The sequence below is a fragment of the Dryobates pubescens genome, chromosome 17, assembly GCF_014839835.1.
Source record: "Dryobates pubescens isolate bDryPub1 chromosome 17, bDryPub1.pri, whole genome shotgun sequence".
In the NCBI taxonomy this organism is placed as follows: Eukaryota; Metazoa; Chordata; class Aves; order Piciformes; family Picidae; genus Dryobates; species Dryobates pubescens.
The window spans coordinates 18789410-19077767 of NC_071628.1; the positions used below are offsets into that span (position 1 = coordinate 18789410).

At 40.6% G+C, this 288358-nt stretch overlaps 3 protein-coding genes across 29 annotated transcripts; 2 read left to right on the forward strand and 1 right to left on the reverse strand.

The window, feature by feature from the left end:
- Positions 1-16116: 16116 nt before the first annotated feature.
- LOC104307553 (C2 calcium-dependent domain-containing protein 4C) lies at positions 16117-17484 on the reverse strand. The gene has a single exon (XM_009909002.2). It carries the CDS (start codon positions 17413-17415, stop codon positions 16117-16119), a length of 1299 nt encoding a protein of 432 aa, XP_009907304.1. The 5' UTR covers positions 17416-17484.
- A 27529-nt stretch (positions 17485-45013) lies between these two features.
- On the forward strand, positions 45014-197041 carry TLN2 (talin 2). 3 transcript variants are annotated; one of them, XM_054169272.1, is made up of 58 exons: positions 45014-45140; positions 90842-90924; positions 106310-106480; positions 109049-109146; positions 109579-109708; positions 111118-111270; positions 112112-112254; positions 113706-113833; positions 117730-117793; positions 119975-120079; positions 121143-121298; positions 123087-123188; positions 125513-125589; positions 127116-127296; positions 128025-128138; positions 128747-128855; positions 129544-129752; positions 130557-130655; positions 131183-131350; positions 132802-133096; positions 134085-134251; positions 135323-135451; positions 137013-137126; positions 138698-138811; positions 140141-140275; positions 140845-140973; positions 141602-141704; positions 143688-143896; positions 144704-144823; positions 145262-145459; positions 147310-147449; positions 149213-149306; positions 152175-152264; positions 153712-153834; positions 154540-154683; positions 154871-155032; positions 156128-156268; positions 157547-157728; positions 158731-158863; positions 160340-160441; positions 160679-160849; positions 161047-161193; positions 162048-162149; positions 163471-163590; positions 166094-166240; positions 167656-167822; positions 168968-169151; positions 170320-170445; positions 171877-171993; positions 174407-174592; positions 179369-179476; positions 181171-181276; positions 184670-184794; positions 190538-190663; positions 192430-192492; positions 192575-192757; positions 193636-193761; positions 193870-197041. In XM_054169272.1, the coding sequence occupies exons 3-58, from the start codon at positions 106345-106347 to the stop codon at positions 193996-193998; spliced, it is 7629 nt and encodes a 2542-aa protein (XP_054025247.1). In that variant the 5' UTR covers positions 45014-45140; positions 90842-90924; positions 106310-106344; the 3' UTR covers positions 193999-197041. The 3 variants fall into 3 exon arrangements, with proteins under 3 accessions (XP_054025247.1, XP_054025249.1, XP_054025248.1); XM_054169273.1 differs by having other exon boundaries at positions 45067-45107; XM_054169274.1 differs by lacking the exon at positions 90842-90924 and having other exon boundaries at positions 45018-45140.
- Positions 197042-263521: 66480 nt separating this feature from the next.
- Positions 263522-283700, forward strand: TPM1 (tropomyosin 1). Of its 25 annotated transcripts, XM_054169095.1 has the most exons (11): positions 263526-263854; positions 264492-264617; positions 264799-264924; positions 271227-271360; positions 272578-272695; positions 273140-273210; positions 273461-273536; positions 274659-274721; positions 274972-275041; positions 276284-276527; positions 277720-277834. In XM_054169095.1, exons 1-10 carry the CDS (start codon positions 263741-263743, stop codon positions 276364-276366), a joined length of 981 nt encoding a protein of 326 aa, XP_054025070.1. In that variant the 5' UTR covers positions 263526-263740; the 3' UTR covers positions 276367-276527; positions 277720-277834. The 25 variants fall into 25 exon arrangements, with proteins under 25 accessions (XP_054025059.1, XP_009908667.1, XP_054025070.1 ...); XM_054169081.1 differs by lacking the exon at positions 264799-264924; XM_054169094.1 differs by lacking the exons at positions 273461-273536; positions 276284-276527; positions 277720-277834 and adding exons at positions 274028-274103; positions 282699-283661 and having other exon boundaries at positions 263531-263854.
- Positions 283701-288358: the final 4658 nt, after the last annotated feature.

Sequence of the window (288358 nt, forward strand, 5' to 3'; positions counted from 1 at the left end):
CTCTTCTCCAACTGACGGTGGTATTTCAGCATGGAGGCAGTGTTTCACTGCTGTTCAGCACCAGCCCTGGAATGCTGACAATGTGCCAAACTTGGAAATAAAAGGGACCTTGTTCTGCTTCAACCTCAGCCTTGTCCAGCATCACACAGTGACACTTGGAGGTCTTTCAAGAATGTGTGTCAGAAACCCTCCTAAGGCAGATACCAAAATAGCATAAATACTACACAGCTTTGTGCTGGAATAAAGCTACTCCCATGCATCCGTGTTTGGAAAGAACATTCAAAAACATCTCTATCCAACAAGATATGTGAAACACATGTTGTGGGGGGCTTTCTTACTACTAAATCTAGATGAGGAATATAATAGAAATAGCAGAAGATGAGATTTGCACCAAGGAAGGAGGAAAAGGTAGGCAGTATCTAACAGATATGACATGCTTGTTAAGCTGTTTTAAACAGCTACTCTTATTTCACTAATCCAGAAGCCACAATCAACACCTAAACAGGTCACAGAGGGCAGGACATCCTCTTTGCTGAAATGTAGCCATGAGACTCCAGCTTCAGGGCCAACACATTACCTGCTGCAGAGGTTTCTCTGTAATTGAGATAGGTAAGTAAAGTATCAATAAGGTAATAGAGGAAAAAAGTGATAAAGATAGGTATATCAGAAATATATCCATATCACAAATAGCATAAAACTCCTCAGCTACAAAACACATCAGGTGATAGAAGAGACCTATTAAATCATGAATGGCAAAAGACAATGAATAGGGAGCAAGTGTTTAGTGTTTATTCCAATGCAGGACTAGCAGATAACCAAATGAAACTACTAAAGCTCAAAAGAAAGGGAAACACTTTTTCACATAATATACACATAAGGTATGAAACTCTTTGTTACAGGAATGAATATTTACATCAGTTTCAAGAGCTCTGCAACAGGCACTATTAATCACAATGAAATGGGCTGTAGGTCTGGAAACCCCAAAGCAGCCTCAGTTCTGTAGTCTGGACTGTATTATCTGAGCTGCCCTCACACTCCCTCTTTGCCAGCCACTACTGCAGTACCCTTCATAAACACAACACTGCACTAGAGAAGATTTGGCTTTCACCAGGTAATTGCCCATTCCTATTTTCTGGAACAGCTGCAGGACCATAACCTGACAATAGTATTTATGAACTATGCAGCTGCTTCAGTAAGCAATGTTGAAAAGAGCACAGCATTACCATGTACTTGGGTTTGCTGTATGGTGGAAGTTATCTTGCCTGCACTTTGAGCCCACCACATCTATAAAGCCAAGTTTCACTCTCTTGCTATGTTTATTTATGGTGATTGGTTCAAACATGGACTTTCACCATTAAAACATAACAACATGAATATTCAGATAGTAACTCCCAGCCAAAAAGTAAATTAGCAAGATGCCAGGCGCCTTATCTGTCTTCTTCAGTTACATTTTGACTTATCACAGTTGACATTTCAGTAAGGCTGCAGTAGCAGATCTGAATCTGAACATTCATGAGGAGAAGATGCAATATACCAGCTTTGATGTCAATAGAATGTCAGTCTCTGTCTCCTTCATCCAGACTGAACTTAATTGCAGGAACTGCATTAATAGTCAACATAAGCCATCTGTTTAAACATGTGTGTTTTGAAAAGAACTGCCACGTATAATAAATATACTCAACTGTAATGACTCACATATCTGTTTATGTGAGATGAGGATTTGGCAATTTCCCCCACAAAAACATTAAATTACAGGATAAAAGCAGTTTTATGTTCAAGTTCATTTGTTTATGTGGCAGGTCCAACAGTCAACAGTTTTGTTGAGGTCTAGGATGTTAACTGCAGAACAAAAAAGGGTTTTGCCAACCTTCCCTCAAGAACCTGTTTGCAAAGTCAGAGCTTCGCTAAGCAACATCAGCAGTTCATGGAATTACGGGGCTGACGGGCACATAGTTACCGTTGCAAAGTGACCTTCAATACATTTGACCAGGGTGGGTAAGGAGGCAGAGGTGGAGTACTGCAGGTGGGATACAACAGTTAACTCCAAAACATCCCAAGTAAGCCTAGTGGTGCTGGCAGCCTAGCAAGGTGATTTCTGTAACCATTGTGGGCTCACAAATGAGATGGATAAGCATTCATCTTGATGACACATTGATTTGATAAGGGCTGAATTAATGAGTTGGCAATTATACAAATATAGTTACCTTTATTTTTCCCGAAAACCTTGCCCCAAAATTAGGTATAAAACTGACCTTCAGTCCCTCGTCTTGCTTGAGGGGAAGCTGTTACCCTCTCCTTTGCTGGCAAAAGCTGCTTCAGGCAGCTTCAAGCTGACACAACACCTGGGCAATTATGTATCAATGTGGGAGAAATCAGAAGTATGCAACCTCCCATTTTATCTGTCAAACTGACTTGGAAAAACAGGCTTTCATCCCTTTGTTCTTTCTTAAAATTAACATCTAATATGTGCTTACAAGAGTGAAATAACATGCCATTAACTATCACTTGCAGTGTCATTTCTAAGTAAGCGTTGTTAAATTAATCATGACAATGCACTGATGCCTGGACTGATTCAGCAGCAGCATAAATTATGAATTTGCTTCATACTCACTGAGCAGGGATGCAGAGCCTGGCTGCGTGCTTCCCACTCACATGTACAGAGTAGAATTCTATTACAGTAATCAATCATCAATATGTACAACATTTATTGATGACACTACAGAGAGGCTCAGAAACTGGGGTGGAGAGGAAGTCCACCTGCTTTTCTGACCTGGAAAGTTAGCTTGACATCACCATGGCAGCACAGGCCTGTGTTTAACCACATTTATGTAGCTAACAAGTCTGCTAGCACCTACGGCTACTCAAGGTATAAGAGCACCACAGACAAGCCAAGCTGTGTTGTGTTGCCAGCTCTTTCTAAAGCAGGTAGTTGCTACCCACATTTTCCAAATCAGTCACCAGAGGAACTGAGGTACTTGTGAAAATTCAGTAGCTTTGCAGACTCCAAAATGCTCATGTTATTAAATGTGAACTAAGCTGATGTTGATCCCTAGCTTTCCTTACGATGTATCAGGTAGAAAACGATCTTGTTAACTTTGTTATAAAATTGTTCCCAGATATTTCACTTGGACTTGGTTAATGTTCTGTTTCTGGGCATAATCCTCCCCTCAATAGACTCGTATTTCTGTTGTTGCTACTGTTACAGTTTCTTGGGATAACTATGGCATGTACACAATACTTTCCCTATTTTTATGTCTCATAATCTCTACAACATGATAGATGAAAATAGCATAATTTTCAGCTTACTTAGCCACTGAAGTCTAGATACACAGATGCCAGTTTTAAATTACTCTGGTTTCCTATAAATAGCCCACATCTGAAGTGTCTGGCCCCCTCAAATAACCCTCACCTAACAAAACTGAAGGCACACTGAGGCAGATGGAGAAGACTGTACAGTACCAGAAGAAACATGACTGATGGAAAGTAAAGGAGGTATCCTACCTCTTCTGTCACACAGTGCCACTGGCACTAATTCAGTTCTGCCTTTTTCTTACAACAACAACAAAGGTTGCTATAGGCTTCTCTCTTCTGATGTCTCCTAGGCAAAAGCTGCTCTTCACACTTCACTCTATCACATGTACCATAGAATAATACGTTTATTTCATAAATTCCTTTGCAATGAGGGTTCAGAGTTGTGCTTTAGGAAAGCATAAAACTATTAGTGCCTTCACTTTTAAACTGCTATCACTCTGGATTATGCTATCAGCATTACCTCAATTACTCAATTTAGGAAAGTAATGAAGAAAATAAATCTAAAAGCCAAAAAAGAGCAATGACTGTTCTGCTCTTGCATATGACAGACAAGAATCTAATTACAGAACCCTCAAACAAAACACAAAACATACTGACCTATTTAACAGGCTCTAGTTACAGCGCTGTGCACCAGTAATTTATCAACAAGGCAAACCTTCAGCCTGGCCAAATTATTTTTGTCAGCATACTTTAAACAGGGAAGATGCCAGACTTGGTGATGCTGGGGGTCAAAGGGTCCATCAGCAAAGAGCCCATCTCTTATCTTTACAATTAAAGCACAAACTAAGGTGCAACATGAAAGGTGAATGCTCAGTCATTGAATCCGGAAAAAGTTAGAGTCAAAGCTAGCTGAAGATATAGGCAAAACAGACATGCCTGTGACAGCAGCAGGCTGCCTGCTCTGGCAGCAAGTGGCTCAGGAGGGAACAGACCAAAAACCCAGCCATTGTGTGATGTAGCCTTCCCAGGGAGGGTAACATCAGCACTGAAGACGATTGCCTCTTCTTTATCAGACAGCCCTTTTATTTCATTCACGGTCTGTGTGTTACAACTTACAAGTCCAGGGATATTACATAAAGTAATAGCTGGAAGCAGTCTGCATGATAAAGTATTACTTTTTCAGTTTATGTGCACACCAGTCCAACCACTTGTAAAGGGTTTTGACTTGTGAGGCTGTCTGTGATGTAATAAGCACGATGTTTCCAAGAGAAGAGCTGGACTAACTGGGCCATATTACTATGTGCCAATATTACCTTTGACCTGTAGCTTTAGATTTAAATAAAGCAGCAATGATCTGCACTGAAGCTCACACTTTGAGTTTTTCTGCAGGTGCTCAGATATTACTAGTCCATACTTTGGATGAAATTGCCTACTGGAAATGAGAGATAAGTGATTCAGTGCTAAGCCACTTAGGAGTCATGACATCTGTTTCATATCACAATTGGAAATGACCCAGTTTTAGAGCCCAAATGGAAAAATACATTATGTAGAACCTGATAGTTCTTCTTTGCTCCCAGAACTACCAAGGACAAAAGGGGGTGGGAAGCCCAAGAGGGGGTGGAGCAAAGACGACTGCCAATGGTAAACAAAGCCCTTGCAAAGAGGCAAAAAAACTTAGGAGAAGGTGAAGAGGTAGAGATGTGGGGAAAGGTAAAGGAAAATAGGCAGTCAGCTCTGTCCTTAGCAGAAGATTTTTGACAGAGGACAGGCAGGGGAGAAAGGAGGGAGATGAAAAAAGACAATAATTTCCACGAGAGAAGAGTCAGGAAAAATATGGAAGTGATGTTCTAAACATCTGGGAGAAAGGCTTAGGGGGACTTACCTTGGAAACAGTGACAGCTGATAAAAGAGCAAGGTATCAGCTAACAATGCATTAGGTAAGACACTGCACTGCAAAACAGCTATGTCATTACTGAATTTACCCTTGAAATAACTACCAGTTTGTCAACAGTGTTTTCTGTTCATTATAAATTATTTGATTTAGTAGCCATTGCTTGTAAGCCTGCTCCTGTTACATCTTGAAGGGCAGCAACAGGCGCAAGTTGGAACCACTGTGTCCCCAGAGAGCACTGGGGTGGCTACCTAGAAAGGCTTCTCCCAGAGTCAGCAAGTCCAGCATACGGGGTATTCACTGAAAGGGCACCCTTCTGCCCAGAAACTTGAGGGGTTTTGAGGCACAGACCACAGATAATGTAATCTGCAACTTGTTTTTCAAGCAGATGGTACAACATAAAGCCTTCTGCAGCAATCCCGATGCAGCTGTACTTACCAAGAGAATATTCCTGTCCTCTCCTAAAAACAGAATTTTGAAAAAAGGTTTAGAGCCAGAATCATAATTCATTAGAGTTGTGTTACAAGTCATTGTGTTCTCTCTGAAGCATTGTTTGTAGCACAGCTGTTATCCCAAGGTATTCTCAAAAGACACTTTTTACCTAGAACACACAAAGATGACCTGGAAAGGACAGGCAAGACTGTGCAGGTAGCTGTACTCTCGCTCTCAAGCTTTCTGCTGGGACCACATCCAACACTAATTGAACAAGCAATGACAGCATTTATCTACCTAATGCAAAGAGGGCCTGAATCAGATCAGACTTCTTTCTCTCTTGAGGCAGTAACTGAGTGGCAAATATTTGCAGGCTGTAGAACCAGAGCCCCCCCAAAAAACCCAAACAACCCAGACAACAAAACCAACACAACAACCAAACAACCAAAACTTAAATGTCTTCAAGAGACACTTTATTTTGTGTTTTTCCCAAATTACTCCCTTTAATTTGCCTGTATTTCAACTAGACCTCCTGGCTACATACCCCTCACAGGCACAGGAAGCAGTCCATGCAGTTTGAGCTTCCTTTTCCCAGCATCAGGATGCTGCTTATTGACAGCTGCACAGTCCCTCAGACATCCACAGAAACACCTCTCTAGAGCAGTTCCCTCCTGAAAATGCAGGTGGTTTTGGTTCCCCTAGCTGGAGTCTAAGATTAGACACAGACAAGGCAATATACCCTCTGTTGCGGTGGAAAAATCTTACAAGTGAGAGCAAAGTGTGGCTTCTCAGACTACTTCTGTCTTCATCTTCCTGCACTATTTCCTCTTTAAGCCTCATTTGCAATTCAAGAAAAGGGGAGGCCATAACTAACAGCATCTTATTTAGCAGATCAAGCAATACACAGGCAAGATTTCTTTTAAGCAAGGTACCAGTCCTCTTATTTTCACTGTTATGAAAGCAGCCAAGTAATTGACTGTTACAGGTGAGAAATCACCATCACATGGGAAGCTAGTTTTGTATATCTATTACTCTAAATTGAATGTTGCTCATGTATCTTGGGTCTTAAGACCTCTCTCAATAACCTGCTTTGTCCCTGCTGCAAGCGAATTAGTTCCTAACGAAGTTTGCTTTGAACTCTGCATACACCCACTTCTCATTCTCTACATGCAAAAGTATGTTCTTACCATAGGAAACTGATACTTGCATCTTCCAGTGTTTGGCATCACACATACTAAATATTTATGCCTATCAGATGTTCACAACTCGAAGAAACTTACTTCCCACACTGCCCCATATCAGCTCCACCACGGATGCACTAAATCTTAGTGCTTCTCAGCAGCATGCACTTTCATTATCCATTGCAGTCCCTGCCCTCACAGATTTTAGTATTTCAACTCTCTGCAATCCACAGTCCAAATAGCTTGAGATATTTGCTTATCTACCCATACAGAATGCAAACATCAGCAATGATGTTTATTAGAATTTAGTATGCTCTGATTCATGTCTCTGCTATATTCCATTTGAGTACTACTTTTTCTATAGACTTTCTACTTTCCCATTGTTGGAAAACACCTGTTTTCAATAAGAAACACCATCATTAGTTGCCTTGCATTCCTCTGATGGCCCACACTATTAATTTGGGATTTCAGTTGTGAACATCAAGTTCTGCATTACAGGCAAATAATGGAAGGGGAGGCTTTAATACTGCAGCATTTGTTATAGGGAAAATATGTGAGGCTTTAAGCTTTTCAGGTTTTAATTCTCAGTAGTTTTCCACTACTTACGCTTTATACTGATGACAATGCATCTCACATACGTGCAGCTGGCACTTAAAACATTCTTCTGAGATTCCCTTCGCATGTAATGTGAGCAGCAGCAGACCACAGATATTTGTAGTGCTTTAAGAAAGGCAAAAGGAGCCAGACTTCTTATATTTCTAGTATTAGCAAACATGTCCAGGAAAGTAATCTGTATTTGGAAAGTGAAACTGACTAAGAGGAACAAGGGAAGTATGATTTGAGGAACCAAAGATGGAGACAGACTTTTCTCAGTGCTACCAGAATGGACAAGAGGAAATGGGCACAAACTGAAACACAGGAAATTCCATTTGCAAACAAGGACACAAGAGGAACAAGAGGAGAAAAACCCCACAACATTTTCACTCTGACAGTGGTTATGCACTAGGACAGGTTGCCCTGAGCAGCTGTAGAGTCTCCATCCTTAGGAGATAGAATCTGACTGGACATGGTCCTGAGCAGCCTGCTGTAGAGGATCCTTCTTTGAACAAGGGGTTGGACTAGATGATCATTGTGTCACTGGCAGCCTCAACTATTCTGCAGTTCTGAAGCTGAGAAAAAGCCTGGGGCCAATGGCATAACAAAGAATGCTTTTCTTTAGAAATAGGGAATTCTTATCAAGAAAATGTGAATTGAGTGGTGCTCAGTCTTCAAACAGAATTTGGTTAAACACAGAGTGGAAATATAAATAAGCAGAGCAGATTAGCACCTCACTGATACTCCTAGTCCTGCATTTTGGTTTTCTACCTGAGAGCATGCTGTATTTTGACCTTTAAAAAGGTCCCACAGATTAAATATCCCTTTGTACTCATGCCATTCTCAAGTGTTCTGCTTCTACAGGCCCTTCAGCATCAAAGCCTCATCTTCTTCTGTGCCTATGCAGTAACTTCCAAGGGTCACAAATTATTCCTGCAAGCTGGATGTGTCTGTTGTCCTGTACTTTCCATCCAGTCCTATCCCTGAGGCAATATTAACCCATTGATTTCTAGTAAGTTATCTTTAAAGCAAATGGCTAAAGGGAGATACTTCATATACCTCTTTGTCTGCATTACTAGATGTGCCCACTTTCTTTCCAATTGAAATATTCAGGACAAGTCTTAGGAAACTATTGGATTAGATTTGTGCTTAAGTTTTACACAGACTTGGATGATGTCCAGTGCTCCCAATGGGTTGGGAATAGCTCCCAGTTTTACCAACTTTTTCATACTAATGGTTTTGTTTCATATTATTCTAAATTAAGTACATACCCCAGCAAAGCATCCTGCTACAAAGGCATCTGGGTTAATGATCAAAGCAGCTGTAGAACAGTTTATGAACTTATCTGAACAGAAATCAGAAATTTTATCTTAAAAATAAAAATGCAATATGATTTCTCAGGTGCACTGCATGCTCTGTCACCCTGTCTGAGCAGATGTTTCTGGAGCCAGTTGCACCTACTCAGATACTCTCCTTTACAGCGTGCCACTTGACAATGCCCCCACTTCCAACCCATCTGTCTTCTGTCCTCAAATGGTGCCACTTGTCTCTGGATGTGCCAAGTACTTTATTGTCTTTGTTGACAACAAGATCAGGCATTACTCCACAGCTCTTTAATGGGTACAGGAAGACTGGTTAGCTCTGGACAAGGGCAAAGGGGCAAGGAGGTGTTTACCTGGAAGCTTGGTAATTAGAGAGCATAATTTAAGTTCTGGTGCACATATCGCTCTTACTTAGTAACCCTGCTGCATGCAGCTTCTCATAATCTAATGCTATTTCCTAACAAGTAAGACTTAGACCTGTACTGTTACAGAAAAATAATGTCAAAAAGTCAGTGACACAGTTCACACTAGTTCAAGAAATGACACCGTTTAACAGGTACAAACAGGACAAACACAGCCACAGGGCAAATACACAGTATATCAGAGCCCTGTAAACACACCTTGGGCTAGGTTATATTTTGCTGTAACCTTGTTTTGAGAACAAGGTTAGTCAGGTCTTATGTTTGAGGAAATTCAGGATACCAGTCTGGCAGGTGTCACCTTCTGAGCCCTTCAGAAAGTGTCATTCCCTGATGGAGGTGACAGTCACTTCTACCAGCCCAATGCCCTGAAAGCAGACAAGGAGTGTGAGTCCCAAGGACTGCTCACTTTAGGCATCAAATGAGGCAATCTTGCACCACTGAGGCAACAAAGGCAACTAGGGGTGTGAAAGTAAGCTTTTGCCACAGCTGCTTTTTATCATTGGCGACATTGCTTTTTGCCAATACTCACCATCAGCTATTTGCCATTAACAAGCTTTACTACCTGATTCCCTTCCCCACCTCCCACCCCCTGACTTCAGAGTTTAGCCTCAGCTTCAGCACAGCAATCCCTACAGGCTGGGCAGCAGGTCCTGCTGAGCCTGCCTCTAACACTAAAGCTTTGTCACACCGAGTACATGCAGCCGTAGTGCTGGGGCCTCCAGCTCAGCTGTAGTTCTGGTATCCAGCACTCCAAAAGCCAGCCGTGCCCAGTTCCTGTAAAATTTATGATTGGGGTCTCAGCAGAAAGCCATTCTGACTGGGATGTCAAGTAATACATGCTTACCACCAGGGTGTCTTCTAGAATCACAATGATAAAAATTATCTCATCTGATGAAATCAGAAAAAACCTCAGACAAATTTAAGTTGGCTGTGGCATTTCAAGGCAGCATCTGTTACTGCTATTCTATTCACTGGCACGTCAATGGCAAGTTTATCGCTTGCTAGAAAGAGCTAATTGTTAGCACAGGAAGGTGCTAACACCAAAAAACAACCACCAAAATGAGAGCAAACACTGAAGTTAAATGGCTCCAGCTTCTGGAACTGTGCACTTTCATAAAGGGATGGTAGAAATAATCATAAGAATTCATGCAGTGCCACTCAAAGCTACCTCATCTCATCCTTTGCCTCTGCACGTAAGAAAATAAGCACCTTGAATACTCTTACCTGAATGGTTTTCTCAATGTCTTTCTCACTAGTAAGTCAATACAGGCAAAAGCTCTTCCTTACAGGCAACTGAGGAACATACTGAAATGTAGCCATATGAAATCCATGGCATGCAGGGATGAAAAACTAAAGTTGTATGACATCTACTATGCTTCACAGCAACAGTTTTAACCAGACAGGCTGTGACTTGCTTTCCTGTACTTGCCTCTTCAACATAGCAGGGTAGAGATGACACAGGAATTTGGCTGACCCTCTCACTGAAAAGAAGCAACTCTGAGGTTTATCAGCAACTTTCTCTCACATCTTGTTCTCCTTCAGATGCTTCCTGGATTTGCACTGATGAGGTTGACAAATGCAAGTAGAAAAATCAGTAAGATATAACAGAGAGGAAACAAGGTGGAAAATCTTGTTCAGTGCTTTCCTGCCTAGAACATACAATGCTTGACAAGGTCAGGTTCTCACTGTACCACTCAGGATAGCTAATTTTGCAGCATTAGAACATTTATAGCCAGAAATAGAAAAGTAAAAGCAGAAGTAATAACAAAATCAGAAGACAGAGCTGTCTGGTCACCTGTGGCAGTTTCTGGTCAAATGAGGTTCTTAATTCTTTTCACTCTTGTTTACTGGACCCTTTCTCTCATCTCTGGGACAGCACTCAATTCCTCAGCCCAGTTGCCATATACCACCAGCAACCTAGCAAACCATTTCTGTTTCTGACAGGAGTTAAAAAAAACAAAACCCCAAACCAAATCTGGAGGCTCTTCTCTCATAAGGATCCCCTTAATGCAAAGAACCCTCAGCATAAACCACATTACTTAACAGTCATGGGGGGAGGCACAAAGGGCCAATGCACAGAGGCGATTGTAGCTCTTTTTGCCTACTCCACAGGTGACACAATGCTGTGCACAGACCAGCCTGAGGCCTGGGCTCTGTCCCCACCTGCCACCTGTGTATTGGATCAGTCAGCTTGATGCAGGGATGGTTAGTTCCCAGGCACTGCAACATGAGTCTTCATTCTGCCTCCACTATGAGGACAGAATGTGCAGAATAATTTTGGTCTTTTCTTCTAAACCATTACTACTAATGATATTAGGGTGCATTTCAGGGGCAGTCATCAGCACAAAGTCTGTACTGAAATGCCATCTCCTTTAAATATGCAGATTGAGCTTACACACAATTTTTTCGTTCATAGCAGACAGTGATGGAAACCAACATCTAATTAGGTCATTCATTTTGTGAGTGTAAGGATACTGTTTGTTTTAATTAAACATCCTGCTGCAAAAAGCTATCAGCAGATGTGACTCATTACCTTACACTGGCCAAATATCATGCCCAACAATTCAGCCACCCATGCAATCTAGAAGTTCTCTAACCTAGAGGCAGGATAACTGTCCATCTCTGAAGCAGGGAGCAGTTGCTAGAAAGCATGGAGGTGGCCCAGCAAGCACACTGCCTGTAGCATGCCCTCCCACTGTGGTCCTGCAGCGAGGTCCTGATGCTGAGCAATCCAATTTACACAGATTTCTCCTGCACAAATTCCCCAGCCTGGGGGAAGTATCTTAGCAACTAAAAATAGGCTTTTCACAGATTTATGCATTCATCTAGCTGTACTTTCCTCAGTTCTCTGAAGATACTAAAAGCTATTCACAGCAATTAATGGTTAGACTAAAAACTAGAAGAACTTTTGTCCACTAGGCCCTATCACACGCTCAGTCTTTCAGCATAGTCACTATGGCTGACAGCAAAGCCAAGTTGCAGGAACAGAAGTACCAGCCTCCCCAAGGAGCCCCCACAGAGAAGGCACCTAGGTCAGTGTAGGTGCTGCTTTCAGCAGTGCCCCTCCAGAGCCAGTCTCAGAAATGGAATCAGCTTAGAACAAGTGGTGCAATAAATGGAATTTGATACTGCAGACACTGTGCTGCCTAATCCTCAGTCTACGCATCTGTCCTGTTAGGCTTTTTAGGTCATAAATATTTGCTTCCCTTGGTGTTATTCCTGAACTTTACCTGAAAAACAGCACAGTTAGAGGAATTGTTTTGTCCATACTTCACTACATTGACAACAAACCTGTGTGGATCTCTGGAAAGAAAAATATATGACTCGCTTTACAGTAACAACTGTCCAGAACTGAAGAGGCATGCTTAAAGTAACTGGGCTTGAAAAAAAGCACAGGTAGTACTTACGGTGCAGCTGAAACAAATATTTGCTTAGCAAAACAGGAGTCCAGGATCTTGGCAGAAAGACCTTACTTTCCTTTAACAATTGTCAGGGTGTTTTTTTTCAAAGTGAAATTAAGAGGTGATCTTCCAACCAGTGCACACCACTGAATACAGGTGATCAGACTAATCCAAACCAGTTTGCTAGAGGGACTTATTTACATTACCATAATTTCAGGGTATCTGAGAAATTCAGAGAACTTTCAGAGAGAGTATTTCTTAACTGAGTGGCTGTTTGCTTGTGCCAGGAGGTGGATTTTCTCTTTGCTGCTGACTCTCCCAACGGCAGTGATGCATCAGGAGTTTTTCCAGGCGGAAGTATCCAGTTGCCTTCTTGTTTGCTTAGGCAGGTGCTTTACGTAATGGCCCAATAGGGCTGACGCTTTTGGAAAGTGGCTGTGGCACAGGCAGCAGTGTAGGAGTTCACCACTTACAGCTTAGCTGGCCTCCAACCCCACATGAAAACAAGTCCCACGTCCTCTAATAGTCAAGCAAATTGAAGTGTTTCCATTGTGTTATGGCTTTGAATTCCTAGTAAAAACAACCCCCTAATAAACAACACCCCAAAGCTCAGAAGGGGCCTAATACTCCAAAATGTAAGGCACCAAACCTATTTACCTATTTTCCATTGTTTTACAGTTATTGTTAGTCCCTAGTCTGACTAATATAGCTGAATAGGTACCTAATTCAAAGTTCTTCTATTTGAGAAAAAAACAATCAAGAAAAGCTGAAGTTAGGTTATCTACCAGAGAAATACAGGCAAACTTCAACTGTCACTGCTAAGGTTAAACTCTGCCTTTGAAGTAGGCCTGCAAGTCTCTTGCTGCCTTTAGCTGAAGGAGAAAGTCACCCTCTAGTACACAGGCTTATCATCAAACTTCTGTAAGGAGGCTTTCTCAGAAATAAGTCATTGTTTGAAGAGCCTTAAAAACAGCTCAGTTTTCTTTCAACCAACCAAAGATGCAGCCTTCACCTTTTAGAACACCTGACTAAATGAGCCCAGCTGGAAAGCTTTCTCCAGGGACTTAACTCCTTCTGTGCCTGACAAAGGATGAGACTTCACAAACACTTCTCCTTTATGCCAGTAACTACACTATGGCTATTAGCCTGCAAGAAGCAGAGGCTCAGGGAAGACCTGATTGATGTGTGAATATCTGCTGGAAGGGAGTGGAGAGGATGGAGGCAGGCTCTTCTCAGGGGTATCAAGTAACAGGACAAGAGGCAAGGAGTGCCACTTGAAATTCCACTTAAGCAGAAAGAAACTGTTTTATTGGTAGGATGGTAAAACACTAGAGTAGAACTCCCAAGCAGGCTGTGGATTCTTTGCCCCTAGAGACACTCTAAACACAACTGGATATGGTCTGGGGCAACCTGCTGGAGCTGATACTCCTTTCAGCAGAAGTCAGGCAATACTGTCTCCAGAGGTCCCTTTCCACCTCAACCATTCCATCATTCTGTGTTTCTGCAGCAGAGCACTGGCATGGCACTTATCACAGAGCAAATAGATGTCCAGTGTAGTGTGTGATCCTCTGACAAGCACATCTCTTCTCTTCCATGTTACCTCAGCCTCTTTCTCCATGTGGATATACCTGTGAAGAGACCTTAAGTCCCCAGAACTAAAATGTGATGGTGGAGGAGTGATGAGCCTGAAGAGGGAATCTCTGCCTTCCTTCAGGACACAGCTTGAAATAACCAGTTAAATAAGCTTAACTTTTTGCAGCATTTTCGATTCCTCCTTGATATCACTCTTTTTTCATTTTACTTCTACCCACTTTATTTAGGTTTTCCCTTATAGTCAGCTTGCCCAGAGTCAAGGGTACAAGTGCCAGTGCATCACTTACAGCTGCACAGCCTTTCATTGCATTTAATTATTTCCTTTAGCATAAAGGGATTATTATTCCATTTGATTTTATTCAGCTTCTGGGAATAGACCAAGCTATTCTCCTATGCAGGTTGTCCTTTGAATAAGGATTCTGTTTTTAGGGGCATCACACTTGAGCTGGATCAAGGATTAGCTGTGGGCATTTCTGAGCACTTGTAGTCACAGTTCACATTGTCTGGGCTTTCTCTGATACGAGAAGGAAGAAAGTCCTTCCTGGGGTACTGAAGTCTGAAAACAGAGCCTGCCACAAATAGTCCATTGATTTCCAGGCAGTTACACCTGTTGACAGAATAGCATAAGGGGAAGATCTGGTCAAAATCTTTTGAAAGAGCTTTTAAGATGTAGATTTGGCACAAGGCAGGCCCTGTTTCTAGAGTCCCACTGGGAATACAGAAGAAAACCTTCCTTTTCTGTGCCCCATGCCTCCATAGATTGTTTCTCCAGGAAAGCTTATCTACTTTCACATAATGAAGCACGCAGTTTAATCAGGAGAGGCTGCAGCAGGCCTGGACTTTCCATACCAAGTTTCTACCTCCTCCCACTTGCACTGCTGCAGTTTCTACATTTTACCTAGCCTCCAGTCCACCTCAGGAAGGAAAAAGATGGACTCAAGTATGCAGGAGCACTGCACTGTTGTGTTTCTGGTGGTGTTAAAGTAATGCAAGTGATCTCAGCCACTCACCACTTGCTGATACAGGACACAGAATGATGATCCTAATTTTAGAACAATTACTTGAACATGGTATGCAGCAAGTCATTAGCTGAAGCAGGAATTCAATCTACAGGTCTCCCCCTTGTACTGATATCTAAACCCATCTGCTTCAGTTTCAGAAAGGATTCAATATTTGAATTGCTGAGTGTTATAGCTCCAGAGTACATTCCTTACCAAACCACGATTACCTGGCAACTTCATCCTGACAGCTGTGAAACCAACCAGGGAAAGGAAAGGTAAATGAAGCTACTAATTGTGCTACAGTAATCACCCACTCAGTAGCAACTCTAAGCAGCAGCCACTCACTCTTCAGTGTTGGTAGAATAGGTCTGTGGAGAGATAAACAGCCCAGCCTGCAGTGTTGTTTTTTTAGCTGTTGCTCAGGACCTAATCTTGTTATTCCCAACACGAACCTACATCTGCTTCCAGAGTCCACATCCTACTCCCACATTGTAGAACGGCTAGGTCCGTAGGTTCCACACTGCTCCTCTGCCCTCTCCAGACATAGGTCCCTCTAAAGAATTAATTTCTGTAAATGTGAGGGCTGTCAAAATGGTCTGGTAGCTGATGTGGTACCTGGGAGCTGCAACAGAATTCCGTGCCTGTGCAGAACGCCAGTGCACTGCACGCACATGCTGTGAACCTGCTTAGGGACCAGAGTGAGTGAAAAACAACCCTTCCACACCCTGAAAGCCAGACATAAGATCAGCTTTGACTTCATAACTGCCTAATCCTTTATCCTAACGGTAAACTAGCACTTCTGTTCTCCTCTCCTCTTCTACAGCCACCTTTTAATGCAACAGCAAATACCTCACAGAGTTGGAAGTGTTAAGCAGCAAAATGAAGCATAGCAGCATGAAAGCAATACCAAGCAACTCAGCGCTTTCAAGTATTCTTTGAAAAACAAAATAAAAGAAAAAGAGTCCACCCAAAACTTTATTTAGTAGAAAACTTTCAGAAGACAAAATCAGTATGAATATTTGAAGTATTACACTGACAACATACTCATCAAAGACAATTCCCGTTCTCCTAAGGTGTAATCCCGTTTGATACTCCAACCTTTATTCATTGCTTTCATCCTTACAGAGAGGCTGTAAAGCTCTTCTTCTGCAATGCCATCAAAAAAGAAGTCCTCATTGAAAATGGGATTTCTGCTTCTCTTTATAACAGTGCTTCTCTGCTTCTGTGTTTTCCCTGGCACCAGGGAGAAGGTGATACAGCAGTTGATGTTTTTGGGCTCTACAGAGTCATCATACAAACCCTCTGCACTGATCAGGCGGATCCTCAGCCTTTCATTCTCTGAGCAGTATTCAGCTGACAGCCTCAACATGCCTCCCTTGTCCATAACCACAGTGCTTTCTCCCACCAGTCTCTCCCGGCTGCAGGAGAGATCCAGGGGAAAGATGGGAGAGGATGTGCTAAAGCTCTGCATGGCAAGCAGCCCCTCTGAGGCCCGCCTGATGACACTGGGGCTGTTATCAGTAGAGCTGCTTTCCTCCGTAGACAGAGAATTGTTCCTGGCCATGCTGGATTTGTTCTTGGCTTTCAGTGCTCGGCAGAGGAATCCCTCCTGACTTTGTGTTTTGATCAGAGAGCAGGATCTGGGAGGAGACCTGCTGAGAAGTGGAGAGCTGAAAGGAGAGGAGTCGCTGGAGGAGGCAGTATCACTATCACAGGCACCTTGCCTATGCAGAGAGGGATGCTTGGGAGGCAGCCTCACAGAAGTAAAACTGATAGCAATAGGATTAGATGTACTCCCTTTGCCACTGAACGTGTTAGCCCTGGATCGAGACAGTATCAGGCTGGGCAGAGCACCATATGGATCAGCATGGAAGATGGACTCTTTTCTCCTGGTGTGGGGACTCTCCAGCAAAGTGCAGAAGCCATATGAAGTAGGAGCTCTGGGAAAGTGAGGCAGGGAGAGTGCTGCTTGGGACTGTGGGTCTGAGTTGGTGCTTTCTTCCTCCAGGGCTGGAATCTCTTCAGCGCTTTCCACCTGAATGTGATGCGGCAAGGAAGAGTAGGGGCTGTAGTCAGAAGAATTATGATCTGCATCCTCTGGACTGTGGTCCTGGTGAGAACCTGGGCCCTTAACAGGGTTGCAACTGGTCAGCCTTGGGGGAATGCAGAATTCAGGGATTCTGTCGGGGGTGAGCACATTAGGAAAAGTAGCAGTCCCCAGTCGGGCTTTGTCAGGCAGATTTTGGGAAGGTGGCAGTCCCAGAAAGGAGGAGCTAGGGAGGTTTCCATTTTCATGTGATGCTCTGATCTTTTCCAAGAACCACATCACTGTGGCCAGGCAGGAGGTCCTCAAAGGGGAGAAGCTTGAAGTACGAACCCACCTGCAGACACACAGAGATGCAGAAGTACATGAGAATTCTTCTTGGACTCATTACAACCAAGGAAGGCACAGAAGATGCTAATGGAGGCAGGACTAACACAAACTCCATCAGACTGCAGGTTGAGGACAGCCTCATCCCAGCACATTATCTTTAGGAAAGTCCAATGGATTTTGCCACAAGACTAGAACTAAACTGCTTAAGAGGTAACTCAGCAGTGCCACGGGAAAACGTCCCTCTCAGATGAACCCCACCACATTTCTCCCATAGCAAAGTACGTACCTTGTCAAGTGCAAACCACTCGCTTCTTCCAGCAGCCCTCGCTCGTTTGCTGTTAACCGGCCACGCACTGCAGGAGAACAACTGCAACAGGAGAACAACTGCAACAGGAGAACAACTGCAACAGGAGAACAACTGCAACAGGAGAACAACTGCAACAGGACAACTGCAACAGGACAACAGCAGCAGGACAACAGCGGCCAGCCCGCGGCAGGCCCTTTTCTAGTCGCGCCGGGCACCTCCCACCCGCGCCGCCGGCGGAGGTGGGGAGTGGCTGTGCCGAGCCCCGCTCCTGGCGGAGAGAAGCGAGTCAGAGGGATCCCGGCAGTGCCGCAGCTGCCTTCGTGCCGGCTCAGCGCTGCGCGCTGGGGCCGTGTATAGAGCAGAGGGGAGGGACCTGCAAAATGCGCCTGTGGCCTTGGAGCTCTGTGGGTTATGTGGCCCCGTGGAGCAAAGCTGCGCCCGGCACCCGCCTGCGAGCATGGCGGGACAGGGCTACCGCATTCGTAGCGATGGGCAAAGCCACCCGCACAGTAGGCAGCCCCTCACCCATCCCCTGCTTCCAGTTTCTTTCTGATGAATACATATTTGCAGAGGCGGCCCGAGGTGTTCAGAGATTAATTTACAAACCCTGGACAAAAGCGGAATTGTCTCGGTACTTTTTTTTTCTCGAGACCCTGGCGGGATTCCAGCACCAGAGCAGTAGGAAGTGGGGACTGGGGGTTTTCAAACTGATTTGAAAAGAGCTTTGTTGCTTTTCTGTATCTGAATGTGTCGTGCACACCCCACCCCCCCCCACGCCCCCCACCGCTCTCCTCACCCACTCCCCTCGCCCCTCTCTCTTCTCCCCTCTCCCCTCTCCCCACCCACCTCCACCCCACAAAGAACAAGAGATAATCGAGCCCTAACTCGGTGTCCTGTCACTGATACTGAGAAATAACAGAAAGAGGAATGCATATCCAGTGAGGAGAAAGACAAGACACAAAATGCTTTGGCCAATCCCATTGAAACTGAGTGTCAAAGGCACAGGCATGTGTGATGCTCAACAGACACTGTGCAGAGTCAGGTGGGATCCATGAACTTTCTCAGCATAATTCTGCAGTGCAGAAGAACTTGAACAGACCAATGCAAACTCTGTAATTATCCTGCACGCTGCAAGTAGGAATCTTAACTGCAAAGCCAGGAAGGCCTGCCAAACAGGTTGGCTGAATACTTCAGTTAAAAGCAGTATGCCTGTAACACAGCAATAGTGGATGAATCATTTTCTGTCCTTCCTTTTCCTGCAGAAGAGCTAAAGTTCACATTTACTGAGTGTTTGACATGGAAAATGTACTCAGAGAAAACAAACCAAGTGGGCTGCAGGGGCAGGGAACATTTTGAACCTGGTAAAAGATTTATCTGGGAACATAGGTGTTCTGGGTCTAAGCCTTTTCTCTCTCCTGCTCCTTTTACACCAGTTAAGCTTCACTTCATAATAATTATCCAGTGATTCAAATCAGATTTTTTTTTTTTTTTGCAGTGCTTTTTACAAATATTCAGAAGATCCCAAATCTCCTGGTAGCACATTCATTGCTGGTGCTTTTGCAGTGTACTTATATGGATTTATTTGCTGTGAATCAAATAATCTCCAGTTTGATGTAGAGGTTTACAGAGAGGGTTTGCACTGTCCCCAGCTAATGTAACTTTCAGCATCATAGCAAGAGGAGCTGCTGGGAAGCAGAGTGTGTGCTGTGTAGCTGTTACCCATTCAGACCAGGCAATACAGCACTAGACATGATGCATTACATACTGTGTGTAACTTCATGAGCTTTGTTCCAATATATACATCTTTGCTTTTAATACCAAAGAAAGATTTGACTCTAAAAATGGAGGGGGGGGAAAGGAGGGATATTAAAGTTTTAGTGGGAACCTTATTGCTTCCAGCAATGGCTCATAGAAGTAATTCAGATAGAGCAATCATGGCAATTAGCCTCAGGTATACTAAGTCCACAGAGGTGCCATCAGGCAGTGGTGAAATAAAGTAGCTACCCTGGCTTAGGTATGTAATCTCCATTTAGCCTCGTTAGGCTTCCTCTGCAGTTAGTGAGAAGAACTAGGGGTTTTCCAGAGGGTGCTTCAGCCTCTTGATGGCAATTGCCTCTCTTCCTCTAGTGACTACGAAGAGAGTAGGTGTTGAACAGCGGGTGGTGTGTATCCTCCTCTTCCCTTTCCTAATAAAGTCTGCATTTCATAGCCATTCACCAGATTGCTGATGTGCTGGAAGTTCAGGAACAGTTAAGTACTTGTACAACCCCCGTGGAAATAGGCACTCAAATGCATGATTAGCTGTTTAGCTTCCTGTGTTCAAAACGGTTTCTCTTTCCTTGATTAGCTTTAGAGCATAATTAAAACACGCTGCCAACAAGGCTTCCAGCGTCTGCAATAAACCACTTTTAAACCGGAAGCGATACAAATTATGGCAGAAATTTATTACAGCTCCAGTACCGGTAACACGGGAAACCCTGGGAGCTGGCCAGGGGCTGGCAAGACTGTGACAGAAGGAAATCTCTTGTCCGAGCAACACGGGACGAAGGTGCTGCGCCGATATTATTTCTCTGTGGTTGTTTGGACTTCTCTTGGCACAAAGACCCGGCGCAGGAAGTGTCCTACGGTGTTCCCCTGTGGCTCTGCTGGCTGTATCTGGGAGCCGGCATGGGGCCTCAGCAGAACAGGGGCCGCAGCGGGGCCCGGGCCCCCCCTGCCGGCCACGCCGCCGCGGGAGTCCGGCGCACTCATCGGGAAGGCTTTGGAATAATACCTCCTAGCACTCAGAGGAATAGTAACTCTTAGGCATGTCTATCTTCATTCATGACGCAAGGCTAAAACTGTAAAGTTAGACACCATGTGCCGTGGCCCATGATTTGCACAAATAGCCATATTGAGAGTCCTCTACAACTGTGCTTTACCACACTCAAGACTCATGCAGAAACCTGCTAAAAAGTGATTTTGATTTGCCAAAGCATGACAGGGATGACATATGCACTACAAAGCATTTACTGGCAGGTTTTATTAAACATGTATTTCTTAAAAACCTCTCCCTGCTGCCCAGACAAACACACAAAAGGTTCTTCCCCAAAAAGCACAGCTCACAAGCAGCGTTAAACTGATGAGAGGAAGGATTAGTGCTCTAATGCACCTGAAATACATGTTCTTAGGGCTTCCTGAGTGGTTGCAGTTTGTCCCACAGGTACAGTACGTATGAATCTTAAATGCATCAGATGACGTTACTGTGTTGAAGCAGCAACCTGCTAGTACAAATAAGGCTCATGAAAACGAATGAAGCAGCAAGGACACTTCAAAAAGGATAATTCACCCTGTCAAAACATGCTATCTCTCGATTCAGAGTGCTTAACACTTTAAAAACACTTCCCTGTGTTTCCCATGCCATGAGCTACAAAGACTGAAGTGTCACTGAAAGGGGGGAGTTTCTAGGTTCAGCCCTAATAACAACAAATGCAGCTGCCTTCAGGCTTCACTCTGTGGTACTGCCATGGGCTGTGGGAGCTTAATGTAGCTCCAGGGAGTCATGTGTGGAGACTTTCTGGGTGTTCCTTCCTTGGTCCGAGTGTCATCATCCCCATTCTCCCCACCCCCAATTCCCAGGCAGGCACTGCAATGGAAGGTAGGAGTGAGACACTTTCCAGTTCTAGTTGGGAATTCTACTGTGGGAGCTACCATGTGGAGGAATCCTATGCTGCATGTGCAGTGTAGAGGCGGGAAGGTGGGAGGCGGGGGGGGAGCATGTGTTTGAAGCACTTGAAAATGGCAGCTTCCAGCTGACTTCTTCCTCTCCAGATCACATACAGTGACTCCAGTTGTTTATATCAGCTTTCACATAGACTTTATGTACAATTCGACTTGACTTAAGGAGATATTCCTTCTTTGCAGTAAGTTTAGGGCCAGCCAGTCCAGGCAGCTCCACCTAGTCCTTGAAGATTAAATATTAAAAAGAAAACTCATAAACAACAAGAGAGTAGTAAGATATAGTTGAAAATTTCTTCTGTGTGAAGGTGGTACACTAATGGGATTGGCCTCAATATCTTGAAGGGTAGGACATGCAATCATGAAAGTTACATCTTTAAATGGAATAAATTTCAGACAGGTATCACTATTGAGCAGCACCTAATTAAGAAACAGATGTTGCTTTTGACACACTGAAGTACCTCTGAAGCAAAGCTCAAAGTTAGACTTGTCATCCTTAGACTCTGTCCCGAGCATTTCTGTGAGCAGAAGGACAGTTCATTCTAAAATTTCATCTTAGAAGAGCCCAGCATTTCAGTAGCTACCAGGTTGTTGCAAATGAGGAAGTGTTCCACACTTTTACTTCCCATTTAAAAAGCAGGACCTGCAATAGCCCTGACCCTGCAAAGATGAATCCTGATCGTCTGTGATTACCCCTTTATCTCAGACTTCTTTCTGCCCAAAGAGTATTTGGAGAACAAAAGTAATTTGGAATATCCGGGGCGGGGGGGGAATTCTATTACTGAAACTCATACTCTTTCTAGGATCCAATGTAAAGAGCCCTGTAGACTTCAGGCAACTTTGGGAAAAGGCTCAGGATTTTGTAGAGGTGCTGGTTTGGGGAAGCAGAGAGACTGGATGAAAACATAGTGACAATTTTGTTATAAGGAGGAATTTGATTGGTTTAAATTGAATTTAAAAGAAAACTGGAAGAAAATTAACAGGATAGTGTAATTATACCTTGGGGTAAAGAAGCAGCTTTTGGGGTTTTTTTTGGATGACTCCCACTGCCCCTCAAGCATTAAATATCTGTTATCAATTTACAGCTTACAACCAGAGAAGTATATCAAACTCGAAAGTGCTTGGAAAACAACACTGCCTCACAGCAGCAAGCCGGAAGAGTGTGAGAAAGGCAAGGATTTTCTTTGACAAACTTCATTCCAAGTCAGGGAATCCATCAGCATGTGAAAACAAACACTTCAACGACTGCTCCCAAACACAAAGAGTTTGAACACATGGCCAGATATTACTATATTAAAAAACCCCAACAAATTGAAGCTATTGCCATCACACACATTCACACCACGAAAAGCAGAAATAAGCTCACATGACCATAACATTCTCTGGACTCTATAAAATCGTTACATGGTGCGGAGCTTTGCTTAAGTGGGGAGGACAAAATTAAACCTTCGTTGTTTAGCTGTGTCATCCTCTTTCATTCCCTTTGGCAAGCTTTAAGCTGAATCCAGCCTCAGCCCCCCTCCCTCATCCCCCAGGGCCAGCAGCCTCCTGCTGGAGCAGGCAATGTGGAACACACGGCACTTGTGTGCTGGGAACCTCCTTCACCCCAAACGCTTAACAGAAAACAGGCTGCAATTTAGTTGCAGTACATGTTTTACTCAAGGCTTCACACTACCCAAACCCATGGCAGAACCTGATGCTTCAGTTTTTGGAACATTTGTGGTTTTTTCCTACCCCTGCATGTAAAGTAAAAGATGCTTTCCTGTTTTCTAGCACTTACAAGTATCTTTTATTGCTTCATTTGTCTCAGAACAACAATGAAAACTCTGGAAGATGCCTCTTCTAGCATTGGAGCTGCACGGACAGGTCACTGAGAAGAAATAAGGGATATGAGGGAATACCTTTTCTAGGCCATAGTTGTGGGAAGAACAGCTCTTCTTTCATGCCTAGCAGCACCATCTCCAGAGCTGAGTGTGAAACCAGTCAGGTGATCCAGCAGGTTCTGTATTTTGCTCTCACCTAAATAAATGATAAAAGAAACTTTCTGGCCAGCAGTCTTGTTCTGTGCATCATCCATTTATATCCAGCTGCTCAGTTGTGCAAACACAGGGAAGGCAGGGACCAGCCCTCCCAAGTGTCTCTGGAGCTAAAATCACCTGAAAACTGGAGTTTCACACAGAAAATCTCATCTCTGGCCTCCAGGACACAGACTGCTTTTCATTTCTGTGCCATAGCAGAGTCTACCTCATCAGCACTATTCAGACAGTACAGCCAGGATCAAGAAGGCCATCAACTCATTTCTGCTGCTTTTAATTATGCAGAATTCATCAGCAAACTGAAGGGAAACAAATATTCTCTGGCTTCAGAGCTACATGGCAGCAGCAGCCTCATTCCATGTGCTGCCTGCTCTTTTTCTCTATTTACTGTGGTCAACTGAAGCTGGTAAATAATGAAAATATACTCAGTGACTTTCCTAAAGCATTGAAGTGACAGCATTCAACAGCAGCTAAAGTGGCAGTCAGGCCAGAGGAGCTTCAGCCCCTAGATAATTTACCCACGTGGTCCATTCATAATGGACCCACTTAGCCTGTCAACAATTTGCCCTCCTCTAAGAACATAGTTCATATTTCTTCTGGATTCTGTTTGTTAGATCTGAGTCAGAACACCTTGGGAGTTGAAGAGAACTCCAGGAACCCTGGGCTTCAGTCACTTTTCTAAAAGACAGTTGCAAAATTAATTACAGGTCTGGAGATTTCTTTTTTAAAGTATTAAAGTATTAGGTTGCTATTATGACAGTTACAGTGCTACAAGCCCTTCAAGGATGGTTTCAGTGATATATGATCTTATTGGGACATGAGCACATTTTACCTACTGAAAAGTGGCAAACAAGGGAAGAGAGCGCTGTTGGGCTTGTATTATTACACTGAGTGTTTTGATTTTAAATATTTTTGAGAAGTCTCTTCAGGGTGCTGCCCAGTGAAACTCTAGAGAAGCATGTCATGGTGTTGCTTCTGTGTTGTAGCACTTCATGGCCTCCAGGCAAAGAAATCGTTTATAGTTTATCTATATAGTAAGATAACATTTAAAGAAAGCATGAACTGAGGATTGCTATCAGTGAATGGCTGGCAATAAGATAGAAGATGGATTTGATTACAGGAGAGGCAAACACATTATAACTTTAGGAGGGTAAGTGAAAAGCTCAGCATTAAAATAAATTATCATCAGACCCTGGAGACAGCAACTGGAGATGGACTAATGCTCCCTCCTCTGTCATGCTGGCTTCACCTCTGTGTAGTCCTGCTGACTTCAGACTTGCACTGCTCAAGTGAGAAGAGAATCACATGCCAAATATGTGACATGCCCGCTTTGACCCAGCTTAGCAATTGTGACCCCAGAGTTTCCAACATCAATGTTGCTATCCATCCTGGCTTACTGTGGCACTTTTTGCTCCATACACAAAAATACAGTGCTTTAAAAGAGTTCTTTTGCAAGGGAGTTGCTGGTATATACTTGTTCATTTCTTTTATGTTTCTTTTGAATCAACATCTCATTTAAAATATGCAATATCAAGGAAAGTAGCAATTTCCTTCTTCAGAACCCCCACAGCAGAGTTCATGTCTTTTTCATTATCACTAGATTTTTTTCAATACTGATCCTTTCATAGCCCACAGTTCCCATGCCACCCTTTTATTTCTTCATCTATACCGGTAATTCATCTCACTTTCACTTTCACTTCTATGCAACTGAAACACCATAAAATATCAGCCAAAGAAAGGCTAATCCAGCAGACTTGGAACACTGTATCTCATAAAGTCTTGTAAAACATTTAGCAGATAGCATTGCCTCATTCCAATTTGCTTCATCTTTTGTCTTCTACTCTGATGCATTAAACTAGCACAGAATGATGCCTCAGTTTCCAGTAGAAAGTCACCCAAAAAGAGCAGACAATCTGATACTGCTTCTGATCCTCCTGAAGGGACTCCAAAGCATCTTCACAAGATGCAAGTGATTCCAGTCAGAATTAGAGGGGCCCTGCCTCCAAACAGATGGAGGGGAGGCACAGCTGGGTTTATTGGACTGTATGGGACTGATGGTTTGGCAAGTTGAAGGGGTGAAGCCATCTGTATTTCTGGTGTGACAGAGATATCTCTGCTCTGGATGTGTTGGAAGACAAGTGCTGGAATGCAAGGCACTGTTTGCTTTCACTCAGAGGAGCAGAAGGAATCACTGGAATTGACTGCCCCATGGGTGGAAACACAGCCCCACCATTTGGACTGGTCATGAACTGATCCAGACTCTACTGGAATACGGTGGAGCTCCAGAGCATCTGCAGTGAGCAGTCTTCTGTGTACTCCAAAGAGACCTCATTTTGAATGAGAACGGACAATGAATGATGTATGATGTGTGTTGTTTGATGGTAATTGCTGCTGGGTATGACACAGATGGTATAGAATAAGGGGTGGAGAATGACATAGATTGAGTTTTAATCTGCTGTTATTCAAAACCATCCTGCCTATGCCAGCTTCAAAATTAATGTGCTGGCTGAAGCAAAGTGTCATGGGGTTTGAAGTTCAGAGTGTAACATGGGAGGCTTCCTATTCCAGTTGCTATCCTGTTTTGGGTTCCATGGTTTTGGGTGTTGGCTCTCTTCTGCTGGGATCGCAGCTGGATGGGGAGGGATGGGGGAATAGGTCCCTGGGTTTCTGCTTGTTGCAGCTTTCTGCTGTGCTTTTTCTGCAAATAGGCTAAGCTAATTGTGTATTATGTTATCTCTTTTATATTAAATTCTTAACTCTTTATCTCAATCCAGATTTGTGTGTGTGTGTGTGTGTTACTTTTGTGTTGTAGGGAAAAGACTGTGTTAAATTAGCACAACAATGTATTCCAGAACTGCATTTTCCTCCTCTCCTGGAAGTGCCCATCAGGTTTTTGCCATCTCCAAATCCATCTTTCTTTAATATATCAAATCCATTTTCTAAACCTATTCTTGCAGATGTTTGACTCAAAAGTGGCACTCACGTCAAGATAAGGCTTTGGCTGACTACGAGGGATCTAGAGATTTCTCTCCTGTTAGCAGCAACTAATGTTGGTATAAGAATTTTTCTCTGAAGCCCAGACTGTATAAGCCAAGTTTGCAGATCATGCCATTTTCAGACAAGGAATGCAGGGCTGGAAGAGGCTTCCTCAGGCTCTGAGCATGATGTCCTAGTGCAAACATTGCATTACCCAGTTCCCCATTATCATCTTATTCTGCTTCATCATGAAAGGCAGTAAGGTTTCATCTCTACTTCTCCCAGAGGAAAGGTGTTCTACATCCCAATCACTGATATGATCTGTCCAGGCTCAATTTACCCACAGCCAGTCCAGGCTCATTTGCACTTATGCTGACACCTGAACCTCACACCGTTCTTTCCCTTCTTCCTACCAGTGTTCACTCCCTGATGGTCTACAGAGGACAGCTATTTCAGCCTTTTGACAGATAAACCTCATGGTCTTTTAGTCTCTTGTAGAAGACAGTAGTCCTATCCTTCTCTGCCATAGGAGATCTCACTAATGCTTTGTATAAAAGCAGGAATATTCCTTGTTTCTGATGGAAATAGATCTCCCAATATTTGCCTTTTCAGGCCTGCTCATGGTGATCTCATGATTGACTGCCACACATAAGCCACTCTCCACAAACAGCTCACATTTGGGTGAAGAGTTTTGTACTTGCTCCTAATTGAAAGACCATGCATTTTGCAGCTCTGAATTTATTCTAATTTCTTTTACTTCAGACCTCAAGGTGGAACAGTTTTTTTTCCTTGTTTTGACAGAGCAAAGTTTCTCTGCACTCATCCAGATACTCCCATTCTGTTTCAATCCAAAGGTTTTCTTGTTAGAGATGAGAGGCAGAATATCTTGATATTGGTCATCCACAGAAACCCAAATAAATTCTCTTTTCTGGACAGGGCCTGGAGAAAGCTGTGTGGAATCAGTCCATTCACAGTTGAAATGAATTGCCACCAGGACAATGCAGAGAAAGAGGCAGGCTCACATCACTGATCCTTCAAAGGATAGGTGTGAGCAGAGATGTAGAGATGCACTGTACATAAAAAGAGCCCCAGCTGTACACATACCACTGCTTTACATGAGTCTTTTAATCATGGCCTGCACATTACCTGCCAAAGTCCTTCTGGTTTGCTTATGCTGAGCCCCAGACTTCACATGGCATCCCTTCACCAGTATTCTTGGCATATATAGCCAGTTTGTCTAGATGGTGTCTAGTCAAAACATTTCAAAAAAGAAAGACACATGACTCAATTCTCCTAGTAACACTCTTTGCTGTCCTTTATAAAGATGCTAATTTCAGGGGCCAAAACTTTCTCCTACTGTCCCATTTTCTTTCCTCCCCTTCTTTGCCTGAATCATGATGAAATTCCTCACTATTTGGTAACTGGCTAGCAGACTGTTAGAATGCAATTAGACATACATGCTACCACCTGCTACATGCTTTTGATTTCTTTTTTGGCTCTGGAACAGCTGTTGGGTTCCATTTTTCAAATTCAGAGTAAAGGAAAAGAAGGAATTAACTTGTTCTTCCTTTAATTCTTCTGCAGGACATCAGGGCATGTAACACACACAGAAGAAAATTCCAGATCTAAGGTAGTCTTACAAGGTTTTACCTAAGGTTTGTGGGTGGAACACCAGACATTTCATGAGTTTATTTAAAGGGTCCCCAAAATTAGATAGGTCCACAACCACATCTGTTTGTCCCTGTGGTTATTCTGTTGGGTTTGTTTTAAACATTCTTCTGATTTTAACAATCTTTAGGAAGCCAGCAAATGGAATTTCTATAAACTGATACAATACAAAATGTTAAGGCAACCAATACATTGAAAGCCCACCAAAAGGTGAAAATGAAAATCCTCAGTGCTCTATTTTGTATCCTTTATTTAAAAGTGAGAGAGACAAAGATACACAATGCATCATCTCTATAGTTTTTTCAGTTCACTGACCCACAAGTCAGTCCTTGCGTTTATCAATAATAGGGCATAATTTTCTCAAAAGCATTGGTATGTATCAATTTAATTTTAACATATTTTTTTTCAAGTCAGCTGCAAACCTGCAGATATCAAGTACTAGAAGTTGTGATTGCTGTAGTGACAAACAGTTCTGAGTTATCGGGGGGGGAAATTAACTGCGCTGTTGCAGAAGCCCAGAGCTGGCTACGTGCACTGAAGCAATGGGTCTTTCCTCTTCCTTGAGGTGCACCAACTGGGCTCTGGCTGGAGAAGCTACTCTGCACCTCTGTATAAAAATCTTCCCAAAAACTTGAGAAAACTGCTCAATGTTGACATGGTTCTATCTAGTGTGTATCAATGAAAAGCATCTTACTTCATGGGATTTTTTTGGTTTTATTTTGGGATTGTTTCCCCCTCAAATATTCAACACATGGAAAAGGGAGTTTGTGATAAGCACAGTTCCCCTGTTAGAAGGGCTGTACTTTGGCATTGGGTAGGAGAATACTTGCTGTTCCCTCATTAAATTGTTGAGCTGTGTGAAAGCACACAAGACACATCTGCAAAACCTGTCCAAGAGCCAGAAAGGGATTTTGAGTTGTGCAACTTGTAGGTACTGCTGCCCTGTGGTCAAGTTTTCTGAAGCAGTATACATTTCCTTGCAAAACCCTGAAGTTGTAACCACCTCCCTCCACAGCCACTAATGCATAAAAAAGTCAAATGCCATGCTCTCCCTTTCATTTTTTACACTCCTGTTTAATATCTTTGCCATTTAAAACTGTAACTAGTTAATAGCTGTTTTGTTTTCCCAGCACTCACTGCTGTTGCACAACTCCAGTCACGTGAGATGTAGTGCTGGATCTTTTTCCTGCAGTGGGATAACCTGGCTTACACTGGGGGTTAGGGGGTTGACACCTGAGTGGACTCTAAATTGACTGGGATTTCAGCTCTGTACCAGTAAGATTTAAGCCATATAGCTCAGCGTGGAGTGCTTATGGTTGCTTTCAAGGAGGTTGCTTTTCAAAGAACTAATTATGTAGTAACAGAGTTGCAAGTGTTTTTAGGCACTCAGTGATGTGAACAGACGATAGAGATTCTTTAAATGAGATTTCAAAACTGCAACTGAATTGTGTGGCTTGCACTTATACTCGGGTGCTTTTTACAGTCTGCACTACTTAAGTTTATCTACAGAGGCAGTTCCTGAGTTTAGCCTCACAACAGTTCAGCTTTAACTAAAATCTCTATCAAAACATATGCTGATTTCAGTCACACATCATATGCCCAGCTATACCTAGCCAAATAGCTAAGTGTTTCAAACCCCTTCCTCTCAATTCTAGACAGAGATGAACCTCACCGAGCTTCGTCCACCTCTGAGTGCTGTAATGTGAGCATCAGTATCTACTGAAAAGACACCTACATAAACTAGTGCCAATTCCAGACATTGACTAGTATGGAGAGCATGGAAAGCAAAAAAGTCCTGGGCACCTAGGTTTTGGCACCCTTGGTATATGAGCAGCATAACCTTTGAGACCTCATGATTCAGCTGTATTTTTGCATGTCTGGTCTCTGGTGACTCATAAGGGACAATTGCTGTCAAAGCCTTTTATGTTACCACTGAAAGGCCAAGTGTTACAGGGTTAGTTTTTTTTCTTAAATTCCAGTGAGAAAAACAGTTACTAACATGGAACATCACAGAGCTGAGATAAAATTAAACTTTGGGGTGAAATTACAAGTTACTCTATTGACCAAGACCAAACAATTTATGTTCATCATTTGAATTTCCATTAATTCTAACACAGTACAATAGGATATCTTCTTGGAATCCAGGTTCTCTACTAACACTAGTCCTTCTACTCCTTCATGTATTCAGAGGTCTCTTGATTTTATTTAAGCACTTCAAGTCATTGCTGCATTTTCATTTGCCCTTCATTTCCTCTTTTTTTTGTTGGTCTGGGTTGAGTTTGAAATCTGACTTAGAGCTCACTGACATTGTAATTTTGCTTTCTCACATAACTGACAAGTCAGTCCCACTGGAGGCCAGATGTGCATCCTAGGTCTAATAGAGTGGGGAATAGAGCAGTGTACCATTTAAGATGGCTGCACGCAGGGCACACTACCTATTTTACAAACATGAAAGTGATAGTAATCCCTGCCAGTTCCCTGAGACAGACTACATGCATTCTGGGTTGACCCCTTGCTGTATGCCATTCTTAATTTTCTGACACTCATTAGAAGATTTAGTTAAGACCTATGTGTGTGCCCCTCCTGTATGAGGATGTCATTATCTCAGTACTTTGGAATAATTTTCCCTATGCCCAGCAGTGCCTCAACACAAGAGCACCATGATCATGCAAAACCCTTGTTGTGGGTTAATAAGAACAACAAGATTGCACTCTCAGCTTTGGAAAGCAAATGGGAATCTGCCTTACCAAAGTGCATTAAAAGAGGGGAAAAGAGAGGAGAATATCAAGTGTAAAATGATTTCATATTGTATATCCTAAAAAAAAAAAAAAAAAGGCTACTCCTACCTGCAATTAATGTGTTCAGTTTATGGGAGAGACTGGGTTCTAGAAGGAGACATGGCCATAGCAGCTCACCCCTGCACTTACTCTGATAAACTGGTGGAGCAAATACCAAACTCTATTTTCTTTTTTTTTGGCAAATCCTCTGAGGCCAGTGTTTGCCTCACAAAAAGGAGATACAGCCTTTGCAAACACATGCAACAAATTCTGCTCAACCATGTCCACTCAGAGGGTGTCAGTGATGTCCCTTTCATTGTCTCCTAGGCAAAGTGCCACACAGCCCTTTTGCTGTGTGGTTAGGGCACAAAGATCTGTGGTTACTGCCATGGCACTGCTGACTTCATACTGTAGCTGTAAAGTTCCACTGCACAGCCTTCCCCACCTCTTCCCTACTTGGTTCAGCTCTGTGCAAATCAGTCTGTGCAACAGAAGTGCGCAAGACTACATTGTGTTAACAAGTCACTGGAAGGCAACTACAGTATCATAGTATTTACAAAATGGATTCCAGGTTCCTAACCTTGTAAATAAAGTGCAGTCACAAATGCTTTCCCCACATCTGTTATTTCTGGGCTGCAGTTGACAATGATGAAAAGGTTCAGTTTGGGCAGGTAACAAGTAGAGAAATCTCTCACTCACATCTGAATGAATCATTACCTTCAATAAGGAACTTAAGGAAAATACCTCCTTTTTCCTTTTGACTTGCTTCCTATCCTCAAACATGCACAATGCACAAGAAACTAAAATCATGTTTCCTAGGGAGAGACTGGGATATCTGCAAAGCTCATGTGCCAGCCTCTGAAGGCAAAGGCTGGCACTGACAATGGAAAGCACACCACAGAGCCTGTTCTGTTGCTGCAGGAAAGAAACTTCTTCCTCCCTAAGTGGCTAAGAAATATTTAACCATTTCAGTTTTATGAGTATAAAGTAACACTAAGCAAAATTCAAGTAGAACTGCTCGGGTAAATTCATAGCAGGGTAAAATTGAATACTTAAGGTATACAACACATTCCTGGGAAAGCTGTGTTTCTAATTTGTGTCGAACTTCTAGTGTGGCAGTGTTACATCCTACTGAAGGAATGCTGAAATCATGACTAAGGCAGAACTGTCACATTTAATAGTACCATCTAGTACCTCTTGCTGTAATACTGCAACTGCCCAACTCTATAAAATGACCCTGACAACCTCAGCCGCCATGCACAGAACAGCCCAAGATGTTGTGTCACACAGCTTGCAGTTCCTAGCTCTCTAAAAAATACTTTACAAAACAGAGCAATTAAACCATGCCAGCCATTTTTAAGATTCCCTAAACACTTGTGCAGACAGATCGTTGATGTCTGGTAGGCCAGGGGTCAGAGACTATCATTCAGCAACACCTGTAAGTGCTTGCTTTGCCACAAAAGAGGCCTCTGCCTCATCACTTCTCTGTGTACTTTCTCCTTGCCAGGAAAGCAACGATGTTAGTGCTCGTAAGCAAGCAAAATTCTGCCCCATGGACTTCAGCAGGACTTGTGCCATCTTCAAGAGCTGCAATGCAGACAGGCAGAGGACAGATTTTTCACAGATGAGGGTGCAGATTAGCAGGACTTGTGCAGATTTTCAAAATTCCAACAAGGGTCTATTGGACTTTTTAGGCAACAAGTACCTTTAGAAAGTTGATCCTTGCCCACCAAGCTGTTTTTATCTCCAAGAGAGAACATGCCACTACAAACCTAACCAATTTGACCTTTTAATTACAAAGTCACACTCACAAGTCTCAACTATGATGCTATTGATGCTACATTCAATCCTGATGCTAGCATTGAAAAAGAATCAATAGCACAGTGCTTTGTCAGAGTGGTAGAAAGAGCCAATGAAAAAAAATCATGACAAGCAGGAATGGGATCTAAAGGTGCCAATAACTACTGAAACTGTGAGAAATAAAATTTTTAAAGTGACTCTTTTTTTTAGCATTGTAAGTTGTAGATTAATTGACTACACGTTTAACCGCATGGATACTGAGTGCTGTCTGCTGTGGCTCTTCACCATCAATCCCCTAAGTACATTAGTGAAAGAGGACTCATTTTTGCCACAGCATGGCAACATTCCCACCAAATCCAACAATTGCTGCACCTAAAATTGTGTAAGAATCTGCAGTCCAGATTCCTACACAGAAGTTCAGATCTGTGGCCAGTTTAGTGGCCACAGAGGGGATCACACTTCTGAGCAAGGGAAGAATATTCCACCTCATAAAGCTGGGAAGACAGAAGTGGTTGGATGTGTGGCACTGGAGAAACTTATTCATTTAACTCAGCAACAATTGAAGACATTATTACAGGGTTTTTTTTATGGACAGAACTGTGGGAAAGTAGAAGCAACACTTAATGATTATACATAGGCTATCTTTATCCATCTCTTCCTCCATCAATTCAGAAGTGACTGTTTCTAGGTCCCTCCATAATACCTCACAATAACGTGAGAGCCTTCTCTGCAACTGACATCTAAAACAGCTGCCCTGTATTTCTCCATTTTGACACTTCTGTCCTCTTACCTTTGAGGAGTCCAGAGGTAACTACTCTGCTGTAAACGATGACTTTTCCCTCAATTATTCTGCTAATCTTGAAATATTTCACGTATTTAATATTTCAAGTATTTAATCTGTCTGTAAACATCCATGAATGTCTGCCACCATTAATAAAGTAGTTTTAGCTGAAGTTTGTTTTGGTTTTTAAGACAATATCTGATTTGTGTAAGGTGTCTAACAAACAGTTGTACACATTTTATTTGGAAGGCACAGCAAATGCATGCCAGCTACCAGAACTGGCTCAAGGTTTCCTATCAAGGAAACTCAGATGTGCTGCCCTAGGGATGAAGCGCCTAGGTTAGGTTATATCCAGAGCTGACTTTCTCTCACCAAAAACAAACAAAAAAAGTAAATGGGGTCCAGAAAAGGCTCACATGCACCATTTTCCCCAAATAGCTGCTGTTTCATACATCATCTCCTCCTGGCAGCAGCAGCTGTCAGTCTGGTTTTCAGGGCTCTTTCAGCGCCCATTCTGCCATCCCTAATGCTGCTTCCTTTGCCTGTGCCTAAATCTAGCCCTGCCAAGCATCAGGAAATTAGCCTCATTCAAAACTAAAGAAAAATCCCAACCTCAACTCTGTGTATGCATATATCCTCATCTCACTAAAAATAATGTATAAATAATCTTGCCTGCAAGGTTCAGATCGAAAATTATGGCCAGCTCCACCTTTTCTAGATTTTTAACTCTTACTGAAATCTACAGCATTATGTTAACAAATTCCACTTCTGCCCTAACAGCCAAGGTCACTGCTACCAATTGCTTTCCTATGGTAAATAAGTTAGACAGGGAGGTGCATGCACACTTGTTTGTACAGACACCTCCTGTATTCAGAAGGGAATGTACTTGTTTTGTGCTTTATTGGAATGATCAAATTGTTGCAAGGGCACTTTTAAAACCAAACCAAACCAAACTATAAGGCCAGATATGCATAGGGCAAGGTATAGAATGATATAGAAGGACCTAAGTAAGCGCCGAGTTTCCATTAGGGTACATGCTCCAGTGAAGTCTAAGCTTCTGTTCGGTTAAGAAAGGTTTGCTGTGTACTTGGAAAATCCCAAAACACACTCCCTGAGCACAAGGCTGGAGAGATACAAGACCTCATATTGCTCCTCTGCTGTGGGACAGTTTTTGTTACCAAATCACCATGAAATGCAATGCATAATAGTTTACATTCATATACATAGATTCCATCAAAGAAACCACCAAGGATTTACCCATATAAAAGTTGTAGAGCTGATGCTTTTGATGCACTCTCAGGGAGCAAGATGAGGAGGGAGAGCCTATAATGCAATGAAGACTAACCCTTTCTGGAAGGAATGTTAAGTCTGCACTGAAAGAGTGAATTTTGCCCCTGAGGTGATGAACAAACCATTCTGCAGAACTCATTACATCTGTGGAAAGAAATCCATGAGTCTGTTTTCCAAAGTTGGGACAAGGTGTCTCAGGTTGAGCCTTGCAAAGTGCTGAGTCAGCTCTGGAAAGGAAGGGGTGGCTTGGAAGAAATAGCAAAGCTGGTTAGGGAGTAAGGGAAAGCTGCCAAATCCACAAGTCCTGATTACAATTAGTAGCTTTAATAGACTCTTCTGTTACGAGATCTTTAAAATGGAAAAGATTAGAGAATGCCTAGCTCTGTTCTAATGCATGTAGTTACATCTGCATACATTAGCTGCCCCAGGGCACCCCAGTTCATTTGCATTACAGAGACAGCGGAAAAGGGATGGAAATGCTCCCTTTCAAGGGCTAAAGTCCAGAGAAGGGTTTTGATGTGCAGCACAGGGTTGGCAGTGTGGCTTCCTACAGCAATAGGAGGGACTTGTCCATGAAACAGAGGATGGGAGAAGGAGCAATGCCAGCTACCCTTAGTTTCCCACAACCCAGCAGGAGGTAGGGCAACTGAACATATGTGAGACCAACCCCAAACACTAAAATGTCCCAAAATCCCAGAGTGTATAAAGGTGTCTCAAAGCTGAGCATAAAATTAAGAGTCAGGGCTGTTATGTTTATGTTCCCTGCAGACTTCAGGCATGACAAAAGTAGTGCAGTTCCCATTAATAACTGCTGTTATCATTAAAAATGGTTGTTCAATCATTATTGACTTAATATATCAACAAGAGACCACAACAGTCGAGAGATTTATCAATGAAGTCACAGAAAAGGAAGCTTACTTTTGAAGCAGACTAAGATAAGGATACATGGGGAAAAAATACAGGATGCACTGATCTTTTTTTTTTCCCCTAAAATTATTCCATGTAATTTATCTTCTTATAGTAATTATGTGCTGTCAGTGGTTTCATATGAAGAGTGTTAATTTTTCATTTTACTGAGGGAAGATCTAATTTGCTATTCCCATGGGTGAAAAGCTGATTATGTATGGATTTGATAATCATAAATGATTAATTACTTGGTTGAGAATGTTAGTCTCATAAACCTAGTTGGATATGCACAGACAACAAGATGTGCTCTGATTAGATGCAGAAGCAGAAATAACTGCACTAGCACAAATATCTATAGAATGCCACTGCAAAAAGGAGTATTACAAGATCTGGACTTCATTTTAAAAGTTAAACATAGGCTATCCTAACATGCATGTACATAGAAGTTGCTTGCTCAGCATTGATAGAGGACTCCACTTGCACATTTACCCTCAAGATATGTTATGCAAAAGTTATGAGTTATATATAATTATACTCTCCCACTTAATGCCAGAAGTTGCTCTTTCCTTCTCACACAGTCTTTGTACAAGCTGATCTAATTCATCATGTTTTTATAATATTGCATTCTCCACATATTTGGATAGAGTTGGATAAATTGACTTAAGACATTACTGTAGAAGACAGACTACAAAGAACCAGATGCTCTCTTTATAGGAACTCCTTTTCTCTTGCTAAGTTATAGTTTGTCTAGTTCCGTGCAGCCACTTTGTTTATGGAGCAAAATTCCATCCACATATTGGGATCTCTTTCAGAGAGATCCCAGACTACTCAAAGCATTGACACCAGCCATAAGGATTAACTTACTATCCACCTCTCTTTTTCCTCAGACATTAGGTGAGTACCTGTCAGCAATACAATATGATACTGTGAGTAAACAGACCAGCATATTTCTATTACACCATAACCTGTATTTGCATGCAGGTACACTGCTTAACAGAGATAAAAAGAATTTTACTGCTTCTCCTGTATGAGGAGGCCTCAGGATTTTGTTCACATACTAAAGAAAACCAAGAAGAGATGCAACAAGAATCCAAATATCTAAGAAGAAATCCAACCAGATTCTCACAGGGCATGAGAAGAAATATTTCAAAAGGCCAGCAGAACTAAGCACCCGGCAGAACTTCCCTCTTGCTGTGGGAAAAGCCAGAATTGCCAGGCTTTGCAGAACATTCAAGCCCACCTGCCTGTGCTCACAGCTCCATGCTCAACGGCTTACAGTACCAATTCAAAATGCTATGTATCAAGTAAATTACAAGGATGGGGAAAAGAAATACAGAGAAGGGAGAAATGGACTGAGGAATAGGTGTAGGTAGCTTCCCATCAGGCAAGCTGACTGATGTCCTCCCGTGCTCTGCCCTACCACATGCCTTACCTTAGAGGTAACCATCCCAAGACGCAGCTCTATTTTCCTGTGATTTCATTCCTTGGCTCTCCAGTGGAGAGCAGTAATTGCAGTAGTGCTGGCTGCCTGCAGAAGCCTGGGGCCATGCCATGTAAATCCCTGTGTGGCCATAAAGAGAACACAGCAATTGAATAGGAGGCACAGGAAGGAGCAAAGCTTATCTAATATTTCAGCTCCACAAACCCAAAGTAGTGCTAAAGCACAACGCGGCCCTGAAGCTGGTACTCTGGGATGTTTTTTCTTGAGCTAAAAGTTTGCAAACAAATACATATTTTGAAGAGTGACATTCTTTGTACACATGAAGTTCACACTGTGGGCCCAGATCTTAGTGCTTTATTAAACACACACATTAAAAGAGGCTCCTAGTAAAGAATAGTGTGACCACCACTAGTTTTTCTTTGGCAAACCTCCAGCAGGAAACAATCCTGTCTCAGCCATAGCTCTCTCCTTTGGTACTGCACAGACTCAGACAATGCGTCTGTTGGACTCATTTAAATATGTCTAAGTCTGTGTTTCATTGTTTTAAAGCATCAAAGACTTTTGCTGTTATAAATCGTAACAACTAATGAGTAATTCTGAACAATAAAGCCACATGATAAAAATGAGACTCAGCTGTTGCCAGTCATTGAAGGAGATTGTATAAGAGAAAGAAAAGTTATATATGCATTACAGTGAATGTTATCTAAGCGATTTGTTTGAAGACAAGGTGCTAACATCTGTCATTTTAAAGGCGAGGATTTTTCAGTAACACTGAACCACAATAGTTAAAAAAATACAGTAAAAGTTTTTCTTCATTCCAGCAACAAACTCAACATAATGCAACATCTGGGGAGCCAGAGAAGCAGCAACGTGTTTCCTAAAATACCTGGCATTGCTCCAGTGCTTTATCAGCATCCTTAAAATACAGGCAATTGAAAAAACACCACCGTTGCTGCATGATATGAATTTCAAACAAAGCAAAAAGTTCAACATAACTCCATACAAGTCACATCTGATTTGGATCACTCTCTAATACCCAAGCAGTTTAGAAGACTAAATCTTATTTTCAAAACTGTAATACCGTATTTCCATGTGTAACTTAATGGTCCATCTTTAGATATGGACAATAAAAACAAACAAAAATTAAAAAGCCACACAAAAAAATTAATGCTAATTTAGTAGGTGCCTTTAAAAACAACCAGGAAAAGTGTGTTTGTATGTATATCCTGGAGTATCTGAATTCTAAACACTGTGCATTGCTTACTGTTCTACAGAGAGTTGTTACTTAGCTAAACACATGTGGGTATGCAGACAACAGTCCTCATATTTACTTTGATTCTTCCCATAGCAGCTTTGAAAACCTGGAAGCGTTCATCAGATCAGAGTTAAGCTGCAAACATTCATGTTCAAACATGTTTGTCAGAAGCCACAAGAGGTTTGTAGTTGAAACTTGGGTTACCTTCTAAAGGACAGCATTACAGAAAACCACTGCTGTTTGGGAGTCAGAATTTCTTTGATGATACAATATCACGCTTGAATGTAGCCAGAATGAATGACTAGGGGGACCAGTTTATGACCTTTCCACTCCTGAGTACTATCTGGGATACAACTGAGTGGGGTACTGCCCTTGTTCTTAGTCTTCTGACCTCCCACATTGCCAAATCTGTGTCCCATTAACTTTGCTGGGGCTGACATTTTCTGAATTACAATACTATCCTTTATTCTCTTTAAGTTCTTGAAACTAGTTCTCCCTTTGATATTAGGTACCAAGATATCTCTTTCATTTTCTGCAGTCTTGGTCTTGAGTATTCCTTACCAAAAATGTTAACTCTCTAAAGTGTCTCATTTAGAAACAGTGGACTGATTTTGTGTAGATATAAATGCCACACAAGAGAAATACAAACTCAAAGAGAAACTGCATTTTAGACCGTAACATAACTGCAGAACTAAAAAAGAACTTGATAAGATCAGCTGATCCTAGACTGACAGACATCAATCAGTGCCTTGTCTTTATCATGACTAAAATTAGTGGAGCTGCAAAAAGAAAAAAAGGTAAGGTCATGACAAGATTGCTACAGCTTTGCCTGACCTTGAATACCACAAGCCTACTAGTTTAAGATGAGAGGGAAATGATCCCTTCAGTTACCCAATGTCTTTGTTGAGGGTAGCAATCTTGAGAGGTTTTTTCCTAACAAATTACTGGAAGTTACTATGCAAATCTGAAGAATTAGCCCAGTGTCAAGAAACACATTAGTCAAAGAAGAAACAAAAAGTCCATGTACAAATAACTATCAGAAAATAATCAGCTCAATATCTGAATAGCAGAATTATCTAGAGGGCTAAGTTGATTCACAAATGAAAGCTGAAAAGTCAATAGACAGCTGCACTAGATTTTTGTAAGGTGTAAAGTCTTAATGATCTTATAAGAGAAGAGTGCAGGAATCCCAAACAAATTAGTAGTCTTTTCAGGAACACCTAAATAGTTGTTAGTCAAGTAGATGAAAGGGGGAAAAAAGTGTTGATGGATAGTCTGTGTAGGTGTTTCATGCCTCTGCTTTGAGGGGATTGCTTAACATGTGCCTCTGGAGCACAACTGGAAAAAATATCCCCAGTCTTACTGCCTCAATTGCAATCCACTAAACATCCCTAGGTCCCATTTCACTTCATACACATACATAAAGTTGCTGTAGTACTTAGTGTGACAAAGCACACTTGCACTTAAAGCTCTGGGGTGTAGTAATTAGGAGATGGAAAGAGAAAGTGTTACAACAGCTGGAAAAGAAGGACAATGTAACCACAGAAATGAAGTCAGATGCCCAATACAGTGTCTTAATTTTAAAGCAGTCCTTGAATACAAATAAGACCTAGAGATGTTAAATATTTTATTTTAAAATGCTATTTTTTTTCCAATCATAACAAATCATAAACATTATGTGTCACAGCTGGTAACTGCAGCTGGAGTCTGATTTTATCTCAGGAGATTATTACACCATTCAGATATTAATATCTCAATCTCCAGAACTATGACTGGTAAAATCAGTTCGACCCTAATCCAGGAAAAAAGTGTCAGTCTGAACAGAAAAGAAATGAAAGCCCAAAACTTCTGCAGAAACACTGAAGACATTTTGGATTATGTGAGTATAATATTTCTGTAAGTGCTTTCAGGTTCATCTATACTGTGCCTGTTTTTTTCTCTAAGGGAAATGTACCTATCTGCAAATTTTGACACTTTTGATGTAAAGGAATCAGGAAGTTACACTTCTGTTCTCTATATCCACTGTACTGTAGAAAAAAATAGGATATTTTTCATTACTGAAATAACAAAAGATGGATACTCAGATGACAGATTGACAGGATACCTCATTTATTATTGCAACAGTATTATCATGGATAGTTACCGTAGAACACAGGTGTGTGCTCTGACCCTCTTGTATTTGGGACAATGCAGAGGAAAAAAAAAAACAACAGCTGATCTGTGCCCCAAAAGTCACTTTCTTGGTACCAAGGACATTAGTAAATGTGTTCAGATACACAGACGTATTGCAAGTAGCAAGATACAGAAGTGATACAGGGAAGCCTGATCTCACCATTGCACTCAATGTAGTAAAATGTTGTTCATTGGGATTAGGAGTATCTTTACTGATATCATGTTAAAAAGATTTCAAAGGAGCTGTTTGGAAGGCAGTGCACTACTGAGGCTTAAACAGCCTTCCTGTCAACTGAGAGGAATTAGAATACAGAAATGACAAAAGCAACAGAGACTGAAATTGTAGCCTTGTGGGTGAGAGAACACAGAGGCTAAGGAAAGGTTTTAAAGTGAAGCTTGTAAGGCAGAAAAAGCTAATGCAATGAAGAGGAAGTTTATTCTGAAGCAGTATTGCAGCCAGGAAATAGGATAATACTGCAGAAACATATGAAATGATCATTATGTATTTTGTAAGAGGTGAGTTTAAGCTGCATGCCAAATACGGAAAGCTGTGTTGTTGGAAGCTTATCATTATCCTGAGAAAAAGGCTGTGGGGGGTGGGGAAGCTGCTCCTTATACAAAATGTTATGGCTGTTCACAGGTAATTTACATCTGTAAAACTGCCTCTAAACCACAAGAACTTCTTTAGTTATTACTTTTTGTTGTTTATTTTTCCACTAACAGACACAACAGTATCTCTTTAGTAACATATGATAATTCATTTGTAAAACAGGTGTATTGTCAAGTACTTGCAAGTTACAAAGCAAACCCTGTGTAGACTCTACTAACAGGGCAGGCAGTTGTTCCCTTGCTGAAGTGACTTATTACAAATGTTAATATTGTAATGCTTTTATACACCTTGTAGTCCCAGTGTATAAGATAACCTGGTTAGGTTTTGTAACTAGGTAATATGGTGGATTTTGTAGGAATGTCTTAAACAAGCCCTCCATGAAGTATGTTGATAACTATATTGGACTGTGTCATAGCACAACTGTATGTGAGTTCAGTGTCTTAAGGTTACTTTGTTGTAGTAAAATTACTCTTGAAAACAAAACCGTCTGTAGAGTTTCTGTCAGAAGTTTAATCTTTTTACAAGTAAAAATATTTACTAATGGCTGTACTTCAGCTAAATCAAATATTCTAATTACATGATTTTTAACTGTCTCAGTCTTACTGACAGAGGCCTCAGTATATATTAAACTAATTCACATAGGGACTTAAGTTTCCTTAACTATTTCTTTTCTTATATTGCTATCAACAGAGAATCATAGAATTGTTCTTAGTTGAAAGAGACCTTTAAGATCATGAAGTCCTTCTAATAGTAATGAATAGAGACAAACACTAACCAACCTCCTACATCCTTAAGAAACCAACTATCCTATGCTATCCTATCCTATGTTCATGTCTTTTATATACCACTTATCTAATCAATAAACCAATATATTAATTATCAGAGACTCGGTAGTTTTCAATATTAAGAAACCAACCATCCTATCTTATCCTATCCTATGTTCATGTCTTTTATATACCACTTATCTAATCAATAAACCAATATATTGATTATCAGAAGACAGAGAGGATGGTAACTAACTAACCATCCTAACCATCCCCTCTTTCTCTCTCTCTTGTCTTAGTTAGTTACTAACCATCCTCTCTCTCCATCTTCTCTAAGACATAGACTAGGATAGGATAGGATAGGATAGGATAGGATAGGATAGGATAGTTGGTTTCTTAATAGGATAGCATGTAGGAGGTTGGTTAGTGTTTGTCTCTAACTAATTGTCTCCTACAATTAGCCCAGCACTTGCCAAGTTCACCACTGAGCCCTGTCCCTCAGCACCACGTCTACATGGCTTCTAAATACCTGTGGAGATGGGGACTCCACCACTTCCCTGAGCAGATTGTTCCAGTGCATTACAACCGTTTCCCTGAAGAAATTTTCCCTAATGTCTAATCTAAACCTCCTCTGGAAAAACTTGAGGCCATTTCCTTTCATTGTATAACTTGTTAATTGAGAGAAGAGACCAACACTCACCTGGCTACAATCTTCTTGTCAAGAGCAATCACAAAATCAAATAATACATCTGGTTGGAAGAGACCTCAAAGATCATCCAGTCCAGCCTTTGACCCAGCACTGAAGGATCAACACTAAACCATGTGCCCAAGTGCCATGTCCACACAGTGCTGAAACACCTCCACGGATGGTGACTCCACCACTGCCCTGGTCAGACCATTCCAATGTTCAAGAACACTCTCTGTGAAGAAATATTTCCTAACATCCAGCCTGAACCTCTCCTGGTGCAGCTTAAAATAATTTCCTCTAGTCCTGTTCCTTGACTCCAAGAAGAGGCTGCCCCCCTCCTTGCTCCAGCCTCCCTTCAGGTAGCTGTAGAGAGTGATGTCTCCCCTCAGCCTCCTCTTCTCCAGACTGAGCAACCCCAGCTCTCTCAGACATTCCTCAGAGGCCATGTGCCCATGTCCTTCATGAGCCTTGTTGCCCTTCTCTGAACATACTCCAGCATCTCAATGTTCTTCCTGTAGTGAGGGGCCCAGAACCAAACACAGTACATAAGGCATGGCCTCACCAGTGCTGAGCACAGAGGGATGATCACCTCCCTTTTCCTGCTGGCCACAATGCTTCTAATACAAGCATTGTATTAGAATACCATTGGCTTTAGGATACCATTGGCTTTCTTGACCACCTGGGCACACTGTTAACTCAGTCAACTGTCAACCAATTCTCCCAGGTTACTCCCCAAGTTGCACCTTCCCAACCATGCATCCCCAGGTCTGTAGCTTACCATGGGGTTGTTGTGACCCATGTGGAGGACCTGGAGCTTGAACCTTGAACGTCATACAATTAGCCTTGGTGCATAGATCTAACCTGTCCAGATCCTGTTGTAAAGCTTTCCTACCCTCTAGCAGACTGATGTAGCCACCCAGCTTAGTGTCACCTGCAAACTCAATGAGAGTGCACTCAATCCTCTCACCCAGATCATTGATATTGAAGAGTCACTAGTAGCAGAACAACTAGTGGGCGCCAGCCAGATTTAGCACCATTTGCCACCACTCTTTGGGCCTGGCCATCCAGCCAGTGTTTAATCCAATGCAGAATGCACTTATCCAAGCCTTGTGCCATGAGTTTGTGAAGGAGAATGGTGTGGGAGATAGTGTCAAAGGCTTTACTAAAGTCCAGATAGACAATGTCCATGGCCCTTTAGCTCATCTGCTAGGTGGCTCACCTTATTGGAGAAGATCAGATTAGTCAGGTAAGACCTGCCTTTCATAAACCTCACTAGAGCTGAATACAGGGAACAATTACCTCCCTATATATTGATATGGAATCTGTTTACAGTACTGCAATCCATTACAGTACTAGAACAGTTGAAATTATATGGGCTGTGTTACAAATTCCTGACCGCTGCCGCAGCAGCCTAGGTCTTACTGGTGTTACTTCTAAGTGCCTAATGCAACAGAATCCAAAGGCAGCCGGGATTGCTTTCAAAGCCTACTGGCTGTATCTAGGCATTTTTGCAACTTTGAAACCATCTCTGCCCACAGAGTTTTGCTTGAAGTCTCTGGAACAGGAGCAGGAGGAGGGAGTGCGCATGCTGGCGGGGTCTGGGTGACATCCGCGCCTCCCAGTTGTCTGGTGGGGAAGCCTGCCCTGGCGCAGAGCACGGCAGTGCGGTCTGAGCCCAGGTGTGCCGCAGGCGCGCATTTAGTCTTCAGTCCAGGGCCCGCGCGCTCACCAAGCTGTCGCGACAGGGAGCTCGCCGGCCGTGACAGGGACCTCAAAAGCCGCCACAGCACCGCGCGCCTCCGCGAGGCGTGAGGCCGCGCGCGCGCTTTGCCTCAGGAGCTGGGCTGGCGGGCGCCTCGCGCCTCCACAGCAAGCCGGCTGCACCCCGCGCCCCGGGGACGCTGTGCCTTGCAGCTTGATCTTCCCCTCCAAGTGAAAAATGCTGCGTTCCCCCGGTCGCCCTCCTCCTTCCTGAGGAGTCGTCGGTCCCTCCGATGACTGCCGTCGTGGACGGGCAGAGCGGACGTCGACACCACCTCGTCGCTTCAGCGAGGGCCGCGGCCACCGGAGGTGCCTCTCCCTCATGCCCAGGTAAGGTGAGCCCTAAGCCCTCAGCCCGGCGAGCCAGCTGAGGCGGGGCTCCTTTCCCGCCGCTCTCCAGGTGCAGCGGACAGCGAGGAGGGCGGGAGCCGCGGGTCGCTCAGGCTGGGCTGGTGGGCCGGCGTCCTGGGCTTCCCGCGCCATGGGCTTTGCGGCGGCAGAGCGGGCCGAGCCGTGCCGGGCGAAGGGCGGTGGAGCGGTCCCGGAATGATGACGCGCTTCCTGCCCTCCCCGGCGGGGGTCTGCGCCTGGAGTCCGCAGCGGCGGCAGCTGTGGGCGGCGGCGGCGAAGCAGGCGGGAGCGGGCGGCAAGCGAGCGGGGGGGAAGGAAGGAAGCGAGCGAGCGGCGGGGCTTAGGTGCTTTGCAGTGCTACAGTAACGCCTTTCCCGGTAGGAGCCCGCGAGGACCCCCTTGTCCTGCCCTGCCGTTGCACGTTGCATGGAGTGTCTGGTCCGTGCTGAGCCGCCGAGAGGGGGAAGACTCAGCGCAGGGCTGAGCGGCGGGAGCGCGAAGCCGCTCCGTGCCTGCGGCGACTCAGCTGGCACTGGGTTTTGCTTGCAGGCACTGTGTTACCCCCAATCAGGCAGGCAGCAGATGCCGGTGGCCGTTCCCACGGCGGGAGCTGCGCTCCGTCCGGCACAGCTCGCCTGCGTCGAGTGCTGCCCGCCCAACAAGTTGCCGGTTCCAGGGAGAACTGTAATAGCCCGGCCCGATGCCGTGCGGGGAGACGGGTTGCCGTGGCTCGGTAGGGACTCCGCTGCGGGCTGAGCCCCGGCAAGGAAAGAGCGTCCCCGGTTCACCTTTCCTTCGTAAGGAGCCGGGTTGGGCTGGGGGGGAAATCGCGGTCCTTTAGGATCCCCTCCTGTGCTGTATAGCGTCTAGCTTCTCCTGGCTCCTCGCAGCCTGTCTGGGGGAGCTTTGCGTAGCCGGGTTGGGGGGTAGGTTTGCCCGAGGGACGGAGCTGTTGGTCGCTACAGGCGACCGCGATGGAGAAAAATCTTTTTCGCAACACGTTGCGAAGCGACGACCTCCCAAGGACGATCGTTCCGCGTGTGTTTATGTCCATCTGTCTGTGTATATATCTACCGCTTCACACCGAACCCGTGGGACGGCTCGGGTTGGAAGCGGGTCTCAGGCCGGTCTTGTAGGGCCACCCCTGAGAGGAGGGAAGGACGCGTCCGCCCCTGAGCAGCGCGGACAGGCATGGGTGGGCGGGTGAACCGCGCTGCTTCGCGGCCTCTCCCTTCCCCGGGCCGGCCTGGCAGCCTGCAATGGGCCAGCTACTCAGACCTACCTGTCCCGGTGCAGCAGGGCTTTGTGCCCGCCGCTGGCTGAAGCGTTAAATCTCCCTTGGTATGAGACGGCGGTGTGTGCTTGAAGAAGGCCTGTCCACGCTGTAGGTTGGGGTACCCCTACGTGTCCTGCAGCTCTCTTTCTTCCATATTACCCTAGCAGATGCATGTGAGGTGCAGGCAGGATACAGTCTTACCTTCGGACGACTAGAGGGCACCAACACAGTGCCACTACCTGGGCATTTCGTGGGAACACCTGCCTGGAAAGTGGGGCCTCTGATGTCTTTGTGCTCACCTTATGTAGTGCTTTTGTTTTACTGACCGAGTACTTCAATTTATTTAGGCTTTACTTTTTGTGTGTTAAAATGCTGCTGCAGTGTCAAATTAGAAAGATTATGGGAATATTCATTGGCTGAAGCAACTGTCAAATTAACCAATTGCCCATGTCCTTATTAATCTTTTAGAAGTTCATTTTGCAAACCTGTATTTTAAAGCTGGGGTTTGAGCTGTATTAAGCTAGATCTGAGTTTGAAAGCATATTTAAAGACATCAGGAGTTGTGCATCAAGAGAGCCCATCAGCCATGGAAAAATGTCCGTATGATTAAAAAGCAAACAAGTGTCATGTTTCTGAGATGGCTCTTGCTTGGCATCTTACTTGTGTACAGCAGTGTGTTACAAGTATGATTACAAGCTGTCAGTATTAAATACCTTACATACTGTAATATGTATGGAAACTTTCATATCTGTTTGGGATAATGGTCGGCCATTCTTCCAACAGTACAGCTGTTGGTGAAGTTAACTCTGAACTAAGTTGGCTGAAATACCTTTTCTGCTTTAATTTTCAAAACATGAAGTTTTCGAGTCAGTACTTTAAGACTGAAGGTTACAATGCAGCTCAGCAGGGAGTGGGGAGAGATTTCTTGCCTCTGGCAAGTGCATTTCACAAGTTTGGTAAGCCTCATTTAACTCACTGGTCACTGCAGAAATCAAGGGTTAAGTGGAGTTTTTGTCCATCTTATCTGTTGGTGGCAAAGTTATTAAGCTTAAGTAAAATAAGAGTAGTTCTTTCTGATGTCTGGTCTAAGTCTCTGGGTTAACTGTGACAAACTTGGACAATATGAAGTTCTGAATCTCAGTATGAATTTTGATAAAGATGACAGTAATTTTATATAGGATATCCATTCATTTAACCTTTCAAATTATAGTGTTTTACCCTGAATAGTTGTCCTGTGTGTTCTTAGAGTAACATCTGTTGCATGATATCATGTAATGGAATGTAGTGCAGCCTAATTTAAGTTGTTTTGAAATGTTGCCATTGCACTGCAGTAGTGCCTGAGTGAGCAAGAGGGTTTTGGTGGTATGTGTGATGGATAGATTGGTTAGGAGTAGATGATGTTGAGAGACTAAATTATGTTTGAACTGCAAAGGTTTAAGTAGTTTTGCTCTGGACTTGGTTTGTTGTACGGTTTTACTGAGACTTCTTTCATCATTTGCCAGCTAATCTAATCACTGAATTCTACTTAGATTAGGAAATGCATTTAAAGTTGTATTTATAACTTTTAGTACAAAATACTACTGCAATAGATACAAGTATTTTATTTTGGAGAAGGAGGAGTGTGCTTGAAACAACTATTAGGCTGTGGCACAGCTGGAACTGCATAATCTTCATGATGACTTAAATTATTTTGCTGTGAAAGCCTTCTCTTACTTGGTATTGTTTCTACAAAGATTTGACTCACAGTAAGGATGTTTTGAAGCATTAATATTTGGGTGGTGTAGTTTTTATATGATATATATGTGTAATAGGTATTTGTTAAATCTGTGCAGATGCAAGGTCTAGGCAGCTTTCAAAGCTGCCAATAGTAAGTCATCACCACAGTAAGAGAGTAATCCAGACATCCACTTTCATTCTTTCTTGTGGTATTGTCATGTCAGAGAGTTCTTGGAATATCAGTTTGTATGCTTGTGAAATGTGAGCAATACCATTTGCTGAAGCATCATTCCAAGCCAAAATTTTAATACTGAAGTACTGAAAACACTATTTGAAGTAATACTCAGCTCCTAGTCCTGTCTGAACCTCAGAGATTTCAATAAATTGCCCAATGTGTAGGCATTCTGAGGTGTGGGTGGGCTGGGTTGGTTGGTTTGTTTTTTTAAATATGCATTTTTGTGCTGAAAAGTTCTTACCCAGATGCTGCCTTTGCACCAATCCATAATTAGGAAAGAAGTATGAATGTGTTTACAGACCACCATATCCAGTTTTCAAAAATTGTTTTTCTCTTCTCTTGGATCTTTAAAATGTTTGGCAAGTCTGCTTATGCATGTTTCTGCAGACAATAGAATGCTGATGCGAACTGAGACAGCAAGCAAAATGGTTGAGTGTTGTTGCAAATCAGGAGAGGCTGTCTTAATAGGCAGCATTTTGCATATTTGGTTTAATTTGTCTACTTTTGGATTTGAGTGTGTCAGTTGGGACAGATGCTACTGGTATGCAGTTGGAAACTGTAGTTTCAGGTAGTTCTGTTTGTTGGTACCTGAAGGAGAATGCACAAGTTTTGCTTCTGGAATTCTGCTTTTGACCACACATGGTTATAAGAGTATAAATTGAATTGAGCTGAGGAACTTTGCAGGGCAGGAGAGAGGCAAATGATAAAGCAGAGGTTTTTTTTCAGAATATCCTGGCTCCCAAATTCCAAAGGCTATGTTAAGCAGAATAATGTAGGCTTTTGCAACTCTGTGGATGAGATTGTTGTGATTATGGATGTCATGCTGTGTCTTACCCTCTTTTATGCTTAATTCTTTATGTTATGATTAAACAATCTGTTTGTTTTCAAAAAGAATGTCAGATTGTTTTTGAAGGTAGCCCAAGCTACTCTTGATGCACAAGTACTACAGTGTTCCACAAAATCTTGGGTCTGATCAATAATTAGAGAATCGTGGCCTTCTGGGTGTAGTAAAGCTGCGCCTTTGGTATGCTCGGGAATAAGAAGGGTGATGCAGAACCTGTGATTGCTTTTGATGCCAGACTGGTAATTGTGAACACCAGATTTTCTAGGTTTCTGTCCCTGCTAATGCTGCTTAAAATCTATTTCACAGCAGTGTCAGAGAACCATTTCCCTGGGTGTGTTGTGTGCACACATGCTTATCTTGGAATTGAGTTTGAATTAGCCTGTGTACTTGAAGCAATTGTGATAACATTTTGATATTTTCAACTTCCAGTTGCAAGCTGGGATTCCATCCCCAGAAATCCTACCCCCCAGTTCTCAAAGCTCCAGTGCCTTTTTACCCAGGCATCTTCATAAAGTTAGAAAAGGCACTGACTGACTTCACAAGGTGAGGGTGACCATACAACAGTAAGTCTTGTCTTCAAATACCTTTACAGTACTACAGTGCTGACTTCTTACTCGTAGTCCTTTCGCTTGGCAGCAACCAGCTGAATTTCTGCCAAGATGGGTCAGGCTGGCACTTGAATCTGCCTTCCTTGCATTCCCAGTAGGTAGCTCATCTTTCTGTGTTTGGGCAGCAGGGTGAAAGTGTGAACTGAAGTGAATTTTAAAACAAACTTTGTGCCTTTCTCTCTGGCAACTTTTGTTTTGTTGAGATTTCTTATTTCCATGAAAATGTGATATGCAACTTGGGAATAAGCAGGAGGCTCTCCATCTTCTAAATCACAGCAAATAACAATTGAGGTGATAAAGAATCAGTAGTACTATATGGGCTGTTTAGTTTTTTGACTTGAGAGCAGCCCCATGGACAAGGACTTGGGAGTCCTCGTGGACAGCAAGTTAACCATAGGTCAGCAATATGCCCTTGTGGCCAAGAGGGCCAATGGGATCCTGGGGTGCATTAAGAGGAGTGCGTCCAGCAGATCAAGGGAGATTCTTCTTCCCGTCTACTCTGCCCTGGTGAGACCTCACCTGGAATATTGTGTCCTGTTTTGGGCTCCTCAGTTCAGAAGGGACAGGGATTTACTTGAGAGAGTCACAATGGAGGACTGTGAGAATAATTAACGTAAAGGAGCATGTGCCCTATGAAGAGAGGCTGAGAGACCTGGCGCTTTTTAGTTGGGAGAAGACTGAGAGGGGATTTAATAAATGTTTGTAAATATCTGAGGGCTGGGTGTCAAGAGGGAGGGGACAGGCTCTGCTCAGTTGTACCCTGTGACAGGACAAGGGGCAATGGATATAAACTACAGCACAGGAGGTTCCCACCTTAACCTGAGGAGGAACTTCTTCACTGTGAGGGTCACAGAGCACTGGAACAGGCTCCCCAGAGGGGTTGTGGAGTCTCCTTCTCTGGGGACTTTCAAGACACATCTGGATGCATTCCTGTGCATCCTGCACTAGATTCTATGGTTCTGTTCGGTCTGAGAGGTTGGACTCCATCTTCGGAGGTCCCTCCCAATGCCTACCACTCTGATCCTGTGAATGGTTGGTTGTCAGCTGTGGTAGAGAGATTCATTATATCAGGATATCAAAGTGTTTATTTTTTCTGAAGCTGTTGGCATGTGGTGTGAGACCCTCTTAAACAATAGACTGACTTTCTAAGCTTAGAAGGGCCTTCAGAGTTGTGTGATGCTTTTCATATTACATATACTTGTTTATTTTCATATGATGATCTCTCTTACCTTTCTTGGTAGTTGATATCTGCCCTGTGGTAAATAACCCTTTGTTTCAACTACCTCAAGCCCAGTTTAAACTGTGGCTTGTTCACAGTGGTGCTATGTACTAGTGGGAAAGTTGTGATTTTTCTGGAATGTGAGATCTAATGATTAGGTAGACCTTACATAAATAGGTAAGCATAAAGCAGTCTCAAAAACTTGCTGATAGCAAACATGAGGCTTTAATCTGTACAAGTGGGAACATTAATTAGCCTTAAAGGCATTTATGTCAAAGCACCTTTTACCTTTGTGCAGTGTAAATGTGCCAAATGCTTTGTATCCAGAAACAGCAAGGTGGCACTTGGCAGAGCATGGAAGCAGCAAAGGCAGGTTATGAATGCCAGACACAAATGATAATCCTTGTGGAAGAGAAGACCTATGGTAATTGATTGGGGCAGACTGTGGGAGGAATGTAGTGATGGTATAGAACCAAGTTACATAATGCTTAGACACAATAAAAATGTTGAAGTACCAGGACAGAGGCAGAATTCAGCAATGGGTCTACAAATAAATATGCAAATAAATGACATCAGGAAGTAGAATTTGAATGCTATAGTTCTCTATACCCTGCAAGTTTTGTAATTTTCTCATTTTTGACTAAAATATTTTTAGATTTCTTTTTGTTTCTGTATAAGGAAACACCTCTTCACCAACAAGAGATATCTGAACCATCTGGGGAAAGGATCCAAGTGGGAGCTGCTACTGTATGGCAGGCATGCAGGATCAAACAGAAAGAACCAGTGGCACAGGGTATCACAGAAGGCACTCTTACAGGGAGAAGGAGATAAATGTCCAGCTTCATTTTAAAAAAGCAAAGGCTATGGGAAATGAGATGACTTGTGTTGTTTAAAGTACTCTTTAGAAATGTGATGTGCAACAGGTGAGGATATATAGATTGCAAGTGAGAACCCAAGGTCTTGTATGTACCAACCCTGAAAAATACTTGATTTTTAATTTATAATGGCTGTGTTTGTAGGAATAAGGCCCAGATCAGCCTTATTGTTGCTGGAATGCCTGTGATACTAACCAGACATAAAAGCAGCCAAGGAGAATAGAATAGAATTAACCAGGTTGGAAAAGACCTTTGAGATCGAGTCCAACTTATCATCCAACGCTATCTAATCAACTAAACCTGTACAGAAGATGGAAACCTGTGAAGAAAGGGTAGTTAAGTAGACTTTTCCTGATGAGACTGGACAGACCAGACTACAGATTAAATACAGCACAAACCCAGACACAGAGAGACAGGGGATTGCAGTGGGTCTAACAAACTTTCTTGGAGGCCTTTGTATGTAGAGGATGTGGATTTGTAAGGGGTCAGTTCAAATTGTTTCACAGGTGCTTTATGGGTGGGTGACATTTCATCCTCTGGCTGTCCTTAGAGAACCAAGAAAGCAAAGGCCAGACTGAGCAAAATGAACTCTTCGCAGGAGCAGGAAGATAGTCTGTTAGTGGTGCTACCTGCATCCATAGCTGCAGGGATAATTGGAGGAACTAAGACACTTCAGTCTTTCTCCTCTCCTGTTTGTACACTGCCTGTTGTTTTGTCCAAAATTGACCCCTCATTCCTTTTACAGGGAGATGCTTACCCACTTCTGTGTGGCTGTCCCTGAAAGAAAGTGGTCCAAATTTTGAAAAATCCCATTGTAGCAATCTCAGCAAACCATCCAACATCAACAAAAAGCCTCCTAGTATTGTGGAAAAGAATTGTTTGGAGCTTGAAAATAAGGAAAAGAACAGTTGCATTCAGTAGGTGACCATCTAGTGGCACAGTACACTTAGAAAACCCAAGTATGCACATTTCTTCTTAGTATTCTTGAGGAGGAAATGTCACTTTTGGTATTCTAAAAACTTCTTTGCTGCTGCCTGGTTTGTGGCATAGGCCTGAGCTTTAATTTAAATATTTCATGAGTGAAATTGCTCCATGAGAAGGTTTAGTGAAGTACTGTTTGTTCTTCAGTGAATTCTCCTTCAGCAGTACTCCTAAAATTATGTCTTTTCATGTATACTTCTTGAAAGCAAAGGCTTCCAGCAACATTTTTTGTATTAATTGCTGTGATGATCAAGGTGCTATCCAAATGTTAATCTGTTCTGCCTAACAAAAAGCAAGATATGTGAAATAAGAGATCATGGAATCTGAGTTTGACAATTCTCTTATTTTTCTGTAAGGAAACCCACAAGACAAAGCATTAAAATATTGGGAGAGCCTGAGTAGAAAAGAGATATTCCTGAAGATTTCATGTCAGAACTGTGGCTGACTTGATAAGAACATTCCCAACAGAATGTCAGCCCTCTGGGTGCAAAGAGATGAGGCAGAAAAATACCTCGATTGTGGTACAAGTGTGTGGTTAAGGTGAACCACTTATGCTTCAGGTGTTGGAGACTAACACAGATAAAGCCTGCTACCAGCAACAAGGGTAGATGTGCCCTGAGGAACCAAGCAGGCCACTACTGAAAAATGACTCTAAGGCCAGGTCATGAGAGTGACTCAGTAATGACTGTGAATATCTTTGCAGGAATAATATGTTCCTACTTAATGGTATTATATTTTCTTTTCAAAGACTATGTTTGTGTCATTAAAGATGCCATACACCCTTTTACTTTAGGTTGAAAACTTAGAACTGAAACACTATGTTCCATGTGGCTTTTCCTACAATAAGCAATGGCCTCGTAGCAAATATAAATCCATATTTCAAAAAGGATTTTCATAATTGCACATTTATTTTGCCAATTTTTGTCAGAACTGAGGAGATTGTTGATTTTAACTTGTGTCCGACAACGGGCTTGTACTGGGAATGGGAGTAGGAGATCAGTTGATACACATGGATTTTGAAGCAAAGGCAAACTCTGTCATGGCACCTGTCTATCTGACATAACAGTTCAGAGGGTAGTGAGCAAGATTGCAGCTGCAGAGGATTCTAAACCATTTGGGCATTTCCCTGGTTAGAATTTATTGACTTCACTTGTGTCATATTCTTGTACTTGAAAACATGGCATTTAGTAATGTGACCCACATTGACAGCGTGGAAATGTTTGTGAGCGTGCTTTTGTGAGTTGTGGCCATAGGTCACACCAGTTAAACGTTTAGGAATGAGCATTCCATAGTGTGTGTTTGGTTGTGTTTTTTCTGTCTGGGACTTGAAAGAAGGCACATCAATTCTTACTTAGTTTGTCTAGCAGCCAACACAATGTAGTTCTCTTCCTGCCTTAGGCTACAGTGTCTACCCTTAAAGATAATTTTCAAGTACCTGCTAAACATCAGCTATCAGGCACCAGTGCTGCCTTGGTATTCACCCAATAAGTGTATCTCTTCCTGTACAGCTCAGCTTTCTGTGACTGATACGTGAATTGTAAGGAATGAAATACAGCTTTAGCCCCTGAAGAAGATGTGAAAGCCAGGTGGGTTTGAAGATAACATTCTGCTGGGTAAAAGGGAGAATAAAGCAGGGAGTTCCTTTTTGAAAGTTGTTTACAAGACACTTGTTAAAACTGAAGGAAAAAATGTAGAATGAAGACAGAAAAGAACAAAAAACAATGAGAAAGCATCTTTTCAAAAACTAGTTACAACTTTGTGAAGACTGAAGATTTGCAATAGTGAGGGATTGACTATTTGCCTTTTTTTCTGAACTATATACTAATTTCAAATTTCTTACTTAAGGTGTACCTTTCGTTATTTAAATCAAAACTGCGTTACTACCTGTGAAATAGTCTTAGTACTACCAAGATCAGATAGCAGGTATGTCGTCGTAGACACCGACTTTCTAGAAGAGTGGGTATTTGGTACCAACACTTTCCTGACATATTTAATAGATTTTTTTTTTTTTCCTTCCTCCCCCTTTTTAAAATTCTGGAATAAATCTCCAATTGAGCTTTATTTTTACTGGGGGCATTTTTCTTTACATTTATTCTGTGGGACCTAGCTTACATAGGACAAGTGCAAATTTATCTTCATTTTGGACTTCTGGCATTTATTTGAAATCAGTTGTTTTCTTTCTTCCTGGTCTGTCTATAGATGTTTGAAATACTTGTGCTTGTGAATTTGCCATTTGAATTTTAAGCAATTCATACTTAAAATATCTACAAGTAGCTTAGGATTAGAAAAGCTTTTTTTCTGACAATATTCAAGTGATATTCAACTAAGCAATATGAAAATCCTTCTTTATAAGTAATAAGCTAATGAAAGCCTAGCATTTGTATAATCAAGCTTGCCTAAGAAGTATGACTGTCTTGTAAGTAGCTACTGGAATGCAGTCTTTTGACGGTGTTGGTTGTTAGTCTTGTCTTTTGATCAGTGTGAACGCATCAGTGACCAACACTGTTGAAACCACTGCACATATGATAGAGGACACAGTCAGCCTTTGCTACTTTTTTTTGAAGTTTCTTGTTGTTTAGGGTTATGGAGTGTTTGCAGGACACCAGCTCATTCTCCAGAATGTAGGTGATGGGGCCAAACTGAAGTATTTGCAGAAAAAATATATTAAATTATAAGTCTTAGTGAAGACTATAAACAGGTGAATCTGGGTAGTTATTAGGCATACTCTGTTTGGGTAATGAGTGTCTTGGGAGCAATGAACTGAAACCGAAGTGGTATGCATTATCTTGGTGCAAGTCCCATAGTCCCAAAATTCAAGGGTTTGTAGCAAGGAATCTGTGTTCAACAAAAAAAGCTTTAGTGTTATGTAGAAAACAGAAGTCTGGACTAATAATTAACTACAGTGGATTTAGAGCAGAACTTTGAAGACTCAAAATGCGCATTTCCAGCATCCTTTTGTTTCCACTGAAGGCTTATTTGCTTATTCAAGAAACAAAGTAGAGATCAAAGACACCATCAACAAGCACTGACCTGAGAGTCAAGTCTGGCACCAGAGGACATGGATTGCTCCAGATTGCATCTTAGGTGGCTACATATGCAGAGGTTACGGAACTCGTTGCATACTCAAATATGCCTGATTTAAAAGGCTTTATTTTTTGGTGCAGGGAAAGCAAAAGCTCCCCATCTTTGTGAGGGTGGAATACATGAATCGCAAAGGTAGCTTTGGAGCACCAGTCAAGATCCTTTGTGTACGGTGGATGTCCTTAGGAGGGTTTTGATAATAATAGCTGTTCTGTCAAAGAAGTCTTCTCTGCTATGCAAAGCTTTAAATTATCTGTCCAGTACAGTGGCTTTACTCTGCTCAAGAGAGATAAAGACCCAATGTGCTTATAGTTCTCTAAGCTTTGTTAGTATAACTTTTGTTATACTGCAAATGAACTATGCATTGCTGTATCTTCTTAGAGGAATGAATAAAACAACTAAAACACTAGAAACAAGTATTTACTTTAGAAGAGTCTGATTTGCACAACCCCCGCCCCCCCCAAAGAAATAAGCTCAAGTATTATATTATTCTGAGACACTCTGGAGAAGTCTACAGGGTGCTGTAACTTACAAGTATAATAAACCTTAATTTAAGATTGTTTATACTCGTAGATAGTGATTTCTAAGTGTCTGCTTTTGGCTTCCTTAGGGCAAGTGTTGCAATAGTTGTCTCCTGCAGCTGAACAAAGGAGCACTGTTTCTCGAGTATCTGAGAGAAAAATAATAAATAGGCAAAAGGCAGGTCTTAGGTAGTGGAGAAAAGGAACTTCCCAGTAACTCAGCTTTGAAATCCTTAACTCAGGAAAAAGACACTAAAAAAATCAGTGTTTTCCCCGCCCCACCCATGTATGCTCTTCTTGTGCAGGCTCAGTTGTCCTGCTTTGGTGTCTGCTGTTTAATGACTTAAAGTACATAAAAATTTATGTTTAGTCCTACATAAAGCAAAGTGTAGACAGGGAGGTTTGCACTCTTCTAAATTGGTATGAAGTGTGTGCTAATGTTGATACTTTCTCACACTGAATTGGTTGCATCTTCTGAGTTGCTGTTTCAAGTTTTTGGCCCAATGAGATACCTATCCAATTGTTTGATTGCACTTAGTATTTCTTTAAGATGTTAATAATTGTGCAAGCTGGGAATGCAAAATGGAGGTAGTTATTATTTGAGTTCCCATGGTAACCATGGGTTTCTGAAAAGTAAGGAAAATATATTTGGCATTCTAGGTTACAGCTAGGCCCTTTGGCTTTATGGTTTCAACTTCAATATGTGCTTCGTTAGGCAATGCAGAGAACTGTGTATACCATGTAAAACATAAACCAGTTTTATAGTTGTAGGTGTACAAGTACAGAAAGGTTTTCTGTGGAGGTTTATAGAGGTGAATTACTCTTTATAAATTACTCCAAAAGTGTTTTATAAATAGTAGTTTGGGCCACCTCTAAACTGTCAAAATAATAACCTTGCTGTATAATGGTTCCCACTCTGGAAGGCAATGTAAATTACTGAGATGGTGAGGTTGGGTTTTCTGTTCATATATACTTGGTGTCTTCTGACCTATTGAATACAAGTTTTCAGTTGCACACAGAAGATGAGTCAAAGCTTTGAAACGCTGTAGAAAACTGTGTGCATGAGAAAAATGTCTCTGAGGGAATGTTTGTATAAAATAAGCATGTATATGATGCATTTAATCTGTCTAAATGGCACTAATACAACCTGTGGCCTTGGCAGTTGACTACTTCAAGTACTTCAACCCATACATAAAAATAAATCCACTTCTTTTGTATCAAGGATCAGAAAGAATTATATATTCATTTATTGTGAAGAATGTCAATAATCTAAGACAATTTGTGTGACTTATTAAGGATAAATATAAAATTGATACCATGTACTTCCAAATATTTAAGTGGTTTAATGTGATTGTTTTAAGTCACAGACCAGTACCAGTCTTGATGCTTAAGCTGCCAAGGTGTCTAGGTATGTAATGAAATCTGCAACTGTTTTTGCAGCATTCTGTTACCTAGAATGATGATGTACCATACTTTGTATGGATGAATTGCTGGCATGCATTTTTGGTTTCTGTGCAGTCTGTTGTAGAAAACTGGGTTTAATAGTTCAAGACCAAGTTCTACTGCCATCTGATACTTCATTCTCTCCACACACCATGTAGCCAATCTGGACTCTGGCACTTTGGTGCATCAGAGCTGGGTAGCCATATGAACAAAATTGATGTGATTATGTATGCTACAATAGAAGTCCTTAATTTCAGCCACAAACAGTGCAATTTAACCTGAGAGCCTAGGGGGACCAATTTTTTCCTTGCATTGCATAGGCAGGGTTGGCTGAGTGATGAGGGTTTTACCCTTCTCAGAAGCATTACAGGCATGTAATTGCTCTGTCAAAGGTTAAGGCAGACCTTGATGGGCAAGAGTGAACTAACTACGTGTGCCGTAGCAAATTAAGTTCCTGAGCCCAAATGTCAGGTTTGGATTTGGAATTTAATTTGAAATACTGACTTTGCAGGCATATTTTGACCTACGGCTCAAGTTTGAAGCTTTATTAAACTTGCATCCCTCTATCCCTTCTTTTACAGCCCGTTCTCTGGTAATCTTTAATATACTCACTGAGCATTATGGAAATAACAAATTAAATCACTGTATTCTGATGATACTTTAGAAACTCAGAGTAGATTTTGTACATTGTTGATGTGTTATAATTTGCAGAAGTATACACTTTTTCAGGAAACTTAATATGTAAAAAAATGTAGCATTATTAATTTAAAAAAAAAAAAAAAAAAAAAAAGGTAGCTTCCAGAGATGATCATTGGAGTTCTCACTGATGCTACTTTAAGTGTAGCCAACAAATGGCATGCCTAACCTTACTGTTGTTAGGGGGTTTGTTTCCTGTAGAGCTGAAACTCTGAATCGGTGGTGGTGTTGGTAGTATCACTGAAGAACAAATACCCCAAATTGTGATTAAAGTGGATCACCCTTTTTTTTTTCTTCTAAAAATATTTGTTAGTGAACTAAAAAAAAACAAACACCATATATGGAGATTGTATTTAATGCTGTTTGTGTTTTAGGATAAGAACTTGTAAAGCATGTCTTTCTATTATAGGCTTGGATATCCAAGGTACTGGCATAAATACTCTGAAAACTGCTTCTTAGAACACTTGTTTCAGTATTTTTTCCACATATCCTCGATGAATGAATTGCCATCTCTTGCAGTGAATATTAAAAATCAAACCTTTTTTTTAATATATGCTTAATAATATTTTGTCTTGAGATAGTCAGCAATTCAGGAAAGATTGGAAGTGTTTGATCCATTTTGCCTGGGGATGTATTTCTCTTTTTGTATGTCGTGATGTAAGTGAACCCATCTTCTAGTGATATGTAACTGGGAGTCTATTCCAGCTGCCTGAATATTAATGACACTTTGGCTGAAGAACTTTTAGGGATTTTTTTTGTTTGGTTTCTGCCTTGCTCTTTATTGTGCCTTGTTTTGGATTTTATATGTTGCAAGTTTGTTTAAAATTAAGATGAACTGACTTGCACCTGGAATATGAGCAGCCCATTTTTGGTGTGCTGAAAACAGTGTATACTTAAGGCAAAAGTGGATCCGTTCTCAGTTACTCTGTTATTTATCCCAAAACTTGAAAATAAGCTTCTTGGATTTGGGTTGTTGGATTTTGGTTTGTAGATTTTCACAAATGTTTGCTTTGAGAACTGATTTTTAAATTGGAAATGACCTTACTTGCCTTCAGTTATAAATAGTAGTAAGAAGTAGCAAGAAGGGAGGGGATTCCCCTACTGTCAATCCCCATTCATGGCTTTCTATTTTGGTTCAAACTGTCTCTTGCAATGTACTCTCAGCTCTCCACATGGTGCAACGAATTTGGTTGTATTCCAAAAAACTATGTGCTTGAGGTCATGAGCAGGTAAAGTTGCTGTGATAAAATGGTTTGTTAATTCCTTTTTGTGCCTGGAAGTTCGTAGGCTTGAAGAGGCCACAAAATGTATTGAAAATGCTCTTTTGATAGTTCCCACCGTGTATTATTTTGTGTGCTTCATGCATTGATGTGGGCTATGTAGAATTGTGAGTTAAGAAGTGGCTGATAGTGAAACAATAGTGTACTTGAAATTTGAAGAATATAAATCTTGTGTATAATACAGCCTGAAAGGACAGCACTTCTCTTCGTCCATGTGGCTTTCTCTTATGAAACTGTCTGTAGATGTTATGGAAGCAAAGTACTTGAAATAAATGGTGACATAGTCATGGCTTGTTTTGTGTTCTTTCTTAAGACAACATATTTAAACCTCTTTAAAAAAAATGTCATGAAGCATTAGTAAAAATATACTTTTTTAAAAATAAGGTGATTAAACATTAATAGTACTAACTGTCCTCAACCATTTAATTACATATGTTGTGTGGCTGACTAGCTGATCAATTGTCTTTCTAAAATATGTTTGGCCAAGTGTAGGTTGGTACTCTTAATTCACTTTACTTGTCACTTTAAAGTTACTGTTTATAGCTCAAACTTTGAAATGCACTATGTGTTGATATGTTGGGAGAGACCAGTTGATTACTTAAAATTTCTTAAGGAAGTCTTAGTGGGAATTTTGAAATGGTCAGAGGAAGTAAGACATAAACCTTTTAATCTTACAGTTTAATTGGAGTGATGTGCATAAAAAGCAACTAACCAGGACAGAATGTAACCTTTTAGATAGGCTTTTCTGATTCTTTGCACTGCAGTCAAGTTAGTGTCAACATGCCAGTTAATACCTAATGAGTCATAGAATGGTTTGGATTGGAAGGGACCTTTAAAGATCATATAGTTCAACCCCACTGCCATGGGCAGAGACCTCATTCACTAGATGACTTTGCCCAGAGCTTCATACAGCTTTGAAAGATGCAGCATTCACAGCTTGTCCAGGCAAGCTGTTCTAGTGTCTCACCCCCCTCATCATTTAAAAAAAAATTTAAAAGCTTCCTTATGCCCAGTCTAAACTTACCCTTTCTTGGTTTAAAGTGCTTGCCTTTGTCCTGTCACTTCAAGCCATGGTAAAAAGTCATTCTCCATCTTTCTCTTCAAGTATTGAAAGGCTGCCCTAATGTTTTTCCAGAGCTTTCTCTTTTCTGGACTGAATGACCTTCTTAGCTTTTCTTTATAGCAGAGCTGCTCTGGTCATCTTTTTGGCCTTTTTCTGGATCTATTCCAACAGCTTGATGTTCCTCTCATGCTGGGGCCCCAGGGCTGATCACAGAAGGGGTGATCCAGGTGGGGTCTTACAAAAGTGGAGCAGAGGGGAAGAATCACCTTCCTTGACCTGCTCATTGTGCTTCTTTTGATGCAGCCCAGCACACAGTTGGCATTCTGGGCTCAAGACAGTGTGATGTGATATTTAGGTAGACTGAAACAATTGGTTATGTGCTGCCAGCATGTGTGTTTGAGCTGTATCCAGTACTTTCTTAAGGTGGAAAACTGCTGTTGTATTAACCAAGCTACTTGACAGCTCCTGGACAAACCCACATCTTGTAAACATGAAATCACTAATAGCTGAGGACTTCTGTGCTGTTGCATTCCAGACTGCTTGCTTGTCAAGTGTGTGGGGTAGGCCTTCTTTCTATATTTCAAACTTGTGAACAAAGCCTCTATTTAGTGTGAATGAATGGCAGCTAAATAAAGTTGGCTTTAAGAGTAATGGCGTAAACAAGAAATGGAGGAGGACAAAGCCAGCTGTCATTCCAGAGCAATGTAGCTTGCAAAAATTACTGGGTTTGCTCTAAGCCAGACTATTTGTTTCCTTGAGTTTTGAAGGCCTCTGCTGTCTAACTGTACCATGCACTACAAACCTGTGTTCACAAGGATCTTTGAAATCTGTAGCACCTGTGAAACTAGGAACTCACTTAATTCAGAGCTCCTTTGGTTATGGGAAAGCTACCCTACATTCTAGGTAGAAATGTGTGATCTTAATAAAACACTATTTCTTTCCACATGTCTTGTAGACTCCTATAAGTATTGCAATTAAGTGTCTGAAATCCTTATATAAATTGTTCTCTCTCATGCCATTACCTCTATAGTGTAAATTGCTTGTACTGAAATGGATGAAATGAGTGAATTTTGGGAGTCAATAAGCATGATAATTCTTTTAAAAGGTGACAATCTTGTGCCTTCTGCCTTTGACAGATGTTGCCATAAATGCTACTCTTAACTTGGACTATGAACTGAAAACTGGTTGTGGTTTTGTAAAAGCTTTCATAATGAAACCTCTTTATCAGGCAGATTTGGATAGATCTTTGGGCTCCTTCTTGTGCATAATAACATGCCTACGAGGGTTTATCTTTTGCAGTACCATGACAATGACTAAAGAGATAACCTAACTTTGAATCTCTGTTGATATACTCTAAGCAATAATTGAACCTGATGGAGAACCTCTTTGAACTATTTTTCTGCTTCTTCTGGAGTATGTCTGCTTGAGTATTTTCCCCATCAGGATTTCAAAGGCTAGCTCAGCAGTGTAGGCCTTCCTGGTACCCTAGGGGTGCCAGACCTGTTCTGATACACTCTTCATCAAGCACAAGAAGTGTTTGGCTTTTGCAGTCTTCTGCTTAGGCCATGTTATTGCAGTGTTGGAATAGGTCATGTGGACTGCTGTGAAGAGAAGACCTTTGTCTTTTCTGTTACCGTGAGTCTCAGGTCTGACTTGAATCCTGTTAAGTGCTGTATGTGGAAGGAAGCCCACAGCAATTTTAGGGTGGATTAGTTTAGGCTGAACCAAGATTACTGATAACTTGCTCTACCTCCTTTCTTCCCTTGTATCAACCTTAGCATTGGCCTGACTGCAGAGCTGACTGGAAATTTCAGCCTATCTGGAAACTAATATTGCAATGGAAAAGAATGGGGATAAAGACAAAGTTGAATAGTTTAGCTGCCTCTAATACTTGCTATGGGCAAGGCTGAGTGCAAGTGTGAGGTGGGAATAGGAAAAAGTGGATAGTGGGGTAAAAGAAAGGATTGGATTATGGCAATACGGACTGAGACAGGGTCTGCACTCACAGAGAATACAGTTCTCTTAGTAGAAGTAGCCTGTTTGAAGGACATAAACAATCTCACCTCTAGCAGAATTTTGAATTTCTAATTTGAATTTAGTTAAAAAGGTCTCTTCTGGAGTGCAATTACAGGTGCTGTTTTCTTTAATACCTTCAAGTGAGTTCAGGTTATTCAGCAATGTTTGACTACAGCTGGCATCATTCATATCTTATTTTCCATGCAGACCATTAGGCTGGTTGTCTTGTTGAAGCAGACCTCTGGGAAGGAAACAGTTATTTGAACAGAGTTCAGTTTACGTGATTCAGTTTCTTCTTCGATTGTTTTAAACTAAGTTGTAGCATGCAATTACACAGTATAATGTACAGTTTTCTCTTAATTTGTTTCCTGGTATTCATTTTGCATCATACTAAAACTTGATCAACTAAGAATTGATGGAGAAAGGGGATCACAGGATGTCAGGGGTTGGAAGGGACCCAAGGAGATCATCAAGTCCAACTTCCCTACCAGAGCAGGACCATACAATCTAGCTCAGGTCACAGAGGAATGCATCCAGATGGGCATTGAAAATCTCCAGAGAAGGAGATTCCACACCCTCTCTGGGGAGCCCTTTCCAGTGGTCTATGACCTTTATAGTAAAGAAGTTCCCCCTTGGGTTGAGGTGGAACCTTCTGTGCTGCAGCTTATATCCATTGCTCCTTGTCCTATCACAGGGAGCAAATGAGAAGAGCCTGTACCCTCTCTTCTGACACCCAGCCTTCAGATATTTGTTAAATCCTCTTTAAGTCTTCTCTTCTCCAGGCTAAAAAGCCCCAGGTCCATCAGCCTCTCCTCATAAGGCAGTGCTTCAGTCCCCTAATCATCCTTGTTGCCCTCCACTGGACCCTCTCCAGCAGATCCCTGTCTCTCTTAAACTGGGGAGCCCAAAACTGAATGCAGTACTCGAGGTCTCACCAGGGCAGAGTAGAGGGGGAGGAGAACCTCCCTTGATCTGCTGGCCACACTCCTCTTAATGCACCCCAGGATCCCATGGGCCTTCTTGGCCACCAGGGCACATTGCAGCCCCATGGATAACTTGTTATCCACCAGGACTCCCAGATTTCTCTCCACAGGACTGTTCTCCAGCAGATCACCTCCCAGCCTGTACTGGTGCATTTTATTATTCCTCCCCAGATGCAGGACTCTGCACTTGTCCTTGTTGAACCTCATTTGGTTCTTCTCTGCCCAGATCTCGAGTCTGTCCAAGTCTCGTTGGATGGCCACACAGCCTTCAGGTGTACCAGCCAAGCCTCACAATTTGGTGTCATCAGCAAACTTGCTGAGCAGACACTCTGTTCCCTCATCAATGTCATTGATGAAGATGTTGAACAGCACCGGTCCCAGCACTGATCCCTGGGGAACTACACTAGTTACAGCTTCCAGCTGGACATAGCACCATTGATCACCACTCTTTGAACTCTATCTTATAACCAGTTCCAAATCCACCTCACTGTCTGCTCTTCCATCCCACACTTCCTGAGCTTGCTCGCTAGGATGTCATGGGAGATGGTGTCAAAGGCCTTGTTAAGGCCTAGTTCAAAGAGGGGGGGAAATCCCACATGGGAGCAAATTTATTAGGGGAGAGATTTATTTCTAAAGCCATCTTTGTATAAAATTGTGGCTTCCTGAATCAGTGTTGTTTCATTTGATTTCTGTAGTATTACTTTCTCCCCCCGCCTTCTCCTGACTCTGTCCAGTAAACATGGGTCCTTTACCTACATAAAGTTCAACCTATTTTCAGCTGAAGAAAAGCTAGCTCCTGTAAAGATTTGAAGGTTATATCATATCCAATTTGTTATTTTGGCCAATTGGAATAAACCAGTAATAAACAACTCTCAAATGCCATCTTTCACTATGAGTAAGCATTTTTTACTAGCTGGCTGACCCATGCTGAAATGTATGGGCATTGTAACAGCAATAAATGTTCTTGTCACAAGGTACTAAACACACTGAGAAGTAGAGAAAAACAATTTTGTTTGACCCTACATAAAATCATAAGGATGGCTGATTGCTGCTGCTCTGAGTGCAGGTCTGAGAATCTGTGTTCTGCTTTCATCGCATCCAGAGATAGAGGCAGCAGATGGAAGGAGAGGGTGGGAGAGGCAGACTTTAGGTGCCTGTTGTGAGTACTAACACAAGGGGAAAGAACTCAGCAGTCATTGTTACAGCACATTTTCCACATTAGTGATTTTGATAGAAGTAATTTTTAAATACCATCAGGTGACTTGTTAATTGAGGCATTGACTGAGCTGTTTCCTTAGCCGAGTTCATTTGATACACATAAGGGAAAGTGGATATGAGGCAAGCAAACAACCCTGTGTTTGTTTTGCAGGGCTTTCTTCAGGTGGTAGCCAAATGAACATGAAAAGTGTTTTGTGGTGCCATTTTGAAAAAGTTTTATTTTTATGTGCTGCAGAGAGAATTTGTCTGTTGAGAGAAATGAGTCCAGAACTGCAAAAGGGTGTAGTGAAGCTGCAAGAAGAACTGAGTTAGAACTAAAAGATCTTTGGTGTTAATAGAATGTCTAGAAGCAATAGCAAGCCTTGTATTTTACTCTGCAGATCTTGCCCATGAGACTGTAAAGAATTTGTGTTACACTAAGAGTAGCTTTATTGCTGTGTTTGGAGTTTCCAGTTCCTCAAAGCTGGGGTGTCCAGGAAGACAGTTATTAAATTATTTCCTAAGAGCACTCTGCATTTTAAGAGGTTGTTGTCTGAGTTTTCTTGTGAGGTTCACCCAGTGTCTGCTCTGGAAGAGATGATGCTTCTGAAGAGTATTTCATTGCCTGGACTCGTACTGGCCACTTTTGGGAAGCTGACTGAGTGTTTCAGATCTATCTGGACAGACTACTGTGTATGCTGATGGTATTGTTAGGGTACAAATTACAACTTAGCATTCTGATCTGGGGAAGTTTAGACATTATAATTTAAGTAACGGTTAAATGACCTGATAGTCTTGCAGTTAGTTAATTGTGTGACATACTTAGAAGGATCAAATAATACCGCCACAGGCTTCTGCAGCTAGCATTGTGCATCAGAATTTGAGTGGTTGCAAATTTGTTGATGCAATTAAAATTCCAAGCAGTTACCTTTTTTGTGTGTGTTTTTCAGTTGTGTTTTGTTACCTCAGTATGCTTGTGTTCATGGGTGGAATTTTCTGCCTAATTAAACTTTCACGTAGTGTGTTTTTGAAGTGTCTGATAACTTGGATAACAATAATTACTGTGCAATGTACTTCAACACATCAAACCATGCAAATATAGATTGACTTTTGTTCTGTTGAAATTATTTGGAAGCATCCAGTCTGCTCATTAAATTTTGTCAATTAGAAGTTAATTAAGTATTATTTTCTGCACTTGAGGACCAGCTTTGTGTAAAAGGTAACAGAATAACTGTTTCACACACATGCACTTTTAGTACAAGCCTTAGATCAATAGAAGAAACAACCCATCCAGCGCTGATCAGTGCCATAATGTGTTATTGTAACACACTGCACTAGAGGCTAAGAGGATAATATGCAAGTACTTTACAAGCAGCATCATAAATGCCAGAACCCATTGTGCTTTGAAGCATATAACAACAAACCTGAATTCACTGGATAACAGCTTGCCAAGTGCATCTTAAATATGCAAGTGCATATACCTGAGGATGGAAAGTCTTCCCTAGTTTTCCTGGTATGCATTTACCAGTAGCCCTGGCGAGTGGAAGAGTGGGTGACATAATAGCAGGGAATCTAACCAAAGCGTTGCTTGGAGTTTGCACTTTTCTTTAGAGTTCCCATACAGACCAGAACTTTTCCAATTCATTTTAATATATTGTGTTTTGACAATACTGACTGTGTTTATTGTCTGTCACTTTGCATTTGATTGTCCTAGAAATCTTGGACCCACATGGAAGTCAAGTCCATTACACTGACTGAAGGTTGTTGTCAGGTTTAGAAGCAGTAGCCAGCAGCTGTAATTTTTGTTATTGAGGAAAACAGCAACAGATCAGAATATTTGTACATATATCAGTCTGGGAAGTAGCTGAACTGCATGTAAATGAGACCAGTTTTGTGTTACTCATCTGAACTTCCCTGAGATGAATCTTAATTACTTTTGAGTGATTAGCTTATCGCTGTTGGTACCTTGGCAATGTTTTCTTCCACTGTAACAATTTGAAAGCTGCGTTTGAGCAGTTGTTTTTACTCAACACTGCAAAGACTTTGACATGCACAAACTGGAGCATCTTTAGATTCAACCTGTCTGTCATAGAGGAAGAATCTGAATATACTTTCAGTACTATTTACAGCCTGCTGCTAATATTTAAGTGCAGTAACACTACATGTCTTTACTGTTCCCTGATATGTGGTAGGCACCACATATGCAAAAGAAAGCAAATGTGAATGTTCATTTTGGAATTTTGTAGCACAATACCACATTCTGTATCTTAAAAATATAGACATCATAGGTTCCCATTTTGAGAACTGCTCTTGTAAGAATTCCTCGAGTTCAGTGAATTCACCCAACACCACAACAGTGCTGGCAGTGTCCCATTTTCTAAAGTTCTTGTCCCATGACTTGGCTGTAGTCTTGCATCTGCAGTACTAAGACTTCAAAATCCAACATGGCATTTGATGTTCAGAGGTGGAATTTGACCGGTGTCTCTGACAGGTCAGCAGTATTTGTCTGGGCTATGGATAAAATAGTGACAAACTAAAATAGCACAATTTTGGAATGCTTTTCTTGACATTTTGAATTTAGATGTGCCAAATTTGCAAGCTGGATGTTTTAGGAAATTTTCTCAGAGATTTTACTTAGTCTTCACTGTTGTTGATGATGGAAATGACAGCTGCAGTTTTTAATAACCTGCAAAGCAGATGTTCAAGATTGGCTGTTGCCAGTCTGGAAGGTGCTGCTGCATTAAAAAAACCCAGTAATTTTTGTGGTTAGCTGTCAAATACATTAAGAGAGAACAACCTAATTAGTTCATTACATACCATTTTCCTTTTAAGTAAGTGTGAAGCCATGAATTCCATTTGTGGAAGATGACAGAAATGTATTTCTTGTGCTTGGAATAATTTTGTTCTTTGACATAGAGATGCAAAGTTTATTTTACATTGCTAAAAAAAGGATATCTGTGTGGCATAGCCTGTTGAAGTTGCAAAGAAAATGTCACCTGGTTTGTTATTAGTAGACAGTCTGAAAGGCAACTTCAAGGTCAAGCAGGTGCAAAAATATGTTTTAGTGTGAACCAGTTGTGTGTGTGAATGAGTATGTGGGCTGCTGGAGGTAAGCAAGGGAAAGTGGTTTTGTAACTTCCTTAAAATGATAGTCAACCCTAACTGTTGCTGTGACCTTTCTTGGCGACCTTTGCACCCTAAAAATTGTGCTGAATGAAAGCATGGAGAGAATGGAATATATTGCTTGCAATGCTTTTGGCTGTTCAGGGAGAGTTTACTAGTACTTGAGCTACTTAAAGAATACTATTTCATTTTAGTAAAATAGACAATCGCAGATATAGGGCAAACTATATTGGAGCTGGCTCAACATTTAACATTGTTTAGGTAATAGGCTTCATGTTGAGCCACTTTGTGTGGAGGTCTGAGTATTCCAGTCTGTCTTATACTGAGCCCCATGCCACAGTTCCTCTCATTCTCTGTTATATTAACAGAATGGATGCACTGACAGCTTCCCTTTGGGGCACTAGGATCATACAGTATTGTAATGGTATGTTCTGAAGATATTTTGGCATTAGTTATTCCTCCAGGACAGAAACTAAATAGAGTGACAATGCTTCTAGAGAGATGCTTCTGCTGTTCTATGTAATCAACCCAGTTACACAGCATTTAGAGCATTTGTTTGGTATTTGCATGAGTTGAGTACAGAGGAGAGAGATGATCCAGTCTGCCTTAAATCATCAAGAGATGCAAACTGTTTAGGTTGATGCGTGAGGAAACAATGCTAAATATCAAATCAATGAGCTGTAAGTTGGTCTCTAGTTGGCATTACTCTAGTAGATGAGTCACATCCAGTTTTCATTTACATTTGCAGGCATTTATTTCATAGACTCATGGAATGGTATGGGTTGGAAGGCAATTCTGAAGATCATTGAGTCTACCCCAAATCAATATGAGAGCCAGGTTTTTTAGGGTAGTTTAGGCTTTCTCTGTGCCGCTGTGTTTTTGTGTTTCTAAACTGCAACAGAGAAATTTGCAGGAGAAGAAATAAAATTGCTGTGTGGTATCAGCAAGCATATAATGGTTCCTGTAAGGTCTAAAGAAAAGACAGCTTCCTAAGAATAGATTACAGTGTAGGTTTGTTTTGAATCTCAGTTATTTCTGTCATGCCTTCAGTTGTCTTAGATTATCATTGCCCTTATCTTTAAACTCCTGAGATGAAAAGGCTTTAGATTCATCTGCCCATCTGTGTATCTATGAAGTATCTCTTTATACTGAGCCTTAAAACTGAAGAAAACCTATTAATACATTCATATGATTTTAGTCAATGGGAAAAGTTACTATTTTTCAGGACTTTAAGATTTGTGGATTACCCTGAATAGTTATAGAACTTTGATACCCTTCTACATTGTAGGGCGGGAAGGCACTCATGCTGTGAATATCTGATGTCCTTTGAAATGTCCAGCTTTACTACACAGAGGAGCAACAGTACTAAAATAGTAATGATGGCTGATATAGACTAAAAACCAACAAATTACTTAATTTCCTCATTTTTTTGTGTGAGAAAGGCTAACAGCTTCTGAAATAATCCATAAAACCTCAAACAGGATACCGTAGTGGCATGTTCATTACTGAGGTTGGGAGTAATGAAACCAGTTAGGAATAAAAGGTACACTGTGTATCCTGTATATCTGCATGCATGTATGTGTTTGCATCACTGGATAATACTATCAGCAGCTTCTAAATACTCTTTAAATGCAGCGTGTAATTCTTAAAAACGTTGTGAGCATTTTGGAAGTTCCAGAGACAAGTATGATTTTGTTAGCTCTATGTAATCTGTGTTTCAGCTATTTGAAAGGGAGATGAGATCCAGGAAGAAACACTTCAGTTGTAGATGGTGTACTTCTCCTCAAATTAACATCTTAGCACCAATGTTCTAACACTCATGTCGACTAAAAAGCTTTCTTCTGATTGTGATATTTACTTTTCTACTGCCTCTAGTGTATTTTCCCCCCCTCCCCCCCCCTAAGGTTGCTCTGTGAAATTTTAGCCTACAGATGTCAAGGTTGAAATGGGTGAGTTGCATGAGAACAAAATCGGGATTTTTAAAAAGTATGTAAAATATGGCATTTCTTAAAGGTACGCTGTTAGGATTTGGCCCAAATATTGAAATTTTAGCCTCAGACTGTGACCTTCAGCTTCATAGATGTCAGTGAGGACAAATTATTTTGACATTTAAAGAGAAAGTGGATTCTGGTGCCAGAACCTCCTAGGTGCCTGAAAAGTCACTGATTTACTATAGTATATTACCACAGTTATCTTGAACATAATGGCAGTTTGTCTACAAGGACGTGTTGGGTGATAGAAATAGTGACACTGCAAAAGGTAAGATCTTTCCCCCCACCTCTAATTCCCTTGTTCAAACATCAGCATCCTGCAGGTCAAATTGCTCTTGGCTACTTCTGTTAGAGGCTCTACCGTTTTACCTGGACATGAGGAGCAAGTTCTTCACCATGAGAAGCCCTGGAATGGGTTGTCCAGGGAGGTGGTTGAGGCCCCATCCCTGGAGGTATTTAAGACCAGGCTGGATGAGGCTCTGGCCAGCGTGATCTAGTGTGGGGTGTCCCTGCCCATGGCAGGGGGGTTGGAACTAGATGATCCTTGTGGTCCCTTCCAACCCTGACTGATACTGTGATACTAAATCTGAAAATTATTTATGAAGAGTTTCCTTTTTCTCTACACATCTCCAATATGCACATTCTCAGGAGCATTAATCAAATACTGTAGATCTGCCATAGCTCATACATGTTTGGCTAGCAGTTGTTGCTGTCAGGTCACTCCAGCTAAATTCTGCAATATGAGCTGCCCTGGTTTCTTATTAACTTAACTCTGAAGGACTGGATTATGGTGACTTCGCTGCTACATTTCAAGTTGCTGGGGATTTTTTGTAGTGATCTGGTGTGATGTGTCTACCATTCTGAAGAGCAGTGTCATAACTGGCTGGGGTTTTTTCTCTAACCTCTTTACTTGGGTGGAACATTCAAAGTTGTTTTCCCCCCACAACTTTTTTTTTTTTTTTTGGTTTGTTTTTCCTATCAGTACTCTGTGGTGAGTTAATGTCTAGGTCTTGCTTGCTACTAGACTGTGCTGTTGACCTGTTCTAGTATTTGAAGGTCTGAGATTGGCAGTAAGTATAAGAGTATGGGGGAATATTTTGCTGTCATTTCAAGTTCTACATACCTCAAAGGCAGATAGTACTGGTTAATATAATGTTGTATGTGCTTTAAGAAGTCTTGCAAAACAAGTTGATAGTAGCAGCTTTTTTTATACCACTTAGTATATGCAGTTGATCAATAATCAAAGTTTTGGCATTGTTGTCTTAAAACTGCACTTTACATCTGTATCAAAATATAAAATGTAAAAAAGAAAGGAGAAAAACCTATTAATAAAATGTATGTCTCTTCAATGGCTGTTGTTATTTCACAGTTTTAAAGTCTTAGGGAAAACTATTGGACTGTATAAACTACAAAATTGTATCAACAAGAGAAGAAAGAATATAGGGAAGTATTCAAAATAACTGAATATGAGAAGACTCTATTTGACAGCCTGTAGTTTGCTACCATGAACTTTAATCTTCGAGGACATCATGTAGTATTTGTGGTGTTTAACCTCAATGATCTCAGCATGTGAATTACTTGTACTAGTATGCTAGGATGTGATATATGTATAGGAAGGTATGCATTGTACTTTGTTTTGTTGCAGTTTTATTTGGAAACAAGTCTTGCTGTCCAGGCAGTGTTCTAAGTGTCATGGGAGTGCCCCATAAGTTTTCTGTGTCCTCCTGAAGTGTCTGGGCTGGCCTCAGGAACTGAAGCACTGTAGCTGTAGGAGTTGACTTGGTAGCAAGTTCTGTTGCCTTTGTTCTTGTAGGGTTTCTTTCCTGGTCACCTTCATAGTTGGAGCATTAACAGTCATGCTAAAAGACCTTTCTAGTTTAGCCGTATAGAAACAGTTATCTCCAATGTGTGTTTTCTTCAACAGTCGACTGTAATGCTTCATGTCTCATTTCAGACAACTGAGCCTGGGTGCCTCAGAAGAGCAGCTTCTGGAGACTGGTTGGATGCCTTTGCTGCCTTGTGTTGTTTTGTTGTTGCAAAGTAATGGGCAAGACTAGGAATATCATATTTGAACAAATACTCTGGAGGAAATTATATCCTCTGTAGAGGAATGGAAAATTAAGATAATGGCTGCTGTAAAAAAGTGTTCTAGTAAGAGCACTAGAAAAGAAAAAACTGTTTGTCTGAAGAGCAATTGATCCAGGTGCTCCTTACTGGGAGTGCCGTGAAGAACACTACATGATATTTCGAACACCTCTGATACTGCAATAATTGGGTGCTAGAGAAATATGAACATGTTTTGTTGCAAGGATTTCATGCTGTGACAATTAAAAAATGGGAAATGCTAGATAATTTTTTACATTAAACTCAGCTTTCTATGACTAGAGGCAGAAAGAGGAAAATCTGTCAAAATGCAGTTCAAATGTGGAAACTGTACATCTCCTTTTGAGAGAATGTATTGATGTCTTCATCAGTTATCCTGCTCTGAAAAGGAGATTTCGTCTTGTGACAAGCCTTTTTTTTTTTTTTTTGCTTTTTATCCCAATGACATTCTTGTCTCCATTTATGTGGCTCACTTGTGTCAATGCACTTGGTTCCTAGTATCAATTACATTTAATTGCTTCAATACTAACTTGAGTTTGACACTGACTTGATTTTGAAATGTGAACACTGGAGCTTGTGTGGAATTTTCACCTCTGAAGGTTGCTTTAGCTGCTTACTGTCCTGCTGATACCCCTTTTGGCTTGCAAAGTCAGATCATAAGCAAAGTTGAAGTTGCTTCTGAAACATTTTTTTGTTATAGGTAGGATTTGTCTCATATCACTGATACTGCAATGGTGCCAAAGTGTCCTTCACGTCTCTTCAGACAGAAATCTGGGAAGATTGCCAATATTTTGTGGCTTAACTTCTTTTAAAACTTACTACAGCCTCAGGTTATGTTTTTGTCAGCTGCTGACAAGCATAATTTGCAAGTACAATAGTTGGATGGATGTTATGACTACAAAATGTGCAACTTTTGTTTTAATATTTTTCTGCTCACTGTCCTGATGAATTGTGTTAAAAGGGGTCCACAGTTCAAAGGTTCCTTTTGTGAGACATACCAGAACTTTGTGGAAACTGCACAGTGTTACTGTAATAAATTGCATTGTGAAATGCGAAGCCAGTTTATATAGTATAACACTGAAAACTTCAGTACTGTGACTGAGAAAGTAGTGTCAATTCATATTTGAGCAAATGTAAAGCTTGTAAGAGAGTGTACAGGCTGCTGCAAAGCTAAATGGATGTTCCTTTGCCTTTTCTGGCAGTAGGGGAAGACCCTTTGGATTAGGCCTTGAAGTATCTCCCCTGATATTAAAGTAAGAACAATGCCTTAGCTTTATTTTAACTAAACAAAGTAAATCATAGTAGAATCAGGCCTTAAATGGTATGCATTTTAACTAAACCGTATGCATCTGGCTCACTGGTGCACTCTGCACCTCTTTGTTCTTTATATAAAGTAGGAAGGCCTGATGCTTCTTTTGCATCTGTTCAATTTTTTTATTCTCTAATTCCAGAGATGTCTGCCTCACTGTCTGGCAGTTTGTTTTTTTCTTTTAGATTTCTGTGCAGTGTTCACAAATAAAACACAATCCCATTTATATGGCTCTCTAATTTATATTAGACTTCTGTGATACTTGGCCATCAAGGCATTTGGCTTATCAGTCATCTTTGTAATAATGTGGCAGAATCTAGAGATTTTCCTGATGTTTTCTTAGTTGTGTTAGGTATTTTCAGCACCTTTAGCATTAATTTTATTTTAATTTCACTTTTTCCTATTGTCTTGACACATGCTATCTATTGAGTACTGTAGATATTATGACATGTTTTCACTCTTGTGTATCTGAAATTATTTGTAGCTGGCTACTCGTTATGGGGAGCTTCAGTTGATGTGAAGCATTTACAAAGTCTTGTTGGAGAAGGAAGATGTCACAGAGATGTAGGGTCTGAAGGAATTAGAATTACTCGGGGAAGAGTTTTTGGATCAAGGCATTACGTCTGCAGGAAACCATGTTCACTAAACCACTTACTGCTCAAAATCAAGTCTCTCCCATGGAATGCTGAGGGCAGCTTGCAAATTGGTGATGTAACTTTTTTTCCCCTGCCCTACAATACTTGAAAAACATACACATATCTTTATATACTCCAATACGGCCTTAGTGTACTACATGTATCTCAGTTTTCCCCTGCTTTCTCTTCACCATAACCCCTCTAGTGCCTGCTCCAGAGCAGCTTTTGAGTTCAGTTCCGGAAGGTACTTACTTCCCAAGGCAACTACAGCAAAGAACATTTTTTGCTTGCTTTGGTGTGGTGGTTACTTTTTTGGGTGGTGGTGTGGGTTCCCTTGAGCTGATGGCTTTCTCTGTTCCTTTCCCCTTGCTGCTTTTTTTCCCGTGTAGTGTGGGCTTCAAGCACTTTCTGTGACAGGTCCAGGTGGCATATTCTGCTTATCTGATATCTTTCTGGGCATATAACTTGTGTGTAAACCCTTGATGAGCTTGCTAATGGTTCATTAAATGGCTCACTGATTTCTGCCTTGAGTGGAGAGTAGTTCAAGTGATTTGGATTTGTAATTTCCCTGGAAATGTTTATGATGTTCAGATCTGGGCCTGCAAAGTCAGAAAGAGTGCGTTTATTTCTCTGAACTTGTGAGAGAACTTTGGTTTGAATATTCTTTTCTACTAAATATTTTTTCTTATATGTGGTTTCTATACTTAAAATAAATACATAAGCAGCTCTGGCAGGTTAATTTCAGGATGTGCAAGAAGCTATTATCTTAATAAGTAGATGTGGACTTAGTTGTCTTATGAAAATGCGTAAAGAAGTATTGAGCTCAAAATAGCTGCTTTGGTGACGTTAAATAAATTATCAAGATGCCTTTTTTTTTATGGCTAAAGGGAGACAGAAGAAGAGCTTAAACATTTTAGTGGTAATGAAATAATACAATCCAAAGGTAGGATATGCTAATGCTTCCAAGATGGATAACTTCTAAATTAGACTATACTTCTGTGATGCAGAAAAATTGTCTCATTTGTAAGTGCAACTTTAATCGCATTTTAAATTAATCTGCCCCTTCAGGAATATTAAAATTGTATCATCTGCTGTTTAATTAAGTGCATGAGCCAATGAACTACCAAATACACTGTATCTACAGAACTAAATTATTGTACATAGTGCATAATAGAAAATACAGTTTTATGTCATGACTGCATATGTTCTCATAGCACCATTTTTCCTGGAATCTGAGGCATACAGGAATTAGAAACACAGCTAACAGGCTTCCAGTATTCAGGTCTTTGATTGTGATATTTGAAATGGTGGAAGACAATTACTCGCATGCCACTAGGATTCATAGGGACCTTTCATCAAGAGTCCTTTAAAGAAAGATCTTATTTAGATAAGAGAAGGGAACAGAGTTGAAGTTGCTCTTTCTTGACCTGGAGTGTTCAACATTACATAAATAAGCTTTTGTCTGAAATTATGGAAGATAAAGAATATATGGGTGGAGTTAACCGATTTTTGGATAATGGGAGTTCCTTATGCACATTCCCTTTAGCCTTATTAAAACAACCAACTTTGTCATGTGTAAAGGAGCTCTGTAGCAGGAGCCATTTTGCCCTTTTTAAAGTGAGGATTTGATTGCTGTCCAAAAGCAATCAATGACTTGCAGCTTTTACATGTGTGGTAGTTTCGGGCTGTGCCTTGAAAATTTTCTGCAGATCTTGAACAGAAAGTGGTAGAATGTAAATAAGTCACAATTGGGTGTGAAAAGAAAAATAAAGTCTAAACAATCCCATTGGACAGATATCTTCCATAAAACTTAGTTTACCTAACTTTTCATTTTCCTTGCTCTGGGAGACGCTAACTTGTGCTTTGTGCTGGCTTTGCTGACCTTGGTTGTGTTCTTTGTTGTGGCTGAGTATCTTATAAACAACTCTCCACTCTTTCTCTCCTCTATCATGTTCAAGAGGGTAGGGAGTAGGGAGGGGGAAGCTGTTTCTGGCACCCCTGGTTTTGTCCAGGGGGGTTCATGTACTGTTTATAAATTGTAAATACCTGTAAATATTGTTTATTTTTGTACATATTCGTTGAATTTCATTTTAGATTGTAGTTTTGCTTGTAAATACAGCTTCATTTGCTTCCAACTGAGCTGGTCTGACAAGTTAATTTTGGGGGACTATTTTGAACCCACCACAGCATGTGAGGCAGCCAGCAAAAAGGGCAAAAGCTGTGGAAACTGGCTCTGCAGCTTAGGATTTTTGCCATATTTCTGCAATTGTTCCTTTGGGTGGGAACTTGATAAACAGCTCCTGTGATCAAATCTTCACAAGATCTTGAGAGACTCTTAGAAAACTTTAAACCTAAAACAGAGTCTGCATTGTAGCCACAAACATTGTTTGCCATGGAAAAAAAGCACTCCCTGCCTGGGTAAGCAAACTAGTACGTTCTTCTGCAAGGTTCTTGTAAGGAAGTTTAGTGTAACTTGAGGAATGGGTTACTTTCGTATGTTTGTGAATCTTAATTTTTGGTTTGCAGCGAGGTACCACTTCTCTCATATTGAACAGGATTATAAAACAGCATATCAAATTCAAGTAAAATATGTAAACTTGAGAGGGGCTAGTTCTAGAAATTGTTTTAATGGCTGGGATGTACATTGGTGGTCTTTTTCCTCCTTCTGTGATACCATTACCGTTTTCTTTCACCAAAATATCTGAAAAACAGCTCCTCCCTGCTGCTTTTGTTTGGGAACTGAGAAGAGATACCCTAGGTTACAAGAAAAAAAGAAAAAGAAGAAAAAAGTCATACTAGGGAAAGATTAAAAAGATGCTACTATGACTTTTTTGGAGTGTGGGACCAAAATCACCTGGTACTTTTTTGCAGCCTGAATCGCCTGACTTGGCTTTTCGCCTGCTTGCTACAGAAAGGCTTCTGCAGGAACAGCTTCATAAATGTCAAGTTTCCTTGCTGTGACAACTCTGTAATTTTTTGTTATTTTAAGCACCTTTTTTCCTCTTTTCCATTTTCAAATCTTATAAGCTGTTTTCTACACTTGGAGTACTTTTCCTGTCAATATTTAGAGTTGATAGAAATTAAATATGTCACACAGAGTTTTGGTTGTTCTTTCTATTGGGAATTAAACATAGCTAGGATTCCCTTAAATAGTGCTAACATTCATTTAGCTACAAGTGAGGGGCTGTATTTCTTCTCATTGCATCAAGATGAAGTTGGTTCAACTGAGAATCTGAGCGTGGGTGAGTAAATCAGTGACTTTTCTGTAGTGTTAAAGAATTGCATGGGAACTCTTGATAAAGCAGCACAAGCTGTGACTCTGTGATGACTTTTTTTTTGACAGCCACAAACTGTGGTTTGCCAGCTGTTCAGCTTCCTGTGGTTGAGCTGCTCTTCTCAAGGTTCTTATCACCAAAAGTGGATGCCATAGACAGTCTTGATACTTAGTATCCTTACCCATTAGCTTTCTGGTTTCTACCCTTGGCTCTTAAGGTTAAACGTTCCTTACCAGTCCTTTTAAAGTATTTTACTTTGGAAATGTTAGGGTGTGAAAGATTTCTTAGACATGCAAAAAGAATACTCAGGATGCTCTTCCTCTTGTGGTTTGTGAGGAGCCACAAGGCTAAGCTGTGATCTGGGGTATCTCTGAGAATGGGGTATCTCTGTTTCTATCTCAACCTGGTTTGCAAAGACTCTTTTCCACTAAAAGGGAAAGCAATTAATCTCTTAAGTGTCTTAAGCTGAGGAATTAGTGCAGGCACCTTTGAGAGCTAAAAAGTGTGACAAACAAGACATCCAAGTTCTTCCATGTACTGTCTAAATTTTTTCTCTGTATGGCTTAACCCTGTCCACACAATCTGTTCATTACTTGCATGTTTACACTTAAGAGTTCTCATGAACACATGCCTTGCTTTTTAGAGTGAAACAGTTGTGTAATCCGAGATGAGCTGTAGTGTAGCAGCTAAATATATCTTTACAGCACAGCCCAGAAGTTCACCATTCAGAAAGTATTTTTTGTAAATAAGGAGGACTTCGATATTTTTATAGCTATTCCATGTGTACAGTTATTTTTCTTATGGTAGTGTAATTTACGTTAAATTTACTAGTATGCTCTGCTGAAGCACTGTTAGTTGCATAGGTGTTGGTATAGCAAAGTTTATGTAAAGCAAATGAGTTTAAGATGAATGATAATGCTGAATTTGTGGGGGCTGTGCAAATGCTGAAGTAATAAGGTGTCAGAGTTGAAGCAGTTGTAGGTGGCTGACACCATAACACCATCATGTAATGCCACTAGACAGACAAGATGAAAAATAATCTATTTAATTTGATGGCAGAAATGGTTGAAATAGTATTGAAACTTGCATAGTGGAATGTGTTAATTGAATATTAATTGAGTGGACACTGTGGATTTCTGTAACATTTTATGCAATAATTTTACACGTCGATTAGTGGTTCGATTTCCTGTAGTTGTAGACAGTCTGAGTGGTTGCAGTTGAATTTCATGGAGTTTATAATACAGGAACACTGAATTTGCAGCTTGTGTGGAGGAGGAATTCCTTGTGGGACTGGATCATGTAGTCCACTGAACTGCCCTGCAAACTTGAAGGTTTGTTGTTGCTGCAGTATTTAAGTTGGAGGAAGGTATCTTTGAAAACTTAGATTTTTAGATTTAATAGCCTCTGGGCTAAATTCAACATTTTAAATTTAATTTTTAAAATTTATTTTATTTTAAAGCTTTTATCACCCTACTGCTGTGTACTGGGCTAGGTTCACAGCTGGATTTTGACCATGTGGCTGAAATGTATTTTGGTTGATGTCTGTGTTTTCTCCGTGTACTCAAGCTTGCTGTGCACCTTGCCTTCTGTGAAATAACTATATAGTCAATAATTGTAATCTGCAATTTTAGTGGAAGGTTGTTCTGGAGAACTGGATTCAAGTAAGCTTTATATAACCAAGAAGGAAGACAGGGAGGTAGAATATAACTTCAGTAATGCAGCTCAGTGTATTGCAGGTGTTATTTCCTTCAAACTCTGAAATTCTTAAGATCTGTTTTATTGTCCCAGAATTGTAATGGCTGAGCGGGTGAGCATGCCTGGATATCTCTTTGTTCCCTGAAGCCTGATTTGTGCAAAGGATTCTAGCAGCAAGTGACCTGTCAGTTCAACTGAACCAGTGCTGTCAAGGCAGAAAGTTCTTCAGATGCTTTTCCTTTCAGACACATCTATTGATGTTACATACTTTATGCTATCTTGATTTTGTTATAAGTAGCATTGTATGTTAGTGGTGGTACAGCAGCCTTATACACACTTCCTTTCTACAGAGGCATTTCCTTTAAACTCTTATTTTTAGTCTGTTAATATTACTTGTCAGATGGTTTGGTTTTTGTTTTTTTTTCCACTTGTTGCATGTTCTTTCTGCTGCCTGTGTCACAAACAGGTTAGGATTGTAGAGGTTGTACATATTATACTTACATGGCTAGGGGAAATCATTGAAGAAAACAGTGAAACCTTTTGTTGCTTTTCTTCCATATTTTTTTTTTAACTGCTTTTCCTGTAACTAGAATTTCAGTATCATAATTAAAATAGGGGTAGGAATTAGGGATCAGGACAACAAAGGGAGCCTTGTGGTTAGAGACTACTACAGGCTGCCCTATCAACAAAGCCTTCTTACTCCAGCTTGAGGAAACATTGCAATCATAGGCTCTCATTCTGCTGGGGGATTTTAACCACCCCAACATCTGCTGGAAAAGTGGTATGGCAAGCTATCCAGGAGACTCCTGGAGTACCTAGGTGACAATTTCTTTAGACAAAAAAATAACAGCCCTACCTGAGAGGGGATGTGTTATTGACCCTGGTGGTCACAAATGCAAGTGAAGTCATCAGCTGAAGGCAGCTTGGGCTGCCGCAGTCATGTGCTAGTGCAGGTAACTGTCCTAAAGGGTATGAGGCCTATGAGAAGCACAGTCAGGACTCTAAATTTTAGGAAAGCAAAATTCCAGCTCTTCAATGAGTTAGTAAGTAGGATCCCATGGGAAATGTCCCTCAGAGACAAGGGAGCAGAACAGAGCTGGCAGATTTTTAAGGATGCTTTCCATAGAGCACAAGAGATCTCAATCCTCATATAAGAAATCAGGCAAGGAAGGAAAGTGATCACCATGGCTGAGTTGAGACCAGCTGGTCAAAGTAAAAGGCAAGATGGGACTACCCAGGCAGTGGAAGAAGGGACAGGCATCCTGGGAAGAGCATAGGGACATTGCCTGTAGGGACGAGGTCAGAAAGGACAAGATGCAGCTGGAACTGAACTTGGCAAGAAATGTAAAGAAAACCAAGAAAGGCTTCTACAGGTACGTAAACCAGAAAAGGAGGGTTAAAGAAAGCGTACCACCCTAATGTGGTAACAGTAGTGAACCAGTAACAATGGATGAGAAGCCTGAGATTCTCAACATTTTTTGCCTCAGTCTTTGCTGGCAAACCCTCTCCTCATGGCTCTCATTCTTCCTAACATCCAGTCTAAACCTCCTCTGGCACAGCTTGAGACTGTGTCCTCTAGGAGTATATCCTGCCTGACCAATCTATGGTAAAGTGACTATGTCAGTGGACAAGGGATGACCTGTGGATGTGATCTATGTAGACTTCTGTGATGCGTTTGCCGCAGTCCCCCACAGCATCGTACTCACCAAGTTGGAGAGACGCAGATTTAATGGGTGGATAAGAAATTGGCTGGATGATTGCATGCAGTGCTGCCCCTCAGGGGTCCATACTGGGACCTCTACTGCTTAATATTTGTATCAATGATATAGACAGCAGGATTGAATGCACCATCAGCAAGTTTGCAGATGACACCAAGCCGAGTGGTGCTGCCGATATGCCAGCAAGATGCAATGTCATAAGGTTCAACAAGACCAAATGCCGGGTCCTGCACCCAATAACCTCACTGTCAATACAGGCTGGGGTGTGAGGTGATAGAATGTAGACCTTCAGAAAAGGACTTGGGAGTGCTGATGGATGAGAAGCTGGACCTAAGCAGACAGCATGTGCTTGCAGCCCACAAGACCAATGGCATCCTGGGCTGCATCAAAAGAAGTGTGGCCAGCAGATCAAGAGAGGTGATTCTGCCACTTCACTCTGCTCTGCAGGGGACCTCTGTTGGAGCACTGCATCCAACTCTGGAGCCCTCAGTACAAGGACAGGGACCTGATGGAGCGGGTCCAGAGGAGAGCCACAAAAATGATCAGAGGGTTGGAATACCTCTGCTAGGAAGACAGGCTGAGGGAGCTGAGGTTGTTCAGCTGGGAGAAGGTTCCGGAGAGACAAAATAGCAACCTTCCAGTACTTGAAGGGGGCCTACAAGAAGGTTGGAGGGAAACTGTTTATAAAGGTGTGTAATGATAGGACAAGGGGCAGTGATTTCAAATTAGAGAAGAGTAGATTTAGGTTGGATGCCCAGCACAAGTTCTTGAACATGAGTGTGGTGGAACGCTGGAATGGATTGCTCAGGAAGGTGTTCGTGGCCCCATCCCTGGAGATATTCAAGGTGAGGCTCAACAGGGTCTTGCCAACCTGATCGAGTTGAGGATGTCCCTGCATACTGCAGAGGGGGTTGGAGTGGATGACCTTTGGAGGTCACTTCAACCCAAACCACTCTATGATTCTATAGTTCTGTTACTTCAGGCATATGTATTCTTTGGATAGAACAGATCTAAATGCTGAAGATCTAAAAGCTCAGAGACCCAGCCTGGCCATCACATGGCTTTTTACTTTCTTCCCCAGCTCACTAACTGCTATGAAAAATCTTTGCTGCTGCTCAGATTTCTTAAGCTTTAATTTCTGGATCCATGTTCCTAAGAACTTGTGCAGTCAGAGGTGCCTGCAAAGATACACAAAGGTAGAACGCCTTGCCAGAACAAGTGATCCTTTTCTCTCACACTGTGGAAGGTTTAGGAAATTTGTGAGCTTTTGTCAGACTTGAGACAAAAAGACATATCCCCCTCTTCCCCTGGCAATTCAGAAATGTTTCAAAATAATTGCATGTCCTGGCAGTGATTATTTTCTGTTGATAAAACTTCATTCCTCTGCTTGTTTCACATTTCTTTAAGCTAGACTAAGGCCATAATGCATGTAGTTTTTTGTTTAATTCTATAGTGGTGCTTCCAAGTGTAAGATTAGATCTGTCCTCTTCCATGCCCTCAGACCGATGTCCCCTGTACATTTCTCACCAAGAAAAAAGTAGCCCCTGCTGAATGCTTGCCAGCTGCAAGTTCAGAGCAAGTAGAGAATATGTCAATTAGAAGTGCAGTTGTTCCCCTGTAGTCTTGAGAATGCCAGTTCAGAAAGAAGGTTTGACTTGGATGTTCTTGGCTGCTCTGAACTTTCAGAGCTTCTAAAGTGCACTATGACAGAATTCAATTATGTCACTTAAAAGCCTAATGAGGATCACTTAAAGATTTTAATGATAAAATCCCTGTAATAATTGAAATGCAGGTTTAGAAATGTAGCAATGAAGGCCTATTAACCTGCTAATGCTATGCACTAAAATAGAGTTGCATTATTATCCCCTATCTTCATGGATGTGCTCACTTCCTCTGTGCATCCAAACAGCTTGTGCTTAGTTAGTGTTGGCTCTTATGTTCATGTGTTCTATGACCACAATTCTCATTACTAAGCAGGTGTTTTAGTTACTGCACTGACAATTGGTTGTAGTCTTAGTAGACTTTTATGTCTGTGACATCTGAGAGCAAAAGCTGCCTGGGCAGAAGTTTCAGGCTTTTTGCACCTATCACTGGTATCAAGTCTCTGATCTAGCATCAGGCTGGTAGCTGGGCTGTTACAGTGCTGATCCTTCAGATCTGAATGCTAAGCATAAACTTGAGTGGACCTGTGTTAGCTGCTGCCCTTGTTATATGACACAATGCATATGTCTGGGAGAGTGAGGTCAGTTGTCACTTGTGTGCTAGCTTGAGCCAATGAAACCATTAAGTGAAGAATTGGATGTGTGTTGTGATTATCACATTTCGCTTCTAGTGCAAATTCTAAATGCAGCGCTTCAGATGTTTGGCATAGAATGGCAACAAGGCTAAGGGGCATTATATGCAGTAACTCAAGTTTACAAATACTTTATATGTGTTTCAAGTAGCCTGCAGTCCAAGGGTTGGGTTGTACTCATCCTCCTTACAGAATGGATTGTTCTGCTTAAACTTGAATATGAGCTTTGTATACTTGAAGAATTAATACACAGGAAATGTGTTTATTCTGTAGTGAGACTCTGGGATGAAAACCAGAGAGGCTTTAGCAGAGCTGTTAAGAGAACTCAGCTGAGTTATAGCAGTAATTTCTCCTTTCAAAATCTGGAAGCAATAAACCCTTCAGATGTACTTTCTGAATGCAGTGGAATCATTCCCTTGGGCAGTGTAGGAAAAACCTTTGGAATTAACTTTGGCTATCCACTCTATGATATTCTGAAAATACTGAAATGCTAAGTGTGTACTGGACCTAAGTTTGCAGTATTTTACCTCTTCCTTCCTAAAGCCATAGGTCTGTGCAGACTGGTGTCACAGTGATCTGTTTCAAAAAGACCAGATAGGAAAATCACTTGATTTCTTTGGTTTTTTTGGCTTCAGCTCCAGGACAATGAATGGAAAATGGGTAAATATATCTCTTTCTGGGGTTTCTTCTGTGATAGGAGTCAGTCTGCTCTTCTATACGAACAGCTTTGACTTGTTGCTGAAGTATGTTCATATGAGGTTTGTTTGGTTTGTTTGGTTTTGGTGTTTTGCATTTATTTGGGTTTTTTTTGGTGGGGGTTGTTTGTTTCATTTTTTTCATTTGTTTGTTTTCTGTCATCTCCACCATGCCACCCTGCAGCTGTACTGTGGCAAGCATGCTAAGTGTACTTCACAGTGCTAAATAAAGGGCACTGTTGCAGGTCTACAACTGAAACCAGTGCTAAGCGACTAGCATTGTTGAGTACTTCAAGTTTTGTAGTATTTAAGTAGCTTACTGGAGTGCAAAGACAAACATTGCTTTCTGTCTCACAAAATGCCTCAGTGTGACTCTTAAGTTTCTTCACAAAAAGATTATGGAAGTTTGTTCTAGTATATGGAGAAAACTTATATGCGCTGACTTCAAAAGTGAACCATAATGAGGTAGGAAGATTTGAAATTCAAGCGGCTCCAGTATGGGGAATGATTGAAAAAGATACAGTATTTGGGGATAGGCAACCCATGCATGCAATTGGCAGATTTGGTTAAAGACTTTCAGTGCCAAATCATGATGGAGATTACTTGCTCCTTACCCTATCGAATAAATATAATTTCTTTATATAAAACACACTTGGTTTAATACCACATAACTGTAAGTAGTGAAACCATCTTGAAAAGGGTTATTTCATGTTCTGTGTAGCTCAAATGCTGCCTCAGTGCAGAAACATGCTTGGATGGCTTGGTCTAGTTCTTTTTACTGGGAGGTGAGAGTGATGAGGAGGTTGAACTTCTCATGTGTTTGATTTCAATCAAGAGTATAAACAGCATGTATTTCTTATGTATCCATTGTTCACCATTGTCTCTCCTTCTTCCCTTGTTTAAATAGCTGTTCCAGCCAGTGTTCTCCCCTGGGACACAAGTGCTGTTCTGCCTGTCTGTGGTCACTGCAAAACTCCGGTTTTGTTCTTTGGAGTACTTGAAGTGAAGCACTGAAAATGACAGGAAGTGCTTAGGACTGAAAGATTTATGTCTGTGGGAAGAGCTTATGAAATTCAAAGTGTATTTTAATGAGAAAGAATTGACTTGGGAGCTGCATAGTTAAAGATGTGCTTTTTTTCCCTCCAAGATGTTAACTAAATGTCCTCCAAGACAAATCAGGCAGAAAGAGAATTGCTTTATCTACATCTGGTAGTGTGTGTGACAGTTACATGTACATTCTCTAGGACTGCTAAATTCTCAGTCACTGAGGAACTATTTTAAGTAATTGTGAATAAAGCTAACTTTTTAAATTCCATTTTTGTCTCCAGTTATATCAAAAGATTTATTTTACTTCCTACTAGAATACAACAGAACTTTAATGCTGGAGGTAGCCAAACAGCTTCTTCAGCTGGTTGATGCAGCTTAATTCATACAAACATCTGTTACTTGGAGAGGGAAGTGCATTGAAAGTGATTTAAAAATCACAGATTGCTAAGACTGTAATACTGTATAGGAATCCTGATAACAAGTCATTGTGCTGGGAAGATGATCTTCAAGCTCAAGAAAATGAAAAGATGCTATCTTGGAAATTCTCTGGAGAGATCTAGGAAGAGTTGCTCATGACAGGGGGCTCACTTTGAGGTGAGAAAAATCTCTTCAGTCTAGTGAAACAGCAAGGATAGTATGAAACTGAAGAACACGAGTTTTATTTCTATTAAAAGTGAATTTGCAACACTTCTTTCTGGAGACTCTGAACCATTATTATACTAACGCTTTGGTTGCAAATATAGAGCAGCCCAGCTTTCAAGGAATATGCCTAGAAAGTTGGCAGACATCCTGTTAAGCATGCCAAAGAGGTAAATTGTGAGCTTTGTCTGCTACAGTGCAAATGGACCCTTGTTCTGTTGCAAGCACATTTAGCTGGTCAATTTTATGCTAAATATAAACAGCTTGAGAATTACGCCATTAGAATGGCAGGTGTGCTCTCTTGGTAATGTACTGTGAAGGAATCATACCACCAACAAAAAACCCTTATGTTTTGTGGGTTTAGTTTTGTATTTGTTTTTATTTTATTATTGTTTTATTTCTTTTTTATCTGTCCATTGAATGACTCCTTTTATTATTTTATTGCTTATTCAGCTCGTGCACTGACCTGGGACATGAAATCTCAGTTCCTGAAGCTAATACTCATATTGCCAGTGACTTTATTTGCTTTATTTGCAGGTATTCAGCCAAAATTGCATAGGAATTTCATATCAACATTTATGGTGAAAGTGTTCACAATACAGACAACCTCTAATTTGATCATAACCTCATAGTATCGCTCAAAAGTGACATATTTGAATTAATATTAGCAGTGCAATAGGTTTTTCATTTCAATTTGCTTGATTGTTTGTACATGGAACCAGTCACCTTTGTTACCCTTCCTGCAGGGGTTTTATCATAAAATCTGGGTCTGGTGATATTTTTATTTCTTACGGCATTAAAATCTACCATGCATGTAGTCAAGCTATTTAAAATGTTCTTGCTCATGTATTTTGTTTTTAACTTTTTTTGAGAAGAAACATAGGAATGGTAGCCATTGCAGTAGAGAGTAAATTCCATTTTGTGCTTTTTTGCTGTAAATTTCTGTTTGATCCAACTGTCTCAGGCTGCGCCAGGGGAGGTTTAGGCTGGATGTCAGGAAGAAATTCTTCACAGAAAGAGTGATTGGCCCTTGGAATGGGCTACCCAGGAGGTGGTGGAGTCACCATCACTGGAAGTGTTGACTGGATGAGGCACTTAGTGCCATGGTTTATTTGATTAGATGGTGTTGGGTGATAGGTTGGACTTGATGATCTCAAAGATCTTTTCCAACCTGGTTACTTCTGTATACTGTCAACTTAGCTGAATTGGTTGTTGTTTGGGTTGTGGGGTGGATATTTTTGGGGTGTGGGTTTTTTTTTTGTTGGTTTTTTTTGTTTGCTTTTTAAGTGAAACTGCAAGTTAAATATATTTTCCTGAAGAGTTAAGCTTGACTGGTGCTTTGGAGCAGGTCCAGTGTTATATTATGGATTAATATGCCTTTCTTGGATGAATAGCTTGAAGGGAAAAGTGAACCTATTGTAAAAGATCCTTATTTAGGAGAAGGGTTTGAGGCCTAACTTAACTGTAAATAAAAAGTGGAAGTTCCCTTTTTTACTACCAGTTACTTTTGTCAGCTGAATTCACACTTGCTCATGAATATATTGCAAATACACTGTTGGTTTTTTATATTGCCATGGTACTGCTGAGATTCAATAGCTTCCTCTGAACCAGTGAATTTTTGCAGTGTAGCTGAATAATTGATACTGTAATGCATGTCAGCTTATATGGATGAGGAGTTTGGTTAATTTTGACCTGAGTGCAAGTCAGCATTTGGATATTCTGAATGTACAGAATCACAACATGGGAAGAAAACAGAGCCTATGATGAGTAGTTTCTTTCTGATACCGTGGAGTTGTGTTTACTGCTGAGGTGTTACTAGCTCACAGGTTGGCTGGCTGGAAATAAAGGCTACCATTACTGTGGACTGCAAACTGCACAAGGTCAGAAATAAGAGTTAGTGTGAATGGTACTGGACAAAGTAAGTTCTGGGTAGTTATTTTTGAACACGTGTTATTTCGAATCGTTACATGAGGTGAAATAATTCTCATAATGTTCAATTACTGTGCATTGTGCCACATGATTGAAAATAGATATTTAGCTCTGCTTTTAAAATACTATATTCTATGCATAAATCTAGAGTCACAGATTTTATAATAATTGAAGAACTGTTGATGACATTTTAAAGTTAGCTCCTTGCATACATCGCAAGTCTGGCAGATTTAGTAGTGGTTGATGCTTGTCGTTCTCTGGATGCTTCCTGTAGTAGTGCTCAGAGAGTGTGTGGCAGTCACATCATACAGAATAGGTGGGTTTGATGCATGGCACATTTCTAGTGCATGGTTTCTTAGAGAGCAGTGTAGCATGACCATTCAGACTTCATATTCCTTCTGTGAGTCAGTCAAACTTACTTTCTGTCATCAAAGGAGAGGCATCGCAATTTGATGCCTGGATAACATACTGTTCCGGGCAAACATCTTTCGGAGAACTTGCCACGTGTGAATTTGAGTATTTTATGTGGTGTTTTCTGTAGTAGTAGTAGTGGTGGTAATAGTAACATTGAAATAAGTTACTGTTTAGTTTTTGGTAAACCTTCTTTGTCTACCTTAAAAATTGTAGTTTTGTTTGTTGTGCTGATAAGGGATTAGAGAAAGGTCAGAAGAAAAGAATGGAGGGAACACTTAAAAGGAGGATAGGAGCTGTATTGCTGTGGGTATATTTAGTACATGGCTGAAATCTAGTTTTAGGGTGTAAAGAAATCTAAGTACTAAGCTGCTGAGAAGAGTTTCAAAGGAAAGTGATGTCTGCTTTTGGGTGTAGTCTGTGGACTATGGTTTTGGCAGTGTACTGTGTGAGTGGCTGTATAGACCCTATTTCTCCATCCTTTCCTTAAATCTGTTTGGTGGAGTTCAGCTCTCTTTTATGGACATGGGACTGGTAGCAGGGATTTAGTCTCTGAACATTATGCTTAAGATATATGTGCCTCATGGTATTGTGTATTTCATATCCTTGTAGTAATTTACCCTCCTATAGTCTTTAGGAAAGTAACAAAAGAGAGGTAAGTGGAAGAACTAAGAAGTGAAAGAAGTGACACACTACAAAATGTCTGAATTGGCACCAGATTAAAATGGCTATTCAGTACCTTTATTGTGTGCAGGGAACATACAGTTTTGAAGCATGGAACATACCTGGTGGTATGGAAAAAACCTCCAACAACTATTCCCCTGTTTATAGCTTAAAATATTAAGCAATTAGCAGATCCATTTAGCAGGGTTGATAGAATAATATAATGAATGCCACCAGGATTAAAGCATAGGAATCCATGCTTTATGTAATGGACTGTGTATTTTTATTTGCTTTTGTTTTTTACAGCTTGGTTAACAACAATAAGAAAGTAATGATTTTTTTTTTTTAAATAAAAATGAAAGATGGCAAAAAAAACCTCTATGGAAACCCCAAAGAACAACAAAAATGCACAGAAAACTTCTTACAGGAAAATGAAATGTGCATAAATACAGAGGAAATACATTGACAGAAATACGTAGATAAATATTTTCACATTCAAAAGATGTAGCATAAGAAGAGGCTGCAGTTAATTCTTGAAGTCTCAGTGAGCTTGTAATTCAAATAATCCTGAATTCAGCCACATTATCACCAGGAATTTTGAGAATGCAGAATATCTAGGAAATATCTATACAGGGCAAAACTATAATTTACCTGTAATTCACAGTGTAGGATTCTGTAATGGAATTGACAAAGCACACTGTATACTTCAATGCTTTTCTTTATTTAACCATCTTATAAATAACATTTCTAGCACTTGAAACAAAACCATTTATGCTAAAAAGTACTCCAAATATTCAGAAAGCACTGTTGAATTTTGTGCTGACTTCCACAATTAGGTGCTTTATTCACTTACTGCTCCCATTCTAAAGTAAGTTAAGAATGTAAGTAAGTAGAATCATATTGTGAACTAATGCAGGGCTCAGAACAGCTGATTTGCTGACTGGGCTTTTGGGCAGTTGAGTTCCACCTCTGACTACATTCCAGGAAGTGAGGACAATAGAATAAACAAACAGTGATTAATAGTTTTTTAGGCTCTCTTTAGCTGCAATTGCTAAGTAAAAATATATATGACTGCTTCAGCAGTAATTAATCCGCTTGAAAAAAAGAACATTCTTTCACAGTCACATTTGTTGAAGCTGGTCTTAAAATCTAACAGAGTAGAAGCCATTTTGGGGGGCTGTGTGTGTTTTCTTTTCTCAGCCTTTGCAAAATTAATTTTTCTGCTGTTAAATGTTCAGGTATTGGAAATCCACTTTTAAAAATGAAGTTGTAATTTCAAAAGATGGTATTCTACTCAGTAAGTTGTTTTTGGCAGTATATGTGCTTGTTGCTTCCCTTGATCCATAATGTTAGAAGAGCTGTTCCTTGATCTTCTTCCTTCCCAGTCATGTTTCTGATTAAAGACTCGCATGAGCAGATGCGAGGACGTTTGTTAGGTGTAAGTACAAAGAAGCAACACTGGGATGGTCAGTTCATTATCCACAGTGTCAGGGTTTTTTTGTCCTCTAGGTGTGGTACTCTCTTCAGACATTCATTTTTGATGCAAGTCCAGTAAATGTCAGCCTTAATTGATGGAGGCTCAGAGTAGAGGAGAAGATGCATGCAGCTAGTACTTGCTGCTCTCAGAACATGGGGATTTGTAAGGGTTTCTGCCTTTGTCAGGAAAGGACCCAAAATGAAGAAAGGTGTCAGTGTTGTGACTAAAATACTATACAGTTGCATTTGGAACAAATGTTAGAAATTTAACATAGGTGCAAGTATGAAGAACTGAGTTGTGGCTTCCAGGAAGCCAGGTGGCTGGCAAATTCATGGCCTGGACTGAACAGGACTTTGGTTTCTAATTGTCATACAAATACTCGCATTACAAATAACTCCTTTCTTCACTGATACACTGGGGAGGGGCAGAATAGGAATGGGTAACTTTCAATCTGGGGGAAAAGAAGAAAGCAGTCTAAAAACCAAATACTAAAACCACACAAACAATTAATCCCACCTCCTCAAAACAACCAAAACCTCAAAAGGGACTTTCTGTTATCTTCTACAATCAAAACTAGTGATTTTATCTTTATTTTTCTGCAATGATACTCTCAGAAGGGGGCTCACTGTGAAGGGAAATCACCGAGAGAGGCTTGTGCTAAGTTACTTTAGACAGACGCTGTAAAGCCCAGTTCATGTCTAATAGATTTCTTTGAGAGGTCAATGTAATTGTTTATGTTCACACCCAGACTTATGCTGCAAGTGTTTTGTTCAGTGATTAGACAATTTCAAGGTATCTACCTATAAAAACTCAGAGTTCATTTATGATAAGCTTTTGAGTGCGAGTAGTTTGGAAGCCTAGATTGAATTTTGTTTTCTTGAACTTAAAGCTGTTCATTTTGTCAATGCCAATTTCAGCTCCCAAAGAGAAAAGCAACTTCCTGAGTTGCTTCCTTTCCAGTATGTTGACAGAAGGTACTTTAAAACTAGAAATGAATACACTGGGGATAAGAAAGTAACTTGTTTGCGTATTGTGTTACAGGGCTGGTTAATGAAGGCATTCCACATGGTCAAGCAATACTTTGAAACAAGCTTATTTTCTGTTAAATGAAGTTAAATATTGAGGTAAGGGTCTGTTAAATTTTCTTTGTTATGCATATAGTGACATTAAAAACTCCTACAATAATGAAAACCTTTTATCTGCTGCCTGTATGTATTAGTGTAATATTTTCTTTAGAGACTGCATGAAATTTATACAGCTGTAGCCGTGTTTGTGAAGAGAGAAATCAAGCTGAAAAATAAATGTGGTGCATGAATATCAAAGCTCCAAATAAACATTGCAACTAACAGCTAAAAGTCTATCCTGGCCATTACAGCTATTGACTATTTTTAAAGAGTTTCCAAGGAGATTGGAGAATATGATGATATAATAAATTAGTTCTCTGAGCCTTAGGAAAAAGGGCCATGCCTTTCATTGGTATGAGAACAAATAGCTGAGAAGATGACTTGTTTGTTTCATCTCAAAACCTTTAAGAGAGGTGGCAAAACAACAAGGAAAAGTCAGTACAGGAAAAGCTTTACAGACACATTACCATTTCTATACAGTAATGCTTTGAGAAGAGAATCTCACAAAGTGGGAAGACAGGCTTTGGGCAAAATGTCAATAAATCTTGTTCCAGATTCTTCATCTGTTGGGAGTTATTTTGACCTTGCACACATTACTGTTCTAAATGTGTTTCTGGCTTTGACTGCTCATCTGGAAATGGCGCTGGTAATACTAAAAGGTCGCTAATGGAATTTTGACCTGCTATTCTCCATCTTTGGAAAAAAATGTCTTCAGTGAACTTTCAAAGCAACCTATAATTAAGGCAGCATGTCAGATTATATCAAATATACTAAGGATAAGATTAAATGGAAAAAAAATCACGGAAGAGTAAATAGTTGTGTGAGATTATTTTTCTTATAGGTATGAGTATTAAGAGAAGGCTAGATGCTTAGAAACACTGTTTTGTTCTTGTTATTACAAGTTAGAGCTAAATATTTATGGAGTGTTAGTGTTATCAAGCCTGACAGCAAGAACCCTGTAACTGTTGTGTTTTTAAGAATTAACACTGCTGGAAGCTCTCCTGCAATGTCTGTTTTCCTTATTGCACTGTCAGTTCACTATTTTCAATTGTGATATCAAATAACATGGCTAAAGATATTTGTTAGCTTTGGATTTCAGAAATTTGGAGGGGGAAACAAAGGTATTATCTCTGTGTGGTTAGACTAATTATGTATGACTGTATAACTGATGGTACTGTATTGGTAGCTATTTGCTAACCATACAAAGCAGGTCCTTTGGGGAATAGTCTTAGTTTCTTAACTGTGGAGGGAGATTCCCTCAGGAAACACTTTCAATTCATTCATGCTGGTCTGATTGAGGAATGAATCTCCACGTTCACAATGATGTCCCTCCTTTCTGTTGGCAGTACATCAGTGCTTCTGGCTGTTGCCTCTCCCTCCATCCTTCTAGGCACCCTTCAGGTACTGAAAGGTTGCTATTAGGTCTCTCCGGAGCTTTCCCTTCTCCCGGCTGAACAACCTCAGCTCCCTCAGCCTGTCTTCCTAGCAGAGGTATTCCAACCCTCTGATCATTTTTGTGGCTCTCATCTGGACCCGCTCCATCAGGTCCATGTCCTTCTTGTACTGAGGGCTCCAGAGTTGGATGCAGTGCTCCAACAGAGGTCTCTGCAGAGCAGAGTGAAGTGGCAGAATCACCACGCTTCTTTTGATGCAGCCCAGGATGCCATTGGTCTTGTGGGCTGCAAGCACATGCTGTCTGCTTAGGTCCAGCTTCTCATCCATCAGCACTTGCAAGTTCTTATCTGCAGGGTTACTTTCTATGACCTTACACCCCAGCCTGTCTTGATAGTGAGGGTTATTGTAACCCAGGTGCGGGACTCTGCATTTGGTCTAGTTGAACCTCACAAGGTTCAACTGAGCCCATCTCTTCAGCCTATCTAGGTCTGGATGACATTGCATCCCACTGGCATATTGACAGCACCACTCAGCTTGGTGTCATCTGCAAACTTCCTGATGGTGTACTCAATCCCACTATTGATATCATTGATAAAAATTATTAAACAGTGCAGATCCTTGTATGGACCCCTGAGGGGCAGCACTTGTCACTGCTATGTGCAGGTAGTGTATGAGGAGGAACTTAAAGTGCGCATCTTCCTCTACTGTGCAGTAGCTGTAGTCTTAGTAAACCATGTTATCACTAATGATGACATGGTTTTAGATTTCCATCTTTGTTCACTGCATCAAGGAGATTTTAGTATACTGCATGTATTGAATACTCAAAATCATCATAAGTTTCTTTCTGAAGTGTCCTAACCTCTACTTTCAGGTTTTGTTAATAGTGTCACTTAAATGTTGAAGTTGCACTTAAAGCAACTGCTGCAGCATTTGTGAGTCTGCGCAATGAATCTGTGATTTTAGCATGCTTTCCACAAGAAGGGGCACCCCAGTGGAGAGGAATTGGTGACCCAGCACACAGTAAGCAAGTAGGACTTTGCAGTAAAACTGAAGCTCCTGCCAAAGCAGAATAAATTCCTGGTTTTAGTATCTGGCTTGCTTGGTGATTCTCAGTATTTTATTTCAGTGTTTTGGTGCTTCCCCCCACCTCGTTTTGAATGATTTATACCAGAAGAACAGGATATAAACAGATCTTGAAACTGTTAAAAAAACTATTTGATGTTTTAATGCAAAATATAGAGTGGATTAGAAAATAGCGATGAGTAGTTAGGCAAGAAAGGTGTTGCACAAGAAAACGTTTCACTCCTGTCTTGCCTAGTTGTTACAGTAAGGAAAATTTTGAAGGGAAAGGATGCCAGTTTCAGAAGCAAATAAAATGCAACAGCATAAAAGGAGTTTTCCGTGGAATGGAACATTTATATGTGAATAAGAGGGATGTGAAAGGCTTCAAAAGTAGGTCAATGAGTCTCATGTTTATGCATAAGAATGCTCATGTAGGTGAAAATTGTGTAATGCTGGGTGAATGCTACACATCCTTCAGGTACATAAGATTTAGCACAATGCTTAATTCTAAATATGTTTAGATAAATACCTTGCAAAACCAAACAATTTGTGGCATTGTGGGTAGTAGACCCCCCAAAAAAATAATGTAATACCACTAGTATCAGCAATTATGCCGAAGTTTCATTTCAGAATGTTCTGTTGAATATTTTATCTGTATCATGCTGCTGCTGCTGTTAGGCCATGGGTAGGATTACTTCAGTTTTCTAAAGTATTGCATTATTAATCAGACCACAAACATTTAGTTCAATATGAGCAATCCAATGAGCAGTCTGTTGAAACTGGAGTTGATTAACAGTGCTGAGCCTGCAGTAAGTACAAGGAGGCTGTATTTTAAGTGCTCGATGTGTGTTGCTGAAGTCTTTAGCTGTAAATTTAAGTAGTCAGCCATTCAGTCAGTGACGGTAGTGGAGGGAGGAAGAGTAGCAGGGCTTTGACCTTGAGTGTACTCATTGCACTGGGTAACCTATTAGGGAATTGTGTGTTCGCTTCAGTCCCTTTTCAGCTGGAAACTTTCTCAGTGATACTCTACCTAAAAGCCATGATTTTGAGGGAAGTGTTGTGAATGTGACTACACGCATAGATATGCTCTATTTATGTAATGTTGGCATGTTTGTATGCACAAACCCGGAAGTATAGTATACCAAATCCAGGTGGTGCTTCTAAGATTGAGACTTGGTATAGTGTTAAACATGTTATTTTCCATTTCAGTCACTTTGTTTTTTACTATCAGGTGTGTTTTTCAAAAAGCTGGGCTCTTTACTAGTTTGATTGTGAATGTCTTGTGTATTCCTACAGTTGGGGTTTATTTGTTCCTTTTCTCTTGGTAATAGATACCAAACCAGTTAATGGATCTTTATTAAATATTGGCCTAACCCCTTGCCTATATACATTGTCCTTTGTTGTTGGTATACAGAAACAGCACTATATGCAGAAGATAACCTTGATGGGATCAGATAAGGATTGATATGGATTTCTGTTTAGAAATGCATCTCTCCATGTCTTTTTATACTATAAAGCTAGGGGCTTGATATTACAGCAGATTCAAGTTTCAAATACCTGTTTGTAGTTCAGAATTTTCACAGCATTAGGGATCACAGTTTAGGGATTCTGATGGACTTACTGTTCCTTTAAGGTAAGAACTGTTTTCAAAACTCATTTAAACATTTGAAAGAAAATGACCAGAAAATTGTGTGTGTGACATCAAGACCTTGTGAAGAGTATTCTCTTTCTTAGAAGTGCTGGTTCCAGACAAGGTCTGTTTGCTGGGGGTCAAGTTGAGCCTACATCTCATGGCAACCAATTCCATGATTCTGCAGCTACTTGGAGCTGGAGACGTTTAACATTGTGATGGAAAGATTGAATCTCCTTGCATACCTGTCCTGTATGTTGTTATTTATCCAAGTATAGCTCTCTTCTGTCTTACCTTTCATGGATTTATTTTTGGAAGTGCCTGAAACTGACAGTGGAAGTCAGCAGTAAAAGTGAAAGTGTTTGACCCAAGTGTAAGAGCTAAGAATGCTCTACAAAGTACATAAAAGTGAAAACTAAATCAATTTGGCTGTGTGATGTAGCCTGCAGAAATTAACATTGAACTCTCCTCTGAAGCTTGTAAATGAGAAACATGAATTATAATATATTGCAGTGAAAAAGTGCTGTTCAGCTCTTACTTTTAGGTCTTTTAAAGACCTTGTCATGAAGTAATTTTATTATGGTGTTTTTTTCCCTTTAAGGAAGTATTCTGAGAAGGAGGTGTTCTCAGAGTATATATATTCGGAATTGTTGGTGAATCTATGAAGTTTCCAACTGGGAAATCTTGCTGACCTACTTATTGTAGCCTTCCTTAGCATAAGACCTTTTTTCATGGAAAATCTGTTTGCAGGTAGAAGCCCTACAGGGAGAATAATTCACTGTCCCTGATTAGCAGCTCAGTTGCTTTTATTGCAGGACCACTTCAAAGACTTCTGACTGCCTGTATTTATGACATTTCTCTGATTTCCATCTAAATAGCCATTAAATAAAAAAATGTTTAGTCTTGGAGAGGGCTACTTGATGAGTATCTTTCAGGTAGCCAAAATGATAACTGTCAAAGATTGATCCCAGCTGAAACAAGTGGAATCCCTAGCTTGGAACTTCATGTCTTTAGGTAGGAAATTATATCTGTAGTTGTATGGGGTTTTTTTCTGTATCTGAATTCAGGCTGAACCATTTGAAGTCTGCCAAGTTGACTTTGAGCTTTTCAGTAAGATCATTGCCAGAATCTCTTTCTGAGCACATTTGATGTGGAGGGGGTTTGACCTTAGATTAGCACACAGTTGGCAGTGTGCTAGGCTAACTATAATCTAACTGACATGTAATGTTTGTGCACACTGTTACACCCTGATAGAAGTTCACCATTGGTTTATCTTTTCCTTTATGTCCCTGTTGGAGCAGTAGCAGCTGCTTTGGGGTTTGATACTGATCTCTTTAGAGATAAAGGTTTTTCTCAAGCTTAAATATGTTCAGAAAATTTTATAGAGGTTACACGAACTTGTAAGCCACTTGCCCCTTCCCCTTGCCCTCTTCTGGTAGTTGTGAGCTTCTTACCTTGGGGTTGTGGATTACTCTTGAAGGTGGAGTGAAATGAATGCCATAGTGCTTGCTGGAAACATTCACGCTGTACGTTAGCTTTCTCATGTGCCTCTCTGTGCTCTCCTGGTTTGTGGCTGTGTCACAGATGTTGATTTGACAGGTGTGAGCACACTGTACTTACTTAGCTTTTCCGTTTTCATTAGTGTCAGCGATTCTAGTAATAGCTGAGCCTTCTGCAGACTCTTGCTGTAGGTCTTACTCCTTTTCTCAGCTACCATATCTTTCTCTTTACCCCCCTACATGATTTTTACTCAATGTCCTTTTGATTAGCCATTCCATGCTTCTTTCTTTTGTTGAATAGTGTTCTTATTAAAAACCCCAAGTAAATTAGAAAATTAGTAATGAAAACGCACAGAGAAACCTGACACCTCTGCCAGGAACTTCATGCTTAAAAAATATCGTTACAACTAGCACTGAACCCTCGAGACAGCATGAAATGGTTAAGTATTGAGACACCTTGTTATTCCTCCCTTTCTTCCTCCTCTGTTTGGTTGCTAGCATCAGTACATGAAAGGAGCATTGCACTAAGCTCCACAATCTGCGAATCCATTGGTATTCTAGGTATTGTAAACTGTCACTGGTAATTGCATTCACAGTGAATGTCAAGAGACTGGAAGAGGGGAACGTGGTGCTGGGGTTTTTTTTTGTTTGTTTTGGGGTTGTTTTCTTTTTTGTTTGTTGGTTTGGTTTTCTTTAATAGCTATTTAAACATGTTGGATGGAGATTGCATAATGTGCAGTTCTTTTGATCTGACATGTTTCATAACTGTATCATTTGAGCCATAAACTGCATTTTCCAGAATCTAATGAAATTGTAACAGGTTTATGTGATCACCTTTCCATTGAGGGATATGTTGGCTTGGTATTGCTGTCTTTGCCAATATGCAAATATTTTGTTTATTTTTACTATCTTTTTGTAAACCTTTTTTTTCTCCACGATATGATAATTGATAAAGAATGGTGATTTGTACAGAAGTTCTCTTAATCTCATATTGATCCAATTTGTGTTTGCTTGTGAGCAAAATTGTCTGGATAATACTACACCAGAGAGGACCAAGATTAGAGTACTTAAGATGCAGAAACAGAATTTAATTAATTATAGTTTAGATTCAAATAATGATTTGCTTTCTTTTAAATCTCCAGTAAATGTTATTAAGCAGAAAGAAAAAGTGTGTTGAAATGTTCACTGTAGGCTTGATGGTGCTCTGAGTAATCTGATGTAGTTGGAGATCTCTCTGTTTAATGTGGGGAGGTTGGACAAACAAACACAGACCAAACCAAAGTGTTAAGCTGTTCAATTTGTTTTGATTGCTTTATTTCTTATTTCTTTTCTGCACCTGCCTTCTTGAAAGCCTGATTTAGTTTCATTGCTGTGGGGGAATAAGAGGGATAGTTCAGATTTGAAAAACACTTCACATAGCCAGGTATTTTAATTATCTTGAGCAAAGTGTCCAGTATCTTGGCTTCTAACACCCTGCTGTGTTTCATGATTCAGCTCAGCAACCTGTGTGGTAGTTCCAATCGATATAGCTATGTAAAGCAAATGCTGAGGAGCTTCTATTAGTAAATTTTCTGGTGGACCATTGATCCTGGGCAACCTGCCTTTTTATGGAAGTTCCAACAAGTAGTATTGAAAGATGCAGGGAAGAATTGCAGATCATATTTTGCATAGTTGACTTGGTATCTATTCAGGGTTCTTTTTCAAAGTGTCTCCTTGGCCAGTCCTTTGCAGTGAATTATCATGTACCTTTTTTGGTTAAAATCCCCTGTGCTGTAATTCTTGTCTGAGACCTCTTCAGTAATAGTATGTGCAGAGGAAAGTTGCATTGTGTTGAGTCAATAGAGTCACTGTTCTTGGCCAGTTGTTTATGCAGTGAGAAATTCATGTTAAATTTCAACACTCTGTATAAGTGATACTAAAAATCTGTCCAAGTCTGAAAAGTATCTGTGGAAAGCACTTAGTGAGTTTTTTCCATTTTGACTCCAGGCCTATAACCATATGTTTTGTGGTTCATATTAGGAGTTCAACAGGGAATTTATTTGCTTGCAAGAAATTCTGCTAAAACTACTACTGTCAGCCAGGCAGTTGGATTGATTATTCTTTGGCATTTTTAACTTTTGGGCATTTTCAGTTTACCCTAATTTGGGTTTAGTGTCAGCTGGGTAATTTGACATGTTTCCTTTGTTTATTCTGTTTCAAGAGGAGACGTCTGTGATGGCAGCAGAGTTCTGCTGATAGAAGAATTTTAAATCTAAAATAATCTGGTAGTCATTGGAAATACATCAGTCATGCTATCAGCAGAACATGCTTTGCTTGTGATCTAATGTTTTATTATTGTAACTGTAGTAAGTATCAGACCTGCACAAAAGGCACATAATGGCAGAGTTTCACAAGACATGAAGCATCAGTACCTGATGGTATTTTATATTTATACCAATATGGTGTATTATGGAAGTCAGTGTTAGGATGCATGCTGACGGGGTTTGTAGTAATATGACAACTTGTGGACTTCTATCCTGGTGGGAAAGACAGACAGTATTCAGTGTCCCCATGTTTGTTCAATGTGTGTTTTGGTTTCTGTTGTTTTGTTTGGGCTTTGGTATTTTGTTTGTGGTGGGTTTGGGGTTTTTTTTGAATCACCATCTTAGGACAATCGACAGGAATGGAATCAAACTTTTCCTGTGACAGTGATTTTGCTATCATTTATATTCATGTGTTGCTCAGTATATACTGAAGACTTAAATGAAAATGGTAGCTCAGGCACTTAGATTTATCTTGAATCATGGAGTTTTCAAGTACACTTCATCTTCCTGTATATGCCTGTTTAACTCAGAATGAACTTTAATGCAGTCTATGTACTTGAACAGAGAAAATGAGTTAGCTTGCCTGAAGAGTAGCTGTAACTTTCTGACTAGGGCCTGCTTTGCTGTGCTTTGCTTAATACAAATGACAATCAGTCCCTGAGCTGTCAACCTCAATTTTTGCTAATTGACTGAGCTCTGCACCAAGCATCCTGCTTTCCAAATGGGGCGTGGAAGAAATAATGGTTTTCCAAGTCAGGAATCTCTTTGCCTTCATCCTCAGTTTGTGAAGCTTCTGGATAAGCAGATGAGGTTCATTGTGAAGATGATAGTTTCATGGTCAGCTTGTCTACCACTTCTGTGCAGTCCCACTTCAAGTTCTTCTAGACTTGTTTAAGTAGATGGAATGTTAACTTGTTAGACTCTAGTTTTATTTATGCAAAAACATTTTGTCTAACTTCTTTTTTATTCCTGCCTCACTTCCAATTTAAGTGAACTGTTTTAAATGGTTGTATTAAATGATTGTTGGGATCAATTGATCAAGCAAAACTAAAAGCAATTTCAGTACCAGTTAAGTCTACCACTTCAGATCAAATCAATGACAGCAGAGAACTATTCTATGAAACTCTTTTTTTTTTTTTTTTTTCTTGACTCTACTAATTTTCCTGTTCTGTGTAGCAAAGCTGTTTCTGAAGATTTGTCTACCCCGTGTAATTCTGGATGATGATACTGATCAAAATTATTAATAGGGATTTATGTCAGTCATTTCAGTAGCTGAGTGGATTTTATTTTATTCAATAGTTTAGCTTCCTTAACAAATAATGAAGATTGTTTATAAAGCTTACAGGAAATTCAGGCAGACCATTAGATGCCTTCATGTTGCCTAATGCAGGTAATCAAGTGCAGTATTTCTGAAGTAATTGCTGGCTGCAGAAAATTATCAAAAACTTCCAGGGGAGTAGGAGGTGGTGTTTGGGATGGTGGGAGGAAAGCAGCAGAAGAATCCTGATGATTTACCATGACGTTTTATCTGGAACTTAACAAGACTGTTTCTGTATCAAGAAAAAATTCCCTGATGTTGTATTGAATGGGCAGCGTATATTGCTGCACAAAACTCATTCTAAACCCTGCCCATGCTTGTCACTTAAAAAAAAAAAAAGAGAGAGAGATGGGAAAAAAAAAAGAGAAAAGAAAAAAAGAAGGGGGGGAAAAAAAAAAGAAGAGGAAATGCAGAGCAATATTTAGACCATATGAGGTGAACCCAGGGGGTGATAGCTTTACTTTGTCATTCGATGACTAAAATAACAGCTCTGGTTTATTGCACACTACTTTGGAGCAGTTACCAGGAATGGGAGATGTAATTCAGATTTTGGAGTGGCAGCTTTGAATTAATTCAGTGGAAAAAAAACTCACTGAAGTGAGTGTGCTCAAAGATTATAAATCTAGAAATAAAAGCACTAAATTGTCCTTCAAAGCATTCTAGCATTTCAGCAGGCTAGACTAGTGTGAATATACAGAACTGCGGAAGCCTGGATTTAACACTTCACTTGGTTGTTCAGCCTATTGCTATTATTAGTGTATTAGTGTAATTTAGAAGCTGTGAGTTAAATGCTTAAAATATGCAAATCTGCTGCTTTGGAAAATCAGTTTTGTATCAGCTTAACTCCTCCACAGTAAAGAATGTATTTCTAATCATAATTGAGTCTTCTTATTGTAGAATTTACCAGAAATCAGAAAATACAGTTGAAGTTGCATAAGTATATATCCCACTGTAATCAAGTTGCTGCAAAGTTCTTGTGATGAATCTAGATTAACCTCACAAGCAGTTCTCTTTGGTTTAAAAAAAATAAAGCACATGCCCACCCACTCCCACAAACCCCTCCAAAATCTCTCGCAACAACAGCAAAACTGAATGAAATCCCAGTGAACAAAAATGTCTTCTCTATCTCAGCTACTGTTTTATTATACTCCTAGAATCTGTGAACCTCATTATTACCAGCCTCCTAAGAGCTCTCTTATAAGAGGCTCATCTCCAGACCATAAACAGTTCCTTTGGGGAGGAACTTAGCAAAATACTGTTGATTCACTTCTGCTTCCTATGAAGCTCATGGTCCCTGTTTTCAGCTTTTTCCTGCAGTGTTCTTGTAAAATATGAACAAAAGCCTGAAAGGAGGCCCTTTCAGAGTTTTGTCATTGACTGCCATATTGAAGGCTTCTGCTCCTGAGGCTAGTGACTTCTGTGTTACAACTAGTTCCAGTCAAGCTTTGCTTCTGTTATCTAAAAGCTGTTTCAGCTCTGTTTGGAACAATGACATTCCTCCTGTAGTCCCTTGTAATCCATACTTCCTTTTAAGGATACCTTCAAGCAAGTTAATTTGCAAATACGCCTTTTGACTTAAAAATTCAGCAAACTATAGTTGAATCACTAATAAGCTGACTCTCCTGTAAACAACTCTTAATTAGACTCAAATATTTTTGTCTCGTACATAATTCTGCTTGAGGGTACTTCCTTCCTGGGTTTTTAGTAAAACAGATACTGTTCCTGTGCAACTTAATCTGTGAACCGAGAAAGGCATGATTAATGCTTGCTACTGATTAAAGCCTACTTTTTCACACTAGCCTTTCAAAGCTTAACTTGGTTTGTCTTTATTTTGGTGTTGTGGTTTTTTTTGTTGTTGTTGGGTTTTTTGTGTTTGGGGTTTTTTTGGGTGGTTTGACTTAAGATTCATTATTGCACACTACAGATAAAAGCAGTGACTTTTTCTTTAAATTCTTGAAGGTTTTAACTGTAAACTTGCTTATCAGGCATTGTGGCTAAGCAGGGCTTTGTTTGGGGCCAGGAAGTGTATAAAAGGTCTTGCATTTCAGTTGTCCATGCATGTTGATGGATGTTAAAAAACAGTTTGTGTTGTACAGTCATTAAGTGCCTTGTATTATGGAAGGAAGTGGGATGGAAGGAAGGTGTATCCTTTCTTTTGCTTGCTTGCTCAAACTTCAAGATTCGTGACTAGCCTCCTCAGATAGCATGCAGTGCCTGAGATTGTCAGACTGCTTTTGTATTCCCCTAAGCTGATGTTTTTGTACCCATTGCTCATTTAGAATATCAGCTTCTAATCTATTGGTTTACTGCTTTTCTTGTGATCTCTGAGGTATTTAAAGGGGGAAATTGAGAGTATTCTTTTCTCCTTTCTGGCCACCAGAAGAGTTCATTCTGCTCCCTTCCAAGTTTACCGACCAGACAGTTTCCAGTGCAGTGTTTACATCTGTGATATTTGCACATGAGAGTTAGTTGTCCCTGAAGCATCTCTCCATACTAGTCTTAGTGGAATGGCAAAGCCTCTGACCAGTGATGACATCTTCAGTGTCTTGTCCATCAAAGAGCTGCTGCTGAAGGCCATACTATGACATACATATGTTTCAGGCATACAACCCCCAGCTGATCATTCAGCTTTTTGGTGAGAATTATGGTATAAATGAGTTCCAAATAAGCAGCAATGGAGCACCAAAGAGAAGGCACTCTTCTTTGGAAATAAACTATGTGACATTTTATATGTCAGCAGCAGCAAGGACTAACTAGTTTAAGTGACGTTGTGAGTTTGTAGTAAAATGTGTGTTGTTACCCTGCATGCCTGTGCAGTCATTAGCCTCTCTGTGTGCTGGCTGTGTATCTTTTGATGCAGCCTAGAATGCACCCCCAAGTTCTTTTGTGCAGGGCTGCTTTCAATTTCATCATTCCCCAACCTGTATTGATATCTAAGATTGCCCCAACCTAGGTATAGGACCTTACACTTTGCCTTATTGAATCTCATGAGATTCTCCTCAGCCCAATTCTCCAGCCTGTCCAGGTCTCTCTGGATGGCAGCCTGTCCTTCAGACTTAACAACAAATAGGTAACTTTACCTGTAGTAGCATATATGCATGCAGGCTTTTAGTCTGTGACAGTCTCCTGACCTAGATTTGTGTTTGCTCAAGCCTGGATGAACCAGTTAAGAAACATCTCCAGGGAGACAACCTCTACTAAATCATAGCAGAGTCTCGCTTTTAAACATAGCACTGGCAGTGGCAACTTTAACTGGGTAGGTGTAGTCTATGCTTGGCACAGCCAGTGTTAGCTGTTCCACATTTGCCTAGTTTAGAAGTGCAGATATTTTTGGGTTGTGTTTTACTTCAAACACTCTACGGCAAGGGTGTGAAATGGAAGGCATGGAAGTGTTCACATCCTCAGAGCATTAAGGAAAGATAATACTAAGCTGAAATTTTGTTTGCTTAGCAGTGTAATTCACAATGTACAGGTAAGTTCATAGCCCAGTCAGCTGTCAGACACCATAGACTAGCAGAATGATACAAATTAAGCCGGCTGGGTATGTGAATGATCAGGAAGGTCAGTCTTCACTAATTAGTGTTCCCTGTAAATCTCATTTCTCCCGTGCATCTAGTAAGTATTTTTTCTGCTGTTTTTGTTGTATGCTTATAGCTTGATGACAGTTGATTCTTGTTGCCATTACATGATGCCAACTTCTGTCCTCATCAGTACTGGGAGACACAGCCTGTTACCCTGTTTGTGTCTCTTGAGAGTTCTTGTACAATGCTTCTCAAGATAACTCCATTCCCCCTTGCCATCATCTGATAAGGTAGCTGGTACATCAGTGTCACTTTCCCAGTCTAGCAGAGCTGAGCTCTCAGGTATGATTTAGTTCCATGGGGAATATTTTGTGGAATTTCTGTAATTGTCTTATTATGCTAGCTAGTCTGAGGAAGATAGTTCTCAGGGAACCTGCTTTACAGAATCATAGAATGGCTTAGGTTGGAAGGGACCTTGGAAATCATCTACTCCAACCTCCCCATCATGGGCAAGAACGCCTCTCAACTAGACTCTGCTCCTCAAGATCTCATCCAACCTGGCCTTGAATGCCCCCAGAGAGGAATCACAGAATCAAGATGTTGTGGGACAGAGGCATGCTCTATATATTACCTGAGACTGACATTCATAAGTATAGATTTCACCCATAAACTCTTAAAGTAATATGGAGATGGACCCCGAATTGATTCAGCACTCCTTGATAAGTCTGACAAATACTGCTGACAGCTCAGTCCTTGATCAGTACAGGTGTCATCTGTCTTAATGCTTTTATCATACACAAATCCACAAACAGTAGATCATTCATTATTACTTGCTGTTATAGAAGGCTTTTCAAGAAGTTGGTTGGGAAAGTCATTTATTGGAGCAGCAGAGAAGTCTGCCAACAACCAAAACATACTTAAATTCCTTCTTGGTGCCATTTGGTTTCATGGCCAGAAAGACTGAGAAGTTTCCTGATTAAAGCTTGAGTCACTAGTATCCCTCTTTCCAATACCTAGAGAAGTACCTCCTGGATCAAAAATGTCCTGAATGCAACCCAACAAGACAGCTTTCTGAAGCATGGAACAAATAGAGCAGGCTGACCTCGATTTCTGGGATGACTGTAAGAAGACTTGGTCTAAGCAAATTTTGATATCTTAAAATGTCCTTCGTTCCCAGCACTGAAATAATTTAGAGTTTTCCCTTAAATTTCCTTAGAAGGAGTGAACAGGCTGCTACTTAGGGCATTGAACATTTCCATCAAGTTATGAACAGGTTACTATCTTTTGTTCAGATTTCCTGGAAATTGGGATCTATGATAGTTCACCTTGATGCCTTAGTGTACGCACTCTGCTATGTACCTGCAGATACTGGGTTCTCTCACTGGTGATCTGCCGGTTGTTCTTTAAGAGCTCAGAGCTGCTACTCTGTCTCCCAGATCTGTAATGTATTCTTTTCAATCCTCCATCCATGTAAGCACAAATCAGTTGTAGTCTGATTTAGAAATTACCTACTTCATTATTCACAGAAAATTAGACTTTTAAGGCAGGCAAGCCTATCCTTCTAAAATCATCTTAATTTCCAGGATCCCTTTGAGCTTTGGTCAACTGTTCCAAAGACTGACTGATATTAGGAAACAGAAAGAGTCCATTACCCTCACAGAGAAATATTTAAATGTGGTGTGAATCAATGTACAGAAGATAAAGGGAACATGGAAGGTATTTTCCCTTGTTTTCCTCTGTGATCTCAGCCTATTTTCCTGAATGAATTCTTAGTTCTTTTTAGAAAAGACAGCTGTCCTATTTTGTCTGTTACCCAGGAGATGGAAACTGTCCATCCTGGTTGTTACTGAAAGCCAAATGGGGAGGATTAGAGCCCGAGGGTAACGTGGAGGAGGCACATGAAAGTGTTTCTCTGAAGTTTGAGAAGCCAGTGTTGGAGGAAACTGATAAGTCATGGGCTCGTTTCCTAGGATCTTTTTTTGGATAAAGCATCCTTGGGTGTCTCTGAAACCACGCAGATAAACCTACGCAGAACAGATTTGGAGATTCTGGTAGATTCCGTGTTTATTCAGAAAGGACTTCAGTTCTGAAGTGTTTTTGGAGATCACTGTGGAAAGACTAATGATGGAATAGTAGTTTGCAGTGTTATGACGGTAAGGGAAGACACTTGAGACAAGCCCCAGTCTGTAAAATGAAACGAAACAAAAAGCATCTGCAGCTTCTTCACAGAGGAGAAGCTGTGTACTGAGAAAATCCAGCTTTTGTTTAAGTAGCTATTCTAAGCTGTTAATTATCAGTTAATCTAAATGGTCTGATAAAAAGGTGTGATGAAAGAAATTTTCTGTCAGCCATTAATATGTCAGCAATATACCCAGTAGGTGAATCGTTTTCCTGTGCACCATTTCGATGTACCTCAGACAAAGCATTAACCTTTAAAGTATCTGTGCCAAACCTTTTGGAAAATGAATTTCCAATATACCAGGAAAAACACCCGGTTTGTGTAGTTTCTAGCTCAATGATGCTAAAGAGACATTACGTAGAACGGCATTTGAAAACATGTATTTTACTGAACTAATTTCTCTTTTTAATGGAAAGTTGAGTGTATTAAAGCACTAAATGGAAATCTGTAATCAACAATGTCATTGCTGCCTTTTCAGATATTTTAGTAGAAACTTGCAAGTGACTTGACACCATGGTAGCTCTTTCCTTGAAGATCTGTGTCCGCCAGTGCAATGTAGTGAAGACAATGCAATTTGAACCATCCACTGCAGTCTACGATGCCTGTAGAGTTATTCGTGAACGAGTGCCAGAGGCTCAAACAGGGCAAGGTGAGTTCCTCTATTTGTACGCAGTCAATTCATTGACTGAATTGAAAATAAACATAGACCCATGGTTTCTTACACTCCATTTATCTTTCAGGTTGGTGGGTTTGTTTTCATTATTGAAATGATAAGGTTCTGGAGTGAAAGGCACAAAATTGCAAACAGGTTTTTCAGTTACAAAAGGCAGATACGTTCTTTTTTAATTCTGTCCTGACAGGTTTCTTTTATGAAGGGTATTTTTTTGTGGAACTTTGACTTCTTAATGAAATGGCTTGTTTGCCTGAAAGAGTTTGCTCACTTGGAGAACAAGTTTTGTGGTGTCATCTTTTTGAGACAGTGTTCATGGCAAAACTTTCTAGGAAAATCTGGGCAGACTTGACACTCTGTTGCCTGAGATAGATTGTATGATCCTGCTCTGTCAGGGGGGTTGGTCTCAATGGTCTCTTTGGACCCCTTCCAACCCCTGACATCCTGTGATCCTGTGAATTATTTTGTGCCTTAGCAAATGAAGGGACCACATATATTACAAAATAATGGATGATCATTTCCTAGGTAAAAGGAAATGCTTAAAACTGTTTGGTAACAAAAAGCATCACCATGCTGTGTACACCATATTCACAGTGCTGCTATGTGCTAATGAAATTTAATTATCAGCACCTATTTAGCAGATTAGTTGAATGCAGACTGTTAAATAAGTCTTCCCTTGGACAAAAGCTCTGGTATAAATGTAGTTGAAGTTGTCAAAAATTCAGGTTTTATGCACAGCTCTCAACTTTTAGAGCTGTTTGGAATATCTTGTGTGAGCTGTTAGAAAACCTTACCTGTAATGGACACAATTACTTGTACTTAGAAACTCCTTTGCAGGAGCCCGTAGGAAATCTAGTTACAGAGCCTCAATTTTAAAATATGAACCTTGCATATTTACTATACAAATCTCTCAAGGCAGTGATTTTGAATCACACTTGTGTTCAGAGAAGTTAAGTAATAAATATCCCTAAATATCATGAACTTTATAGAAAAGCTTAGGAACTCTCCTCAAATTATACAGTAGGACTTCTCCATCAAACTACTTTATGAAGTTGTGTGATAAACAGAAATAAGGTTACTAAAACATCCTTTCTCCTTTGTGGCTGCTAAAATGTATGTGTTTGCATGTTAGCTCAGAGGACTCAGAGCGGTGCAGTACAGACTGATCAGACTACTTCCTGCACAGCAGCCAATGTAATTGTCCTGTACCCTGAGTTCTTCAACAAGCTTACAAGCTAGCATAAAGGTGGCCATGATATTAACATAGAAGCTGCACACCACATCTATTTCCTTACTAGGGTGCATTCCCCAGAAGTATCAAAGCAGTTTGTGCTCCCGTGGTAATTCTGTGCTCTGTGCAGTGTGCTTTGTGTGCTTCTAAAGGTCACAACCTTTTTATAGGCACAAATTCTAAGATTTTACGTAACTGATTCTGTACTGAATTTGTCATCACTGTATGGGTGGGTTTTAAGGGGAGCAGGAGAAGTGTTTCTTCTTACTCAGTTGTTTCTGGAAGGATTTTTCCTTTGAAATGCTGCCTTATGTTAATTAATTATATAAGTGTAAGTTAAGTGTGTAATGTATGTAATGCTGAGATTTAAGTATTGCTATGCAAGACATGTAGAGATGAAACACTGTTCAAAAAAGTACCTAGTTTTAGTATTTTTTCATCAGAGGGTCTGAACCCATGGCTTAGGGTAAACAAGGTATGATCCTTGCACTTAGCTGTTGTAACAGGTTGTGTGCAGGCCAGCTTGTGTGAAAAAAATCCTTTTAGCTTAAACTGTTGAACTGCAATCAGAGCAGGCTAAGGTGATTGACATGAACTCTGTGACACTGAAGTGTACTCTGTATCAGTTCTTCATGCATATGGATGGGCCTTAAGTTGACAGTTGCAATCCTTCATTTTGTACACCTGGTGTTTAATCTTTAAAACATGAGTCTGGGTTTGTTTTTCTGTGACAATGAAAGTTCTATCACTTACCTGTTACTCTGAAAGAACCAACTGACATGTGTAGCCTGCAACAGATAGAAGTTTTCCCTGAGATTGTTATAATGGGTATAAATCTGGAAGCCTTGTATTTCTTTAAATGCCTAAACCTGAAGCGTCTGCCAAAAAGATTCCGAAGTTTAGCATAACCTTAGTATGTGCAGGATTGAAAACAAACTATGCAGTTTATAAACAGAACTACTGTGATTAAGCCAAAACTGGTTTTAATTTTGGTTAGTCCGTTCTGAAGCAGAACCTACGTGCATTTGAAAATGGTCATCTTTGAGAAGTGATTGCAAATATCATACAAATTACACAGTAGATATGACATGTTTCTTGCCTAGAGAAACTTTTTTCAAGTCTTCTGTAGAGTCTGATCTACCCTGTTCTCTGCTGCTAAGCTGAATATTTTCTGATGCACTGAAAAAAACTTTATATCCAAGTTCATTAAGAATGGGAGATAAGTGTAATGGAGGCTGAATAACCTTGATTAAAACCATGCTAGCTTTATTAGGTTTGCTATTTGTCAGCGAATGTCTGTCTTTTCTGTTCCACAGCCTCTGACTATGGATTGTTCTTATCAGATGATGATCCACGGAAAGGTATATGGCTGGAGGCTGGAAGAACACTGGATTATTACATGCTGAGAAATGGGGTATGGTGCATGTCTGTTGCTTCTTTCGTCGAGTTTTAGAAAACTTGCTTCCCAAGTGGCAAGAAAAAAGCTTAGCATTTGGAGGGGCAAGGAGGGTCTTGAGTCTGTTCCTGAAAGTGACTCACTTCTCTTCCTTGCTGTACCTCAGTAGTTAGTTTTTTTCTGCATCTGGTTGTCACTGTGAACTATAGTGTCCTCACAGAATGATGAACAAAAAGATGAAAAGGCTTGTAATAGGGTTTATGTTTGAGGTGATTTTGTATTACAGTTTGGGTTTCCTGTGTACTGAATGCTTGCTTCCTGTGTCATGCTTGCTTTCGACCAAAAGGCATGGGGAATGGGGAGGAAGTCCTCTATTAGGAATCTTAAGTTAGTGGGTTGGCTTGTGGTGGCTTCCAAAAGCATTTAGAAAAAGTATTGTTTACTTCCTAGGATATATTGGAGTATAAAAAGAAACAAAGGCCTCAGAAAATACGTATGTTGGATGGATCAGTGAAAACAGTCATGGTGGATGATTCGAAAACAGTTGGTGAATTGCTGGTTACTATTTGCAGCAGGATAGGTAAGATTTTTGGGACCCATGTGCTTAAGAATTTGTTGTAATTTGTTGAGTTTTAGAACGTTACGTGTATTACTGGCTAGAAATTGGCACATGTTAAAAAGATACTTAAATCTGTTATCAGTTTACATTTGCCAAACACTTCTTTAAATTCTTTTGTCCAGGTTTTATGAAAGTCAGAGAGTTGGCTATATCCTTAAACCTCTGTATTTAGCAGTTGAAGACACGAAGTTTTCTGAGATTACAGTTACAAATTTTTTTTATAATTTGTTGCATACAGTTTCCTGCTATGTGGTAGAGCATTAGAATTAAATTTATACTTAACTATAATGGGATAAAAGATAAATACTCATAACCTTGAAATATACCAAAGCTTGGGTCTCTGTGTTGTGATTAAGAGTTGATCGCCATACTGTATCATTTGTGAAACGACATCTGGAACTCATCCAGAGCAGCTGGTCAGAAATGTGTCATATTGGTTATAGTCTGTCTTTGTATTTATATAAATAGAGACATTTTGAAAAAATTAATTCATATTTAACTATAAATATGCATCCAACATAGATTAGTTTAAATAGTCTTAAACTTTTGGTAAATTCTTATTTAGAACTAAAGTGTCCTTAATTTGATTAAGATTCATTCACTTGCAAAGTGAATTAAGATGAGTTTAAATTAATCCATTTCAGTTTTGTTTGAGCATTTCTATGTTGGATTCTTATGTGCTGTATCTAATTTACTTCATAAAGTAATTTGACTTATTTTTGTGAGTATTGTCATGTAGGTGAGCATTTGATTTGCTTTCCTGTAGCACATATACTTGCATTACCAAACTATGGGAAGAAACAAGAACAAAGAAATAAAAGTAACCGAGCACATATACTAAATCTTGTGAACTGCTTTTTGATTCCGTTTCATGTAAAATACTTAGGAAGAATTGAGTTTTAAAACTAAAAAAATATTTAATACATTTCACATGGTTTCTGTTCCTCAGCCTGCTCTGTCACTTTTCTTCTGCACATTGTGGGCAAGCTGAAATGACTTAGTTCTCAGGAAGTGATTGTTGGCATCCATGTAATGAAATTTACTATGGTATGTCTCCATTCTGGAATCTTAGATTCCATTATGTTTTAAACTGGCAGTGTCTCATAGCAGATTAACAAAAAGCCCCTTAATATCTTTCTGCAAGTGGCAAATAAGCATATGGTGAAGGAATGATGCTTCTGAAGGATAATGCCAGATATTGGAGAGGTGTCTTGAATGCAGAAGTTGCAGATTATTCTTGGGATCTCCTTCTCCAAGACTGTTTTAACATTTAACTAGAAATACCTTTACAATACTTGAAATGAACCACCCAACCTGGCATCTAGTACATATCCACTGTTTGTAACAAAAAAAATTATTTATAATTTCAGGAATAACAAATTATGAGGAATATTCCTTAATCCAGGAGAGCATAGAAGAGAAGAAAGAGGAGAGTACAGGAACACTTAAGAAAGATAGGACATTGTTGCGTGATGAAAGAAAAATGGAAAAACTGAAGGCAAAGCTTCATACAGATGATGACTGTGAGTGTATTGCAGGATATTTCTTCAGTTAATATCTTCCCGCAGCATGGTTCAAGAAAACTATACTGGGGTGCAGCACTTGTAGATCCTCCAGTGTGTCTCAGTTGATCCCTACTGGTATTTTGCATTCTTTTATATAAAATGTTGTCTGCTACTGAATAATTTTAATTCTGAAAATGGACAAGCTGTTGCCTGTAGCAATGAGATAGCAGGTCTTTTCACGTGGGTTTTTTGTTAGTTTTTTGATAGGGTGGTTGTAACTGAAGTGTGAAAGGTCATTTCTGTAATGACCATTTTCTCCCCTTCATTGAAGCTGGACAGTTAAATATTGATGCCTACTGAAAGCAGTTTTGGTTTTGAAAGTATAAATTTCAAGTGTAAATGGAAAGTGACAATGTCTAAAGTCATGAAAACCATTTTTTCTGGTTTAAATTAAAGCACTGAGATTGACTGTGACTGTCAGGAAAACATTTTAAAATTGTTTTCAGGGATAAGGAAAGTGAGCAGAACAATTGGTTTTAGGGAGAACTGTGGTGAACTTCTAAGTAATTTTTGCAATTAAGTTTTAAAGATGTAAATTTAGTATGGAAATGTTGCTATAGTTACTTCTTCAACAATATTGAGTGTGCTGCTGTAGTAAATTCTTGCTTCTCAGCTGTTCTCATTTGTAGCAAACTTCAACACTGGCTAGAAACAGAAATGAAGGCAGCATTTTTTTTCACTTTTATTGTCAGTTTCCCCCTCCAGTGGAAATGCCAATTATCACATAATTTTCACAACAACTTTTAACACTGACAATGCTGTGTGTTTAACAGTGCTCATGTCTGTGGTTCTTTTGCAGTGAATTGGCTAGATCATAGCCGAACGTTTAGAGAGCAAGGCGTTGACGAGAATGAAACTCTACTGTTGAGACGGAAGTTCTTTTATTCAGACCAGAATGTAGATTCAAGAGATCCTGTTCAGCTTAACTTGCTTTATGTTCAGGTACAGTATATGGACCAGGAATGGAAGTTCTACCTTGTCTAAGGGAAGCTGTGTTGGTTAAGTAGAAGTTTTTTTGTTACTGAAACATCTTCTAGAATTCCTTTTCTGTATTTCAAAAATGTGTTATATTTTTGTCTGTTCCTGCAAGAACATGTGATAGTGCAGAGGCTTCACTGATTCTTTTTAATCAAATACTTTCAACCCAACAATGGATACTCCACCAAAAATTAGTGCTTATTAATCCTTGTCCTGATTTCCTTAAAATTCATGACTGTCTTAAGTTTTTTTGATTCTTCTTTTTAGTTCTTCACCTCATCCTCTTCTCTAGGTGATACATTCTCTGTAATATGGAATCTCAGGTCAGTCGTCCACCCAATTTTTCACTTCTCATCTTTCTCTTCCACCTATCAGTGAGAGAGCTGCTTCTGCACTCTTTCCAGTCTTTAGCCCAGACAGGACGGAGGGCAGGCTTCCTGTTCTTAATGGACCTTGTCATGTAACATGGTGGGAGTCCACCTAGGCAGGTTCTCAGACTGTTAGAGGTACTATACATACCTTAGCAAGGCTTATAGTTTTATTCAGAAGACAATGTGTAACTGAATGCTCCAGTGTAGCTGTCACTAATGCAGTCTGAAAGTCAGGCTTTTAAACTCTGTTACAGTTGTGGTTTTTTAAAAAATTAAAAACCAACATTGAAATGGAATGTTCAGTTGTTGTACTTGCAGATGGTTCAAATAGAATTGCTCTAAATTATGTTTTAAAATTCTGAGGCAAAAGATAAAGATGGCATCGCTTATAAGACTGCATTACATTTATCAGGTATTTAGAGGACCGTGTCCCATGGAGCCGTTCTCTTGCCTTTTAGATATTTCTTCAAGCTACTGTTAAGACAGTCTGTGTTGATTCTGCCTTGTCATTGTTTTCTCCATGGATAGATAAGCTTTCTATTGCCATAGCAATAAAATTCCTCATCTTCTATGACCACTAAATTTAAACAAAAGGAAAGAAAATGCTGTTTGCTTTCTTCTGTTGCCATTTTTGTTGTGGTAATATGTTTTTTACTTACTTAGGCAGAACATTTTTCATGCTGTTACAAAGTATTGTGATAAAAGCTTTTGCATGCAAGTGTGCTCACACATATGTATTTCTGTATGCGTACGTACAGATAAGCATGTGTATGTACATGAGTTGTATGTACAGCAGGAAATGGGTGTCAGGTCCGCTTTTTAATGCAAGTTATTACAGTCAAGGTATCAATAAGTCTCCATAGATAGTCACCTGAAAAATAATCTAGCTCTTTGTTTGTCATAGCTGTATCCAGAATGGAATAAAGCATTCAGACTGAAAAGCATGGTGCTGGATTCTTTGGCCATGTTCAAGCTTTCAAGGAATTTTGGAGGTGCAGTAGTTATTTTGGATGTCTCTGACGTGTCTTTGCTTATCTCCTGTAGGCTCGTGATGACATTCTGAATGGTTCCCATCCTGTCTCCTTTGAGAAGGCCTGTGAATTTGGAGGCTTTCAAGCACAGATCCAGTTTGGACCTCATGTAGAACACAAACACAAACCTGGATTTTTAGAGTAAACACTTCTTACTTCTAAATTTGGGTTGTCACAGACTAAATGTGTTTTCAGCAAGTAGAGGCAATCAGATTCACAATGTTTTCTACAGCATTCTCCCTCTGTAGGGAGCTGGATTTCACAAATTAGCCTTAGACCTTTGACAGTGGCTTATCAGGCAGCACTGGGCACCATCTCCCCCCAGGCTGCTAGTTAAGTGTGCAGCTGGGTTTCCCAATCACCTGATAGTGTGGGAGAACTGGATTTTGTTTTGCCTTAGTCGTCTACTTCTGCCTGCCTTTAGTAATGCCACATGTGAAAAAAGTGTGCACCAATGAATGTCAGAGATGTTTGATTTGCTGGGAGGGTACATAAATAGCAAGATACTTTGTCATTTGAATAAAGTTAATATTGCTATGTGTAGAGCTTAAATTTTCCAAACTTTTTAGTGGCATTAATCAGTTCAAATTCACCCTCTCATGGCATTGCATGAATGGAGGTCTAGAATTGTGCTCATTGTTTCAGTTGTGGGCAGGAGTCCTGATTACAGGTAGTTCATCCTTTGACCTTTATTGTGATACTTGCATTACTATCAGCTGGGTAAGTTGATTGAAATTTAGTTGTCTCATTTTTCTGCCCATTTTGATTTTTGGATTGGTTTTCCTGCAGTGGAATTACACAAGCAACAGAGTTTGAGGAAAGGAATGTAGGAAGGTAAAAGAAAGCTATTTACTGGACAACCCATCAAGCCTTACCTACATTTGAGACTCATAAATACCTTAATGGCATGCACAAATAATGGGTGCATATTTGGTTTCAGTCCTACTCCACTGGTGAACGCTCAGTGCTGACTCTTATAGACCCTTTGTGAGCCTGAGTCTGGGGTTTACTGTATCTTAGGGAATCACTTTATAATGGTGGCATGCTTTGGAATATGCAATGCTGCAGTCTTGATTGTTTGAAACATTTTATCTTTGAAAGATTTCCCTGAAGTAGCAGTTCAGTTATGTAAACACACCACATGAACAGATGTCCCCAAGTTCCAATTAATAATCAGCTTTTCTTTGTCCTGTGTGTCTGCTACTGACTGGCCCATGAACCTTTCCTCATGGGGACTCAGTGTAATAGCTTCTGTGGACTTCTGGTTCTTACTCCTTAGAACTGTGACCAGTTATGCAACACTTCTTCTGGGATTTGTCCATTGTCTACTTATTCTTCCCTTTTCGATCCATTCACTCAAGAGTACTCCTGCAGCAAACTATTAGGATATTACCTTATGACAGGCTAATTTGTAGTGGTAACAATTTCAAGAGTTAGGTGTTCCAACAGTGGGGGTGAGTTAAATTTTTTTAAGCAATAAATCCTCACAAACTTAACCAGCATTTTTTCCAAATTGCTGTGCAGAATTCAGGTGCTTATTTTTCCCTTGAGTTTTTTAGATGTTATAATTGGTCTGATTTGTATAAAGATATATTTATTTTATTTATTTATTTTTAAATGTTACGCTTCCATATAATAACTGTGTTTTATGGTGAACTGAAGCTGCAGGCTGGATGATATTTTTGCTTTGTATGCAGCACTGGAGAATTTGAAGTCGATCACAGAATGAAGTTGTCAAAGTGCATAATCTTTTTGTTTGTTTTAAACCTAAGAGAAATGAAAGGTCTGAATAACTGAGCTGTACATTAGAAGGAGAATGTTACTCCACTGGAGATCATCTGGAACCAGAATCCCAAAATTAAGGACCTTGGTTTTTTTCTGCAGGAAATTTTCTTTTAAATGGGCTTTTTATTAAGATCAAGCCTTGCAGGACACTGTGTAGCAGTTGCTTGCTCCCCTGGTGTATAATCGGTTTCGTAAAATTAAGTTTCTGATCTCTTTTTTTCGCCGCTCTGTAAAAGAGCCTGCTCCGTAACCCTAACTGCCTAGTCATTGCCTTCTAATTTCAATCTGCATGTTTATAGTTAACTGTTTGCATTTGGCTGTATACAGCCTTCATGACAGCCTTTTGGTGAAACTTCATTCTTTTGTTTTGTGAGCCTAAACAAGCCAAGTGTTCCTGACTCATTGTAAACACTATGCATAAATAGTGTAGATCAATGCTGACTTTATTATTTTTCCCTGAAAATGCTCCAGATGAGTTTTACTTTCTTGAAAAAGGCTGAGCTTTTTAAAGTTTTCATCTATGTCCTGCTTTTTGGTTGATGAACTTTGATCCTTCTCAAGTATGAAAGTAGTTATGTTTTATGTAAACTGTATGGTGGAGCTCAATATGTGAAATACATTTGAGAGATGTCCCTTCACTCACAACTGAAATCTTAATATGCTACAGATTCCCTGCAGAAGGATCTGGCCTAATGGATGGTGTCCTTGCCCATGACAAAGGGGTTGGAACTAGATGATCATTAAGGTCTCTTCCAATCCAAACCATACTATTAATCTGTCAGCCCATACAGAAAATGGTTTGTAGCAAAATAGTGTTAGTGTTTCGCAGCGTTATTTCAGTGTGGTTTGCCATGTCCACAACATGTTTATGCAGAGGGAGCTTTTGTGCTTTTTATTTTTTTGTCATCGATGAATTATTCTTGGCACAAGTTAAAATTATTGCCTGCATCTTGTTAACACATTGGTATCAGTTGTTGGAATGTCCTTGAAGCTCATGCCAAAGTAAATTGTGAAAGCTCTTGAACTATCCAATTGCAAATAGTTGTTCTTCATGCCCTCCCTCGTACAGCATTGCACCTACAGAGGTACACTACGCTGTGTTTAAATGTGCTGAGAGAATATCTAATAAGGAATTCATACTATTCATATGCAGATAGGAAGGGAGCAGCTAAAACTGCCCACCTCTGCTTTTTATTCCCTGCTTGGTGAGCAGCCTGTTTTACTGTCTTGAGCTATCTTTTTCAAGAACAGGGCATATACCTTTGCACTAATGAAAAACCACCAATTTGTTGGCACTTGTGTATAATGGTTTTAAGAGCTGTAGACTAAGTGAGGTTAAATAAACACTGTTTGCTATTAGATATTTTTTTTTAAGCTGAGATCATTATCCATGTAATAATGTATAATTAACGATTAGAGAAGACTAATTGGTAATATTCTAGGAGGTTTTGCTAAATCCATCAAACAATGTGCTAAGTGAAACTATTTGCATTATGAAAAAAAACCTTGATTATAGATAGCACTGAAATAATTTCAGTTTATTTACTGCTAGCATTTTATCCTTTCAGTTCAAGTAAATGAAAAATAATGAAAGGTGATACAGATGAGGTCCTTAAAGATTCTTTCTGACTGAACTCTATCACTGAGGCTGAACTTCCTTAGTTAACATTGTATTCTGAGACCCTTAGTATGTGAGCCTTGCAGGGATTAGGACCAGTTATTTATGACTTTGTTTTCAAGACAGTGGCTGTTACTAGGTGTCCACTTAAATGGCTTTGCAGTTTTTCAGTGAAATATTTGTGTTCTAACATTTCTTGGGAGACACAGAGGAAGAACTTGGTCCCACATGTCAGTAAATCAGTGTTACTGGAAAATAATAGTAGTGTCTGAGTTCAGACATGGAGCTGGCACAAGCTTTGGGGTTCCCTTCTACCCCAGATTACAAGGAGTGCATTAGGATTTAGATGTTAACCCCTCTGAGCTGTTGAGAGACATCATATAGTTTAAGAATGGAAAGTTTGACAGCTATTACTTATTTTGATGACTTTTCAAAACATGAAGAGATACTACATGGGGATGTAACTAGAGTGTTTTTCTTAATTATGGAAGGTATCCTCATCCTTTTTAGCCAGAGTTTTATTTCATTGTGTAGTTATTTTCTGCCTGTTCCAGGAAGCTTGGGGGACCTAATGCAAAGCCTCCCTCTGCATGAAGGCTCCATTAACTATGGACTTTTTTGTTTCTTACTCTAGCCTTAAAGAATTCCTGCCTAAAGAATATACCAAACAAAGAGGGGCTGAAAAGAGAATATTTCAGGTAATTCTGAGGCTGCAAAACTTACTATAATTTCACTTCCTTTATAACAAAAATACAAGCTTTCACAGGTGCATACTCTCTATATACTTGAATTATATAACTAATAGTAAATCAAGTGTAAGGAATCTGACAGCATTTCTTTTCTTTCTTCAGCAGATTTTTTTTGTCCTGATCCTTTTTCTTCATTGATGATTATTCAGTGTACTTTGTTGAAGGGGAGAGAGTGAATATTTAGTATTCTTAGGACCTTTTTCTCAGTTGCATTGAAGTGTAAGGATGTGTATTTGTACTAAAATAGAAGCATGTTTAGGAAAACCAGTTTTAATTTCATGCCTTCTTTCTTTAGCTTCAAGAAACACGGAGTTCAGCTAGCTAGTACTTGAGTTCAGTAATATATGTGGGAAACACAATTGTAAGGCTGAAGCAATTGAATATGAAATGTATTCACAATGTTGGAAGTGCTCTCAGAGTTTGAGTGCTGCAGATCCATTCAATATCCATGCTACTAAATACAAGTTTGGCAATACAAGTTGAAAAATTCTCAGATCTACAGCTAAAATCAAGTCATCAGGTTTCTGGAATGACATACCAGTGATCTGTGAGCTCAGCTTGAGAGATGAGTTGAAGTGCAGGAACAGGTTGCATACTTTGCTGTCTCACTAGGTCTGTTCTATACGGAGCTTGTGGTGCTTCCTTGTAGATGAGTATGTCTGATACTTTTCTGTACACTTTCAGCTGATGGCAGTGGTGTTGCAGTTTAAGCAAAAAAAAAAAAAAAAATTTGTTCAGTTCTGAGTGCTATTAATAGACATGATTTTTGCCCATGTCAAATATGATCTATGAGAACTTTGAGTAATTTCTTATTACAGTAAATATAGTACATGAACAAGAAGTTGGTCTGTGAGGGCATTGATGCTGAGCAATGCAACAGCAGGATAGAATAAGCAAGTTGTTGGAGTGGTTTTTGGGTTTTGTTTGTTGGCTTTTTATTGTTGTAGTGGGGAAGGGGTTGTTGGGAGGTTGGTTTGTTTATTTTAAAAATCAGCTGTTTTCCTGAGTTACAAAATTACTTAGTTTGGCAGGTGCTTTTTGCCCAATATTCCATCTGCAATGGCTACACTTGGGCTCCTTGCTCTTTTGGGATCCTGGTTGTGTTGTCTGTACTAAATTTGACAGATATGATAAGTCTATGTCCTTGGAATGCATAAGGGGTTTGGAGTTGCAGTTGCTCCTACCTGTGCTCTGCCTTGGAACATTGTCAAGATGGTAACTTAAATTGGAATAGGGGTGTTTCCTATGTTCTTGTTGCTCCCCCTGCTGCTGTCAGTCAGCATGAAAAAGGTGGCCACCAACAGTTCAGAATAATGTAATGGTAAGATGAACTGTGAAAGGCAATCCCACAAACAGTATTTAAATATCAGGACACTACAACAGGAATTTTAGCAGAATGGTTTGGGGTAGAAGAGCAGATGATGAATTGATGTTTGAATACGTAGTAACAGTAGTTGACATTATTTAGAGGCAATGAAGTTTATTATTAAGTAAATTGATAAATAGTTATAATACACACCTACATGACTATGTCAGGATGAACTGTTGAGGAAAAAATCATTGCTTCTTCCTCACTAGTAGAATTCTTTTCATGAAACAAAAAATGTGGATAACAGGGCAACTGGCAAAAAAAAAATCAAACATGGGAAACATCTACAAGAGATTAGAAATGGTTGCTTACAAGGCATGAGGCTCTTGTGAATCAGCAGTTTTGGACACAAAGCAGGAATAAATAGTCTGTTCCTGGAAGCAAAATATGGGTGTTGGGATGTTTGATTGTCTTTAAAAAGCCAAGTAAAGTGATCTTAATTGTGTGCAACCAAATGGCATAAAATTGCAGCAATACCTACAATTTTAAGCTGTTTCAGAAGTGTCCTAAGTGTGCTTGATCTGAGGCAGTGATAGAATGGATCATGGTCAGATAGGAATGCTCCATTTGCCTGAGTTGGTTGTTTTGCAGTGTGAGGAATTATGAGGTAGACTCTTACTAACATTCCTAGCTAGTATTTTTTCAAATACTGTAATTGTAATGATAGAAACTAAACATCCTTCAACAGGTAAATCTATACCCTTTTGTTTGTTTCCAGAAAGCATTGTTTGTGCCCAAGTGATACTGAACTCTCATTACAGGAGCACAAAAACTGTGGTGAGATGACTGAAATAGAAGCCAAAGTGAAGTATGTGAAGCTTGCCCGATCCCTGCGGACCTACGGAGTGTCGTTTTTTCTGGTTAAGGTCAAGTAGTTTTTGGTTTGTGTGGCTGTACCTCAAATTCTACACTAAGCAAAAGAAAGAAGTTTTTCAACTGCTGCCTGAAAGCAGCATTTGGAAAAAAGTGTGAATTACTACATGGGACAGAACTATAATTTCAGTTTAGATTCTTGTCATATTGCTCCCAGAAAGAAAATTGAGTCTGTTATGATTTAATATCTGTGAAGTGACGTTTTTTCTTCTTTCTGTTGATCACCAAGAAAGTACTTTCTTCAGAAAAACATTCACAAATAACTCATAATTTGTTCCTGTTTAGAAGTTTAATGACAATAGGAATTGCATGCTGAAAAATGGCATCTGAAGAATAATTTCATCAGCTGCACAGGGCTGAAGGGTGAAATAGTTTGGTAACAACATACTGTTGTGAAAATGGGACTGAAGCATTAGTGCCTGAGTATTCAGTACTACTCATATAGAATGAAGAGGAGGCTGAACTTAGGCAAACATCTTCATTCTTGGGTTCCCACAGTTACAGTACAGGATCTTTGTAAGTACCTGATTACTGATATTTTGCCTTTTCATAAACTGCTTAGTCATCCACAAATTCTAGTGAAGCAGGTAGAAGGTGAAAATACAATAAAAAAAGTGCAGAGGTACACTTTGAAAGAATTACCTTGGCATCTTGCCTGCATTTAACGGAAAATGCCTTGTTAGTAGGCACCATTACTGGCAAAAGGAGTCCTAGCTCTCTAACAGAGCTGTTGAGCTAATCTGTGTATAGAAACAATACCAAAGTTATGGTGTGTAATTTTCAGTCACTAAAATATTAAAAACAAGAAGCATACACATTTAGAACAGTCCAGTGGGGATTTGTTGATGGAGTAGCTCCCCTGTGTGACAGAAGGTTAACATTTTTTTTTCTTTTTCCATTAATATCTTTTTAAAAGTCTATCAACTTACCTATTGTTTTAAATTGTCCTTTAAATTACATGCCAATTGCTTCCCTTTGTCAATATAGTCCATCATGCTTTTCCTTCTATGGGAAACTCCATTTGAATGAAAAACAATCTTTCACACCTTGTTATAGGAAAAAATGAAAGGCAAAAACAAGCTGGTTCCTCGTTTGCTGGGTGTCACCAAAGACTCAGTGATGCGTGTGGATGAGAAGACTAAGGAAGTGTTGCAGGAATGGCCACTAACAACTGTGAAACGCTGGGCTGCCTCACCTAAAAGCTTCACTCTGGTAATCTTTTTGTGTATATTCAGAGAAAGAGAGGTCTATGTGGCAAGGAGAATGGAAGATGGAGTTATATTCAGAACAGTTTTTGTACTGTAACTTGTTCTGCCCAAGTCAGTGGATCGGAAAAGTAATGAACTGGTCCTTAGTGCATTCTCTGCTTTGATGTTTCTAGACAGACCAGTTCTTCAAAGGTACTGTTGAAATCTTTTCCAAAAAACCACTCCTTGTGCCTAGCCACTAAAACAGTTAAGAGAGCATCATTATTCACATCTGCTTAAACCCTTATGCTGCTTGCCTTTCATGATGCGCTTTGTGACCTGAAAGATATGAACATAAAAAAGAGGGAGAGTTCATTAATGCATTTGATAATTATGGACTTAAAGAACTATCCTGAATGTGATGTTTTGTTAATTATTTGGTTCACAAGAGACCACTGCAACAAAAAGTTTTGGATCTGAAAAGGTTGTTTAAACTGGTTGTTTAAACTGGTTGTTTAAACTGGTTGTTTAAACTGGTAGAGCAAGAGGCAGTGGCTAGAAAATATATTCACTTTAATCATGTTCATCTCATTTCTAAATGCACAGTGATTATGCTTTAGAATGTCCAAAGATCTCTCAATCCTTCAGAGACTGAGTCTGATGAAGGCAGACTAAGCTGGGGGCAGGAGTTGATCTGCTGTAGGGTAGAGAGGCTCTGCAGAGGCACCTTGACAGGCTGGACAGATGGGCAGAATCCAACGGCATGAGATTTAACACATGCAAGTGCCGGGTTCTGCATATTAGCCACAACAACCCCATGCAGTGCTACAGGCTGGGGTCAGAGTGGCTGGAGAGCAGCCAGGTAGAGAGGGACCTGGGGGTACTGGTCGATGGTAGGCTGAACATGAGCCTGCAGTATGCCTGCCCAGGCAGCCAAGAGGGCCAATGGCATCTTGGCCTGCATCAAGAACAGTGTGGCCAGCAGGAGCAGGGAGGTCATTGTGCCCCTGTACACTGCACTGGTTAGGCCACACCTCGAATACTGTGTCCAGTTCTGGGCCCCTCAGTTTAGGAAGGATGTTGACTTGCTGGAACGAGTCCAGAGAAGGGCAACGAAGTTGGTGAGGGGTTTGGAAGACAAGCCCTATGAGGAGAGGCTGAGGGAGCTGGGATTGCTTAGCCTGGAGAAGAGGAGACTCAGGGGTGACCTTATTGCTCTCTACAACTCTCTGAAGGGAGGTTGTAGACAGGTGGATGTTGGTCTCTTCTCCCAGGCAGCCAGTACCAGAACAAGACGACACAGTCTTAGGCTGTGCCAGGGGAGGTTTAGGTTGGATGTTAGGAAGAAGTTCCGTACAGAGAGAGTGTTTGCCCATTGGAATGGGCTGCCCAGGGAGGTGGTGAGTCACCATCATTGGAGGTGTTCAGGAGGAGACTTGATAGGGTGCTTGGTGCCATGGTTTGGTTGTTTAGGTGGGTTGGATTGGTTGATGGGTTGGACATGATGATCTTGAAGGTCTCTTCCAACCTGGTCTGGTCTAGTCTATTCTATCTCTCTTGGTGCTCTAGCATTTCTACTGATGAGACCTCCACAATTAAGCTGCAATAAAAAGTGTCCTTCACCTTTCCACATATATACTGGTTTAGAATCTTGGAGCAGTTTCATTTACTGATGTAATAAAATACCTGTACAATCATTTGTAAAATATGAATTCTCTCACTTATATTTGGTATGTTTCTTCATTTATTTGCTTACTATTTTCAAAGAAGTTATGTTTTTGTTTCTCCCCATCTCCTATGTTCCTTCCACCAGGATTTTGGTGAATATCAGGAAAGCTATTACTCAGTGCAGACCACTGAAGGAGAACAGATCTCTCAGTTAATTGCAGGTTACATTGATATCATCCTAAAGAAGGTATAGTATTAAGATGACTTACTAAAAAAATCACTCTGCAGCAGTACAAAAGCTCAAATGTGTGCACACTACAGTTCCCTTTTTCTCATGAAGTCAGTATTATATTTTGTGTTTTGATGATATATATTTTTGCCTTTAAATAATTTGAGCTATTTCCATTTAACTTCAGCGAGGGCTTCTCAAAAGTATCAAAGCTATAAACTATAGCAGTAGTATGGGTCAAACTCAGTACAGCATGCTCAAGCTTTGTTTTTGAGCTGGAATTTGAACTGCTGACTGTGAGTATATATCAAGATAAGAATCCAAAGCTTCAGGTATAGATTTTGAGCTAGGAACCAAAGTGGCAAATCAGGTGGTAAGAAATGATCCCCCAGAAGCAGTGTTTAAAACTACATTAAGGGCTACAGAATAGTTGTCCAGCAGTTCTTGTATAGGTGCATCAAAGCCGAGGAAAAAAAAATAATTTATGTTGGTTTAAAACTACTGTGATCACTAAAGAAAAGAATTGAACTCAATTGTGCAATGACAGGGATAGAATCGGTGCTTGCGAAGATGCCAGACTGTCCTGAAACTTGGTTTTAAGGAGTGTGCCTTTCAGGAGAGAGGAGAGGCTGATTAGCATCTTCAGCATTCAAAATACAAGTAATAAGAGCAACAGTAAAAAATAGCAGTTTTGTTACCAAACCTGGAGCTGAATGGCCATACTATAGTACATTGTGTAGAGAAGTGAGGTGTTTCAAATAGCACTGGTTGCTCCTCGACAAATTCTTGCTTTATTAAGGTTTGACTGAACTACATCATTATTTGCTGTAATATATTTTAATAGCAACGGAACGACAGAAAGCCAAACAGCTCAGGAGAATTTATTGCCTTTGTCCCTGTGAACAATGTAGGATGTAACACCAGGCATTATGAAGTCAGAGATTGAGGAGGATTGCCAGAATTCATCAGAGCACAAGCCTTTTTCTCTGAAGCTGTCAGTCTCAAATTTAATAAATGTTAAATAAACTGCAGGTTTCTATAGATGGTTTAAAACACAATTCTAGCCCTTAAGCTTGAAAGTAGCTTTGCTCTCTAATGCCAAATGAAAGCAACCTCTCTGTCTTGATAGAATACAGATGTGCATATTTCTACTCCTTTTCAGTCCTTTGATTTTTATTTTTTTTTTACAATCTGCTGACACAGCTAGTTTTAAAGTGAATTAATTAGGAACAGGTTAAGTAATAAACACCCATGATGCTAAGAGAAGCATGCAGTTTCTGATTCTCAAGCCCACATTCTCTCTGTGATGCATGCTTCAGATTATGGTTTAGTGCTCTCAGTTACATAGTGTTAATTCTTGGTGCATTCTGGAGTGTTCTGTTTCATTTGCTCAGTTGTGGATTAGTGACTTGTTTTGTGTTGGTTGGTTGGTATTGTAACATATTGGTGCAACACTCCTTCCCCCCATGCATAAACTCAAACTACAGTATGAAGAAATTCTTTGGAGAAAGTTGGAGGGGGAGCTGTGTGTTTGGATGTGCATGAGGAGTTTCTGTTATCTCTGCACTTGCGTATTCAGACTACAATTCACATAACGAGGTGGAAAGCAGACAGTATCTTTGTGCTAGGTCACAAGCAGAAATAGGCTGTTTTTATAAAGCACTACTATTATCACTTGTGGTGGTTTCCTGTTGTTTATAGTGGTTTAGCCTTTCCTTTTTTCTATCTACCTCCCTTATACTGCTGTACAAAAACTGCCTCAAAAAGTCGGATATGCAGACTTTCCAGAAGTTTGAAGTAGCTATGATAAAATGGCTTGAGTACATTATTCAATTTCTCATCTTCACTATGTGTATGTATTTCCTAGCAGTAGGTAGCATCATATAGTAACATTTTAGGATGCTGAATGTTAATTGTAGCTGAATTCTAGTTATCTGAGACAGTCTGATATTTCTGACTTAGAAGAGAGTGTGAAAAGGGGTGGTGCATCTCCTGTCTATGCTGGCATTTGCTGTTGTTGCATATCACTTGGTCCTCAGAACATTAGTGTGTTTGGGGTTTTTTTTATGTGTGTGTGTGAGAAAAGGCAGTATCTCAGCACTTTCTTTATACCCTAGTTCAAAAAGGCACCAATAGGCTTTTTTTCCTTTATACGCTTAATCTGCCAGGGCTTAAAATCTGGCCTGTTAGCTGGTGAAGGGCACCCCTTTGGAAGGGGAGGTTATGTTGTCACACACTGCCGAAAAGCACGGTGTTTAGCATCAGATAAGACTGAAGATTTATCTGACTAGGTATCTGATTAATAGCAAGTAAATGTTTAACCTTTTTTTTCCCCATTCTAGAAACAAAGTAAAGATAGATTTGGGCTTGAAGGTGATGAGGAATCAACCATGTTGGAAGAATCTGTTTCACCTAAGAAGTGAGTGTATACAACAAGAGGAAATACTTTTTATTTAAGAGTGACACCTTTTAGCTGTGGTAGCTTTTTACAAATAATATTGTATTGTTACCACTGTTAAAAGAATTGTTTCCTACAGGGTATTTCAACAGAAGGAAATAGTGTGTGCAGGCAGGATTCTATCTTTGTTTGAGGGTTGAAGAGCAGATATTTGTCTCAAAATTATTGGTTAAGGCAACCAGCAGTGCATTTGTGGTAACTTGACCCTTGGACAAAGAAACTCAGACTATAATTCAGTAAAATGCTGATGGCGGGAGGAGGTAACGGTACAGACCTGAAAACGTCATATTAGATCTTTGAGTCTCATCCAGGCACCTAGGATTGACAAGGTTTTAGTTGCTTGTGTCTGCTGGGTCCATGGTTTCTAGTAAATTTGACTCCTGTCAGGTCAAATGTACCCTGTGTCATGAACAGATCTGGCAAACCCATCAGATGTATCACATGGGTAACAGTAAGATTTTGTACTGGTAGATCAGGCAGTGGTTCTGGTCACTAATACAGCAAAAAGCAAAACTGTGGAGCTGACCATACTCTTGAAGAGGAATATTAAATCTTTTCATGCAATGAAGGAATAGAAATAGGTTCGTGACATTATAAGCTGTAACAAGCCATTCAAGTCTCCTCATGGAGGTCTGAGGGTTGGCAGTGTCAGCAGTGTGTATGTGAAAAGTCTGTCTGATTTATTGTTAAACCTACAGTTTATGGGAAATAGACTTGTTAGATATTTAATGTGGACTTATGTGAAAATTCAGCTTTTGACAGATCACATATGTTCAGATGAGCTTTTTTTGGCATTGCCCTTTCCAAATCACTTCCAGAATATACTGTTGGCAAAGTACTGTGCAGAGAAGCCTGAAACTTGTAACAGATGAATGCAAGGTTTTTCACAATAGAAATCAAAATTTTCCCTAGCAGATTGTTGTTGTTAAAGCCAGAATTTCTGTTAATGCTTCTAGCTGTTAAAACTTGAACTGTATTTAAATATGAGCAGTATATCTGGCAAAGTGGTTTGTGACTATGCATGACAATAACTTTTATTACTCTTGGAAGTATCTTGCCTTCCAGTCCATTATCTGGTAAGATGCCAGATTATTAGCAAGTACTGTGCGTGCATGTGTGTATAAAGAGGGAAGTAAGAATACCAGTTTTTATCCCAAATGTAGGGATTGCTTGCAAGAGGCATCTCCATAGGGTTTATGCTTCTGTTTAGCACCCTATTATAGAACTGAAACAAAGCTATTGTTACTTCATAAGCCTGGTTCAGGTTCTGTCTGTCATACATCTTGAAGGGGCAAAACTGTTGTAGCACAGATACCAAAACTGCACATTGCCATGCTTGCTCATTAGTGCTATTAGTATTTGATCTGCTAAAACCCCCAGATTAATTTATTTTCTAGTATGTTAGAAAGGAAGAACATCCAACAGAACATGAGTTGCAGGTACTAATTCTCTCTGTGTTTGATTTGTCTTATTTTCTGTTTTGTTAGATCTACCATCTTGCAGCAGCAGTTTAACCGAACAGGGAAGGTGGAGCATGGCTCAGTGGCACTACCAGCTGTTATGCGTTCAGGGTCCAGTGGTCCAGAGACTTTCAACATTGGCATCATGCCTTCTCCCCAGCAACAAGTCACAATTGGTCAGATGCACAGAGGACATATGCCACCCCTTGTGAGAAACCCTCTTATATTTTACTTGAAGCTGGTTTTTTTTTGTTTTTGCATTTGAAACTTGTCTGTGCTGCAAGTAGTCAGGAACAGCACATAATAAGTGTTACTGAGCCAGGAGGAAGACAGTGAGTAGTGACTGCATGGCTGTCTTAGTGAGGTGTATGTTTTCAGCATCCCAGAAATATTTAGGGTACCATGTTTTGACTTATTTCCTCACTTTCTTTAAAGCTGGCTCTTCAAGCCTTCTCTTTCCTTCTAAGCAGTTTACTGCAGTTTAAGCAGGTTTAGGAAAAACAAAGGCTCAAAGACTGAGCAAAAGTAAGCACTTTTCAGAGAGAGGCTTACATTTAGCTTATTGCTAGCTCACCAATTTGGAACTTCTTAGCAGGCTTAAAGCTGATGCTGAGATTTCTGACTTAATGCAACAACTATCAAAAGCCCAAAACAAGCCACAGAGAATATAATCAATGCTCAAGATCAAGACACACTGCTAGAAGTGGAACTGTGCAAGTACAGAGGACTGTAAAATGGCACAGGCAGATTCAAGACTGTATGAGAGGAGTGTTAGAGAGCTTTTCTTTCTACGTTACACCAAGGAAAATCTCTCTGGAATGGTCTGGTATGTCTGTTGGATTGTTGTCACTGACTGTCTTGTCATGCATATGTAACGTCTTCTTGAATTGCCACTTGGAATGTAGCAGCCAGCCATTTCCTCATTTTGCCTTTCAGACCTCAGCTCAGCAGGCCTTGATGGGGACTATTAATACTAGCATGCATGCTGTTCAACAGGCACAAGCTGACCTCAGTGAAGTCGATAACCTACCACCTCTGGGGCAGGACATGGTGAGTTTTTCTAATCCCTTATAGAAACCGGATCTTAATACTTTATAGATCCTTTTAGTCATTGTCACTGGATCCTCAGTGTGCTCTCATTAGAGAATTCCTGTACAGTGTTCCACTTCACTCTAATCAGTCTTCTGGGAACAGATGCAGCAGGCTTCCTTGCATAACCATGTCTGGAATCCTATTTATTTCATGTGCATGTGAACAATTAAACACAAACTATGGGGAGTATTTGTGGTGGGAGTGATTGCCTCCTAGATACTTGAAAAATAAGAACAAAATACGATTCTGTCATTCCTTGATCCAGGTCAGAGCAAGAGCATAGATCAAGAGGCTGTTGCTTATGGGACACAGTCAATCAAGAGTGTTCAGCCTTCATGGATACACTGTTTATGCCACTTAAAGGGACAGCTATTGAAATGTGACAGCCATTCTGTAATGAAAGATTTGACAGAAGAAAATGCTTCCTTTCATATTTCACTTTAAAGATTTTGTTGTTGTCCATTGTTTCGGTTTTAAAGGTTCATGAAGGACCAAGAAATTTACATAACATCTCTTACCAAACTTCACTGCAGTCCTTAATTCTTGTTTTTGTTACTGCTCTTCAGGCATCAAGAGTATGGGTTCAGAACAAGGTTGATGAATCAAAACATGAAATACACTCTCAGGTTGATGCTATCACTGCAGGAACTGCCTCTGTTGTTAACCTTACAGCAGGTAACTTTCAAATGGAAGGATTTTCTTGCAGTCTCCTACTAATTTATCAGTCTAATTCAAGTAACATAGGAACAGAGTGTGGAACAACTGGTGAACGGGTTTTTTTTATAGTACTCCAGCAGCTAAGTTCATTGATGTGCATAACAAGCTTTCTGTCCCTCCCAACATGATTTTTGTATCCTCACTTTCTCTCTTACACTAAAGATATGACCACTGATGAGGTAAAATGTTGTTTATTTAAAAGAGTGGGATACAGTGTGTTTGCAAGGTTATTAGAAAGCAGCATATTGATCTGACAGTTGTTAGAGACAGATTACGTGTTTAGTGACTTTTTTTTTCTTCGGCAAATTAGAAGTTGGAGGAGTGGTGTGTGTCTCAAAGGGGTCAATACTGCATTACTTTGCTTTCTTACAGTGTTGAAAGGTAGCTCAAAGTGTGGATATAGCAAGTTTCATTGAGTGAAGAGAAATTCTGTTGGAAGACAAACTCTTGTAGAAGAAAAGATGTAGAAATTTGAAGAATTACAGCAGTCTTTAAAATATTGACTCTGACAATGAGATTACTTAGTAGGCATTGCTTGGCTATGTTGAAATGTCTTTCTTGTCTCTCATCAATGTAGTCTGTGGTAGCCACCTCTCCGTTTTAACCACAAAGCAATCTGATGATGAAAAAAACATTTGCTCTGCAGGGGACCCAGTTGACACTGATTACACTGCTGTGGGATGTGCAATTACAACCATCTCTTCCAACCTCACTGAGATGTCTAAAGGTGTGAAACTACTTGCTGCTCTCATGGATGATGAAGTTGGAAGCGGAGAAGACCTCCTGAAAGCTGCTCGAACACTGGCCAGTGCTGTCTCGGACTTGCTGAAGGCTGTGCAACCTACTTCAGGAGAGGTGAGTAAATGGAAACTTCTCAGGTTCCCTCTTTTGAAGTGCATGGCTTTAGCGTTTTTGAGATGTAAGCCTCACCTGCCCAGTGCTACATAATGTCCCCTGTGCAAGCAGTTTCTTTGACAACTATGTATTCCTTCATCTGTCCCTGTCTATATGCCTTTAAATCTTGCACCCTAATACTAAAATGCTCTGTGTTACAAGAGGAGGTTGACAGATTTGTGTAGGAAATAGTTGATTTATCTGGGTGCTCTATTCTGTTTCAGAAACAAATTTCAAATAGTAATGTGACTTTGTTCAATAGGAACTGGAGAGATACTCATTATTTTTTTTATTTACTGTCTTTATCTGCTTTGACACATAAACCAAAAAGTTAACCCCCCTGTTGTAGTTTTCTAGAAATGAGAGTAGTACTAACCAGTATAGACTCTCTTAATCAGTTTAATGAGAGTTGGATCTCTTCAGGTATTTATGTTCTGAAGAACATAACATCTGATGTTTCAGATCAGTTGGCATGTTGACTGCCTATCTTTAATTATCCTTGGCATTATTACATCAGTGTTTTTATAGCTTTTTCAAAATTCTCTATGAATCTGATGGGAGCACTTCAGATGGAATCCCTGAAACATGGATGTGCAGTTGTGCACGTGGAAAAGTAAAGACTTTTGCAAAGCAGTTCTGTGGTGTAATAATGTTTTTTAAGTCATATTGATTGCACACTAATGCAGAAGTTCCTTAAGGAAATCTGAAATTCATGTAAAGCTCATTTTGTCTGAATTAATATATTTCACCATTATATTTTTCCAGCCTCGACAGACAGTTTTGACTGCAGCTGGAAGCATTGGACAAGCAAGTGGGGAGCTACTGAGGCAAATTGGAGAGAATGAAACAGATGAAAGGTTCCAGGTAATGAGGGAGTTGCTTATCGTTGTCAGAGCTGAGCAGCTTACTAATGAGACAGCCACTGCATAAAGCCAAACTTCCTAAAGTGCAGTTAGGAAATGCTAGATTTGAAGTTCCTCAATGCTAACTGAGGATATTCTAATATGAAATTGTTTTTAATAATACAGTCAAGAGTGCTGATTGCATAGGAGCCAGATGTTTTGGTACTAATAGTGCGTTCTCAGGAGGTGAAGGCAAGCACGTTGCAACTTGTGACATAGATTTGTTCTTGTGGACTCTGAGCTACTTCAAAATTTGACAGTCCACACTGTTCAGTCCAATAACTTGATAATGTAACTAGTGCAATTGCTGTACTCGGAACAGAAAACTCTCAGGTTTTAACACTAATAGTCATGTTTGCCGCTTTACATAAAGCAAATGTTTAGGTTTTGATACAAGTGGACTTCTTACCTTCAGGAGATGTGATGTTGCTATATACAAAGTACAAACTTTTTTGATCATAAGACTGAAATTTGCCTTTGTTTTACCAGGATGTTCTGATGAGTCTGGCCAAAGCCGTTGCAAATGCTGCTGCTATGTTAGTGCTGAAGGCCAAGAATGTAGCACAGGTTGCTGAGGATACAGTCCTGCAGAACAGAGTTATTGCTGCTGCTACACAGTGTGCACTCTCTACTTCCCAGCTTGTGGCTTGTGCAAAGGTGAGGCAAGCAGTGTTCCTGAAGTGGGGAGGCAGCATTTCAGGTGTTATGTTCTGTGCATTTACAAGGGTCTCAGGCAATACGCTCTGTTAGCAACATTGATGTTCCATAAATCTAAGCTAAGTCATTGACTAATAAATTGTCACTCATTATACCTGCAATCAGGAGCTCAGAGGATCTGCAGAGAAATCTCCAGAGAAAGTTCCACAGAGCCCATCTGATGAGTTATTTTTATTTTTGTTGATATTAATATGTTAGTTCAAGCACAGCTTGCCTAGGGGACTATGTAAGTTTTCCGGTAAAGCCTAGAATTAGGGTGGGTTTACCTCACGTAAAACTAAGTAACTAAAATTTGGTATTCTCCCTGAAAATAAAATCAAATTGATAGTCACTGATTTGAAATATATTTGCACTGGTTTACAGAAGTCCAGTGATTCTAATGAACTATTGCTTTTGGGCAAGTACTGATTTTCAGTCTAAGCAAATTACAAGGGAACTGAGATAAAACCACAAGTTCTGAAGTCTGCAGTTGGAGCTTTACATCTTCTGCAGACTTTTTAATTTTAAATAAATAAAATACTCATTTAGTTCAAAAAATTAAGCAGTTCATGTTAACTGCTTAGAGGCTGCTTTTGGAGTCTTCAGTGTCATCTTTTGCAGGGAAATAGATATTCAACTCTTGTGAAACATCCAGAAGGTTTATATTAATATTAATAGGCAGTATTAGGCATTAAATTTCCAGTATTTTCCTACTTTTTGTCTCTGGCTGCAAGGACTTTGTAATGCATACATGAGTTTTCATTATTTGGACTTGATGTTCTTATTGCTTATGAATTTCTTCAATATGGCGTAAGACACCCAGTGGCATCCTGTTTTCAATTGTCCTGTTGTTAAATGCTCTCAGGATACACCTCAACAAAATGAGGGAGGGTTGTTTCTAATCTATAGGCTATGGGGTTTGTCTTGTAGTTTTAGTAGCAGAGTGTTTTCTGGAGTGTGCCAGGCACTCCTTTTATTTAAACATACAAAAGACTGATCTAAGAAGCCTTTGTAAGACCAATTCCAATTAAGAATCCATTTAATATGGAATTCCTGGGTACAGAAGTCTACCAGTGGACATAGTTTCTCTGGAGGAGTTTGGCCCATGCCTGCCTTCCAGAACCACTGTCTTGTGTTTTGTCAATTCAGTAACTGCTGAAGATACACAAAACCAAGTAGGGGTCTCCATTCTCAGAATCTAAATTGAGATTAAATTAATGGTCTGTGGAGCCCAGATTCATAGTCTGTATGTCAGAACTACCTATTTAATTATGTGTTATTTGGGGTTTCTATCTGAGGAAGACAGCTAAGTTAAAGAACTCAAACTGATGTAGTACATATTTTACTTGTTAGTAGTTAGGAAATTGGCAAATAAGGCTTTTCTGAATGCTTTGTGTCCTTTCCCTATGCAGGTTGTGAGTCCCACCATCAGTTCTCCAGTGTGTCAGGAACAGCTGATTGAGGCAGGGAAACTGGTAGACCGCTCAGTGGAGAACTGTGTGAGGGCCTGCCAGGCCGCCACAGATGACACTGAGTTACTGAAGCAGGTCAGCGCAGCTGCCAGCATTGTCAGCCAAGCCCTGAATGACCTCTTGCAGCATGTCCGCCAGTTTGCCAGCAGAGGCGAGCCCATTGGACGCTATGACCAGGCTACAGATACCATCATGTGTGTCACAGAGAATATTTTTAGTTCCATGGGAGATGCTGGTAAGTTTCTGAACCTAAAGGGATTATTTTTTTTCATGTGGAACATTTGGACTGGGAGCTCAGTTAGCCATTATTGGAGAAATATAAATTGCAAAATTGTACACTGGGAAATAGTTGATAAATGCTCTGGAACTTTAGTTTTCCCAGCCTAAAGTTTTTCCTTGCCTCTGCTTTACCAGAAGATCCTGGTAAGAAGATACTGAATTCTGAAGTCCACAAGTCACCTTCAGACATGAGAAAAATACTGCTTTTGGGTGTTTGTTTTTTTTCCCTATGCTTTTTTGAAGAACATTTAAATAAATAAGGTCTTAGACCCAAGCATGTCTAGATTTGGTTTACAGGAAGTCAAAGGCTTTATGAGTTCAAGTCTGTTAGGAAGGAGTTCAAGTGTATGTTTTAACAACCAAATTAATTTGCATTAAAAAGAGTAAGTGACTGCTTCAGAAGCCTTGCTGTTTTATCTCTGTGCTTCACCATGATCAGCGCATGGCTCCAATATCCTAAGTATACACCTTATTTTTGGCCAAAACCACCTAATGGGTGCTGAGTCCCATCTGACAGTTCTTAACTTAGTTCATGTTAGAAGATAGTTGCCCGAAAAGAAGAATAGGTGAAAGATGGGTAATTTTTATTAAAGGACCAAAATCTTGGCTGTAATGTGAAAGCAAAACTATTCATCTTCCCAGGACTAGGAATTTCCCTGAACTGTATATTCAAAATTACTGTATGCATTGATTTTGGGGTTTTTGTCTTGCTATCCAGAAAGCAAATGCTATATTATTTTTTAATCTCCTCTGTAGCAGTTTCTTTCATTTTTGTGGTGATACAAGATTTTGTTTATGAAGCTTAAAGTTAAGAACTACTTGTATATGATTTTCAAGTCAAAAGAGTACTTCAGCAAATGTAACTCAATTTTCAGCATGTTGAGATGACTACTGAAACTGCAATGCTCAGAGAAGGCAAGTGAATATATATTTGTATACCACAGGTGAAATGGTACGGCAGGCCAGGGTACTGGCTCAAGCCACTTCTGATCTTGTCAATGCCATGAGATCAGATGCTGAAGCAGAAATTGACATGGACAACTCTAAGAAGCTTCTGGCTGCTGCAAAGCTCCTGGCAGATTCTACAGCTCGCATGGTTGAAGCTGCAAAGGTACCAGGAAAATAAACTGTCAGCTTAAAATTGTATGGTTGTACACAAAGGGGTGGTATGTGGGACATTACTATCAGCCAAATCCTATCTATAGAGGTGGTTGTGCTTATCCTGTAGATGTTCTGCATTTAGTGATTCACCCTAGGTATGTTCAGGGGGGAAAAGAAATAAATTATTAGTTACTTGTGGGGGCTTTTTGTTTTAAAAACCAATCTTGCACTGCTTTCCTCTGTGCAGGGTGGTTGTCACCAGCCATAACCACTGTGATGCAAAGCCTTTTACCAGACGACTGATGCAAACGGAACAACAAACTTACAGCAATCTCTTAAAAATACCTCTTACAAAAGCTGTTAAAGCAGTGTTTTAGGAAGTTTCTTTTGCACAGGGATTCCTGCTCACTTAGCCCCTCCCAACCCTCTCCCCATTTCTGTATTCTCACAAGAGAGGAAATCTCTAACCTTTCCTTCCCATGATGGATACAGATTTAAATTCATGGGGGAGGAATATGCTCTTTCAATTGCTTCCCAGATACTGATCTTAAACGTTTTTACAGCAGAGGTGCAGCCTTTCTGCCAGAGCTTTAGAAGGCCTGTATACCTGGCATCAAGCATGTCCTTGACTTCTCTCAGACTTCAGGTGGAGAAAACCCACTGTGTTAAATCTCAAGGTTTGGACTGCGGTTACTGAAAGGCATAGTGAATAGGGAACTTCAAGAAATGGTGGGTTTTTTTAAAATACATATACTTATGAAAGGAGATTACTGTAGATCATACAGGAAGCAATTTACAGATGCTTTTTTCCCAAGGGCTTGAAGCAGCATGTGAAGCAAATGTTTAACTCCCTTCTTCAAAGTACTTGACACATAGAGTAACAACCTTGCACAAGCAATACATTTTCTGCTTCAAAGTCTTGTAACATTTTCATGTTCTTTTAACTTAGGTTAGAATAATGTGAGGAAAGCAAAGGCTGATGTAGAAAACACCACCTGGAACTAAAGCCTTGATAGTAATCTACATTTTGTCCAGGAATTTTTACTGAGTCTCATGTTATTTGCTCTGAAATTTTGTGCAGGGTGCAGCAGCCAATCCTGAAAATGAGGATCAACAGCAGCGTCTGAGAGAAGCAGCAGAGGGACTGCGGGTTGCTACAAATGCTGCTGCTCAGAATGCTATTAAGAAGAAAATTGTCAACAGATTAGAGGTTGGAAAGTAGATACTGCTGAATTTTCCATTTTGATAATTAATGTCTGTAGCTAATTCAAAGCAGTAGAAATGCATATTTCAGGAAAAGTGCTAAGCACAGAATGAGAGCATTGTAAACTCAGTTCCAGGGTACAATGCTTGGGTTAGAGATGCTAGTATATGATGCCATAGTCCTCAGAAAATGGAGCAATTTGTATTACAGATGTAATAAAATTAGGTAAGAATTTGATTCAGAAGGCATTTTATGGAGGCTTAGTCATAAAATTACACAGCTGAGGTTTCAAACAGCTGAGCTGAAACTACTTCATTACTGTTTTAATTTATCTCTGTATGATCTGTCATTTACACATGATATCATTTGATGGTTTTACTAGTATATCTGCCAGAGTTTCAAGTAAATATCCATACAAACATATATTGAATTGCAACATATCCAATTAAATTGGTAAGTTATTCAGAGAATCAAATAAGCAGAAATGAAACTGGAATGATACAACATACCTGGTAGCAGAGCCAAGGAGGATGAAGGCAATTTGCTGTGCACTAACAATAAAATATCTCTGAACTTAGTCTTGTAGGCAAGGTTTGATCTTCCTATTTTCAACTGAAATGCAGGGAAGGCAGATTTTAAAAAGAAGCCTTTTGTAATTCCTAGTTTTCAAATGTAGTTTTACAGTAGTAGGATTCAGGTGCAATGAGATGAAAAAAAAGATCTAAGTAGGTAACCATGTTCCAGGACTGCATTTAAATTACTGTGTCTGGCTGGAACCAAAAATCAGGTGTATTTCAGGAAATGAAGGCTGTTGTGTCTGGTTTTTAACTGCATGCAAGAAAGCTTTATAGAAAGGACTTTGTTTTGTTGTTGTTATATGTACTGCCTTACAAAGGACCAAAATATGTAACTATGGGATTAAATACTTCATGCTTGGCTGTATTTAGTGGGCCAGTTAAGGAAAAGTGTTGTACAACCTGCTTTAATACCTTGGATAAATTGTTGAATTTATAACTTTTTAACAGAGTAAGGTTGATAATAGCACTCCTAGATATTTGAAGAAAGTCTTCTCAGTGCCCTTAGTCTAACTAATACAAATATTTTGTACCTCTGCACCATTTTAGTATCTTTGCTTTTGCCATAGAGCAAGCTCAGTAGAAATTTGCTTGCTTGAGTCTTTTGTCAGAGGTGTTAATGTAGCAATGTAAAGCACTGTATGTACTTTGTTTTCTCTGGCCTTCTTTGTAAGGAACTAATTGATCACACCATTTCTGTTCTCTTTTGGCCACATTGTAATCTAAGCTAGGGACTAGTAAGATCTTTAGAATCCTTCTACTTGAACCTTTTTCTTTATTGGCAAGTTAGAAATAAAGGAGTGTTCAGATCATATTCATCTTGAGGGAAGAGCAATCTTGAATTTCCTTAAGGCAAGTCAAATTAATCAAGAGATACAATGCATTAGTCTGTTGAAGCTGTTACTGTCAAAGTTACCTATAATAGATATTTCATCCTCTGAATTGCTCAAGACTTTTACCACCAATTTAATTCCGTTTCCTTTTCTCCAAAGATTGCAGCTAAACAAGCTGCAGCTGCTGCTACCCAGACTATTGCAGCTTCTCAGAATGCAGCTGTTTCAAATAAGAACACGGCAGCCCACCAGCAACTTGTGCAGAGCTGTAAGGTAAACTTTTTACAACCCACTGACAAATAACTTTTGAACTCTGCTTTATGGGGAGCTGAGGATCACCTTCTATAATACTGTTGTACCTTCTATAATAATACTTCTGTAATAGTGCTGATTTGTTTAAAAACCAACACTACGTATGTTCATCTGTGTGGATTCTGGAGAACCCTCATTTACTGTGCATTATTGTGTGGAGAGCTTTGAAAAGCTGAGATACTATAAGTGCTTGACTGTTACAAATACACCTGCCAACACCTACCTTGAAAGGACTGACATGCTTATATACCTCAGTGTGTATCTGTTGAGTAACGAGCAATATACCTGAAGCAAGTGCTTCAGTAAAAGTTTTGCTGCACATCAATCAGCAGGACTGTGTCTACAGAACTGTGCTAGAAGCACTGTGCAGAGGAGCCCAGTGTCTCTGAAATTTGTACACTGGCACAAGTGTGCTCTTCAGCAGGTGAGTAGTGTACGATCATCAAAACAGGCTGTTGAATGATGCATGCAGTGAAATTAGACTGAGGTCTGTGGAATGAAGGTAGTCCTTGAATTTTCCTCAGTGAAGAATGGAGTAGCAGTAGCCATTTATACTATAATGGAGTGAAATCCTGATTTAATGTATTGGTTATATAATTGGTTATATAACTAGCAACATGGGTCCTACTATTCTGATGTTCAGTCTGCAAGCAACTGGGGCCTTAAATGTCACTGTGAAAAATAAGTTACAGACCTTACTATGGGGTTAATGTGATTCCTAGCTTGCAGGTGAAGCTGCCAAGACCATAGAATTTGGAGTATGCCTGAAGTCAAGCATATTTTTATAGTTCAAAGCTAGAATTCAGAGTCTGGTGAGAAGCTGTTCTCTTGTGTTTAAGCTACACTTGGCAGCTTAATTTCTAGTTCTGACTAATGTTGCCTCAGGGATTTTAAAGAAATTTCATTTAAACAAAAAAATTGAAAAAGACAATAGAATGCAAAAGGCTTTCCTTCTGGATGGAAGAGCAGTTATGTGGGGAACAAGAACAAAATCAGTAAAGGCAGCATCATTAAAAGCCACATTAACATTCAGTAATTATTTACTGTCATGGTGGTAATGCTAAGAAATGTTGGAATTAAATCAGGTAGCTCAAGCACATGTCAAAAATATGTTGTAGGCAGTCAATATTCCAGTGTGATTTGTATTTTATGAAAAGCAGGCTGATTCATTGTATTATTTGCAGTTCATTCTAATTTGATCTTGATGATTATCTATTAGAGAAGATTATCTATTAGAGAAGACCCAATACCTATTTTTTCACTTTTTGAGGAGTGGAGGGGGCAGGAAATACATTAGTGTTGCACTGCTGAAGTAAGTGTTATATAAATATGTAAGTAGAATGTCTCTGAAAATTCCTATCATGGATTAATTCAGTTTGGTTGAATCCTAAAGGAATTCTGTGAAGGCACAAAAGCATTGTACCTATAAATATTACCGATTGTCTTTAAGGGTGGTGGGAAGAGAGTTTGTTTTAGAGTCAAAGGGTTTGGAGTTTTTATCTACTCACAGATTTTTGCTTTCTTTACTATAGAATGTTGCAGACCACATTCCTCAGTTGGTGCAGGGTGTAAGAGGAAGTCAAGCTCAGGCAGAAGACCTCAGTGCCCAGCTTGCTCTAATAAATTCCAGCCAGAACTTCCTTCAGGTGAAGTGAATTGATCATTGTACTTGATTCCATTAGAGCAAAAAGGATATTTTAGTTCTATGTGGTTTTGTATGTGATAAATAAGCAGTAAACTGTTAAGAACCATGTAAAGAAGTTCATCACTGACTATGAGCCATAGCTAAGGAAACTTTAGTTCCTAACCTCAGATGGCTGAATGATTTTGAGTCTGTGGAGTGTGAAAGTTGACAAATTTGAGGATAAAAGTAAAAAGAAAACAGAAATGTATGGAGAAGAAACATGAATTATTGTAGCACTTGCTTTCTAAGAGTTGAAAGATGAAGAGAATTCAGCATCTTTTTAAGCAGAGGTCTGAATATGTGAGATGCTGTTGTAACCTTTCTTAGTGAAGGTAAAGTTAGTGTTGCAGCAACAAGCTCCAAAGTTCTTCACAAATACAAGGCAAAAGTACCATGATTTTTGGAGGATAGCCAGCGTCTTGGTTGAGGTTTTGAGCAAAATACAAAATTTGACACTGTGCTGCTTCAAACACATTTTTTACAAAATAAAACATTGAGCACTGATAACAAAACTGTTTGGTTTATTGTTGACATTGCAATAAACAAACAAAAGAAAACAATTCTCTGTGTAATGACATGATAATTTCTTGGCACCAGTTAGTCCTGCCTTAAATGTGGAAGAGGAATGAACTCTTTCATTGGTTTTTGTTAGCAGGGTTTTTTTTGTCCCATACAGCCACAGGTGTTCTGAACCACACTCTTGCTCTGTTTGAGTATTTTGCTATGTGATTCCCTCTGGAGGCATTAAAATCAACCATCTTTTCTCTGGCTGGATTTCTGTACCATGGTGATGGTGAGAATCAGCAAAGCATTTTAATTGTATTAGCAGCAAACCTTGTGAAGAGTTTTTGCTTGAATTAGAGTATTCAATTTCTAGAATTTTGGCAGAGTTTAATAGGTAGAAACACAGAGACAAATTTATTATCTCTGCCATGTGGACCCACTTGTACCACATGGATACTGAATGGCAAAGCTGCACATATCTGTATTCTTAAGTAGTATATAAGCACTCCAAGGCCTCAGGCTGACATTGGTATCAATGAAGTAGTCATACTACTGAAGCACAGAAGAGTGCTGCTGCAGAGCACACTGCAATGTGGAACTATGGCAGGGTGCAGTATATAAATCAAAGGCTGGAATTTAGAAGGTGTGTGATTAAGGGGCAGGGGAGTCCATGAAATTGTAATTACAGTAAATCTAGAAATGAATGGGTGAATGGAGGAAGCAGTTTGTAAATGATTTGGAAATGAGTTAGTAAAACCAGTTGTGTTCACTGCTCTTCTTTGAACAGCCTGGAAGTAAAATGGTGGCTTCTGCTAAAGCTGCAGTCCCCACTGTGACTGATCAAGCAGCAGCAATGCAGCTAAGCCAGTGTGCAAAGAATCTGGCTACCAGCTTAGCTGAGCTACGAACTGCCTCCCAGAAGGTAGGTAAAGAGTAGTTTTAATCACCTAAAGCAAGGTGGCTTGGGTGATTGAGCTGCTGTTACATCTGAAGGAGAGCAGGGAAATGAAAGCTTATGTCCTGCACCCTGATGAGCTGGGGAGAGACCAGTTATGTCACTTCTGTGCTCAGTGGTGTGATTCGGCATCTGTGAAGTTCAGGGAAGTAGAGGTTATCTGTGCTTCATGCACAGATTCCTAAACTAGGTATGGCTTTGAAATGGGAAAAAAAAAGGCAGGGGGGAGGGGAAGGAAAAAGAAAAAGGTGGAAAACCCACTTGTGTGTGCATGAATACTTTCTCAGTACCTGGATTGCCTGGTGTGAAGATGTGTGTACACAAGTGCATCTCATTCCCCTGGTGGCTCTTAACAGCATGTTACTCTATTTATGAGCTAAGGATATTGTGCAGGAGTTCGGAATTCATGATGACATGTAAATTGCCCATAATGGCTGCTAAAGTCATGGGACTTCAGTGGGAAGTTATATCTGAAGCATTTACTCTGATAGTGACATACAGCTGCTAACAGTGACATTGATCTGATTTCTGAATAGGCTCATGAAGCATGTGGCCCAATGGAAATTGATTCTGCTTTGAATACAGTCCAGACACTCAAAAGTGAACTGCAAGATGCAAAGATGGCAGCTGTGGATGGACAGTTAAAACCTCTCCCAGGAGAAACTGTAATTAAGGATGGATATTCTTCATTTGAAAACAAACAAAGTCTGCTGTTAAAAATTTTAAGTATTAGAGGCAAAGCAAGTCACAAGGCTTGGGATAGCAATGACATTGTCAGGGTTTTGATAACGATTCCCTATAAAAGGGATACGTTCCTGCTATGCCAGAAGCATGTTCTGTATCAGAACTACTCACAGGACTGTAGGATCTTCTTCTCTATTGTACAGATGACAATTTGTAGCAGCAGTGTTTTGATCTTCTCTTGTAAAGGAAAAAAAAATTCTTTTCAGTAGTGACAAAGCTAAAAATGCAGTATTCTAAGACTGCTAGTTCTGGTAGGCTCAGAAAACAAAATATGTTATTTGGCAAAAAACCCTTCTCCCCAAATGAAAGGTATTTATTTCCATTTCTAGTTATAAATTAGCTTTGTTGTTAATCTAATCTAATATGTTAATTTACTTCAGGGAAAACATGCTAGTCAGGTTTCAAAGAAAGTGTATATGTGTTGGGCAGCTGAGGCAAAAGACTGGGTTTTTGTGGAATGAGGAGTTTTTTAGTACTATCTATAAAACCAAACAAGTATGTTTTAGCTGAGCTTAAACAAAGGATTATGTGCTTTGTGATTTTTCACAGCTTGAGAAGTGCACTCAGGACCTGGGAAGTACATCCAAAGCAGTTGGTTCATCAATGGCCCAGCTGTTAACTTGTGCTGCTCAAGGCAATGAGCACTACACAGGTAGTATTTTATTTATAATGTCCCTGTGAAACTTCTGCTTTCCGTAAAATACTCGATAGAACTGTGGCAACTTACTAGTAATTTCTAGTGTGAGTAATGTGCTTCATAGAAGAATCAGGTTGCAGTCTGCTCTGTCTGCAATTAGAACAGATTGAGACATCTTGTTTTTATAAATATATGCCACCGAAAGGCTGAAGGACAGAACTAAGATGTAATGCAATTCAAAGGTCAGTGCCACTGGAAATACTGCTATGTCCTTTTAGAAGATTGAAAGGGTCCTTGGTTTGTGGTTTATTTGAAGTATAGGATGCAAACAAACTTGGGATAGCTCAGTCTAAAGCTGCACCTTTTACTAGATGTCACCAGCATTATGGTAATTGCCACTCCACTGGATTGAATTGCATCAGAACTACAGAACTTACAGATGCTTTCACTTTAAGTGGATGTAATTGCATTAAGATGGCACACAGTTGTATCACATAGTTAGAAGTTAGCAGTGAGTGTCTGGTGAAGGAATACTGATATTTGCAGCTGATACTGAATAATTTAACCTAGTAGCTCTCTTAACATCAAGCTATAAGAGCTGTTTCATTGGGAAATTCTACAAAGTTCCTCTTCAAAGCTCATGGATCTATTTTCTATCTTACACTCCGGTTATGAAGAAACCGTTGCATGCTCAAGGAAGCACTGAGTGTTTGTATTACGCCAGTCTGCTGTTGACTCTGTCATAAAAATTCGTCACAGCTTATATTCACTATTTAATATTTCCCTCTTGTCTGAAACTGTCACAATAAATTTCTTTTCAACTTTGTACTGAAAGTCATTGTAGAGGATGAAAGCAGCACCGAACTCGGTGAAAACAGTCAGACCTTATGATTTTGTGATGCTGTGATTAAATTTGGTTGAACTTAAAAGATGCTTACTGATGTTCTAAATAAAGAAGCAAAACATGGCTATTTTTCCTGAAATTTTCTTTACTTTAAGAATGCAGAAGAGTCTCTGTGATTTGTCAAATAGGTCCTAAGTGCAGTGTAATACTGTTTCTCTGCCTTGTTTGGCTTTATTTTGACATATCACTTGTTTTTCATTATCTTCTCAAGTTTCTGCATTAAAAAATGTTCAGTTGATCAGAAGAGAAAACATTAAAAGGCACTGGTGTTAAAGTGCCAACACAGCTACTCTGAGTTGTATTTTGTTGTGATGTCCTAGTTTTCTAAACAATTCCACTAGGGATATTAGAACATTCCAGTTACTTTTAATGCCTAAGTATGGGTAACCCAGAGGTTTTCTACAGCAAATGTGAACTTTTAATGTAGCTTTCTTTCAATGGGAATGTCATGATTTTAACATTTTCAGTCAATATGCCACCTACATGAATTGCATATGTTGTTGACTATGTGCTAATTAAGGTCTCTTAGAAAAAATTTTGCTGGGTTTTGGTAAGGGGTGAATTAAATTTCAGGTAGAGAAGAACAGGACCATTATTCATAATTGTACATCTTAGTGCTATTATTATTATTTGTGTAATATATTGCTGACCAGACAGACCACAAAAACTCATTTCATGAATGAGGTCTCTTTCTCTCTAGAAAAATCTAGAGTTGCACTTTCAGAAGCAACAGAGCTGCTGTAGATCTGAAGTCATGTACACTGGTCCTAGAGACAATCACTTTGTTCCATAGCTTGAAGCTTTTCCTCATTTCCAGGTTTTACATTTTCTTCTTTCTCGGTGCTTCACTGGACATAGCCACTGTTCAGAACTGTGCCCAGAATGTGGTCTTTGGGGTATAATATTTGCTTCATGGCTTCACTGCAGTCATTTCTCTAGGCAAATGGTGCTGAGTATTTCAAATGTGTTCACATTTGAAGATTTGCTTTGAAACTGCATTTTGCAATGAGATCATTGCCTGCAAATTCATGTCATAAAATACAATCATCATCTTCAAGAGTACTAATAGAATCCTTGCTGAAATATGAACATAGGAGTTGCTGCCAGAGAAACTGCTCAGGCTTTGAAGACATTGGCTCAGGCAGCACGAGGGGTTGCGGCATCTACTACTGATCCTGTGGCAGCACATGCGATGTTGGATTCAGCAAGGGATGTCATGGAAGGATCTGCTATGCTTATTCAGGAGGCGAAGCAGGCCCTGGCTGCACCAGGGGATGCAGACAGCCAGCAGAGATTAGCCCAGGTAAGTTGTGGCTTGAGCCATGCCATGAATCAAACGACTGGTGACATCTCTTAGAGGGCAGCATTAAGTAAGGAGAGAACCACAGAAAATAGGGCTGCAAGGAATGTCATCTTTCTACTCCCTCCAGCAGCTGTCATAGTAACATCATGCTTATGTCAGTGCAGATGGTGCAAGTTTGATATTTCAGTCATCTTTTAAAAAAGAAACTTATACAAAGATGCCATTAAATGCTTTTACCAACAACATATTGGAGCAGGCTGCTTGACTGCAAAAATGAACCAGCTGTTAAACTGCTCTTTATCAAATGAAGGATCTGTATTCATGTTATGTTCAAAAAGTGAATGCACCTTTTCTATATGTGTGGTACCACTGCTGTTGATGATTTTAAGTAACAAGTTTTGTATACTGGTTTGAAAAGTTCTGAAATTGTCCTGTATTTCAAATAATTATTTTTATGAGGAGTTATTTGTTTTCATTAGGCCTTTGAAAAAAGAAGCAGGCAAAGGATTTTTGTGATTAGTACATAGTTAAATTCAGGGGCATTCCCTTATCTGCAGTGCTGCAGCCTTTATCCCAGGTGCCAGGAGCAGTTGTGGAGCTGCCTTGCCCACACTCTCCTATCAAATAGTTTAGCATAAATAGCTGTTATTCCTAGGCTGCAGGTGAGCAAACCAAGGAAGTCACAAGCCTCAAAAATAGCCTCACTGGAGTTGGAATATAGGAATTTCTGGCTATAGAATGTGTCTCGTATTAGATAAATGACTAGTTAAGCCTTTCTTGACATGGATTTGCATGTGTGTGTTGTAGGTGGCAAAAGCAGTGTCTCACTCCTTGAATAACTGCGTTAATTGTCTGCCTGGACAAAAGGATGTGGATGTGGCCTTAAAAAGCATTGGGGAATCTAGCAAGAAACTCCTAGTTGATTCGGTAAGATGTCTTTTAACATAGCAATGTGTCAAATTATTACTTAATAATGTGCCCTAAGTATATTTCATAAAAGCTTTGTTTAAGTTTATGTAACTACAAGTAGCTGCTACTTGGGCAGAAATGCTGTTCTTCTAGTTTACAAGAAAGATGAAATGTATCTGTGACTTGTGAAGGCAATATGGAAGTTGTTGTTACAGATCGCCGTGTGTTTGGTGTCTTGAAACTGCCAACTGTGATTTAACATTTTGAAAAATATGAAAACTAGAAAATTACAAATATTTTCCCACCTAGAAGTGCTCAGTTTGGTTTAAGGAGCACTGTGGTCAGTCAAAAAATGTTTGGTGCGTCTATGCCTGTTTTGTGCAAGGAAAACTTGCCGTCTGTGAAGGATTGGTGTGATGTGACAGAGAACAAATTACAGCATTTGGTCTTTTACAGCTACCTCCGAGTTCTAAGTCATTTCAAGAAGCTCAGAGTGAACTGAACCAGGCAGCAGCCGACCTCAATCAGTCAGCAGGAGAAGTTGTTCATGCTACTCGGGGCCAAAGTGGGGAACTGGCTGCAGCCTCTGGAAAATTCAGTGATGACTTTGATGAATTTCTTGACGCTGGTATTGAAATGGCTGGCCAAGCACAAGTAAGTATTTTTTTAACATGCTGATTGGGACCAAGAATTATCTTGCAGTGCAGTGTCTTGGTTATCTAGTAGCACACTACAATCTGCTATTCAAATATGACAGGTGATGTTTGCTATGAAGCAGTCATCCATAACTGGTTATCTGGAGTGAAGTCAACTTGACATTTGCATTTCATGCAATGCTTTTCAAAATTTAGCTCTATCATGCTTTCTACAGTCTTCCTGCTGCAGAGCAGAGCAAGCATTTGAAGAGGGCTGGCTAAAATGCCATGGTTGTGACAGTAAGGCATTGGACTTCTGTTTAGTGATTTAAAATCTCAGAGAGTTCTCTTCTGATGAACTCAGTAATGTCACATGTCACCTAGCTTATTCCTACTAGTCTATGTATTCATTTGAAGTGGGAGGTATCTCTGTTGTTTCATCTTCCTGGGTTTAGGTGTACTGAGTTACACTAATTGGTCATTTAGAGGTGATTTAGCAAAAGAGATACTAACATATAAAAAAGGTCATGTACTAGGAGAGCTAGGAGGACTTGCAGAAAAAATAGCTGCAGACTGTTTTACCCTGGTTAGTAGGAGGAATTTGCAAACCTAAAAATGATTGCCGTAAGAGAAATAGCCAGAAGGTCTTAAGTGTGCCAGACCTTGAAAGTAATTTATAAACCATTTTTATAGAGGAGATGCTTTGTAGATAGAGTTGAGTAGAGAGAACAGATAAAGAAAGCTGATTACTCTCCATCAAAACTTAATCATTCCGATTCCAGATACATGAAATTATGTAGGTACCAAATATTAGATGAGTCTCTGAAGCTGAGTAAAGTTAGGTAGCGGATTACCTTTTTAGCCATGGGCCTTATTGACTTAGAATGCTTCGTTTGAGGTGATCCAATGAAGGCCAGGTAGAAATGATACTGCAAATAGCTGCTTGAAAAGGGAATTCCAGATGCTGATGACCTTGTGCCCTTGTGGATTTGCTTACCCTGCTGACACAGGGAGTGATACCCATCTTAGTTGTTAATGACTGGTCTTGCAGAAGAGAATGCCTTCTATCTGGTCCTAATTATTTGGCCTACACAGAAGCAGTACCAGGTATTTTGAACTCCCAGCAAAATGTTTGGCTGGGAAGGAAGCACAATGTAAATATGGAGTAAAAGCTATTGACATCATCAGAGTAATATTCAACCTTATTACACAAACCCCTCAACAGACTATTGGAAAGAAGAGTTTAACTTCTACTGATCATTGGCAGAAGAGTCTATTCTCAGCTATTTGCTAGGGTAAGGCAGCTCTTCCCTGTGATTGTACCTATATGAGAGCTCCCCTTTGCAAGCAGTGGCTTAAAATAATTAGTAGAATGCCCGAATCAGGGTGTTTACCAAAACAGGCCTATAGAAAAGCATTTTCCTGGGCTAAAGGACTTTCTGGAGGGATCTTTCTGTGTAAGTAATCGTAGTTAGAATGCTAGAGAGCCTGTGGATTGCATAGAGGATGCTGGAATACAGAGAGCATACACTGAATAATGTGGATCAGTTGTGCCAGGCAGAGACACATGAGAGTCTCAACAACAAAAGCCTTGTTCAACAAGTAGTAAAGTTTCTCCTTTGCTCCTTTATGAATACTGCCATTGTTAGAAACCAAGTGAATTGTTATATGGGTTTCTTTTTTTGTTCTGTAAGTGAAGCTAGAGGCACCTGTTTGGGTGAAAAGAGGCTTTGGTCCACATCTTTCTCCAGATTATGGTCTTCTGTGTGTCAGTGGTTTCAAGTGGATAAACAAAGTTTCCAAATGTGGATTTAGCACACTGTCTTTATTGCAAAATGCACTTAACCTTATGCTCCTGTGGCTTTCCAGACTAAAGAGGACCAGATTCAAGTAATAGGTAACCTCAAGAGCATCTCTATGGCTTCCAGCAAGTTGTTACTAGCTGCCAAGTCTCTGTCTGTTGATCCTGGAGCTCCTAATGCCAAGAACCTCTTAGCAGCAGCAGCAAGGTAAGGATGTGTTGCTTGCTTTAGGTTTTCCTAAGATATTTGCTTTCCTCTCTAATAATTGTAATGTATTCATATATTCTGCTGTTGACAGTTAACTGAGTGGTTGGAACCTGTAGATAAGTTTAAATGAAGTAGGCTGTGGGAAAACTGTTATAGAGTACTTCCTTAACTGACATAACTTGTTACACTTGGTGGAAATAAGAACCAGCAGCTGAAGAGTTGCCCTGGTTTTTGAAAGGAACTAGTGTGTTTTACCTACTGTTTTTTCACTGTCTGTATTCTGACAAGGCACAGGCTAACATTCAGCTAATCAATCCCTAGCAAAGAAAAGAAACTGAATAACGTTTATCTGTAAAACATGCTTAAAAATCGTGTTGTGGTGACCTGTCACTAACAGTGTGTATGATCAAGAACACTTTAAAGGATTAGACTCTATGTTTATTTGGTGGATAATACCCTTACTTTAAGCACTCTCTCAATCATACCCCCTATTTCCTCTTGTGGACCCTGTTCGGTAGTCAAGATGCTCAGTGCTTATGTGAAAAATAACACTGCATTTCATTGTTTGACTGGATACCTCCTCTTTTTCACTTTCTCAAATCCTTTTCACAATTCTTTTTGGTGCTTTTTTTCCTGAAAAAACTTTTTATTCAGTTACCTAAGTTTGTAAATGGAATGTTCAGATACCAAACTGGAAGGGAACTTTCTGAAGGACAGATAGACATCACACCCAGAAGTGTGTGCTAAATGAGATGAGTGTCTGAGATCATGTGGATGTGATTTATAATACCATCTTCCAAACTACACCTACAAAGATTAATGCTTGTACATTGGGTGTATTCCTTGGTTACAGGTACCTGGTGTGTAGTAACAATTTTTGTGAGATTGTGTTGTGTCATCTGCAAAGCTTGAAAACTCTGTTACAGTTGAGAAGTGATTCAGTTAATATCAGAACTGCAGAAGTGGTAAAATAGAAATAGAATTAACCAGGTTGGAAAAGATCTTTGAGATCATCAAGTCCAACCTATCACCCAACACCATCTAATAAACTAAACCATGGCTCCAAGCACCCCATCCAGGCTCTTCCTAAACACCTCCAATGATGGTGACTCCACCACCTCCCTGGGCAGCACATCCAATGGCCAATCTCTCTTGCTGGGAAGAACTTCTTCCTCACCTCCAGCCTAAACCTCCCCTGGCACAAGTTGAGACTGTGTCCTCTAAATACCTTTTAGCAATTAAGTTGTGTTGCTGTGCTAGTGTAGTGGCTTGTCTCACTGCCAGGTGGTGTTTTGCCCTTTCTTACCAGTTTGGCTTCTGGGCTCGGCTGTGTCCAACAGTGGGTCTGTTGGAGCAGTCTGTAACCAGCTGTGCCCAGCGTGGAGCTGCCTCTTCTCACAGAGGCCACTCTTGAAGGTAAAATTTTTCCACAGATACCCAACATATTTGTTGGTGTGAGATGAAGCTTTTGTTTCTTCTGGACTAACTACTGAGTTATTTGCACTGAAGAGATCAGTTTCTGGGTGTGGATCACTGTCAAATGCATTGATGAACATGGTTTTGCTCCTATGAGGCTTGCTGAAGAGGTCTCTAGGTGAACTGTTTAACACATAGCTAACACCTAAATACAGAAAAGAAAAAATGCAGTAGAACATCAAAGTTTTAAATCTTTATGCAGTATACAGTTAAAGAAACAAAAGTTTTCATAAGAAGAAGGGTTTACCTTTAAAATAAAACTTTTTTTTACTTTCTATTCTCCCTAGAGCTGTAACTGAGAGTATAAACCAGCTCATCACACTGTGCACCCAGCAAGCTCCCGGGCAGAAGGAATGCGACAATGCACTCAGAGAACTGGAGGTATTACTACATTTCAAGACTTTGTACAAATAAAAATGGGCCCCAAATGTTTGTTACCTTGATTTTCTTGCTCCAATTATCTGGGACTGGCCACAGGTCCAGATAAAAGAGAGAGAAAATTGGAATTTGACCCATAGTATAATGGCTACTTGAAGTCACTGCAGAATATAGGAGTGGAGCAAGCAGGGGGAATGAAGCACCATTTCTCAGGATTTGCTGAAAGACTGATGGGGAAAGATCTGCAAAACAGCAGGGATGAGAATTCCCAGCTAATGAGCCACAGAAAATCAAGAGCCTAGGAGAGCAATGTGGGGCAGAACAGACTTAAGAAACCATTGCAGAGGGTGCTGTGCCAATAAGATGGGTCACGCAGATTGTGAGCAGAGCCTGGGAAAGGCTTCGGGAAACTTAGAGCTTCAGGAAACACTTGCCTGAGAGAAACAGTTAGCAAGAAAAGCCTGGTGTATGGTGCTAGATTAATTTCTGAGAAGAGAAAGTGAGGCCAAACCACAGAGTCCTTCAATCAGACTGAAGATTGATATCAAAGTGACCAGAAGAACCTGTCAAATTTTGGGAAAGCTTTCTTAGCAGTTTAAACTTGCCTGACGAACCTGATCTCCTCCTATGATCGGGTGACCCGCCTGGTGGATGTGGGGAGGCCTGTGGATGTAGTCTACCTGGACCTCAGCAAGGCCTTTGACACCATCCCCCATAGCAAACTCCTGGCCAAGCTATCAGCCCATGGCTTGGACAGGAGCACACTGCATTGGGTTAGAAACTGGCTGGAGGGCTGAGCCCAGAGAGTGGTGGTGAATGGTGCCACATCCAGCTGGCAGCCAGTCACTAGTGGTGTGCCCCAAGGATCAGTGCTGGGCCCCATGCTCTTTAACATCTTTATTGATGATCTGGATGAGGGCATTGAGTCCATCATCAGTAAATTTGCGGATGACACCAAGCTAGGGGCAGGAGTTGATCTGCTGGAGGGTAGAGAGGCTTTGCAGAGGCACCTTGACAGGCTGGACAGAATCAACAACATGAGATTGAACACATCCAAGTGCCAGCTTCTGCGCATTGGCCACAGCAACCCCATGCAGTGCTACAGGCTGGGGTCAGAGTGGCTGGAGAGCGGCCAGGCAGAGAGGGACCTGGGGGTACTGATTGATGGTAGGCTGAACATGAGCCTGCAGTGTGCCCAGGCAGCCAAGAGGGCCAATGGCATCCTGGACTGCATCAGGAGTAGTGTGGCCAGCAGGAGCAGGGAAGTCATTGTGCCCCTGTACTCAGCACTGGTGAGGCCACACCTTGAGTACTTTGTCCAGTTCTGGGCTCCTCAGTTTAGGAAGGATGTTGACTTGCTGGAACGTGTCCAGAGAAGGGCAACGAAGTTGGTGAGGGGTTTGGAAAACAAGCCCTATGAGGAGAGGCTAAGGGAGCTGGGATTGCTTAGCCTGGAGAAGAGGAGACTCAGGGGTGACCTTATTGCTCTCTACAACTCTCTGAAGGGAGGTTGTGGACAGGCAGATGTTGGTCACTTCTCCCAGGCACCGAGCCCCAGAACAAGAGGACACAGTCTCTAGCTGCACCAGGGGAGGTTTAGGCTGGATGTTAGGAAGAAGTTCTACGCAGAAAGAGTGCCCATTGGAACAGGCTGCCCGGGGAGGTGGTGGAGTCCCCATCCCTGGAGGAGACTTGAAAGGGTGCTTGGTGCCATGGTTTAGTTGATTAGGTGGGTTGAATTAGTTGATAGGTTGGACGCGATGATCTTGAAGATCTGGGCTGGTCCTATTCTATTCTATATCTCTCTGTCCTGTGAGAAGGTTCTTATCTTTTCCCTATGTTTCCCCAATTTATCACCTCCTATTTCTAGTCTTCCTAAGGCTTCTTTGAAGTACTAGAAACTATCATTTCTGTAGAAAGACTGTCAGTCTTTAGACTCTGGAAAACTCTTTAAGGAGGACTGCCAATGCAGCAGCTAAACTTGTACAGAATTTCAGTGGAAGGGTTTAACAAAGACGTTGCAGTAATCACAAATGTGTGTCAGTGGGAAATTTGTGCTGGCTTATACTTTGCTGTTATGTTTCCTTATGTTCTGAAGGCTTCTGTCTCGTTGACTTTACCAGTTGTTGTTTTAAGATGGAGCACAACAATGAAGAGTTGCTGCAGTGTGTGTGAGAACTGAGAAAGAGATGAGAGGCAATTGGAAATGGTTTCTATATATGATTTCACATCACCATGTTCTCACAGTTTAAATACATAGGGCTTTCAATTAGACTATAGCTTTTAAAAAGCAATAGCTGAGCTGCTGATATTATTGATGTATCTTAATATCAGGAGTTTAATTATGTGAGAAATCTAAAGCTAGTCTATGACTAGATTTCCTTCAGGTGGAAGGGAAACGTTAGATACAGATGTTAGTCTCTTCCTGTACTTCCTGATTTCACCATCATTTGTGTCTCTAGACAATACTGTTTTTCTATCACTCTTGTAATTCCATTTCTGAAATTGAAAATTATACTGAAAACCGGTCTTAGTCTGCTGACGACTGGCAGGAAACCAGATTTCATTGTGTTAGCTGAACATGTCTAACTGACCATAAATTACTCATCACAAACACAAGGCAATCCACGCTGGCCTATGGTTCCAGCCACTTTGCAGTGCACAGATGCGTAGTTACCATTGTTCATTTAATGTAGGGCAACATTTATGTGTAGCACACCTGTCTGTGTGTGCCCTCAGTGAGTGTGCACTCTGTTTGCACAGACAAGGTTGTACAAGTACACTGATATAAGCAGGATGTTTCTGATGGTCTGTGTTCTTCTCAGCTCAGTATTTCAGGCTGTCAATAATCCTTTTCTTATGTTATTTCAGACAGTTAAAGGAATGCTGGATAACCCAAATGAACCTGTGAGTGATCTCTCATATTTTGATTGCATTGAGGGCGTAATGGAAAACTCAAAGGTAATTTCCTTTTCCCTTTCCTTTTCCTCTGAGCCAGATGTAGAGTGTGTTTGGATTGCTGGATGTCTCCACACATGTACCAAACACAGCACAGTATTTATAGCTAAAATTCAGGCTCCACTCCTCAATAAAACCCAGTCTGAGATAGGTCTCTTACAGGTGCTTAGAAGGTGTATTGTCTTTGTAAGATGTTTTTAATCAAGTGACTGCTATGCAATGCTGTTCAGGTTTCACTCTCTCTGCCCCTTCCTCTTCTGTGCATTAGACAGCACGTTAGTCTTTCATGACGTATTTTGATTGCAGCTATATTTGAATGGCCCAAAGTGTAAATGGGAGGCTTGGCAATGAAATACTGTTGTGTTGTTCTGTGCAAAACATCTTAGAGAAATGGCTGAGCAGTCCAGATATTCCAGTACATCACAAAATGTGTATGGAATGTCAAAAGTATTTTTAAACATGTCGTGCTCTACCTCTTTCTTTGAAGCTTTGCTTTTGGTGCCCTTGTTATTTGACACATTGGAATCATCTTAGATCTTTTCTAAAAGAAAAAAGCACTTAATGGAGGTGTGTGTCATCTTACATCCAGTGCTCTACAGCAGTCAGACCTTATTTTGAATTTCAAAAGAAAATAAACTGAATGTAGTGGAAGACAGTGGGAATTAATGTGTATTCCGACATTAAGAACGTTCCGGCAAACTAGATGTAGTTTCATTTCATTCATGGATTTATGGAATGGTTTGAAAGGGACCTTAAAGGTCATCTAGTTCCAACCTGCCTGCCATGGGCAGGAATACCTCCTGCTAGACCAGGTTGCTCAAGGCCTTATCCAACCCATCCTTGAACACCTCCTGGGAGGGGGCATCCACAACCTCCCTGGGCAACCTGTTTCAGCATCTCATCACCCTCACTGTAAAGAATTTCTTCCTTATATCCAGTCCAAATCTGCCCTTCTCAAGCTTCAATCCATTCCCACTCATCCTATTACTACAAGCCCTTGTAGAAAGTCCCTTCCCAGCTTCCTTGTAGGCCCCTTTCAGGTACTGGAAGGCTGCTATAAGGTCTCCCTGGAGCTTTCATTTCTCCACTGAGTTTCAATGTGTTTGGGGTCAGAGAAGATCCTGGTTATATCAACAGCAGCTGCAGGACTCGTTGTTACGTTCTGCAGTCTGTGTATCTAGACCCAGGCTGGCTGTGATGATTGGTAGATAATAGCAATGATATTGAGGGTTTATTCTGTGTCTCAGTCACTTGTGTTGTAGTGGAGTGTATGCTTAGCACTGTCACTCCAGTGTTGATCAGCATGCCTTCTCCCTTAGACCACAACTCCATGACATTGTTAACTAGCTAGCAGTTCTGGAAGCCAGAATGGGCTCAAGGCCAGGACTCACTTGCCTTTGAGTGGTAGGGAAGCATACTGGGAAGGTAACTTTGTTTTTTAATTTCCGAGGTTCTTGGAGAATCGATGGCAGGCATCTCCCAGAATGCAAAAACTGGGGATCTTTTAGTCTTTGGAGAATGCGTTGGAGTTGCATCCAAGGCTCTTTGTGGCCTGACAGAGGCAGCAGCTCAGGTAAGCTACCAAAGTCTGTAAAGCAAGCATATGTTGGGGTTTTGGGTTTTTTTAGCAAGCTTATGTTGTGGGTGTGTAAATCCAAGATGTATAGATTTTTGTTGTGGCCAAAGAAATAGTGACCTCATCCTGTGTGGTATGCTCTGTGCAGATCCCCAGAAGCTGCACTGCAGAAGTAGCAGAGTGCAGTAACAGGCAGATTTTATAAGGAAAGGAAATTACATCAAGAAGGACACTTTTCTGAGGACGAAGCAAATGTTAAAGTTGGAGCACACAGAATTTGTTTGTAGCTCAAGCTCTATTTTATCATAGCAAAAGGCACAAAACCTAGACACAGTTAAAATGAATGAATCAAGCTTTGTTTTGTTGGTAAAAAATCATAAGGAGCATTAAATAATAAGCAGCCTGTTTCAGTTGTTCAGATGCTTTCAGAATACATGAAATTCAGAAGCTACTACACCTATTTAAAATCTGGAACTGGTCACTGTGGTTTCATTGCTCTGATAACTGGGTGACTTGAACTTTTTAGAGCTGATTCAGCCTCGTCAGTGAAAGATTTGGCTGTGGGGGGATCATGGTCTCAGTATGATTTCTGGATAGTCTGAGACCACCATGTGCTATGACATGTGGCAAACTTAGCAAAGAACCAAGATGGATTTAGTTTTGGTTTTTTTAGGTTTGTTGTCTTCCTTTCTCCATTTCTAGGCTGCTTACCTGGTTGGCATCTCGGATCCAAACAGTCAGGCTGGTCAGCAGGGCCTTGTTGACCCTATTCAATTTGCCAGAGCAAATCAAGCAATCCAGATGGCATGCCAGAATTTGGTCGATCCAGCAAGCAGCCCATCACAGGTGATTCCAGAGGATTGCTGTGAGACAACTGTTGTTAGGACACATCTTCACTTTATTTGTGACCAAGCAAGGGAGTTTTGGGTTGCAAGTGTCATATGGCTTTGAACTGCAACTTTGTAGAGCTAGAGTATGGTAACTATTGTGCTTTTTTGCCAATCTGCTTGTTTTGTGTCATCTATTTTTGCAGGTATTATCAGCTGCCACAATTGTGGCCAAACACACTTCTGCTTTGTGCAATGCTTGTCGCATTGCTTCATCAAAGACAGCAAATCCTGTTGCCAAGAGACACTTTGTGCAGTCTGCCAAGGAAGTTGCAAACAGCACTGCTAACCTGGTTAAAACTATCAAGGTAAAAATGCTCCCAATCAGGGCTTCCTTCTTTTGTGTTTTTTATTTATCTTGTGTTTTTTTTATTCCATGGAGACAAAACAGTTATAAATATCTTTTTACCTTCTGTGAAATGTGTTATGTAAGAAATAGTTAATTACATTTTTTTAAGATCTGAAGTGGAAAATGTGTTCAGTGATTTAACTGTGCTATAGTCAACATGGAAAGAGTTGGACAGGATTAGGAGAGGCAGCTGGCTCATTTGAGTAGGAGATACCTCTGTCTTGATGTATTTAGTGAGCTTGCACCATAAGAATCACTGTGCAAGCAACTGAATGTGAAGGATTTTAATGGTCTTGTATTGTTGCATGTCTGGAGGTTTGTTGAAGTGTTTCAGACACCTTTACCACATTTATAAGACAAAACCAAAGAAACAAATAATAGTGGGAACCAAGCAGAAGCCATTCATGTTGCCACTGTTTAGTTGTCTCCTGTTAATGCTAATCTTCTCCAGATAACTGGCTGCACTTTGGCAGGAAGTAGTTTTTCCTCATGCAAGCAAAAATACTAGTTGTTAAGCTGTAGAGGACTTGTGATTCTGAACCATTCTGGAAGCCATTACCTGAGCTGCTACTGACAGTCTTTAAAAATGTGCTCTTAGGACTGCAAGGCTTCGTTGCATTACACAGTAGATCCTTCATATTGAAATATTTCCTGTGAAAGAGGTCAGTTGGTTTGTGGGAAAATAAAAGCAATGAATTACCATTTGCTTAAACAAATTATTATTTATTTTTTTGTTTAAATCAGTCATAGGAAAGAGCCACCTTGTCAGCCATTTCTACCTGTTGGAGAATAAGGTGCTGAGACATGACTTAGGAGAGTCATCAGAGTGCAACGATAGAACACCTTTAGTCAGTCTTGTGAAGAAAAGCAGTAGTTTTAAGCTTAGAGTCACTGACACACACTTAAAGGATCACATTCTTTACATCAGCCTTGGTAGTGGAGGGCCTTTCAAATGTCATAAACACATAACAGCTGAAAACTATGAAGATTTTATCCAGATTCAGTTTTGCAAAGAAACTAATTCAGACTGAACTCAGTCATGATTTATTTCCAGGCCCTGGATGGCGATTTCTCTGAAGAGAATCGCAACAAGTGCAGAATTGCTACCGCACCTTTGATAGAGGCTGTGGAAAACCTGACAGCATTTGCTTCAAATCCAGAGTTTGTCAGCATACCAGCACAGATCAGCACAGAGGTAAGGCAGGATATTGCACTTCCACCCTCAAGCTGGAAATGTTGAATTCATCCTTTTTTTGGAGAGTGGAAGTGAGTGTGATGATCTGAGCCCAAAATATCTCCGTGTTCCTGGGAGTTCAGAGTGTATTCTGCTGTCTGACCTTCAGTTCTGCACAGTATGATAGAACTAGTTGGACTGCAGGAAGTGCTGCCAGTTGCCTGCTGATGAATTGATACTACATAGAAAACTCATACATCTTGTTAGCTGGGTTCTTCCATGTGATAAATATCCCATTTTCTCTTGTGATCAGCCTTAACATACAGAACCTAATTAGCTCTAAAGAGGATTGAAGGGACATTGCTGGGATTTTTTCCCTTGCAAAGATGTTGCAGCAATGATGACAAAAAGCAGGTTTTCTGGGAAGAATAACTTTCTATGGGCTTCTGTATTATTTCCTGAGTTCTCCATCCTCAACTCATCTACTGCCACAGAATAGTATTTAAGTAATAAAGGTTTTGTCTGGATTTTTGTGATTTTTTTTGTTTGTTTGGTTGGTTTGGGTTGGTTTTGTATGTGTATTTTGGAGGTTTTTTGGTTGGTTGGTTTCGGTTTGGGTTTTTTGTTTATTTTTTGGTTGGTTTGGGGTTTTGTTGGTTGGGTTTTTTTGTGATTGTTGGTGGGTTTTTTGTTGATGATGGTTTTGGGGGGAAGAGGGAATAATAAAATTAATCCATCAAGCCTCATAAAACCTTTGGAGTGGACTCTTCAGCTGCTCCTTCCTGCTTTTGGCAGCCTATGTTCCACCTGGCAATATCAGATGATGCAGTAACTGTTCCAGTCTTAAAGTTGTGGGCTATAACTGCAATCTGAGCCTGTCCTCCAGGCCTGTGGTTTACCAGATTGCTGATGATAAAATAGATATGGAGGAGACAACCCAATTAGAGTGTTGTAGTCTAATTCATTCTTGGGAAAAATAGCACCTTTGGTTGGTTCTTGCAGGTTTTCTGACAAAGTTTGTTTTCAGTAATATCTAATGAGAGAATACAAAGATAAGTGTCATAGTTTTCCCCTACTACACAGCTGGATTTCTAACCTTTAAAAGTGTTTAAGTATGTAACAGCGCAGAAGGCTAGGCTGCAATGGTTTTAGTACTATGTGTTGACTGTGTATATGTAACAGTGTGATAGAAGGAATTACAAGGCTGTTGTAATGCAGTTAATAGAACAGATGTTTAGGATCAGAAACTTCAACAACCATTTAAAAGTTCTTTATGTTCTTGTACCTTTCTGATCACAGGGATCACAAGCACAGGAGCCAATTCTAGTTTCTGCTAAAACAATGTTAGAGAGCTCATCTTTATTGATCAAAACTGCTCGTTCTCTGGCTATCAATCCAAAAGACCCTCCTACATGGTCTGTACTAGCTGGACATTCCCATACTGTCTCAGATTCTATCAAGAGTCTTATCACCTCTATCAGGTACGTCATTTGTAGGAACAAAATTGTGGTAGCAATTGAGCAGCCCTTCACAAAGGATACACTGTGTGGCCAATTAGCAGTGTGATGTTCTTCAGTAATTGGAATAATTTTCTCGGTGATACACAGTATCCCCCACTTACACTGGGTGTTTAATCAGAATCCATGACTGCAACACTCTGCCGCACAAGGTTGTTCTGTGTTTGTGTTTTCCCCTCCTTCCAGCTCTGATTCGGTTTAAGGTAAAAAGAGAATGCTGTAGAATAAGAAAATTATAACTAATATTACCTCCATGGCCATCATGTGCCAACATATAGTACATGGAAAACACCATTTTTTTAAGGTGGGTCAGCCAGTGCATCAATTACCTTTGCTATTAATTTTCTGTTTAGTTGCAAGAACACTGTAGCAATAAGTGGATTATTTTATTTTTTTTGGACAAAACCTGTCTGTCCTTTTCTTAATGAAAATTTTCAATTCTATGTACCTCTTGATAAAACCAAAATGTTAGACAGTATTGAACGAAGGACTACTTAGAGTTTCACTGTTCTTTGATAATGATGGTACTGAAATAGCAAAGTGTGTGTCATTTCAAAGTACTTGGAATCTAACCTTCGATAACAGGTGCCTAGGACTGGCTGTAACACCTGATACCCAGGGAAGTGTTTTCCAACAAACTACAGAAACATGAATATTTTTTCTATAGTGTCTGTTATATTTTCATGTTGACCTTTGTTATTGGGTCAGTCTGGTCATCCCAAGGAGGTTGAATTTGCACTTTTATTCCTAGGCAATAATTTTTTTCTTGATTATTAAGAGAGAGAGAGCAGTGTGGTAGTGTGTGAATTGAAGTGTGATGAGTAGTCTGTACATATATCAAAATGCAGTAGATAGAACAAAGCTAACTTTATGCCTTTGTTGCTTTCCTCCAACATGCTTTATGTGCATTCATGAAAGAGCCTACCTCCTTCCCACCATGCCCTTCTTTCTATCTCTGACTTTCAGGGACAAGGCCCCAGGCCAGCGAGAATGTGATTTCTCCATTGATGGGATCAACAGATGCATCAGAGACATTGAGCAGGCCTCCCTTGCAGCTGTCAGTCAGAGCCTCGCCACTAGGGATGACATCTCAGTTGAGGTAAGGGAGATAGCACAGGAACAGACATTACTCATGCTGAGCAGCCTCACTTACCCTCCTGATTTTCTCTGTTTGAAGACTTGGAGCTGTGTGCTTGACACAATCTACTAATAGTGAGGGGAGAAGTATTCTTACTGGAATCTTTCTAGGCGAAATCATACACTGGCCAAAATGTATCACTTCTTGAAAGACACTCAAATCACCAGGCAGAAGAGGGGTGACAGTAATTACTTCTAACTTCCACTCCCATATTGTCTGACTTCCTGTGCTGATGTGACCAATATTTACTGTTTCTCTGGTGCCTTGCAGTGTAGAAGTCAGGATATTTCTGAAACTACCCTAATGCTGGAAGTCTGGTGATGTAAATGTTAATGCCTGTTTTGTCATTAAATAAGTGCAGTCTGTGGCTGATGTCAGTATGTTCTCGTTAAAAAAAGCTTTGCAGCCAGAGGAATGGGGGCTGGTCTTTCCTTTTTCATCCTGTATCTCATTGAAAAAGGGCCATCTTGCCAGACTGCCAATGAAAAGTCAGCAACTCGTGAGCAGATTCTCAGCTTGGTGTATTTAGTGTCTCATTGTACTGTTGCTTCCTGAAATCACATGCTATTAACATGTTGAACTAAATGAAGGCTATACAGGAGATAGGTCATAGATCTAAGTCGTGTCTAAATAATGAAACCATCTTGGGCACCATGTTGAAATGAAGCACATGTTACTGGAAAAAAAGCAGTTAGTTATAAATCAGTACAAGAATGTAACAAAATGCAAAATTAGTATTTATTTCCTTTTGCCTTTCATGAGAGTGAGCTAAATTCCAAGTGGCTGTCAAGACATTAAGTGCCTCTGAAATAAAAGTCAGTATTTATGTCTTGCCAGGCCCAGTAATACGCTTCTCATGTGCTTTTGTTGCACAGGTAGTATTCAGGAGGTCAATCTTCTCCGTCCCTCAGAGATGTCATATTTCTTCTTGGTGAATTTCTTCTGCTAGCTTCAAAGTTTACAGCAGAGTCTTTTGCTGTATTGTCTGCTTTGAACAGTGTTTCTTCATAGGTGCATCAGAGCTCCTGCTGGTTCCTCTGACCAGAGCAGTGATACTAAATCTCTGGCAAGGCAAGAATAGTTTGATGGGAGCAGGGGGATTGTCACATTGCAGTGACAAAAGACACCTACTCCTGAGTTTGCTACTACTATCAGCGTGAGTAGGAGGGAGTTATCTTCCTCCTCTCTCCCCAGGCTTGCCATACAAATCTAAAGAGAAGCAGGTCAATCTCAGGGTTCTTCTTGTTGAAACTTAATGAAGGAGGGGAAACAAGCAAGAATATAAAGAAAACAGCATGGATTTCTGCATCCTCCTGTGGGGGATCATTTGAAGAGCATTCTGAGCATGTCGGTTGTCTGTGAGCAATTGTTACGGTATGGTAGAACTTGATAAAGGAGTAGCTATGATAGTAACTTACAATTGCTCTTTTACATCAGGCTCTACAGGAACAGCTAACATCTGTCGTCCATGAAATTGGCCACCTCATTGATCCCATAGCTACTGCAGCTCGAGGAGAGGCAGCACAACTTGGACACAAGGTAATGTCCTGCTATTGCTAAGGTATTTGTTTTGTGACCGTGTCCCCCTGCTAGATGGAGTGTAAGTATAGTAGAACTTATGCTTGCTATATCTCTGTCCAAAAATGAAACATTACAACACATGTAGCAGAATTATGTGTTATTTACTGTGGCCATTACAAGATTTTAGTGCTTCCTTGGAGTAATTCCTCATCCTCCAGGGTTAATGGCTTCCTGGGGTTGTCCTGGCTTTCTTAGGTAACGCAGCTGGCAAGTTACTTCGAACCCCTGGTTTTAGCTGCTGTTGGTGTGGCATCCAAAACACTAGATCATCAGCAACAGATGACCGTGTTGGACCAGAGCAAGACACTAGCTGAATCTGCCTTACAGATGCTGTATGCTGCCAAAGAAGGGGGAGGAAACCCCAAGGTACAGTTGCTGTGCTTAACTAAGGAATTATTAGAGAGGGGTGGAGGGAGCAGGGGGAGAGAGCAGGAGTGCAGTGACTCACATCCTTTACTGAGCAGCCTGTGAGTGACATAGAATCCTACCACCACATCTTTATTTGCATTTGTGCACTGATTTGTGCACAGAATGCTCGCTGATTGTTTCCTGCTTTCTCCCAGGCATCCCATACTCATGATGCAATCACTGAGGCCGCTCAGCTGATGAAAGAGGCTGTGGATGATATCATGGTTACCTTAAATGAAGCTGCAAGTGAAGTGGGCATGGTTGGAGGTATGGTAGACTCGATAGCAGAGGCAATGAGCAAGGTGAGCATAGAAATCCAGACGCCTGTTGGTTTTGCACTCAGAAATGAATCCACAGTACAGGGGGTTGGACGAGCTGCTGTTGATTCATTTCAGTGATGGCTGCTGACTGACACTCTGTGCTAGGAAACCCAAAGATAATTTAATTTTGCAGATTGTGAAAGCAAACTGATGAGAGCAGTAGTGCTCATGCTAACCTACATGGTATCTGTCATTGGAATCACTACAAAGTATTTTTAATCAGTGATATGCTGGTGGTTAACTGCCATCTTAGGTCAATTGGGTTTGCATTTTGCTTGCTTTTCCTACTTATCTTCCATGTTAGTCTCCTAATTGACAGGCAAGACAACCTTGAAGCAAACTGTGTTTAGAGAAGATCTCAAAGTCTGAAGTGCTCTGCTGTGCTTTGTAAAGTACTTAACTGAAAATGTATAGTTGCCAAATGTATATGAGTTTAATTCAATTTTTTAGCTTTGCTGTCTCAAATTGAAGTTGTGCAGGACTGAGGCCTTCACCCACAGAGGAATCTTACATTGTTCTCTTGCAGGAACATTTTGTTTTGTAACCATTGCAGGCTCTGTTCTACATTAGCTGAGAAAAACAGATGGTTTGACCTCCTGTTAGAAGTTGATTGTGTGCACAAAAACTCTTCATTGTAAATTCTCTGTGTCTTCCAGGCTTGTAACATGGGCTGAAGTCTCTTCTAGCTTCCCTATATGCACTGATGCACTGGTTTCAGTTGCAGATTTCGAGAGAGAAGATTATAAAAATTAATATTTAATACAGTTTCATTATTACTTGTCAAGGATGCTGTGGTTTATGACTCACCAGTTTCTGCCATATTCTTTTTCTTGCAGCTGGATGAAGGTACGCCTCCAGATCCTAAGGGAACATTTGTTGATTATCAGACCACTGTGGTGAAATATTCTAAAGCCATTGCTGTAACAGCACAGGAAATGGTAAGCTGTTTGGTTAGAATGAAATCCAAATTCTTCTGCCTACATAAGGAACATCCAGTGATTTGCACAGTGTTCTGAAACTCCTTATAATGGTGATTTTTCAATAGCCTCATTTCTGTAGGGGCAATGGAGCAAAGGAAGTGATGACTCTTGGGTCTTAGTGGTGTGATCACAGGGCTGGCCTTCTACAGAAGGAGTGCTGGATTGGCTTGTGGCTCTTCAACAAAAACTATTTATTTAATCATTTTTTATGATAAGTACAAGGAAAACATTTCACCTATATCATTCTTCAGCAGCCTGTTTAAATTGTCACCAAAATACCATCTTACATTTATTTCTGACTTCAGGTTACCCTTTTCCACTCACTGTTCCATTCAGCTGTGAAATAATGTCAATGTTTTCAGACCCCTGTCATACTTAGGAGCAAATGTAGATAAACATCTCTGAGTGTTCTTTTCCGCATTTCTGTGATTCACCTGGTGTTGACAAACTGAGAAAGGATACTTGCTGAATTGGGATTTTCTGAACTCTTGTTTCACAGTCATGCTGCCTTTTGGAGAGTACTTCCGCTGCTGCTTTAAGAGGGGAATATTTGTGTGTGCTACAGACGTTTTTTTACAAAATTAATAGCTGTTGCACTCGAGGCATGTTAATGATTCTGCATTTTGTGACAATGCAGTTTATTGCCAAACAGTATAAATTTGTCTAAAATTAGTTGTACCCCAAGGATGGAGTTCTATGGTGTTTACTAAGACAAATTTGAGACAGAAGAAATATCTCTGATGGAAGGTAGGCCTTTTCTAAAGAGAGGTTTGGTTGTTTATACTGATGTTCTACCAAAGCATTCAGTGTAGCCCTACCTATTTCTTCTTGGTTCTATTCCTGCATCCTGGACGTGTTTGGCATTGGTCATGAGATTTTTATTTTTTTTTTCATTTCCATGCTCCTGATTTAGGCAAGCTCACCTTAGACAAGTAAGGTGGCTCTGATACACAGAGCCTGCTTCCCCCCCAGTCCAAGTAACTGTGTAACTGGCCAGTCCCCTGCTGTGTCAAAGAGTGAATTCCCAGCTCTAACTGCTGCTCTTTGATTACGCCCTATGTTCCGCGAGTGCCTGATTCATGTGACTCTACTAAAGCATGTTTGCTTGGGGTTCCTCATGGAGTTCTTGCTGGAGGATGGGTCCTTACATGGCAAGCAGTTTACCCTGTTTCATCAATATGGCCAAGCAAATGAGTGTGCTTCTAAGCTGGAGTGTATTAACAAATTATTCTCATGCCTGTCATTTTTCTTTTTTCTCTTGCCTGTGTTCTTTTTTCAGATGACTAAGTCGGTTACTAACCCAGAAGAGTTGGGAGGACTTGCATCACAAATGACCAATGACTATGGGCATTTGGCTCTCCAGGGCCGAATGGCTGCAGCTACAGCAGAACCAGAGGAGGTCTGCAGATTTTAGGCCTCTTTATTCTCTGTACACGGTGGCGTCAGCATGGGTATTCTTTTGCCATAGAGGATACAGCAAATACAGAGCAAAGGGGCAAGGCCCACTTGCCTCGCTCAGCTGCAGCACCATGCTTGCAGCCACTGCCAGTTGTGATACACCCCTTGTCTGATCAGATAATAGGTTCCAAGCCCTTGGGTAATCTGCTATCCACTGTCTTTGTGATGATTCTAAAATGAAAGCAGTTAATGTTTCCACTACCCTTGCACCATTAGCCACTTCTGTACCCAAGCACTATCTATGCTACGTGTGCTCTGATAGACCAACAGATGCACTATGTCTGGCTCACTGACACTTGGAATGTGGGACAGGACAACACATCTGCTCCCAGGATACCATTTGGCCAACTGTCCTTGATTGAATTCATGACATGAACAGAGTCAGCATTATAGGCATACCTTGGCTACTCGCATCTCTCACTTTTACAATCCACCCCTATTTTTGCTGAAAACAAAATTTGAAACACAAACTAAATGCAGCCAGACAAGAACTCTACCAAGCTAGACTGAAAGGAACTGAGTGTAGTCTCTCTTCAAAATGCTGTGAAATGTTAATGAGTTCTTTACATGTGTATCAGAAGTGATGTTTCCTCCTTATGTTTTGTGGAGAGATAGCTATCTTAGTTTTTTATATCAAGCTTTCCCTCTTCAAAATATACTCTCTATTCATTGTGCCTTTATACAGTGAGGCAGAGCTGCACAAAGTAGTAGGGAGAACATATTTACTGGTAACACACCTCAGTTTTAGTACTGCTTGTGTTTGGGCTCTTAACAAGAGGATTTAGGATTTACTGCAAAATGTTTCCAGTGAACATTCAGAAGTTCAGACCTGTTTTGCTGTTTCTCTTCAGCCGTTGTCTTGTTCTCAGTATATGCAATTGATTACAGAACAAGTTTTTTCTAGGAATGCTAGGAGGGAAGATTGTTAAAAACCTGTAGAAACTATGGAAAGGTGTAACATTTTACTTCATAAGTGTGGCTTTTTATGTTACAAGTCTAGTTATGAGAATCACCCAATCAAAGAACTGAAGCCTTTCGATGAAGCTTTGATCAAACATCAGAAAGAAACAGCTTGAAATAGTACTGGACAGTTTGTGAGACCAGGATGGAATCTCCTAAATTAGTTGGGGCTTTCACTTACAGAAAATTTGTAAATCCACAGAAAACTCCCAATTAATTGTTGACTATACATCTTTCCTTCAAGCTCATGTTTGGGTGAATTACAAATATATCTGTATGTGGGTGGATGGATAGATGGATAGATAGATGCTTTTCTATCTGTCTTGCTTGTAAGCAGTTTCACGTTTAACTGTTCTGAAAGTGAGATGCAGGCAACTTGTAGGAGCACAAGTTATCTTTTGCTTTTGGGACATCTTTTGTAAGTCAGTGGGAATAGGGTGCAGGAGAGGCAGGCTCCTGTCACAAGCTGACACACTTCCTGCTAACAGAGGAACAGGGACTCTACCTCATCTGTATTAACCTGTTACAGCAGTTGCTGCGTGTTCTCTGAGCACAATTACCAAAATCCCTCTGCCTCTCTCTTCTCATTGCGTGCCTCTGGTTACAGAGCTTAGACAAACTTCTTTGAGATATGGTAAGAGGGTATCTTGCCATCACTGGATGTGTCACCTTATCTAGATAAAAGACCTTCAAAGAGTTTGTGTCTTTGTAATTACATTCCACAGCAGAGAGACTACTGGAGTGTTGGTGCTCAGTAGCTATGCATTTGGCTTGATATTGTTAAATTTCTGCACGTTACTTTCTGCCTGAAGTTGAAATAATTCTATTTGTGATACTAATGGCTGTAATTCTGCCTACTTATTAATCCCAATACATGCTGACGTGCCTAAGTACCTGCAGGTACAAAAACTATCACGTTTCTAAACAGGGACCATACAGCTTATGCTGTAGGATCATTACTAAATCAGGAGCAGGGAGAGCAAGATTTTCCACATTTCCATGTGTACATGATCAGCTCTGGATAGTGTGAGATGCAAAACCAATCAATCTCAGCAATGTACTTTTTGACACAGTTTCTGCAGTGTAGAATAATGTCTACTTTTTACTCATCATACATACTAGAATACAGCTCACACTGATGGCACTGTTCTGCGAGAAGCCAAGTTGCTCCAATGTGACGAAGATGTGCTTGTGTTACATATGCTTGACTTGGGGACACACCTTATGCCTTCTCTTCTCTGGGCTCCAGTTCACTAGAACTTCTGTTTCATCAGTAAGCCTTTTGTACGGTTGTGCTCCAGGAGTACATAGTATTACCTCTGTCCTTTTTTTCTCATCTCTGCAGAGTGTAGCAGTGGGCAGAATATTGGTAATGAAGATTCGCTAGAATGTTCCCATTTGTGTTGACACAGTGTACCAGCATGACAGTTCTTTATTCACCTTGCTCTTGCTTCCTTTTTCCCTGTACCTACTCTGTGATCTAGATAGGGTTCCAGATCAGGACTCGGGTGCAAGAACTTGGCCATGGCTGTATCTTCCTTGTGCAGAAAGCTGGAGCTCTCCAGATTTGCCCTACAGACAGCTACACCAAAAGGGAGTTGATAGAATGTGCTCGTGCAGTCACAGAAAAGGTAAGACATCCCTCTGTGTCATCTACCAAACTTCCCCAGGGAGAAAGCTAGTCAAATCATTTGGGTTCAGGCATTTATGGAGTTCTTAACTTCCCATTGCAGTACAACATTGGTTGAATTACACCAAGTTCTTTCTTGCAAGTGTTCAGTGAAGTTCATTTGCTAGATTAGCCCATGCTTAGCCCTTGCTCATGTCTCTTATAACTTCAGCCTCACACCAGAAACTGGTCCAAAACTAATCCCGAAGACATGAGGTAGCATTTGTGCCCTATGAGGCACTGCCTTGGAAATACTAAGTCCCCATGGATGGCCACAGTTACCAAGATGAGGTTGGTCAATGATGTGATTTCATGTAGCAGTATCTTTCCCTTTAACCCTGGGCTAAGCTAACACGCTTAGAACTGTATCTTCAAACTGCCTGGAGGTAACTTGGTCTTTGGAAATGTCAACTTCAAACAGACAGCTTGGGTAGTTCAGCTTTGCTGAACCTTTTTGACAGTCTCTCTCCTTTTGTTGTGCATGAACATTGAGAGTCAAATGTCAGTTGCTTCTAGATTTCACCAAACATCTCTTGTTCACCCTACATTAGTGTGCTCACAGCTGTATAAATTTTCCACTGTGCTGTGTCCCAGGAGTATCAATTCCAAACTTAAGCAGGGGTGAACAGTGTCATGTAGAACGAATTACAGCTGATAAGGTGAGTAGTGATGAATCACAGGGACAGCTTTGAATCTGAGCAGATCCTCAGGAAGAACTGCACTTTTATCAGTCAGCACACACATCCCTGGTTCTGGAGCCTTTGTTCCAAAAGCCGAACTTAGGACCACAGTATACCATGAGAAGAGCATCACAGCTATGGAGCTTGGTTAGTACAACACTAATTAGATGAAATTTAGATCTCTAGCTTTTTTAGTGATTAAAAATGTTGCTAGATATAAAGGCATATATTGTATTTCTATGATTTTCTATAAATATGACCATATTTAGTGTCTATGCTTTCTGTTTCTCTGATGTTAAGGTTTACATCAGTGTACTGTGCAGGATGTGGGAGGTGCTTGAGGCTCCTGGTATGAAGGCAAAAGCAGTAGCTCTTGGCTCTGACATTTGCCTTAGCTGAAGTTCACCACATTGCCTCTGAATGGTATTCCAGGAAAGTTTTAACTGATGTGCTTCATCCTGTGATGAACAGATCTCTTCATTCTGCCTGAGAAGTGGGCTTCCTAGCTGAAGTCCCTTCTACCTGACAAACTTCATTTGGTGCAATGACTACTTGACAAATAAAGCAAGGAAGAGGAAGGAGAGGTTGAGTTGAATTTGCAAATATTGATTCCAGTCAAGCAAAGAGCTCTCTTTATGCAATGTCCCATCACAAGGCCCTGTTTCTAAGACCACTTGTTGCTTTATGTTGTTTCCAGGTCTCCCTAGTTTTATCTGCCCTTCAAGCGGGAAACAGAGGCACACAAGCCTGTATTACCGCAGCTAGTGCTGTGTCTGGGATCATTGCAGATCTAGACACAACCATCATGTTTGCCACTGCTGGAACCCTTAACGCAGAGAACAACGAGTCATTTGCAGACCACAGGTCAGTGTAACCGAAAAAGATAGAAGTGTGCATGGGGGCACCATGGAACTGGCAGAAGGCTTCCATGCACTGGTACTCCAGTAGCAAAAATCAGCTGTGACATCAAAAAGGAATCTTCTATGTACTTTTTTTCCAGCAGGTGTTCTTGACTGTCTGGCTGTTTGTCTTGCTAAATCATGCTTATGGGTAATGCTCTTGTGGACAGCAGTAATGGAAATGACACAGCTATGCCACCCATTTTCCCCGTTGGCAAAGATAAGCTCATTTTCCCTTCAAGTAGCATCTGCAACAAAATAATCTCACAGCATTTTTCATCCCATTAAGAGATTTGCTGCATCTGAGTGTTATTTCCTTTCCAGGGCTTCACAGCCAAGACACTGACTTAACTGCTTCACAGCCTAGTTGGCCTGTACAAAAACTGCCTGGCCAGCATTTATTTCCTGCCTTGACAGTTGCTCAGGGAAGAGGAAAGGTGTTTAAGTGGCTGCCATTCTGCAGACTGCAAGTCAGGGATTTCCATACAGGTGTGATCAATTTCCAGGCTGGCAGTCTACATGAATATGGTTCTAGTTCTTAGTTAAATTGACTCATTCGTGAAGTGCTTACTAAAAAAGGTTTCTTCTTTTACTCAAATGTTGCTTGGGATTTGTTGTCCTGGCATGTCAAAATGTGTATGGTTGGGGGAGAACTCTGACTCAGCCACATTCTCTATTCCTTTTGCCATTCCTGCTACTGCATTCCTGACAAGTAATTCCTTTCCTCACAACGTGCTGATTATGGTGGAAATTTGACAGTTACTTTTCACACAGCAGAGCCAGATTTTCTTCCAGTGTTAAAATTCCATCTTTTCTGCTGCCACTGACCTACCTCATTTCGTCTCATTTTAATAAACTGCCTGAGTCTAGCCCAAAATATAAAAAATGTAATAATATAGTGCTGCTGTTTTAATAGTCTGGTTTTGTGTTTTGTTTTCTTTTTAACTTTGCAGCCATGTCTGTGGTATATTTTCATGAGTCGACATTGGCCCCTCATGAAAATGACTTACATCAGCTCTTTTATGTCACTGTTAGTCACCATAGCATTGAAAATATTTTTTTCCTTTTCCACTTCCTTCCCTGCTTCTTTTTATTGTTTTTATTCTACAGGGAAAATATCCTGAAAACAGCAAAAGCTTTAGTTGAAGATACAAAATTGTTGGTTTCTGGTGCTGCCTCAAGTCAGGACAAACTGGCCCAAGCTGCTCAGTCATCAGCTAACACCATCACTCAGCTTGCAGAGGTAGTCAAATTAGGAGCAGCTAGCTTGGGATCCGATGATCCTGAAACACAGGTGAGGGGTTTTAAGATTTTTCTGATATTCCTGAGAGACAATTTTCAATTTAATAAGACTTTGTGAGACTTCTGCTTTTAAGCAATACAATAGAGGTCATCTCTTCTAGGACTTTCCTGGGTTGAGTCAGACATTGCTCTTTTTAGAATACAATCAAGAGGTTAAAGCATTGCATGGAGCTAGACAAGCCTCTGTACAACACTTTTGCTTGTATTTCATGATTGTGTTCCAGCTAGGATACTTTTGGCTAAGTATTTTTCTTGAGTGGAGCCCTGAATTATGCCATTTTGTTCTGAAGAGCTTCTTACCCTGGTTACACTGTGCTGTGCACTGTGTTATTTATGTAGGCTAACAAGCTCTTGCCATTCTCTTTTTATTGAACTCGGTAACTTCAGCCTCCAATGTAGATTACCTCAAATATTTCTTCACTCTGGATCTTAGTGAGATGGAGGTTGGCAAGCATATTGCAGATGTGCCTCTGCTCAGTTAGAAAAAGCCTTCTTGTTTACACAGTAGTCTTAAAAAGGGATGTGTGTTCTTTTTGTTTGACTTGTGTTACGGACTAAACTATCAAGATGTTCCTCTCTAGAAACGTACTTCTGGAAGCACTTCTCTGGTTTTCAATAAACTAGCATCATTTGCAAAATGCTTACTGCACATTGTTTCTCTCTGTAAGTAATAGCCAAGAATGTAGTACTTAGAATAAAAGCTATTGTGCACAAGTAATTACGTTTTGGAGAAATTGTAGGTTAGGGGCATCATGTGTCTTAACCAGAGCATTTCTAATAGCTGGAGTGTACAGTACTGTCACAACATTTGTTTTTTCCATAGCAGCAACACTTTCTTTACCTGGTGTGATAGTTTCAGATGTCTTACAATGGAAGTTGCTCTGCAGTGTAGGCAGTTAGACAACAGAAAATCACAGCAGTCTGTCTTGTGTCTCATCTGCTTATTTCCGTAGTCAGAAAGCTTCTAAGCTGTCAAAAGCCAAGTAAACTTTTCAGGAAGAGCTAAGACTTCACTTCTGTATAAGCTATTAGGGTAGAGGGAGGGTGATACTATTTGCGTAGCAATAGTAGGTGTTTTTTCAGCTGTGTTCTAAAAATCACAGCCTCATCCAGGCTACTGTTTCTTGCCTGAGGCTTGCAGCTGTTTCTCATTGCTATAGGTTGTCTTGATCAATGCTATCAAGGATGTTGCAAAGGCCCTTTCTGATCTCATTGGTGCTACTAAAGGAGCAGCTAGCAAACCAGCAGATGATCCATCCATGTACCAGCTAAAAGGTGCTGCCAAGGTAAAACCTTATTCTTACATTTTATTTGAAAGTACCTGTGCAATCACACTTACACATGCAAAGCTTTGGTTTTAGTAATTCCTGACTGCCTGAAGTCTCACCTCTTTCTTTGTTTCTTTGTCGTCCTGGCATGATACATGAAAATAAAGTTACACTATTGTGTTTTCATGAATCTCTCAGTTTCTATAGGCTGTCAGATTACTTCCATGTTTTTCATGAGAGAACTGTATTCTTTCTGAAGAGAAACTTCTTTTGTTTGCATGTCTGTATCCAAGAGCAGGTTCTCCTTTAATAATGTTATATGCTGAAATTTATCCCGTGTTGACTGGTCCCAAGATACTACATTCTAAGCAATGACATATGCTCAGGATAAGCATACAGCATCCTTATTTATATGTTGCAGCTTCGGGCGAGAGAGGGAGGGAAAGAGAAAAACCTCTCCAATAACTCTACAGCAGGATATTGTGCATTTCTGTCCCCTCCCTCCTAGATCTTCCCAGGAAGTACATAGGTATCAAAACTCAAAACACAAGCAGATCAGGACACACCTGTGATACCTCTGTACTTTATTTTCCCTTCACCTGAAATGTGTTATGGCATTTGCCTCACAAAGATCTTGTGATCTCATGTCTACAAGATATTTCCAGATGTGGAGATTTAGATATATTACTTCTGCATTGTGAGAGTGTCATGATAGCTTCTTGCTTGCCTGGAAGCTCTTCTCATTCTCATGTCTGTTGCTTACCTGTAAGTTCCATGCCTCTCTTCCTTTCAGAGTACATGGTAATTACTTACTGTTGAGGCACTACTTGAAAATTGCATGCCTAGTCAAGAAAGTGGCTTCTTGGCACTCTCTGCTGTGAAGAGCTCTCTGTATTTTAACTCATGACTGTCAAGGAGCAGGCATTGTAACTATAATTTGTGTCTCAACATACTGGGATAAGGAAAGGTGTCCTTACTGCAGTGATAACTGTGTTGTTCTGGATCAGCACCATTTGGTTTGTAACTGGAAGAGTGACATTGATTCTATATGTGCTTTTGGGCTTGAGGCTGGTGTCTAACTGCTTGCTTACCAGGGGTTTTTGTCTGATTCCAGAGATTGTACTGGGCAAGTTTCAAAAAGAAACACTACACTTTGTGTCACATCTCTTCCATCCTGCAGTGTAAGATGTGCAGGAAGAAAAGACACAATCCGAATAAGAGACTTGGCCTGGAAATGTGTATTTTTTGCCAGAATGCTCACAGGGAGCATTCAGAAACTGGCCAGCAGGAGAGCTGGTATTTAGTCCTACGACACATGCAGAGTTCAGAAGCTTCTTACATCTATTAGAAGTAATAATGCTACCTAGCTGAATTTGCTTTACTTCATGCACTGCTTTCTCTGAAATGAGGAAAGAATCACATTTTCATCCTCACCCCTCTCTTCCTTAGGTGATGGTAACAAATGTCACATCACTTCTGAAGACTGTTAAAGCAGTAGAAGATGAAGCTACACGAGGGACAAGAGCTCTTGAAGCCACAATTGAGTACATCAAACAGGCACTTACGGTACGGAACAAAGTGGCCATACGTAGCAGTCTTTGAAAGTATGCTCTTACCTTCAAACCAGCCTGCCCAGGGCCTCCTCCTCAAACTGTCCTTTACTGCCTTGCAGCACATCAAATGCGGTTAGGTTCTCTCTACCTATTGCAAATCATCTCTGAAAGTACAATGACAATGCCACTTCAGCCTGTCTACTTTCAGATGTTACCAGTCCCCACTTTGAGATTTGAGATAATACTGTCATATGCAAACCTGGAAGTGACTGCTTCTATGTTCTTTAGATGCTCAACTCTTACTACACTGAGTCCAGTGCTGTTTGCTTTTTTGATCCTGGCTTTGATCATGTCTCCTCAGCATCACACCTGTATTACACCTGCAGCTTAATCTTGTTTCTTTTTTTCCTGTATTGTGAAATGATAGTACCAGTGACACACAGCCTGCTATCTGAGATTCTGTCTAAGCAGGAATTAACAATAGTGTGGAACTCTCTCCCAAAGCAGGTGTTAGACAATGACAATTGCTTTCCTTTCTCTTTAAGATTTAAAACTAAAGCCTCCAGCTGGAGTTGCAGGTTGTTTTTTTTCACTAGTGCTCAGGTCACTGGCTGAAAGTAATACCTAAAATAGGTAGAATAGAATAACTTTCAGATGGAAGATACCTTTAAGATCATTGAGCCCAATTTTTAGACAAGCACTGCCAATTTCACCACTAAGCCCTGTCCCTCAGCATCACATCTACATGGCTATTAAATATCTCCAGGGATGAGAACTCCACCACTTCCCTAAGCAGCCTGTTTCAGTGCTTTACAACCATTTCTGTGAAGAAATTTTTCCTAATATCCAATCTGAATGTTTGTTGGGGATTTTGTTTGTTTAATTTCTTTTCTAATGTGTGTATGTAGTTGTTGGGAATTCATACAGTGTCTGCAACTTAATTAGAACAAGAGGACACAGTCTCAGGCTGCGCCAGGGGAGGTTTAGGCTGGATGTTAGGAAGAAGTTCTACACACAGAGAGTGATTGCCCATTGGAATGGCCTACCCAGGGAGGTGGTGGAGTCACCGTCATTGGAGGTGTTCAGGAGGAGACTTGATAGGGTGCTTGGTGCCATGGTTTAGTTGATTAGGTGGTGTTGGGTGATAGGTTGGATGCGATGATCTTGAAGGTCTCTTCCAACCTGGTCTGGTCTATTCTATTCTGTACCAGATCAGGAGCATTCTGTACCGTACAGATCTCCAGAGCACATCACTGTCATGTATTCTCATGAAGGCCTGGCCAAGTTGCATTCCTTTGCAAAACTGATACAAAGCTTGTCCAGATTTGTCAGTGAAGGATTGTGTGTTGCTGCATCTACTTTCTCAGTCTGACTGGTATCTCGCTGAAATGTGCCTCCTCTTCTTTTTGTCAGTATTGCTCTGGTAGTGATAATATTACCTCCCTCATGGGGAGAAAAGTGAAGTACTAGGGGAGGGTCAAGAGGAATCAAGGATGGCATACAGGCTCAAGAAAATGGGCCACACTTGATTGGTAGTCCAGGGACTGAAATGGAGCAGTGTTGAGGGATATCATTCACACAGTTAACTAGACTTTGTTTTTTAGTATCTTTCTCCACTTTTGGAGAGAGAAAGTGAAAAACTGATGAACTGGGAGCATAGGATAGATGAGGCTCACTTTTTTGTCCAGACATCCTGTGTTCTGTAACCACTAGCCTACTTAGGTTGTACTGCATGTAGTCAAGAAATCTCTCCTGATTAACTGTGCACTCAGAATTGCCCCTGCAATTCTTTTACTAAGAATGGCAAGCAAATATAGACTAAAGACAAGATAAAATGTTACCCTGCTCTTATTACTGTCATCTGAGGATTGTACTGTCAGATAATTCAAATTATTTGCACACCATCCATACTGCAAAATTATGTATTTAGATTAATAAAGGAGACTAAGTGTGGCGTAGGTGACAATATGTCATCTCCACTTCTTAAAGAAACATTTGGATACTTCTGTCCTGCACTGTGCTATCAGCAGTGACTTCAGAGGGCCCATTTTTCCAAGGGAAAGATCTCTTTATTGAGCAGACCAGCAGTCAGAATGAAGGCGGTGGGGGGGGAGAGTATAATGAAATGAATAGTAATTCTTTTGATGCTGTAACAAACTATCATCCAAGTAGTTAAATGGCAGGTGAGATGAATGGGTTAACCTTTTTGTATGCTTCCCTCAGCTTATTGTTTCTCTCTGCCGTCTATAGGTGAGCAGGCTTATCAGCACCAGGCTCATGACAAGCAGGAATGGTATTCAAGTACTCTGAATATGTTTCTAATTTCCTGCTGTTCAAAGGCTGCTTCCATTTGCTGTCTTGTTCTCTCGGTTGTAGTGCTTTGATTTGAATGGTTTATCAGACCTTCCTTCTGCTTTCGCTTTTAGGTGTTTCAGTCAAGCGAGGTTCCAGAAAAGGCATCATCACCTGAAGAATCAATCCGGATGACGAAAGGAATCACCATGGCAACTGCCAAAGCTGTTGCAGCTGGGAACTCATGCAGACAGGAGGATGTGATTGCTACGGCAAATCTGAGCCGCAAAGCAGTAGCTGACATGCTAACAGCTTGTAAGGTAAAGATTTACTTCCTTGCCTAAAACTGATTTTATTTTATGGTTTTGTGTTCCTCTAAAACCCTGGAATGTTATACTTACTGTTCAGTTTCTTTGTACTAGTGCTCTGCTTTCAGATGAGAAAGTTAGTGGTTGTGATAATTTTAAGGGAACATATCTCAGGATTTGTTTTGTGCTAGGCATTTAAAAAAAAAAAAAAGTAGCAGAACTAATATTGACTATTTTGTTTTTATGAAAATGAGGAATTTTACTTGACCTGAAATGTCTTAGATTTCAGTATTCTAACTTGGAGGAGAAACAATTTGTGCAAGTAATGGAATACATGAGTAATCCTGTGGTCACTAATACGATTTTGGTTATTTCTAGCAAGAGTGAAAAGAATGGTGAAAGGAAACACTCAGGTCTGTTTTGAGTAGTCCTTTCCCTCCTAATCAAACCAGTTGGTTTGCTCAATTTCTTCTGTGTTTTTCAAAAATGTGTCTTGCCTTTGCACTAAAAATATATATAAAAATATTGGTACCCTATTTTCCACACTTGCTTGAGCTAGACGACTTGCAATAACTGAGGGAAAGTATGTGTCATATAAATGGCTATTAAGCCACGTGACTTTGTTCTCATGATGAAAAATATCTAGATGGGGATTAAAAAAAAAAAGGAGGGCTTTTGGTCTTCAGTAGTAACACAAAAGTGCTTTCCCCTGTAAATTATACTTATTTACTTTTGCCTTTGTGTGTATGGAAGATGACAGTAGGATAATGGTGCGCTCTGAGGTGTGTAATTTCCGATATTCAGTCAACACCTAGCTGCCTGCATCAGTCCCAAATTAATTTTTAGCCTAACACTGCCCAGGTGGAAAGATTAATTTTGGTTTTAAGATGATCCTCATATGGAAGTGTAAGTTATATAACTTAGAACTGGATCTGCACAAAACTATTGAATGAGACCTTATATTTTGACTTAGTTTTCTGACAGGATTTTTGGTGTCTGACAGCTCTTGACCACTTTGCATTGTTCAGATTTTGTGACCTCTCCATTTCATAAATTCAGAAAGCAAACCAAATAAAGAAACTCTAATTTGCATGGGAAAATTAAAACAACTGTGCTAGTTACATGAGAACTAATGTAGCCTAATTTATCTTAAGTACAATCCAGTTAATTAAAACATCTAAAGTAGGCTAAGATCAGTTCGTAGTTGTACAGTATTCTGACAAATCAATTCAGGTATGAACTCAGATGCTGAAGTACACTAAACATCTTTTGTCATTTGGAAGTGTGCAGACACATTTTTGTTTCAGTCTCTCCAAACAGGCAATAAATTCCCAGGAACAGAGTTTTCTGTTTCAAAAAATGTTGTACAGACACTCAGATACATGATCTACAGCCCAATGCATGATTTTTGAACATTTAATTGTGAGCATCCATCTTTTGAAGTTTACATTTGCTCTCAGTTAATTTTATGGCTTTGGAGCTTGTGCAGTGCAAGTGGCCAACAGACACTACTTCCACTAAACAGCATAGGTCTGGAATGCTAGAAGAACATTCATGATCCCCCAGGGAATTACCTTCACAAAGCATGCTATCTACAGAAGGAAAATTTTACTTGCCTGTAACGATACACTGACAAGGAGTAAGCTATAGTTTAGTCTTGTCTACCTTTCGTGAATGGGGCAAACAGCAATAAAAGTCTCAGGTATGCTAATTGTGTGAAATATTTAAAATGTGCAACAAAATAGCCAGGTCATTTAACAAAGGTTTGTACCAGACTTCATTTAGAAAGTCCTGCTTCAACAATTTTGGCTCACATTTAGAAATCTTATGCCATTGATTTGTGCAAATTGATTACTGCACAAGGCATTTCCATGACAGCCATTGAACATTAGTGCTAGGAGCAGCAGTCCTAGCCTTATGGTGCTGGAACAGCTGTGCTATGCAATGCAGCTTGGGGTTTGTGAGACTGGACAGATACTGGAGGGGATTCCAGTAAGGTTAAGCTAGACTGTACAGTAAGGAATGACAAATAATCAGATTTATATGTCCTTTGGGCAAAGATGAAAGTGTGCACATAGGATGTGTGCTAGAATTGTATAGAGCATAGCTTAGCTTTCTCCCATGTCAGGAATTTAAATTGAAATTCTATTTCATTGCCAGCTGCTGAAGTCAAGTAGTGTAAGGGATTTGACTTACTAGCAATTGTATATATATGCTTGTGCTTGTTCTGATATACAGGAATTTACAGTGCTCATTAGTTGTAGATGCCATTTCAAAGGACAATGAGGTTGGTTACTGTGGGATATAATGAAGAAAGACAACTCTCATTAAAGTCAGTAGAAACACTGTAATTGCAGCTACTGAAGGCTAGAGCAGGCTCTAAGAGAATAGCGATTTCTGATTATACATATTGGTGGCTCCCAAAATAAGAAAGGTATTGATGAAACTGATGCAAGCTCAATAGACAGTTGTGGTTGGAGCACAGGCCCTGTGAAGAACTGCCTGTTTGGCCTAGAGAAGAACCTTCCAGGAGAGGAGACAGTGTCAGGATATTTACTTTAGGTGCATGGCAGGGACGTGAAACAGTGGTCAAAACTTAAAACATAGGAACTTCCAGTTATTCTGCTGTGAGCACAGTTAACTTCAAAGACCCAAGTGATCTAGTGTGAATGTAATGTTGACTTCGCTTCAGGCAGGAGGTTGGAATATGTGAGTTCTCCAGGTCCCTTCAAACAGCAGTGACTTTCTGAGTCTGACTACCTCAGTACGTTTTACCTCCATGATTTAATCATCAGTGCTCACGAGCTAGAAGTTACAGTACTAGGGTCCTTGCTGCCTTACTGTTTTGGAAGCCTAAGAAGAAAAAGAAAAAGAAGTCCAATAGTAAAAAGTAGTGTCAACATGAGGAAATAAATGTGTGTTCTGGTGCTTCTGACACGTTTCAGTTCGAGATGCCTTGGTGGCCTTGCTGAGCAAGTCTGGAAAAGTAATAGTGAGATTTCTGTTGGGAGGTTTCTCGGTTACAAAAATGTCTTACTAAACTGTCTGTAGTCTACTGTGAAGTATAAAGCTTGTTTTAAGACTCACTGAACTTTAAAAATGGGCCCAAAATATTCTGATACCAGTCTTGGTTATACATGCAAAACATAAAAAGATATTTGTATTTCTCTCCTTCAGATGCTTGCTCTAATTGCACATATAACAATATTGAAGTGGAGAAGCATCATATTAGGGTGCTTACTCTGTATTCACATGAAAAATGAGTTGTTCTGCATTTTCGGGGCTTCTAGAGCTTGTTTGAAGCATGCTGAAGATGGGAAAAATCCTATCCTGTTTGCTCTGTTTCCTCCCATCTCCTTTTTCTTCAGTTAAAGAGATGGGAGGTGGCTATGAAGAGCCATTTTTATGCTCTGCTGATCTAGAGTTTCCCGGCAGAGGGAGCCATAGCCCAGCTGACAGCAGCACTTGCTCAGCGTCTTGCGGGTCGCAGGAAGGTCTCAGAGTAATTGAGCAGCGAGAGTGTGCTTGAACATGAAAGATACGAGGCTGAATGGGTACAGAGTTGTTCTGTGAAAGGAAATGCTGGGTTTTAGGAAGTTTCACTTGTGAAAAAATAGCGTTTATGTTCAATAACCGTTTCTTAGGCATTTATTTTAAAAATACAAGGCTTCAAGATGGTGCAGTTTTCACTTTTTTTATTAAAAATTAAATGGTTTCATTAGTCAGGCTTACATCAGTCATTATAATTAGTAAAAGTCCTGAAGAAGTCAAAGAACTGACTCTCTTGCTTCTTCTCTGTACTTAAACAGCACAGCCCATTGCTGTGTACATCTCTATGTCAAGCTAAAGCCACAAATAAGCCTTTACTGGCAATGTGTTATCAGATAACAAAAAGCAGCTAAGGCTTTTGGGACTTTTTCTTAGTGGGTTTGTTAGTTTTGGTTTTGTCTCTCGTGTAGAATAATGATATCCTGGTACTTCTGTAGCACTTTTCTGCTGTTTCCAAAGCTTTTTATAAGGAACAAACTCTTATCTTCGGCTTGTTGAATGAAGAAGGAAAAGTGAGAGGCTCACATCTGACCTATGTATTGGGCTGGTGGTTGACCTCTGATTGGCCTAAAGGCTTCTGGAGTCTGCCCAGAGCTTTGGTCTCTAAACCAGATAGTCATTTCTGGTTTCATTCCTTGGTGGTAGGCTGTACAGGCTTACAACAAAAAAATGGGTTTAGTGTATTTCTAACCTGGAAGATATAAGCAGCCATTTGTGGGTGGCAAAACTACACTTAATTGGTGGTGGTATTAGTGGAAAAAAAGAGCCCAAACAGCAAAAGCTTTGCCTTGTAGAACAGTATATACATAACCAAGAGCCCTTCCAGCCCCAAGAGTTTTCCAAAAGATACATTTTCTCTAGAAGAAATCATAAATCCTCCTGTATTTTCAAATGGTTCTTCAAGGGTTTCTCTATTTTGTTTTTTTTTGTCAACTGGCAGAAAGTAGTACTACTGTTGACAATACCTGAGGAAAGGCACTAAGAAAGGTTGCTGGTGCACACTCAGACAGGAGGATGTGCTGATAAAAGGACAAATGTCCCCAGTGCCATTCTCAGAACTAGAGCTCTGCTGCTATTTGCGCATGGTTTGCTTACACCTTTATAACAGAAACAATTGGCCTTCATTCTCAAATGTCATTTGTACTTAATGAAAAATCTCTTCCTTTCCCATATCTTCTTTGTGTCATTCTTCTCTTGTGGAAGCAGTTTTGGGGTACTAATATTGTTTTGCCTCCTCAGCAAGCATCATATCATCCAGATGTGAGTGAAGAAGTTCGAGAGCGAGCCCTGCGCTTTGGAACAGAATGTACCCTGGGATACTTGGAACTCCTGGAACATGTTCTCCTGGTAAGGAGCTGTCTGCATCCACATGCTGGATCCCTTCCAAGGAGAATAATCTTGACTTCTTTCTGTAGTGGCTGCTAATGACACATCTTTATCACAAGATTATGAACAGTTTTGTTATTCGGGAAAAGCAAGCTAAAGGAACTCAGTGATCCATTTTTAGTTTAGAAGTACTTTGGGGAATTTTTCAGACTGGGTCTCTGGAACTCAGTCATGGTACTTCTTTCGCACTGCATGCCAGAACAGGCCACAGCTTCAACTCAATTTTTACTCATTTTATTTTCCCTCTGCATAAGAGGTTTAAGGTAAGAAAGGCCTGTTCCCTCAATAAAGTGGAATAGGCTTTTCTTACCTTACGGTGCTTTAATTGCAGAGCCCTAAAGCCATGAGAAAATGTCCCCCTCTCTCCCTGACAATGTTTGCTGTCTTCAAAAATTGACTCTGACATGGATTACAACCTCAAGTGAAAAGCACAACGCCTGCATGGAAAAAAGATGTATAGAATGGTAACTTCATCTTGACTCTTGGATGACATCTATCTAGAACTAGTCACATATATACATCATGCATTTGTGCTGTGCTCCATGAGTATAAACAGGATCTGGAAAGTAGGTGAAAAAAAGTTTCAGTGTTCCTCTGAAAGTGATCAAGTAAATGACAGACTTTTCGCTCTGGGGACTTTTGCCCTCTTTCCCCTGGGTTCTAACTCTTGGGAATTGTGGCAGAGATACAGTCTAGATGTAATACAAGTGATTTGTTTCTGTGGTTATCTGAGCTGTTCTTCTGCTGTAATCTTTCTAACAACATCCTTTCTTGGATTTATTTTGCTCAGTTAAGAGAAAACAATAGCAAGATGGTTTCAGTGTCAGTCAGTCTTGTTGCTTCCTGATGCCTGTTTCTCTGGTAGTTCAGAACCCCCAGATCTACAATCTCATTTAATTTGCAGACTCCAGAAACATGGATCATCTCAGATTAGAAATCTTTAATTAGTCCGTGTGGCACCTTGTGATACAATCGTTGGTGAGTTCAGTCATGACATTGTTAGAGTAGGGATGATTGCATAGGTATTTCAACACAGGGATGCCAAAGAACTATATTCAGCAGCTGATCATTTGAAGGTGATTCTATAATACTTTTTGAGTGCAAGAGTTGTCAGATGTAATACTGAAAATTTCTTAAATGTATTGGCTTGTGCAGAGGTTCCATTGGGCAAGTGGCACGAAACTGATGTGATTGCTCAAGGGAACTTTCCTCTCATCACCTAACTAGGGGCAGGGCACAAGAAAACATTCACTGCTAATACTAGAAAATGGGCTTTTCTCCAGCAGTTTAGAGAAACTAAGCCAAATGCCCATAATACCAGAGAATTTAGTGCTAAAGCTGCATATTACTCCCACACACATCCCTCTGTTTTGGAGAATCCTAGCTTTAGTGCTGGGAACTTCCAGACAATGTCATCAGTTCCGGTAGAGATGCAAAGCAGTGCCACTTTCTTAGTGAGCATCAGACTTTGCAGTATAAGCCTTTGCTCCTAGTGATTCATTGGGAATTGCATTTCTCTCACTGGTGTCATGTTTTCTCTCAGTCAATTGCTGTGTGAAATAAATCTTTCACTAGTGGGTCTTGGGAATGTTCAAACATTCTCTGGAATCCTTACTAATATGCATTGGTATATTTGATTATTTTTTTTTTTTTAGATCCTTCAGAAACCAACTCCAGAACTAAAACATCAGTTGGCCTCTTTCTCCAAGCGGGTGGCTGGCGCTGTTACAGAGCTCATCCAATCAGCAGAAGCAATGAAAGGTGAGTTGGGCAGCCTGGCTACCAGTACACTGTGCCTTTTACTCCAGGGATGATGATCTGTCAGTTTTTGTAGTTCAAAACAAAACCAGAAATTAACAAAGACCCTTTAAAGTATGTTCTGGGTGTCTTGGAGCCACCTACTTCCATTCTTTTAATTTCTCTGCTGATACTCACTTGTGCACAGGATTGATAAACATGTCTATTTGATCCTCTCCCACTTTAAAGGACTGGTCCTAACTCATCAGTAAATCTTGTGGCCTTTGCAGGTCAAACCATCAAGCAAAGCACCAAGAGCCACAGCAGCAGAGAGCAAAGCACAGCGCCACTCTTCTTGAACTGGTGGCTGAATTGTAATTGGATGGCTGGTTTCTTTCCTTACACTGTTTCTTCAGTAGAACTAAGTCCTTTGCATTGCAGTGATAGTTGCTTTCCAACTTCAAATAATAAGGGATACTATCATTTTACTGAAATAATACTCATCTTCTAGCAATGATGTCAGTTTTAGGTCTGTAGTGCTTACATTCCTTTGCCTGGTCCTGCCCTGACAAAGTACCCTAATGAAACAATAAGACTTCAGAGAACTGTGGCCAAATACAATTCAGCACTCAAATAAGCAATGCATTCCATTGCTTAGAGAAAGTTCACTGTTCTTAACAATAGATAATGTTTTTCTCAGATACTGACTTGCTGAGTACAATTTTTAGCCAGTGGTGCATGCCAACTCTTAGGACAACAGTTCTAACATTCTACATTTTACATGTGATTAGTATATATTAAAGGTGGTGTTATTAATTAGATGGCTACTGCTGAAGCACATTTACTACCAGATTTACTGGGAACTTCAAGACCTCTTTGCAGCCATCAGAAAGGTATCTAACCTTTGTAATCTCAAAGATAATAGAATACCACAGAAAAACCAGTCTATTTTTTGTTATTCTGCTCCCACCCCCCAAAGGCTTCTAGTAAATTCATAATTATTTAATCATTCTTTCCTAAGCTAGACCAGAGAACACTATATATTCTTTTTTTTCCCCCGATGTTCTGGATAATCTGCACTGCAGGTTTTCCTCAGTTATTTCCTGCTTTTGTCAGTACACATTACTTGGGAAAGAGTCCTAGCAAAACACTTTTCATGTATCGGAATCCCTTACCCTTACATTATGTGTTGTCTGCCTATTCCCACCCCATGTCTTAGTATAGTTACAGTGATCTACCTGATGATTTTGCCCTCTGCAGGTAAATTTATTGAATTCTTCAGGCCTTTTTTCTGCACTCATGGTTCAAAATTTCCATTTTCATTTGCTAAGAAGCCAAGACAATATCAGAATCTTTCTATGCTTTTTAAAAACCCACAACTTTATATTGTCTAATTGGGATTAGCAGGAGGAAACATAGCTCACTAGGATACAGTACCATGTGCTTCAGCCTTCTCCCTAAACATCATAAATAGGAACCAGTCATTTTGTATTCTCCTGTGATTTAGTCATCCATAGCAGAAACTGTCTCATTCTTTAGTTGGTGCAATGTTGATCTATAAGCATTTGAGGTTATTTCCTTTGTTCGATCAATCAGACATGGCTTATGCTAGTCCTGATGCAAAGTGCCAGTATCCTCTCCAGTCACTCTTTCTTAATGTTTCAGTCAATATTTTACTATTAGGTTCACTCAAACTTCCTAATACAGTTTTGATAAGTTTAAGACAACCTTAAGAAGAGTTTGGGAATTTTTTTTTTCTTTTGTCTAGCTTAGTCTTTCTTTGCCTGATGTATACTGCTTCCCATCCTCTTCTCTTTCTGTCTGCGATGTCAATTCCTCCCCTTGCCTTTAGTAGTTATGAAATTAGAAGTGTTCTTGTTTCTTTTCCTCTCTCTTCATGATTTTCCTTTTGTCTGTTTCATTGCTTCCCTCAATCCAATACATGCATGCTTTGATTCTTGTCATCCAGATAATAATGTTATTACATTAAAAAAAAATACACTGACTGCTTCCAAAAATCTAAGATCACCTCCAGCCATGGACCTACAAAGTTTGAGCAAAGAGAAATGCCAAAACCTCAACAGCAACAAAAAGCTGATCTTTGGGTATGTTTCAGAAACTATGTTAGCCTTCTCTACATTGCTTGTAGAAAGCACATCTTTTTTCACAGTATCACAGTATGTTAGAGGTTTGAAAGGATCCATGGAGATCATTGAATCCAACCCACCTGCCAAAGCAGGATTACCAGTGGCAGGCTGCACAGGAACACATCCAGGCAGGTTTTGAAAGTCTCCAGAGAAGGGGACTCCACAACCTCTCTGGGCAGCCTATTGCTGTGCTCAGTCACCCTCACCATGAAGAAATGTCTCCTCATGGTGAGGCGGAACCACATGTATTCCATCTTGTCACTGGGCACCACCAAAAAGAGCCTGGTGCCTTCATCTTGACATCCACCATAGACTCTGATAAGATTCTCTCTCAGCCTTCCCTTCTCAAGACTAAACAGCCCCAGGAGTCTCAATCTTTCTTCATAGGAGCAAAGTTTAAGTCCCCCAGTCATCCTTGTAGCACTCTGTTGGACTCTTCAGCAGATCCCTGTCCCTCTTGACCTGGGGAGTCCAAAACTGGACACAGTATTTCAGGTGCAGTGTCACCAGGGCAGAGAGGAGGGGGAGGAAAACTTCCCTATACCTGCTGGATGCTTTTCTTAATGAATTCCTGGAAGCCACTGGCCCTCTTGGCCACAAGGGCACATTGCTGTCCCATGAATAACTTGCTGTCCACTAGGACTCCAATATTTTTCTCCATGGAGTTTCTTTGCAGCCATTCAAGCCCAAGTCTACTGGTACCTGGTGTTACTCCTCCCCAGATGCAGGACTCTGCACTTGACCAAGTTTGGTGGTCTGCAGCAGACGCCCACAACAGTGTCACCCATGATTGCATGTCCTTTAATATGTCCTTTTTAGTCAATGCTAGCTTCATCTCTAACCACTACCAAAAAAATACACTCTGGGAAGTGTGCGGCGGATGAATATCTGTTGTCTGTAACATGTTCTCTTCACCATACAATCAGTGTACATTATAACTTGGTCAAGTTATATCTTAGTAAGAGTTCTGATAAACAGAAAGTGAATGACAGCTAGTTTTGCTCCCAGTATGGACAGTATCTCTTTCTGAAGCTGCTTTGCTTACACAGTCACTTTCAGAACAGAATAATTCTGCAAAATATTTCTTCCACTAACTTATGTTTTGCTCTTGGTAGCATAACTCCAGTGTTTTTATGCCATTATGGTACTAAAATCAGCTTTCAGTGATGTGCATTCTCATGTGCACCTGAAGTGTGATTGTAAATCATCCTCTTTGAATGGCAGTTCACAGTGGTACTAAAGTTACTGTCTTCATCTCCATTAATTTCAGGGACAGAGTGGGTGGATCCAGAAGACCCAACAGTCATTGCAGAGACAGAGCTTCTAGGGGCTGCAGCCTCAATTGAGGCTGCAGCAAAGAAGTTAGAGCAGCTGAAACCAAGAGCAAAGCCAAAGGTAAGTGTACATCCCCATTGTTTCTTTGAAGTTAATAAAGTAGAAGATGCATATAGCCCATATATTGGTGTATACTTTGTAACTGTCCATGATAATGGTATAAACAATCAAACATGCACCAGTCTCGATGCTGACTTAACCCTGAAGGAAGAGAGTAAAAAAATGCTTTTCAAGGGAGTGGGTCAAGTATCAGCCATGAGCAAGCAGGAAGAAAAACCAAACATGAGAAATGTATTTAAGAATTAGTGTCATTATTATTCATTATTTTTTTTTCTGTTTCCAAACATATTTTACTGATGTGAAAAGTCATTCTCATGGGGTTTCCTTTGAAGACCCTTTGTTCTCATCTGAGTATAGCAGGACAAAGCAGCAGCAGCACAGAAGGGATTCAGCAGAATGCAAAAGACATTCAAGATTTTCTAAAACTAAAAACATAGCATTTTGCACCATGCTAAAAGAATAGCTGTTTCAGTATCAAATCAGATGTGGGGTATGTCCATCTCTATTTAATTTTTCTGAAGGGAGAGAAACTACAGTTCATTTTGAAAGCAAGTAGCGTTTCGTGTTGCCAGCTCATTTCAAACATGTCTCTGAATATAGTCTATAAAATTAAGCCAATGATTTTTATGTGTGGTACAGAGGGAGCATGTGAAACTGCTGGTACTTATGGTTGTATGCATAGCTCACAAGACTGGATCACAGAGATTGCTACCTTTTGCCTGTTGTAGAGTAACAGGCAGGTTTTAGAAGAAATTACTATGCTGCCTACAATTGCATCTCTTTAAAGTGAAAATTAAACTTTGCCTGTTTTGTAATTGACTTCAGAACTGTGTGTCTATTTCTCTGGTTTTGCTGCTTTGCAAAACTGTTTTCTAACTTAAGTTAATGAGAAGTCTTTGTAGAAAGTAGAGCTTCAAGAACATTCAGTCTTGGGTGATTTGTTTTGGTGTGCAGGGTTTTATTTTGTCCTTCAGGAACATCAGATGAAATAGTTCTTGGTAGCTTCAATCTTTGAGGACTTCCCACCCTCTCACACACTGTCCCTTTGCTTAGTAATGGGAATAAATTAGATCATGAAAAAGAAATGTTCTTTGTCCTGCATTTTTTAACAAGTACATCCATTTTGTTTATAAAGAAAAATAGTCCTTTATTATGAGGTCCTTCAGAGCAGAGGACTCAGGCTGAGTCTAAGGAGAGGACGAGTCCTCCATCACCTTTTCTATACAGTCTCTGCACAATAGCATATGTATGTTGCCTAGCGACCGTGGAGCAGTCTCCTTCCAACCTCTAAGGCACTCCAGGGTCATTGTTGTTTTCCAGTGAATACAGACCTCACACCTGCTCCTCATTTAACATGTTCATTTGAGTATCCAGCCTGATCTATTGCTTTGTTTAATTGTCATTTTCTGGAACAATATTCATATCCAGATGTTTCATTTGGTATTTAAACAAGTTTTACATCCTTTATTAGATGTTTAATCCCTTTCATAATATGGATTACAACACATACCAAAGGTACTAGGAAGATCAGAATGACTCAAATACCACTTTTTGTGCTGAGGAGTTGTGGTTCACATCCTCCCAGCGTAGGATTTCCTGCTTGAACAGGCTCTGTCTTTCTGATGCTTGTCGTAGTGCTGTAGTATGAGTGCTTAGACTAGGTCATGGGGTTGGTAGTACTGCTTTTCCATATGCTTAGTTTATAAAAGGTAGGAATAGTAGTTATCTTCTACAATGGAACAGACTGCTGGCCCAGCTAGACAAATACCCTGCTTTGGTTTGCAGTAATTGTCATCAAGTAAACTCACAGAGAAGTCCTTAGTTTGGTAATTCCAGAATAATTTCCATGCAGGAAATCATCATCATGATGATTGGTGGCTTGTTCTGTATTGCTGGGTATGCTTCTGTTATTGGGGCAGATTTTTGCACTACTGGGAATGATCTCGGAGAACAGCCTTTAAAAAGGCACAGACCTACCAACTGCTGCTTGTGTTTTATTGTATGATACATATTCTCTTTTCTTTAAATCCTGGTCATTTGGCCACTGGCGAATGTGCTCCTAAAATGTTTAGTCCACTGTCCCATTGATACCCAGTTGATATATGCCTGTTTTAGGAGCTGGTATCTTGCAAGAACTTTGAGGATTGTCCTAAGCAGGTGCTACTACCCCTTCCCATATGTTCAATATTCTTATTGTAATGCTCAAGGTGGGGAACGATCTGTGAAGCAATGAGATCTTTATTGCTTATCAAGCAAGTTTTGGCCATCATATTTTCTTTAAATACAACATGTTTTTCCTGAGTGTGGACTCTTTCTGTTTTTCAGTTTTGGAGGGTCACATGTCTTAGATTGCAACCACATATTCCTCCTGTTATGCAAATTTGCCACTGGCTGCAAAAAAACAGCCACCTAAAAGCAGATTTTTTTTAAAGAAGATAAATATTTTATCTAATAAAAACTACATGCCTCACTCATAGTGGAAAACCAACACTTTTAAGGAAAAGGTGTGGTAGATGAGGTACAACAGCAGAGAGCATTGCTGCACCTACCTGGTTCTGTTGGTCTGCTCCTCATGCTTCTATGCAGGCTTGTGCATTCAAAGACAAGTGTCTTTAGTAGTCAGTAGGAGTTCCCTGCTGTTAACTTCCAGCAGTGTCCTTTGTTTTTTTCCCCAAGATGAACCAAACCTGGATGCCTTTTTCTGCAGGACTCTGTGTGATATGTTTGATATATTAGGTTGTTATTTAATCCAACTATATATCAAACATATTCCTACAGTGTCCTGTCCTGTCTCCGGGGGTTTTAACATAGTAGAAGGCAATATGAAGGAGTACATTAACACACAAGCAGGTTTAGAAGACTTCCTGCAGAATTCTAATCCAACCTGGCTTAAAATAAATACACGAAGGGCTCCTTCATCAGTAGAGGAGCTCCAGGAGGTGCCTTTAAGTTCTGGATAGCTTTTTATGACAGTGAGCAGCAGTAGTGCCAAGAACTGACTTTCACTGAAATGGTTGTTGTGTTTTCCATGGCTCAGTGCAGTAACTTACCCATGCTGTTGTTATTTGTATGAAATAGAAGATGAAAGCTCCTGCAAAATAAGATTGTTTATCTTTTGTAATTCTTTCCAGTATTTAGTAATGAGACTGGGGACTCATTTGTTCTCCGATTAACCTGACTATTTGTGCTACCCCTAATAATGGAGGTTCTGTAGAAAACTGGTTAAAATACAGAACAAAACCATCTTCAAATATATATATATATATATAGAATGGCACAGTCAACATGCTCAGTATATTTAATGCTACAGACTTTGTAGCTAACCTAAATTTGGTTTCTATTCTGATGATTCTGTTTGCCAATCCATTTATAGTTTTACATAGTCAATAACACCTTATTAGTTTAAGCTTGTGGAAGAGGAGATGCTGGTCTTCATGGGACTACCTGAGAAAGGAGAAGCTGATCACTTGTCTCATGGATCTGATTTTCTAAAGAAACCCAGCTAGCTCTCTTGAGTCATTTTCTGCCATGTATCATACCATTGTTCCTAACTTTGCTCATGATGGCCATGAACTGACATGTTGTGCTTTGCCCACACTGCTATGAGCATGAACTTAAGGACACATGCTTTAATAATGTGAATAGGTAGAAGAGTTACTTCTTCTGTAGGGCTCTTTGCTATGTTCAGTCTTGGGCACCTCCTTATCGCTAAGGAATGCTCTTTGGAGAATATGGGCAGGTAAATGAACCTACATCCCCATTTCAAAGATGAGTATCCAGCCCTTAGATATCTTTCTTGAAACTGCCGAAAGTAAACTTTAGGGAAGGACTAGAAAACAAGGATTTCTTAGTTAAGATGGACACTCAGCAGAAGTTCCATGGCGTATGTAAGGTTGCTTCAAAAATAATTCTCCATAGAAGGGATCAATTGCCAATAGAAAGCCTTTTTTCTTTTTTTGTCCTTTTTTTTTTTTTTTCCTCCCAGCAATAAAGAAGTTGTGAGATAAGGAATGTAGGATTTGGAATTTTGGAAATCTTGGGGTGTGCTTTCTTCTCCCCACACCTGAGGTTTCAATATAATTAGAATGAAATTTCATTCAGTACGCAGAGTACGAGGAAAAATCTGCTGTCTGATGAGATGCTAAGGTTTAGTTTTCCTGTGAGCTTTACCTGGTGCTTAATGGAAGTTGACCCAGCCATTGTACAATAGCATTCTCACCAATGCAAGATTTGATTTCCCTGCGTTCCATTTGAATGAAGTCAATTTTGTTTTGCACTTATGTCCAATATTTAGTCCACTCATTATGGCTCATTGAGTTCAAGCAGCTACTTTTCTTCAGCCTCTTTCTGGTGGCTGGTTTTTCACAAATCACCAATGTGATTACCACTTAAACAACAGTGGTCATGATGTTACATTGCAAGCATGGCCAAAAATTAATGTGGAATATTACTTGCTCGCTTTACAACTTCTTGTACTCTTATTACAAAGCCACGTACTTCAGTTGATGGGATCAGCCCAACAGCAAGGCAAGACAACTACATTTCCTTGAATTAGGTGGCTTTTCCCAAAGGATAAGAAAAGCTTTAAAGTGCCAGACAGCATTGTCTACACATCAGTTTTTATTTTCAGATTTTTTTTCTGATATCTATGGATGCTATGGTTTCATCTCATGGGCTTTGTTATGTGGCGGTTGTGTGAAGTGCTTTAGGACTGAGGTCTGCTTGATGAGGTATTTTGTAATGATACATAATTACTCATCATTATCTTTTATAATTAACTACTCTTTCATCAGATCACAGTTTACAGGAGAACTAAACCTGACTTAAGTTTAGCTGGATGCATTTAGACTTGTAAATGAAGTTCCTAGTTATCTAATGCAAAGCTCATTTAGCTGGTGTTCCTCAAGTTAGTTATTTTGACACAATACTGTACTTGCATAAGTTGGAAGAAGCCTGTATTTCAGTAACCATTTATCTCTATTTTTTTAACTCTTCAGAAGCTAGAAAGTGTTCTTAAATGGATAAATGTTTCCAGTATTTAAATGATTATAAAGTCAGAAGTTATTGTTTTATGGAACAAAAGATTTGCATTTTGAATAGCGAGAGTCCTCATTAGGAACAGCTGATCTCTCTATTTGCATATGCTTGTTGATAGACACATCTGGATGACTGATGTGTCAGACAGATCTTTGGCATTTCTTGCCTCCAAGATTACTTAACTGGGCTGCCTTACAATATTGGTGTCTGTGAAGTGACAGCTCTTATAAAAAAGCTGTAAAGTCTGTGCACCTGCCTGGTATCTCCCTTGCATTTCTTAGTACAGGTGACTGAGACAATACACATTAATCATTGCTCTTTAACACTTTAAGTCTTTCAGTATTTAGAAAATGCTCTGCCTAGTTTGCTAACACTGGAAGCCAGCATTATAATGGTACAAAGATAATCTTGGTATAGAAAACAAGAATTTATTTTCAGACCTACACTTTTCTGGCTGTAGTTTGGAGTAGCCCCTGTGGAGGTAATTTACTAGAAAGTTGAAGGCAATTCTTTAAGTATCTTGTCTGATATTTAGATTGATGTGTTAGCAAATACAAGGGCACGTAAAACTCCTTTGCATAAAATTGTCTTACTGAATTTGCTGATGTGTTCCAGAATATTGTCTCAGTCTGTAGATACCCACAATCCTGCAAATAAAACTGCTTTCAGGTGAATAATCTGTGACGTTGTTCTTTCTTGGTTATAGCAAGCAGATGAGACTCTGGATTTTGAAGAACAGATCCTGGAAGCAGCTAAATCCATTGCAGCTGCTACCAGTGCCCTTGTGAAGTCAGCTTCAGCAGCCCAGAGAGAACTGGTGGCACAAGGAAAGGTGGGTAAATAAGACAAGCAGCAACAGTATAGGGGAACAAGCATAAAAATTTAATCCAGTCTTTTAACTGTTCTCTGTTAGAACAGTAGGAAAGGAGCTTGGGAATGACTAATGTAAATCTTTCCATTGCTTGTGACAGTATATGGCCCAGGCCTGATTCTGTTTATAGAAACCACAATTGCATTTATTTAAACCTCATAAATGTAATCAAGTGTTTTGGCTCTTCAGTGTTTCAGCAGTGGGGATGCATTTTTTTTGTTTGTTTGTTTGTTTGTGGGTTGTTTTTTTTCATTTTGTGAAGATCTGTGATTCAACCTAGTTATGTTTAGTCCTACAAGACAGTTGGAGATCCAGAAACAAGTATAACAGTATACAATACCACCCTGGACCGGAAAGGCGAAGGGCCTCGCTAATCAGGCTCTCAGTGTTCTGTTGTCGGATTCACTGAGGGGGCAGGCCTGCATGCAAATTCAGCCCATTTAAGTGGATGTGCTTGTAATCATTGTTGGGACCAGGAGTATGAATGCTTATAATGTGTGGTCCTTTGGGTCTGGTCAAGATTGAGGTCTTTGTAATTTATTTCCTATCCAGCACTGGGACTTTTTCCCAGTTAATATGCTTTGAAACTTAAAATCTGAACATCAATCAGATGCTGCTTGTGAGTACATTGTGTTAGAGGATCATTGTTGGTGCGTAGTTATGGTTTCCACTATCATCTAGGTTTTTCTTCTGAGAAGATCCTGTCACAAAAGCACTACGGTTCAGCTAAGATTCCTGGGGACCTTGTGCTTTTAGTTCTAGCAGGAGCACAAAGCATTTATTTCAAAGAACAATAGTGATGTAACTGTTTGAAAAGACCAATCATAAGCTGTAGCTATGTAACTTACCAATAATGCATAAACCAAGATATTAATACCCATCTGGCTGTGGAGACAGTCCAGTAAATGAGAATTTTTGCGTCCCTGCCTTTCTTACATTATTGTACATTCTTCTTTTATGTGGTAAGATCTGTTCTTATTTAGTTTCATTATGACATACAGTTTGCTTTACTTCCCCCACCACCACCACTGTAGAGCTATACAGATAAGAATAATACAGAATGTATTTATATCCTGGTATCAGCCCTGAATCTCCCTCAGGTAATTCTGGGCTTCTTTGCTCCCTTAGGTACATTTCTATTTGTGTCTTTCAGGCTGAGGCTAATAGCAGTTGTATCCTACTCCATCCAGATTCAGATACCTGCTAAAATCACTTGAATCTGCCTGAGGAAAGCTGTACTTCGCTGTTCTAATAGAAGCACACCTGTCAAATACAGGTGTGCAAGTCTGTTCATCCTGCTTTACAAAATTTAGCCATTTGGAAAGATCAGGAATTTTGTCAGCAAATTACTTTTACTGGTAGTTTCCTGCCTGCTTGGAGAATACTGTAGTCTTTAAGGGAAGAAGTTAATCCCAACCAAAATACTGTTGCTTGGGCCAAAGTCTCAGCTGCAGCAATCCAGGCTCTGGGACTTTTACACATGTTCCAAGGTTAAGGCAAGTCAAGCAGCATAGCAAGTTGGGTGCCTCATGAGCAGGCAGGGGTGTACTACAAGACACTTACTCTGACAATTAGCTTTCAGGTGGGTTTTCTGCTGCTATGCATGCTGGGCATGGTCCCAGGTGCAGGTGTTTTCTTTTTTTCATGGGTTACTGTTTGTCTAGATCTGAGTCAAAATAATCATATTTTCTTTCCCATTGTAAACCATCTCTGAACTGTTCTTTCAGGTTGGAGCAATCCCTGCAAATGCAGCTGATGATGGACAGTGGTCTCAGGGACTTATTTCCGCTGTAAGTAATGACATCTCTTAAGGAACATGAATAAATAATACCCTGTGAGAACACACAGGTGACTTTTTCTGCTTTCTCCTAGGCCCGAATGGTGGCAGCTGCAACCAGCAATCTCTGTGAAGCAGCTAATGCCTCAGTACAAGGCCACGCTAGTGAGGAGAAGCTCATCTCATCTGCCAAGCAAGTGGCAGCTTCTACAGCACAATTGCTTGTGGCTTGCAAAGTGAAGGCTGATCATGACTCTGAAGCCATGAGGAGGCTACAGGTATTAGCGTTTTCAATTACTGAAACCCCAGAGTGGTGCTATGTAAATGCTGTTTAGCACTGTGTCATCACAGCCCCAAATTCTTGCATTTTCAGAATTCTGGTCAAGTTTTTCTTCCTTGTGGGATTCTGAGGCACTTCAGTTTATCAAGTGATTTTGCATTTGTCATTATTCAGCAGCAGCTACAGCTCATTTCACTGCTTGTTTCATTCTTGATGTGTAAAAGATGTTGAGAAGTTGAGTGGCTTGTGCCAAGCTCTGGTTTAGGTGCAATATTGGTAGATTCGTGCTCGTGATAAGCCGTAAGAGTGGAGAATTTTTACTGGGCACATTTTCATAGTGACTGAGCACAGCTGGTTTTTCTGCAATTATTCTGCAGTCAGGTTGCCAGTGAGCTTGCAAACAGGTAGGCACACTTAACTTGGGTGCACATGAGTGTCCTCCTGGCCTCTGCAAGATTATGCATATGTTCAGTAAAGTACTTGTCTAAGTGCCAGTCTGAGTTGTGGTCAGTTTCTCTTTTGGGAAATACAAGTTTAAATGTGAGATAATAATGGCTAAGTGGATAATTTGCCCTGTTGGGAGACTTCATTGATTTTAGAACTTCATGGCCTTAAAATATTTCTTCATACACTAGCTTTCATTTTCTGTTCCTCTTCCTCAAATAAAACACAAATTTGACCATCTAGTGTTTTATTTCAAACTATAGAGAATTGTTTTTCTTTCTGTATCAGACTGTGAAAGATTTATTTCCTTTTCACTGGGAAAAAACAAACCAAAACACACCTTTTTTGTGTAGTTTTAATTTTGATGCTCAGATGAATCCATGTTAGTTATGTATTTTTATTGTGTTAAAATTTCCTTTGTCTTTTTCAAAGGCTGCAGGAAATGCTGTCAAGCGAGCATCAGACAATCTTGTCAGGGCGGCCCAAAAAGCAGCATTTGGGAAAGCAGAGGATGACGATGTTGTGGTCAAAACAAAGTTTGTGGGTGGCATTGCTCAGGTTAGTACAATCGCTCAAGAAGTAAAGCAGAGAAAAACTATCACAGAAATGTGGTGTTGCTTTCTAGACAGTATTCTTTGTGTCATGATTTATGCTTCTGTTTTCCAGATCATTGCAGCCCAAGAAGAAATGCTGAAGAAGGAGAGAGAGCTGGAAGAGGCAAGGAAAAAACTGGCTCAGATCCGCCAGCAGCAATACAAATTTCTACCCACAGAGCTGAGAGAAGATGAAGGTTAACCTGCTGAGATTTCTTTTTTTTTTCTTTTCCCCCTTTTTATTTTTTTTTTCCTTTTCTTTTAAAGAAATAAGCTAAAGGAGGACAGTACAGTGAGAACTGCTCTGACAACATTCTGGTATGCCAAGCACTTACCTAAATAAACTGCCTGTCATAGCTTTGGATGAGCAGAGGGCAATAAACAGTTGATCTTTCTCATCTGGTCAGCTGAGATGCATGATGATCAAATAATGGTACGGTGTTAGGTTCATCATTCCTGTTCCTTCCTTGACTTATATCTCAGGAGAGAATGTTTCACTTTTTACTAAAGACACTGTCAGTATTATTATTGTCACTTTCCTGATAATTGAGGTATTTATTATTCCTTGACTTGTTATAAAACATTCATAATATTAATAGGAAACAGTCAAGAAATCTTTCATATGATAAATATCACATGAGCTGGTGGTTCTCCCCCAACTACCTTAGTAGAAAGAAGACCAAGATGGAGAAGGATATGTGTCTGACTGGAAAAACACGCCTGAGTGTGGGTTCGAAGATGATGCCTGTCATCTTTCAGTGTGATATAGCTGGTTCCCCTCAAAACTGGAGGAAGTGTCTCTGCACCTGTTTGCACTAGTAGTATTGCTCCTTACCTGATACCAACAAGCTTCTGCTTGTGCAGTATTTAGGTTTACAAGATGTGGCAATAGCCATTCTTTAAAGAGCTCAGAAAACAAAGAAATGGAAAGCTTGTCACTGCCTCATTACTAGGAGGTTCATGAAGGAAAATGCTGTTTCAATGATATACCTCTAATGTGTGACTACTTTTACAGTATTACCCACACATACACATGCTCTAACTTTGGACAGAATATCTTGCATTTCATTTCTGAATTGAAGTTATCTGGCTCTTAGTGTGGGATTTCTGTTAGACTATTTGTTAGTCAAAAAAGGGAAGTGCCCAGTACAACAGAAGACTATGACAACTCTTGTTTTTCTTTTAAATACTTTCATTTATAATTCCTTTGTTTTGAAACCTGTGGGTATTGTAGGAGAAAAGAATACATGATTTACAAGTAGACTTTTTCTATAATATATTTTTTAAAAATCTGTACTGTAGGGAATTTGTTTTCATAGTTGGTATTGATGAAAATGTACTCACCAAGGAATTGCAGAGAAGGGATAGCAGCAAACTATCAGCAGTCTTGTCTTCAGCTGCAGAAAGGTACAGTATGTTCTCAATATCTCTGTTGTGACCTAAACAATAGTAGTAGGGGTAGAGTTAGTGACACATTTTACCCTGTCAAAGAAAGAACACAAATCACAGAAACTTTAACTAGCAAAAGCTAGATTATTTGACTAACTACAGAAACATCTCTCCTAACACCAATTTCCAACATGCCTCCAACTCAATTCAAGGCCTCTTGAAACAATAATGTCAAGTCTATTTAGGTCAGAGGACATTGCCACTTCAGTCCTTCTAAAGGCTGTGCTGTCATTTATATACCTGCCAAGTACATTCAGCTGAGCCTGTTACGTCATATGCATACCCACCTAGTTGTCATTGCTGCAGAAATATTTGTCTTGTAGGCTCAACAGTAACCCCCCCTAGTGGTATTTTTACCAGTTTAGGTAGTGCTAACTCTGCATTTAAGTTACCTGCATGAGCTATAATTACCAGGAATTTTGTCACACTAGTGTTAAATATATAGCAAAAAAAATGACTAGACAATTAATAAATATTAAAGTGTACAAAGGTTTTTGTTGTTAGAGTCTCTTCTCTGGTGCAGACATTTCAGACTCAGAAGAGTTGCTGGAGAATCTACAGTCACGTGAGGAAAAAAATGGCAAATCCCAAGTGGAATCCCTGGCATTGACAGATATGCTGTGATGTGTAGGCTTATGTTCATATACAAACCTTTGCTATCAGACATGCAATTTTAAGTTCCACTTACTGTGAGCAGTGTCACAGAATTCCTACACCATGAAAAGGCTTCCTGTAAATTTTTAGCAGGGAGTTAAGTTAGCATTTATTGCTGTAAGGCCTAAATAAAGACAACTCTCATTATTTGGTCTCATAAAAGCATGAAGAAAGATGATGCTTTCCTTAGCACCATGCCAGTATTTTATTGTAGGTATAATACTGTTGTCATATGTTTTGATCAGGATGGTATTTTCCAGTTTGAAACATGCCCAAAACCTGGTCAAATGCAACTATGTATGGAAATGGTCTAGCTAGAAAACTTCATCAGTATATAGGAGGAGTGTGCTCAAATTGTGTTCCGGATAAATTTGTTTGGGACGTCCATTTTAACACAGTTATTTTGATGCCTTTCTATTTCTGATTTAATGTCCTTTTTCCTCCTTAGCCATGTGCTTCATAGAAGAACCACAGTCAGATGAGTAGCTGAGCTCAACAGCTGAAGTGGTTTTTTTACTCTGAATTTGGGGTCTTCATTTGAGAAGCATTAAGAGAACATAAGCTCAACTAAAATCTTTCCATTTCATTTTTTCCTTGCTGTTATAATTTGTAGTGCCACTGAAGTCCACATGCAAATGTCAGTGGAGTTTGGAACAGGTCCATGCATTTATTTGGCATGGGAACTTGCAGCAGGAAGTGACAAGTTGGAGTAAAAGATGGAAGGTAGTTGATAAGAAGGACAGATGTTTACTTTGTTCTGTTAACTTGTGAAATGGTAAACAAGCTCTGTTGTATCTCATCCTTCTTCCTGTGGAATTCACTTTAAGGAATTGTATACAAATTAAAAGCAAAATGCCTCAAAGTTGTTTGTGTGCAAATAGTCTAGTGTTGTTTCCGCAGCTATTCAGAAAATAATTTGATTTTCTTATCATTTGTCTAATCTTTTCTACATCAGAAGACTCAAAGCAAGAAAAGATTTCAAACAAAAATTGAAGACTCCTGTTTAATCTGTCTCTTTGCTTTTGATTTTCCATATCTTCAGTACTTGGTTCCTAATGATGGGATGAATACATAATCTTAGAAACCTCTTCACTGTGAATATGTTCAGCTCATGAGCGCATTTCTGCTTTTAATCAGTCCAAGTGAGAAGGTATTCACCCCAGATGTATGGTATGAGCCATCAATACGTTTACCTTCCCTATATTTTTTTCATCTCTGGGTTTGGATTTATTTTTTAATTTCTGCCGTATACTGTAAAGGTGTTGTCCATATATAACTGCATCATGATTAACAGAGAATTACCTGCCCATAACTCCTGATTCCTGAAACCTGCTTTTCCCAATTCACAATCATAGTCATTAAACATGTGGTTGTTCATGCTCATGAATACCACATTTCTGTCACACAAATTTTCTGAAGCCAAAGCAGAAAATTGGCCATGTGAGTTACAAATGTGTCACACTGCTGGTCTACCTGACCATACTGCCTGGAGTGATGTCTGATAAGTGACTTTTGGAGGTAGACAGAGGGACAGACTGCATCTGGCTCAGGAGCACAGTGCTTGTGGGGACACGCTGCCAGACTCAACACTGCAGAAGAGTTCTGGGCTGCACCAGAGAAATTCTCCAAGAGTAACAATTGAAACTAGACATGGCCCAGTTCAATGGGCAGGCTGAAGCAACCTCATGTCTTAGAGAGTGTGGAAATGCTATACCCATGACAGTTCATACCTGACAGCATGATTCCTTTTGCCTAAAGATTGTTATGTCATTTACTGAGATACAAATAAGTGCCATTTCATTACTTTTAAAATGTTTTTAAAATAATGAAGCAGTAGAGACTTCTGTTTTCTCCCAAATTAGTGTGCTTTGTTGCAGTGAAAGAACCTTCTGTTCCAAGACAGTTTTGTAATTACATGCTGGAATTCCTAAGAGGCTGAATTCTCACTTTAGTGTTCTCCTTTCCTGGTAAAGTTTTGACCCCAAAGGTACAAAGGTGTTTGTAGTCATGCTGCCACACACCATTACGTATACCAGCTTTCTGTCCACAAAAAAATGGGGTTTTTTTTGTCTTCACCAACAGTAAGTCTTTAAAAGAATTTCTTTTCTTTCTTCTGTATTGTAGATATTTGTGACTTGTGTTGCACTGATGGTCATGTAAAGGATTATTTCGCTCCTTAAGCAAACTAAGGCAGAAGTTGTATCTACCTTCAAGGCTGGGAAAAGGTAGCATTTCCAGGTGACAGAGGAAGATGTTCTATTTAAAGCTCTACTGCACAGACAAACCAAACACTTTGTGATATATGTCAATGACTATTCTTCAAAAAAAGAAAGGCAAGTTAACCACACTTATGTAATTATATACAGAAGTCAAACACCAGTTATTCAAGAGCATCTTTCTGTTCTTATTTTCCACGCAGCACAATTTTCAGTTAGTTTGAAAACATTCTGGACACTACTTTGGAGACTAGGAAAGTTAATTCTCTGTGCTTGCACAGTCGTGCCAAAAGGCTTGAAAACTAAACCACAGTGTATGACGTGCTTGCATCCTTTTGGACCTTATCTTTCTTTACAAGTTCCTTTGCTTTTCCCTTTCTCTTTGTTCTGAGCATTTATGAGAGCTAGATGCTTTCTTCAAGCAGCTTTTAACATCAAGTTCTCCACCTATGCAAGTCTGTCTCTTATATCTACTGTGGCAGGAGAACTACTAACATGTGAGGTTTATTTATGCCTAATTTTGATAATGTCAAGCTTCTATAACAAGCATTATTTTATTTCCTTGCTGGTTATTGAAGTTTGTTTGTTTGTTTACTTTTAAACTAGATAGTGCTGGTGACTTCTTAGCCTCCTCAAGTATCTACTGTGAGAGTTTATCACAGGTGAGGAAGGTTTCTTTTGTCATGTTTACCCACAACTTGGTAGCGCTATAAAGTTAGAAGTTCTTTATTAAAAATAATAACATTAAAAGTTTTGAAATTAATGTTTATAATATGAACATTCAGTCATGGTACCAAAGCAAATGTTAAATTAGGAGCCTCAGAAGCTTTTTGAAGAAAAAGAAATTGCATTGGGGTAATGGCTTTAAACTGAAAGAGGTAGCTTTAGGTTAGATATGAGGAAGAAATTCTTTACTATGGAGGTGGTGGGAGACTGAAACAGGTTTGCCCAGAGAAGATGTGGATGCCCCTTCCGGGAAGTGTTCAAGGTCAGTTTCGATGAGGCCTGGAGCAACTTGATCTAGTAAGAGGTGTCCCTTCCTGTGGTAGGGGGTTTGAAACCAGATAATCTTTGAAGTCACTTCCAACCCCAAACCATTCTATGACAGTGAGAAAAATGGTGCTGGCTATTTTCTTAATACAGTTCTTGCTTTTAAAGTGCTAAATTTAGTGATATTGGCTGGAATCTTCAATGGAACACAGATCAATATTCAGTTCTTTCTAGGCTCTTGGTTTACAATAACTGTTTCAACTGTGCTTCATCTTCTCTGAATATTGTTCAAAATTATTTGTCTTTATAGCTGTTTGTATTTTCGAAGGTGCAACTGACCCAAGTAAAAAGGTTCACACAGAGGTTTCTTCCAGCATTATAGCTGATGATGTTTGCATTCAAATTGCATTGTATATTCTGAGTTATTCTTTAAAATGTTTACTGGAACATAAGTTACTATACTATTGACTCGATTAAATCTTGGAAAGAGCGATCAGATTCTGGGGCAGTGAGTGTATTATAAATGTTTGCGCTGTCTTGTGCATTCTCCCGTTGGACAGTAAATACATTGGATTTTATTAAGGATTTCCTGCTGAATAATAATTTTAATCAGCACTTTCTGCCTGGCACTCTTTGGCCACTCTGACCCCAGCCTGTAGCACTGCATGGGGTTGTTGTGGCCAATGTGTAGAACCTGGCACTTAGATGTGTTAAATCTCATGCCGTTGGACTCTGTCCATCTGTCCAGCCTGTCAAGGTCCCTCTGCAGAGCTCTCCTACCCTCTGACAGATCAACACCTATGTGTGAATGGAGCTAGCCAAACAGCACAAGCGAGTCTAATTCCTGTGCTGAAGAAAAAAAAAATATCACTGTGAGCGAGAGCAGGAAGGGCCAAAGATGAGATAACAGCTTTCCACCCTTTTATAGATACAATGAAAGAGATTGTTGCTTCTCTACCATGGTGCAAAAGGGGAACAGAATAAGGTGATGGGGGGGTGACTATGGTTGGATTTTCCTGTAGCAGGTAAATGCTGGGCTACCTTCAAATTCCTAGCAAAACTCTAAAAATACGTAAATTGAGGCAGCAAGCAGACAAAATAAGGGTTTTTTCCTGATATTTTCTGTGATTGTGCTGTCTGTATTTGCATCCTGTCAGTAAAAATAGCAGTGTTGAAAGGGTAGGTTTCTTAGAACTTTAACAGTTGTGTAGCTGAAAAACAAGTAACTCATCTCTGGCTGGTCCCTGTAATAACATAGGCATCCAGCAAATGCCTAACATTTTTTGGTTTACTACTTGGGATCAAATTCCTTTGATTTTTGTTTCCTTCTGGACTAAGAACAGATTATTCTTAATGTTGCAGCACTAAGGAGAAACCTTGCATCCCATTTCAGCTTTGTTTCCACACATGTTGTATGGTCCCTGAAAAATTCTACTGCATTAGCAGTGTTTGTCCAGTCTCACATCCGACCCCTTCCATCGGCAGTGAGTCCCTGTTGTTTCATTCAGATTTTCAAAGAAAAAGCAGCTGTTTGCTCAAAACCTGCTTGGCAGCTCTTCAGCTTAACTGCTTCCACAGAGCCCCAGGGAGCTCTGCAAAGCTTCTGGTTCCTGCAGAACTAATTCTAGATGCCAGGTCCGAATGTCCTGATGACGTTTTCTCCCTGCAGAAACCCTTCTGTGATCAGAAATCTTGAGTTGTCAAAGCACAGCATTTCCAAGGGCAGAAATTCTGAAATTAAAGAGAAGGATAGTCTGACCTGGGAGCTGAAGAGAAAGTTCCAAAGGAGGGTGAGAGCAGATAGGGCTCTACTGCATAAAAAATAAGCATGAAGGTAAGTGCCTATTTGGAAGATAGGGAGCTATTTGAATTCACAGTACTGTTGGCATAAGAGGAATTGATATGTGTTGGTCCTGAATTAGTTTAGACAGGAAGAGAATTCTGGACTAGTCCTTAATTATGGCTAGAGGGGACTAGAAATCAACCTCTTTTTGACATCAAGAATGAGAAACAGGCTTATACAGTCACAGTAAGGACTGGCCCTGGGGCCCTTCTGTCTCTGTCCCTTACAAAGTGTTACTGAAATTTGTGATGGGAACCCAGTGCTAGGGTTGCAGGTTAATCAGCCTAAACTGTTTAATCTAAACAATTGCCCAGATTACTGCAGTCTGTGGAAACCCATCTGAGCTTCTGGGAACAGTGTTCCAGCTCAGTAGGGCTGGTATGACTCTCAAGCATGCATTATGTGAGATATGCTGTAAGATCAGGCACAACTATGACAATAAATGGCTGAAATTAGTTACTAAGGCACTTTTGCTGGCTGCTGTATCTTCAAAGCACTATCTGGTGCAGACCTCCAGTCCCTGCTCGTGTCTGCAGCCCAGCCAACGTGTGTACTAGAGCATCCAGTTAATTTCTTTGCTATTGCAAATACCACCAATAGAGAACATTTTCTGGCACTTTGATCTAATCTACTAGTTTTAATACAGTTTGTAATGCTTTCCTGGAGATCCCTGTAGGTGTGCTGGGAGTTGTTTTTTTCTTGTCAAGTTAACAGTTGCTCATTAAATCAAGAAGATGGAAGCAGGGGTATATAATATCTTACAGGACTCTTCTCATACAGTCCTGGGTGTTTATAACATGCCCTTCACTTCCTCACAGGTTTATGTTGAAATCTTGACCCTTCTATCACACCTTGGCCAACTTTTTAGAGCTCTTTTCTTCCATCATTCATGTTTATTCACTGCCTCAAATAAAACATAGAGTCTTAAAGTTGAGGGCTAAGTAAATAGGAAAGGCATTTGAGTTACAGAGCCTGGAAATAGTGTGGTTGCAGCAGAGATTCTCTGCTGCTAAATTGCCTCAATGCTTCTGCAGCCCACTGTTCTTGCAGGGGCTACTTTCCAGCAAAGCCTGGACTGCTGTTGAAAGCTGTATTTTCTGCTTCACAAAGCTCTCAACCAGAGCAGAAATCAAAATGAGCAAACCCAGTGTGGATTTCTGGCAAAGATCACCCTCTCTTCATATATAAAAGGGAAGCATTTAGCCTGACCTCATAAAAGAACTTAAAGGACCATTCTGCACTTTGAAACCTTAACCTTGATAGCATGGTAACAAAATGCTGACTTGGGAATTTCAGCAGCTCATTTCACGTTCTGCTCAGCCTGCAGTACTTCCTGAGCATGAATTGGCCATTGCATCATCTCAGGAAAATGAAGGTTATTGGGTCACTGGCTGCACTTATAATCTGCTCAGTAAGGAATTTCTCAAGGGTATAGACCAGTGCCCAGAATAACACTGAACAAGGTCTGGAAAATAATGCCTGCTCCAAGCAGAGACCTCTTAAAAGTTTGCAGGAGGCCTACTGTTCGGATGAGTTAGTAGCACATCCCTTCTAGAAACATCACCTGAAACAGCTGCTTCCAGGAACCATGGAGAGAAATGGCTGAGGGAGAGTCCAAGTGACTTCACTACCAGTTTAGTATCTTTCTCTAACATATGGGCCTGTGGTAACCAAAGAAAAATCAGCCACAAGATTTTCTTGATCCTATTTGCTTTCAAAATATGTCGGGCCTTACACAGCCACTCACTCTACGTGCAAACTGCACCCTGAAATGCTGGTATGGCTGCAACTTTATGTGAACCAGTACTGCCTCTTGCCTTGCAAATGCTCTACATTCTCTGTTTGTGCTCTATAGACTCCTCTCTTTTGAGGGACAGAACAGTATCTGCTATCTCTGGATTGTGTACCAGACCATAAAGGACAGACAATTCAAAGGCTTTGTTCTGCAATTGCAGTGCACCTTTCACCAGGGAGTAGATCCTGGGATTGAAAGACACTTCTCACCTGTTGGGCATTTGCTGTGACAGACAAGATGCAATTTATTGATGGCAAAAAACCACTGTCACCGCAGAAACCTAAATATGTTGTGCTGTGCAATCTCAGGCTCTCCCTCCACTTGCTGTGGTGATGATTTGACTGTGACTCTGGAGGCTGTCCCCAGGCTCTTCTACAGAGTACCTCTTCAGTCAGCTGTGCCTGCTAGAGCTGACAGCTCCTGTATGGCTGCATGAATGACCCACTTCTGCAGTCCTTGCACTTGATTACGGTGGGAGTGTTTGAAAGGAAAACATTTCCTGCTCCCATTCATCTGTTCACACTTTCTCTTTGCCTACAGAGGAGAGCTGAGTTGCTGAGAAAGTGGGGGTTTTTTTAATTGGTGTTTTTTTCAGGAATTGATTTCAGGTGAAGCTTCACTTTTTCATTTTCCATTTGTCTCTTTCCTGTGAACTAAATGTAACAGGAAAAAAAAAAACTCTTATCACTCCTAACTAATGTTCCTGGTGTTGCCTCTGCTTGAAAGTATTTGAGAGACTGAAGGGAAGGAGAGAGGAAGTAGGAAAATTATGGATTTCTGAAATACTTTTCTCTCAGTTGCTGCTTATTGTCCCAAGTCAGCCTCACAAGCCAAATTAGCTGTGCTAATCTTGCTCCAGGCTTCTTGCCTCCTCTTAAATCTGTTTTGATTTGTTAGCACCAACCCAGAACAGAGGTAGTGTGAAACCTGCAGAGCCTTCAAGGCAGGGTTTGGGCTACAGCAGAGCACAAAGTCAGAGCCTTCATCCTTGACAGGGAGCACAGAGATGTATGATGTTCCTGCATATCTAACTCACAGCCAGAGATGCTGTTTGCACTGTTCAGCTGTAAGGATGTGCAGTGGAAAGCAGAAAGTGTTCTCCAGGAGGTGTTTCTGATTTCTCCTGTTTGTGTCTTGTGATGTCAGCTGGTCCCATGCCTAGAAAAGCTGCTGCTTGTGCTCCATCACCTGATCCCGCACCACAACTACTGTTCACCTCTTCTCCACCAAGCAATGCTGAACAGTATCAGTTTTTCTTCAGGCAAAGTGTGAAACTGCAAGTATACCAGTGACCACAATTCAGCACAGCATTCTTGTACTACAGAGATAGATGAAATGCCTATAGCCAGACAGGATGATCAAAGCTTGAAAATATTTGTGGAATAATTTCTGGTTAACAAGCCCATTATTAAAATGGGTAGCATATGACAACAAAAGGCAGAGGGGAGCATAAGGCTTTGGAAAATGAAGCTTAATACAAAATTATATTGCATATTGTTTTTAAAGAAAACAATGTAAGTAGTGCTCAACTGCACTTAGAAGAAATCTAAAACATCTGCAAGAACTCTTAACCACAGAAAGTGGGAAGAATTCAACAAATGTTGAGAAACAAAAGAACAAAGAGCTGGGTGGAATTTATGGGTCTGTCTTAATATGCCAAGCTTCCCCCATACTTGCTGCTACCACAAAGCAGCAATTGCACTTTCACTACAGCCCTCAAGTCTGAGAGCTGAGGTACTCCTACCATCGGGTTATGTGGCTCTTGGCAATTTTGTCTCCATTTTCATACTTAATGTAGATAATAACATTCATTTGTATCAGTAACGAGAGAGATGTAGGGTTAATTTGAGCCAAGAGTTAATTTGGCATCACTTCTAAACTGTTCTTCAGTAAAAATGATGATATAATAACTGAAAAATAGGACAAACTGCAAAGTTTATTATCCCTCTTTTTAGAGTATCTTTTACATTATTTTGCTTCCTCTTTATTTATATCCCCAAAAGACATTTTAGTGATGTAGATCAACCAATGAACATCGCCTCACTTACACATACACTGGAATAGCCTGCAATTGAGATCCAGCGCAGTGCTTATCCTCACTGCTCAACAGCACAGCTAAGCACCGTTCCTGCCTCCTCATGGAGAGTTCTCCTCACCGCTAAAATCCACAGAAGCACAAGAAGTAGAACCAGTACCCATCAGGCACAGGGACACAGGAAAGCAGACTACTCTTTCATATATCTGTGGAGAACTTTTCCTGTAATCTGGGAAAAGGTATATATATGTGTTTGTTTTAAATTAGAGAAGCATTCTTCAGGAGTTTACGGATTTGGGGGAAACCACTTGTTCTGGCCCAAAACACTGAACTGCAGTGTAGGAATGGTCAACAAAGTAATTGCTCTTAATTTAGTTTCCAAATTATTGCAGACAGCTCTGTTTGAAACCATTTTTAAAACACCATCTAGTCACAACAGCATCATGCAGAGGCCCAAATTCCAACTAAACTCTTCTAATTGTTATCATTCCTGGTACGTTTGACTCGGAATCAACTGTGCTTATTGAAAAAGCAAGCATGACAGGAAAATTCTTGATTGTGTTAACCTGTAGCATTAGCTGTAACAGAGAAAATAAAAGGTCTTCCTCAAGAGTATATTATTTTTCATATGACTTTTACTGGTGCTCAGTCTCTCATTTACGACTAATTTACATACCTCTGTGCTATGTTGCTGTCAGAATTCCAGTTCTATGAATGGAAGAAGCTACCACCAAGTCTAGATAGGCCTTCTGTAAGGATGATTCTTCTTTGAGTTACAAATCATGGATATGAAAAGGTAAGCAGACATCCATTTTGTCAGAATCATTGGGACTGCACTTCCACAAAACACACCTCCTCTGTCCTTATTTATCTGCTGTGTCCACAGTGAATCTCTGAACATTCCAAGTGGTCTTTAACTGCTAACTTGCATGCCAGCAATTGTCATCATGCAGCACCAGGGAGTTCTGCACAAGCTGTGAAATTCACCCAAAACCCAGGCTTTGTAGACTTGCTCCTTCAATATGTGCCAATAGACTGAGCCTCTGGCAGGGGCTCAGCTGTGTTAGTGCTGAAGAATCCTCCTCTAGCTACCACACTTCTTAATTTAGAAAAAAAAAAAAAAACTAAAAAAGGCAGGGGGAAGGGTGAGTAAAAGGGCAACTGCTTGTAGTTCTTGCAATAAAAATGCAGCATCAAAAAATGTTCTCTGTTGTAATCTAGTTCCTGTGTGTGATGATGATGATGCTCAACCACATGTATCTACAAAGGCATTTCAGGATGCTGAAGCAGTACCATATTTGGCCACTTTTCATAGTCTGTCTGGTTGTAGACAAGGCTTTAACATCCTGCTAGCATTCCCGGGCTGCTGTTAAACATGCATTAGAAAGCTCTGCTTTCAATCTTCAGAGCTGGCAAGCAACATTAAAGAGATGCTGACTGATTAAAAAAAAGAAACAGAAAAAAAAAAAAACACCCCAACTTTCAAGACAACTAAGGTCAATCGTTATGCACTTCTCTCCCACCCAGTATGGCCTCTCAGTTTTCAAATTTGAACATGTAGAAATTACATTTGCTTACCTAGCCAACACTTTCAGGAGCTGCTCCAAGTGATACTACTCTGTAGTAATCTCTGAATCACTTGAGTCCTGAGATACCTTGCACTTTACGCAGCCAAACCACTCAAGTGTTGTATTTTTTTTTTCCATCATTGATGTCAATGTTTAGACTTCCGTCTCAGGTAGATTTGATGTGTAAAGAAAAGAGGGAGTCATTCCTAAAAATCAGGAGAAGGGCTGGAGCAGCAGCATGTCATGTTGAATGGTTTTGTAGAAGCATTTTTAACCATTCACTGGGGTCACCAGTGCAATGCAAGGAAACAGAGCATTATATTGTGAGCCTAAAGTTCTCAAAAAGGAAATGGGAAGACTCAGAATTTAAGTATTGAATTTAAGTATTAAATTTAAGAATTTAAGTATTACATTCAAGAATTTAAGTCTTAAAGTTAAAAAGGGTAAGTGATGGTGACAGGACAGAGAAAAGTTAGCTGCAAATGTATATAAATCTATTCATCTGACCCTAAAATCAAATGGAAAACAAAGCTGCTTATAGACCAAGTAATTTCCCTCAGTACTTTCAGGAGGTGTCTCTTTAAAAGTCATGGTCAGGTTTAAAAATGCTAATTTTTTTTGTTGTGTAGTTTCCAGGGGCTCCAGTGGGATTTTTCTAAGTAAATAAAAAGTACAGTGTTTTCCTGAACGGGAGAGATTTTGGCCATGAAAAGTTATGTCTTCATCCTCTTTCACCAAGGTACGGTCTTGAGACTGGCCTCTAGAGCCGACAGGTATGCCGCGGGAGTTCGGCAAGGCAGAAGCCAGGGAAATTGCGAGGGAGGGGGAGAAGGGAAGGAGGGACTGCTCTTTCCTTTTTTTCTTCTAAACCGCTGCAGGAATCCGAACTCCTCTTCCTCCTCCCCCGGCTCCGAGCCTGCACCTCTCGCCAGAGAGGCGGCCGAAGCGTGGGCGGTGTCGCAGCCTCCGCGGGTTACTCCCACAGCGAGCGCCGGTGACCCAGAGGGTGGGCGAGCAGGGCGGGGCGCGGCGCGGCAGTTTGCGCGGGAAGGGGAAGAGTCTCTCACTGAGGGGATCAGCCCCAGTGCAGAAGGCGATGGCGTCCTCACATGCTGCCCACCACCACTGATGCAGCCTGAGCGTGAGGGAAGGCCTGCAACCAGGCAAGCATCAGCCTGCAGAGTGGCTCAGCTGTGACATCGGTGCAGGAGGGCAGTACAGAGCTCACCTGAGGGATGTGCCCAGGCAGAGGACCTTGACTGCTCGGTAACAGATCTCTGTGAGCAGTCTGAGAAGCATCTCTGAGTGTGAGTCCGTGACAGACTGGTGGAGTCACACCCTGCTTTCCCCAGAGCAGGCTCAATCATCAGTCAGAGCTCACAATGAGGGTGAATGGAAACAGGTCCCTGCACGGTGAAGCAGGTGATTTCCCCTGTGGCTTCCCACACATTCCCAGTTGCCCATACATAACAAGTAGGGGGCTCTGGATTCTGAGGGACTGTCAAATAATGACAGCAATGGAAATGCTCCCAAGGAGCTGCCAACAGTAAGGCACTCAACACCATGCATCAAGACTGCCACTACCAAGAAAAAGAGGAGGGTTATTGTTGTTGGTGATTCCCTCCTGAGAGGGACAGAGGGTCTGATTTGCCAGCCTGACCCATCCCACAGGGAAGTCTGCTGCCTGCCTGGTGCCCGGGTTAGGGATGAGGCCTTCCCTGACATACAGGGCACCCCACCACCTCTCCTGAGCCTATCACTTCTGAAGAGCCTATAGCCATCCAATACAGCACTCCAGGTGTGGGATCCATCCCACCATGTTTCCATCAGTGCAATAATATCACACTTATCCTGCTGGATGACAGCTTTGAGCTCTTCTTGCTTGTTCTCTGTGCATTGGTAGTGATAGGCTCAGTTGGGGCATCTTTTTGTGGGGTAGGGGTCTGCCCCCTGCTTGATCACTCCCTGGCACTACCTCAACTGTCTCAAGCATGACAATGACATTGATGGTTGAGTTGAAAGTTTGTAGGTAAGAATCAGGGGAAAGGCAAACAAGGCAGATGTCATGATGGGGGGTCTGCTATAGACCATCCAACCAGGATAAGGAGATTGATGAAGGGTTTTGTAGGTACCTGGGGAAGGTCTCTGAATCTCTAGCCCTTGTTCTTGTGGGGGACTTCAACTTACTGGGTGTCTGCTAGAAATACAACACAGCAGACAGGAAGCACTCCCAGAGGTTCTTGGAGTGTGTGGAAGATACCTTCCTAACACAGCTGGTGAATGAGCCAATGAGGTATGACTCTACTAGACCTGCTGCTTGTAAATAGAGAAGGACTAGTAGGAGATGTAAAGGCTGGTAAATGTCTTGGACAAAGTGACCATGAGATGGTGGAGTTTTCAATTCTTAGTGAAGTTAGAAGGGGAGTCAATAGAGCTACATCCATGGACTTCCAGAGGGCAGATTTTGACTTACTTAGGAGACTGCTTGATGGGTCCACCCAAGGATACTTAAGGAGCTGGCAGATGTCCTCACCAAGCCATTCACTGTTATTGTCAACAGTCCTGGCTAACTGGGGAGTCCCAGTTGACTGGAGGTTAGCAAATGTGATGCCCATCTACAAGAAGGGCTGGAAGGATGATCCAGGGAACTAGAAGCCTGTCATTCTGACCTCAGTGCCAGAAAAGGTTATGGAGCAGGTCATCCTGAGTGCCATCACACAGCACTCACAAGACAATCAGGCAATCAGGCCCAGTGAGCCTGGGTTTATGAAAGGTAGGTGCTGCCTGACTAATCTGATTTCCTTCTACAATAAGGTGACCCACCTAGCAGATGAGGGCAGTGCTGTGGACATCATCTGCTCAGAATTTAGTAAAGCCTTTGACAATTTCCCATAGAATTTTCCTTCAGAAACTCATGGTACAAGGCTTGGATAAGTGCACTCTGCATTGGATTAAACTGGCTGGATGGCCAGGCCCAAAGAGTGGTGGTGGATGGGGCTAAATCTGGCTGGCACCCAGTCACTAGCGGTGTCCCCTGGAGATCAGTACTGTGGCCTGTCCTCGTGAGTTCTCTTTATCAATGATCTAGGCAAGAGGATTGAGTGCATTCTCATTGAGTTTGCAGATGACATGAAGCTGGGTGGCTGTGTAAATCTGCTAGAGGGTAGGGAAGCTTTACAGCAGGATCTGGATAGGTTAGACTAATGAGGCAAGGCTAATTGTATGAAGTTTGACAAGGCCAACTGCCAGGTCCTCCACCTGGGTCACAACAACCCCATGGTAAGTACAGACTTGGGGATGGAAAGTTGGAAAGCTGCAACCTGGGGAGGGACCTGGGTGTATTGGTTAACAGTCAACTGAATGTGAGTCAGTATTGTGCCCAGGTGGCCAAGAAAGCCAATGGCATCCTGGCTTGTATTAGAAACACTGTGGCCAGCAGTAACAGCAAAGTGAGCATCCCGCTGTACTCAGCACTGGTGGGGTGGTATCTCAAGTACTGTGCTCACTTCTGGGGCCCTCACTGCAAGAAGGACTTTGAGGCCCTGGAGCATGTTCAGAGAAGGGCAGTGAAGCGTGTGAAGGGCCTGGAGCACATGGCCTCTGAGGATTGTTCAGTCTGGAGAAAACAAGGCTGAGGAAAGACCTCGTTGCTCTCCACAACTGTCTGAGGGAAGGTTGGAGTGAGGAGGGGGCCATCCTCTTCTCCTTGGTGTCAAAGAACAGGACTAGAGAAAATGGTTTCAGGCTGCACCAGGGATGTTCAGGCTGGATATTAGGAAGTATTTCTTCACTTGAAAGGATTTTCAAGCATTGGAATGGTCTGGCCAGGGCAGTGGTGGAGTCACCATCTCTGGAGGTGCTTAAGCAGTATGTGGAGTGTAGTTTAGTGTTGACCCTTCAGTGCTGGGTCAAGGGTTGGACTGAGTGATCTTTGAGGTTTCTTCCAACCAAATGTACTCTGGTTCTGGGACTACATTCCCATTAGAATGCAAACCCTTCTCAGTCCTCTGGAAATGCGCATCTTAAGCGAGCCTGGTGTCTCCTCATTTGTAAGATTGCCTTCTTTTTTGGGTGGATACATGGATAAACCTGAAACCAGGTTATGGGGTTTTTACATAGAAATACCAGCAGGGTTTGGAAATTTCCAGTAGCATGGTGCACCAGTGCAGAAGTCTTCAATTTCAAGCACTCAGTTCCCAGGCTGAAGGCAGCAATGGTGACAGTGCTGTGAGCAGTCTGGTCTGGACTACCCAGTCTGACGCTCCAGGACATGCTCCAGAGCTCCATGCAGCTCTGCCAGGAGGCTCTTGAAATGCCTAGAAACATTGAAGGGGAAGGGGATAGAAGCAGAGTGTCTGTCACATGTCAGACTTGGATACTCTTTTGTCTGCAAGAAATAAAGAAGTGATGTCTCAGGCTGAGAGATGTGCTCTGTCTTGGCCCAGAGGTATCATAGGGTAGGACTTCTGAATGCACCATAGTAACTTTGAATGGTCTTGAGACTATTGTCAAGATATTGCATTCTCAGAAAATTCCTAGGCCTCACTTTGAAGCATGAAAATCTTATTGTGTGAGGGTTTTTTAATCTTACCGTGTTTTGTAGCTAAACATCTAATGGGTTTCTTCTTTGTAAGAAGCTGGGTGTTGTTCTTTGTGTTCTGGCAGAATTCCAAGTTGAGTAATTGCTGCTTTAATTCTCACATTTCCTCCCCTCAGCAACAATGGTGTGTCATGCTGCTCTGTGTGGAGCTCTTCAGGTGTTGGCACGTCAGAAATATCACTTCTAGAACAGCATTTCTAGCATGCAAAGTGTGTTAAAATTAAAGCCATTGAAAATCAACTAATATCCTGCAGCTTGAACCAAGACTTTTCATCTCAAAAGGTTTCAGAGCCCCCATGTTTTTAGTTTCCCAATGAGACTTGCTTTTCTCTAGTATCATCTTATTATAGTACTATAAACAAACTGATCAAAGCTGTGAACGCTCCCATACAATTCCTTTAATTCCTTCCTTTGTGTCCACTGGGTGCATTCACTCTCAACAGGGAGTCTCTTTGTCTCCTTTCAGAGTGCATTGTAGAGACAAAGGCAAACCTCCAGTGCCACACTGGAGATGGTATCTCACCCAGGAGACAATGTTAGCCAACTCAATACCTCATCCTCCCACAGATTTCCTGTATGACCTCAGTCAAGTCTCCCAGCCTCTATACTTTCTACCCTGTCTGTAAAACGGGGTACGTGCACATAAACCTTACAGAGATAGATGGCACTAAGGACTAATAGGTGCTTTGATCTTGCACTGCTCTAGTTCCTAGAGAGCTTAGCCCAGATGTGAATATGAATCTCACCTGGAATGTTACCAACCAATTGCCTTGCAGAAGAGACATCCCAGTGGACCATGCTGGACAATAAATTTGCCTCTTGTTTGTTTTGTCCATATTTTCTGAAGGAGTTTGAAGCAACCTCTAATTTATACTCATGTTTCTTATCTCTACAGTAAAAAGAATGGAAAGCCCAGCGCCATTCTATCTAGGCAACTATACTGGAGACATTTCCACAGCATGCTAGATGTCAGCATGAAGGAACAGACTGCAGTTTCACTGTTACTCAGAAGTTATCCCTGTTTCTACTTGTCAAGATTAAAAAACTTCACCTGGAGGCACCAGTAACAAAGTGAAGCTTACTCCCTGCTGGACACGGCTGGTAAGCATGTCTTTATAGAGGGAAGATATACTACTGGTGGGATCTTGGCAAAAATAACACCAAGTTATCTAAGCTAATCCCTTGTCAAATTCCCTAGATCCTTTAGGCAACGTGTGTGCAGTTAGGACATTAATTGTTACAGGAATGTGTTGGGTAAGTTACAGCAGTTACTGCTGTGGGAGATACGCTTATCATCCGCAGCTCACTAATACACTTTGTCTGGCACTTGCCTGGTGTCAAGTGCTTCAAATGTGTTTCCAGGGACAGCAGCTACCTAATCTGCTAGTTGTAAATACCGCAGGCTACCAATTGTCCACATGTTTCCTCTCTTGAGATGTATGTTCCTTCTGCCAGGATTAGGGGATCTGCATAGCCCAGTACCAACAAGCAAGAAGCCATGACATTCCTGGTTCCTTGCATTTTAGTTTTCAGGCAGTTCTGGACCATAAGGTTAAGAGTCCAAAGCAAGGAAAATTCCCCACCCCTACAAAAATGGATTATTTGGGAACATAAATAAGTTAGGAATGACTGATTCTGAACACAAGTAGTCAGATGGGAGTTTTTTCCTTCCACTTTTCACACCAACACGAGTCATCTGGAGGACAGGAATGCAAACATGCCAAATGGGGTAAGATTTTTGGTGCAACATGCAACAAATGTAAACTGAAATGGCCTCATTAGAGTCACCTTAACATAGGTCATGCCAGTTACTGCCATCCTGGAGATCTGACCCACTGAATCAATCCTTTAGTACCTGCTCTTGAAAGAGAAAAGGAAATTCTAAACCAGATTTTGGAAAATACAAAGATGAAATCTGCTCAAGTCCTGTGTTGTTAGTGGAGGGGTTCAGGGGCAAAATGCAGGCTGCTGGCCAAATTTGGTAACTCCTGCTTTTTTGACAGACAGAAGCAATTTCAACAATAGAGAAAATGTAGCCAGGCAAACTCGTGGTGCAGCACAACATTCAAATCTCAGGCCTTCCTGCATTGACCAAATATACCCCTCCTTTAGCACAGCTGACACATTTGGAAATGCATTGAAAGACAAGAGTTTCTTACCAAGAAGCTGTTTTGCTCTGACATTGCTTAATAGCAGCTGAGCTTGTTGCTTCTTCCAGTTCTTCTGCTCCTTCTCACTGCTGTCATTTGCCAGGTTTGGGACTCTTTCTTCATAGTTAGTAGTTACTTTGACATTACAAGGTTACAATTAAATGATATAGTCAACAGCATTGCATTTAGAGCAGCTGGTTTAGATATGGGAAACATTGCTTCAAATTCTTGGCTGATTCAAATAGTGTAGGGACTAGCAACTAAGTTTCCAATATCAGAAGTTAGGGGCTATTCCTGGGTAAGTGTGGATGTCTGATCACAGGAGCATGCATGTAAATATAAACCATGAGCTCAGCAACACAGTGGAACCCAGTGAGAAATGTCAAATAATCTGCAAAAACATCTTTTTCCTTGTTCATAGGCCAGACAGAGCTTGGGGCTACTTAATCCTCCCATCTGCACCACCATCTGTTGCTATACAATTTCTGTAATAGTTGGCTTCCAACCTGCATCAGAATCCAGTATTCCTAAACTATTGGAATTGATGTGAGCAAAGACAGGCGGCAGCTTCTCAGTGGGAAAAATTCCTAAAACCAGTAAGTACATGATTGGGAGAAATCACATGACTGATATGGAAAGGTAAGTATGTGTTAAAAACTGCTGTTCAGCTTTGCTAGTAAAGCAGCCAGGGTTCTTGTTTTAAGTAATGGGGACTGTATACTTTAAAACCAGAATGTGGAGAACTAAAATCTTCCAGATTCAGAGGTATCTTAGAATTCTATAAATTGTATAATATTGTGAAAGCTCAAACAGCATACATCCAAAGACTGTCTTTAATTAACACATCCATAGCTATCATTCCAATTATGCTCTTACCTCAGCAGCAGAAATCCAGCAGTAATAGTTATTGCTGTAATTCTGTGGGCACATTCAGTGCACAGTGGGACAATCTGCTTCGCTGTAATAAGGGAAATGTGCAAGGCTGTTGCCAGGTGAGCTGCCGAGGCAGCTTTAAATTAGCCCCAAACTATTGCCATTTGATTAAAGCTGCGCTGTCTAGCTCATTCCAGTGGCCAGGAAGAAGTGCTCCGAAACTTAGATCATCTTGCTGTCTGCCAGATCCTGCGCTTGCCTCTTGAACAGCCGAACCTCAGCCCTGTCCAGTAGCTTATGTTAGCCACCAAATGACTATACAGGGAGCTGGGAAAGAGACAGTTGAAAAGAAGAACTACTCAGATTGCCTGTCTGTCCTGAAATCTCTGTCAGATGAAGGGTTTGGCAATGACTCTGTTATACTTGGAAAACGTGGATAGTTGAATTTAAGCCACAGCCTCAGTTCTATCTGCATCTGAAGCACAGTGGTGATGAGAGGGAAAAGGAATGCTTGCCAAATGGAGCAATAAACCCCTTAATTTAGAGTTGCTATGTACAGCAGGAATAATCTGCTCCAATCAAGACTGAACTGTTGCATTTGTTGTGTCCTGAGATACAGGGTTAGTAACTTCCCTCTCTTCCCACTTCTGAGTGCTGTGGATCCTGACTGTTGGAACATTCAGGCAGTTTTGAGATCTGGGATTTTATTGTTCTTTCTAAACAATCAGGCCAGCCCTGATTATCAGAATTTATGCCACTGTCCCTGGCATTGATGGAACAGGGTATTTGCTATGATGAATCAGAAATGTCTACTTGTGCATACACACACACACACACATATATGGACACATATATAAAAAAATACCTATATATACTGTCTCTTGAGAGGAGACAGCATCCGTATTCATAGGGAATATGTTATTTTGCAGTTAATTCCTTTATGACAGCGTGTCTGTGATGGAAAAATTCTTCTGGTGAGATAGTTAAACACAGATTTATTTTTCTGATGGAAGCTAACTGAGGTTGTGCTTCCAAAGGCTCACAAAGACTGTGTGTAATTAAACTTTGGCAAAGGCCGATTATATGACTCTGGCACAGAGGAGCTTGCATCTATAAAAGGCAAGATCTGTCTTTGTTTATTCCCTACTAAATCAGTGAAGTATGTCATGGTATTTTAGCATCAACTTAGCATATTTTGGTTTCCCCTCTAATTTACAGGCCAGTGGGAAATAAAAACTGACCAAGCTGACTAATGACTTAGAGACTGTTCATAAAAAAGACTGGAAAACAGTTTTTTAGTGCTACAGACAATGGGCAGCACAGCACATTTATAGTGTGGTATTACAAGCTTCAGGTGCCACAAGAAAACTAGACATGATTTAGAGCTGTGCTAGTAAGCAATACACTTGAAATGCCATTTAAGTACAAGGGGAAAAGTCAGTGTGCATGTGTGTAAAATAAATTACTAATGTAGAGAAGATATTGTTGGCATCTCATAGTACTGAATATTTCTCTGCAAACAATTACCAGAAGAATGGTACAGCACTGATATCATCACCCATTTGCACAATGCACTGCCAGTGGGACAAAATGTATGTTTTCATTAGCACTTGTAACAGGTTAAGGTGCTGTAAGGAGTTAACATGCCTGCGTCCCTCCAACACAGAAGTGAGGGAAAAGTAACACACAAAATCTCCAGGCTGAGATAATGAGAGTGAGATAACGTAAGAGTTTAATATAAATGAGATAACATAATGCACAATTACCTTAGCTTAGCCTATTTGCAGACAAAGTGCAGTGAAATGCAGGAAAAAAACAAACAACATAAAGCAGAAAACCAACTCACATCCATCTCACCACCATCCCTGCAGAAGAGAGCCAACACCCAAAAAACCCAGAATCCAAAAGCAGCAACCAGAACAGGAAGCCTCTCATGTTACAATCTGAACTTCAAGGCCCATAATATCTTGCTCCAGCCAGCACTTTAATTTTGAAGCTGGTGTGACAGCAGTAAGGGAATGAATATCATCATCAAAGTCAGTTTAATCCATGAAACATTTTACTTTGTTCAGGATTGTAGTTTTGATGTGAATCTCTTTTTTAACCTCACTTCCTGTGCTTTTTTTGTGTTGTTGGGTAGTCTTGAGACCCAGACTGGGCACCTTTTAGATGAAATCATGTGGTCAGACCATAAGTCCATACCAGACTAGAGAAAGTCTGAAATAAATCTTCCTAAAGTATATATAGGGCAAACTCTGGTCCTTAATACCAAATGACTTGCTCTTTGAATCTGTTACTGTTATAGCATTCTACTTGCTAATGTAGATAAAATTGTATTGACTATTTGTACACACATGCATATATACGTTCATGCATAAACAGCTCTCCTCAGTCATGCTTTTAGATTTACTGGACTGGATCTCTATAGCTAGCACAAGTCAGTGCCATTTCACTGAAACCTGCTGCTATCAGTAAGTAATATTTCCCAAATATTACAGTGGCTTTACACTCAGCTAATCCAATGTTCTTTAAAATATGAGCTGCAGCAAGGATAGATTGCAAGGATAGATGACTGGAGCTGTTCTCAGTAGTGGGATTCTCAATACCAAAGCTGAGAAAATCTAACTTCAGAGAATGTGACTGTTAGAGAAATATATGATCTGCATGCTGCTTTGCACTCCATATGACCAGCAGATTGTGTAGGTGTCCACCTCTTCATACAAACTGTGATGGGTAGTTCAATATAAGGTTTCTTCTATTTCTCATTAAAATACTCATTAAATGTATTAATTGCTAAGATTAAACTCTGTAACTCTGGATGGCAACCCTTCCCTCCGGCATGGTCCAGCTGACACACTGGAGGGAAGAGGTGTCATCCAGAGGGACTTGGATAGGTCTGAGAGGTGGGCCCAAGCCAACCTCAGCAAGGCCAAGTGCAAGTTCCTACACCTGGGTCAGGCAATCACAAACACAAATATAGGCTGGAAAAAGAGTGGCTTGAGTGCAGTTTCAAGGAGAAGGACTTGGGCGTGTCAGTTGATGAAAAACTCAGCATGGCCTGGCAATGGTCACTTGCAGACCATAAGGCAGGCATGTGCTGGGCTGTATCAAAAGAAGTGTGACCAGCAGCATGAGAGAGGTGATTATCCCCCTCTACTCTGCTCTTGTGAGACCCCACCTGGAGAGCTGCAGCCAGTTGTGGTGCCCCCAGCATAAGAAGGATACTGAACAGCTGGAGCAAGTCCAGAGGAGGCCACAAAGCTGATCAGAGGGCTGAAGCATCTCCCCTATTAGGACAGGCTATGAAAGTTGGGGCTGTTCAGCCTGGAGAAAACATAGCTCTGGGAACCTTATAGAGACCTTCCAGTGCCTGAAGGGGGCCTACAAGAAACCTGGGAAGGGACTTTTTACAATGGCCTGTAGTGATAGGATGAGAGGGAACAGCTTTAAGCTTGAGGAGGGTAGATTTAGACTGCATATTCTTCACAGTGAAGGTGGTGATACACTGGAACAGGTTGCCCAGGAAGGTGTTCAAGGCCAGGATGAGGCCTGGAGCAATGTGGTCTAGTGGAAGGTGTCCCTGCCCCTGTCAGGGAGGTTGGAACTAGATGGTCTTTAAGATCCCTTGCAACCCAAACCATTCTACGACTCTATGAATCTATGAAACAGGAATACCAGATGAAATCTTCAGAAGGGATAAAAGTATTTCCATATTAAGAGACATATTAAAAATAAAGGTCATGAAATGGGACATGAGAAAGAGATGAGTTAATATTTGTCATTAATACCTGGTTAAATGAACAAGAGTGCATTAACAGTCCTATAAAAAGGAAGATAAGGCTGAAACTGTGGCAAGGTGTGAGATTGCAATTTATAGGAGGGGTTAATTACAAAGGACTGCATTCTTGCTTTCCCTAAACTTTTCCACAGCAGGAGGTTTTGAGGATACTTGTATAACTTCAGGTGCAATCTAGATTGCTCTGACACTTGCAGTTTTCCACTCAGACTGCTGTGGAGAAGTACCTTCAAGAAAGTAATTTCAGACAGGAAGAGAAAGCAAGCAGTCAAAATGAAAATTTCCACCGCAGTATTTTGCTACGGTTTTGACTCCTGTCATTGCTTAGGATGAGATTTCAAACACTCCCAATATGAGAAGGGCAACATGAGACACTGTTCAATCGCACTTCCTTATTCAGCCAGACCCCTGACCCAGTGTGAAATCCCAAGTATGGCTATGTAATTGTATCTGCCAGGACTGCAGCTCTGAGCTCAATCTGATGCTTTTGTCTTTATTCAGAAGCTGCCTGCCAAGGCCTATCATTCACACTAGTATCCTGAAGGCAAAGAGGGCTGTGTGACTCTTGGCTGTCTTTGTAAGACTGATCTCCATCAAAGGATGCCGATCCCTTACATGCACGTGTTTGCCATTCACTTTCTTTGATGATTGTGTGAGCTGCCATTGGTGGAGGCTCTTTAATTTATGTTAAAATAAACACCAAATTATGTATGCAGCTAACAGCAGCTTCTTGTCAGGCACACATTCAGCATTCAGAGAGGGGAGAACATACAGGTGAAATGAACCACAGCCTCTTGTAAACTCTTTTTCTGCCACTACGATTGTTTGAAGTAGGACTGATCTCCAGGGATGCCCCAGCTTCTGCACATGCCTGTTTCAGTTTTGAAAAATCTGCTCCTTCAGGATCTCATAGAAGAATAAAGTCATGGCCACCCTGGGCCTTATTCTGAAGCAACTTACTCAAATGTAATTGCAAGTATTTAATCTGAAGTCTGTGAAGTCATCACAGCATGAAATAGTTTGCAAGATCAGAATCAAGACTCTTCCTTTGTTATTAAGGTATTTTCACTGGAGCTACTTCTGATCAGAAGGGAATTAATAAAAAACAAGGGCAAAACTCAAGTAAATGTCCTGGAAGACCTGACTTTCCTTTTCTACCTTGGGAAAGAATGAACTTATTTCAAATTTAGACCAGGGGGAGTCACCTTCTGAATCAAGTGTTGCACTCCTCTCCACTATGATTTCCAGTCAAGCTACAGTTTGTCCTAAGTGACATTTGGGCTAAATTCTTAAAGCTCAATCCATAATTTACATGTGACCATTGATGTTACAAGAGAATTGTATTTGGGGAAATGTGCATACAGTTGTCTTGCATGTCTCCTTTTCTGTCAGCATAGAATTACTATGTATTGTTCGTCTTCTACAGAATCCAGTAGGACTTACAGAACCTTTTGCTGCAGCTTTTGGATGAAAAGCCATCCACAAGTATATCCCAACTGCAGCTGTGGTAATTAAACCTAAATAATTCAAACATTCATCAGTAGTATGTGAAATCTCTGGAAGCTAGCAATAATAATCTGCATGCTAATGTCAGATTGGGCTAGAAGCCAGCTGCTGCATGTTTACATGTGTGGAGAGCTCACTTCTTTGGCTTTCTCAAGAAGGAATAGATCAGTATGCAAATGGAAGCTTCCATATTAAGTCCTACTTCCACAAGTTATTAAACCAATAAAAACCCCACAAAATAAACCACAAAAATGTTTTGAAATTGTATTAGGAATGTAAACCATTTTTTGAGACCAGACAAAAAACAGTCATTATCTGACATACCAAGCTTTCAGCAGACAATGTGAGTGCAAAGTTATTAACCACTACAACTGTATTTATACTGAAAATTGCATTTAACTCTTTCAAAGCGCTTCACAAGTGTGCCACATTCAGTCTCATAGTGCTGTGGATACACTTGAAAGTGCAGAAATGTTGTTTGAATCCTTCATGTAGCTTACATGGATTCAGTGCACTGGACATTGGCCCAGACTTCAATATTCATTCTGAAGCCTTACAGGGAGAGTTCTGGAAAATGCTTTTATCATTGACAGTCTTCTTGTTACCTGCCCATATTAGACCAAAGAAATGCTGGCAAAAAGTATGACTCAGGCGCTCTGAAAACTCCAGAGTGTAAGAATATTGGATACATTCAACCCAGTCCTTGTGTAAAAAGGAAGAGGGAAAAAAACCCTCTTAAACCAAGGGTCCAGGTATAAATTATTGAAGAAAGTTCTTGTCAGGCAGAAAAAGACTCTCTCCCTTACTGAAAGTCTCTCTTCTAAGGTATAACTTTTATCCTTCTCATCAACTGAAGTCTGTAGCCCCTGCAAGTAAAAGCTTAGCTGGTAGAGGTGAGGAGGGTTAATCTCAGCAACAGAAGCAGGCAGAGCTGATTTTTCCTTACAAGCACTTCCTAGACTCCAATAGCAAAATTCTAGTCGACAGAACCTATCGAGTGTTGTTAATTAAAAGCAGTCTAGGGAAGATGACTCATTTCCTAAAACCAGTCTGGGAGTAATCTCCTTGGGGTGATCTTAGTAAAGAATAGTGGGCTGGAGAGCAAAGCTTTCCTTTAAAAATAGCTGTTAACCTGTAACCATTCAAATTCCATTTCCTTCAGGACCCAAGGAACAGGCAAGAAAACGAAAAGTCAAAGAAAAACAGGGCAAGTAGTACTTCTGCTTATCAGTAACACTGCAAAAAATCTCAGCCCTAAATCCAGAAAGAGGATATTTTACAGAGTGCTTTGGTCACATGCAGCACATGTGCAAAGATTTCCTAAACTGGAGACAGGAATTAGATTCCTGGTAAAAGATGTGAAACATTGAAAGCACTTATATTTTATTTCACACGAGCTCAATCTAGAAACATACGGGGCCTGTTAGAGCCTGCATACAAGCATTTCGTAGTGCATCACGCAAACAGCGAGGCTGCAGCTCCGATGAGCCCAAGAGTGCTGCTCGCATTCTGGAGTGCCATCTGCTGGCACCTTCTCTATTACCTCTGCCGTACGGATAACATGTGATCCTCCCAGAGGTCCTTCAACCTCTTGCAGAAGCCACTCCTGTGCTTCTGTGAGGCAGAACGCTATACAAGGGGTTTTAAGACTGGAGCTGACCTGTCTCCCCATGCAAACTTTGGACCAGAGGTTCTGAGTAACAGTGGTATATTGATGGACAAGTAGTATGCATGTCACTGGACTATGGTTTGCATGGTGCAAGGTTGATCACATTGCATGGCCCTGCTTTTGAGTATATTAAAAGAGAGACTGGAAAGCTGATAGGCTCTTTTCTGGGCAGAGATGATTGCTTGCCTCACTTGAGTTGAAACTGTGGCCTACTCTGCATTAACGGGAGGTTTTATGTTCCATAATTCCACAGATACCAGAAAGGGATTATCTTCCACGTAGACTCTCTTTGTAGTAACCCTAATCTGCTAGTGCAAAGAGTTACTTTTTTTTCTTTTGGTCCTGACATTAGACAAGTCTTTAATCAGCTTTGCACAGTGGGCAGCAGACAAATACCTGCTACTGTTTCAATGACTATTCTACAAAGTCTGAGGAGTTATCACTGTTCTTTCTAAGCTACTCAACTAGGTGAATATTAACTTGTGGAACATGGGATTGCAGGTTATTTAAGTACAACTTTTTATGTGGCCACATGCGCTCAAAATTCTCTGAAAGTTCAGGACTTTTAATAGGAAGGAGACAGAGTCAAGTAAGTTACTTGAGAGCACATAAAGGGAAGAAAACTAGGCAAGTAGCCACTGTCTCAAGTTTATACAGAACAAATCATGGGATTTCTATGTCTGGTATTCAAAATCTTACCTCAGATCTTAATTCCCTGAGTGTAAGTGTCTTAGAGGTAACTCCAGATGAGTTGGGTTCTGGTTCCTCCTCCTTGCAAGGCCTGGCATATTCTACCTGATTGGAGGCTTGGACAAGCAAGCATTGACTCATCTCACTAAAGCAACATAAGGACATGCCTCACCAAAACCTTATAAGCCACAGTTGTTCCTGCTGTCCACTCTGCCCATCTGCCAAAGCTTATGGCACTCATGACAAAGCTGTCAGAAAGGAACGGGTTATACTTTAGCCTATCCCTTGCACAAGATGGTTTCTGTGTCTTGCCAACTTTCATTTTTGTGGAAAAATAAGCTGAATTATACACTGGAGCCACTGAAATGCTGGGACTTCTGCTGTGTGTGCTGTGGGGGATGCCAGCACTGGCATAGAGGCAGGACATTTCAGCGAGGCTGGTGATGTTTCAAACCACTGTGGTAAGAGTCTCTGGAGTACAGTCAAGGCCTGTGAGGCTATTTCATAATCTGTGCCAGTGAGCTCTGACCTCTACAAAAGCACAATAGTCTGCTTTATCTATACATGATGAGAGGGAATGAATGGCTTTAAGCATGAGCAGGGCAGATTTAGACTGGATATTAGGAAGAAATTCTTTCCAGTGAGGGTGGTGGAACAGGTTGCCTAGGGAGGTCATGGATGCCCCCTCCCTGGCAGTGTTCAAGCCCAGATGAGGCCTGGAGCAACATGGTCTAGTGGAAGGTGTCCCTGCTCATGTCAGGGGGGTCGGAACTAGATGATCTTTAAGGTCACATCCAACCTAAACCATTCTATGAGTCTAGGAATCTATGAACCTCTTCTCCCATAGTTCTCCCTTTTGTGCAGTAAAAATCAGTCTGCTGGGCCACAATTTCCTTCTGCTTTGTCTGTCTCTGCTGTACTAGATTCAAGCCTTTTTGCTCCAGTTTTGGGCAGAGCTGTGTCAGAAACCACAGAAGATCAGGTAAGTTTCTGAATTGCAATATGCTATACTGAGATTTGGCAAGAGAGCTGCTTGGGACCGGGACCGGTGTGCTCAAGCCGAGAGGTGCTCTATATTGGTTTCTTTTGGGGGCTTTTCTGGGCGGGAGGACCTTGGCAGACAGCAAGGACCAGCAGGGTCATCTTCTTGCGTGCCTGCTCAGGAGGGTAATGTCAGCTGTGGGAAATTTAAACGAGGCAGAGCAAAGCTGCATGACAGCCATTTGGCAAGAGAGCTGCCCTCTGGCTGGATTGCAGCAAGCAGCATGTGCTGGGACAGCCGACAGAGTGCAGAAGCCTCTGTGGTAGCTTGGACAAAATATAGTAGTCAGGTGGAATATATATATTTAAAAACAAACAATAAAATTCCCCAAATTTAATTTCACCTACCTGAAGAGATCCAGCCATTTTAATGACTCAGCCAAAGGCTACTGTAAAAACGGTAGGCACCCAGACAAAGCCAATGCACAAACATGCAGGTGTCCAGGTGTTCCAGGGGAACTTAGAATGCTGTGCCTAACATCTAAGATACATCTGAAAATCTGTGTGCAGAGGTGGTCTTAAAATGGATCCAAATTCCCCAAATACTTATTTTCAGAGCCTTGATTTACTTTATAGGTGGGAGACCAGTTGTTAACAATTTACTGAAATATTGAACAAGTGGAGAAAGGAAATGCACATTTACTGAGCAGAGTGGTGCCTTTAAATACTGACAGGCTTATAGAGCCACAGAATGCTTTGGGTTGGAAGGGACCTTTAAAGGTCATCTAGTCCAACCTCTCTGCAGTAAGCACTTTTGTTTACTCTGTTCACTAGCTCAATTACAGCATACATAGACTGAAACTCCAATAAACAAATGGATGAATCAAAAGTGCAATTATGCTGCTTAGAGAACTTGCATTATGTCTTTCAAATATAATCAGCAAGACATGCTCTGCATCAAAGAGAGCTTTAAATGCTATAAGGAAGGTCTAATTCAAACCACATCAATACTGCATTGTGGAAGTTGAGAAAGATACATAGAGAGGCTTTCAGAAATCATGTAAGCAACTTAAATTGCTGACACAGAGGAGAGTAAGGTATGTGTATTTTGATTTCCTGGGAAAATGAATCTGATGAGGAAATTCTTGGGCAAAACTGCACATCAAAAAATTATTAGCCACTGTGCTGCCAATTCATCATACCTGGTTAGCCTCCTGTGAGTCTTCCTTAGACTTACTGTCCTTTCTATGCCATTCTAGGATAACATCACTGAGTTATTTTAACATCTATGTAGGGTACTTCTCAAACATCTCTTCCAGATGATTTCCTCAGATGGACAAGACAAAATGCTTGTAAATCTTAGAAAGTCTATCATAGATAGAGCTTTATCTGTAAGACCCTGTTCTTGGGTCCTGAGGCTGTTCCAAGGCTACCATTATAAACTACAGTGAATTGAAAAAGCCAATGGCACAAGATACGAAACTTTATTTTTGTGCAGTATAGCTGAGACTGTCATGATCTGGGAACAGAGCAGCTGTGGTTGCATCATAGTTCAACTGTGAATCACAGAAATGATTTTTCTTAAGGTGTGTCAGCGTTAGATTAGCTGCTTCTGTTTGTGACAGGTCTCCTTCGACAAGTCTCTATGTGAGTGATTACTAATCTGCTATACTTCTAAATCCTGTCACTTGGGGTGTAACAGGTCTGTCCTCTTTTTAGGAGACAGACACAATTATTCATAGCATGGTAATTGGCTTGTAAATTAAACCTCAGATTCCAGAGACACCTCTAAACTTTGGCTGTAAGAACTTGAGTTGTTTTCAGGGTCTTTTACTTGGAGTACTTTTGGTTTGGTTACTCATAGTTTGCTTTGGATTATATATTGAGATGTATATTTAATTTAAGGTGGTAACGATACTGGAATTTCTTTGGGGCTATGTAACAGGGTAAATTAACTCCTTCATCCCGACTTGCAATTCAAAAGTTCTCTCACTTTTTCCCTTTTTTGCTTCAGGTAGAGCTTCAATTGCTTTTCAAATGCATTACTTTATATGAAATATAAACAATGCAGAGGGCATGCTAGCCATATGAAACTGGGCCCAGCAAAGCAGATATCCCAAGTTCCCTTCCAGAGATTTCTTCTTGAGTTTTGGGAAGTTGATTTAAAACAAACGAAGAGCCACACAACAACAGCACATTAAAATAAAAATTTTAAATAAAATTCTAAATATCACTCCAAAACTCTACAGTTTATAACATGCTTGTGTTGTCTTTAAGTATTTTCAAAGTGATGAGTCAAAATTTGCAAAATGCAATTTCATCCTTGTTTCAGAACTAGGAGATATTGCTATGTGATTAATTAAACTGAGCTGCTTCACTGATCACCACTGACTGCTCACAGGCCCTTTCTGTCCTGGAGAATATCTCTTTTGATCTGGCCTTCATTTTGAAGAAAGTTCTTAGATTATTTTGCACTTTTCCTAACTTTCTCTGGATTAGGTTTCCTTTCAAAGCTATAGCTTGACCATGTAAATTAACTAAAATTACTACACTAAGTTTCAGCCTGAGGCAAGAACGTTCATTTTTTTCTAGAGGAAACCTCTCTAGCTGTGATTTTAAGAAAGAAAAGCCTTCTCTTTTCTCTCTGTCCAGAATGGTTTGCTTGTAAGGATACTGTGTCTACATAGCTGAATGATTAAGCAAAAAATGCTGGGTATTATTCACACATTCATTTTCCAGCTCAGGAGTTGAGCCAGTGGCTTTACAGCCACTAGCCGGTGTGTCATGTTACAGCCAAGTCAGAGGTGTTCTGGCAAGTGAGCAGTTACCACTTCTGCAGATGGCCTGGCTGCTCTGGGCTTAACTCTGAGCTCAAAGGGGAAGCTGGAAATGAGGTTATCAGAAGGTTGTTCCCCTTGCCTTTCAGCTCCCTAGGCAGGAAGGGCAGATGAGAGAATGTGTTGCTTTGCCTACTGAAATGTCTTAGTTTGGATAAGAATATGCAGTTTGGAAGTAGACCCAGAGGAAAAGAATGGGAAATAGTTCATAGTTAGGGTTTTTATTTTCCCTGTCCTGGCAACTGAACCTTTGGAATAGCCTCCTTGACATAACTTTTTAGGTTACTCAGCTGTGTGGACATGAAGGAAGAGAGCTGACAGCTTCACAAGACCACTGCCATAGAATACAGCAGAGAATAGCATATTATGGGCAGCGAATTAGAATAGAATATAGAATACCTTTTATATTACTGCTATAGAATAGAATAAAGTTGCTGATTTTCATGATTAAACTGTAAATTAAGCCAGATGATGATCAATGATATTCTGTTCTCCCTTCTGTGGAAGGAACCTGTGGTAGAGCTAAATAGGTTAGGTGTGGGTCATCAGAAAGGAACCACCTGTCATTTATCAGCACAAACAGCGTCAAGACACTGTCCTCTATAATATGTAAACAGTAATAGGAAAGGAAACATAGGGAAACCATGTGTTGTTTGAGTAAAGACAATGTCCTGTAAGATTCCCTATAGGTGGTACCAGAATAATCATTTTTAGTGTCTTGTATGACTTTTTTTTCTTGGTCTCTCTTGTAGGTACACCATAGAAATCCATCTCCTGGGGTTTTTTTTTCTGAACTGTTTTCTTTTTTGTGATTAGAGTCCCTGAGGACTTAGTGCCACCAGGCTGCTCTTGTGGCTGATGTAAAACTGGTTTTACAATTGGGAATTCATTCTTGGCTCTCTGCCACCTCCATCCAATTGCCCTTCCCAGTGAAGCACATAGAGGCAGAACACAGCAATGAACATCAACCTGTTGTCTTAGCATCAGTTGTGCCAAACTACTCTGTTTGTCAGGCTTCAGAAGCAGCAATGTGTCAGGTATACTTTTCCCTTTTGATTTACCTTGCCAATGACCTCCTTCATTCTTGTTTCTGCTGCAGCACTTACTGATAGAAAAGCAGAAGTGAAGAACAGCATGAGGATGCTAGTGTTTGCATGCTACTCTCACTAAACTTCAGCTTGAGTCTTTCCCTGGTAACTAAGACAGTGTTTGGAGCTGAAATTCATTCGCATATTCTGAGGCAGCACCAAACATAATGTGGGATTTTGATTTCTGAACTAGCATGCATAGACATCACTGTGCAAGAAGGAATGGAGTATAATTATTAAATAAAAACCTGTTAGGAACCATATCTAAAACCTTGAGTTGTCTATATTCAGTTAGCTTTCATCTTTCAGGACCTTTTACTTCCATGTGCTCCAGGGTTCTGACTAGGAGGTACAGAACCATAAACAGGCATTGCTCTGCTAAAAGAAAACAGGAAGCAGGGGAAATGTGATGAAAGAGCTTGAGATCTTCTCTTGAAATTTCAGTTTTTATACTACTACTGAACCTCTGTTTTTAAGTTTGTTTCAGTAATGATCAAGCAGGAGTAGTTAGATGTGTTGGCTTTCAAAGGAGAAAGCAATAGTGGAGAACATGGATAGGAAGGTAGCATTCTTCCTTTTAAAAGGGAGTTAGTTTTGGCCTCCGTATCCTCTAGGGAAGGCAAGCAACTAGAGGAGGCCATATTCTGGGATGTCATCAAAGCATTGCCAGCATTTTCCTTTCTCCTAGCACACTGTGATTTAAATGATTGGTGATGTCAGAGCACTGGGATTCCAGACAGAATTGTTGATCTTACCTCACTGTGAGAAGCTGCATGGGTTAGCATTTCCTTACAAGACATTGTCCAGTCTTTCTTACATGAAGGAGTTCTCATATTTCATTTGGGCTAATTATGCTGCCTCCCTTTCCTGCTCCCATAACACTGTGCCTGACTCTGTCCATTCTGAAAATAGCAGTCGATGCAGCTCACAGCTATTTTTATCTGCTAGTGTCAACATGAGGCAGGCACATATTCCCAGAAAAAAATTGGAACTCTTTACAGCTTCTGCATCTGCAAAGTAAAAAGGCTCAAAATGCAGAGGTAGATTGAACCAAGTTTGAAATGTTCTCCATTCTTGCTCTTCCTCTGAAGAAGCTGTAGAAAGTTGCATGACATGGTACATTGAGATGTCTTACAGAATCTGCCAAATTTGCTCACATTTTTTTCCAGCTTTGAAACCAAGATTTTTTTTCAAGTTGTGTTGTGTTTAATGTACCCCCAGAGTTCAGCAATGGGTTAGCTTCATGTCCAGAAATGCAGTAAGAAGTGTTTATTATTTTGGTGTAGTTACTTCATCCTCTAGAAATTCCATATGCTTTGACATTGTGGTTCTTGCTGTTGTAATAATTCAAAGAAAATGTGAACAGGAATGAGTAACTTAGAGAGCAATTTAGATGCCAGAGCATTATGCAGTAGAGAAACATTCTCAAGAAGGTTAGAAAACAAGCCACAATTGTTTCATCCAGTAGAAATTTAGACTGATTGAGACACTGCAGTTCAGGTTAGAAATTTAAACACTGAAGGCTGTAATTAGAAAAATCATGGTCAGTAAAACTCATAATTAGTTAATACTAGCAGACCCCAGAGTAAAAGTGCAAGGACTACAGAAAACTGTGTGGTGACAATGTTTTTTGCAAGGAAATCAGCTGCATACTGTAGCACAGGATGTTTAATAACAATCTGTAAAATAATTTAATGAAAATTTGGTCTTAATGCTGCTTGAGCATCTTGTTTATTTACACTGCTTCAAGCAAGGCCAGTGCTTAATACAATTAGCTAACAGCACTGCTCAGAGATAAGAATAAATGTGGATAAGGGGCTTTAAGGTTCTCTGTTGTACCTTTTTGTCCTGGGTTAAACACAGCCCGCTCTTGCAAGCTCCCCTCCTCCCACACAGACAGGAGGGAAAGTTACAGAGAAAAAACCCTATGGTTTGAGATAAGGAACTGAGGTAAGGAATTTAATGATATGATAAGATGCACAGCTGCCTTAGCCTATTTGCATAAAATCACAGCAAAAAGCAGAAGGAGCAGCAGAAGACACCCAAGGGTACTTAAGGAGCTGGCAGATGTGCTCACCAAGCTGCTCACCATTATTTGTCAACAGCCCTGTCTAACCAGGGAGGACCCAGTTGGCTGGAGGTTAGCAAATGTGATGCACATCTACAGGAAGGGCAGAAAGGATCTGGCCTCAGTGCCAGGAAAGTTTATGGAGCAGGTCATCCTGAGTTCCATCACACAGCACTCACAAGACAACCAGTCAATCAGGCCTAGTCACCATGGATTTATAAAGGGCAGGTCCTGCCTGACTAATCTGATTTCCCTCTACAATAAGGTGACCCACCTCGTGGATGAGGGCAGTGCTGTGGACATCATCTACTTGGACTTTAGTAAAGCCTTTGACACTGTTTCCCACAACATTCTCCATCAGAAATTCCTAAATCAGTCTGGCACCATCACTAGTGGTGTCCCCCAGGGTTCAGTACTGGGGCCCGTCTTCTTGAATACCTTTGTCAAGGATCTGCATGAGGGGATTGACCCTCAGTAGATTTGCAGATGACACAAAGCAGGGTGGCTGTGTCAATCTGCTAGAGGGTAGGGAAGTTTTACAATGAGACCTGGACAGGTTAGATCGATGGGCCAAGGCTAATTGTATGAAGTTCAACAAGGCCAAGTGCCAGGTCCTCCACCTGGGGCACAACCACCCCACGGTAAGCTCATGACCACTGCTGTGACTTTAGTGGATGAGGTATTTAATATGTTTCTTCTTGTTCTACTGGCACATTATCAATGTCCTCTGTGCTTTCTTGTGCATATTGGGTGGTGGTATGGTGAACTGTGTAGCAAAATGGAAAGAGTTCACACTTGCATGGAAAAGTGAAATTGCCCCATGTATTTCCAGGCACATCCAAAGCAAGTAAAGTCAATTCTGCTATATTGCTTTTGAGGTCTAGCCAGAGCATTTGTCTCTGTGACCTCAGGGAAAGGTGAACAGATTAAACCTTACAGCACTTTCTATTAGATAAATAAAAAATAACTGGATATTAAATGAAAACAATAAATATAGCAAACTGCAACATTTCTATCAGATCTCTGTCCACAAGTTTTTAAAAGGTGTTCTCCACTGGTATTTCACCTGCAATGCTCACAGGCAAACTTTTGGTGTTTCTGAGAATGATTAAGAGCAGCAATATGTGGTTCTGATCTGATAAAGCACCCTGTATTTCTGAGTTCAGTCAGTTGATCACTTTGCTTAATATCCTTCATGCGTGAGATAATAAACAGCAGAGTTCCCATGACCAAAACCTCCTAAACAATTGCAGTGCAGAATATAAATCAAGATGTTGGATAATGCACTTGCATGCTGTAAATATGTTAGAGGTCCCTCTCTGAGATGGAAATGTACAGTCTGCTTGATTCTGGGATGCCAGTTTTGAGTCTAGATTCCATTCAGAATCAGTGGAAATAGCAGTGCAATTCTTTTTCTTCAGTTTGTAATAAACCCATCTTGACAGATTGATAGTCTGTTGTGACTGGTGAGCAATGGAGAGCACAGCTGAAACATTTCTCCCTATTGTACAAGGTCTGCCAGCTTGCTCAGTGTGAGCAATGGTTTTACGAGACCTGTCTCCTAGAGTAATGAGAGTGCTTGAGAATCTCAGATTTGGCAGGGGTAGAGTGAGTTGTTTGTTTAAATTACTGTGTATGGCAGAAAGCTTGAAACTGTCATGTCTATTCAAAATACAAAAGAAACCAAACATCATTTTATTATTTCTAGGACATTGTAGAAAATAGCATATTAGAATATTGACCTCTTTGGGAGAATCTGACTCATGATTTAAGAGGATCAATAATGTCCCTGTAATCTCAGGCAATTAATTATTTTCCATATATCCAGCCAACTCTTATTTAGTATGTATATAGCATAGATTCACACAAATAAAACCTCAGATAATGCAAAACAAAGAAATTGAGTTAAACAAATTATTGTGGGACTGATAGAGAGGAGGGGTTGCGGGGGAGGGGGTGTGTGCGGGTGGGCATGTACATAGCTAGTCCATAATCTAGATAATCAGAACTGAGTTCACTTCCTTGGGAAGACTTGGAATGTATGTCCATTGCAGAATCTGTCCTTCAGGTATTTAGAAACAGATGAGAGGAACAAATATACTCTACATTTCTTGCCTTGATTTGTTTTCATAAGGCCATTAGACATACGTTACTTTCTTTACAGTTACCTGCAGAGGGAATCAATTACAAAGGATAGAAACCTTTACTTCAGGGCAGGAGAAGCACTGAGCACAGATGATCTGCCTCAAGGAACTTATGCAAACACAGTAAATGTAACTTATTTAATAGTCAAAAGAAGTGAGGTGATGCAGTCCACAAACATGCAGTCACGTAAAGGAAGGGTGTCCAGATCTCCAGCAACTCGGTTCGGTGCCAAATACAATAGAGACCACATCATATACTGTCTTTCTCCACCTACGAAAAGACTCAAGAATTAGCTATGCTTCCTGGCTTCCTTTGCTAAAAACATGGCACAGAACCTTAAGTTAGCCTTTGCTTAAGATTTTTAGGTGACAAACCTTTTAGATACATTGAGGACCAAGTGAACCATTGGCCACTTGTTAGTGGGGAGGCACTAATTACAAAACAGATTGTATTCCTAAGACACAAAATTTTTGTCTAGAACCTGCATTTTCATTAAGTGCTTACACTGAAGTAAGGTGTGCTTGGTGTTTTGTAAGCTCATTATGGGAAATAAATGATGTTTGGATGGAGATAACATAACCCTTACGGAAGATTTTGGCAGTTGAGTTTTAGGTTTTGTGGAAGTAAATGAAGAAGCTGAGTTGGCAAGTAAAAGAAATGTGAGCCTTCCAGTTCACAGGCCTGTGTGTATAGTCTTTGCTAATGCCCAGTTGCAGTGTTTTCATGTTCCCATTTTCCTGTATCAGTTCTAATTGGCTTTGGAGGTTGAGATCTAAAAGCACACATGCTTTGCAGGGGAAAATTATTGCTCTCAGCAGAGGAGTGCTATGGGATCCTCCTTGATTTTTAATAGCTACATTCTTTCAAGCTTGGTAATGTATTTAGTGATAATGAAAGTAGCTCATTGTGTTGCTATGAGCCAGGTGTAATGTAAATAGACATTGTGCAAACATATTCAGACTACCAAAGCAAATTATTTCAGGTAGATCCTGGCCTTTTTTAAGCAGTAAGGGGAAGATCCTTGCCTAAAAGCTTACTATTGTTATCTATAGCCCTGGCATCTGGAGAACCTCCTAGAGAACAAAATTAGTTATTGCTTCCAAAGTAGGATCCCTGCCACACTGCTTTGACAGAGCCTATGGCAAATGCTAATGATTGTGTTTAGAAGTGAAAATGATTGTGTTTAGAACTAAGCTCATCAGGCTGAAGATCTAACAGAGGAGAGAAGCTTCCAAATAATGTGCATACAATGGTCCCTGATTAGACCTATAGCTCTCCATTAATATGGAAAAAGTATCAGAGGAGGTCAGAACAGTGCCTGTTAGTTAATGCATTTGACTGCGTTAATTGCAGGCAGGTTGTAGAAGAGCTTTCTGGAGGGGAATCACTAGCATACTGATACCTATGTGTTAGGTAGCTGAAAGTCATACTGTATAAAAACACAATTGAGTTGATACCAAGGATTTAGAATTAATGCTAGCACCAGGCAGAGAAGCATGCTGGAACACTGGCTTCCACTTCCCTTTGGTCTCATCACTAACCCATCCTCTCTTTTATCAGGGCCTGGATGTGTGGAATCCCTGGAGATGTAATAATAAAGACCTGATGAACATGTAGAACTGGGTGAAGGGGAATTACTGGAAATCTGAGACCCCTCCCTGCATTTGTAGGGCAAACACCTCTTATAATTGATATGTCTGCTTATTTAGTGTTACTAGTTACAAATCTTTAGTAAATAATACCTCAACAGGTCAGACATTTAAGGCACAATGAGTCATTCTCCAGCATTAAATGAGAAGCCTTGATCGCAACATTTTTGACTGTGGCAAATGAGTGTTTTAAATGTGTATCTCAAGCTGCATGTTAAAATAAGTGCCTGTGGTATGACTGGGCTGGAAGGATGAAAGAGAAAATTCACTGGGCTTTCAGACTGGAACATACATTATCTGCTGCAGCTTCAGGCTTTATTGCAAGGGCTCTGGTTTTACCCAAATTGGCTGCATCTTGGCAAAAATTTTTCCTCATCATGTTCTTTTTATGTAGGTTTACCAGCAGTAAGCTCAAAAATTGGACAAATGAAACTTGTCAGTGAGCCTGTAATGTAATTGTTGCTCTGTGCCCAACCCACAGAATGTTATTACTCAGCTGTTGCCCCAGCCATAAAGTTTTACCTCCTTAGTTCAGGTTGTGATAGCTTGTGTGTTTCATTTGGAAGACTCCAAGTTCAATATGCAGAGTGCTAGCCAACATGATTACTCCGTCAGAAATAAAAGGCCTGTCAGAGCGGTTTCCTACCTCTGAAGAAAAGGTGGATGTGGCCAGGGACAGAACACCACAATAGACTTATACCTGTCTTTTCCCCATCATGTCTTCTTCAGCTTTTACCAAGATAATTTGGATACCACCTCATTGGAGAACTTGTCAGGTGCTTCCTTTCATTCATGATCCATCTGCTACCACAACATTTCAAGATCCGTATTTCAGCATAGAGTCATAGAATGGTTTGGATTGGAAGGGACCTTTTAAAGGTCATTTAATCCATCTTGCCCTGCAGACTAGAATGTCTCCAGGGATGGGGCTCCTACCATCTCCCTGGGCAACCTGGGCCAGTGTTTCACCATACTCAATGCAGAATATTTCTTCTTTATACCAAGTTTTAATCTACCTTATTACAATTTAAAACCCTCTCCCTTTATCCTCTTGCAACAGACCCTGCTAAAAATCTGTCCCCATCTTCTTTACAGGAACCCTTTAAGCATTCAAAGGCCACAATAAGGTCTCCCCAGAGCTTTCTCTTCTCCAGGCTAAACAATTCTGATTGTCTCAGCCTTTGTCATAGAAGAAGTGCTCCAGCTTTTTTATCATCTTCATGGCCCAGGTCCAACAGGTCCATGTCTTTTGTGCTGAGGACTCCAGAGCAGGACACAGCACTCCAGATGAGGTTGCACTGGAGCAGAGAGGCAAAATCACTTCCCTCAACCTGATGGTCATGCTTTCTTTGATGCAGCCCAGGATACAGTTGGTTTTCTGGGCTGTGAGCACACATATATCAGTATCCCCAAGTCTTGCTCTACTGTCATACTCTTCATCCCCCAGCCTGTATTGATACTTGGGATTGCCCCAGCCCAGGTGCAGGACCTTGCACTGGGGCTTGTTGAACTTTATGTTGTTCACATGGGCCCATTTCTCAAGCTTGCCCAGGTGCCTCCAGATGGCTAACAAGTTAAGTCCACTCTCTGAAACAGTCAGCAGTTTGATAAATTTAACAGGTTATATTACACAAAAGACTTCTTTACAGGTGTTTTCTTACCCTAGGGTCTGGCTGTGGGTTAAGAGGTAAGAGAAATTTATTAATAGCTCTGAAATAAAAAGCCTTTTGTGCAACTGTGAAGTTAGGGCATGCGTTCTTAAAAAGCCCTGCTTTGCCATAATTGAAAGCCACTTTGGCTGCATCCCAGCTGATTTCTGCTGGCTGATAACTGTCTCTCTCCTTTATGACCCCTAAAATAGTTTGTCTGGGTTTTTTTTCTTCTTTTTTTCCATTCTTGGTCACCCTTTGGCAGTGTTTTTGTCACCACAGTATTTGGTTGCTTGTCACATTCATGGTGTCCAGAGAGGGGATTAAAACTTTTATGCTCTTGCCGAACATTTGATGGAAAACTGCATAGACAGCTCTTACAGCTTCTTTTGAGGGTAGATGGGTGGTTACAATGTCATAAGGGTTTGGGTCTCTAGGGCTGAAAGCCTCCCTGCATTTCATATCCAGAAATGACAGAGTTGCAGACTGTTCTTCTCCATGGACAAAAGGAAATGCTTTTAACAGTGTTTTGTAAAACTTAGACTATGCCTGTGTTAGTGACTGCTCACACTGCCACTCACAAAACTAATTTCATGCTCTAGGTGTAGTCCTGTGATGTGTAGATGTGCTCTATTTAGACTGTCCAACCTTCAGGTTAGCAAATGGACACACCATTAAATTTTGCAAAGACTGGCAAGATAAGTGTAATGTCCAGCCAAAGCAGGAAGAGGCAGAATATCATTACATGTAAGGGATCTTTTCTCTATGCAGGCATTGTAGTTATGATCTGCAGTAACATGATTATGAAGTGGTAAGAAAAATCTTTCATTAGCATCACCTAAATTGCTGGCATTTCTGCAAATTATAACATTTATTGATGCATGTTACCAAATCCTGTAATCCACCCTTGCCATTTGCTGTCTTTATTATTCTCTTACCAGTTGCAAGGTGGATGTTCAGCCAAAAAACTATCCAATTATTTCATCAGTGCATAAGAAGATAACTATGCACATATGACTAAGCTGCGTGTGTCCTTTCAAACCGGTTAGTGTGGAATTTTCAGCTCCATTTCCAGGCACTTAGCTTTGATTCTTGCAACTCCTGTATTAGAGAGCTCAAAGAAGAATGAATGTGGGTACTGCAAACAAATATAGACAGTTCTGTTTTCTGTCTGTGACACCTCCACGTACCATGTTTGTAATGTCTGTGTGAAGACTGAGTTAGATACTTTGGTGAAAAAGCATTAGATTTCACCTAGAAAGATGGAGGTGATGATGTTGGAAGAAGATCCACCAAAAGCCATTATGACTCAAATCCTAAAGCATCAATATAACCGATATAACTTTACAGAGCTCGATGCAACACCTATCAAAGTATAGTACAAACCACCTCTGAGATCCAAAATATCTTCTGAACTGTACCACTGGAAGCTGAGAGCTGCTTTTTTCTTGTTGAATAGATTCAAGAATGTGCTGAATCTGACACAATCTTCAGCCACTTGAAAAAAACTAATTGTTTATCTGGGCAATAGCACAACCATTTGTATTGATCGTTGATCATCTATTAAGAGAGTAAGGAGGATAAGGATTAGACTTAGCTGGTCATTAGCTCAAAATGATTCTTTGTTTCCTGCACTTATGAAGGAAGTAGCTCTGTGTTAAAAGGGTAGGAGACAGAGGGATAGTGTATTATCAATTGTGATGTTTTGGTTTCATTTGTTGGGTTGTGGGTTTTTTAAATCAACTTTTTTTTTTAAGAAGCACAGTGAACATTTCTTTTTAAATGCCTTGTTTTTCTTTTGCAAGAAACATTGCCCTAACACACTAGTGCATGGCAGTTGATAAGGAAGTGCCCTGGGCTAAAGAAGTCTGCTTTCTTTTTCAGCTAGAGGAAATATAAGCAGACAGTTTCCAGCACAAGAACTAACTCCAAATTTTAAAATCTTCCTGTTGAGAAATGCTAGTTTCAAAAGCAAGGAAATATGGTTTTCATAATGATGATCAATTGTTCCGTGTAACTCTTTCTTACTGAAGTTTGGGAAAGCTAAACTACCTTCCACATAAACATTGCGCCAGGTGCTGCTCCATTTTATGCTATGTAAATATGTAGCAGTCTTTAAAATTTCTGTGCAATCCCCATACCTTGTCTCTCAATATAGAGACTATGTAGGTGCACATCTCCAATACTTCTGTGCCCCAATTTGTGCATTTCTAATCCATCTATTAGTGTAGAATCCAGAAATATATTTTACTAAGCCAGTTCCTGTTCTTTTAAAATGTTTTCTTTCCCCCTCACCCTCCTCAAAGCAGTCTGCCATTCAGCAGTGGTGGAATTTCCTGAAGGCAGAGCAATATTATGTCCCATTATGTCTTCCACAAGTTCCATAGCACATAAATACTTGTGCTGTCAATAAACAAATTTCTGCTTGTTGCCTTTGAAAATGCTGCATTGTTTTCTTGTGAAAGGAGGCAGGGCCCCAGTTTCTCATGGAAATAGCAATTTGCATAGTGTGCGCAGTCCATCCCTCTGATTTCGCATGTTTGTCGACGTCTGAGTTTCACAATGTAAGTGCTGGTATTCATCTCTGAAGTGATGAAAGAGTGAGAAAGTGAATGGAAGTGTGATAGAAATGGGAACAGCGAGCTTGCCAAACCCTGCAGCATTTCATACAGTTAAAAAGCAGATAGCGTCCTTTTGCTCTTGGCTGTGGTACTTCAGATACTCAATGAGTGGAAGAATAAACTTGTTTCCATTGAAAACATACTTGAATTGAGCTAAGAGTCTTCTGCTCTTATTTTTATAACAGTCCTTTCAAAATGTCTTGCAGGGTCAGAGCACGAACATCAAGGGAAATTTGAGTGTAAGACACAGGTGGACAGCAAGATGGATATACTTGCACTACATTTAGAATTGGATTTCTGAAGAGTGAGGCTAGAACTGCCTGTAGTCCCTTAGTTAAAGAACATGAATGTTAAAATGTTCCAGGCTTCTTTTTCTTTTTTTTTTCTTTCCCATTTATTTGAATGGAAGCAATGTGCTAATTCAAAGCAAAGATGAATGGGTAACATGTTGCTTGCTGTGTGTCCTACTGCACTGTCTAAACACTGAAATATGCATGTCCTTCATCTGGGAACCACCCTTAAGCCGTTGATTTGTAGTTACACCATGGGGTTTTTTTGAGATTCTGAGTCTGACGTGTTTGGAGTGATGTGATCTTTCTCAGAGCTGTATAGTGTCCCTATCACTAGGTGTAGTAGAAGTGCCCTTCCATGGTAGGTGTGACATGTTCTGAAAATCAGTGTCAAGAAAGGAGGTGAAAAAGTTAAATGTGAGAACCTACTCAGTGTTTCAGTAGCTAAGATCACTCAGTGTCCCTGATACCATACATGTAATTTCTTGTTGGTCATAAATACTTTTCAGGATATTGAGAAGCTGATTTTTGCACCTGCTTGATTCTGTGTACAAGTCTGTATCTTCAGAGCAGCAGTAAGGTCATGTCTATACTTCATTGTTGATTACAGGGTTAAGAATATAGCAGCAGCCCCACCAAAGACCAGAACAAGCACATTTTTCCTGAGGGAGTAGACTTCTGAAAGCAGCAGACAGATTGTTCAGGACATAACTTCCACCCTAGAAAGAAGTACAGACTTCTTTCCTGTCTCTAATACAAGAAATAATGATGCATTATTGTACTTAATTATGTGTTACTGTATTGGGCAGGGAACAGATTACATCCTCTACCATGAAGCTGGACAAGGTTAACCTTCACTAGCATTACTATGTTTTTTGAGCCAAGTAGGAGAGTAATCTCACTTGTTTCCAGACCAGTGCTGTGGTATCTGAAATCAGATTCCAAATCTCTGCTCTTAATCACCTAATGTTCTAATCTCTTTTTGTTTGTTGATACAGCTTTGGCTTTACTTAAGGGAGCACTGTGATTTTGAGGCCAAGCATAGGTAGTGCCTGAAGCAATAGAGGCCTTATTTCATGTTCCGTCTTCTTTCATTGAAACAGTCCAAGGTTAATCCATGTCTGAAGCTTCAGTTAGCGGAAAAGGCAAAATGCAACAGTAGGCAGTTTGTGCTACATAGTGCATGTGTTTGCAGACTATGTGTTATGTAGGGCAGAGCAATCATTTAGTGATGGAATTCAGACTCCAGTTACAGCCTCTGTGAGGCAGTGATTGATGGTTCAACGTTCTTAGCTGAGCACAGGTGCAATAGGGCATCCTCCCATCGGCATGGACGTAGAAATTCCTGCAAGGGAAAAGAAACAGGTTAGAAAAGCTAGCAGCTGGAGCACCCTTGCTTATGGTGCTCATTCTCTTCAGTGCTCATTCTCTTTTGAACTGCAATGGCTATAATCAGGCTTAAAACACCAGAGGGAAATGTTTGTATCAATTATCCAAAATTTCCACTAATAACATTACAGAAAAGTTTTTAAAAATGGAGAAGGAAATATTGTTTCTCTGGTGCCTCTCACCATGAGCCTCTGAGCTATATCTAAGATGTAAGTATCTCCTACTGAGAAGTGAAGGACCAGTTTTTGGATCATCACTGTGCCCCAAGAGACTCCAGCAATATGTGTAAGTGAATGAGAGAACTACCAAACGCTTAACTTCCTAATGCTGCCTCTTGGCTGTCATGCCCTGTAAATCACAATACTAGAGCTCTTCTTCTGCCATCTTTTAGCAGTTTGCAGTCCTCTGTCACACAGGTGTTATTTCATTGCAAAGCCAGACTTAAAAATAGCAAGGTGGTCTTCATGGTTCCCAAGAAAGTGAGTTAGCACTGCATGAAAGGAATCCTGTCTCAACAGAGTAGATTATTGGCCCTTACTATTATAGTAATTGTTTTTAACTTACTAATATTTCCTGCTTTCAGCTCAGAAGGTCTCTTGTGAAAATACCTCCGTTCTCTTACCTTATTTGTAGGCAAATATTTCCATGTGTCAGGAATCAAAGACTTTTTTTTTTTTTTTAATATATGAATATATTGGAATCTGTGAATTCTGCAAAAGCTATGACAAAATGCAGGCTAAAACATAATTTACTCTTACTCAATTTCCCGCTTTCTCACTCTTGCTATTTCAGTGCTACTGAAATCAGAAATCCCCTAGCACATAATTATGAATATTCATGTTATTTTTGTAACAGTTGGCCAAAGTGGTGCCTGTGTTGTCCTCTTGCACCAGCTCTGTGTCTCACCCACAGTCAAGCAAATCTGTTAGTGTAAAAAGAAGAGATTCAGTCTCATGTTCCCTGTGCTCACTTGAAGTTTTCAAAATTATCCTGACCTGTCATCTTAAATTCTTTCCAATGAAGTGTGACAACATAGCTTAAAAATGTCAAAGGTCATAGCTTTTTGTAAGAGTATCTATTTGCATCTGTTAGAAGGTTACTGAAAAAATGAATGACGATCTTGAAAGTAGACAGGGAACACCTGTAGAATGGAACCTATCTTTTAAAAACACCCCACAAAACAAAGAAAAAAAGTGAAAAAACACTGACATTTGTGTGACCCAGGGTAGGGTGGGAGAGGAAGTGAAAAATGCAAATTCTCCTTCTCTGGGGTTTTACTATTTATTTTTTTGTAAGCAAGATTTATGTATCTGCCACTATAGCCACAAAGGGAAAAAATGGATTAGAGTGAGATATCACATTGCAGAAAAATTAGTGTTCTTGCTGCAGTTACCCCTGTGCACATACAGAGCCTTGGGCTAGAGTCATGCCAAGTCTGGCTTCTCACCCAATGTATTATGTATCACTGCACCAGCACATGTCTGTGCCAGTCTTCAAAACACTTGGCAGTTAAATCTAGGGATTTGATTCCCACACATTACCAAGAAGCTTAAACTCGTGCCATTCATGACTACAAATATCTTTAGGAACTTTATGCTGTCAGGAACACTTGGGGAAGAATATTTGACTGGTTGTCTGTTGGGCTTTATGATAATCAGTTCTGCTAATAATGGGGACTGTATTATTTGGCTTCAAGCAGTGAACTGAAAGCATGCCCTATAATGAATAAAAACTTTGTTGGAAAAAATTCTTCTGTTCTTACATGGGTTTGCTGTCATCTCCTGAAATGTTATTAATTTCCTTTGGAAATGGATACAACAATCAAAGCTTGATATCCTTGCCAGCCATTTGGTTTAAATAAACAGATGTATTGATTTACAGAGATGCTGGGCCTTGTGCCAGTTTTTTCTCTGAGCTGCTGCTAGAATAGGAAAGGATCCCTGATACAGTGTGCCCTTGACTAAGCTGTATCTTGTCTGCTGCATCCTACTGTATTCAATTTCTTTCAGTTTCTTTCTACATGTGAAATCTGGCTGGCCATTAAGGAAGGTAAGGATTTATGGTGTGAAAGCTGGAAGTAGCCAGCTAGCTCTTGGCTTGGTTCTTTTCATCCCAAGCCCACATGTTTCTGAATCCCTCTGGGGATCCCAGCATTTCCTTCTAAGCTGCTTTAAGCAAGATTCTTCTTCTCCATCCCTGCTTTTTATATTTTAAAAAGAAATTGCCTAGAAAATGGCTTTCTTGGAGACATTTCCTTCCAGAGACTGGACTAGAACAGAAAATATAATTAGAATGGAAGGCACTAAAGGTTTAATACCTCTGTCCTGTGCTATTTAACCACTGGAATAATATAGCAAGCAAAGATAGTCTTTAAAATTCATTCAAGAAGCTGGCTAAACACACGATCTGTGCTCTCGAGTGAGCTTTGTACTACCATGGCAGCAGTGCTTCCAAGCACAACACTGCTTCCAAGCTCAGATGTTTGTGTAGGAATTGATGCCATAGGAACGATGGGAGCATAGCCCAAAGGCTTCTTCCCTGCCAGAGAGGCAATGTCCTTTCAGTGCATCAAACAGGACCTCCCAGGAAATGGCCTGGTAATTTCTAAGGCACCTCAGCACTTTAAAACTGTCAACAAGGGAACAAGACAGCTGGCTTTGGACTTAGGGGTACATCAGAAAGGTCTGGCATGCAGGAGCTGCTGAGGAAGATCTAGATTTTAATTTCTTCTGTTTGTTTTGAGTCAGGATTACTAAGGGCAGAAAGTAGCAAAGACAAAGAGTCTAGTGGCTACTGCCTCTTCAGTAAACAAGTAACCAAACTAGTAATAAATGCTATGATGCAAATGTGATCTTAAATTGGGACTTCCACTAAATTCAGACCGGCATATGATAAGGTAGGATTTCTTGTAGTGACTTAGGATCAGCAGTCAGAATTCATCTCATATTGCTGAGTTTTGTGATTAGTTGATATTGCATTTTCTTTGCCTTACTCTTCTAGAATTCAGTCTTGATGATATATGCTTGTCTGCAGAACCTTGCAGCATCTCCAGAAGCAAGAATGTCTAAAGCAGCAGCTCCTTTTGGGGCTCTGTCAGCTGACCCAGAAGTTGATTTTTTATGCTATGCTGCCAGTGGAAACCCCAGGTCCACTAGACATGGCTATCTGTTTGTAAATTCCTTCTGACACTAAACTGTGATAGAAAAGATAATTGCTTTGGAAGCCTTGAAAGTTTTCCAGGATCTGGATTAGCATTCCTTGACTTTCTGGTTCTTGAGTCACTGAAAATGTATCCATACTTGGAAGAGAGCTGCGTGTGCCAGAGCACTGACACAAACTTCACGCTACTCTTATTTTCATAGACTTCATCTCTACTAGTTTATTCCAGGAAAGAAGACAGGGATAGTAAGAGTACAGAACAAGTCCTAGTCTGTCAGCTTTGCTGGGGACTTTGTGATTCAATTTTTTTTTTTTTCTCTAGAACCCCCAAAGGAAGAGAAATAAAATCCTCTAGGCAGAAACTTCCCCTTGATCCTTTTGTCTTTTCATTGGTGAACCTTTTAATTGTAGGTGTCCAGTACAGCTTATCTGCCCTTTCTACTATGTTAATCTCCTGTCCTTTGAATAAAGATAAAGAGATCCAAACATTTTGTACAGAGAAGGTTTTGTGTATTGCTTAGCTGCTAGTGAACTGAACTGGATTGGAGTTTTTTCATTCACTCAGTCAGCAGCATGATGATATATCATACATTATTGGTCCTTATGGGATAGAATCAGAGTTGTCCACCTCATCCCATTTCCTGAGACAGTTAAAAAATTATTATTCTTCAACTTTAGAGGCAGAACTGGAGTTTTAAGCATTCTCTCCCAGTATTAACAGGAAGGCTGGGCTATACTCTTTTTATGTGAAAAAATGTAATATTTGATCATGTTCACAGAGCTGTTGCAGCATTTTGGTCTTTATCTGATTGTGAAGTTTACATTTAGCTATGCTCGTGCTGCATTACATTATGATTAGGTGGCATCAGTTTATAAAGCACCATTCACCATTATGTCAAAACAAAATGTTCAGTTGCTTCTCTAACCTTGGTAAGAGTAATGCCCAGAGACTGGCCAAGAACAAGGCTCTCCTGTAACTGGCAATATAACAGCTCTATCTCAGAGGTTTACTGGAGCTGTGGCCAAAGGTGCAGACAGTGTAAATAATAGAATGATAACTTACCAGGGTGAATTTAGGGGTGAAGATTATTGTTGTTTAGAATGATGTTCTTTTTCCCCCCCCTCACTTTGATCCTTTGTGAATATTTATGGCAGACACTTAGATGTCAAGTTTCTTTAGGCTTCTATTCCTTATTGCCAATTCATATTCTGGATTTCACCTAAAATATTCTTCTCTTGCTGATGTAAATATTTTATTTCCAGGGTGGCTTCTATGACCATTTGCTCATTGTGTTTATAAAGTCTTCTCCCACTTTTAAGGAGGCTCTGTTCTTGTTTTAATAAAAGAATAAAAATGTCTCAGCAGGACTACAAATCCACTCACAGCTTGCTTTTATCCTTAACCTTGGCAGAAACCTCCTTTCAAAAGATACTGATATTCTGTGCTTTTTCTAGGCTCCAGCAGGGTTGTCCTTTGCCTATAAATGCTTTCCTTGACAGCAATTGTGTTTTGCTGTAATAATGGTGGAAGAGTGGCCCCATAGTGGCCATATTCCTCTCCATAGTAGCGAATGCCTACCAAAAAAATGGAAGAACAAGATACAGTTGTAGAGATCCTTCCCCAGGTATTTCCCAGTCTCCAGTATTCTGTGGTGTAAGGATCACCTTAATCAAAGATGGTCTTTTTGTGTTCATTCATAATGGATACTTTTTTTTCCCCCCTATGACTTTGTTTAATTACTTTTAAACCCTTTCAGGGCTGTTTTCCAGACTGTGTCTCTGTGTTTCCTCAATGTGTAAGCCATGAACCATACAAAAGGCTCCTCCATGATATTCTATCTCTAAAGTTTTAGTTTGCATCATGGTGAATTTGCTTTAATCTCTTAGTCATGCCGAGACGCTGTTGCTGAGGAGGGGAATACCACAGCCTGTATTGTTCTCCAGGAAACAGCAGGCAGATCCAGGCAGTAAATGTCTTTTGTGTGTAGGGCTGGAGTAAAGACTGACATGAAGTAGGTAGGCGACCGGCACGTCTGCAGAGATGCAGCAGAGTCATGACATGGCTCTGTGCTCCCTTGAGCTGACAAAACAAGCTGTGTGCTGTGGCATCACGTACATTATGTACCAAGAGCATGTGGTATGCTCAGCTGGATCTGCCCAGCACACTGTCAAATCCTGGAATGTAACACTGCTCTCAGGCAGGTTTTTCTGCTTGTCTAGGGACCAACAAATTGTCTGGAAGACAACAGGAAGACCATGTCATACACCACAAACTGTGGTGTCATTGATGAAAATGCAGTCGAATTTGAACTGGCTTTTTATGGTGGTCTTCCTTTTGTTTGGTACCTCCCTCAAAAGTGTGTATCAAGCATGCATATGTATCTTTGTTTTGTGGTGTTCTTTTCTTGCAGTTATTTTGCAGACTTTCTTCTGTCTGCCCCAGACTGCCAGTGGTTAAAAACTGGTGATGTAAAGGTGTGTTTCTTTGCTAAAATCATAAGTGAGAGAAAAGAGATATGCTCCTGAGACTTTTTTTTGTGTGTGATATTATTTCAATTCCTCTTCTTTTTTTTTTTTTTTTTCTTTTCAGAATGAACTTCTACTTTTCTCTTTGTCTTTCTGCTGCTGTCATCTAGCCACCTACAAATTGGATTTTGGAATAGACTCTGAATACTAAGGAGCTCTTCCATGTGCAGGTATGGAATATTTTTAGTGCAGCAGTTGCTCATTTACCTGAGTTTTTTCACAGGGTCTGTATGCTATATAGCTAGTTCAAAAGATCCAGGTTCATGTCTACCACCAAAAAAATCTCTTGTTGAGGGAAGTGGATAGCTTGGAAGCCCTGACATTGTCAGAAAAAATGCCAAAAGATAAATGATTATCCTCAAAGTCATAACTAGATTGTAAGTTAACTTAGACACCTCAAAGAGAGTAAGTAATGTGTTTTTTTGCCACCACGTTCATGTGTCTCTATTGTTGTCACTGACTTTAGAGAGAGGCAAAATTAATGGGATAATTAATCAAGGAGCTGCTTTGTGGTTTTCCTAAAAGTGAATTAACTTTGTTTAGTTTCAAGACAACCAAGCTGAGGAAAGGCTTCTGTCAGAGTGATTGTTATTGTATTTACAAAACTGATGATATTTTCTTCCTCTCTTCTGACCTTCTGCATCAAGGAACAGAAAGAAATCTGAATCACCCTCTATGATCTTGAGTCCTCTATGTTTGTGCTCTGGGTCTATTCCATATATTTAAGGCTTAAAAATGGAGATCAGCACACTTAAGCAGTCTGCTGCTGCAGCAAACTTGAGATGTTTTATTTTTTGATCTCTGGGTTTGTGTAATTATTGTTGCAGTGTTTTCTGCTATATTTTGGGAAGTCAATTGTGTAAATGCAATTCTTTGCCTTCTGCCTTGTTGCATATATATCACGTTAGGAAAATGATCAGTAGCCCTCATCTGTGTGTTACATATTCCTAATGGAGCTTTCTTGATTGTCTGATAAGGAGTGCATTCCTCAGAGAACAGCACGGGCCTGCAGGGGGCTGTTTGACATCTTTGACCCTTGGTGAGGTGTTACAGAGCAAGCTAAGGTCATTCTAGAGGTTGTGTTTTGATTCTCTGTTCCTTTAGGTCAGCACTGAGTGGAGGGGATTAAGAGATTGGTTTTAGCAGTCTGTAGGAGGGGTCCACTGCTGGGGATAGCCTTGAAAAGAATGTTTGTCATCCCCTCTGCTATGGGAAACTCATAAGATTGCTGCATGAAGCGCTGGGTTTGCTAGAGTCTTAAGCCAACAAGAGCCTCAGGAAAGATAAAACTTTCTTATCAAGCTATGACATTTCTACAGAAGATGCTGTTTTACAGCATTTTGGTTTAAGATGCCTGATTCATAGAAAATTGGCACAATTGTTGTGCTTTTTTTTCCAAGTGATTTTTTTTCTGTCATCTTAACTTTAAATTAGGGAGTGGAGAAGTTAAACATTTTGTTCTAAGTTTTCGTCTCACTGTTCTTGCTCATGTGAAACTTCATTTATGGCTATCTGGATCACAATGTTTAGAAGAACAGTAGCTTACCTTATAATTTGCTATCTGTCCAAAAGCCTGTATTAATTAACTAGCTACTACATTCATGTGCTTAAAAGTCACTTTACCCAACCTACTGGTGTTAAAAAGTGATACCAAAGTGTGGGTTTGGCTTGAGGGAAATGAATGCAGTGGAAACAGGAGATTCTCCTGGGGCACAGCTCCAAGTGCCAGCTCTGACATTGTTTGCTTTGTGTATTTGCAGCTGGGTGTGAATCCCATTCTCTCTTGCACAAGTTCAGCCTGTCCAATGCAGAGAGTGCACCCACACAGCATGATGCAATATAGCCACAAGAAGGCTGTGCTCCTCCAGGTGTATGAGCTGTGGTGAGAAACAGTTAATTAGCCGGTGTGGTTCCAGACAATGTCAGTTTCTCCACATCCAAGATCTGGACTGGCTTATGTTTTTGATAAAACACACAGTCTGTATCCAAGAGGCATTAGGGGTAAAACCTTGTAACAGTTCCAGCAGGATTTAAAGTGTACATATTTCTGTGGCTTCTACTTTGAATTTAATACGCTATTCTTTTATACAGAGAACTCTGTGACTGGAGGTCTCTGAGTCTACTTTCAGGCTGCTAGCAGAATTCTCCACACTTGTCTCCTTTGTATGCCTTCTTTCACCTTGACTTACTAGTTGTATCTCCCAGTGGCCAATAGTAGCACACTCAATATCAAAGCAAATAACTTTTGGTTGTATTTGCTCTACACTGTATTTATATACCCTAAGAGTAATGAGAAATCTTCTGAATTCATTCTGCCTACTAAATTCTTTGGTTAAGGACAATGACAATATGGCATAAAAATCTCTGATTCACTTTGCACTGGAATAGTTGGTGAAGATACATGATCCAATTAGATCTTTAGTATATTGTGACTTCGTAATTTTACATCTTGTCTTGCTCCATGATCAACTATTTAGAGCAATTTGGCACAAAATTCCTGACGTTTCAACAAATTAATTGTGTTGGTTGAAAACACCCTCAGAAGAGCCAAAAGGAAATAGTTTTGTGTCTGTATGACATAATTTCTAATTCACAGGTGGGAGAATCATTCCTGTCTTTTCATTCCTAATTGTGTTACAGAACTGATTTCTTTCAACAGGGACTTCTCATAAGATAATCTGCTTATGAATAATTTTATTTATTTATTTATTTATTTATTTATTTATTGCCACACAGTTTTTCTCTGGGAGTAATCTAATCAAAGTCTCCCAAAAATTTTTCACCTCAAATATACCCTATTGTTGATTTCCTAGCCCTTCTTCATTAGTGTTTCTTTCATGGGTTTCTCTCTTTCATCCTTGGTGATTGTTCCAGAAGGAAAATCCCTCACTATTTTAATCTATCTTCCCATTGTGAGGGCCTACCAGTTTGATATAATTCTATGATTTTTTTCCTTAGGCACAAGTGTTTGAAAGAATACCTGTGTTTTAAAAAATACGCTTGTAAGAACAAAGGCTGGAAGGTCTTTAAAAAAATTAAGTTATTAGAGGCCTACACTGCTGCCCATCATTGCAGAATGTGAGCATATTCCATGTAAAATAGCATGGCTGTTAGAGAGTGCCTGTCATCTTCAGGGCGTGTTCTGTTCAGCCCTTCACAGAGTTATAAATGGTAAATAAAAGTCATGTAATAAAATTAATGTAATAAATTGGTAACTTATGCTGTATGGGGCCCATGCCTTTTAAAAAACAAGCATTTTATCTACTGGCATGCTGTAGTCCAAGAATACTGTTCTGTAACTGTTAATGGTGACTCTTCCTACATCTATCTCTAAACAGAACAAAGCTGCTGCTCTGCAGTTTGTTATTGCAGAAAACACAGCTCTTGCTGCTGTCAGTTATCACATTAGCTCTGGCATTGCAGCAGTGAAAGTGTGAAGTGTGGGATCAAATCAGTCTACACTCTACTTTCCCCTCGAATGTATGAATGGCACCACCTCCACAGGCTAGCTTTTTTTTTTTTTTTTTTGCTTTTTTTCCCCCCTTTCTTAATTTCCCTCTCTCTCATTATTTCAAAATTAAGCCACATGAAACCTACCCCAAATATCTGTCTGCTGGCCAAAGCTTTAAATGTCGGTGCCAGAGAAATGAGCCTAGCCTGACTGGACTAATTAAGCTGATCAAGGCACTTGAGAATAGCTGAAAGTCACGGTGGGAAAGGGAGGGAGTAACACCCACTGCATATATACACATGTATTAGAGGAAACAAACTACTCCAAAGTACCCCTGGTTAGTGAAGTGCTCCACAGGCAGTCTGCAAAGGGAGCAATGTCTGGAGTTTAGTAAAACTGACTTTTTAAAGAGCAGTGCTTGAGAAACTGCACCTCAGCTCCTCCATTCTACAGTAAGGCTAACAACAGCATTGCCTTTCTAAAGCTTGCTGAAGTAGAATACCAGCTCACTCTGGTTTCAGGGGGTATCCACAGGCCAGGAGTCATTGCAGCACTGGTGTTCCTTTTTTTGCTGAGGAAGTTAGACTGTGGCTCCAGCAAATGCTATTCCAGACTTCACTCAGTTCTCACTTCTGTGGTCAGAGAGCGTAAGAAAGGGAGAGACCATGCCAGTGTGGTGGGTTTTTTACAAAGGACTGGTGAAAGAGTTAGTATTTTGGACAGAATGGGAGGGTGTTTGGGTTTTTGCTTGCTATTTTGCCTTCACAGAAAATATTGAAGATTATTTGCATGTGTGTGCACAGTGGGAGAAGATGGCCAACTGAGATCCAAACAGAAATGAAACAAAGCTTGTAAAGTTCAAAGCTGACACAATCCAAGTCCTTGCTACTAGGAAAAACCCCAAACAGTTCCTCTATGTTTTATTAAAAAAAAAAAAAAAAAAAAAAGTCACTCATCTTCCTTTTACAAAATACATGCATTTAATTTCACACACTGATTTGGGGAAGAAAGAGAGATATTTCTGTTCCAAAAGCCTGTTTTTAATCATCAGATGAATTTTGAGACAACCTCTGAACATTCAGCACTTGTGGTCAATTTTCCCCACCCAAAAAAATAGTAGTTTTTGCAGACATTCCATAAACATAGGAAGCTTTGACTGGGTCTCTAGCAGATAGGGAGACAGAAAAGCAAAATATACACAACATAAAGGCAAAAGCTAAACTTGCCATGCTGGTTCACAGAAATGTAGTCCAGAAGTTTGTCTTTAGGGCCAGATCCAGATGTTTCAAAGACAGTACCCAAAGTCTGTAAAGTACAATTCTGAAATAACTAGCCTGTGGTTTAGATTTCTTTGTAATTGATGATTCTTCCCTGCAGCATGGGCCTTTATATTCATTTTAAGTCTTTGGTTTGATTTTGTTTCTTTGGAGAGGGGGAAGGAGCAGCATAAAGGGCTAAAAAAAATGGTTTGTGCAGAATTCCCATGGCATTTGGATTCCTGATGATCTCATAACTGGTCCTAAATCTGTATCTGCTGAAATATTAGCTCCAATCTTATCTGCAGCAGTAAATTTCATGGATTAACCATGTTTTATCCAAGTTTTATTTTCATCAATTTTAAAACTTCAGTCTTCCAGCTCCATACTGAATGTCTCATTTTTCTTTTAACATGAGAATAGGGAAAAAAAAAATCTTCACTATCTTCTTTCCTGTACCATTTATTAATTCTATATACCCTAATCATTGTTAGTCTCCTTTATAAAATAAACACCTAGGTTCCTTTCACCCATGCTTTTTTTCCCAAGAGAAGTCTTTCTTTTCGTCACCTAGTTCCCTCACCAGTCTCTCTCCTCAGTTTTGATTTTGCCCACTTGCTCACTAGAAGTGAAGCCACTAACACAGATGAAGGTGCAGCAGCCAGCGTGAAGAAGAAAAATTAGTAAGGATCTTTCACATTATTGTAGGATATTATGGGGAGGGTTGCTTAATGTTTGTTTCGGTTTGGTTTTATGCTAACTGCTGTGTTAGCACTGACAAGTTAAAATTAGGTATATTCTATTGTACTCTAGAATCGGGTATCTAGAATCATCTGTGATACTGAATCTTTAACCTTCCCTGTGTCATCTATAGTTTGTGCTATAAGAAAAATCAGCTTGCTGAGTTTCTGCTGGAAACCCAAATGGTTTTCAGTTAAAATCTACCTTTGCTGTATCCCTCTTCCATCCTGCTCCTGCTTTCTTGTGTTGGCTTAGCCTGAAATCTGGAAATCCTTATCTGCGTGGCTAATGGACACTGATGCTATTCCTCCCTGTAAGCTCTGCATCCCTTGCTCCTTGGGTGTGCTTTGAAATTAGTTAATATGAAAGAACAAAAGGCTTGTGGCCCTCCACATTGTTTTATTAAACCTGCCTACATGACAGCTTTAACACTGTATGCTCATTTTCCTGTTTCCAACCTTAAGCCACCTATTATAATTAAACAAATACCTTGTTTTACCAGTCAGTGTAGTTAAATGGCAACATAGTAGGTAAGTTGCATATGTTAAAGTAGTTCTAGTGATGTACACCAAAACCTCACCTGAAAATAACTGTTAGTCAGCATTTCTCTGGGGACCTGTCAGCAACCTTTAAGAACTCCCTCCTGGTGTCATCTGGCCCCAGCAGCTAAAGGCTAAAATAGACTTACACTGGGTTTTCAAAATGGAGACTTGCAGTGACTTTGGGTTCTTTATTCTGCTGAACTGTTGTTTTCTGCGGTATTTTTTGCTCATTTGTATGCCTCAAAGCTTCTGCGGGAGATGTAGTCAACACCTGTAAATACAGGAGGCTGAATTAGGTCATGTGCAGATTCTTCAAAAGCAGAAATAGAGTAGTAAGGGCCCTTCTCCACTGGGAGCAGCTACTTCCCAGTGGAAAAGGATGTCTCTGTGGCACCAGTGTCCCTGAACCCAAATCCTGTGATTTTGCAGTGTACTGATGAAGAGCTTGGGGGTCTGTGGCCTAAGATCAACTATGTTAGCGTTACAGATACTGAATCTTTTTCTTGAAAATTAATAGGGTGGGGGGTTATTTATTTATTCATTTATTTGTATTTTGGCATGATAATGAACTACAAGATCTTAGCAACTTTGTGGAATAACTATTTCAGCTGTCAACATTTCTATGCTGTTTTTAGGGTATTACAATCACCAAAGTTTGGTCTAGGCAGAAACTTAGCATTAAAAGATGCAGTCTAGATTTATTTTTTTTTTTTACTATTATTTTTCCTTTTGTTTTAATTTAATTCATTTGGCCACTTTTAAATAGGAAAAATACTTTGTAGTTTTGAATGTAGAGATTCCTAGCATAGTTCTGCTTTCAGAGGGAATATTTAGGGAACTAACAGGGGCCTCAGATCCCTGCTTTCTACCTTGCCCCCATTCTGCCTCTCTTGTGTGTTGTTCTGGTTTTGCACTTTATCACAGCCTATGACAGGGACAGATAAAAGTGTAGCTGTGGGTTTATTCCTTCTCATTTTTCTCTTTTGCTCAATGAGATATTTGCAAAATCCTCCAACTGGTAATGGCTATTGACTTTTAGCTAAGGGTTTTCTTGGGAACTAGTGGAAAATTAAACCTTGGTTATATATTCCCTCTTCAGTGAATGCTTCCTATGCCTATTTGTAATAGAAATTAAGCACCTCTTGATGTCCTGAAAGTCATCATCTTTCCTCAGTCATTATAACTGTCTTCCAACAGATTGGTTTTCAGCTGTTTCTGGAGCAAATGACCTATTGTGAAGAAAGTAGCAGCAGAAAATTATCTAGTCAGGATATCAGGAGATTTTCTAATTGTAAATCAAAAAACCCCAAGTGAAGGGTTCACTCAAGATTTTGTGAGCTACAAAATTCTTGGCTGGCAGGGAAGATCACTCAGTGAGTTGTTATTTTTTTTGGTTTTATCTTGAGTGTCTAGATTTACTTTAAAAATAAGCAGTGCTGGTTCTGTGCTGAATTCCAGTAAGGAGTAACATAAACCCCGAGATTTTTTTGTAAGTTCAAACAAAATATGTGCCATGAGGTAACAAAGAACCCACTATTCTGGGTCTGAGTTTTGGTTCTTATATTGCTTGTGAACTTACAGTATTACTTATTATTGTTACGCTGTCTGGTGCAAAATGAGGTTCTGTTGCCCTAAGATCTGAGAAAACAAATGCCCTGATGAATGAGTTCTCACATTTGAATCATAAAAGAGGAAGAGCAGTAAGAGAGTACTGAAATCCCTGTTTCACTGAGACCAGAGTGAGTATGTTTGCACGGTCAGAGATTGCTCAGACTCTGTGGAAAAGCTGGACAGTCTGACCTCGTAGTCTAGTGCCTTGTTAGTGTTAGCTTCTTGTCACAAGCTAAATTACCTCAAAAGACAGGCTCTGTTAAAGGAACTAATGTGATTCCATATGGGTTTTAGTTCCAACAATTTTAGTGATAATTCAAGTTGATGTTTTTAATTATTTTAGTAAAATTTTCTCTCCCTTTGATACCGATGCTGAGATGAGCTGTATAGATTGCTAAAGCTATTTGGGATGAATCCTTAATAAGCAGCAGTGTAGTGGAAAATGACAGTATACTTACCTTGTGTACAGTTCTTGCAGTGCTTCACAAATAGCAATTTTTAACCAGTTTCAAACTTTTTTACACTATACAGACTCAAACCTGGAGACAAAAAGCAGGAAAATAACGCAGCAAAGGCACCAACTGTGAATCAGTGATGAGCTCTGACTTCGAATAGGGTTCCTTCCTTCAGATTCCTGCAGTGTTACATGAGCTTTTGTAAAACTTCTCTTTCAGTAAAGATTTTAGAATCATATCCATCAAAATAGTTATATCTGTCCTTTGTTTACTATACTTAAATTTAAAGAACAAAATTCAAAGCTCTTATGAAGCTCAGCATTGTCATTTATTGAATAAAATATTTATTTAGGGAGAAAACAAACATTCTTTCCCAATATTAAGGTCTCCATGCTTTGAAAACTAGTTGTTAAACAAAGTAATCTGCATGCCAGGAGGGACTGAAATTTAAAGTCCTACAACATTTGAAAAGGATAAAAAGAAATATCAAGGGCTTATTCTTAACACCAAGCTCCTAAATTAATAATAAGAACTAGTTCACCTCCAGTTGGAGGCAGAAGGCTGCTGTTGGTTTTGGTTTAAAATATGTTTTTCACTAAAATGAAATACCTCATACATAACATTTCAGACCAAGTTCTCTTTTGTTATCTTTCATTTTAACATATAGTGTGAGAGGATAGAATAGAATAGAATAGAATAGAATAGAATAGAATAGAATAGAATAGAATAGAATAGAATAGAATAGAATAGAATAGGTTGGAAAATAACTTTGAGATCATCGAGTCCAACCTATCACCCAACACCATCTAATCAACTAACCATGGCACCAAGTGCCCCATCCAGTCTCTTGAACACCTCCAGTGATGGTGACTCCACCACCTCCCTGGGCAGCCCATTCCAATGGGCAATCACTCTTTCTGTGAAGAACTTCTTCCTAACATCCAGCCTAAACCTCCCCTGGTGCAGCTTGAGACTGTGTCCTCTTGTTCTGGTACTGCTATTACATTCTCTGTTTGTAGAGACCTCAACAACCAGAACTAGGTATCATACCTATACATCTGAGGTTGTGTTTTGCAGAATAGAGGATGTCCTGCAGGAAACCTGATTCATTAGTGAAAACAACTCGTGTACTCTGCAGAGAATAGCCCTGTATTAACAATCCCATCTTAAGCTCCAAGCAAGCTGTTGAGTCTACAATGGGCAGCATAATGTCATGCAGAGATACTAAGCAGAGATTGGTCCTGGCAGTGCTGCAAGTGCCAATTAGCCTGTATACCTTTGTATATTAATGCAGCTCAACTTCTTTCATTTCTGGCACTAACTTGTTTAACACTTGCTTGAGGATTTTTACAAGGTGCTCATTATATGACACATCCATGCCAAAGGGTCTGCAAAGTAAACCCAGTAATAAGGGATGCTGTGGGAAGGGAAAAAAGAATAAATTATAGTAGTAAGTTTGAAACACATCATTGCCTTGAGTTCAGGAAATGCATTTATACCCTGAAGTATTATAGAAACAGGCACCTATATCTTGCTCCTCAACAATGTAATTTGTAAAGTACTTAATGTGAACAGGAAGGGCTCACGTGTGATGCTCATAATGTACTGTTTTGATTGGAGCAGTTGTGGCAAAAAACAGAAAGAAGCCAATGCTCTGTTTTGGCAAGGAAAATACTGTGTGAAATGTTTCTGGTTTGTGCAACAGCCCTCACAAAAGCGTGGTGGATTGCTTTTCTAATGCAAGCTAAGGTTTAGCTGCTCAGCATGAATTCCAGCTTCTAACACAGGATTTATTTCAGTAAACCAACTGACCTTAAAATACAACTTAACAAATTCAAATATATTGGTAAAATGTTTAAAAACTGGCTCTTTTTTTGATTAGTGTTTACTTGGCCTCAGTGTGCCCATGTTATGTAGCTGTTGAGTGTTACCAATTTTAGTAATAAATGCAGGAGCAGGTGAGTGAATGCTGGCTGGATGTTGCCTTGAAAACCATTCAGGCTGCCAACAGCAACAACAAAAACTAAAAGCTGCCTATACAGAAGCTGAGGGATCCAAAAGCTGCCTCTGTTTTACACCACTTACACTTCTAACAGTTGTCAGTTTCAACAAGGTCTTGTAACTGTTGGCATGCAGAACCTCTTTCTGTCAGTGATGAAATAAGTTAGGATGTGCAGTCACATTCATCTCTGCAACCTGGATGAATGAGTCCAGAATATCTACATCTCACTAATTTTCAGCAGCTGTATTTTTGAAACCTTCACTCTATAAGAAAAGCTGTGAGCAGCCTTCAGCTTCATCCGGATTTGTGTTTGATATACTGGTGTTGGAAATAGAATGTAAAGTCATGCAACCTGTTAGAAATCATCATCCTTTCTCATAAACAGTTGAAGTGAAACTGTAATCAAGAAAGTAAAACTTTTGCTAAAAGGCCACAAGGGAATTCTGCCTCTGGTTAAGCTCACTGTTGGCTGCACTGTAAAAGTGTGCCGTTGATTCTATGTAAAATATTAACTTCAGCCATGAACTTTGAAGAGTCATTCTGGCAGAGGGCTTTAGGGAAAGTCCAATTGTTCATTAAGCTTATTGTCCCTGTAGACAGATGAATGTTAAAATAGCTTCTAATGGAACTTTAGCTTCTGGCTGGCTCCTAGCCTCTTATCCAGCAGTAGCAGCTATGCCATTTGAGTGCCAGTTTTCAATTCTACTTGATGAACAATTCATGCAGACCATGGGATGGGTGAGATGGATGTTCAACATGCTGATATGCAGAGGATTACTACTTCAGCCACTTTTATTTTCAACACCTGCAAGCTGCTGTTTTGCTAACTGTTGTTACAGTGTCAGTGACTAGCTGGGAGAGCTGTGACAGACACCAGGTTCTAGACAGACTTCAAAAAAGTGTGCTGCTCAGTACATTTATCTGGAAATTTGAAACACAGCTATTACCCAAGAGCTATTGTATGGCAATCTCATGGCGGTCTTGTATCCAGTATTCATATTTGGTTCTTACACTGGGACATAAAAGAATATGTTCTGAGGTTTGAGGAAGCACATTCAAATCTAGATTAATTCCATAAAAATGATCTGGGAATTTATTTTCTCTGTTTCACTGTGGCAAGGGAGAGTGTGTAAATCTAAATTATACAGACTCGTGAATTCTGACCAGACAGCTTTCCATAGCAAAAATAGCATGAAGACTAATAGGAACATCAGGTAAGTTACAGTATCACAGTATCACCAAGGTTGGAAGAGACCTCAAAGATCATCGAGTCCAGTCTGTCACCACAGACCTCATGACTAGACCATGGCACCAAGTGCCACGTCCAACCCCCTCTTGAACGCCTCCAGGGACGGTGACTCCACCACCTCCCTGGGCAGCACATTCCAATGACAAATGACTCTCTCCGTGAAGAACTTTCTCCTCACCTCAAGCCTAAACTTCCCCTGGCACAGCTTGAGACTGTGTCCCCTTGTTTAAGTTCTTTAACTAGAAAAGCCTTAACTGCCAAGTAGTTAGTGAAAGGTTCCCAGAATTGCACAGAAAAAGGATAAGGAGCTAATGAGAGAACAGATGAACATGTATTTGTTATTACTGTGGATTTGATTGATTGTGTTTACTGTTGAATCTCACCTGGCATAACATGTCAAGTTACCAGCTCAAAGATCTCAGTGATGTGAAATGCATGTTTGCTATCAGGGAGGATAGGAGAGAATAAGCTAGGTTTGTGGGCGATACATGGAGATAGATGTTGGAAGGACAGAGTAAGCACCTGAGATACACTCTTATTTCCTGAACTGAGACTAAACATTGTCACAGTTCTCTTGCTGTGGCAGCACGTTTCAGGCTGTACAAATACGGCCTGAAGTCAACAGAGTAAAGTCTTACTTGTTTTGCTGCAGGACAAATGATTGCTTATAAAATAAGGATGAATGCATCTTTCTTCCCTTTCTCTCCTGCCATAAATAAAAAACCAATGGCATCCTGGCCTGCATTAGGAATAGTGTGGCCAGCAGGAGCAGGGAAGTCATTGTGCCCCTGTGTTCTGCATTGGTTAGGCCACACCTTGAGTACTGTGTCCGGTTCTGGGCCCCTCAGTTTAAGAAGGACATCAAGACACTTAAACGTGTCCAGAGAAGGGCAACAAGGCTGGTGAAGGGCCTTGAGCACAAGCCCTATGAGGAGAGGCTGAGGGAGCTGGGATTGTTTAGCCTGGAGAAGAGGAGGCTCAGGGGTGACCTCATTGCTCTCTACAACTACCTGAAAGGTGGTTGTAACCAGGAAGGGGTTGGTCTCTTCTCTCTAGCAACCAGCACCAGAACAAGGGGACACAGTCTCAAGCTGCACCAGGGGAAGTTTAGGCTTGAGGTAAGGAGAAAGTTCTTCACGGAGAGAGTCATTCACCATTGGAATGGGCTGCCCAGGGAGGTGGTGGAGTCACCATCCCTGGAGGCATTCAAGAGGGGATTGGACATGGCACTTGGTGCCATGGTCATGAGGTCTGTGGTGACTGGTTGGACTCGATAATCTTTGAGGTCTCTTCCAACCTTGGTGATACTGTGAAAAAGAAAACCAGAATAGATAAATAAATAAAATAACTCAGACCAGACCAGAGAATAAAACTTCTCTAGGTTTCAGCAGATTTTTTTTTCCTTTTTAAATGGCATTTTTTGTTTGGGTTTTTGTTTGTTTGTTTTGTGTTTGGTTTTTTGTTTGTTCATTTGTTTCTTTACCCTAGCGGGTGTAGTCTTGAGAGCAACAAGAAAACTTTGGCCACACCTAGTAGGATTAGATGTTGAAAAAATTTACACTATTTAAAGGTTAGGTTCTTGGAATCTTCCCACCAGAGAGGTGAATATTCAGATCAGATTAGAAAGTTTACTGTCTTCCACAAATAACCTCTTTACTTTTTAGGCTTATATAATGCATTTTGACAATTTAATTACTTGCTTATTTTCTTGAGGTATACACACAGTTTGATTGAAGTAGAATAATTGCTGAAGATCGAGTCTAATGATAGTTTTGTTTACTATCAGATTTGTTTTTCCCAGAGACACATTCAGACAGCAGAAATCCTCCATGCTGGTGCTTCTTGCCTAAGAATCTCTGAAGACTTCTATCTAGTTTTCTCAGACACCGGCCATACACAGGTAGGTTGAATTAGGCTGCATGAGTGTGGACATAATTTCCTACATCCAGTCCAAATTCAGATTGATGTCTTGTTGTGTGACAGCTGAAAACCTCCACAAAATGAAACCCAGTCCCTGGCAGGAGAGGAGCACTCACATGTACAACTCAGAAGCTTCTGCTATTTCACTTGGTGCAGCAGCTTTTTATTTTCTAGCCTGCTGTGCTGCAGGATTTGCTACTGCTATGTATGTTCCCTGCTATGAACTCTGATATGTGATTTTGAGACATTCCGAAAACACTTTCCATTTTCTCAGTTGCAGCAAAGAGCAGGGAAATAGCTATCTGCCCTGATAGGTCTCTATGGCATCTCCTGTACTGTTGTGTGAAGAGCTGGACATCAGAACTATCATTAGGTTTTTACCTCCTTTTTTCCACTTCTGCTCTGTTCTGTTATTTACTGTCATCACATGTTGCTGTGCTAATAAGATCAGTAACATAAATCTGTTGAGGATATGTCATGGTAACTGTTCTTTGTTCATAGAATGGTTTGGGTTAGAGGAACCTTTAAAAGCCATCTAGTCCAACCCCCCTGCAATGAGCCAGGACATTTTCAACCAAACCAGGTTGCTCAGAGCCTCACCCAACCTGATGTGGAATGTTTCCAGGGATGGGGCTCCAACCACTTAGAGAGGCAACCCAGGCCATTGTTTTACCACCCTCAGTGTAAAATGTTTCTCCCTTTATATTGAGCCTGGATCCCTTCTCTTTTAGTTTAAAGATATCACTCCTTCCTGTTGCAACAGGACCTACTAAGTGTGTCCCTGTCTTCTTACAGTCCCCTTTTTAAGTATTGAGAGGCCACAATAAGGTATCCCTGGAGGCTTCTCTTCAAGCCAGACAACCCCAACTCTTTCAGCCTTTCTTCACAGGAGAAGTGCTCCAGTCCTCTGATCATCTTCATGGCCCTCATCTAGCTGCATTCCAAGAGTTCCATGTCTTTTCTTGTGCTGAAGACTCCAGAGTAGGGCCCAGCACTGCAGGCGGGCTCTCACCAGAGTAGAGGGGCAGAATCCCTTCTTTCAACCTGCCCACACTGCTTTGGATGCAGCTCAGGATACAGTTAGCTTTCTGGGCTGTGAGCACACATTGCTGGGTCATGTCAACCTTTACATCCACCAGTATCCCCAAGTCCTTCTTCACAGGGCTACTCTCAATTTTTTGATCTGAGGGGTACCTGCCAGGAAAAACACAGAATCCCCAACAAGACTGCAAAGCTGTACCTCAGTACAGCTTGTAATCATGTAGATGTGGCAGTAGATGTTACAACAGTCCATCTTTTTATATATAGCTCAAAGCATTGGCGAATGAACTGCATAACAAGGACAGAACTGTCTTTTGAAGGTATATGCCTTCTTGTTGTCCAGGACACTGGGTCTTTGTAGGAACTTTTTTCTCACTTTGCATTCAGCAGAATTGTGTCTGATATAATTTGCTCTAAAAAATCAGAGGAGATGGACAAAATTGAACGCAGTTTCTGCACCAGTGTACAGTTATGACTGGATTCTCACCAGGTGTCACTTCCTTTTCAGTTTGTTGATTCACAGTTCTTTTCACTTTGGTGTTTAGGTACTGCTGCTTTTAGTCTTTCATTTTGCTTTCTCCCACATTACTTATTACTTGCCCTTTTCTGTTACTTGTCCTCTTCAGCATTCTTTTCTCTTTCACAATAGCATGCTTTAAATCAGAGTGGACTGGGTGTTTTTTTTGCAGGACTCTTTTTTCAAAAACCAAATTACTGTAGTCAAATTCAGCTAAGAGACTTCAATAGAGACTTCACTGAGTGGAGCATAAATCCAACAATGTACAAATACAAGCAAACAGTTCTAAATGATCTATTTATCTTTCATTTTGGCATAAAACTCTGTGAAGCTATAAAAAGCCATATTTTTTCTTTCCATTACTTTTATTGTTGCTGGGGTTTTTTGTTTTGTTTTCAGAAAATTGCTTTAGTATTTCACAATTACCAGCTAAAGCAAATTGATTTAAAGAAGAAACACAATACAAAACCTTGGGAAACCTGTTTGCTCAGCTGAAGAATAGTGAATAACAGTAGTGTAATTAGGGTGAAAGAGGTCTTGCACACACACAGAAGGAAAAAAAAGAAAGAAAGGTCTTCTCAGAGCTATTTTAGGATCTTAGGTCATGAGTTAGGTCATGAGCTTCTTAGCATTTGGCGTGGTATCTGAGTAGACCCTTGGATTATAGATCAGGGCAGGTGCAGAAGACTGTACTATAAATAATTTTACCCTGAAGGAGTTCACAAACATCTTGAATGACAAATTGGACAAAAATATATATGGGGTCTGAAGAGGAAAATTATTAAAATAATTTTGGAAGAATTTAAAGCTTTGTTTTCCAGAAAGTCATCCTGCAGTTCTTATTACAAAAGCTAAAATGCTCTTCACTGTTGCCTTAGCAATGTTACTGACAACCTTTTACAGAGCTACAGCATGTATTTATTAAGCATGACTGGCATGTTCAGGGGTATTTCTGTACTTATTTGCTGCCTACTGAGCTGCACAGAAAACTGACTGTCAGGATTCCTGCTTTCTATTTCAGGGCCTTCTCTTGCCTTGTGGATGGAGCGTATGTGTCCAAGTCTTGCCATTTAAATGCTTCTCTAAGAAATGCTGTCCCTCAGCTCCCTTGGTGCAAAGCTCTCAAAGGTCCTTATGAGATAAAATACACTCACTGTAGTGGTAAAACCTACCTGATTTCAACAGTACCTGGAAAACTTTTGTTTTCCAGGTCAATAGAAATGTTTTTAATTTCCTAGGTTTCTGATGATAATGCCACACACATTGCTGCTTTCTTGTCCAAAACAAAGCTTCCAGTTTCACAAGGGATGCAGAGGTCTTGGAGACCTTTGAGAAATTATTTTATTTTCTTTTTATATTTGAGTCCCTATGAGGGAACACTGCCTTTCAGCTGACACATACAGGCCTGTGAGTTCATTCTGACTGACCTAATTTGAATCCTTAATCATCTTTTAAGAGGCATGTTTTCATAGAACTGGCAGAACCAGTTGTAGTAAAAAGTTAGGTGCCATTTCCTGCATATTTCTTCATTAAAAAAAAAAAAAAAGGAAAGAAAAAAAAGGAGAGGAATAAGAAAACAAAAACGAAAAGTAATTCCAAGGGTACATTAGAAGTTTTTCCAAATGAATACATCAACTCACCCTTTTGTCTGTCACCAGAATCAAGAGTGTGTGAACTCTTTTTGACCAGCCCAATCCGTACACAAAAAAGCCCACATCCTTCTCAAGGAATCTTTCTGCCTGCATCAAGGGATATATATTTATGACATGCCAGAAGCATCATGATATAAACAGGTTCCAGCCTTGCCCTGGGAAACAATGCCATATTGTCAGTAAGTCTGAAGTGCAACATCACCTACTTGCAGGAGCAGCGTATTCAGAAACAGTATGTCCCCTGCTTCTTTGTGATGTTGGCTGCCTTGGTTTTCTAAAGAGCCTGATGAAATCAGCTGAATTCCAAACAAGTGCAGTAGGTATTTCCCAGAAGCAAGTAAAATTGCTGCTAGGGAGTTCCTGCAGTGTGTGTCAGGGAGAGAGGAGAGATGAGATGAGATGAGATAGTGGCTCTGGTGAAAACCAAAAAAAGTTAACATTACAGATTTGGTATTATGTCAGCAAAGCAAATTTTGTGTCGCCTCCTGTTTCAGTACACAAAAATAATTTTTATACAGTCTTTCTTCACATATCAATTAAAGAGGGTGGGACTATACAAGCTGTTTGATTCCCAAGCCTATCTGTCTTAGCCAGCTGGAACAGAATTTTCCAAGCAATTGAAATTGTTAATGAAAGGTACAGCAAGCATGTTTACACATGTCTGTACTTTTCATATTCTCTCTAGGAGGAAGTAAATCAGCCAGTTCAGCCCCATGGATACAGGGTCATCTTAATATAAACAAAGGTTATTAATTGGATGTTGTTGCGTAAGTGGAGCTTCAGGATTTTGTTCTTCTGTGGAGGGGATAGCACCCCCCAGGTATTTTTTTAAAACACTGGATTTCTTTTCTTCTCTCCATATCTCATACTTTCTCGTGTATCCCAGACGCTCCCATGTCATGGCTAACATTCTTTTAGAAAAATGGAGCTGCACGGGAATTCTTTAAGAGCCTATCAGCACCACTCCCAAATTAGCCAGACAGGATACTGTTTGTTTAATTTCACAAGACATTTGCTTTCCCCAAAGTCAGAAGAGCTACCTCAGTGAATTCCCAGCCATGCTACTCAACACTTTCAGAGGAATTTTTTGTGGCAGAGGAGTAAGTTCTTCTAAATTAGAAACAAAACATACTGATACATTTCATAATGCAGTTGGGTTGTTGAACAGTAGGTAACTAGGTGTCTTTTAAATATTCACTACACCTGCTTCAGAAAGGCAAGGTAAGTGCAAAGAGAAAAACACTAGAGTTGCACCAAATCTGCAAGACTTTGTCAATACTGTGATGTCTGAATGTCTGCTGAGAATTTCACTCTCTAGAAACATTTTACTTAATGATTGTTACTATTATTACTGTTATTGTCATAGTAGTTTGGTTCTTAAACCAATGCAGTGATAAAAATCATCTTTTCTTTAAGTAGGCATAAGGAAAGCTTCTCCTTTTCCAGTGGTTTTCCACTCTCTCCAGCAGTGATGTACATGAATCCCTGCATCTGGGTGCAGGTCTCTCTGAACCCTGTACAGCTCGTAGCTGAATTCAGAGGGTATCCTTACTGAGGAGTAGGGGAAGATAACTGTTGGTCTGAACTCTGATCCAGAGGCCTTTGCTGTCTTGTAGAGTTGAAGCTTTGTGGTGCAGATTGTTTAAGCTCTCCAGGAGCTGGCCTCCAAGGCCTGCTTTGGAGATCCAGCCCTTATTGCCCTGGCAAGTATAGCAGGCCGGATGCTGAAGGACATTCCCTCCTGCTGCAAAGTAACATCAGTTCAGCTGATCCAGTGACAGCACCAGGGAGGAATTTTCTGCTGCAAGTACTGAGCACAGACAAAGAGACTGCTTAATTTTCTCTTTGTGCAACTCAAATCCAGTGGGGCTCATGCAGGTCCATCTACTTTCTGCACTGTACAGGGAAACGGGCAGCGGGGACAGAGCATGTTGGGTCTTGCTCACTGTGCTGATGAGACTGAGAGACCCGCCAGAAGCAAAAATAGGTCTCCACTTAATTATATGTTATTTTGTTAATTGTGACTCCACTGCCTGTCTCTCACTGGCATTGCAGGCAGAGGGTTCAAGCCACCTCTCCAGTCAATTTCTCTGTCATAGCTTTGCCTAGGCTCCATCTCTGGCAGCTCTGGCTACCCCCAGGAGGGCATCCGGAGCTGCTACTGGTGGGGAGTTGTAACTCTTCTCTGCCTTTTCTTTTCATTGTTTTCACCCCTTACACGTGCAGCACCCCTTACACGTGAGGCACATCTCACTGCAGAGCCAGAAAGCACTGGCAGTGGCTGGCAGCTCTGCTCGTACCCGGGGAGGAGTGGACAGCCCTCCTGTGCCCCCGGGAGTCTGGTGCCTCCATCCCCGCCTGGGTCCCTGCCCAGCCCGCCCGGCCAAGGCTTCGCCTCGAAGTCTGGTCTTGGTGCTCGGCGCTGTGCGGACCGGCCTAGCACCCCCGCCGCCCGCACTTGGGGCAGTCTGACTGCTCAGTAGTCATACCCCCTCCCTCCCTCCCCTGCCTCAGGTTACAGAAGGGAAGGTCTTAAAACGCTTTAATTCCATACGTTCATGCAGTTAACCCCTTCGAGCCCATCCAGCCGCAGCCTCGGCCGGTCCCGCCAGCCTCTTGCTGTCAGAAATTGATTTCCACGGGTGGAGACTGCTCCAGCACGGGGCTGGTGTCAGCCAGCCGCCCTGCCCACCCCAAGCAGCTGGCGCAGCCCCTCCTCGGCTCTCCGCCTTGCTGCCTTCTTTTAAAGCCTTTGCCCGTCTCCTCCCAGGAGTAGCAGTGAAATGTCCCGTCCTGCCTATTTGGAAATGGGAATAAATTGCTCCCCCGCTTTACCTCGCCCATCGCATCCCATATATAGTCATATCCACGGTCAAATGGCAGGCAGCAGCGAATCGGAGCACTGGGCTTCCCAAAAAAGCCAAAGGGGAGTGAGAGAAGGAAAGGGGTAGGGACGAGCGGAGGAGGGAGGGGAAAAAAAAAAAAAAAAAAAAAGAAAGGAAAAAAAAAAGAAGCCCTTTCCAAAAAAGTATTGGATGTCTTGAGGAATGCAGTCAGCCCCCTGGGAAAGTACATATCTGTGAGGCGCTCGCTGCCCGCCGCTTGCACTCTGCCGTCGCCCCGTCCCGCTCGGATCAGCCCTGCCGCACGGCAGCTCCGCTCCACTCCCCCGGGGCCGCGGCTGGGTCTCGACTCGGAGCTGTCCCGCAGCTTTTCAGGTTTTGTTTTCGGGTGCAGTTAGCGCGGGTACGCGCCGTAACCCACCGCCGCCATGGATGCCATCAAGAAGAAGATGCAGATGCTGAAGCTGGACAAGGAGAACGCCTTGGACAGAGCCGAGCAAGCCGAAGCGGACAAGAAGGCAGCGGAGGAAAGAAGCAAGCAGGTCTGCACCAAGGGCCCGGGCGCGGCTAGCGCCGGGGCGCAAGTCTTTCCAGACGACTCCTCTCTCTCTTTCTCTTTTTTTGTTCTCCACAATGTACCTTGTTGTACTCCCCCACCACCGCCTCCTGCAGAACTGGTTTAAATTTTCCTCATGCGGAGCTTCACCCTGGCAGCCCTTGCCTGGGGGCTCCCCGGGGGTCGTCCCCCCATCACCCCAAGCTGGGGAACGGAATCCCTGGGACAGCCACATGGCCTCAGTGTCCTCAGTGTCTTTGTCATAGGGGCACGGCGGAGAGGGGCTGCATTGACCAACTGGTTAGCAGTGGACAGACATGCTGTGATTTGGCAAAGGACACTCAAAGCAGTGGTTTTTGCCCTCCAGCACCACCAGGCAGACTTGTCTGATGCTAGCTCCTTACCCATCCAGCTGTATGTCCCATTTTCCTGGCCTTCTCCAACCCCTCTTCTTTACATGTGGGGCTTTATTCTTTTGGGGGAGGAGGACACATTGGTTGCAAGTTTCTGGGAGATCCTGAAAGAGGAGGGAGGAAGGGAAAGAAATTTTTAAATTATTTTCCCACTTTTGCAAGCACAGAGAGAAACATATTTGTGTGTTGTATTTCCTCTTGTGCACCTAGTTAGAGGATGACATTGTGCAATTGGAAAAGCAATTGCATGTGACGGAGGATACAAGGGACCAAGTGCTGGAAGAGCTACACAAGTCTGAGGATAGCCTCCTCTCCGCAGAGGAGAATGCCGCCAAGGTATCGTGCCCTTGCCGCAAGCAAAGAGAATCTAACTGTCTCTCCTTCTCTCTCTCTCTCTGTCCGTCTGTCCTTTTCTGTCTGTTCTGCATTCACACTTCGCCCTTTGCACGATCACGTTGCCTGCTGCACCTTTTCCTGCCCACCCTCCCCTCTCCACCACTTTCCACCCATATCACAGCTGGAGGACGAGCTGGTGGCTCTACAAAAGAAGCTGAAGGGCACTGAGGATGAGCTGGACAAATACTCCGAGTCCCTTAAAGATGCACAGGAAAAGTTGGAACTGGCTGACAAAAAGGCCACAGATGTAAGTTACCCCCATCCCTTTCACCACCACCCCAGTGCAGAAACTAGACACTCCCTCTACACAGGATAGCCAGGACTCCTACCAAGCAGCACTCCAAAGCTTTGCTGAGGGCAGAGTCCAGGCAGATCCTGGGCAGGCAGGTGGGAAAATGCAGCACTGGCTCCTTGCATGAGGTTTGCACACTATCAGAGGCATTTGATTGGGTTTCTGCTCACTCAACACGTGCTTTTCATGTGTACTTGCTGGTCTAGATGTGAAGGTAAAGCAAGAGTGGATTGTCTGTTCAGGTGATGGGAAACAAGCTCAGGCTGGAGCAGCACTAACTTAACTATCAGTTAATAGCAAGTAGACACAGGAGAGGAAGATCCAGGAAAGCAAGGGCTGATAGTTCAGTCTTAAGAGAGCTGTTCTGAGGCACAGATTAATTAGAACTTGCTAGATACTAGTTTGGCTCACTTACTGGTTCCCAAGATAAAAGATCCTCTCCTAGATTTCCTAGATTACTTTACCCCCCCCCGCCCCGACCCTGGAAATCACCAGAACTTCTCCACTTGTCAAAGAAAAGTTCAGTCTTGTCTAAGAGAAAATTGCCTGGAAGATGATACTTGCTAAGTTTGCAGTTCAGAGGACAGGGATCCTGGGAGCAAGCTGGGAGATATATATAGCTCAGCACTTTATATGGTAATAATGTTAGAGCTTGAGCCTCTCCCAGGCTCTCATCCCACCCACCTGTCTGCCCCTGACATGCATTTAATGTATTGCATGCATGGAACCATGAGAGTTTGTTGTCTCTGCAGTTAAGCTCCAGATCTCTATGGCTGCTGCTGTACAATCCATTTCTCTGAGTAAATCTCAGCACTGAATGACAGGATTAGGTGAAACCACAGTATTTCCAAACCAATGACTATCCTTTTCCTGTAACTCAGCTTTAAAAATTAACCTCAAAGCCATAGTAAAAAGAGGAGTTAGCACAGATGAAACAAAGCATTTCAGGGGGAGGAAGGATACTTTTAGAAGGGGAAATTTTAAAAAACAGCTCTACATGAAAGACAATGTGATTTTATCTTATTTTACTTCTAAAACAAACAAAGGATAGAAAAGATTTCACTTCAGTATGGCAATGAAGTTGTATAGCTCTGGAGGAGAACTCAAGAACTTAACAAACAAGCATGCATAGGAATGGGAGAGAGGGGTTCTGTGTGTAATGTGGATCAGATGTCTGCCGTCTTCTGCGTATGGCTGCAGAGATGAGAGGCAACTTCCTAGCAGGACGTTTATTTAACTTATTCAGAAGAACCACATATAGATCCAGGGGAGATATTCCTTATAAGGAAAAGTATGCAGACTATTTGGAAATAGCTTGCCTAGGATGAAGGCAGGAAAAATGCTACTAGATTCCCTTTTTGAAATGAAAGATCTTCTTAACCAATCCCAGTGCTATTTTCCTTTGCTGAAGAACACCATTTGGAAGCTAGTTGAAGGCAATTTTATTTGCAGTCATCCCTCAGGCAAAGAGTAGGCAAGTGTCTGGCTTGTTTTCATCAAGGTAAACGCTGCATTTAATGGTATGCATGGAGTACGTCCGACATTTTAAAGATGTCTTTCTTTTTTGGTGATGTGGAGTATCTTTGATGCATTGCAGCTGGCAAAGTATTTGCCTTACTAGTTTGGATAGTTCCAAGCCTTAGGAAAAAGACGGTCAGGGGAGGGAGTGCCGGCTCCCCGGGGTGTACTCGGCTCACGAAGGAGGTGAGGAAACCTTACCTCGCCGGTATTACTCACCTGGCAGAAGCTGGGCACATCCCCTGAGCCACCTCACCTGGGAGAGGGTAACCGCAGCTTCCTCTCCCCTCCCCGTGTGCAGTACCAGGTGGTGGGGGCGGACAGCTCGGTGTCACTTTGTGGTTCTCACATCGGGCGAGAGAGGGAGGCTGGTCGCGGCCTTCGCCCCAGGGCGGCCGCGGCAGCCTGCGCACTGCGCCGCCAGGAGGCGCTGCTGCACTAGCCAGCCCACCTGGGCACGGCCACCGCCCCTGCTCCCCTGGTACCCTGGTCCTCCAGCCCGGCCCAGCCTGGCCCCACCGCAGAGCCCTCTCCCGGCCAGGACCGGCCACTGCCCTCTCCGGGGACTGCTTCTGTGCCCTCCCCGGCGGTGTGCCGCGCCGCTCCCAGCTCGGCGCCGGCAGCCCCGCCCCGGTGCGCGGTGCGTTGCGGCGCGGGGGGACTTCCGGGGCTGGAGCGAGTGGAGGAAGGCCGTGCAGGCTACGCGAGACACGGGTATGGCGGCGATGAGCTCGCTGGAGGCCGTGAGGAGGAAGATCCGGAGCCTGCAGGAGCAGGCGGACACCGCCGAGGAGCGGGCGGGCCGGCTGCAGAGGGAGGTTGACCAGGAACGGGCCCTGCGGGAGGAGGTAGGGCTACGCGCTCCACCTCGCTCGGGTCGGGGGCCACAGCCCAGTGGGAGCGGGCGGGGGCCCTGGTGCGCGGATGGCCCTCGCCGCAACCCGGCCTGCGGTTAGTCGGCTGCTTCCTTCGCTGCAGTCTCTGATAAAATGGTTACCTGCCGGCCGCAGCGGCCCCCCGCTCCGCCCCACGCTTCGGGCGGATGCCGCTGCTCCGCTCGGGCAGGCCCGGGGGCGCAGGTGAGCAATGGGTCACTGCGGGCGGAGGCCTGCAGTGCTGTGCTCTTCGGCTTCGAAACCGGGGCGAAGCGTGCTTAAGTGGACCGCGCTAGATCTGCTGGCCAGCAGCAAAGCGCTGAGCTGGAATGAGGTTCAACTTAGGCGAGATGCTTGAGGCAGGGTGCTTTGTGTTATTTTTTTAAGTGCCAGTTATCTGCTTGTCCCTTCCAAACCAGTTCAATTCTGTGTGGAGTCATCATGTTGTCTATTAAGAAGTTACATACTTGGGAAGGACCCTGAGATGGCCATATCCAAGTACTTACAGTACCTGAAAACACCACAGCAGTATGATCATATGGCCCCTGTCTGTATACTTTTGTAATATGTTTAGTTTCTCAAAATCCCTATCTAAGATGGGCAAGGAACAGTGGGGGCACAGTTTTGTGGTGAGTGTGAGCAGCACAGACTCACTTAGCAGAGAGATGTAGTTAAGAGTGGCAGTTAGAGGAAAAAAACCCTGATAGGGCTGTTTGCCACTGGCCTTTGGGAATTCTAGTAGCTATTAATGTTTCTTGCTATAAAATCTGAAATATTATTTGCAGCCATTTTAGTCTTTTCAGTGGTTGTGTAAAAGTGACACAAAAGAACAAATTCCTTATTTGTGTAATTTATTGCAGTAGAAAATGTGATTCTTTGGTCTCCTTATAGTACTGGGTTTTCTGGGCACCAAGTTTAAAAGAAGGGTCTTCCAATTACTTGCAGGTGGTATTCCCAAGGACCAAAATATGGCTCCTTACACTTGTGTAACTACTGCATTCTTGCAAATCACTTAATGTATAATTTTTTTCCAGTAAGGGATCATGGCACAGTCATTAACTTTTTTTTTCCATAAGCATTTCTGTCTTTGAAGTACCTGTACTTGTTTTCTAAGCTTTGTGGGATAAAGGGCTTTCAGTAGCATACTGTTCTAAACACCACATTAAGGGATTATCATTAAAATAGGAAGCTTTCCTGTTACCTTTAGTGGCAGGAGGAATAGTGTGGAGAAGTGGTTACAGCTTGCTTTTAGAGCTCAGGCACATTGCTGTAAGGCTTGGGATGCAAAAGGTTAATGTTTTGCTCTTCCCCAGGGTTGGTTTATGTGGATGATGTGTAATTCTGCAGAGTACGTTTACAGGGTGTGCAAGTTTTTGTTTGGAAGGGTCAGTGCTGGGGTGAATAAAGTCAGAAAACTGAATGCACAGGCACATGTAGACTTCTTACATAATGCTAGCTATGGAGAGATTAATTTTTTAATTGTCGTAGCTGTATTTCTGCCTACTTAAGGAGGGAAGCTTTGAGAACATTGCAGCAAGTAAGCTGAGGTGTGAATCTGACCCTTCCCTTAGTGTATAGCATGTGATCAGATAGGCTTGTTCTGGTCTGTTTTTTTTCTTCCTGTGCAAGGTACAGATATACAAACAATGCAAAAGCTAAAGCTCTGGCCAAAAAGTATCACAACTTACACTGATTGTTAAACCAGATTGTTAGAAGCTTGTAGATTGTGAGTAGCAGCCATTGCCTTAAAAAAGACCTCTCTTCTGAGTACATGCATCTCGAGGGGGCTGTTGGTAATCCCATTTTCAGATTGCATTTTATTTCCTTCTTTTGGAAAACAGAGTCTCTCTTACAACAGTAATAATTAACACCCAATAGTGACTTACCCGTGTCATCACTCATTGTAAAAATATGTGGTGTATAAGTGGTATGGCAAAAACGCAGAAGGCTATGTTTGTCTGTTAACTGTGGGAGTGCCCCTTAATGTCACTGGGGTTTTTTCCTTCCTTACCATATAAGGAGAGAAGTCCTGCTCCACAGAAGAATAACTTGGGCCATATAAGGCTGGTTGGTAAACCCTTATTGAGTTACTGCAGCAGGAAGTGAAAATTTGAACTTTAGTCACCCTGTGTTTTCTAAGCATATTGTATGCTCTTATCATGATGAGGAGTCTTGACATGATAATAATTAACTTGTAACATTAAAAAATTTTCAATGGTAACATTTATGAAAGGTTGTTTTCTTTCTCAAATCACAATGTTCACATTCTTACCATTTCAAGCCAGAAGTTTGAAAATGCAGGTTTGGAGTACTACAGCTTGATTACAAAATGCACAGAATCACAGAATACATCTGGTTGGAAGAGACTTCAAAGATCATCTAGTCCAACCCTTGACCCAGCACTGAAGGGTCAACACTAAACTATGTCCCTAAGGGCCAGGTCCACATACTGCTTGAACACCTCCAAGGACTCCACCAGTGCCCTGGGCAGACCATTGCAATGTTTGATAACCCTTTCAGTGAAGAAATATTTCCTAACATCCTACTAAAGATTTTGTATTTGGGATAATGTGTGTCCCTGAGGATAGTCTCTTCTACTCCTGGTTCAGTGCCAGTATTCATTAATGTTCAAATACATTTTTACTTCCCTGTTTGTGTGTTACTCGCAATCATTCTAGAATGTTGCTGTTACGTTGTTTTATTTGTCCGGTGTATAAGTTGTTCTTTCTTGTGTTCTGTATGACAAAATTTTAGCTGTGGCCAACTGTGTCCACAGCTGCCTCTAGTTAGTAAAAACAACAAACAACTGTTCCTTAAGTTTTGAATTATATAAGAAGTACCAAATGGATGGTTTTGGGACCTACTTTGATAGAGGGTTTGTTGTACCTCCCCAGCGAGCCATCACAGGAGGTTCAGATGAGAGTAACTGTTACTTTGAAAAGTGATTTTTAGAATACTGAGCTTTTCATATGCAGTTTATGCTTGATACTCTTTTGAAAGAGACAAAGTTTAATAATTAAGTTACTATAAAAGAACTGTTACAGAACTTACTCTGCAACTAAAAACAACTGTAGGTTTGAATATGTTAGAAGGAAAAGCTTGTAGTGATAAAAGGCAGATGAGTTGCAAGTGTTATACAGGAAATTAAGTAAACAGGTAACATGAGAGGGGCAAATCTAGAGGAAACTTGAGGATGGCAGTATGGGGGGGAAAAGTGTTCTACGCAATTGTCGCCTTTACTAGAGCCCTTCTGAGATGTTTCTGCTGGTGCCGCCTTTGTCAGCTCTTGCATAACTTGCCTGTAAACAAAACTTGTGGGTATTTGGGCATTTCCAAAATGTATGTTCTTTTGCTCTCTCTGTGTCAGCTCTCTCCGTGCAAATACTGATCTAGGTGTATTTCTGTGTGTTTACACTGATGGTTTCTTACGGAACTTGGAGAAATACTGGGACAGTTCTTCTCAAAATATGGTGAAAGGTGATAAAGGATTTGGGATAACTTAGGAGAATAGGGTAGTTTGTGTTGATTAGATTAAAAAAATTTTAAGAAGGCAAAAAAAAGAAAGGGGGAGGCTAATTAGTTAGTATGTGCAAGTAGAATAACAGAATGTGCAATGTTATCTGGTACAAATTGTACAGTCCTTCATGCACTTAATTTAAAGGAAGCATTAATCACTTTTTCCTCCATTAAGCAATAACTTCACAATTCAATGAGAGCATGCACATCTCTGTGTATGCACTTTTTAGAGGATGAAGTCAGAAATTCCTGAAGTACTGTTCAGTGGCACTAGCAGGTACATGGGGTAATCTTTCATAAAAGCTGATGTATGCCTTTTGCATTAATTTCTATTCTTCCTGTGCTTAGGCTGAGAGCGAAGTAGCTTCTCTGAACAGACGCATCCAGCTGGTTGAGGAAGAGTTGGATCGGGCTCAGGAGCGCTTGGCTACTGCCCTGCAGAAGCTGGAGGAGGCTGAGAAGGCTGCAGATGAGAGTGAAAGGTGGGTGGGGCCGCTCTTGAATGGATCATTACCCTTACGACAAAGATGATAATTGCCAGGGTGGGTTAGGAAAATAAATTAAGCCACTCCTATGTCTCTGAACATGTGCAATTCACTCTTCCTTTGCCTACATTGACTTCACTTATCTGTTGTCTGTAGAGACAACCAAAATGCATTGGCTTGATTTCTTTTTCATGTCTCAGTTGTAAAGATAAGATTTAAATGGGGCAGGTGTTCTGGTGTATCATGGGAAAATTCCTTGGCCCAGGCTAGACCCCTCTGTTTGGATGACAGCTTTTTGAGAGTCATGTGTACTTTGGTGCTGTCAGGTGATTCTTGATTGCATTGTGGGTAGAAAATCTGACCTGGGAAACAGCAAAGTACTGAAAGAAGCTTTGGTTGGCATGTTGGTGACATTGGTGTCTGAAGGTGAGAAAAGGAGAGCCTGGTAATTTCTTCAGATTTAGGCTGGGATTTCCACAAGTACTTTAAGTAAGTTAGAAACTCAAGATTTGTGACTTTGGAAGATCTCTTTTACTTCTACAAATTGTATTTTATATCTTTGATAGTCTTGCTTTTTTGGGAAAGAAGCTACATATCTGTGCTCTGCATATTTATTTCTGCCCCACTAATGATGCAGTGTTTTGAAAAGAAAGGCACCCAAGACTCTCGGTGCATTGTGAAATAGCTAAAAAATGCATAAAAGGGGCAATACACAATGTTCCCTGTTATGAAGGAGTTAAATTTTGCTTATGCAAAGGACGAAGAATTTCAGTGCTCGAGGGCTCTGACATGGCAAAACTTACAAGAATCTGTTTGGCCCATAATCATAACGCCGGTCAGTCTGCAGGGGTTGTAATGTGCTGTTTTGCAATGAGTGTAAAAGCAGAGATGACTTTAGTCATAAGGCCTTTAGAAGCAATGCCCCTCATTTACCTTTCTTTGAGATCAGTTTTCCTTCAATTTAAAATGAATAAGCTGAGCTGTGGTAAGACCTAAACAAATCAGATTTTCTTTTTTCCTAAGACTTACTTCTTTCCTTTGAACTTCTGAAGCATGAATGCACAGGACTAGATCTGTGGTATGAAGAGTCAAGTATCTGGCGTCTTTCATTCACCTTAATACACCTGTCCCAAGGTTGCACTCCAGTAGTAGTAGAGCTTGAGATAAATTGGCAAGCCTTGAACCTTGTATTTCCTGTTTTTTGCATCTTTCAGAGGAATGAAGGTCATTGAAAATAGAGCCCAGAAGGATGAAGAGAAGATGGAAATCCAAGAGATCCAGCTTAAAGAAGCTAAGCACATTGCTGAAGAGGCTGACCGCAAGTATGAAGAGGTCAGTTCTTGGGCACAGGTCATCTGTTTCTAAAGACTTTCAGTCTGTGCCTGTTACTGGTTGTTTTTTTTTCCTCTTTGCCTTTTAAGTTAAAAATATCACAGACTCCACTCTTAGCAGGTGTGGAAGGGAAAGTGGGCACCTGGATACCACCAGGGATAAGGTGGCAGGAGATCCGTGTTCAGATCTTTACACTAAAATAGTTGAAACTCTTCCCTGCTCTATTTGGGAGAAAAATATTTTTAAGTTGTCTTTTGGTGAATGAAGCAAATCCTGTTGGGTAACAAAGACCCAAATGAGTAATGAATATGTCCCACAATGAAAACTTGGGTGTTGACCAAATACAGGAAGGACACCCAACTCCCTGTTTCATAGGACCTAGAAACAGGTGATGTATGCTGCAGCAACATAATATCACTGATCGTCATTGGCCTTTTCTTGTAGGTGGCTCGTAAGCTTGTAATCATTGAGAGTGACCTGGAGCGGGCTGAGGAGCGTGCCGAACTGTCAGAAAGGTAGGTGTTGAACTGCCCTGGATGTGTGTGAGGTGCTACGAAACAACTGTAACAGCATGAAACATTGGCAGTACACTGTGTGTTCAGCTCAAAGCTATGTTTTGCTCATTTACTCTAATGGTTGAAGTAAAGGGTCGGCGCCAAAGTACATGTGTTCATATGTGCGTACGTGTGTGTTGTGTCACTGCATGCTGTACCTGCACACTGATTTTGTGAATGGCTTTTGTGCGTTTCATGTGTTCACTAACAGCCAAGTCCGACAGCTGGAAGAACAATTAAGAATAATGGATCAAACCTTGAAAGCATTAATGGCTGCAGAGGATAAGGTACTGATACTAATAAACAGTTTTTAGGTTTGACTGCAACCCAAGTCTTTCAGCTTCCATAGCCAGTTAGCTCACTCAGTAGTAACAAAGAAGTCCTCACTTTGCTCTTTACTCTCCTTGCATCTTGCTTTGGTGGTTGTCTTTGGTCTCTTTTTTGTTTATTTATTCATTTTTACCTTCAAAGCTGATCTCTTGTGCAGCCAAAAGAAGCTGAACTGTCTCATGTGTAAACACTATGTAACTATTTCTGTGTAAGCCAAGAGCTGTAGATTATTTCTGTCTGGTCATTGCCTTAATGTATACTTGAAATGGAATTTGGCATTGTAAAGAGTTACTTTCAATCTGTGATGGATTCAGCTGCTTTTGAGGCCGTTCTTTTGCTCTGGAGTTGTTTTCATTTTTCCCTATCTTTTCCCCCTATTTTCTCCTGTTTCTTTTGCTTGACTGAAACTTCCATCCGCCCCTTTCCTGCCTTCCTTCCGAAATAACAGCAAATGTGCTGAGCTTGAAGAGGAGTTGAAAACTGTGACCAACAACCTGAAGTCGCTGGAGGCTCAGGCTGAGAAGGTAGGCTAGAGACTTATGTGAGAATGAATCCCTTACATTGTCATCTGGATTGGCATGTGGGGTTTTCTTCATATGCTGATCGCTTTGCAGCATTTCAGCAAGTCCATTGTCAGTAGAAGCACTTGGACTTACTATTCCATTCATGCTTGGCTCTTATCAGAACCTAGCATTCCTTCTAGTTCCAAATAGGTCACTATTATTTGATCACATGTTCTGTTAAGTAGTCTAACAGGATTAAATATTATTTATAGAATGTCCCTAAAAATGGCACTTGTATGCTAAACTTAAGTTTCTCTAAATGCCATTCCTCTTTGAAACTAGTACTAATTTCTGCTAAAAGTTTCCACCATATAGCACTGGGATAGAACTCAAGGAGAATTTGGCTCTTCTAGTAAACTGTGTAGTACCACAGTTTGGTAAGTGGAATTATTGTAGTTATACCTATATTAATTTATTGTATACAATTGATCTGGTGGAAGAGAGTCTCAAATTTGGTATTTTATGGTATATTTAGAATACCTGGTCTAATATGTAATATCCTCTTTCTATTTACAGTACTCACAGAAAGAAGACAAATACGAAGAGGAGATTAAAGTCCTGACCGACAAACTGAAGGAGGTAAAATTGAAGTTACTTTTACAACAGATCTTCCAATGCAGCTGGCTATTTTAATGTAAAGACTGCTTTGCTTTAAGGGTGGGCATCTTGTTTTGGAGACAGGTTAGTGTTAAATGTCTCTTCTAAAAATGAGTATCACCTTATTTGCTTCATGTCAGTGTACTTTTTTGCTTATTTGAATCATTGCTTCTCTGCTCACAAGTCCTATGTATGTATTTCCTGAAGCAGTCTGTATTTGTCTCAACTCCAGGCTGAGACCCGTGCTGAATTTGCTGAGAGGTCGGTAACTAAGCTGGAGAAAAGCATTGATGACCTAGAAGGTATGGGTTTTATTTTTCTGACTTACTACAGAAACACAGATCTTGTATTCTCCGCCTGTATGGTTTTTTTCAGTATCTGATTCTACTCACCAGATGCGTCCTGCTAATATAAATGGGTCTGCCTAAAGAGTAAAATAGGCAAAATATTTTCCCACTGAAATGTATCGGTAACTTAAATGCTTCAGGTAAACAGTGTTTTGCTCTTGCCTGTTCCTTTTTCTTTCATGTTCTCAAGACTCCTTTCATTTTTTGCTTTTTATTCTTCCACTTGGAAGTATATAAATATATAGGGTAAATGATGAGATGATAAGCAGTAGTATACTCAAAAATTGCTGAAGTGTTATTGTACATTTTTAATAATTTGGAATGTAGCAAGCTAACCTAATTTATTGCTGTGATAACAGTGAGTCAGGGCAGACATTTTGTCACAGACCAGTTGCAGTTTTTCAGTAAAGCTAATGAATTCTACACATAATCATAAGGACAGATTATTTAACTTCAGAGTGTTTGTTTTAAGGATTTGATAAATCTTTCAGCAGTGCAGTGTAATAGTGGAAGGCGCTTCCTTCCTCTGGAGAAAATAATTCAATACTGCTTACTATTTAGATGCATTACAGTATGTCTAGGCTTTTAAGAAGCTTGATTACTTGGTGTGGCAGCCTGACTCCTGCAGTAAAGGGTATGAAATACCTAGGTAGCTGATGGAAAATTTACTGCCACTGACTTGGGAAGAAAGCAGATAAGAAAGATAAGTCTTTCAAGGAACAAAGATATCTGTAAGAAACTTGATTTTTATGATATCACACAAACTAGAGTAGTTTTTTAAAAAAAAAAAAAAAGAGGGAGAAAATAAATGGTAGCATTGTCCTTGAGCTGCATTTCTGGTTCTTTTCTCCCTGGCTTCTGTCTGCACACATAATATGCATTAAAAGAAAAATCCATGTTAAAATATGGATTTTGCTTCCTTGGTTTCTTTTGTATCACAGGTTGTCCCACTGGCAGTGCAGTTAGTGAACTTGTTACATAAAACTATTCACTGCTGATTTTTTTTTTTTTTGTTTTGTTTTTTTAATTCTTCTCTAATTTTGTGTGTTTGTTTTGTCTGTCGCAATATCTCTTTCTGTGTGCTCTTCCCCTTTCCTATGGCTTTGGATGGTGTCCCATGCCACCACGTTCACCTTCCATCCTGTGATTGCACTCCATTTCCTTGCACACCTCTGCTTTCCCTTGGGGGACCCTTAGATGAGCTATATGCTCAGAAACTGAAGTACAAAGCCATCAGTGAGGAGCTGGACCACGCTCTCAACGATATGACTTCCATGTAAATGTCTTCCCAGCTTGTGCCTGCGCCTGCTTCCTTGCCCTCATTAATTGCACAGTTCCGGCATTATGAAATTACACTCCCTCTGTAGCGGGAGGCGTGTTCCTTTAGCAAGTCTAGGCGTACAAAATACCATGAACAGTTCTTTACCGGGGCAGAGTGTGGGTGAGTGTTGTGCCTAGCCTGGTAAATACTCATGGTGATTTTGTAAGCTGCTTAATAAGCTTGTGTTTCTTCTTTCGTTCTGTATCTCCAATCCTGTCTTGTGGTCACCCTTTGTTTGCAGCTCTGCATTTATCCCTTCAAGTTCACCTCTGTGCAAGTGACCCATCATACTCAGTTTACCAAAGAAAATTGCATTTATTGCATTTGGAGTGTATTCTTTAGCTGTCACAGTTTTCTTCTGGCAAAGTTCTTCTAAGTTTCTTCTGATTTAGCCATATTCTTTAGTGACAGTGGAAAGTGTTTCTGAAAATTTCCTTAACTGAAATTTTCAGCAGTTATCACTAAATTACAACTATGGAAATTGATTTGAAAGAGTTATTTGAAGCTCTATCATTTAAACCCCTAGAAATTACAATTGAATTGTAGGTTGCTTCTGTGCATTGTGTGGAGTGTAGTAATAATTTAATTTGCACATGCTGAAGCTGTGATAATATCAGCTTTACTCATAAGTATTAAAATACTGTATTGGAAAGCAGGAGAGTGATCAATTGTGAGGTGTGACTAGTCTCTGCAGTGGATGATACAAACTGACTCTTCTTTCATCAGCTTAAAATTCTGAACAGAGGTCAGCTATACTAAATCCACCTTCCCATGCTCCTACCTCATCCTGTACAGTTGACATGGAAAAGAGAAAGAGCTGTGGCTCTCAAGTGATTGTGAGGTGCAATGTTGAGTCCCAGCATTTCTTTTTGGAAGCTGGCATGCTTTCAGCAAGGCTTTGCTTAGTGCTTGAAATGTATTTTGCATGCACTCATATTTTAAATGTATTTTCTTTTGCTTTTTTGCATCCCTTACCTTCCTCTCTCTCCCAACTTTTTAGTAGGAGTCTGATGTTGTTGTATGCTTTGGTTTCTTTATTATTTGTTAGGGTTTTTTATTACCCCACTTCTTCCTCTGTGTACAGAGATTGCAGTTCTTCAATCTGATATATTTCTAAATGGAGAATAGACTTTAAAATTTGCTCTTTCAGTACATGAGGACATTACTGTAGCGTTCCAGTCCCAGCATGGTGTGGAGTTTTTCTAGTAGTCTTCTCGCATGATGGACTCTGCTGTGCTGTTACTGCTTTTTTACAGTTCTTCACTGCACCTTTTTTATTTCCTTCCTTATCTCACTTTTTCTTTTCATGCAGATAATTTTCTTTGCTTCACTTCTCCAAAGACATCCTCATCAGGTTGGATAAACATCTTTCCAAGCTTTGGATGTTTCATGAGTTCATTGTTCTGTCTTCTAACTTAGTTGACTATGCCTCTAGCACCTGTCTCAGAACATGCTCTGTGCTCTGCTGTACAGAAACTCTACATCTCTCAATGTAAAATAAATATCCCAACTGTATTCCTTTTGCTATTCCCTTGCTTCTTATTTATTTAAATAACTATTTCAGTTATTAATAAAAATTGCTTTTTTTTTGCTATTAGGGATTTACGTTTTTGGTGTTTCCATTTTTTTTCTGCAAATACTTTTGCCTGAATATTGACAGTGCAAAGCCAGTGATTGCAGTTTGTGGGATGAGAATACCACTTTTGATATGTTGAGGTCAAAACTGTCCAGCCTTTCTCAAAAATCTGTTGCAGATAAAATTACAAATAAACGTAATAGGAACTTTTCAGTTGTTATTGTTAGCCCAAAATTTGCAAGGCTGTTGCTTCCTTAGGGGTCATTTGGTCGTGGGAGCATAGCTAAGAGAGCAGTTAAGTCCTTGACACCAGATTTTTCACATTAAATATTCTACTAGCTCGATGCTTAATACTTCTTTACAGTATGCTTGTTTGTTAACTGAAGTATTTGAGACATATTTAAGTGGGCAATATAAAAAAACATTTAAGTTATTTTTTCACCTAAAAATAGATCTTTACATGTCGTGCAAAAATGTTCTCCCCTCTTTCACATGATTACTCAGCAAAGGTGTTACTTGCTAACTTGGTTTTTATGATATACTTCTCTTGTATGGCATGGAGATTTCAGTGGTTTTCCACTCTTACACTTGGTTCATACTTGCAACTTTGAATTGTAGACTCATGAGAAAGGACAGTAGGAACTGGAGTAGGAAAACTCATTACACTAATAATGAACTGATTCTGCTTCGAAGTGGACCACTATATAGATTTAAGGTTTGAAAACCTAAACATTGTCTTTCAGTTGATTTGGCAGTGCCTAATTAAGGATGAAGCATTAAATACTGACACCCTGAGGTTTTGTACTGTTACTTGAAACTACAGAGTATATTGCATTATTTCAATTTTCTTTACAACAGGAAAAAGTTATTTTCCAGTTCATGTTAATCAGTTTAAACTGAATTGATTTCTTACTATGCCTGTCACTGAATACATTACTAAGGTTCCACAGCTGAATAAACTCATCACAACATTGGCAAGTTTAAGCTTTTACCTGTTAGAATAATAGGACTTTCTTGTTCAACCTCAAGATTATTCAGCAGTGCAGCCTAGGCTGGATTTCCTTCCCTCCCCAAAACAGTTTTCCAAATAAGGCTTGTAAATGGATGCATCATCTTCCTCCCTGCCACAGTCAGATAACTCAGTCTTGTCCTGGCTTTTTATCCCATGACACATGTCTTAGTGTTACTGGCTATGGGAAGAAGCCCAAGTACAGGATATGAATCAGCAGTTACACACAGTCCAGATAATAAAGTTCAACAACTTACTGCTCATCAATTAAGATAGAGAAATGGGTTTATACACTGTGCATGGTGCAAGAGAAAAGTAACATTCTTAGTGTGAAGGTTAACCAAATGTAATGGGATGAGCATTTGTAAAATGCCAGAAGCTTATGTAGTTAACTTTGTGAATACAGGAGTTCTGGGGAGTATGGTCAGCTGTCACTTGTCAGCGGAGCCAGAGTAACTTATGCTGCAGCATCTCCACCCCCTTAATCAATTGTGTGTTGAGTTTATTGTTTTTCAACTCAGTTCCTTGCAATACTGTTTCATAAGAGGAGTCAGAAAAGCCAAATCCAATGTAGGAACCTGGTAACTTGTAACATGTCGATTTTGAACATCAGTATCTAAATCTTCTGTTTTCCTTCAAACACACACCATCAGCTCTCTTCACTGTAGAATGAATTGCTGGACCCTACTAGAAATGGGCAATGCAGTGCAGATGCACAGGTAGCTATGTACAGAATTCCTAGCCAGCCATGCTGTACTGATCTTGAGCCCATGGAGCCGCTGTGGTTCCTCACTGCAGTGTGTTTCAGTGCTCTTGTCACAATTGAACCTGACCTGTACATTATTTTGTATATGCTACAAGATCTGGCCATGTGTAGGTAGTCATGTACAGGAGTCTTGTTGACAGGAATGCAGGGCTGGCTCTGATGGCTCACTTGCCTGGACTCTGCTGTGCAGAGGCTGAGCCCACTGGGTCTGAACCAGGGACTGAACTCCTTGCTTGGTCCAAGGCCTACAGAGCCAGCCCTTGGCTCTGCCTCCTTTGTAGATTGCAAGCTAGACAGACTGCCTATGGGTCATCAAGGGCTGGCTGTACACTTGGTAAATGCGTTCCAGGCATTACCTGCAGATTTAATCTTATTTTGGATGTTGAGAAATACTGTCTCTGCCTCAGTTAGAAGGATTTTTCTGTGATGAAGGTAAGCCCCAACTTCTTAATTCAAATTATATTGTCATGTCCAAATGACGACTAAACACTGTTGGCAAACCGAGTGCGATGTTAGTTACTCTGAGGTTTGAATCTTTTTTTCCACATATATATGACATCATCATGATAAGAGGCCTAAGGCAGTTGTTACCAGTCCAGGATCAGAGCTCTGAAGCATGCCTTGGTTTTACTGAGCTGGCTGTTGGAGTTTGGGCTGAAGAGAAGGCTGTGAGGAGCTGCCTCTCACAACACAAGAATGTCCTACTGACCGTTTTACTGCACAGCTTTGCCATTTCTGTGTCTAGAGCCTGCAGCAGAGGTGGAGGATTTGTGTGAAAGCTGTTAGAAAGCTGGTGGAAAAGAATCAGCTACAGTCATTTTCTATAGGGGAGTGATTGGAGATCAAGAGGTCAGGAATGCAGTTTGAATCTAAACTATTGAGAATAATGTAGACAGTTTGAGAAAGCAAGACAGTCAAAAGCCATCATGGAACTTACTTTCACTCCACAGAAGAACTCTAACTAAATGTACTGCTGCAACATAGCTGTGGCTGTTCACTTTGAATATAAACCCTCCTTTTCACTTGCTGTATTTGAGCAGCACAGGTTCTCATACTTCCATTTAATTTTCACCAAATTTTTGGGTATGTTCTCTTACGAAGTACAACTGGCCTATTTAATGGTGTCAAAGTGTGTTGATACCAGTAACAGAAGTGTATTTCCGTACCAGAAATACCATTTCAGCTGTCAGACTTCCCAGGAAAGGAGTGTGGGCTGAGTCAGACCTAGTGGTAGTTGGCTGCCAGGATACCTCCTGCCTGCTTTTGTGCAGGTAGTGACACAGTTGCTTTCCTTCCACCTACAAATGAAGTTCCACCATACCTTAAATAGCCTACAAAGAAAAATGGCACTAGTAAATCTTCCATGCACTGTACAGAAAGATTAAAGCAGGACCTAGTTCTAGGAATATAGCTGCATTTCTCTTCCCACTTATGTGTCTCACACTTGTTCCCCACAACAGAAGTCTTAGCCAGTTCTTCATAGGTTGTAGCTGTTCCTTGGAGTAGCTAATTACTAGAATTCTAGAAACAAAGGTAAAATGTTTCTCTCTGTGTTACTGAACTGTCTGTGGTGTGACCAGTTTCTTGATTAACTCTTATTTAACTGTTTTCTCTGTCTAATCTGTCTTCATTCTGCCTCTTTTTTTCCCTTCTAACCTGCTTGCTGCCTGTGCAGACCAACTCTACCAGCAACTTGAGCAAAACAGTCGTCTAACTAATGAACTAAAGCTGGCATTGAATGAGGATTAAACTTTAGTGTGACTATATTGTGAACTTACTTATTTAAAAATGGCTTCTTCCAAACTTCCTTAAGAATGAATCAGTAGATGTAGAAATAAGCAAGAAACCTAGAAATTGATTATTTTTTTTCAGACTGTTGATCCTGTGGTAAATTAATGGATTAAATTTTCAATTTCTGTTAAAAAAAATATGAAAATGCTTCTTCTGGATGAAGCTTTTCATTATCTGTATGCATGGTAAGAGCAGAAAGCTCTTTGGCTGTGCAATAGCTCCTTCCTACTTCAGTAAACAGCTACAGCATTTAGCTAAGTGTCCAAAAAGTAAGAGCCTGCCCTGCAGAGAGGCACTCAGTTTACCAGACATCATGAACTGCTTCTGAGATTTTTACTAGAGTGTGGATGACACAAAAATGTTAACCAGGATTTGTATTTCCATATTTCATACTCAACGTAAAGGATACTTAGAGCTGTTTTGTTATCTGGAGACCTTAATGCAATCCTTTGCTATGAATTGGGCTTGTGTTTTGATTTAACAAAGCAAACAAACTAGGAATGGGAGCTCCATCTGAAAATACCTGGTCAGTTCAAAGGTATGCTTGCATTGCTATGAAGTGACTATTACTGGATTCAGCTCTAGGATGCAGCTCCACAACACTGTGCTGATATATTGTATTAAATAAGTGTATTAAGTGACTGTCCTATAAAAATGTGCATGCAACATAAAGCTACTAACTTTGATTTTATTTATTTTCTAAAAGAAACAAATTTCTAAAAGGTTGCTTCACTGAAGAAGTGATTAGTTGTACTTTTTTGTTCTGTATTACATGGAACAAAGTATGGATCTGCTAAGAACTTATTTTTTTATTGCTCTTCTGTAGAAAACCAAACCAAACTGCTTATCATCCTACATTACTATAAGCAACAAGCTTCCATAATGTGCACGAATTATGTCTGTTGGCAGTGCCTTTTCTTAACAAGTGCAGCTGTGAACAGTTCTAAACTGGCATTACGTTTTGGTTGTTATATTGATTTGGAATTCTCTCTACTTGTGTTTTCTGGGGACATCAGTATTTATGAGCATGCACATTTCTTAACTTTCTAAACCCTTTGATAGAAACAATGATTGCATGCCTTCATGTTCTGAGAATCAGTGCCTCCAAAGAACTGCTATTCATGTTTTAATTTTCTAATCCCACAACAGAGAAAGTGGCGCATGCCAAAGAAGAAAACCTTAGTATGCATCAGATGCTGGATCAAACTTTACTGGAGTTAAACAACATGTGAAAACCTTCTTAGCAGCAACCACATTATTTGTTTTATTACTTTTACACCTGCTTGCCGTGAAACCCCATAAACATGTCTTTATTTTAGTTTCACCACGGTCACAAGAACATCTGCTAACTTATCAGGCAGGGGTCAGGGAAACACCAAAATGGGCAAGCCATATGCGGGTTAAGCTACATTGTTATGGTTTAAATGTGCCATTTCCCAACCAAAATGTTACCTACACTTTGTAGAGAGTTCATCAATTCAGTATCTGTAATGTGTTGAAGAATCCTGGCTGTGGCAGAAAGTGTCCCACCTCAAGTGCCAACTACAGTTGTTCATGAGAAGAATCATTTGTGTTCAAGAGAGATCATACAGAAATGGTGCTATTTTGAACAAGGTTCTACTCAAGTCTTTTGTTTGGTATCAGACAAGTCAGGAGTTGTCCAGCACGGTAATTTATTTTATCAGAATTTTTTTGATCTGTGAGCATTCAGACTTTCTTTGCCTTCTAATTCAGCAAAAACAAAGGCATGTAGGCACCAGAGAAACGTGAAGGCTTCTGAAAGTTCCAAATTGTGTTCTTGTAACTCAATACAGAAGTGTAGGTCAGCATTTCACCTTGAGTATTCATTCAATTTTATTTTTCATGTTGAAATGAAAGATTCAATAAATTGAGAAGAAAACATAAATTTGGAAGAGATTGTTAAAATGTTATTTTATTTGTGTGGATTTTGGGGAGGGGGAGGAATTTATAAACCAATATTTGCCTCACTGTTTTTCACACTTTCTTTGAGCAGTTTTACAAATATACCTGTATGTAAACATTGTATAATGATATGGAATAAAATGCACATTTTAGGACATTTTTTAAATTTTGCTCTCCTGTGATTTGTTTACCATGACATTAACTTTCTGTATTTCACTGTGTAAAATGTGCACATGTACAATGTCTCCCTGTTTGGTACCATGTGAACACACTGCCTTTCTATCCCTTCTGTGCTGTTAACGTAATGTATAAAAATGCAGGGAAATGCAATGACTTGGACTGGTGTGGATCTGCAGCTGCTAAGAGGGGTCCTTTGCAGGAGCCTGATTACTTGATTATATTCCCAAATATGTGCAGAATGCAGCTGACAGATGATGGAGCTTTCCAAAGTTACTCGTTGTTAATCAAAACTGTTCTCAGTAAGATTATTGCAGAACTCCTGTGGACTTCTGGAGGAAATGAGTCCGGAGTCCATGCTCTCAGAAATAATACTGTGTATTTGTGTATCTTGCCTGTTAACGTGTGTCAATTTGCTTTGATACCGTGATAAATCTGCCAAAATGGTGAGTCAAGTTCCTGAGAGACCCTTTCACCCAACTTTTCATTACTGATTGCTAATTTCTTTGTGTAGGTATTCTTATTTGAACTACGTAGGCTGTCAATGAACAGCTTCAAAGATAATTCTTATTCCTTCTTTTTCTGTAGTATATTGCTGAAAGTTGATGCTGTCCATCCTTCTAGCAGCAAGGAATTTGGTGGGAGACACAGGGATAGATAACCTTGCAGATCATCAAAGAATCTCTGCTAGTGGACCCTTAGCAGGCAACTGAAAACAAGTTACTTTCTCAGCAGCTGGTGTAGTGGAGAAAGGGTAAAGTAATATATAACAGTTTGAGGTTAAATGGGAATTGGAGAGAGAAGATACATTGGTGTGAGTTTCTGGCTGCTTGTTGCCTTTTTTTTTTTAATTGTTATAAAGGGGAGAACTTAGTAACATTACAAGATTTGCTTCATGTCTGTTGCCAAATCATCCTGAATGGGAAGTATAAAAACCCTGGCTTTGTGTTTGCCTTTCAAGTGTTTTCAGGAAGCAAAGTGTTACAAAGCTCCTACAGTGCCTTAAGCTTATATAGGAAGCTGACAGTCTAAAGCTCACGATAACAGTTGGGCAGAGGTAAGGTCATCTCTCTTTCTCTTTCTTTAGCACAAGGATGAAACGTCAGGTAGTTGGGTTTTGTGAGTTCAAGCCTCTGTGTGTGCTGAGGGTTTATAGGAGAGGGCCCAAGGCCACCCAGAGAGTTGGAGGCTGTGCTGGGAGTGAAACAGAGCAGTTCCTGGCACTTGGCCATAAGTCCTGCACAGCTGAGTATGCTGCCTGCTCCACTGAATTGCTTTCATGGTCCTATGGTCTGTACTTGGGTCTAAACAATGTGTCTGAATGAGGTCAGACTCTTCACTGATTAAAATTGCTTGCTTTCCAGGAGACCACAAACTGCTTCGTGGTTTGGGGAATCTGAATTCACCTCTTAACTGAGTGTAATGATAAGGAGAAGGCTGTGGTTTTGTCTTTTCACGAGATCATGTCAACATTAATAACAGCAAGCATATGCAAACAAGGAGATAAGAATTAATCTCAAAATACTAAGTAGAACAGACTTCCCAGAAGTGCACTGTTGCAGATAAATCCATAAAGCTTCATAGTACATAAATGAAAGCCTTACAGTTCCAAGGAGAGCTGAAGGCAGCAGGGAACATAATGGTAAATCACACCAAGTGGCTCTTTTTCTGCTGACTAGCAACAGATGTCTAAATGGGCATATGGATGTGTTTGCTGGAGCAGGAAAGTCTCTTTCCATCACGTATCATAAGCCAGTACCCACTATGGATTCTTTGCGTGCAGTGCCTAATCAGAAAACAACTCGATGAAGCTAGAAAGCGTTGGCTAGTAAAATAAATCTAGCTCTGATTTAACCCTATTCCAAACAACTGGGTATTTCTCCCTCTTGTAGATACTTTGCCCAAAATGTTAGCTCTAAAAATTGGTTGAATTTCAGAATGCTGCATTGTTCAACATTCCTCAAAATGTGTGTCTTGGTTTGGAGAGCTCCTCATTCTTTTAATGCAAAAATGCATTTGGCAGTTGGAAATACACCATTGTTGTGCATCCATGCTATGTAATTCTCTTGGTTGTTCTGTGAGTTGTCTTCTGATGAAACTGAGAGCACCAGAACTAGCAAAAGCTGTGATCTTGCATGTCACATGGTTGGTTCTAAACTTGCAATGATTTTTTTTTTCATAGATACTGAGACATCTGTGTTGTCTCTTGCTCCTCATGAGGCTAATGTCAGTAATATGCAAGTGATGCAGTGGGGTGTGCCTTTCCTTCCACCAGGATACTTATAGGCATGCTCTTGCTATCTTAGTGATTCCTTATATTTACAAAACTTGCAGAAATGTAATTGTGCTTTTTTTATACTCAGTTCAAGAATTGTTAAATGGGATGAGACAGACAGAATGACATACAGTTTCTTTTCATTAAGAAACCTATAGCCTGCACCTATAGAGCTCAGAGCTCTAGCACCTGAGTGAGAAATATGAATCCATAAGGTAACGTGTATTAAGCCAGTTCTGCTGTCATTGGTGCTACTCAGAATCTGAGTTAAGTTGGCAAACTTTACTATGCTGTTAATATTGTAACAATCTCTGTTACACTGAGCTGTCTGTGACACCCTGATGTCAGTGGTAGGAAAAGAAGAAAATAATTGGCCAAGTGAAACACTTAAGGAGAGGGAGATATGTTTCATGTGGCTCGGAACTTTAGAAAACAGTATTTTTTTCCTCAGGTATTCATTTTGGTATTTAAAAACAAAACAAAAAAGACATGGAAAATTATGTGGTTCTGGTGTCTGCAGTTTAATTTGTGAAAAGATGAACAGGAAGGTGGAACTACAAAGCTCTGGTAAGTTGTTTTAACTTCCTTAGGACACATTGGTATTAATCATAACATGGAGACCTGTGTGAGTTTCCAGTTTAAAAATAGAGCATTTCTTCTCAGATCCACCAATAGTTTGCATATTTCTTTTGACAAGAATACTAGCTGGAGAAGTAGCCTGGGAAAATGCTTCAAAATCTGTCCTGGATTATGGTTTTCCATAGCCAGTTAGGAAGAGGCTGCCAGACTTCTTTCCACTTAATGAGAGTGTTGTACTATTTCCTTATTTGTTTGTTGGACACATGTAGACTATAAATAGGCTAAAGGGATGATGTCATTTGTGCAGGCTGTCCAGAAAAAAACCAGTGTATCTAGAAGATGAAGGCAAGAAGACAGGTGAAAGGGAATGCTGAAATCGAGTTGTGTATGTGGGCTAAAGGCCAGTCAGGAGGGTCTTGGACAGCATGAAGGTGATCTACAGAAGAATCCTTCGCCTCTAAATGCTACCACGTAGCTCTGTCTTGTCCTGCTCCTGTAGCCTCCACTCGTCTTCCTGCAGACACTGCATTCTTCTGCTTCAGAGCAAGGTAGCTGGCAAAGTCCAGGTAGCAGCAAATTCTTTGTAGCCCCTCATTTGAGTTTAAAGTACAACATGCAGGAAATTTTCCTGTAAAATCAACAAAAATTCTTTCAGTGGCTCTCACCACAGCAGCAGAATCTGGATTAAATTTCTCTATTGCTAGCATTTTATTATCAGTTACCTTAGCCAGGAAATCATGACACACACACAAAGGATAAACCCATGATTTTTTGCTGCTTTTCAGTAGTTAGCAAGCATAGCAAATGTGTATGTGCTTTATTATATTCCTGTGCAGCCATGTCTGAGTGCAAGGCATTTCCGGGAGATTAACAACTGGGTGGGAAAGATTGTGCATACAAGAGAAAGCCCAAGGGACCCAAATTGCTTGTTAATTCATGGGAGGTGCTCTGTGCTGAGACTTTCTGTTGTAAATTGAAATGAAATGCACACAGGCTTATGTGTCTCTCTCTGTAGAGGAGAAGCAAAGATTATTGCTATTTTGAGCAATTAAGTTACTGCCTCCTCCCTCTGCTTCTCCATCAGGGTATGTGCTACTAACATTAGGAACACTACAGCCATAGGATAGGAAGAGCTTACTCTGGATCCATTACTTTTGTGAATCACTTGCTGTTAGGAGTTTGGATTTAACTTGGGAAAACCAATAACATCCAAATTTATAATAAGTGGAAATTCTGTAGGGGTTTGTGTTGTTTTAAAGAAGAGCTTCTTTACCAACCCCCACAAGTGCATATACAGCTTTGGCCATACGCAAACAGAGAGTATATGCAGCTAAGGCCCGCCTGTTTGATTAAGCCTTGTTCAAACAAACAGTGCTATTAGAGCAAAGTCTCAGTGCTGTAGAATTGAGCTTTGTAGAGACATTGTACAATGAGAAGTCCTCTCTTAGATCAAAGCTGTTGGCTCTTTAGCTGCTTTTAAACCTACTTTTGTTATGTAAGTTTAAAAATCAAACTGCTGTCCCCAGTGAGTAATGCCATGCTGTATTTCATTTTCTGAGGAGACTGATGTTCAGAGGCACTGAGCAGTTCCTTTTCATCCAACTAGGACACCTGCATACTCTATTAAAGGTGGAAGATTGCAGAATCCTTATTTAAACTACAGTGAAACCAGAAAGGTCAGAAATCTGTTTTCCCAGTTCCTCTTTTCCCCATGTCTGTTTTGCCTTTGAAGCGATAGTGAAGAAATTACTCTCTTTATTGCAGTGTGTCAAAACTGTGTCACTTTTAGTTATATGTTTCTCAGCTCAGGATTTCTCTTAAGTTTCTATTTTATTTTCCTGGTTGAGAATTTACA

What these genes read in the sequence shown, in the direction of transcription:
- LOC104307553 (XM_009909002.2), bottom strand. Translation starts at nt 17,415, where the DNA reads ATGTGGTTCTTGGAAAAGATCAGAGCATCACATGAAAATGGAAACCTC.
- TLN2 (XM_054169272.1), top strand. Translation starts at nt 106,345, where the DNA reads ATGGTAGCTCTTTCCTTGAAGATCTGTGTCCGCCAGTGCAATGTAGTG. An exon ending in AAATTGTCAACAGATTAGAG is followed by an intron (nt 135,452 to 137,012) that starts GTTGGAAAGTAG and finishes TTTTCTCCAAAG; the next exon opens with ATTGCAGCTAAACAAGCTGC. An exon ending in CTCAGGGACTTATTTCCGCT is followed by an intron (nt 192,493 to 192,574) that starts GTAAGTAATGAC and finishes GCTTTCTCCTAG; the next exon opens with GCCCGAATGGTGGCAGCTGC.
- TPM1 (XM_054169095.1), top strand. Translation starts at nt 263,741, where the DNA reads ATGGATGCCATCAAGAAGAAGATGCAGATGCTGAAGCTGGACAAGGAG. An exon ending in CGTGCCGAACTGTCAGAAAG is followed by an intron (nt 273,211 to 273,460) that starts GTAGGTGTTGAA and finishes GTTCACTAACAG; the next exon opens with CCAAGTCCGACAGCTGGAAG. An exon ending in AAGCATTGATGACCTAGAAG is followed by an intron (nt 275,042 to 276,283) that starts GTATGGGTTTTA and finishes GGGGACCCTTAG; the next exon opens with ATGAGCTATATGCTCAGAAA.